Below are 274,186 nucleotides of genomic sequence, written 5' to 3' on the forward strand. Positions count from 1 at the left end.
GTTTGGGGTAAACAAGCTACCCCTACGCTTTTGTTTCTGCACAATGTCTCTCTCTGCTGTTGGACACTGATCAAATTAAGCAAAAAAAAAAAAAAAAAAAAATGTGCTCAGAAATGCTGATTAAAGCCTGTGTGGAGCCAGTGGTGGCTGGAGGCGTCACGTTTTTTGGGTCGTGCGTCTCATTCTCATGATATCTCCGGAAATCCTCAAGAGAATTTCAATTGGAATTTGGCACGAATATCCACTTGGACTCGAGGACCCTCCTCTTACTTCTCTGTTTGTGCGTCCTCTACATCCTTTCTTTACTTCTTAGTCCCTCCGACATGAGACGCGGGCATTGGAGGCAAAGAACAGAAACAAGGGGGGAAGATTGGAGGCTTTAAACAAGATGAGGCGTCGGTGCTTCGGAGCAGGAATTTAAAGCAGCCTTCAGTTAAATGTTTCTGTGTCACAGCTGCATCGTCTGTCCTTTGTTTAGTTAGCAGCCTACTGCTGCATTTTGTCATCTCTGTCAGATGAGCAAAACAACTTATGTATTTAGTTTTAATGCAGTTCATAACGTGTCATAAGGAAAAAAATGAATAATATGAAGGTGAAATGACATTTAGGAATGCAGGCGGTAGAGCACCTCACGAGTTCGACCACACCTCTTTCACGTCACAGTTGCTGAAAAAGACTTTGCTAACTGATCCCCGCTCGTAGCTCCTCCGACATGGACTGACTGAGCAGATTTTGGTGGTCAGACGTCAGAGTCACTGTGAACTCACACGCATGTTTTTTGGCCACTACTCAGGAATTCACTCTTTAGTTTTGACAAAATGTTTGGGCATTATTCAACAACTGTCACTGATCTTGGGAAACGATGCTGATTGTAGAGATCTTCTTCTAAAGATCTTTGAGTGCGAGGCATCCGATCTGATTCATTTTTCTGAATCTGTATTTTGTTGAAGCTTTGTATTTCCACCAGAGTCTCTTTGCTTTGCTGACATCGAGCTCAAGGTAATAGTCATTGCACCATCTGACAAGGCTCTTTATCAGTCCTCTTTACTCCCCTGTAAACGCTGTCGACAAATGATAGTATATAATATATAATATACGGGGGCGCCGTTTAGCTCAGTTGGTAGAGCGCGCGTCCCATGTGCCGAGGCTCTGCAGCGGACCCAGGTTCGACTCCCGGCCTGGGTTCCTTTGCTGTGTGTCACTCCCCCTCTCTCTATCTCTGTTTCCTGTCATATCTTCAGCTGTACTATCAATAAGGCCAAAAACAAAAAAATATATATATGATCATTACCTTTTATTTTTAACTCTTCATAGTCTCCGTTACGTATAATGATGACTGTAGACAGATATGGATGTAAACTTTACGAGGTTGTGACGTGGTAATTCTAGTTTTGTTTTCAGCAGGTTCAAGTTGGAGTCTTGGATAAATGTTTTCTCAGCTAACCGGGAAAAAAAAAAAAGTCTCTGCTGAGCCTTCGGTGCATCATCAACGCTCTTCTCCTCATTAACAGTCTGGCAGACACCAGTTTGATTCATCCTTTGACACCCCGGCTCCGTCTGTAAGACAGGAACCGCTCGCCTCCCTCGCTGCTCATTTGCTTCCACCTCACCAGGTATACTCCTCTGTGTCCGTCGTCCTGTCCTCGCTTGTTTTACTGTTACTTTTTCATTGACTTATTCATTAGGACGGGGCAGCAAGTTGCTTGAAATTTTAAACATCTTTTCAGAAAACGACAGGCTCGTCGTGGCGACCCGACAGTGCAAATCACAGCCTTGGATTACTAATCAGGGTTGGCTGGGATCCATCCATGCATTCACCAGTGCAAATTAAAACTGATTTTTTTTTTTAGCTTTGATTAAGCCATTAATCATTTATCAAGCATTCAGAATTATACGCGCCCTGGTGAAGTTCAGGCTGCTTCAATGGATGTTCACTGAGACCTAGAAGAGAAGGCTGTGGAGCGATGTTGGCATTTAATGTGGGACAATGATTAAATTCTGCATCAGCCCTGCAACTGAGAGACCACCATTGCTTAATTTTACATGAGAACACTGACAGACAATGAATATGTGATCAAATGCGAATAATAGGGAGTCATGAAAAGAAGCCGTCGTCCAACTTTTCAAGTGTGAAATGCTAATTTCCTCCACCTGCTTTGAAGAACTGCCAAAAGAACTCAAGTCGTGGAGATGTTTTCTGACGCGAAACATCTGCGAGGACAAGGTGGCTCTGCTCCGAACCAGACGATTTACATTTTTGTCTATTTGCAGATGTCAGAAAAGTGGTGCCTCGGGTGTATGAAATGAAAAGCTCCCATGAAAAGACGTAAAATGTATAAAATTATGCTGTCATTCCTTACAGCCTGTCACAGTGGCCCATTACCGAGAGCCCGGGCATGTGTGACTGAGAGCACTCTCCAGTCGTTTTTTCCCAGCAACGGCAATAAAATACAATGATAAAGGTTCCACCATCACAATTTTGCAGTTGCCATGGTAACAGTCGGCGGGTTTTTGAGCAAGCGCTTCTCGGGAACATAATATTAGGATGATATCTTTATTTCACGAGGGGTCAGCTAATCCTGTCTCGCTTCTCGTCGGCAGACTTCTGCGGGGAAGCGTATTACTTATTAAAACTGGGTTTTCATCCAAGCCGTCCTGAACAGCAAAACAAAAAGCAGCCCCCCACCCCCCCGTTCCTTTTTCATCCTTTTAAATCAATAATAAGAGGAGACGTCCTCTCCTCAGTCAGATCCGTGTAATGCAGATGGAGGATGTTGTTTGCGAGCGAGAAAGATCTATTGAGGATCTGGATATTGGATCACCTGGCGATTGAGCACCAGCTCTCACCTGCGCCGGACGAGAACAGATTTTTTTTTTTTAGTTTCCACAAGTGCCTTCAAGAAACACAATGTTGTAATTTGTATTTTGTGCGGTCTGGAGTCCCACACCCTTTCTGATTGCAACACAACTGTTAATATATTCATATCGCAAGTCATGTAACGTTACGTGCAGTCTACAAACAAAACTCTGCTTGTCTTGGAGGTAAAAATGCGTGCTCAGGCATTTTTAACCTGCAGCCTGTTTGGGCGAGCGTTGGACGAGACTATTTTTGCCCCGGCGCGGTCTTGTTGTTTGCTTGATGTGCGTTCCTGTTGGCTTACATCGGGTGTCTTGTTGCTTTTAACTTTAAACAGGGATGATATTTTGGTTTTTGTGATCATTGAATTATTTTAATCTAAACCATGATCTTTTCCTAAACCTAACCAAACCGCAAACTATTCACCACCTCAGCGTCTGTCTGCAGCCCTTTATTTAGCGGAGCTGTCTCCAACTACAAATAAAGCCAGTCTCAGATTTACTCTGTTCGTTGGCCTCTTGCTCGGTCAGTCTCTTTTTCTCTTCGCAGCTTCCTTCGTCTTCGGTTTCTGGCATTATATCCGTAGAGCTTGCTGAGCCTGGATCAGTTGCCCGCTTGCCCGGCTCCCATTCTGGCGACCCACATTCCCTTTCAGGAAACTCAGTAATTCAGGGGGAAAACCAGAAACATTTTCTCCATAAAATACAATCAGGCTTCGCCAAAATCGGTGGTTATTGGTGCTGTGCGTGATGTTCTGCCGTAAAGCGCGGCACCCTGTGATTCTACCTGCTGACAGAAGTTACATAGAGCAGAAACAAGTGATAGGAGGGCAGAGAGGCTGAGACAGAGACACCATTCATTCTTTTAAGAGACGCTGTACCAATAAAATGATTTTGAAGCTGATATTTTAAGCTCCTTATGATGCTTTAAAGGCCCCTAAAGATGTTTTTTTCCACAAAATACTTTTATTTCCATGCAGCGTGTTTCCTGTCGAGACGGGAACAGCTTTGGTTATCTTACATGAGGGACTTCTGTGTTAAAGTTCTCCTCCCGCTGGTTTGAAGCGGGGCGGGGATCAGTCGCATGTTTTTTTTCCCCGTGCTCCAATCAGGATTAAGCAACGCGCTGCTCAAGATGAGGAATCGTTTACTCGTTTTGCCAACACAGTGTCGGTGAAATGTGATCAAACTGTCACGTTTTTGGTGATTATTTCCAAACACTTAAACCGTTGCTCCATCAGTCCTTGATCGGTCCTGTGTTCAGTGACTTCAGGGAGCGTACGTGATTCATACAGTCACATTCAACCGTTTGCTGTAATATTTTTTTTTTTCCTTTTGGCATAAAGTCTTTTAATCTAGCTAAGTGTACGAGGCTGTAAAAGCAAGGCTATGAAAAATGGCCTTGGCCAGCTGCGAGAACATCAGCTCATTTGCGTGGCATGAAAACAATGCTGTGGATAGTCTTGTCAACTTGTGTGCATCATGATTTCCCTCTCTCTGCCACCATGGAATTACCAGACACAGCCACACAAGTCTGTACAAAAGGGGCAGTCATTATGAGTTTGACCTCATTTGAAGAAACACGCAGCTTTTTATTTCGATTCCTGTTTTCTTGTGTATCCTTCATTTCCTGCGTTTGTGAGTGCTGACATTGTGTGCTGTTTTTTTCCAGCAGCCCTTTTTTGCACATGGAAAAACCCCAAATTGATTCAGAGAAACCAGATGTGTTTGAATGTCGGCCAGAACTAGAAAAGAAAAAAACAAAACAAAAAAAAAACTGTTATTACAGCGATTGTTTCAGCTCTGCAGCTCCGAGTTATTTTTTTTTTTCTTTCCCTCGCTCTCCTGGCACAGAAATCAAGTGTAATATGATATTAATGCATTAATCACCCCGCTGGAATTCTCGGGGCTGCGCACAAAGACGAGGGCGAAGCCTTGATGGCGGTGGGGGAAGGGGGAAATATACAACCTGTGAAGATATAACGGGAATCATTCAAGTTTTGAGTAATATAAGAATATTAATCAACACATTAAAATGAGGCATTAATGGTCGATGTTGCTGATTTGGTAAATGAAGCTGCGCCTGAAGGGGAAGTAATGGATGGTTGTAACAGTTTTGTCCCTCGATTTTCTCATAATGTGTCCATATTTGTCAACTACAACTATATTACAGAATTCACTGATTGGTGTCAAATAGAAGGAGTTCCCGTCCCACTACCTTGATAAGTTGTAACAGCGAAGAGTAAAGAATTGAAAACTGATCAATCACCACCCATGGCGTCTGTCCACCATCCATCCATTCATTCCTGACTGTCCGGACCGCCTCGGGGAGAAGAGGGTGGTGATGGGAAGTGAAATGGGGACTGGAGTCAGAGATTGTGCTGCCGGCCTCTTTACGGCGACCCGTCTGCGCCGGAGCATCTCTGATCGAGCTGTTGCATTTGACAGATGGACCGAGCCGACAGCGCTGGAGAACAGCAGGGCGAGGAGAGGTGGACTCTCTCAGTCAAAGTGGATGTCGACCATGTTATTATCACGTCACTTGTCGCTGCCGTTGACACTCACCTGGACATCAAGTGTTCATACGCGAAATGGATCGCATGACTCTCATCCCTTCCTGGTGAAAGTGGTGCTGTTGCAACCATCAACTTTGTTAAAACCATTCCCCTGAGCTGGTGTTGATCTGGGCACAGGCTTTCTAGGCACATATCCAGAGCCCTCTTGCTACTAGGGGGCCCAGACAGAGGGGGGAAGATGTATATCGTCGAATAAAAAAAAATCTCCATTATTATCGCTGTCCGATACAAATTTCTAGCTCGAAAAATGACTATTGATCTGTAAGTACATTTAAAGGGGCGCTATGTAGTTTTGGAGAAGAAATTCAAACTCAGAATTTAAACATTTACAATATTAATGATGTAATAATACAAACTCAGAGATATTTATTTTTTTCCAGAAGCGAATAAACAAGCTGTTCTCAGAGGGAATGTAAGGTTGAAGCTAGAAAGGTGGCAGGGTCCGCCAAATATAAACAAAGTAAAGCAGTACGACATTGTGTTGTACTTTAATGTCAGTGTGATTATTTAGTTTGTTTAGGCATAAAAACAAAACAGTAAAACATTTGGATTACTTTCACTTTTACAGATGTAATATTTTAACATGAGCTGTTAAATATTTACACAAGAGCTGTAAATGTTGTTGTGTTGTGGTCCGATCACACAGAATCACTTATAAATACTTGACCTCATCTCAATCCATCCTGTGGTCTCTCTTGTCACTCGCTCCCGAAACAAGCAAAGATCTTTACAACAGAAGGCGTCAGTGTCGTACCACTTTTGACAAAAGGGGGCGCCCCAAACAACGAAAACTGAAACGTCGTCATGGCCGCAAAAGAAATTTTAACTTTTTTTATATTCACAGTACTCATGAGGTAATAATATAAACTCTGTTCTCTGAGGAAAAAAAGGGTGCCCACTATATTCTTTGAAGCGGAACAGGTGGCTGGGTCCGCCACATGAAGTAGAACAGTATAAAACGGTGTTGTCCTTTGAGGTCAGTTTGTTTATTCAGTTTATTCAAAACAAAGACAGCTGATTGAAATATCCGCCCCAAAATCTACATAGTGCTCCTTTAATATCAGACAATTTATGACTTTAGGTACCGTTCATGTGGGTGACTCTCACTTTTACAAAAGTAATATTTTGGAGCGAGAATGACTTCTGGGGTTCTTTAAACAACACTGACTCTCATTTCCTCCTGCTAGCCAACTGAAACTCCCAAGACCCAGTACCGGTCCCGGGTCCAGTGGTTGGGAACCCCAGCAGCAGGAGTCCAGTGAGCACCAGGAGCAACCTGTGTGTTTTTAGAGGTGGTTTAACAGTGAATCTGGTGATATCATTGAGGGGGGGTTGGGGATGGGGGGATGGGGGGCAGATAACTTTGTAAGTTTTTTATTGTATATATATTTCTATGTATTGTCGGGGACATGACCCCCCCGCCTCCCCCCTGTGGTGAGGCGCTGTCACTTGTGTTGCTCCCTCTGTATGAACCATGCATGTCCTGTCCGGCTGCAGCCCTGCTGGACTCATGTTGGATCACTGCGTTAGTTGATCCCATCACATCGTAAACGGAACATCCCCGTCTGACAACAACAACAACAACAACATTGTTTAAAAAAAAAAAAAAAAATGGACCCGATAACTTTAACAGCAGGGTAGGAAGAAGAAAAAAAAAAAAAAAAAAAAACACGTCTGGCAGCAGTCGATATTAAAAACATGCAGAGGGAGACAAGCTCGGGGCCTTCCAGAGTCAGGAAAAAGACTTCGGACAGCTGCAGACAGGAGATGGGTATGGCATTTCTATTTTCCCCCAGCCCAATGATTTGTATATGAAAACATAGCGCTTTTATTCTCCCCCCTTCTGGGCTCTGCTTCTGAGTGATCAGCTGATGAAGAGACTAGCAGCTCGCCGCTATGCTGGCTTGCTAATTCTCTCCCCCACAGCTGCAGCCGATCCTGATAGCCAGCCTGCAGATTGCACTCAGGTAAATATCCTCCTCCATGTCTTTTCTTCTCAGGCTCAGGATTCAGCCAGGCTACATCGCATGGGAAGAGAGGAAGAGATGGATAAAAAATGTGTGTGTGTATGTGTGTGCGTTTTGGATGTGTGTGTGTGTGTGTTTGTGTGCATGTGTGTGCGGGCGGGCGCGCGCCGAGGGGAAGGAGAGCGAGTGTCTGCTGTGAGTTTTGCGTGTGTCTGTGTGTGTGCGCGCGCGTGTGTGAGGTTGTGTGTGTGTGTGTGAGCGGATGGGATGGAGGGGGGGGTGGAGAGAGGAGAGGGTTTGTGTGTGTGTGTGTGTGTAGGTGTGTGTTGTAACAGATGAGAGGGGGAATCTTTGCCAGATTAGTCAGGGAAGAGGCAGGCTTGTTAGGAGATAGCACAGGCATGGAGCATCACATGCACACGCTGACAGCCCCTCCGCTCGGCACATGCACAGTCAATCAGGCGGCAGCTCTCCTCCTCGGCTGCGTTATACATCTTTGAGGATTACCCTCTCTATCCCCTCCAGTATTGCGCTGGAGCGATTTGCAGCCCCTCAGAGGGAGCAGCGGGGCTTTCAAAGCCCCACGTTTGAGCCGAGCCGATGATGAGCAGGATGTCTATTGTTACCTCTGTAGTGTTGTCGTCTGCTCCAGCTCAATTATCTGCCATGTCTTGTGTTTTATTTCCGAAAGTGCATGCCTTCTTTTTGCATTCCCCTCTCCCCTCTTTCATAATTCTTATTTTTGAGGGCTTGGATAGTTTTTTTTTTTTCTTCTTCCTGTGACTGTTGTGCAGGATATAACATTTCAGCCTGCTTTTCATCTCTGTCCTTGAGAAAATACATGTTCACAAGCCGCATGCTCTTCATTACATGGTGTGTGTGTATGTGTGTGTGTGTGTGTGTGTGTGCTGTATGAGCCTGTGTGATTGATGCATCAATATTCTGTTAGGATTGGACAGCATGCCTTCCCTATTTCCTCCCTGTTCTCTCCAGCTGGGCTGCTGCTGCTGCTGCTGCTGCTGTTGCTGTTGTTGCTGCTGTCGCTGGAGCTGCCCCTGTCTGCATGCATACTCATGTTTCTGGCCTCTAATTGCCTTTGTGGAAAATACAGTGGTTGCAGCAGATATTCGAGAAAAAAAAAAAAAAAAAAAAAGGGGGGAGCGAGGGGTTGAAAATAACTCGGGATGCAGCATGCATCATCGTCGAGAAACAACACAATCCTGGCTCAGTGTTGTGCACAAAACCCGGCAAATGTGGGTTAATATTCATTGCATGACAACATTTATTTTTTTTAAAAATGTTTAGACTCTGTGCTTTGGTGTAACGCCGCTTCTTTCCAAATGTATTCCCATTCTCTCTGCCTCCCCTCCATAATCATCTGACATCAAAGCCTCCAGATAAAATAATCTGCCCTAAATTTGCAGAGACAGCACAGCAGTTGGGGCGCTCCGGTCCATGCAAATTCGGATGCTATTGTAATAAATAAATAAACCCCTCTTTTCATTGGAATACAAAATTGCACCCTGTAATTCCGAACGCTTAAACTCCAGCCAGTATTGCTAATTAACTGGAGGCTGTGAGTGCCTTAATTTGAGGGTCTGAAGTGCTTCAGGTTTCTGTCTTTGTGGCAAATTGATGTCTGAAAGCATGTACTGTATCGCAGCATCCCAACTGTGAAGGGAAAGTCAGACGAAGAGGTTTTTAAATTGAAATGTTGTTGTGATTCTGAGGTATGAAAGACCAACAAAGAAGATCATAACAGTGTCTGTGTGAACGATTATATATACACGTTCCTCCTCTTCGTATGTTTTGTTTGAGTTGAGACATCCCGACTCATCGCTCCCTCTCCCTGCAGCCTGAGACCAGAGAGAACGGGTCCCTGGTGGAGATGGAAGAGGACATCAGTCTGAAGAAACGTAAAAGCGATAACCATGGCGAGAAGGAACTGCAGGCCGGGCAGGAGACTGGCGAGAAGGTCAAAAGGAAGCGAGGGCGCCCGCCGGCTGAGAAGCTGCCGCCAAATCCACCTGAACTCACCAGAACACTGAGCACGCTGGTAGATATGGTCATCAACTACAAGGACGGGTGAGCGCACTCAGTTATGTCACTGTGACGCTGCTGTTGTTGTCATGTCAAGGCAGAGTTCCATTGTTGTTGTTGAGCCCAGTTGTTATCACAAAATGACGACATAATGATCTCACTGTGTGACGGTATCTCAGTTCTCCTTTTGTATAGGGTACAAGGTATTTTTTAACAAGGCAAAAAAAGATGGAGTGTGGAGGATGAATTCAGAAGTCTCACAGCCCGAGGAATGAAGCTGCTCCCTAATTCATTATTCTGTTATCCCACCTTGTAAAACGGAGTAACAGCTAACCGCCTCTGACTGTTGCCGCCGTTAGCTCAGTTAGCCATCCAGCTAGCGGCCCAGACTTGGACCTCAGGGACCAGATGTGCGTTTGGTGTTTACACCACGAGAGCACAGGAGCGCTGGCTGGTTAGCATTCTAACGTCTTTGCAACACAATGAATAGACGTCATAACATCAAAACGTCAAAACATAATTTATTCACATTCTCTTGATAATTTTAGTAAATAAAAAAAAGTATTTAATTGAATTGCTCCATATTGCTTTGTGGTAGATGTTGTAATAAGACTGTACTGCCATGCTAGTAGTGGTTGTAGAGGTACAGCAGGGTTTTGAGATAAATGCTAACATTGTTGTACTAACGTGTGCACCAAACGTCCAACAAACGTTAGCTGTAAGCCATGTAGCGAGCAAGAGACACACCAACTGTGTGTGTTTGTGTTTAGTTCAGCCTCTGACCGAACTCAGAACTCACTAGAAACTCCAGTTCTCTCTTCTTTTTCCTCCTGTTTCTGTACATTCATTATAAAAGTGTATTGCTTAACAGCAGAAAAAAAGTGTCATGACCCCAAAAATTTCTGGTTGCAACAACTTGTTTCCACGTTATTACAAGGTATTTGCATGTTTTTTTTTTACAAAATACAAACATATTTATATTGTTGCAACATAAACGTTTCATATTATAAAATGAAAACATGTTGTTGGAACAGCAAAAAGTTTCATGTTATAACTAGAAAAGTTTCTTGTTATAATGTGATAAGTTTGTGTGATGTAATATTGTGAAAATATCTTGTTATAACAAAAAACTTGTCATATTATAACACACAACAATACATTATTGTCCATTCTGGGCTACCGTAAATGTCACGATCAAACCATTTCTCGATCGTGTGAGATCATGTGAACTATCACACTTTTCATGCAGGTTGGGTCGACAGATCAGTAAAGGCTTTGTGCAGCTTCCCTCCAAGAAAGAGGTACCTGAGTACTACGAGCTGATCCGAAAGCCAGTGGACTTCAGAAGGATCAGGGTAAGTGAAACACCCTCAGAACTCACATACAGATATCATTCTTATGATATCATAGTCATGTGTGGTGCCAAATAGATAACACACATCTGAAATGTCTATCAGTTTGAAAAATGAACTTCAGCCCAACTGTAGTTAGCATTGAGACTTTGATGTATTTTTCATTATATCACATATCGTTTCTTTGAATTACCCACTTTGATCCACAATCTGACTTGGTGAAAGGCATTAAAGACGTTATATTTACATACTTTTATTTGGGGGTCCTGGTAGAGTAGGTTTACATGCTTTAATTCTCAAAAAGCACATTATTTTTCTGTGCATTACTGCAGCATCCGTTTTCACACTGTGTCTTGAACGCTCCGTTTTAGCTACGGAGTGAGACATCTCGCCTCTGTTTAATCTTTGGTGAGAATTGCACATGCGCATTACTTAACGGGCAGCATGTAGCCAATAAGAGCAGAACAGGCCATGTGCCACGCAAGGTAGTGTGATCTAAAATAACACAACAACTTTGTATGACTTTGGGCTTTTTCACTTTGCAGACAATTCACATGCACAAAAATGATACGTAACACAACTAAAGAAAGGCAAAAAAAAAAACCCAAAAGCATGATATGACCTCTTCAAAAATAACTGGAATTATTACACAGGAATGGTTGTGATAGACCAAAAAGTCAAGGAAATTACAAAAATCGTTGCTCTGGGAACAACAAATGTTCGAACTAAATTTGATGGCTATCCATCAAAAAAGAAGACTGCATATTCAAGTCTTGACATAAAAATGTAAACTATGTTCTGCACACAACTATCAGCCATCAACACCAGCTTAAACATCCTAATTCACTAACAACAACAACAACAAGCTTATTCACTACAGAGTGAACGATCAAATCATCTACGTGTTACCTGAAAACAGGGAAATAGATAAGTTCACCCAAAGATGAAAAATCAGTCATTGTCTATTTACCTCAATGTCAGTGGAGGGTCAGGAGAAGTTTCATAGTCCACTAAATATTTCTGGAGATTCACAGCGAAACCGAATTGACTTGAATCGACTATACACACCCTCGACGTGAAGTCAAAGTTGTACTGACAATTCAGACGGGATGCATGCTAGCGCTTTTAGCTTAGCAGCCACAGTGAAGGTTTCAGTTCAAAGAAGAGCTCCCTCTCTTTAATGCTGTATTGATGGCTGATTACTTATTGCAGTGGCTGCACTGAGGGTTTTTTGATTCTGACCTTCTGCTTCACAGGAACGTGTGCGTAATCACAAGTACAGGAGTGTGGGGGATCTGGAAAAGGATATTTTCCTCCTGTGTCACAATGCTCAGACTTATAACCTGGAGGGATCTCAGGTGAACCCGAAGGACTTCTCTCATTTGAAAGCTACGAAATAGTTTTTTCACAGCTTCCATTCTATTATTGTAGTCGTAAATGGGCTTGGATGTCCATGTGGTGAATAACAACCCCATGCTCTGTTTATTTATCTGTATGTGTGTGTGTGTGTGTGTGTGTGTGTGTTTGTGTGTGTGTGTGTGTGTGCGCGCAGATCTATGAGGATTCAATTGTCATTAAATCTGTTTTCGAGAGCGCGAGACAGAGAATTGTCACAGACATGGAACAGAAAGAGACGGTTAGCGCCAGTCACGGCGATAATGGCGGCGGAGCTGAAGACCAATTTGTTCCAGCAGCAGGTGAAGGGAAAAAAAAAAAAAGTCATCTTTTTAAATTCTTGTTCGGTGGCTGTTCTCACTTTTCTGAACTTGTCTTTTGAATCGCTTGCGGAATTTGAAGCACAGTGTTGTTGCATCAGACTCATATTCCGTTCTCTCGCACTTTTGCTGTTACCAGTGAAACCGTTACCAGTCCAGCTCAAGAAAGGAAACCAGGAGGAGAGAAGCAGAAACACCATGGCCAAGAGGCTCCACAGTGATTTAGACAGCGATGAGGATCTAGAGGATAACACTACAAAAGATGAAGGTTGAACTGAAGGGCACTCAAGTTTGTTTTTTGTTTTTTTAAATTCTCATTCATGTGTAATCTCAGCCGCATCCCTTTTCATCGGTTTCGTCATTGTCCAAGAAAAATAAAAACGGGGAAAGATCGCTCAAAGAGAGGTCGCCTACTTATGGATCAGTGGCTTCTTTCTTTTTCTTTTTTAGGTGACTCATCCCAGTCAGACACGTCACGCTGCACATCGTGCTGCTCTTTTATTTCAGCTAGTCTTTTACAACAAAAAAAATGTTTTATCTCTGCCTTAGTCCCTGTGATTGCTTCTGCAAATATTCTGTTAAAAAAAAACACAAAAAAAAACAACAACAACAAAAAAAAAACACCAGTTTCGATGACTGTTTTTAATCCATATATTTGATTGTATGAAATGCCTTCGTATGTCTTGGAGCATGATATGTACAGTATATCTCTCCTGATGCCGGCTCCCCCTGAGCAGCACCACCCAGCTGGTGACGATGTTGATGAGGATGGAGGCACACGAGGGGGGCGCGGGGGAGGTATTTTTAAAGAGGAGCAAATGAACACTGTAAGTTTGTTTAAAATCTCCGAATGTGATTTTGGAGATTATAACATATTTGATAAAAAAGAAATTACAAAAAAAAAAAAAGCTCAGTGGAAGTATGAAGTTTAAAGAGACTACATTGTACTTGATGGAGCTAATTTTGGGTCTAATCAAGGGTACTCTAGTTGGACATTTGTATCCCTTGTGCTACAGTTTATTCACGTATTGTACAGTTTGTGTGAAAAGTAAGTAAAAAAAAAGTTAAAAAAATAAAGTTTCTTTTCATTTACTCTCCTGGCTGTTTGGGGGGGGTGGGTGAGGGCGGAAGATATCGTTGTTAAGACAATCCCTGGAAACATGTATCACTTCAACACTTGCGAAATAAATTTTACCAAAAAGTCCAAAAAGTGGTCGGTGATTATTATCATTTTTTTTTTTTAATAGAAGGAGAAGCCAAGTAGTCAAGTCACACACAATCAATCTTGAACAGGTAACCAGTCATCAGACGATACAAAAAGACCTGATTATGAAGGTTTACAGTAAATTACACCCATTATCGGGCCATTAAGGAGAGCAGATGTTCAGCATTACTGCATCCACGGTGGAAATGCTGCATGTGATGTGTATTTTTGACGCTGTGCCAATAGGTGGTGCAAGAGAACTATTTGAGTGTCTCATGATTCCTGCTTGCTGGTGTTTAAGCCCATGCTTGTGCAACACTGTCACCTTTCTGTAATGTCTCGGCCCAGTCGTTTGCAGTTTTACTTCATTCTCCCTCTTAGGCCGTTCAGACCTGCTATCAGCGTGCATCCTGAGCGATCTGATCACAGGTGGACGGCTCCGAGCGCAGGTGTGATCAAACCCCTGAGACACACTCAAGACTGGCGCTCTTTGATGCCCGTGGAGAGATTCCCCTAGATTCCCTTTAAAAATCACTCAATTTTCTAAGATGTTACGCACGGAGAAACTTTATAAACGTTGTGTGATGCTGCCTGCCTACAACAAACCATTAACCATTAAGGCCTTCCTGTTAATTCTGCAAGTGTTCAGCATGACTATTCATGCTTTATTTGCGCGCAAAACAACATCTTTATTCTTTATTTGCATATAGAGTGGGGAAGTGAGATACAATCACAAGTGGACAGCTGTAAGTGCTGGTGTGAACACCCCCAAGACGCTCTGAAGACCCGTTTTAGCATTCAGAGGTGGTCTGTGCCGCATGTGAACATACTGTGTGACACCCGTTGAGAAAGTCCCTCGACTCCCTTGAAACCTGAAACAACAGATCCAGAACAATTCAGCCTTCTTGTTGATTGGGCAAACGTTAAACATGAATAAACATTCTTTATTTGTATAAAAAAAAAACAAAGTCTTTATTTGCATATGGAGTGCGTAAGTGAGATCCAATCACGAGTAAACAGCTCTCGGTACAGGTGTGAACACCCTGAAGATGCTTTGAAGACACATTTGAGCACTCAGATCACATTCTGACGTGGTCTGTGTAGAAAGTCCCCAGACTCCTTTAAGAAATTGCTTGATTTTGTGAGTTGTGGAGTTTGGAGAAACGTTCTAAACTTTTCGAAACACTGTCTACAACAAATTCTCTACGAGTCGGATCTTCTCGTTAATTCGGCACAAGTTTTGCATGAAACATTTACATAGTTTGCGTGTAGAATATGGACAGAGGATCTGATCACACATTGATAAGAACATGACATGTTTTGACCAACAAGAGTAGAAAAAATTTCACACCAAAACATATATACAAAGATAAAGTGTATTGTAATTGTTATTATCTCTACTGTTTGACCGTAGTCTATATGTGTCCTCACACTGTCTTAAAAATCAGGGCGTTTCTTTTACAACAGATCCTTAGGCAGACATGCCGGTCCATTAAAGACGCAAGTTCAAGCATCCAGAAAGCTGCAAGAATCCTTGCCCTGCGTGCTCATGCTGTCTCTGCCATACACTTGAGTCACAGTCTCCATCCTAACAGTAACTGCTTTTTATGTCATGCATCACTGGGACCCATCTGTGGCATAGTCACAGCCGATCTGTGCCCAGCCAGCCCCAAAGCACTTCACTTTAAAGTATGTCAGCGGGTAACATGCCTGGTTCGATTCAGTTTCTGTGATGATCATTAACCGAGATCAATGGATCAACGCAATAACTAATGGTATCAGCTCAAAAATGATAAGGTTGATCTGATCCTCGCCTGGTCGGAACAGGTAGTGACTGCTGTTGTTGGTATAATTATATACAGTGAACATCATCAATTTAGTAAGCAACTGATGAATTTTGAGGTGAACTCGTCATTAAAGATCAATTTCAACATCTGTGAAGTGGCAGGCGTGGACCTCTCCAAAGTTTAAAACAACAATGTTCCTGCAAGCGCCTCCAAATCAGAGACATTTTGCATTTTGTTTGTTTAAATCTGCAAGTATATTTTAATGACAAAGCTTGCGATTTCTAGAGATGTTGCGAGCCAGAACTACTGTCCAAAGCAAAGAAGCTAAAGTAGGAATCCCAGTTTGACCTAGAATCCCTGATCTCAGAGAAGGCAGTGAAACGCCAGCCTGTATTAATAATCAGGCAGGTTTTGTTGCTTACTAATCTAGAGGAAATTATTCCCCCAATGAACGTGTCGTGTCCCAATGGTGAGGGGGAAAGCATATGAAGTCGGGAGCAGACTTCAACACAACACCATCGCTCTCCATTGAGTCAAAACCTCCGTTGCTATCGCTCTCGCTCTTCGCTTTTTCTTTTTTTTTTTGGCTCCTCTTTATACAATTACTCCAGCTGTTTCATCATTAACTGGGGGGGGGGGCGGCTGCCAGTTTAATGCAGCAACAATGCAATGTGGACCTTCATTCCAGGAGACATCCAGCGCGGTGGCAGACCAAAAAAGCACAGCGAAAGCAAGACTTTGTAGGGAACCAATCCATACAAAAGTGATGTCCGTCTTCTACAGCTTTTATACTGTACCGTCAGTGATTAATTCAGAGTAACTTCAAGCGCTCTCTCGTAAGGGCCCCCACCAAGAAAGCAAATGATAAGACGGTTGAATATCCCTTTAAAGTTGCATCCCATCATTGTATTCACCACTAGGGGGCGGAAAAGCTCAAAAGGTGTGCCATGGGAGCTCTCTGTCTGAGCACCTGTTGAATCCAACCTATGGAGGCCTGGTTTAATCAGAAAATAACCTCTCTGTAGTCCCCATGATGTTCAGCTCAACTGGCCTACCACCTGTTTGCAGCAAACTGTGGCCTTTTGCATATATGTGAGCAGCTTCCAACAGGTTTATATCTGAGAGAGAGGGAGAGAGAGAGAGCCGCCGCCGTCTGGATTTCACCATGTGGACGGGGAGCTGGCTGCAGCCTGAGCTGATTCTCTGCAGGACAAACCTTTCACATTTCAGTGAGCCGTTTGAGTCGGTGTTAATATCAAAAATACCACTCAGCGGAGCTCCAAACAGCTGTTGCCTTCGAAGTGAGTGGGTGTAGAAAAATAATATCCGTCTGAATATACAGTGCAGCGTCTAGAGAGAGCAGCGGCAGGTGGAAGAAGGTGTGCTCGCATTCAAATGTCTCATCTTTCATTCAGGAGCTCGTATCATCGCCGGGATCTGAGTGGAGGCGGTCAACTTGAGTTGGGTTTCTGTGGAGTCCAATTACATACAGTAGGCGTTGTGAAGGCTGTTTAGGTTAACCAGGTAGAAGCGCAAGTCAAGTGGAAATGAGCATTGGCGTCGGAGCACCTCACCAGGAGCACGACGTGTTTCACAGGGGAGAAAAAAGGCCTCACCTGACACATGATGAAAGGTGCAACTTCTCCTCCTCTCACACACACCCTCCTCTCTCTTCATACATCCAAGCTTTTCAAGTCCGGGGCTTCTGCGTGTGACAGGAAAAGACATGCATCTTTAATGCGCCCTCACGCTTTCCCGGCATTTTAAGTGCGACTGCTCAAGGCTCAAGCTATGGACACGCGTTTACCCGAACATCTCAGTAATAGATGATAGAGAAGAAAAATGACATCCTCAGAGTTTTGCTGTCAGATTTGGAGATTGAACACTTCGGTCGTGCGGATTCTGCCCGACCTCCGTCTCTCGATAGATGCAGGCAGTGTAACCTTACATTTACAGAAACACTCACAGCGGCGTCTTAGAGTTTCGTGTCACCAGTCTGAAGATTTGAGAGTTTCCAATGAAATTTTGATGACAAATAGCTCATTATGGCAGTGCTCTCTGACAGCTGACTCAGGAGCCTGGAGGTCAGAGCACCGTGAGGGATGTTAGGCTGAAAAAAACTGTCGTCGATGGCTGAAACACGTCTCGTTTCAATACCATTTTTACCCGAACAGAACCGAAAACAACCACGTTACCTGAATTCAATTCACAGGCCACAACAGACAAACGATTACCCGATTAAACAGTCTTCTTTATCTGCATCTATTTGTTAGGGGTGGTGAAAAAAATCGATAATCGATTAATCGCGATTATAATATTGACGATCATGAATCGATTATTAAATTTCCAAAGATCGATTTAAAAAAAAAAAAAAAAAAAAAAGTAAAGAAAAAATTATTATTATTTATTTTTTTTTTTTTTTGTAATAGAAACTGGAGTCCTCCTCTTACTGGCTTCCACTAGATGGTCCACAGTCTGGAGCCAAGATATGTTATTCCATCCCGGAGCTTTTTCACACTTAAATTGATTCCAAATCTTTACAAGGAGACAAAGCTTTCTGTGCAAGAGTCCCTCAACTCTGCTCACAGGGTAGCAATAACCTGCGATGCCTGGACATCCAGAGCTACAGTCTCATATGTGACCGGTACAGCTCATTATGTCAGCAGTTAATGGAAGCTAATGTCCTACGTACTTCAGACGAGAGCTATGGATGATAGCCACACAAGCACAAATATGTGTTAGTTTCTCAAAGCAATGGCAGACGAGTGGGGAATAGAGAAACACGACCTGGTTCTCGTCATGTACAATGCTTCTGACATGAGTCCGGCTGCTGAGCTTGGCAGTCGCCCCCCCTCATGGCCCAATTATTGAAAAACGTGCGCTAAAGTGCCCTCTTGGGAGCCAAAACACGCGCTAAAGTGCCCTCTTGGGAGCCAAAACGCGCGCTAAAGTGCCCTCCTGAGAGCCAAAACGCGCGCTAAAGTGCCCTCCTGAGAGCCAAAAAAGCGTGCCAAACTGCCCTCTTGGGAGCCAAAACGCGCGCTAAAGTGCCCTCTTGGGAGCCAATACGCCTGCTAAAGTGCCCTCTTGGGAGCCAAAACGCGCGCTAAAGTGCCCTTCATTTCGCCCCTGCCCTTCAAAAAGTCTGCGCGCGCCACTGGTTACACTATACAATATTGAAGGTGCTGTGAGGTGTTACTCAAAAGATAAGTAAAATAATTCAGCAGCTGGCTGATGTTAACTGGAAGATCAATAATCGTTAATAACTGAAAATCGAACCGATAATCGTTAATAATCGAAAATCGATTTGTAATCGAATCGAGACTTCAATAATCGGAATCGAATCGAATCGGGAAATTGGGCCGATTAACCACCCCTACTATTTGTACTCGCTCATAGATACCAGCCGCTTAAATACACCTTGACCTTTGTTATCGATATCCACGCATTAGTCCCTGAGAAAATAACAAAAATGTTGACTGGGATAAAAAAAATTGCTGGATCTGGGGAACAAACGGACACAGGTGTAAGAATAACTTCCTCAGCAGAGGCGCAGTAAAAAATAGTATTTGTTCTGCCTAATGATGATATTCTTATCTTTGAATGACTGCCATGTTCTTCTCCGTCTGTGTTCAAATCCCACCACCAATCACCAGAAAACTCGTGAGAATATCAATATAACCTGTCCATCATCTTGTTCAGTCAAAGAGCATCTTTGTGTGGTATGTCCCCCCCCCCCCCCCCCCCCCGTAGAGTGAGATAATGAAAACTAAATAAACCAATTTACAGTCTGGATATATGCTACTCCACATTTAATGAAGTGTCAGAAGTGAAAAGCTCCTGGCAGATGTTTAGAGATTAACAACATCCTTAGCGCGGGGGGGGGGGGGGAGCTAAAAGGCGTGGGCTCTTACAATAAACAGCTCTGGGAAACAAAGTGGCACGTATGTCTTCTTGACGAGAATCTCACATAAAATGACACATAAAGCTAATGGAAACGCGGGGACAAAGATACCGCTGACGGTAGATGCACTAATGGCTTTTTGGAGATTAGCAGACCCAGAAGGTGACTTTAATCTGCTGAGAAGACCAATCCATTTTCTTTTTACCCCACAGGACACAGTTTTAATAGATAGTTAGTTTGTGCCACATTTCACTAATCACCTGTAATATCAGCTGATCACATTTGGCCCCACTGCTTCTTTCCGCTGTCACTCCAGGTAGGAAAACGTCAACGCCGGCTTTATCTTTGATTTTATGCTTTCGGTTGAGTAAATTGAAATTTCTCTTCATTTCTACGACACTACACGTTCATTCAGTTTATTCAGCCAGTCCGTCCCTGTTGATGATTGGGAGCTACTTTTGAAAAACCTACGCAGACTTCATCAGACGGTTTTCCTCCGTTGCAGGAGCCCCAACTTTTGAACCACAAAGTTTCAAAATAAGACTTTCACTGTGCTGACAAGTTGGTTTACACAGAGCAGTAAAAAAGAGAAAACATCAGCTGTCTTCAGTCACAGAACACATAAAAGTTGGATGCTGTTATTGGACACAGCAGCTTGAGGAATAATGGATGTAAAAGTCAATATTTCGATTGGTTTGTTTCGTCTCCCAGTGTTGTTTTCTGCTTCAGTGAGTTTATACAGTGCACCCACAAATGTTATCACCTTGGCTTTATATCATGCAGATGGCAGTATACCGTACAGCTGAAGGTTTTCAGTGACGTTTGAGGCATTTTATGTGCGTCACAGTGGAGATGTTGTGAAGTCTGAGGTGCCAGCTTTCTGATTTAACACCGTCGGTGTAAATGTTCGGGGTGTGCTGCAGAAACTGCCTTCTCGGAGCTGTAAATAATTCCCAGCCAGTTTTGGTGTGTCTGAAAATGGGTTTTGTGCGACTGCGCTCTTCACTGCGCTGTGTCAAGTGAACCGATCATCTTCAAGTTCAAATGATTGTCTCGTTAAAACCCGAGGAGGTTTCGCCCGTGATTTATTCTGATCGTTCACATTCCTACAGTTCAGACAGGAGCGTGGTTTATGTGAGAATTATACAGTTTGACCCCGTCTCAAATGCTCATCCCTGATTTAAAAAAGAAAGGAAAAAAAAACTTAAGAGATGGTGTCGCTGTATAATCCAAATTTCCATATCTCCAGAGATTACATAATGATGTGAAAAATGCACCCACCACCCTGGTAGTTTAATTCCAAACACTTTATACAATACAATCCTTTTCTTGCTTTAAAAAAAAAAAAACCTTTTATTGCACAGGCAATCGAGGAATCTTTTTTTGTGCTCATCGTCTTCTCTTCTCAAGCTGCTCATGTCTTCCAGCATCAGAGAGCTGCAGGTGCAGGGGAGCACTGTTCCCCAGAGGAAACCCCGCACATTCCTGCTAGCTCTTCATAAGAAATGTCCCATAGATGAGCGCAGTGTGATCCCTTGTTATTCCCCTGTCTTTCAAGTCCAATCAGCATATCTCTGTACTTGTCAGTGTAAGCCGCCGCGGATGCAGAAATGTTGCAAAGGACGATGTTGCTTTGACCAAGAACTGGGGTCTTCTACATACCCCTCTATTGTCTTGTATCTACTTATCTATATATAGCAGGAACAAAAGAAACATTGAACCCCTCCCTCACACATTCATTTTCATTTCTAAACCAATAAAAGTTACACAAGGGACCATACGTCTTCATTTAACAATCCACATTCGTGGCATAAGTAAATGAAAGATTCCTGAGATGTTTCCCCCTTTTGAGATTTAATAAATGAGTATGGGTGCATATTAAAGTGTGAAGAAAAAAGAAAGGCAGCGAGCGATATATTACTTAGTCAGTCAGTAATATACCGGGGGGAGTCCTAGATGTGGTTTTTCAGGGCCTGTCGGGGGGGAAGGGTTCTCTGCAGCAGATATCCAGAAGCCTTAGAAATTTGCTCTGCCTCACCATGCTTCAATGAAAGTTTAAACATATTATAATACATTTTATTTATAAGGTTCAAGTCTGGGATAAGTAAACGAGTGGAAGAGAGAGTCTCAGTTAAACAGTCGAACTGGGTGTCACATGAAAGAAGTTTGATCTGTGGGTAAAGCTTGACGATCCCTCTTTCGTTTTAATCTGTACGTTTTTGTTCATTTGGCTCAATAATCCCAACTGTTTCTGCTATTCAAACCAATTATGAATTATCTGAATTTCGGTGCCAAAGTGCCACATTGGATGTCTTGTTTTCAGCACCTTTCAAACCTTATTGATATCCGACATTTTGCATCAACTCTAGTAGCTCTGAATACAAACCTTCTTCAGCAAAATCACTATTTGGTAAACCAACTTTAGCTGCAACTTCCTTTGAACAATAACATTAACTGTACCAGCACTGCTGGACTCGGGATTTTTGAGAGGCCTAGCCGAAATAAATATAATGAACGGGGTGGAACCAGCGCACAGAAAGTCGTGATATACACTATATTGCCAAAAGTATTCATTCACCTGCCTTGACTCGCATATGAATTTAAGTGACATCCCATTCTTAATCCAAAGGCTTTAATATGACATCGGTCCACCCTTTGCAGCTATAACAGCTTCAACTCTTCTAGGGAGGCTTTCCACACGTTGTAGGAGTGTGTTAATGGGAATTTTTGACCATTCTTCCAGTAGCGCATTTGTGAGGTTGGACGGGAAGGCCTGGCTCTCAGTCTCCGTTCTAATTCATCCCAAAGGTGTTTGATCGGGTTGAGGTCAGGACTCTGCGCAGGCCAATCAAGTTCATCCACACCAAACTCTCTCCTCCATGTCTTTATGGACCTTGCTTTGTGCGATGGTTCACAGTCATGTTGGAACAGGAAGGGGCCATCCCCAAACTGTTCCCACAAAGTTGGGAGCATGGAATTGTCCAACATCTCTTGATATGCGGAAGCATATCCCATGACTTTCACTGGAACTAAGGGGCCAACCCAGCTCCTGAAAAACAACCCCACACCATAATCCCCCCTCCTCCAAGCTTTACACTTGGCACAATGCAGTCAGACAAGTACTGTTCTCCTGGCAAGCGCCAAAACCATTCTTTCACAAATGTTTGTAGAAACAGTCTGCATGCCTAGGTGCTTGCTCTACACCTGTGGCCATGGAAGTGATTGGAACACCTGATTTCAATTATTTGGATGGGTGAGTGAATACTTTTGGCAATCTAGTGTATTTCTAGTGAAGACCTGACACTTTACCACATTTTGTCCACTGGAGGAGCACCCTCGAGGGCGATCCCTTGCAATGAACCCCCAACTCTCCTGTGTCGAATTCTACCCGTTCTTATCCGGTCCCCCTAACTAGGTGTACAGATGCAGCCGATGCGACTGACCCCTGCCACCAAAGGCCTTTCGGCTGCCAGCCGACTGCCAGCCACTGGGAGTCCCCCCCCCCCTTTGTGGACTTTTATTCCACAACATGTATTTTAAAGCAAGTTAGTTTAGCTACTTTCTTTAGTTTATTTATATCTTCTATCAGTCATCTAAAGTTGTAGCTATATGATGATTAAAACACCCAGCAGTATGTAAAGTTATTAAAATGAGTTCATCCTTTCCCTTCTGCAGCCCTAAACTTATGAACACATCCATGCATTAACAGTTATAATTCGTGAATATACTGGAATAAAAGGAGCTTAATTTACTGCATACATTTATGGTTGAATACAGCAGTAATTGATGGAATATTAAATCCAGTTCTAAGACTAAAAGTAGTCATTATTATGCATTAATTCAAACACACTCACGACTGCCTACTGTATGTGGTCTGAGAACTAATCATGGTCCGTATCAAGCTGTGGAGCTAATTATAACTGTATAACGTCTGTATATGTACCGGTCTCCAGACAGTGTCAGCTGGACATTATAAAAGTTTTCCTTTGAAAAATTGTTCTCATCGTCCACTTGACAGTGGAGGGTGAACAATGGTTATTCAACCTATGATGGTTGGCCAATTAAAGCTGTTATATAGGAAGGCTATTTCAGGGTTGTTTGGGGGTTATGTGATAGTTCTGTCAAGCTTATTCATCATAAAAAATGTCATAAGGCTGCAGAAGCAGCATTTGGCGAAAGATCGTACCTTGTTTCTGTGGTTCTTGTTCTTTTTGTTCTTCTTCTTCTTCCTCAAAACATTCATTCATAAGCAACAACATTGTTCCATGGTGGGGAACAATGCCCCTTAACTTCAGTCAAATCAAGGGGTAATCTGAGGGTTATTGCATTTGCAAGGTAACAAAAATCTCATTTCCTGATTGAAACTACAGTGAACAGTGATTACTTGGCAGTTCTATGTGGCCGTGCTTCCTGTATTTTTCTTATGTCAACAAATCCCATGAAAAGACCAAAAGCAACAGTGCACTGGTCCTTTTAATACATACTCTCTGAGCAGCCAACACCCTATTCTTCTGTGGCATCGATGTTCAAAAGTAATTCAAAACCCAGCAGTGCATCACATTGTACTCAAGGACATTTTCCTTCAGTTTGAGGAAAAAGTGCACTCTTCTTTATTTGGAGTAAATCCCAGAATACATCATTCTTCTGCCAGAAACAAACTAATGCACCAAATCCACTGATGAAAATAATTTTCTTCAGTTTGAAGAAAGCCAAGGAGATGAGTTTTTCACCTGTGTTTATTTATTTGTTTATTTATTGGTTGGTTTGTCAGCAGGATTACACAAAAAAATGAGCCCAGAACAGACTCCATTCACTTTAGGTGCAGATCAGGATCAAGGAAGAGATCCCAGAATGTCTTTCTCACTTTCTTTAACATCGCAAGATTCAGAGGGGCATTTCTTGACCTTTCACTTTTCATTTTCTTTCAACAAGAAGCTAGGAAACACACTACTGCTGTCAATAATATTACACAATTAGCTACCTTTATAAGCTTTCGCTAAATAACCAACATTAGCAGCTGTTTACTTACCGGTCTATGATAAAACACTCCGAGTTCGGCATCGAAATTCATCCCTTTGTTCGCCAAGAACTGTCTCCAGAAAGCAGCACCAGTGTTTCTACACCAGTTACCGCAGACAGGACAGGCCAGTGCTAGCTACTTAGCATGCTTACTTCATTAGACGCTGACATAACGTCAGAACTGCTATATCTTCACACGCTGTCGATGATTTTTCTGTTGATGTACCTTGTAAACTGTGAATTGTTGCTCTTTTCTGTACACGCAACATCTATTGCATGTCTGTCCGTCCTGGAAGAGGGATCCCTCCTCTGTGGCTCTTCCTGAGGTTTCTTCCATTGTTTTTTTTCCATCAACATGTGAAGTTTTTCCTCACTCAAATCGAGGGTCTAAGGACAGAGGATGTTGTTCACTGTACAGATTGTAAAGCCCACTGAGGCAATGTGATTGTGATTTTGGGCTATATAAATAAAATTGATTTGATTTGATTTGATTTGATTTGATTTTAGATAATCTCTGAATGTTTTAAGTCCGACATGCAGCCCCTTTAAAGTACTGTTCAGCAGGAACAGCTTTATATTGGTTGGTTTTAGTCACTGAATAGGATGTTATGACAAGAACAGTAATGTAAAATATCTCAAGCCTCATCCTTTATAACAGATAAGACTGTTTATGTTAACTTTACCCAAAGACAAATATATATATATATATATATATATATATATATATATATATATATATATATATATATATATATGTCCATATACATGTTCACACCATATACAAATTCATACTTTCCTCACAATAAAGTGGCCCAAATTATGGTTAAAGTCCTCTTATAGAGTAACTATCTTGTTACCTTAGATACTCCGCATATGTTTAGCATGCCTTTCACTGGCAAAGTTAAAAATACCCTTTAACGAGAACAATATGTTCATATTCTCTAATGCTTTTTCTCTCTCTTATCAGCCCTCTGTAGCCTTAAGACTGCAATGTACGAACAAGACAGACTGTCAAAACAATTTTTTAATAGCAAACCGCCTGAAAAATTGCTCTTCCTATTTTTGCAAACGAGCAGCAAAGAACAATGGCAGAGCCGTGCTTCTTTTTTTCCCACAAACATTAAGGTATGTAATAAAAACAAGAACAGGGGCAGAGATGTATATTAAAACATATATTTACTGTATGTGTAGACAGACAGGTTGGCACGATAAAGAGATACCATGAGATTACATTCATACACCTTCAGACTTTTTTCTCCTCACGTCCTTCCGGTGGCGATTGAAGAATAACAATCAGGAAAAATAAGATCAGGTATACGCTGCATACCCTTCACAGATCTGTCTGCTCTTTCATTTCAGTCCCTGAGGCTATTGACTCACTCTCTCTAATGTGACTGAGAGTGCTTCTATGACTGTCACACGCATAGAACATTACTATATGTGCTCGTTGTTAACACAGTTGGAAAAGCATGCGCAAGTACCACTGAAAAAGAGACTCACAGTACACACAACTTCATATAACTCTTGATAACATTAGCAGCAGGTCGTCAGAGGGAGCGAGGAGTGCATGTATCGTTATTAGTATGATTTACCAAAGCTGAATGAATGAGGTTCGTTCCTCATACAAAGGGCGCAAACACGATTTCTTACGTTTTGTTAACATCCATGTTTGCTAGCTTGCTTTGCTGTTGCGCGTAGCTTTGTTGGCACATTGCTCTGTTTACATGCATGTACACATACATGTGGGGTTTTTTTGCACTTACTCAGACGGAGACAATGTTCCTACCAAGTTCTTGACATGCATAATGAAAATAAATGTTCCATTAATATTTTTCCATCTCCATGCAGACACTAACACATCGTCCCTCATTCATTCGTACGACTACCTTTTTGAAAAGGTCGTCATTAAGATATTTGGGCATAACCCACAGTCGGTTGATATCCAAGGCTTTCATAATGTTTGTCCTCGTCCATAATGCTATCCGAAATAGCTTTTATTTTGGGAATGCATGGTAATGTAAAGAAGTGGTTTTCACAGGAAATCAGACCATCTCGTTTTTTAGGGCTGTGACAAAGATCGGGGTGTTTTTCTCAGGGAGATGGACGAAAACTGACTACTTTCCATTAGAAGTCTTTTTTTCGAGGGTTTTTTTGTTTGTTTGTTTGTGGCGACAAACACAGTTAGATAAAGAAAAAAAACGTTCTGGTTTGGTTTAAAATACCGAAGTGTTTTTTTTGTGCCACAACCTAACCACAGCCTGAGCACAGCCTTATGAAAAGAGACCTAAACAATAGGGGTGGTCAAATCGATTTTCAATTATTAACGATTATCGATTCGATTTTCATTTATTAACGATTATTGATCTTCCATTTAACACCAGTCAGCTGCTGAATTATTTTACTTATCTTTTGAGTAACACCTCACAGCACCTTTAATATTGTATAGTGTAACTGTAATATCAAAATGATTATTTTTTAATTTGTTTTAAATGTAGTATTTCACTGTTAAAAGAAAGCTGCCAAGCTCAGCAGCCGGACTCATGTTAGAAGCATTGTTGGTGACGAGAACCAGGGCGTGTTTCTCTATTCCACACTCGTCTGCCATTGCTCTGAGAAACTCACACATATTTGCGCTTGTGTGGCTATCATCCATAGCTCTCGTCTGAAGTACGTAGGACATTAGCTTCCATTAACTGCTGACATAATGAGCTGTACCGGTCACATATGAGACTGTAGCTCTGGATGTCCAGGCATCGCAGGTTACTGCTACCCTATGAGCAGAGTTGAGGGACTCTTGCACAGAAAGCTTTGTCTCCTTGTAAAGATTTGGAATCGATTTAAGTGTGAAAAAGCTCCGGGATGGAATAATATATCTTGACTCCAGACTGTGGACCATGTAGCGGAAGCCAGTAAGAGGAGGACTCCAGTTTGTATTACCATTTCAAAAAAAAAAAAAAGAAAATATTATTATTATTATTTATTTTTTTTTAAATCGATTTTTGGAAATTTAATAATTGTATCATAATCGTCAATATTATAATCGCGATTAGTCAGTAATCGATTTTTTTCACCACCCCTACTAAACAACCTGTTGCAACGTAAAGAAGCATTAATGAACTGTGGTTTTTCACAAATGACTTGGGTGTCATTTATTCTGCTGATTGAGTTGACTGTATGCATGTCCAAAGAATTTTCTTAGAAATCCAAATAATATCCCACATATCTTATTCGGAAAATGCTGCACTTGGAATACGATTTGGAACACGCCCGTATCATATTCAGAAAAATAGTGAAATATTAGTGTGCATGTAAACGTAGTCACGGCAGAGTGTCCTGGATTAGCACGACCACCAAAAGTTGAGCAGCAGGAAATTGTGTCCTTGTGCTCATTGCTCCATCGCACTGCTAGAGGTCAAAAACTCCACACGTTATCTTTAAGATTTTGGCACAAACACTTTTTGTACTAAGGCTTGCCAAATAATGACCACAAAAAAATTAAATGACACTTATTTTAGCACAAAACCGTAACAAATACACATTATATAACAAATCAGTACAAGAATTCCATCTTTTTTTTTTTTTTACAATGAATATCTATCAAATATATCTATATATATGCACTCTTAACTGTACAGTTTACGTCACTCTGTTCCAGTATCACCATCGGCACTGCTGATGAGGTAACAAGGAGGTTTCAAGTGTAACTGCTTCTGGAAAGTCTCCGGAAAATAACTTCCGTTCGACCACAATGTTCTACATTCTTCACACAGCTATTACCTTTGTGGTAAGAGCAACATAATACCATCATTATGTGTGAATGCATGTTCACAGCCGTGATAGCTACACCCAAGGACAGTTCTCCCACTGTAGAGCATACTTCATAGTCGACATGTACAGTGGATGTAGTGGAGGCTGAATGTAGCATAGCAGCGTGTGGGCTGATGAGCAGATGAGTCGAGGAGCCATGTTCGGAACATGTGCAGGGCAAAAAACGTATGTTGAGATGAATTAGCTCTGTGAATGTCTGACCCGGACCGTTTACCAGTCTACGACTACCTTTTTGAAAAGGTCGTCATTAAGATATTTGGGCATAACCCACAGTCGGTTGATATCCAAGGCTTTCATAATGTTTGTCCTCGTCCATAATGCTATCCGAAATAGCTTTTATTTTGGGAATGCATCTTGGCAATGTAAAGAAGTGGTTTTCACAGGAAATCAGACCATCTCGTCTTTTAGGGTTGTGACAAAGATCGGGGTGTTTTTCTCAGGGAGATGGACGAAAACTGACTACTTTCCATTAGAAGTCTTTTTTTCAAGGGTTTTTTTGTTTGTTTGTTTGTGGCGACAAACACAGTTAGATAAAGAAAAAAAACGTTCTGGTTTGGTTTAAAATACCGAAGTGTTTTTTTTGTGCCACAACCTAACCACAGCCTGAGCACAGCCTTATGAAAAGAGACCTAAACAATAGGGGTGGTCAAATCGATTTTCGATTATTAACGATTATCGATTCGATTGTCATTTATTAACGATTATTGATCTTCCATTTAACACCAGTCAGCTGCTGAATTATTTTACTTATCTTTTGAGTAACACCTCACAGCACCTTTAATATTGTATAGTGTAACTGTAATATCAAAATTATTATTTTTTAATTTGTTTTAAATGTAGTATTTCACTGTTAAAAGAAAGCTGCCAAGCTCAGCAGCCGGACTCATGTTAGAAGCATTGTTGGTGACGAGAACCAGGGCGTGTTTCTCTATTCCCCACTCGTCTGCCATTGCTCTGAGAAACTCACACATATTTGCGCTTGTGTGGCTATCATCCATAGCTCTCGTCTGAAGTACGTACGACATTAGCTTCCATTAACTGCTGACATAATGAGCTGTAACGGTCACATATGAGACTGTAGCTCTGGATGTCCAGGCATCGCAGGTTATTGCTACCCTGTGAGCAGAGTTGAGGGACTCTTGCACAGAAAGCTCTGTCTCCTTGTAAAGATTTGGAATCGATTTAAGTGTGAAAAAGCTCCGGGATGGAATAATATATCTTGACTCCAGACTGTGGACCATGTAGCGGAAGCCAGTAAGAGGAGGACTCCAGTTTGTATTACCATTTCAAAAAAAAAAAAAAGAAAATATTATTATTATTATTTATTTTTTTTTAAATCGATTTTTGGAAATTTAATAATTGTATCATAATCGTCAATATTATAATCGCGATTAGTCAGTAATCGATTTTTTTCACCACCCCTACTTAACAACCTGTTGCAACATAAAGAAGCATTAATGAACTGTGGTTTTTCACAAATGACTTGGGTGTCATTTATTCTGCTGATTGAGTTGACTGTATGCATGTCCAAAGAATTTTCTTAGAAATCCAAATAATATCCCACATATCTTATTCGGAAAATGCTGCACTTGGAATACGATTTGGAACACGCCCGTATCATATTCAGAAAAATAGTGAAATATTAGTGTGCATGTAAACGTAGTCACGGCAGAGTGTCCTGGATTAGCACGACCACCAAAAGTTGAGCAGCAGGAAATTGTGTCCTTGTGCTCATCGCTCCATCGCACTGCTAGAGGTCAAAAACTCCACACGTTATCTTTAAGATTTTGGCACAAACACTTTTTGTACTAAATTATGCCAAATAATGACCACAAAAAAAATAAATGACACTTATTTTAGCACAAAATCATAACAAATACACACTATATAACAAATCAGTACAAGATTTCCATCATGTTTTTTTTTTACAATGAATATCTATCAAATATATCTATATATATGCACTCTTAACTGTACAGTTTACGTCACTCTGTTCCAGTATCACCATCGGCACTGCTGATGAGGTAACAAGGAGGTTTCAAGTGTAACTGCTTCTGGAAAGTCTCCGGAAAATAACTTCCATTCGACCACAATGTTCTACATTCTTCACACAGCTATTACCTTTGTGGTAAGAGCAACATAATACCATCATTATGTGTGAATGCATCGCCTGTTCACAGCCGTGATAGCTACACCCAAGGACAGTTCTCCCACCGTAGAGCATACTTCATAGTCGACATGTACAGCGGATGTAGTGGAGGCTGAATGTAGCATAGCAGCGTGTGGACTGATGAGCAGATGAGTCACGGAGCCATGTTCGGAACATGTGCAGGGCAAAAAACGTATGTTGAGATGAATTAGCTCTGTGAATGTCTGACCCGGACCGTTTACCAATCTACGACTACCTTTTTGAAAAGGTCGTCATTAAGATATTTGGGCATAACCCACAGTCGGTTGATATCCAAGGCTTTCATAATGTTTGTCCTCGTCCATAATGCTATCCGAAATAGCTTTTATTTTGGGAATGCATCTTGGTAATGTAAAGAAGTGGTTTTCACAGGAAATCAGACCATCTCGTTTTTTAGGGCTGTGACAAAGATCGGGGTGTTTTTCTCAGGGAGATGGACGAAAACTGACTACTTTCCATTAGAAGTCTTTTTTTCGAGGGTTTTTTTGTTTGTTTGTTTGTGGCGACAAACACAGTTAGATAAAGAAAAAAAACGTTCTGGTTTGGTTTAAAATACCGAAGTGTTTTTTTTGTGCCACAACCTAACCACAGCCTGAGCACAGCCTTATGAAAAGAGACCTAAACAACCTGTTGCAACATAAAGAAGCATTAATGAACTGTGGTTTTTCACAAATGACTTGGGTGTCATTTATTCTGCTGATTGAGTTGACTGTATGCATGTCCAAAGAATTTTCTTAGAAATCCAAATAATATCCCACATATCTTATTCGGAAAATGCTGCACTTGGAATACGATTTGGAACACGCCCGTATCATATTCAGAAAAATAGTGAAATATTAGTGTGCATGTAAACGTAGTCACGGCAGAGTGTCCTGGATTAGCACGACCACCAAAAGTTGAGCAGCAGGAAATTGTGTCCTTGTGCTCATCGCTCCATCGCACTGCTAGAGGTCAAAAACTCCACACGTTATCTTTAAGATTTTGGCACAAACACTTTTTGTACTAAATTATGCCAAATAATGACCACAAAAAAAATAAATGACACTTATTTTAGCACAAAATCATAACAAATACACATTATATAACAAATCAGTACAAGATTTCCATCATATTTTTTTTTTACAATGAATATCTATCAAATATATCTATATATATGCACTCTTAACTGTACAGTTTACGTCACTCTGTTCCAGTATCACCATCGGCACTGCTGATGAGGTAACAATGAGGTTTCAAGTGTAACTGCTTCTGGAAAGTCTCCGGAAAATAACTTCTGTTCGACCACAATGTTCTACATTCTTCACACAGCTATTACCTTTGTGGTAAGAGCAACATAATACCATCATTATGTGTGAATGCATCGCCTGTTCACAGCCGTGATAGCTACACCCAAGGACAGTTCTCCCACCGTAGAGCATACTTCATAGTCGACATGTACAGCGGATGTAGTGGAGGCTGAATGTAGCATAGCAGCGTGTGGACTGATGAGCAGATGAGTCGAGGAGCCATGTTCGGAACATGTGCAGGGCAAAAAACGTATGTTGAGATGAATTAGCTCTGTGAATGTCTGACCCGGACCGTTTACCAGTCTTTATTCCTACCAGTCTTCAACATATTTGTAATTGTTTTGGTTTCCTTGTATGTGTATCAGAGCAATTTGAAACCAGAGTCAAATTCCTCGTATGTGAACACACGCTCGACCTAAAAAGGAGATTTGATTCTGGTTCACGTCTCATGTAATCGTGTTTGCTTCGCTTCCAGGCAGAGCTGCAACGATAAGTTGATCATGAACTGGTCAGTTGATCGTTTCTGTCATTTTTCAAACAACAATGTCAAAAATGTTGGGTTTTGGACATGATTTTGTAACACCAGGTGTGATGGGGTGTAAATGGTTAACCGATTACCCGTCAAAATGATTTATTGATAGCAAGAACAATCCTCAGTTGCAGCCCCACTTTAAGTTGTCGCCCTACTTTTCACCCGTCTGCTCCTTCGCCTGAGTCCTACCTCTGCTAATACCTTTCTTCTCTCTGACATGGCAGCGTTTTAATGTTCGAATTTTAACAGCGCCCCGCGAGAAAACAGAGAACAGAAGGCTTTCTAAATTAGCCTGCAGTCCTCCTCCCCTGCCACTGCATGTCACAGCTGTTGGCACGGTCCAATCCGCCTCGGGGCGCCGGAGCATTGCACTTTGACTGGAGGAGGCTGACACAGATCTCATCGCACCGCCGCGCACCTCGCCCTTCGAGAGTTGTGTGTTATTCTAATGTCGGCATCTTCGACTGCCAAAGATGCCCTGAAACATTAAAAATTTCCGGTAATGTTAACGGCACTTATCATAAAAGCCTCATCAACCTCACAGTCCCACAGGTGTTATATCACCTGCAAGGAGAACGTGTTGGATAGTCTGACAGCATGTAAACAACAGAAACACAAACAATTAACAGCAAAATCCCAGTTTATCTGACTAATATCTTTACATTGTTATAAATAATTGATATTCAGATTATCTTTCTCATCTTAAAGGCCCTTTTTCTCAAACCATTTCAACTGTTATTTTACGTATGTTTTCCGTAGGTTGTGCTTCGTCTGCGCTCTTATTTTGTCTCTGGTTCCAAGAGAAGCAAGGATCAGCTATAAAAAGGCGACATCGGAGCCGGATTTAGCAACATCGGGTGACAGTTGGTGGGTTGCTCATCTTTGGTGGCGGCAACTGTTAATCAATTCTGATCAAGCCACGCCCACCACAGTTTTGAACACGTTCCCACTCCCAATTCATCAAAAACGGCAGCTTGGTCCACAGTAAAGTGTCAAACTATGACACTCAACTTACCTCTCTAGGCTCTGCGGTCAGATTGGCAATAATACGTTTTGTGCTACGTCCAGTTGAACTTTCAAAACAAAGCTTGTTGACGGACAGCTCACATATTATGACATCTTACGACTTTTGGATTGTTATTAACATTGTCAAACGGTCACTGTTTGGTTAGGTATAGACACAAAAAATACTTAATAAACAACTATGTACAGTCTCGTTACATAGGCGACAAAATTCACGCAACGTACGTGACGCAAGTGGTTACTTATGAGACGTACAAAAAAACTAATCCCGCTCACCGGAGGGAAACACCTGCGTATACCCAGTAAATCCCCCCAAAACGACCCCCAAAACGACCCCCGAACTCAGACTTTTCTCGCTCTTTACTCGCTCTTTTCAGGCTGCGGTATTTGGCGTGTTATCACTAAGGCAGTCAGAACACGCTGTTTCTGATTGGCTAACTCTTAAAGCTGTAAATTTTAACAGCTGTACGATTTTAATCGTTACCCCTATAGCACACATACTTCCTGCGCGGGTTACATCGTAGCATGGGGAGCATTTGCTAACTAGAAAAGTCGTTAGAGGGACATAATCTTCTATTCATCAATCACCTTTGTAAGTCATCTAGGTAGCGGTGGATTCAAACTGACTTCACATCCAAGGCGTTATGACAATAACTCACAGTTTCTGTTCCTACCACCCACATTAGATATTCTTGACTCACAGCGGTGTCAGAGGGGAACATTTCCTGCCGCCGCTGCTGCTGCTGCTGGGCGAGAAAGGTCAGCACCTTTACCTTGCCCTGTTTTAGTCTTGAGAACTACTTTATCGACACAACATGTGCTGTTAGGCAGCTCCGTACAGACACCCGCTGATTCTCAGATTCACAGCAGGCAGACCACTACCACCTTTTGCCCAGTTTGCTGTTACGTTAGCAACTGGAAGTGTTTCAGTCCAGTTGCCTACCATACAGCACTTACAGTTACCGTGACCTGGATGACCAAGATCCTCCATCAACATCCTGTTTTCACGGTTTCCTTGGGTGCTGCAACGTTAATTATAATATCTCAGCATGTTATTTCCCAAACTTAAATTTTTGGGTTTTGCTTATTCAGTCATGAATATTTATTGTCTTAGAAAAAATACTAATTGCAATAGATTTTAAATAGGTGTCAGGGTCTTTGATCCCTCTTGTTATACTCGTCGTTGCTATTTACACCACAGTAAACATTCAAGAGGGACGGCACGTACATTCGCTTGAAACAAATAAATACAGAGTTCAATCTTGTATTTCAGAGGCTTGTTTTTCATTGTCCTTGAAATACAACACCAGAAGATCCTTGAAAAGTGTCTAGGCGCTGCACAGTCTCAGTCCGTCTAAATCTGGGACACCTTTTCCAGGTCCTCCATGATCAGGTCCTGTTCTTTGATATCACTTCTCCCAGACAAGCGACCTCCCTCCTGAGACGAGTACTTCCCATTCCCCACTAACCCCACTCTGACAACAGAGCCTGATCTAATGAGGGCCTCCGGCTGGACGGGGAGCACGGCGTGCCCTCTAATGCGATGCGAGTGAATCTTCTGGCGCTCGACCTCAGCAGAGCACAGCTGGAATTTGAAAGCAGCCTGAAAGCCCCTGCGAAAGTTCTCGTTGAAGAAGCCGTAGATGATCGGGTTGATGCTGCTGTTGAAGAAGGCCAGCCAGTGAGCGAAGGGAAACACGTAGATGTTGATGACGCGATGCTGGTGCTCCGTCAGGCTGGCGTAGTCGCTCAGCATCATCAGCGTCCACAGGGGAAGCCAGGATAAGATGAAGAGCAGAGCCACGACCAGCAGCATCATTATCACCCGAGTCCTCTTCTTTGAAATCGTGTGGCGACCCTCCATGCTCGATTTGTTGTTGCCAATGCCGTCTTCGGATCCGATTCCGCTGCCCCTCATCGGGGGAATGGTGGTCTTGGAGAGGGTGAAGCCGATGCGGGCGTACATGATGACGATGAGGCTGAGAGGAGCCAGGTAGATGTTAGCAAAAAGGACGGTGGTGTAGATTTTACGCATCTCCTGGTTGGGCCAGTTTTCCCGGCACCAGTAGAAGGGGCGGGTGTCGTCGTCGTGGCCGAGGACTATCCGCACCCTCTGCTCCTTCGTCACCTGGAGCATGACCCCAGAGGGACACATGATGGACACGGCTGAGACCCAGATGATTACGATAATTAGCTTCGAGGTGGCGATGGTCAGTTTCTGCTTGAAAGGGTAGACGATGCAGCGGAACCTGACACAAAGGGCGATCGGAGGAGATGCATTAAGGGAAAGAAGCGGAATGAAGCACACACCGACACAAGCGCATGATACCAGTGATAGTGACACGGCCCTCACCTGTCCACAGCTATCGCCACCAGAGTGAACACGGAGGCTGATACAGATATCCCTTGAACCATACCGCTTAGTTTGCACACCACGCTGCCAAACGGCCACCCTGCGGGAAACAAGAGAGAACAAGTCTTAAAATTGTGCGAAATAAATAATAGATTGCATCAATGATTTAAAGAGGTCTCCAGCGTTAGCTCGTCCTCCCTGGCTAGCTTCGTTACGTTTAGCTCAAAGTTGCTCTCCGCCCAAGGTGCTTTTCGTGTGTCACAGTAGCTCTCGCTGGCTTAATGTACTCGAGCTTTCGGTTAACCGAACTGGCAGCGTATCTCCTCCCACTCCGGCTAGCTGCAACGCGAGCTTTACCTGCAAGCCATCTTCAGATATGGCAGCAGGGCGTTTTTCCTTCTTGTGGTACAGCAAAGTAATAGTCGTGCTATCAAATAAAAGACTAGAATCACCCTTTCTAACTCAGATTTGTTGCTTGTCTGGAGAAAAATGTTCGCACAGTGAGCTTCCTTTGGTGGCTTTACATAAACTATAAACTATAAACCTATAAACTCTTTGTATAAAGATTTTCTGAAACATCAGTGTGGGTGAGTGAGTGAGTGAGAAACGATCCTGCAGAACGCGAGTCGCTCTCTGCTCATTCTGACCTGTTATGATGTTGTCCACCAGCGTCGTTGGCATGCAAAAGATGCCGACCAGCAGGTCACTGATGGCGAGGTTGAGAATGAACAGGTTGGTGACGGTGCGCATGTTCTTGCTGCGCAGCACGATAAAGCACACCACCCCGTTGCCGACCATGCACACCAGGAAGATGAGCAGGTAGGACGCGGTGAAGACCGCGGCCACGGAGGGCTTGTGGAGGTAGAAGTCGACATATGTGATGTTCTGGTGGGTCAAAGAGTTTTCCTGCAGTCTTGAGTAATTAGAGGAGGGCAAGTCCTCCCACGTAGTGTTGAGAATTGGATTGTGGGTCATGGTGCTACCTGGAAGACAGAGCAACGGAGAGATGGAGACGGGCGGACGTGTAATGGATAATTACGTTCTCGGCATGTTAGTGCACATGTTCCAGGTTAAAAATCCAATATCATCCGTTACACATAAAAAAAAATCATCCAATTATGAGGCAAAACATTACGCCACACATCCTCCCAGTGGGAGTGCAAACCAGATGAAGGAATCAATGGGTAATTACATAAAACAATAGAGCCCCTTTTCAAGAAATCAATAGCTCAGTTCTTGTGCCTTTGGATCATTGCGGGTGAGTTGATTCAGTCAAGTGTATGCTCCCTCACACACTCTCTACAAACAGCACGCTGACTGGAATGACCAATCTTGCTCCGACAGCAGCGGGGTTGATGGCTTTCCAATTTGTTTCTTCAATCATCTGAATCCGACACTGTGGGCGGCACATTTGATAACAACTGACTTCTGATTATTCTTTTGACACTTACAGTATGTGATTTGATTCATTTCTTTAAACGTGGCGGGATGGATTTCGGAAAATGCACTTCAAGGTAACGCTCGTGCAGGACAATTAATTTTAATCCAGCTCGTGCTTTTTAAAAATGTATTATTTTATTTGATGTTCTGCGGCTCTGTGCTGCTGAATGAAATCAAAGCGCAGCCTCTCTTCTACGAAAACCATTTTCTGGGGTATAAACAGAGAAAATTAGGCCATGTGATGAATCAATAATTAGTATTTGAATAAGCAACTGCATTTGAGACAATCATCTTCTACAAATGCAATTTTGACGCACAATTGCTTGTTGTCAGAATAAATGAATTTAGATTGAATATAATGTATGTAATGTTTTCTTTCTCCGTATGCCGTGTTTATTCTCTCTCTTATTATTATTCATCGCTGTTAGATATGGTTGATTGCTCTTACAATCAAAAGTCACCGTGCTGCTCGTTATACTTCAGCAAACGCTAAAAATAAGAACTGATTAATGTAGTTGATGGCAGGACTTCACACTCTCTGGCAATGAGAGGAGATCAGCTTGTGTTTGTCTTTTAATCGGCATATCTTTACAAGAAATTACTGGTTTTCTTGAAATGATAACACTCTGTTTTGTTCCTGTAACAATGACATGGATGACAGAAGAGCTCAATAACGTAAAAGTGTAACCAAAAATCAATTCCTGGAGATCCATACTTAAACAGAGCTTTATCTATTTTCTTGTGTGGAAACAAAAAAGAAATCACATTTTCTAAGTTATTTTATATACAGTGCTTTTAAAAAGTCGTGCCTGGTGGGTATTTTGTTCCTAAGTCGTTACAGACCAACAGTTCAATTTAACCAATAAAAAGTATTTCTTTTTAACCAGTGTGCAGTCAAACAGCCTTAATATCTCCACAGTTTTACCAACAAAAGCACAGCTGACACTCTCCGCATAATCAACCATCATTCTGACAGGATGGAACGTGACAATCAGATCATCTTGGCTGAAACACTCTCAGTAATTCTCCAGCTGACACTTTTTTCTTACCTTCCAGGAAACACAATCTGAGTTGTATCCTCTTTTTCTTTTTCTTCAGGCTTTTTTTTTTGTTTGTTTTTTTTGAGATTGTTAAATATCCGTTTGACACAAATCCCACGCTTTCAGAGGAAAAGGCAGCGCGCTCTCGTCCTTGCTTGCATGAGACCCTGTGCATCTGCTCCGTTCGCCTGCCAGGCTGAGAATGCCGTCGTGCTTATACATGACAGAGGAGGAGATGGGATTCACTTGGGAGAGATGTGCCGGGTGGTGCTGGGAGCAGTGCATGTCCGGAGGCGTTGTGTGAATTGAATGTGAAATGCACAGCACATTATATATATGTGGCCGTCACACTATATGATGACTCCTTGTCAGTGCGGGGCAGAGCTTTGTCATTTCAAGACCCTGAGAGCTGGTTTTCTTTGGCATCAATTAGTAAGTGTCGAGAACCCCCCTGCCACCAGATATCAAGAATCGGTCCTCCTCAGCCCTCTGATGAAGTGGAGACGATGTACGGAAAGTGAGTGAATGTTCAAAAAGTAAGATGAGAAAATACAATGTAAAGATCAGAGAATAGGAGTGTATACCTCCTTTAATTCTGCCAAGCTTCATCACCTTTGGTACCTTTTCCAAATCCTCCTCTGCTGCACGTCGGTGGTAGTGATGTTTCGGTCCTTACTCGTTACCATAATGATTGTGTTGATCTGTACGGTTTGACACGGTCACTCATTTAACTGACTTGGTTTGCCGATTTGTATATTCGTGTTTTGAACCGTAGCGTCGTTGCACAGTAAATGAGGGACGCCTTCATTGACCTCCGCCCAGTTGCCAAGGAGATTATGTCGGCAGTATAGGCTTATGCAAACCGCAGCGATGTCCAAGGCTGACATGTTTACCAAACATGTTATATATCATGTTTACATTATACGCATGTAAGCCATTGTTAACTTAAGGAGGTAGAGGGAAGGAACATGAGCAACATGGCGACCCTGAGTGTGAGTCACACCACCGGATGCTGGTAAAACACACGAGATATCTGTTGGTGACAAAAGTGGGTCTTTTTCAAGGCGAGCTGCTAGCACTCCTAACAGAGTGGGAAGTGGAAAATCCCACAAACTCAAAGATGCAGCATAAAGAAACGTCCAGATTTACTTTATCTGTCGTTTTGCAGAGACGTACTTGGCGGACAGTCATTCTGCCGACTGGGTTGAATCCAAGAAATACAATGAGATGAAATGGCAGCCTAAAAAAACTTTCTGAAAACATCTTTAAATCAGCTAGATCCAGATTTTTATCACAATCTGCATCAAATCCTACTCAGTCACGGATACCAGCCACCTAAATGCGGCTGATTCTTTTCGTAAGAGTCCGTGCAGAAAGTTAAAAAGGAATGACGGGGGGGGGGGGAAAAGGAGGATTATTCTGGTCCGAGAGCCATTTTCTATCCAAGTTTAATGGAAGTCTGCTCAGCAGTCTTTGTGTTTTCCTGCCGACAGACCAGCCAGCAAACAGAAGGACGCGGGAAAAAATATAACCTCCCTGGCAGAAGTAATAGAAATGAACAAAAATGTTCTAGAGCAACACTAAACAAAACAACATCAAATGAGATATTTTTGTATCGGTGAATTTAAATCTGTTTTTCCTCTGTCTGATGTCTGTGGTGAGCGTAATCCAGACAGACGGACCTCCTGTAAAGAACGGTCCTCATCATGCAATTAGCATTTTGGACGCAATACACACAATGCATTTCGCTTTGGCTGCGTCGAGCTGTAATCTGTTCGCTTTCACCCAATTAGTGATGGTATGCGACGGCGTTGTCACTAGCAGCGCGCCTCACAAATTACAGGCTGCACAGACACAGTAAATATGCACAACTTCCCGTTTGATGACGCGTGAGAGAGAAAACGGGCCGAGGTGATGGTTACAGGGGGGATGGCGGGCTGAGGGGGTCAGGAGCAGAAGTGAGCGTTAATGAAGGGTCAATGCGTAATCGATGCAGGAGCGGGAGATGAGAGGAAGGAGGTGAGCAGCGATTGAGCCGAGTGTTACCTGACCACCACAGAGCAGTGCGAGGAGGGCTGACGCTCGATTAGTGGTGGGCTGATACTTGACTTGAGGTGGAGCGAGGAGAGAGCGCGACGAGGCTAAACAAAATTAGCAATTACCGCCAAATCGGAGAAAAAAAAACCCTTGAGGTCACCGGAAGTGCAGTCGCTGCGGGATGATTAATTAAGACGTTATAACGCCTTGAGCGTGAATCCTGTCAAAACCGTTGGAGTTGTCACCTGGAGGAGAGGCGGAGAGGGAGGGAACACACTGTCAGCGGGAGTTTCTGTCAAGATTAAACGGGGATATGTAAAAATAGAGCCGAGCTCAGCAATGGCTGCCACATGAGGTTACGAGAGTTTTTGTTCAAAGTAATAAACAGAAAGTGAGTGGTTTTGTTTCAAGGACAAATATAGAGGTGGCAAAAGCAACAAGACGTTCTCTAAATATTCCCTCGGCGCGCTCGACTCTTCCCATCCCTACATTTCTCATACAAAGAGTGTGACGAAACAAAAAGCCTATTAAATTCAAACTGTTCCACTTATTTTCTGGTTATATTTTGTTTTCAGCTCAAAACAATCAAGTCGTTTTTGTTAAAAGACAGATTTCATTCTATGCTGATGAAAATGGGAAGGCAGGAAAGGGAGAGATAAAGATAGGTTAGGGGTTGTTTTCCTTTCTTTCTTTCTTTCTTTCTTTCTTTCTTTCTTCGAAGACTCAACAAAGATGGCATTATTAAACATTACACAAAACCAAGTAAAGGATACAACAACACTACAGCTACAGCCTTGAGCTCAATGCTAAGTATAATGTTTACCATGTTCATCCTCTTTTAGAGGGGGGCATCCCTATGTTCACACATTTCTAAGAATTGTTTTTTTCACTGAAAATGAGGCCCTATGTTCCCACATTTCTAGGACATAGGACAAAATGAGGTCTTGTGTTAGGGTCAGCAAGGGTTGGGAAGCTACATTCCATCTGTAGTCCATTGCTACTGGATAATAGGTTGGGTGTAATTGGCTACCAAATTGGGAGAAAGGGGGATAAATTCTGATTCAAATGTATGAAAAGGGAAATGTGGGAACACAGGCACGCTCCCAGCTTAGAGTATTAGAATGCTAACGATTGCTAATTAGCAAAACGCTCAGGGTGTCATTCATTTTTTCTGGTGGTTTGACGCAGGGATGACGTAGCCTAGCCTAGCACTGTAGGCTAACCTGGGAAGTTTGCATCACTCAGCAGAGAGGCAATAATATTTTTACCGTGGCATTTTGGATTATTGCAGAAAATGAATATCTGTGGCAAATACAAATGTATGATGCGTGCACATCTAATTGTCACCAATGAACACCAACTTTTATGAGTTTTGATGCATAAATGCAATAACAAGAAGTAAAAGGCAAATGTAAGCTAGAAACAAGCTGCATCCCAGTCACATGACTTCAACATCACCACCAATAGGTTCCCTACTTCACTTTACTATACTATACACACTTAAGTATATATTGTTCAGTCCACAATCTGGATAGTCGGAGTTACAATAGTTTAAGGGGCTGACTCTTTTGTGTTTGACGAATATGTCTCTGAAATCATCTGAAGTTTCATTCAGCCACTGTGAGGGCTTTGAAATTCACAAGTGGAGTATTTACTCAAGCACTTACAAAAAGTGAAACCTCCAAGGCTTGTGTCAACCACAGACTATATTTCAGGCTTCTAACCAAAAGCCCATTCAAAAAAAGTTTGAGACGAGGGCACCAGAAGTGCAAGGATACTAAATCATTCATCGATTTTGCTCTTAAACAAGTATTGGGAAGTTCAAAATGTTTTACCTGATGATGTTGAGGCATGACAAGTCATCATCAAAGTTATTGTAATTCCTCCTCTTCTTCTTCTTCTTCTTCTTCCTCCGAAGGCTGCGGGTCCATCACAACTTCTAACAGGGCCTCCTTTTGCTTTTCACAGCTGCGTGTCCTTCATCCCTCAAGGCTGCATTTCTGCTTCATTTCCATTCACACACAGTATGTCCCCTCGGATATAAGTCATTATATAATGTCATTTGCAGCTCATTATTTCATTTGACACGAGTGACCTCTGCAGGGGATTGATCAATGCTGAGGCCCTCTATTTAGCCAACAGCGACGTGCGGATAAACGTTCATGTGTCTTGTGTTTGGGGTTTTTTTTTTAACTCAATAATTTAAAATGTGCGATTTAATTATTTGATGCAGCATACCATGATCATTTATTCATTTGGTCTGCGCTCAGGTGTGAATCCATGAAACAGGGGGGAGAGCAGGGACAAAAAGAGACCGAATTAAAAAAAAATACAAAACTCACAGGAGGACATATTGGGATCTTATCTTCTTGTTTAAAAAAAAAACGTCTAGCGGAGCCAGTGTCACCCTGCTGCTAATGAAAAATATATATGTGTGTGTGCATTAGCCTTTCAGTGTCATCTGGAGAGAGAGGTGTAGGCTGCCACCCTTTTTTTTCCTGTGTCTCTGAGGGGAATGACAGCAGTTTTGTTGCGCTTTGTAATGGGCTTTTCAAAATTAATGCCAAGTCAAAGCCGTGCCGACAGTCATTTTCTGCCCATTCTCGCACCTTGCAGGGGAATAAAAAAAAAACCCCACCATAATGAGTTTTATTTGTGCTGTTAAATGCGGCGCCTTGCATCGCAGCGTTAACAAGCGGAAGCCGAGCACAAGTGCCAGCCAGAACGAGACGTGCTCGATACATACAATGCAGGCGGCATGTGTGGCAAAGTGTTTCGCAAATGGATGCAGTTTGTTAATTAACAACACTGACGATATCGTTTCCTCGCAGCAGGAAGGTCATTAGTTTGAATCAGACACCCAGCTGGAGTCTTTTTTTTCTGTCTGTTCCGTACCTGGGAGGATTTTTCTCCCACAGTCCACGGACGCAAACATCTGTTTGACTGGAAATCTGATTGTTTTTAAGGCCGCGCAGCTCTTTTCAGATGTTTCGAGACGTAACACGGCTGACTCCGTCAAGCTGAGAGAGGCACAGTTTGGTTCCTTTGTAAGGAAGTGTCCCTTACTGCTTCTGAATCCGATGTGACATTTACAGAGTGTTTTTCTTTTCTTTTCTTTTCTTTTTGTCTATTGCGGGCTGAATCAGTAATGAGTTTTGGAAACTTATTTTGCAGTCGTTAATGTTTTGTCAGTCAAACTCCTGAAGAAAAGAAATGGTGACCCTGTGGTTATGTATTCCTCTTCGGGGGTTGGGGGGGCGTTAAAGTAGATGTTATTTTCTGGAGCCTCGCAGCAAAACAGAGTTGCAGCATTCTCCTAAACAACTGAGGCAGATGGGGGACTTGTTTTAAATGTGCTGAAACAACCAGAAAACAAACATGACATGTCTCCATACAGCTTTTACAGTAGCCCAGCAGATAGAGTGACAATTTGGGCTTTACAAAGGTTGTAAAACATGTCTTTTCAACCTCAGGGCTTTGACACACATCGATTACTGCATGGAGTTTAGAAAAATGCTGCAAAGCTGTTCAGCTGTGAAGCTCCACAAATGTTTTGCGTACTACGAAAACGTCGCCGTACCTTCCATCTGTATGGCACTGAGCAGTTAATGACTGTTTCATTGTTGGGGCGACCAACACACCTCCCGCGTGATGCATGCTGGGAGAGGTTCCTGAGTGTAGAAACCATGTGGTCACTGTAGTCTGGCCAGATACGTGGAACCAGCTCACTTTGAAGGTAAATGTCAGTGCACAGGCTTTGACCTTATCAATGTTTTATTTGATTGCATAATAAATACATATGGCCATGACTTACAGTGATCCCCCCATAGCTATTGTCTCAAATCAGATCCTTCCTCGCATTTCCCGGTGGTGGGCTATTACTGTTGGCGCCACTGTCGCAAAGACGTCTTCGGCAACGTAGCTAACCGGCGCTCTCATTCCGGCTACCGTCCAAGGCAACAGACAACCGTAACAATCTTGATTAGACCTAGAAACTCCTGATCAAGTAGAAAGAATGCCCTGTTTTGAACCGTCTCGAGTCCCAGCTGTAAGGGGAGACACGTATCAGCAGGGAAACAGACTTTGACACAACACCAGAACGCTCTCCGTCGAAGTTAACGCCCGTCAATTTACTCTTACTTCACCTCGTTCTTCTATCACTCTCCCTCTTTGCCTTCTCTGCCTCGTCCATCAGTGGGCATGCTTTTTCATTTGCAGTGTAGAGCTTCTGCAGTTCTTCCAGTTCGTCCACCTCTTCCAGGGGACAGCGACCGGGAAAAACAATGCCTCTTCCTATATTGGCTTCTTTTGTGCTGTAAGTCATCCTTGATTTTTGCAGGAAAAATCCAGCCGGGCAGGCAGGCATAGCAAAATGAAAGCAAGACTTATAGGGAAGTGGCCATTACACTGGAATAAGTATTGTCTCTATTATTAGTATTACTATTTACTATTTAATTAGTATTTTATCCAGTTTTAACAGCGGTAAAGATTTGCATTAAACAAATCTTCTATTATTTGAGTCTGTTTTTAAAATGTTGCTAACTGTAAGTATCAATTAAACTATTATTACTACTGTTATTGTGACAGATTAACATTTAAGCTTCATTTGCTGCTAATGTGGACAGCTTTATTTACTGTTTAGTGGTGTAATCTATAAGAATGTGCCATAATCTATAGGATATATGAGAGATTACCTGTGATAGAAGGCGATTTGATTGAGGATGAAGGCGGTTGCCATGCCTGCCTGACTCATTGATCCATTTTCCGATCAGACTCTTTGGCCCCAACCAAAAAAAAGAAAAAGAAAGAAAAAAGAGTGAGTTCATTAGTTAGGGTGAACGACACAAACCAGGTCAACCCCCCCTTGTTAGAAATTGACAAATCACTGACTGAAAATGTCTGAACCTTCAAATGCAGTGAAAACTGTTTACAATAAGCAAAATAAACATTAATTTTCAGAGTTTGAATAGAGCAATAATTACAGGCCTCGGGAGTCAGAAAAGAAAATATGTTGCTGCGTGGTTTTCTGCTCCGCTTAGCTCATAATTAAATCGTCTCGCTCCTCATCTCATTACGCCCCCCCTGAGAAGCCTTTTCGTACCGCATCCTGTGCATCATTTGGACGACACATTTGGTAATGCTTTTGTATTTTCTCTTACGTTTAGCTGGTCAACCAAACCCGAGTCTCCAACTCTTAAAAAAAACATATTTTAGAACAATATAGATTCCCGGCATGAGAGATGAATGAACGGAGAATCATTAAAGGAGCATTGTGTGGTTTTGAGGAAGAAACTCAAAATCAAAACAAAATTTTAAAAAAAATGAATACTGACATTATTAAAGAGCTACAGGTACAAACTCAGAAATATATTTAATATTTTTTTTCCCATAACTGTTCTCGGAGGAAAACAAGGTCAACAGAACACTGTTTGAAGCTAGAAAGGTGGCAGGGTCCGCCACATGTAAACAAATTAAAGTTTAGTTTCAGTTTATTAAGTCGCGAAAAACCAAAAGAGTTTGTTTATTTCGTTTGTTTGGGCTCAAAAACAGTCATCGGTCATTCAAGATCTTTCTCTTCTGATCAAAACTTGTTGTGCGTGGTGCACCTTTGAATTTACAGACACACACCAACAGGTAGTGCACGGGTGCACCAAAAAAAAAAAAAATCATAAATATAAATTGTTTTTTAGTAACTGCGACACTGCGAAATAACAAATCCATTATTGCCTTGGCTGGCAAAGAGAAAAGACACTTTACTGATATAAAAACTGTCTGGACTTGTCAAACAGACCTGGAACACCCAGAGGGGGGAGAAAAACACACTAATGGCTCCCTTCGCCTGAGGGATGTCACGGGGACCAGAGTCTGGACAGACAGTGAACCCCGGAGACAATGTCATCGGGGATGTACAGTGTGTGTTGAGAGCCCAGCGTGGGCGCTGTCGCTTTATTAAGAGTGTCAGACCCACTGAGCAGCACATCTATTTCTACCCCTGACAAAAGATGATTGTTCTTCCAGACGTATAGTTTTGACAGATAAGTCACAGTCTCCTTCATTCAAATGTATTGGACTTTATGGGGGCAGGGATCACTAATTTGCCCCCAACTGTGCTCTAGTACTTTGGATAAAACCTTGAATGTAGAGTTATAAAAAGTCCACCCATTAGCTAACTCTGCTTAACATCTGCGGGGTCGCAGGGGGCTGGAGCTGATTGCAGCTGACCGGCACTGTGCTCTGTGAGTCATGTTGTGCATTTCTTCTTTTTGATATCAGAATCAGATCCAGCTCTGTCGGCCAAGGTACTCACTCATGAGCAATTTGATTAAAAACGAAAAACAATGTATAAAAAATTGTGTCGCTTTTGATGTTACAGACAGTTCCACTTGAAATAGATATTTTTTTTTCAGTATACGGCTAAAAAAAACAAGGAAAACACAGCTAAACAGGTGGATTCAGATAAGAAACATACGACAACATGCAATATCTATGCAAATAACAGATAGATAAATAGTTTGTATGGAAGATCTGCTAGTATTTTATTAACAATCTGACATGTTCCACTGTAATTGTGTTTTATGTGTTTATTACCATTTTACAAACTCATAACTGCATCTTTTGCACTGTGCCGTTTGAGGGAAAGTTATTCAATCAGAGGAGAAAGTTCTGACTGATTCATTCTTATCATGCCAAAATAAATCAAATAAACTCTTCGTTTTCATGACTGATTAAACAAACCGACCTCGAGATTCATTCTGTTTTACTTTGCTTATGTTTGGCAGAAATATTTAAAAAATGTGTTTTCAAATGGAGAAAAATGTATAACAAAAGTAAAGAGGAATAATCATGAAGGAGGTTAACATAACAGAACTAAAGTTAAGCTCTAACTAAAGAGAACTTAGCAACACAGACTGACCTTAACGAACTAAGGGGGAACATATATAGTGGCGGATCAGGCCATCTAGAGACAAGAGGGGGTGAACAAGGACATAAACATCTTATTACAAGCACTAACTTAAACACAGCGCATGTCAGCGGTGCTACCTAACATGAACTGAAGGAAAATAATGAAAGAACATTATAAAAAAATAATGGTGAGTAATGGCAGTAATGGTGAAAATGAAAAACAGAACACTGCATCCCCCCTCGAGTGATGTAGGAACATAGTGCAGTCCAAATGGGCACTCAGCCTCACTTAAACAGGTCGAACACAGCAGGAACTCGTTTTATCTGTCAGCCTGAAGCCTCAGAAAAAACAAAACAAGTGAAGTACAGCATGCAGGAATCCTGCTGACAGTAATGGATGATGTGTTAAAGGACCTGTTTTTGAGAAATGTATTTTTGAGTCTCACTCCAAACTCATCAGAAACTGACGCTTTTGGGATGGCGACTGACAGATCCTACAGTCCCAAAGCGTCAGTTTTTGACAAGGACTAGACTCAGAAATCCACTTTTCTCACTAATAGTCTAAGTATTTAAAAAAAGAGGGGGGTTCATCACACTGACGGTCTGTGGGAAGAGACTGTTCTTATGTCTGGTTGTGTTACTGTACAGTGCTCTTTAGCACCGACCGGAGGGGAGAAGTTGGAACAGGTTGTGAACAGGTGGGAAGAATCTGTACTGATGTTTGCTGCTCACTCTTGACTCTGTGTAAGTCCTAAATATGGATGACTGAAGGTTGGCGCCAGCGATTTCTCCTGCAGTTCTGGAGAAATCTGGTGGTTTGGAGGGTGATGGAGATGCAGAGTCCTGAGGCAGGTTGAACTTCCAGAGCTGGATGTTCCTCTGTTGGGCCTTTTTGATGATTGGGCTGGTGTTGGATGCCCGACACTCAAAGAAATGATTGGTATTGTAAAAACATCTGAAAGCTTTTTCAATCACGTTGGGTCAATATGTATGATAAACAACTAATGTTGGCTTTATTACAGAGGACAGAAATATGAAACGCATAACTTTTATTTTCCATACTTCAGCACTGTTTTCCCAAAAGTTCCCTTTAACTTAATAGATGAATAAAAACAATAGGTTTATGTCCGAGCCTGCATTTAATTATCATAATCACTTTATTTATTTAATTTATTCACATTCACTCAATTCAACGCGACACTTCACACTAGCGTGATACGAATTTGATAAAAAATGTGCATAATTTAATATTTAAAGTCACTGTTTTTGGCAATACATTTATTTTTAAGTGCACTTTCGTTCGGCAGATTTTGGATCCCAAATGGTTTCCACGGAAGACACAGTGCTCTTGAGTATGGTGATGGGGGTCAGTGTTAAGGGGGGGGGCTCCTCCTAAAGTCCTCATGGTAATGAGCATGGTACTTGATAAAAGTTGTTGTCGAACGTAATTTCTGCAGAGATTTTTTTTCCTTCATCAATGTTAATACATTTGTTCTCTTTGCAGAGCTTAAATTACTCTCATATCCAACATCCGACAAGAAATTTCACACAGCATTCCAATCGGAGAGTCCTGCCTCGTCTTGTCTCTAGGTCCGTAAATCACTTCGTCATATAACACGTCTCTTGCAATCATCTTTTTGCAAATAGAAGTGTTCAAGATGTTAATTCTCTCCATACAGATATATTAGAAACACAACTTTAGGGTTGCCAGGTTGTGAATAATGGCCTACCCCTAACCTGGACCAAGATCCTTTTTTAATAACGACTTCTGTAGTCTTGATTGATTTAAATTGTTCTGCTTTTTGTTGGCTTTAATTTGTATTCTTCCAGACTTAATGACTCATTGGAAAGTGAGAGTCAACATTTACTGTGTTTCGTCAAAGGGCAGAACTTTCTCTGCGACCTCCTCCACGGAAAATATCCACAAACCCTCATGGAAACCAGACGGCAACATTTCTGGTACCTGAGGTCATTCTTTTTGTCATAAGAATTGCGAAATATATATCTGAATCACAAATACAGAGCTCCGGTGTGGATTGCAATATATAATAAAGTGTTCAGGTGTCTTCTTCAAAAAGGTAGGAGCCATTGCAAGAATGTTACACCACAAAGAAATTGGTTTCTAATACTGCGGAACAGCGAAAGATATTAAAGCACTTTTCTCTATAACGCAGTTCAATACGCCATAACAACACCGCCTCGAGAAGCACTATTGCATGTACTGTACTTGCAGTACTGGCGTGTTGGATTGCATCACAGTGTGCAGGTGTTTCCATTATGTCTCTCAGAAATGAACATGATTTCATAACGACCCTTCAGAGCAGAAATGTTCCTTTTGTTAATGTGTTGTGTTTTTACCTCTGGAGCTCTATTGAATGTGCTGCATGCCTTCCTGAAGAGTCAATACTGCCCCCCTGAGCAGGAGCAGAATGCAGCATGGGAGGCATCCAAACGTATTTACATACCATATCTGCTGGGTATGTTTTTTTTTATATATACAATAGTTAGTTATTAAAGTGTGCATGTGACATTGGCAGTAATAAATAGAATGTGATGTTTGCAAAGTATTTTTAAGGATGAGTTCACGCGAAAAAAAAAGAAAAATGCTGATGGAAACTCGGGTAAAGCTTCGCAGTACAAATGAAGTAGAGGGGAAGTGGGTTAAAAACAGAAACAGCGACTGAAAAAAAAAAAAAACATGGCTCCAAACAGCTCGTCCAGTCTCCAGACGCGCTGAGATGCCAGAGTGATTTGAAAAGCTGTTTTTTTTTTCCCACTAACTTTTTAAGCTGAAATCTTCACTGTAGCTGAAAGTGTTCACACCCTGTCTGAAGTGGGTCCAAAAGCTCGACCAGCCACTGAGAGGTTTAAAGAACATTATTCATATTAATTTGGGCTCTTGGGGCTTCCAGACACTTGGATTACACTGAAGGAGCTGCATGGAGCCATTTTATGCTGGGTTCCTTTTTTCCTCTCCATCCACTTTAGCTGTTTAGAAGCACGGAGGCGAGCAAACACGATATCAGTTTCATTGTTGGGTGAATTTAGGGTTCTATAACTCCTTTAAAGGTCAACACCCAAAGTCCTTTGAGACATGCAGATGATACCTGATGGCTGTTTTACAAGTTGGTCTCACGTCAAATGTCAACCACAGTCGGCCTGTGAGGGATGACTGAACTTTCATTGGGTGAACTTTAAAAGACACTCCTGTAAGTAAGTCAGTCAGGTAATCCCGCTCTGGGCTTTGACACCATTTCTCATATTCACCGAGAGCACTGATGTTCCCTCCCGCAGGAAGAGTTAATTACACATTTTCTTTTTTACATCTTGGCAGTGACGAGAACACAGATACTCACAGTAATGAGCCAATTAGTTTCATTACAGCCGGCTCGAGTCCTGTGATCGCAGAAACTATGCAGCCTTTCCTGTCTTATCTGTGCCCCGAGACTCACGATGGTGCCGGTGGCTTGGCTCTCGACCCAAGTCATGCCCGTTAAAAGACACACGTGCACTTCACGTGTCTCTCAAACCAGACATTTGCTGCAGAAATCCTAATTGTTGTGACACCGGCAGAGGTCCAGAAACACTTTGTTTCGTCTTAACAGACATGAACGCTTGCGTGAAATGTATATTTCAGGGAGTAAGCTACTGATCATATCTATTGTACAGTCAGTCATCCTTGGGGAGCTGCCTGGTCCAAACTCTTATCCCTATGATAACAAAAACAAACACACACAGAGTTTTATTTTTAAGAATCATTTGGACTGGTTTATTGCTCTCCTTCAAAACACTGTTCCATAAAAAAATACAGAGACATCTGCTTCCTTCTGAGTAACCAATGGTTATTGATGCTTGTATAAAACTGGTTTCAGAGTTATAACGTGAAAAATATTACATTTATTGTGGAATCAGTACCACAGAGTCATAAAAGTCAAGATATACAGATCACAGAACAAAAAGTGGAAGACCATGTGGTTTTTTTGATTTTTGGTTCGAGAATAACTTCCACGACAGTCTTGACAGCACACTGATGCGATTGTGAAAGCATGAATTAAAAAGCCCCAATTAAGAAACAGCACTGATTGTGAATGTCCTTTGTTTTCTCTCCAAGGAATACATGTACACTTCAAAATGATTGAGATGTATCACACACACAGATATGAATTCATATCCTAAAATCAACTGGATCAGTTCAGATCATTTGAGCAATACAGAAAAAAAACACAAGACATTTCTCATCAAACTGTTAATTAACGGAATTTAGAGAATGATGCAATGACGATGGTGTCCAGCGATTAAAATGAAGCCGCGTTACCCTGTACACTACAAAGCAGCACTTCTGCCAAAGATGGAAGTCACAACATTGCATTGCCTCACAGTGATTGTTTGTTGATTAGCATAAAAAAAAAAATTAAAACACATCACAGAATTACAAAAAAAAATAATTACGCTAGATGCTGAAAATGTATCACATTAACAGCTTTTAAATATGATCACATTTTGAAAAAGGAACAATCAACTCAAATAGGCGTTTAGGGTTGCATTCACAGTCAAGTGTGTGAGGACATTAAACTGCATTCATTTAGATGGGTTATATCGCTTTTCCCTCCAACTTTAGTACACAAGACATAACAAAACAATGTCTTGTTATCTGAAAATGTGATTTTAGATGTTTTTTTTTTCCTCATCTGTAGAAAGAAAAAAAAATTGTTTTGCTTCTGGGACAAAAAAAAAAAAGGGTTTTGGTGGAATTACCCTTTAAAAACAACAGTATATACACGATGTTGTCTTGTCAGATGATGCAGTTTTAGATATTTTTGTAGAGATAGTTTGGAGTTTTTAAAAGATAAAAAATACAATATTTTGCTTGGTGGACCAAAAATACAAATACTTTTAGTGAAATTACCCTTTAAAAACACTGCAAAAAAAAAAAAAAAAAAAAATCATACATCAATATTCAATTCGACAAACAATAAAAACAAGAAAACACAACATATTAAGAGCAAAAAAGGAACTCGAAGTGAAGATTCAGAGGTCATATGCAGTGCCAGTTGAAAAAGATTAATCAGTGTTTGATCACAAGTAATTGCACAACAGATGATTTTAATATATAATGCCTGGCACCTACAGAAACATAAGAGGTAGAGCTACATACAGGTATAATACATCTATATCTCCCTGAAACGGGGAAAAAGACCACAGAAAGAATCTTCAAATTTGCGCGAATGGGGAAGTCAAATGGTGAAGCCATTCTTGGGATTCAAACAGTTTAACAATTTATTTTTGCCAAGAGTTTAAATATAATAAATATAGAAAACGGAATAAAAGGACGGATAAGAGACAAAACAAAACAAAAAGTTCCAGTCAGTGTGGTGCTGAGCCACACGGAGACAAACATTGTATTCTTTCATTACCTTCTGGATGTGTTTAATGAACATGCAGCCTTAGATGGGTGCTTGATAAATAATGAATATGCCCATAAATACAAAATTAAATCCGGCCGTGACTGCACAGATGACCTTCTGCAGCTCCTTTGTTCACTACAAGTAAAAAAGGAGGACTTCCTGTGCTCGCCTCCAAACGCAGTACCTCCCTCTGTGTTTCAATCTCAAGATTCCAGCAGTTATGCGTCAAATCTACAAGTTAAATTCAAAACTGACTTTATAAAAACAGGAAGAGAGGCTGGTTTTGTTTGGTGTCAGAGGAATAATCTCTAGAGACGGTGGAAAACGTATCCTGACATGTGGTCGACAAATCAACGGTTTCCTGGAAATCTTTTACAATGAAAACATCTTAAGCTCGACGCTCGTTATAAATTATTAGCTACGCGTTCATAAGATATTTAAGTTCCATAAAAAAACTGCATCCAGGTGACCTTGAGTAGCCCTTTTGTTTGCTGCAAGACCTCACGCAAACTTAAATATAGCCCTCATTAAAATTCTGTACCAGCAAAGTGTTTTAAATTTCTGACATTTACTTCCAGCCGTTCTGATTAAAATCCTCAATTGAGGAAGATTAAAAAACACCAGCAGGATGGGGTTCTAAATAAAAAAAAAAAAAGAGGACGTTTACTATGACGTGCTGGTTGTGCTGCATCTTTGGATAATTCATTCACAGATCCGTTTCAGAGCCCTTCCTCCAGGAGAAACCGTTGTCCTCGGGGTCCCGTTCTATTCGAATCTGAGGCGAACCTTTTGCATAGGAACTTCTGTCAAGACTGAAAGAAGAAGGGATACAGAATAAAAATAAATATGATGTTTTATGAGCTCAAAAGAAATCAGCCTGAATTACTGTGTGCGTGATGAAAATGGCAGCTGGTACTCACTTACTCGGCCACCGTGGAAGAGTCAAAGTAGCGCTCAGCACGGTGAATGCGTGTTAAGGAGAGTCTGGGATGGATCTCCTGGGGGGGAAAGAAAAGAAAAGAAATGCACTTTTTAAAAACATACTTTACAAAGCTCTTGTTGTATGGACCAGCAGAGAAAAGAGAGGAAAAAAGAAAAGCAGGCGAGAGCGCGAAGCTGCTTTTAGGTTCAAACTAGCAGGTTCGATCGCCGATGAAGAAGAGTACGAAAAAGCGCATTGATCTTAAATTTTCTAAGTGCGTGCAAGAAGGCCAGTGTGAAAGGAGAGAATGTGAGCATGAAGCCTTTTCAGAAGAGAAGTTGGAGCAGCCCCGAAAGCTTTGGCAAAGCAAAAACCCTGGCAAGTACAGTACTCACTATCCAAAGATTTGTCGCCCAACATGGGCTCCTGCTCCATCATATCCATGGAGATTTTTATAGTGGGGATATTGTCATTGTACGGGTAGTCAGACTGTGGGAGAAGGGATGGAGAACATTAACGCTTATGGACTTGAATGATCTACAGGAGGCTGTGGACAATCACAAGACAACACCGGATTTTAGTAAACTATTAACAAATACATTTTTAGGATGACAGAACTTACAAATTCGATTTCACTGTCGATGCTTCCCTTCTTCTTGTTTTTCTTTTTCTTCTCGTCCTCCTTCTTCTTCTTGTCTTTCTCCGGGATGACATCGTCCAGGTAGCTGAGGTCGTGCTGGGAGAACACGTAGTCCATCGCCTTACGAACGGCAACCAGTGCCAAGATCTGCAGACAGGGAGAGAGTTGGGTTAGCCTCGTGCCCAGGTACATTGGTGTTCAGCTGCATCAGAGATGGCAGCCATTTCTCACCATGACAGGGAAGATGATGGCGGCCACAGTAGACTTGAGGATCCAGAGGGCGGCCAAGCACAGGCCCTGGATGAAGGTGAAGAGGTGGATGCGCCTCTGGGGGACGTGCCGCAGGTAGATCAGGTCCGGCTGGTGCTTGGCTGGCATCAGCAGCAGCTGCAGGCGGTCCATGAACTGACACGAGCAAACAGACAGTTTTAAGGCTGTAGCTAAATTTGATTTGTTAGCAGCAGTAACAGGCAGTGACATGTCATTAGGCCAAACCATGAAAAAATAGGCCAATGTAGTTCAGTGCTCGGGGGAACTTGAAGTGTCGGGTAAGTTTTCTTATTTCAGCGTGCGTCTTAACTGCTAGCTGTCCACCAGTAGCTTGCATGTTGCGTCTTAGCTTCTACTTAGCCACCGGTAGCTTTGCTCATTTGCTAAACATGTTCTTAGCTTTAGCCATCAGTCACTGTTGATACACAACAACCCATCCACCAAACAGCTAATGAGGTGTGCAAAAAAAACATTGACACTGGAGCATCGCCATGTAAATGCTGGCGCCCCACAACCTCTCGGCGCCACCTTCAGGCCATAACAGATAATAAACACAGCTCCCCCAAAACAGCAGTATAACCACTGTCCAACAGTTAATTTACATTCTGAAGCATTTTTACCATTTCCTCCTCTTAGACACAACAAACTACTAGCTGAAGATCAGCTGCTTATTAAAGCATAATATCATATTTTAACATATAAATTAAGATTCTCAAGCTCAATACACTAATGAAACAAAAGTGAAATAACGAGTAGTGTAATTTTTTTTTTTTGCTGTGATATAGAATGGTAGCACTAGCAGGTACGGAACAGGTTTAACTCACCTGAACACCGTTGAGTGAAGCCACACCCATGTAGAGGAACACACCGTAGAGGACAGGCATGGGGATGAACTGAAGGACAAAGAACAATGAAAAGAGTCATTCGCCTGATGTGTGACCCGAGTTCATGTTGAGAACATGTGACATGTAAGTGATGCTCCAGAAAGCACAGCTCTCTTCATACAGGTAACGACAATGTCTATTTTGAGCAGCATTGCTTAGTTTAAAAATAGTCCACAAGCAGCTTTTCTAAGAAGGTTCTTGTAGTCTGCACACAGGTGTGATCAGTCGCTTGGCTGCCATCGGTGCACGTGCGACTAGCGACTAGTTACTTGGTGTTACGGAACTTTAAAAAGAGGGGAAGAAGGTCAACTACGATCTGGGAAGCAAGTGCAGAAACTTGTGGTCTAAAAACATGAAGATGACAGATGGAAAGACAATTGAAAGAGGAGCCATTCAGAAATTATACTAAACCTTTTGCATCTGTCCCAAAATGTAAACGCTGTATATTTACACTGTATAGCAATCCAGCCCAGAGAGAAAAAAAATGTATTCACTGGACCAGAAGGACATTATTCAAACTGTCCACAAGAGGGAGCAGCAGCTCCAACAACCACCGCTCAGTGACTTCACATTTTTGTTTTGGCAACTTAATGTGGGAATGGAAACTCGAGAAGTCACTCAGCTGCAATCCGAGCTTAAGCCCTGATGAACATGCTTATTTCACATCGCATTACTTCAACTATGGGAGTCCCTAATCGGATGAATCAAAGATTTTAAATTATTCGCAATCTTAACAGGGGTGACAGGAGTTTGTCCTAAAAGAGGCGGACAGTAATCCATGTTTCCACGGAAGAATTAAGAAGTCGGAGCGCTACCTTGAGGATCGGGGCCATGAAGACGGAGAGTCCCGTCAGCAGGAACACAAAGGTACCGGTGACTCTTTGTTCCCTGGATGGGTGGGAAAACACAAGGATGGTCAATAACTGTCATGAATGTGAAAGGAAGTAGATTTGGTTCACAGTCAGAGTGCTTAGGCTTTTTAAAGATTGCAGTGATTGTAACTAAATAACTTTTTTGTGATGTTTTCCAAAGAAGCTGCTCTCTCTAAAACACACCTGATGTGCAGCTATGTGTATAACTTTATATATGAAAAAAAAGGGCTCTGCAAATACTTTGTTTGTGTTCTGATTTTATCTTTCCTAATTGAATTCCAGAAAGATTATGAGTGATTGTTTATTTCTCGTATTGTTGGAAATAATTCTGTCTGCCTATTTGCCACCTATTTGTAATGAACTCCCCGGAACTCTCAAAAGCTTACTCTGGGAAAATAGAAAAAAACAAAACAGGGTAGTAACTCTTGCACCATCATGCTCACCTCACACCCAGAAATTTGGGCTGCTCCCCAGGGGCCGACGTCTGGGTCTCCATTTTCAGAGAGTCAATGTGGGCGATGGAGATGACGGTGGCAGCAACGTACCATGGCAGGCCCATGAACGAGCAGATGATCATCAGGACGGCCACCCAGAACAGGTCCAGGTGATAGCCTGCCCCTTTCTGAAAGGAGACGTGAGGAGAGAGTGCAGAATAATGAGGGAGGCACCAGGTATGAAGACAGGAGGTCACAGTTAACACAGATGAAGGAAGCATCGAGATGATTTCTCAAAATTATCTTATGATCTTGTAATCGCTCACACAGATGTAAAAGTTGCAGAAAATATATTTCAACAGTTGAATTCACATCTAAAATAGAGGAAGTGGATTTTTCTGTCTCTTTTTGGTTACAAGTATTGAATATACCCTTGAATATATTCATCCATTGTTACTAGAACTTTTTTAAAAAAGGTTACAACTCTGAGGCAGGTTACCAACCTTAAGTTTGTGCTCTTTCCGGTTGACAATCACAGCAGTGATCTGCTGGTCCATAAATATCAGAATGGTGACCAGCAGAGCGGGGAGTGAGGCTGCCAGGTACACCCACCAGGGGTTCCCTCCAAAAGGAGGAACAAACCAGCCCCTCAGTGGACTCGTGGGCTGGACAAAAAGAAGAAAAAGAGAGAATGAGACCGTTAAAGTGACCCGAAACCATCCAGTGTATCGTCCTCTTTCTGTGCGGACATGGATAACATCTCAGACAGAACAGAATATCAAAGTGGTTTCTCCACGCTTTCTGAGAGTCTTAACACCGAACGGCCTGAAATTACTCGAGTATCATTACCTGACAGAAATCTGTGATTTAAGACTCTGTGGTCAAACAAAGCTAGCTCTGTGCTCGCACCCATCAGATCCTCTGTGTTCTCACATCACCTATAATCAAGTTGTTATTCGATGCAGGTACCCGCTCCTCTACCCCGTCATTCCCTTCCCCCGTGTCAAGACGGGGGGGGGGGGGGGAGGCCTTAACGCCGGCGGAGGAACATTTGAGCTTCACAATCTCCAAGACTGACTAAGCCTTGGTTTCAGGTAATATATATGGCTTACTAGGCGAACTACAAAGAAAGCATTATTTTGGGATTTCAACTTTCAGCTTTCTGACAGAAACACGGGTCATTATCAGTGTAATCAGAGGAAGCTGCACCTGGCTGGTCATTATTATTCACCTGACAAAGTTGTCTGTAACAAGCGCTTCAGTGTGTCGCATGTACCTTGAATTCACTTGGCACTATGAGCTTTGGAGTGTTTACACCGACGAAGGCGTCCACGCCGCAGAAGAGAAGGATGGTCAAGATGATCGCAAAGTCACTGATGAGCTTCCTCACCTGGAGGGAGGAAAGATTACAGCAGGTTAGACAAAGGTTTTTTTGTTTGTTTTTTTCTCCACCCTGTGTTGATATGGAGGAACTTCACGTGCATTTCTCTACAATTGTTTGACAAAGAATTAAATCCTGTTAAACGACTTTTTGTAGATAAACACTGGCGGATATTACCTGGTTGAGTGTGTGTGCTTTCGCTTCTGCGAGTGCAATTATGAGTGTCGCTCATGGTAAGTAAACACGGTTGTTCAACAATAGGTGACTCATTCTCAATGGGTTTTAAACCAGCCCAAAAGCTGACAGAGAGGCACTCGAATTATTTGCGAGAGAACGAATGGAGACGGTTGTTATGCAAATGATACATTTGCATCCAGAAATGCTAAGGGTCGCCACGCTATCGGCAATATCAGCCAACTGCTTCTTAGACCGAAATATCTCTACTGGATGCATTGCCATTCCATTTTGTTATAGTCACTTTCAATCTAGTGGCATAATCAGATAATCAAAATATCCAATTGGTCAATACTTTTATTTAAGACCAAATATTTTGGGTTTTGTGATAATTAGCATGCTAAAAAAAACGAGATGATGAACATTATACTTGCTTGACGTCAACATGTTTAGGGATCATCATTGTGAGTATGTCAGCATGTTGACGTTAGCGTGTCAGAGCACAAAGAGCCTTCCCACATCCAAGTTCTCATGGAAATCTGTTGAGTCGTTTTTGTGTCGAGAAACCACTCCAGTTTTAGTTTTTAGTTGTTTTTTTTTTTACCTCAAGCACTGTTAAAAATGCACAGCATGTCATTTTCTTACACTAGAATCTGAGTCTCTCAAGCAAAGCGCTCATGGGCGTCATTCTCACTGTGAATCAACCACCATCGCTGATGAAAATCTACGTGACTCATGCTGATGAGGAAACGATCACAGACGAGGAAATGTTTTTGAGGTTCACTCACATTCGGCGACTTCCTGCATAACTCTACGTTTTGTTTTGGTTTTTAGAAACATTATAAATGCTGAAATGTCAATTCAGAATTGCTGCGCATTGATTGACGGGGTGCCGTCACTCACTGTGGTGGGGAAGAAGCGGCTTGTCTTGAACTGCTTCAGAGCCATGGAGCAGGCATAAGTCCCAAAGAACAAGATGAAGGACATCAGGGTGATGTCAGGCACGTAGCCGCAGGTCTCTCCGACCAGCTCCCCTCCGTACTTCAAGCACTGCTTCTTGGTCAGGGTTGCCCAGGTGGCATTCGCTGGCTGCAGAGACGAGGACAAAAAAAAAAAAAAGAAGGTCTCTCAAACCAACAATATGTGGAGAAAAACAGCTACATGAATTATCTGATCTACAGTTTTTAACTTCTAAAAAAAAAAAGGACACCACGTACCAAATCAGTACTGTTTGTCCAGGAGGAGAGATCAAGGAGTTCTGAAGAGTTCCCTGGTGAAGAGAAACAAAATGATATCTAATCACCGACATGTGAATTACTCGCAGTATCACATATTCCGCTTTGGATCTGTGTCGGCGGCGTCACTGTCCCCGACAATCCTGCCAAGTCACTCGCGACACAGAAAACTGATAGGGCTGTTGAGAAAGTAAACAGTGGTATCAAAGGGCCAACACATACTAGTATCATTTGTTATCTCCACTGTCAACACGGCAGGAGTAAGATGAAAGCTTTGTTCAACATACAATAGTGGAATCGCTGCCAAATGTGACTAAACCAAATACGGCCGTTCGGCTTTCACTGTCTGGTTTCTGATGGCACCCTGAAATAATCAACAAAGATGAGTTTTGAAGTAAAGGATGGTTTAAGATTACTGAGTGTTGGTATCAGACACTGTCTGTACTGGACACAGTGCAAATGGCTGAATTAACCATCTTTACGTGGCCAGTCCAGCCATGCGAAGACCACATACCAGGCATGCAGCGGCAGTCGTACTGAGTGACGAGGTTCGTATCGTAGTCGGCGTTGATCGGGTGGTAGTGTCCCAGCTTGATCATCTTTTTGAAAGCGTCGTAGATGAAGATGAAGCTGATGAGCGCCGAGAAGCCTTCCTCGGTGAAACGCGTGAAGTACTGCACCAGGAAGCTGGCGTCTGTGGCGACCAGCACCAGACAGAATATCGCCGACCACAGGCCGATCCAGAGCCGGAACTCGAGGTAGTCCAAGCTGTTGTCTCTGTGGGAAAGGGACAGGGTACTTGTGAGCTTTAGAATGAAAGTTTAAGTATTCGCTGCATTAGCTCAGCTAATAGTATTGGCATGCACCCCGTCTGAAATGGGTGCATAAATGATGTACATCAACGTTCCAGAGACTTATAGATTATGCAATTTTTATTTCGTTTACGTTTTAAAACAATTCTCAGTTATCGGTTTCATTAAAATTTTTGGCGATCTTATCCTTTAAAGTGTTTTTTAAAGAGCTAGTAATGCTCTTGAGCCCTTCAAAATAAAACTATTGATTTTGAAGCTGAGAAACGCTCAGAGGTGCCTGAAGGCTTTCCTCTCTACAGAAAATATGCGTGGTGTACGTATACAACAGCTGTAGACCGGCCTGCAGCTGCTGCCGACTCAGCAACCGTCGACATGGAAACATTTGGACGACACAGATGCCGCGACATTCTTCACTCGCAGTGTAAAATTAAAAGAGAGTGAATTATTAATAACGGAACTTCATCAGCACGGTGTTTGGTAATGCTAGAAGACTCCGGGAGAGGAAGAGAGTACAGTGGAAGGAGGAAGGAGAAGTCAGCATTTAACAAGCTCATTATTGCTTGCCTGAGGTGAACATATGTGTATTGAAATATAGACTTAACCTTTCGCTGAGCACACTTTATTACGCTACTGCATCTGGTTCTAGAAAAGGCTGCGAGTGGTGGTGCTCTTTAGGAACTTGCCATTCAGCTGGCATCTGTACCTGCCCTGAGATTTAGAGTAAGCTCCAGAGAGATCCTGCTAAATTAAACCTTAAAGCAAAAGCTGACAACCTACTGTAAATGTGAATTATCCATTTGTCTTTCTAATGCTTTTGTTTTGATTGCATTCATGCACAGAGCATCTCTGTTAACACACAAACAACTGTCCTCCAGGGATAGACAACTCTCTCTCTCTCTCTCTATAAAATACCTCCCAGGCTTCTTCTTACTGTTTGTGAACTCTCCTTCACCCCTCGCCAATACGACCGAGCGATTTCGAAACAGAAGCCAACTCACTTGCTGAAGTTGAAGAGGAGCCTTTCAAAGACGAGCACCGGGCCTGTGCTGCTGAGAATAGTCAGGGGCTGACCAGCCAGCATGCAGAACACTGCTCCCGTCAGTGCCGTGCCCACGAAACTCTCCAACACTCCCTGCAAGACGGAGAAAAAAAAAAAAAACACAAGCTGCTTTCACATGGGCCCTAATACTCCAATAATGATCAGAACAATAATCCCTAAAAACAGACCGGAAACAGATTGAGTAATAGGAAAATATTGCAAATGTATAACATAACACCACTGCAAGACCAAACACCTACATTTGGCCTAAATCACATTACAAGATCAAAAGAAAGTGTGTAGTGTAAATTATGTTTCATGTTTTTTTTAGAAAAAAAAGGAACCAGAATAGTGGGGTGGAACTATTCAAACACCTCACTGGATCGCTTTATTCAACATCCATGCAAACAGTTTCGTTGGAATCTCTAATCAGATCGAAGAAATGTCGTCCATGTAACCGCGGCTACACGCAGCTCATGGAGCATGTTAGGCTGCACATTCACACATCAGACACGACCCAATATTAAACTGTTTTGGAAAGAAATTGCTCAACAGACACTTTCATCATCATCATCATTGTTATGCATATTTCTTCCACGTTTCGCAACATGACTCCCGTAATTCTACTTACTCGGCTGGATGCTTTGTTTTCCCTTTACACACCACACAGCTGCGAGGCCGGCCCATCAGGACGGGCCTGTTTGATTTCTAGTCATCACATATCTCCACTTAAAGCAACTCAAGTTGTTACAAAACAATTTATATTAAGACTTACTTGCAAAAAATGTGAAGCTTGTATATAATTTGTCAAAAATAATTAAATGTGACACTGTGCATCCTGTTGGGTAGCTACAGCTTCAACAAGTACAACTAAAACATTTAGTTGAGTAATAAAGTAGTATAATAAACATTTTAAAAACTTCCTTCAACTATTTTAGTAATTCCTATTCATTGGCAATATATCTATGGGATTATGTGAAGGTGACATGTTGGGTTCTGGGTAATTGTGATGGTATTTCTCACCATTTTTTTTTTGATTTTCAGAAACCAATTTTTTTTTTTTTTTACCCCAAACCACGTCCTAAATCCTGCTTTTTTTAGCAGATAGAATAGCCTACTGTAGCTGCCAATCACCTGAGAGCTGCACTGAGAAGAGGGCAGATGAGGGCAGGGATTCCCTCTGCTGTGCTCCGAGTGGAAAAGCGTGGGGGGTTGACAGTGGTGGTGGTGGTGGTGGTGGAGGGAAGGGGAGGGACATTGGTAATGCAGCCATGACGAGGCTACAGTGACTGAGTAATCTGGATCTGTGGTTATTTACAGCCTGGGTAAATCCTCCAGGCTGGTGCTCTGCAGGTGTACAGGGATGCGGCCCTTTCCTAGGAGGGAGGCCAAGACACGGTACTGTAGTGACTGGACAACATTATGCACTCTGTCGTCAGGGGCAACCTCAGCGTTCGCCATTAAACCACAATGGCACCAACTCCTCCACATGTGGCCCCGTCAACAGCAGGTACAACAGATGGATGCAGTATGAGCCTTTGAGCTCCACATTAGCATGGCTTATCAGCTGAAGTGAACTCTTTTTGTTGCTCATTAGTTTGTGACTTAACACGGACAGCGAACATCTTAAAAACAGACTCGGTCTTACGCCATAACCCTCTGACATTAGAGCTTGGCATGGGCAAGTCCGTAACAGCCAATTTACCACTTATCAGCAATCAATTTAATCTGGAAACTTTCACACACATACAGCCAACAGACGTTTCATCTATTGGTAAAAAATGATGAAACGTCATGATTACAGACCGATTAATTTCTGAGGAAATGGACTTTGTTGTCTCGGAGGGGGAGTGCTTTTAACTTCTGCGTCTGCAGGTTGTGTAAGATCATTTAATCAGGCCATCTCCAAAATCCATCTTGCCAGATAAAAACACACAAGGGTTGAACCCGGCAGCCACGGGTGGGTATGGGTGTGACGACCAGCATGATGCCCGACTGTGCGCTTGAAAACAATGGCAGCTCCTGCACAGGTTAGCGTAGATGCTGATAGCATTATATTCCATTGAAAGAACGGCACTAAAAGTTTCCTCAATGAAGTGTTCTCACTCTTTTCTCAGCTGGCTTCAGCAGAAGTCTGATTTACCAATGGGCTCACTGGAAGCGCTGATCCGATTGATTAAAGTTGACTTAAGGCTCCATTCTAGATGGCTCTGGGTAACAAACCAGGTTAGATTACATCACATTAGATGTGATTCATCAACTCTGCGTGATCAGTTTACTGACCATTAAAAAAAACAGTAAAAACAGTTGTCTGTAACCTTTATCTTGGCTTGAGACTTTCCAACAGAGGGGTCGCTGTGTTGAAGCAGACAGACATTAGGAGACCGGGGGGGTTGGAGGTGTTACCTGCATGTTTTCTGTCGCGTCACCAAGTAAGCCTCCAAATGTGATCGCATTTGTGACCGTGCCCAGGTAGATGAACAAGATGGTGGACAGAGACTGGATGTGTAGCGCATCATAGAAGTCACTGGCGAAAAATGGCAGCTTCCTCTTGACGTCGAGGACGAGACCTCCACAAAACCTTAAAGACAGACAGACAGTCGAGTTAGTGGCTGAAACGCTGTTTGATGTCACAACTGTGGAAATAGAAATTGTACTTGATTTGCATAACGTGGACGAAACGGAAAGGAACCCGTGCGCTAAATGAAGCGAATACAAGCTAGCGAGTTGGGAAGTGCTTCATTGTTCTGCAGTCATGGAAGACTAACACTGAATGTTTTCCCCAAGTTGTGACTTTTCCTTTACGACAAATATCTTCACGTGCCATCAGGATCATAATCTGAACGATAACGCCCTCATGAGGGCCACAGTGTCCCCTAGTAGTATATCGGTCACGGCAACGTTACAGCTGTGCTTTAAAAATAAAAATAAGGAAGTCAAATTAGACCGAAACATTCACTGCATCGAAATCATTTCCTCCAACAAGGTGACATCCTAACTTACTTCCTGGTGCGCTGCAGCTCCTCTCCGACCTCGTGACCTCCTCCCCCTCCATGTCCCGCATCGTGGGGAGTGTCGCCGTTCATCTGAGGCGGCTCTAATCCGGCGTACATGTTCTTCCTTTAAAAAAAACAGCAGAGAAGCAGAACGGCACATTCCACAAGATGTCAATAAACTCGAGCGTTCTGGCGTTCAGTTCAGGTGCAGTTTGAGGTCAAATCAGTTTTGTTTTTGCAAATGTATAAAATGTCTTTTTTTTTAAACCATAACACTTAAATTTTATGAAAACAAGAAGAAACAAGAAACCATTTTCAGCTAAATATTCAAACAATAATGTTGCATTTAATATCCGATAACTAATTTGTAGCAGGTTACATGAGCGACGTTCCAAATCGCATACTTTTCTCTTTTACCTTCGGTACGTACTGCAGCTAGTCTCACAAAGTATGTTCTGTTCAGTGGCGCTTCTAGACCAGTTCTAATAGGGGGGCCAGGTTGGGGCCGGCTTTTTTGTTAGGGGGCACATACAACCCGGAAAAAAGGATAAATCCCTCATTGAGACAAAGCAGTGTTTACAATTCAGCAATTTTGATTGGGTAGTAAACTGCTGAGACACTTTATTTCTGCTTTTCCCTTCAGAAGAAAATAATTGCAAGAAATCTGTCATTGTATTATTAATTATTATTATTAAAAATTATTAGTTATGGGGGCACTGGCCCCTGTTGCCCCCCCCCCCCCCAGAACCGCCCCTGGTACTGTTGCATGTATTAAGTACACAACTGGGACGTACTACTTCATCATAAACATTGCATCTTGATCTTGCAAATTTGAAGTGAAAAGAAAAAGTATGCCATTTTTAGGGACTTAAACAGTGAGCTGGCATCTGTCCTGTTTTCTTGGCGGCTCAGTTGATGATGAATCTTACATCGTGCACAGAAGATTGCTCGGTAAACTGGATGCGGCAGGACATCTGGTATTTTTGGCGTACTACATTTGCACAATTTTTTCCTGGCATACTCAATAGTACAAATGATAGAACGGGTAAAGAGAACGAGGGGACGTGGGGAAGATTTTCTGGCTGTCAAATATGCGTTTATGTTACACACTGGATGGATTTGTAATAGATTTATGTGCAGTGGCTTCACTCGTTTGGATTAGGCGGTGCGGATTAGAGCGGACCTCTTATCTGAGGAGGGCAGAGACTTGGGCGGCTCTATCCTGATGTCAGGGTCCCACTCTCCGGGGGGCAGGACGATGACCTCATCCAGGAACTCCTCGATACCGGCCAGCAGGTCCTGCCTGTCCTTCGCTTTGTAGGCGATATCGTGGAACACCTGCACAGAAAACAGACATGATCAGAGAAACAAACATTAGTATTTTAAAAAGGGTGTTTTTAAAAGTTATTTATGATTTAATAATCATTCAAATGTATTCTATTTTGTTTCATCAGCATGTTAATGTCACATGTTAAGATCATTATTATCCATTTTATTAAAATGTCATTCTTTTTTTAAATATAAATCAAATTATGATTATACATTACTATACATTATTGTCAATATATGGTATGTATAGTATAGTATAGTATAGTAAGTGCAATATGGGTAGTGGTGCAATATATCTCATGTGTATTGGAATGTGCTCTTTTTATGGCTTAGTTTTTTGTTTTTTTATGAGTCAAAGACAAATTTCCCTACAGGGACAATAAAGTTTATCATATCATAAATAACACTGAGGGTTTTTTGTTGTTGTTGTTGTTGTTGTTATGTATTAGTCTCTAAATCCTTTTATTTTTCAACATCTTACATTTTGTCGATCACTTGTGACGGCCTCTGAGTTGCGTTTGATTTGTTGGAAAGATTCCACGTACATTATGTTTGATCAATTGATGCCAAACGTTTCAGTAATCGCTCTGACGTGTCTTTTGTGTGAACAGTTTGCAACTACAATGACTCAGTGAAGGACGCGTCGCACTCGCATCCGACGCTCGTCTTTGAAATGCAAATCATGGCAACAAACCTCCCCACCACAATATTGACAACTAACAAGGATGCTTAGTGAACTCTTTCGCAATGTACACAAATAGTGAGCCGTTATCTGTGTGCTCTCCAGGACTCCAGGGACAAGCCGGTAGAGAACTACCGAGCAGCGTGGACTCAAACACACAAACATCTGACAAACCTGCGACACAGCTGTCGCAGGAGGGCCGCGAGGTTAAAGTTTAACCTGAGGAAATCCTGGAAAAACACTTCCTATCCTGCCATGTTGACACACAAAACATGCTGGGAAGAGCTGAGGCCTGCGGGAATTTTCTCTCAGGGGGTTAGAAGGACTTTACGAGCTGTCCGTTAACATTCCTGACAACACGGAGACGTTGGAGCAGGAGAACGAAAGTGCACTCCAGAGACACTGAACACACAGAGAGCAGAGGGTATCGAAGGAGCTGAAAAGAAATGTTTAAAATGTTTTGCCTTATTGTATTGCATTTATTCAGTTCTGACCAAAACGACTTCAATACACAGCTTATGAAATTAAGCTACAAGTTGGCCGGTGCCAACAGGACTGGCCAGGCAAACCGCTGTGATCGTTAATACAGCAATATCCAGAGAGCTGAGAGATTTGGCAAGAGGACAAGTGCTGGAGGTGGACTGCCCTCAAACACTCACTGCAACTGGACCTTATGAATTAATGATGCAACTATCAGAATTGATTATCTCATTATCTTCAAGCTAGCTTTGATGATGGCTTAAGTCGAAGAAGTGTCACAATACTGGAGTTCCTATCCTGCATGAAATATGCCGACAAATATCAAATATTGTATAACATTTTCAATACCATGGGACAAATTGAAAAACACTGAGGGTATCAAATTTCAGATTTGCAGAAAGTCAAAGTCAATTTGTTTTTCTCATTGGATCAAGTCTTTAAAAATAGTCGGTGTCAAAACACTACCGGAGAGAACAGAGAGCGAGAAACTGAAGCTGGTTCTGGTTTATCCGTTAAAGCCATTTAAAAAATATTCAGAATCAATATGTTTGGAGAGAAAATTTTATATTTTGACTGAATTATTTCCACAACTTATGGATGGGTTCGTGTGAAATTTCGTTCAGACATTCAGGGTCCCCAGAGGATGAATTCTGGCGAATCTGGTGATCCCCTGAGGTTTACATTTTTTGGTTTCGAGAGAAAAACTATTACATGTATAGCCATGACATTTAGTACAGACGTTCATGCTCTCCAAGCATGTTCCTTTACGTTTGGAGAGTATGATTTTATAGGTCGGGGCATCTCTTTAGCACCTAAATGCTTCATTTTTACCGGTATGCGGTTGGGAACCATTTTACCTTTATCAAAAATAAATTAATTGTACAGTAAAAGCATTTAAAGTAAATGCAACCTGACAAATATCAGATTAGCACAGTAATAAAAGTACCTCATCTGACATCAGGGTGGCGATGGCTCTTCCAATTTCATGATAGGACTTTGCCTTCCCTTTGGGCCCCAGCAGGACAAAGAGAAACCTGAGTAACAACAAGAAGATGAAATGTTAGAGCACATTTTATTCAACTCATTTTTAAATTTCATGGAGATCAGGTTCTCTACCTTGTGGGCACTGGGACCTCGGTTAGAGCCCCGAGCATGACGGCCTGCTGCAGACGAACGAACGCCACGAAGGGAGTTTCCAGGAAGTCCACCTCGCCGACCAGCACGTTTGACGCCTCGGCATCGCGGGGCAACTTTTTCATGAACTTGTTCTTCAGCTGTTGGAGCAAGAGAAGGGGAAAGAAAAAAGACAAAAGTCAAACAATGAAAATGACACGAGAAGGGGATCACGCATTGAAAAACTCTCGCTCTGTTTTCCTGTCTCGTGCAGTGTGATCAATGATAGAAGTGACATTATAAATAATTGTGGTGATTAAGATAAGGCAAGCGGCGGCTCTATAAGCGCATAAGAACAGGCAGTAGCCGCCCTTTCCTAGAATTATGTGCTGGACAGCAGTTGTGGATGAAAATACAAACTCTTAGGGAGATGATTAACTCGGGCAGTGGTGTTATGCCAAAGGCCAGGACGCTTTCACAGGTCTACAGTTTCATTAACTGTCGCTGTAACACAATTCAAGTTGTTACAGTTTAACTGCCGCTGTGATCTTCCATCGACAACTCGCCGTGCCTGTACATCTACTACTTGCTACTCGATCATGAGTCCTGACAGTGAGAGAAACTGCGTGCATCGACGACAGAAACTCAAAGACAGAAAAACAATGAGCTTTTGTTGCAGTGAGCAGAGAGAGAGACAGCCAGGGGTCTTATCTATCAGTATGTGAGGCTCACACACAGCCCAACACATGACCCTGTATAGTGCCGCTTTGTGAACGGAGACCTCAAATATCCTCCATTTGGGTCAGGGGTGTAATTATTTTGCATGTTAGGGAGGATGCATGTTGACTGAGCTGTTTGAACGTGCGCTAGCTATGGGAGGTGTTTGTATGCAAGTTACCCAACTGAGCTGTTTGCACGTACGTTAGCCAACTGAGCTGTTTGCACGTACGTTAGCCAACTGAGCTGTTTGTACCCATGTTAGCCAACTGAGCTGTTTGCACGTACGTTAGCCAACTGAGCTGTTTGTACCCATGTTAGCCAACTGAGCTGTTTGCTCGTACATTAGCCAACTTAGCCGTTTGTACCTACATTAGCCAACTGAGCTGTTTGTTCCAATGTTAGCCAACTGAGCTGTTTGCACGTACGTTAGCCAACTGAGCTGTTTGTACCAATGTTAGCCAACTGAGCTGTTTGTACCCATGTTAGCCAACTGAGCTGTTTGCGCGTACGTTAGCTACTGAAGATGTCAGGTACGCAAGTTACCCAACAGAGCTGTTTGTACGTATATAAGCTGACAGAATGTACTTTAGCTAACTGAGCTGTTTTTAGCCTACATGTAAGCTACCTGAGCCTCCTGTCATGTGTTAATGATTTTTTATTGTTACAACACCAGGAAATGAGTGTTTCCCAAATCCCAAATTTTAGGATTAGGTCCTCAAAATGTTTACTCGATGGCTACAGCCGCGATTAGGTCACAGGATAGTTGCATATCTCAATGCACCAATACAGAGACACAAACACATTACCTGATCCTTCTCTGGTTTGTCAGAGAAGTCGCTCAGGCTGTTGGAGGTGAGGTTTCGATGGGCAGTAGTTGGGCTACCTGCAAAAAAAAATAAGGTAAAGACACGGTTAGGACCAGAGAGGCCGGCCGAGACCACAGAGCTTCAAATGAGACATTTATGGACCGAGGAGAAAGTTGAGTCCCAGAAAAGAAAAGGCACAAGGGAAAGTACAAGAAGAGAGCCAGAAAACTAAATGTAGCAAGGCTTAAGCTTTGGGTCCAATGCCAGATGGTCATTCATTCAGACGCTTCAGAGAGGAGAGAGCTGTGGCCCTTTCTTGGGACGGCTCGGCTGCTTATACGTGTCAGCAGAAGCTTGCTTAGGCAACTATTGGCAAATATGTGACAATGTAAACTTTGGAACTCAGCTTTATGCGGTCCATTTACTCATCAGCTGCTCCTGACGATGCCGGAGAACAGAGTCTACGACATTTTTAGCTTTCGGTTGCCACATAAATATTTAGTTGAGTGCATTTGGAGTTAATGAGTAAGGCTTTTGGACCGTTATCGTTTTAGTTTGCAGCATTGAATTAACACATGTCCAGCTTTTTTTAGTGTGATGGACTGAAGGCGACCTCAATTGCACTTCATATTTGCTGCTAGTTTTACATGGGGAGTAGCTTGTTGGGCAATAATGAAGCGTGCTTTTTAATATTTCCCTGCAATAAAAAGTCAGGAGACAAACTGCCTCAAGTGATAGCCCCAAAACTAAACTACAACTAGGCATTCAAAAACTACATCAACTCTGGTTCCAACTATGCTGCAACCTCACTTACAGAGGTATCCCATGCTGGAGCTCCTCATGACCTCACATGGTTCCTCTGGGTCGTGTGGGCTTAAACAAGGCACGGGGTGCTCAAGGGGGCTGCGTGCTATAAACGTCCCGGTGGCGGGAGATCAAAAGACAGTGCAGACCCAAAAGAGAGGGAAACAAGAAGACAAGGAAAAACAAGGGATAAGCAGAGAAGGAAAGGAAGTGAGAGGTCGGATTAGTAAAAAAAGGAAAATCTCCAACAGGTGTTAGTGTTTTAGGATTTGATATCAGAAATACGAAATCAGAAGACGAAGAGAATTTAAGAAAAAAGGGGAGGATTTGTTCAGGTTTCATTACCGTTCTCCTGGTTGGAAAACAGCCTACTTGCACTGGAAACACTCTTGCCGATGTCGGCCAGCGAGCGCAAGTTGGACTTCTTGGTCTGGTGGCGATGCCTCCGTAGCAGCGTGTACATGACCTTCTCCTTCAGATCCGCCTTCAGCTGACCGGCCTCGATCTGGCTGTCGGTGATCATCTCTGTCGGAGAGAGACATTGAGGATTTTACCCCCAGGGTCTTACAAAACCTCTAAAAACTGTCCCGGTATTCTGGTCTACTCACCGACGACCTGCGGCAGCGTGCCGGCCTCCAGGTCCAGCATGATGGTGCCCTTCTCGATGCACGTCTTCAGCTCCATCAAGCTGTGCAAGGACAGCGTGGCCACGTGAGGCTTGCTCCAGCGCTCGCCGCCCTTCTCCACCTTCTCCTCGAACTTGATCCATCTGGACAAAAAAAAACATTGTAAAAAAACGGGGGTAGAGCGTTGAGATGCACTTGCGTTCGTGTGTATTCAATTTATTTCTTCAGTCTCTTTCGAACAAGTTCGGTCAAGGTCGCTGCAAAAAATAAATAAAAAAAGTACGTAATAGTGGCTTTATAGGTTTATGAGCAAATAGAGGCTCCAAACAAAAAAGGAGACAAGATGGGTTCTCTTTTCTTTACACAACACCACCGCTGTGTTTTGAATTAGTCGCAGTTCACAAGGCAGGTAAAGGGGATGCAGAACAGCGTGGAAGTGCAAAAATAAAGCCGACGTGAGGAAATGCATGCCGTGCTGTGACTTTTAGGACCCGTATGGCTGAACACAAGAAAACGTGACCTGCTCTACCGCCATGGACGAGCTTAGCCTCGAAGGCAAGTCTCAGGACAAGGATTCTTTTTAATAATAATGCCCCACATGTCACCACTACAAAGAGCCATTCTCCCGAGGCCTGAGGATGGGGTTTCCTCAGGGGGATAGAGTGTCCCTCTGGCTGGGGTCCACACGCCTGTGACCAGCCGCCTTTACTGGGAGGCGACGGAGCCTCTGTCAACCTGAAGGAGTTCATTCATCTTCCCTTTCGTATAAACTTCCCCCATTTCCCCGTCTCAACACAGGACAAAGAGGAAATGCTTATCACGAGTGTGCAAAATTCATCACTACGGCTGTCGATGTTACTCCAAGAAAGGCAAAAAATAAAAAGAGCAAACTACACACAACTTCCCACAGCACTTAACTTCTGTGTTTGTGTGCTTTGCAAATATTCTTTGTTTAAAATAGCATGCATTGGACTTTGATTAGCACGTCGATCTTAAAAAATGCACTGTGCTGATTTAGCATTGCAGTCCTATAAATGTTCTCAGGCGCTTGCCGGACAGAAAGAAACACATTTCTTTCATATGCACCGGGCAGTTTTTGAGATTTCGTATAATCTGACAGAAAAGCCACTTAACGCCCATTAAACAATGATCTCCCCACTTCATGTGCTGCGGTTTACTGGAAGTCTCATTCTGAACATGTGGGAGTTTCGGCCCTTTCCTGGTCACACAGAGCAGGTACTACAGTCCTCGATCAGATAAGAGCAGACTGGGAGTTCACTGGAGTACGGCCTGTTTCCCCACACATTCAAAACGCTCTTATTCATAAGGGATTGTGTTCCGCTGACCGCACCGGGACTGTGCAACAGGAAGTTTTTGACTACACTGCCCATGGCTCTTAAATGTGAAAAAAAAAAAGAGTGTAGGACAGATTATAAGACATTCAGCTCAGGAGACTCACCTGGCCGTCTCCTTCCACTCCATCTCCTGCCCGTCCACGGCGAGGAGCTCGTCCAGCTCGGTGAAGAGCTGAGGCGGCGGGGGGCCATCGTCCTCCTCTCCCAGGATAAACCTGATCCTCTCAGCTGGAGAAACTGCAGGGAGAAAAAAAACAAGTACAGACTAATCAGCCATGATTTTATTTGACACAGGCAACAAAGATTACCGACCATCTAAACTCTATACTAAAGCTTAAGTGTAGTTTTGCGCTACACTTTGGACAGCGTTGTCTCTTGAGCAACTTCAACCCTTGAAAAACTTTTTTATTTTTTTTTATTTATTTTTTTTTCACTCTACAAGGAAAGACTTTGACAACACACCCTCATGAAGAGCACCATTTCCTTCCCATAAAAACATTTACTTCCTTCCTAGGAAGGTCAGCTTGGTGACAAGATCCGTCACCAAGCTGACCTGCGAAAATCGATTACTTGCACTAAAATGCATCTCCCTCTTTATACAGAGACACAGGGAGTAGCTACGACCTGCAGGATTCTGCGTGCTTGGCCAGAACCCTGATAAAAGTCCAAATTATGCAACGACAAGGAGAATGTTTTATACCAAGTACACTAAAACAGGTTGTGCATTAAAAGAACTATTTATTCTTGTTAACACTTCTAGGAAAAGTTGTGCAACCGTGACACAAAGTGAAGGTTAAATGCTTAGTCACTAGAGGCTATTTCCGAAGCCTTCTCTTGATATACTCGTCGGGATTGCGCAGGTCGATACCTCAACGTAACAGTGCCGGTAACCTTTTAATCCTCACTCAGCGCTGCCAAGCTTAATTTAGGATGCTTGTTTTTAAAAATAGTTCTCTTCTCTTGCGGAGGGAAAATCTAATGTTAAGCCACACAAAAGGACAAGATCGATTTCTTGGGAACACTAGAAAACCGCTCCGAGAATGCAGTACGGACCACTTGGCGTATCGTCATCTTGTATACCGATATTGTTTTGCATTATACGCACAAGCCGACTTGATCCGTGCACAGAAACACAGGGGATCTTTTCAGTGTTTTCTTCATGACCACAGGGCCTCTCTGTTGTCCTTTAGCTGGCCGGCTGACTAACAGAGGGCGACACTTCTTGACGCCACATGGTGTACACAACACCACTCACCTCTTAAGTCTCACAACTGGTGTTATCAATGAAAACCAGGCCTTTGTTGTGGTTACACACAACTTTTAAGTGGACGCCTCCACGGGGTTTGGCAGAATCAACAGGATTATGGGGATTTAGATGGAGGGCAAAACAGCGGAAAATTCAACAAGTGGAGGGCTCACCACGTACCGTCTCGTAGTGTGTGTTTTGAATCGGAGCTTTTGCCGTCTGGCACACGTCGGTCGGCCTGAACGCCACCCATAGTCTCCGAGTACCGTCACGTAAGTATGTTTACGTGTTGCTATAGCCCATCAACATTTTCACAGACGCTGCTCTCGGGGAACTTTGAACACACCCTGAGGAAGGCTGTTTGTGTCACCACGTCGGGACAAACTGGCACAATGTTTTCTATACAAGGAATAACTTGATGTATTACATATGCCGAATTTGAAAGAGGGGACAAACAATTAAAATCCATGTTAAAAGATAATGTTTCAACATTTAGAAAGTGTTCCCTGACTCAACAACTCACAAAATTTATACTTTTTCAAAGGGGGTCTGGGATTGATTACCTGCTACCCACATTAATCACATGCTGAAATCGGATTTCGATGAAGGTAATGAAATATTAATAGAAAGTGTAAATGAAAAGGCATGATCCAATCCTTTTTCATCAAGATAGCATGCCCCATTATAACACCAGGTGTAAATAGAGGGACTGTGAGCTGCAGGTGGATGCAGAACATGGACAGTGGAAAGCAACGAGCCCTTCTAGTAGATAAATGGAAAATATTTGATGTGCAAGTTTTTTTTTCCCAATGGCTCACTGAAGTGGTTTACTGCTCAACAGGACAACACTGTTTATCCCAACAGTGGCCGTATCCTCGTCGTACAGTTGGTTCTGCCCTCTCAGTCAACCGTGCAGGACCGTTTAAAGTTCAGATCTTCTACAGAGATACAGACGGATGAGACGGACGTCAGAGTCGTTGTCTGTTTGTGTGTGTTGGGAGGAAGCATTTAAAAGTGGACGACTGTACAGTTTAAAAAAAAAACAAAAACCTGCTTCTGTGTTTACTTTTGGTTCCACTTCTGCTCCACCACCGCCTGCTGATGTACAGTCCGTTTCTATGGATGAACAACCGGCGACACAGTTTGCATTTAAACGAATGTTGCCATGTTTGAATCGTACACACGTTAGAAATGCTACAGGGCAAATTAAGGCCATCTATCAAAAAAAGGTCAGAGAGATTTAGAAAAGGTCCTGAAGGAACAGGCTGACTGCTGCTGAGTTTTACGACGCTGATAACGCGAAGTGGAGAGTTGTAAAGCTGTCATCATATCAACAAAACACTTAATCTAATGGCCTTCTGTAGACTCAGTATATTGGGATATGTTGCTCCAGTGCCTTCTGCAAGACTGGGAACAAAGCTGCAGCTGGTGCCATTACAACGTAGCTTTCCCTTCAACCAAGCCTCGACTCAGACGTCTTGAGAGAGAGAGAGAGAGAGATTAAGAACTCATATCATGGCACCTTCAGATGACTAAGCACACAGACCGGGTCGCACCTGAGCACGAGGTGTAACAAAGGAGGATTACAGCGTGGGGGGAGTTAGAGGCGCGAGAGGATTAATCAAGCGCTCGTCTGCTGCGACTGCGAGGGGGTCCGATGTGAGGCCGGCATGGCCGAGAAAGGTGTGATCGCAGGCGGGATGAAAGCTGTAACATTTGAGTTTCGTTTGACCCGATTGTGCTTTACGTCTTCCATTATCGCCGCCTCTTATCTCAGTTTCTATCCAACCGTGATTCCGTATTTTTTTGTGCTAGACATCACACAGCTACTGAGCTGATCATGTCGAGGCACCGCCACCACACGGACCTTCTCGTCTCGACTGATATGATCCAACTTGCGAAAACAGAGGATCCTGAATTCACTCTGAATCATATGCCATGACCTTTAGCTGTAACAACAGATGCATGTGGGGAAAAAAAAAAAAAAAAAAAAAAAGAAGACTTTCAGTTGATGCAACAGAAGCCTGATCCGTACCACACAGCGTCACAGACCTCCCGGGTCCAATCGTTGATAGTAATATACCAGCATGTCCAATCCATTAAGAAGCACCCCCGTTCTCCCTGAGGTGTGATTTTTGCCAATTTTCTCCATCTATTCCTGCAGCCAAGCAATTACACATCGAGTTATGCAGCAATTTGCGTCTACCTGCTGTTCCGGCACAGGCTAATTTTGCATCCTGAAACACGATCCGAGCAAAAAAAGAGAGGGAACAGTCTCCACTTGGCCCCTCCGTTGTTGACGTAAACAAAACAAGAAAGCGCCGGCTGCTCTTTCCATTGATAAATTAATCTCTGTGTGAGGAGGAAACCACAACACCTTGGATTAACCCATGTAGCAGTCATTGTGCCTGTGCTCGGCGTGATAATATTGTGCCGCAATACAAGTTTACGTGCGACAAACCTACGTCATCCGGATCGGGCGCGTGTCCAAGTGGGGACTGCGAGGTTTGAGTTAGCCTTTCCGCTGATGCCGTCGAGTGATGAATCCAAGACGACTACTTTCACGGAGTGCTGAGCAGCAGGCATGAGGAAAACAGAGCTCCGTGGAAAAGAGACGGCAAACCGGTCCGTGATTAAGGATTTCAAATCAAATTGCTACTCGTGCAGATTAACGGGGCTCAGCGGGCGGATGCGGCGCTCCACCTTTGTCTAAAATGCACGGCGGGGTAAAGATCAGAGATTTTTTTTAAACACATCTTCAGTCAAACGGCTAAATATATATCAGGAAAAAACGTTCAGCGATAATCTTTTTAATCATCGTTAGAGGATCTGATGGACAATCAGCACAATAGGACAGTTTTCTAGTCTTTTTTATCCTCCGTGGCTACTTTGCCTTCAAAACTATCCTGGCATGCCTCACAGTCTCCTGATCTATCAGCTACTCGGGTGTTGCTTGAAACCGTCCTCCCACTGCAGCCGACTTAAGAGTTCCCTACGGGTTGTCCGCAGAAGTACAAACTGCTTCGTGCGCGCTCGTCTGCAGAAGCTGCCAGAAAAACCCAAATTCTCCTGAACGCATCTTTGATCTCTTACGGTTTACGCGCCGTTTTTCTGTTACCGTACCTCACTACATATCGCATTTAAGCTGTATTTGAACTCAAACTAATTACCGGTTTCTGCGACATCTTATAATTTCTGATTTGCAGTGCCTTATCGTCAGGTATGCGGCGCTTCCACCGTCGTTCCTCGCATGTGGGAGTCAAATCCCTGCCTTTTTCCCCCCCCACATCTCCATCCCATTTTGAGACCTTAATGGATACCTCCACCCAGCGCTAAAGCAGGGTGTAAATACTCTCCCATTATGCCATCCGAGGATCTGCCATTTTAAGGTGAACTCCGGCACTGTGGTAATTGTACGTCTTGCGAGTGGCTTTTAACCAGATTGTCATGTTTTGTGCCTTTAGAAAAAAAAGAAAAAGAAAAAACCACCCAGGAGGTTTGTGTGATGGTGCAGAGCCTTCACCGAGGCTTAGAGACGCAACATGGGAATCCCTGTACAATCACGTGGCTCATTTACTGTACACTGAGGCTAAATCTTTGTTTAATGCTTTCCCACTGTGTTTCCATCTCCATAAAAAAAAAAGAAAGAAAAAGAAAGAAAAGGAAAAAGTCCCTTCTTGTAGGAGGAGATGAGTTAAATCCGATTTATATCTTAAGACTGATATCATTACTCCTCCTGTTCTAGGAAACAACGTCGGGATTAATGCTGCTATAATGCCACTTTTCCTATAAGCTTCTATATAAGGAAAGACATCTGGTGCGCTCTCCGACAGCAGGAAGTAAACTCCCGAGAAGGACATAAATCTCAATGCGCATTTTGCATCTCTTCTAGCGTTCGATCCTGCGTCACCACTTCAGTTTGCCGACATTTGACGGGCCGTTCTGCACATTTGGCGCGTTCGTGTTCTTTCAAAAGCACCTTTCAGTACAAAGAGGCCAGATCTCTCCTCTTTCGGTGGGCCTCATGCGACCTTATGTCCGGAAAAATACTGACAATATTGGCAGCTGCAACTATGTGAAAGGAGACGCATTGCCAGAGATTTGCGCCGGCGTTATCCTACGGTACAGCGTGCACCATTCTCACGTTTTTCCTAGCGGTTTCTAGAAATTGAATTATTGTCAGCTTTTCACATGTGATGGCCAGTTGTGAAGAAACAATCTTCCACAATGGAACGCCACTCAAAATCCAGAGTCCTACATGTAAACTCACAACACATCCATCTACCCTGACTTCACAAAGGAGCAGTTGTATAGTAATGAATACAGTGTTGTGTCTGCAACCTAATGTGTTGTTTCTCCCCCTCCATTCATTCATTGGCTGCACTTTGGCCAACGAGGAGTCACTTTGCCACGATCTGTCAAGTTTTTTGCCAACTTTTGGCATCGTGCACCTTGAATGCTTCGTAGTTGGAAGTTTTTCGAATAAGAAAATTCCAACCTCCATCATCGTCTGGAACAAACCCACTAGAGGGGACGAGGCTGTGTCAGGCCCATCTGCTGCAGCAATATCCTCCCCCGGCTCGTGACACATCTTGAGATTTCAGCGGTTTGTGCTGCTTTGCTACTTTCTTTTCTTTCAATCTACTTGTTTTCTTTTTGTCTTCAGAGAACCCTTCCTCACAAATCCCACAAAGTCCGCTGTTAATCATCGAGGTGGCAGATAATATCCCCCTCTCCCCCCCGCCTTGTATTTACTTGACACACTTTAAGCCAATCCCGGTGTCATTTTCAGATTAGTATTCGACATTTTCCCATCCTCCTCGGTCTATTTATTCTGTTGAGTGTAGTTTTCTGGTGGTTTTGTTTTTGCTTTCTTAGCAGCCGACCCCACCCAGCCCTTCCCCGCTCCCACTGAATGACTACGTCCTTAACTGCAGGAGCGCTGACATCCCGTGAGCTGCGATGTACAGGCTGCTGCTGGACGTCACCCGGCTGATTTCAAAAATTACAAATGTGATGCTTTCCCTCATGCACTTCATCAGAACTCACTGAGTGGTTTGAGGACGTTCGTGACGGTTTCATCGGCGGTCTCCCCGTCCGACTTGTATCCCTCCGTGCCGTGCTCGGTTCGCTCCCGCTTGTCCTTGTGGCTGGACTTGCGTCTGTGGCGTCTCCTCCGGTGGTAGCTCTTGGGAACGTGCACGCCGATGTACACGGTGTGGTGACCTGCCCGCGACACAATGCAACAGAGAGGGAAGCAGATCAGATGACACTCAACAAAAAAACTGGAAAAATCACATTCTGGTTCTCCCGGTGTGATCTGATGGGAAACGTCTGCTGCTTTGACACAGTGGTTTTTGTTTTTTTTGGCTTGTGTTGATGTCAAACAACTCAATCTATTGATGGTTTGCTGCTCATTTCCCAATCAGGAAGAGATACACCCTGTCAAAACTGTCAAATTAAATAAATGCCAACTACCTCCTACGCAGCGGCTCATACAGGAAATGATGACTTTAACATGTCCAGGAAGTAATTAGAGATAGACAGATAGGTAGAGAGAGAAAACTACAAACACTAGACCCAACTTACCAAATCGAAGTAATTTTTTTTTCTTTATGTCTTGTGTCTTTTATTGATATATTTCACACTTCTTGGTTTTCCCACTTGCAACCAAAGAATACCCGAGGTGCACACTAAACACAGCATTTTAATCCCATTAAATGGAAAGCTAAGGTCTCGCAACTACACACAATCCCTCACGTGTTTTTTTTTTTGTTGTTGTTTTTTTGAAATATTGGTGGGCGTCTCCAGATAAATTATTTTCTTCTCAGCACTGGACAGGACAAGAACACTTGAAGTAACATCTTCCTGTGCAGACATGTCGAGCTGAAGTGGAAATAACTCATCCAATTCTGCGCCGATACCGGAGGGGACTAGCGTTTTCTACAGGGCAGATCATGAGATAATTTCGAGCTTATCTCGTGTTCATGAGCTAGATAATGTGCTGGTGGTTTTTTTTTCTCTCTCTCTCTCTCTCTCTCTCTCTCTCATCACTGAGCTTACCTTCCACTTCCTCTTCATCGCAGACATGCTTGACAAAGGCCGCTCCTCTGTCCAAGACTGCTTCGTCCTCCACTCTGCGGGGCAAAAGGAGAAAAAACATGGTTAAATGTGGATCACTGCACAGAGCAGCGTGGAGCCTAATTAACAAAGCGTTCATTTGAGTCATCAAGGTGCAAGATGTGCAAACATTTTTGTGGTTTGCCAGCAAATAAACTCTAATTTCATCGTGGTTTTGTTTGAAATAACCCATTTTGACCATTGCATGTCACTAGCAGTATTTCATTTAAAGCAACATTATGCAGAAATTGACATCTTGGGTGATTTGGTGCCCCCAACAGAGCAGAAACATGTGATATGGGACAGAGACGCCATTCACCCCATTACAAGACACCGTACCATCAACATGATTTTGAAGCTTTTATTTTAAACAAAAAAGGTAAAAGAAATACCTGCACCTCTGGTCAGAGTCAAAACAACCAATCAGGGTTAGGTAGCACATTAATTGCCAATCACAGCAACCCCAAAAAGACAGGGCTCATACAGGTTCTGTGTGTCCTACCTCTGAGTTGGACACAACTTGCTTTTAATAACAGCGGACAACCTTAGCGTACCGCTTTAAGCCGGCCTCGAACTGACAGAAAAACCCGTTAAAGACCACTTGTTACGACGAGAGCAACATCAACACAAGCGCGTTCTGATCTTCCATCATCGCTCTCACTCACCGTTGTGACGTGTTTCAAGATGAACCGTTCCAAAACACAATGAGTCACTGCGTGGCAATTAATCCAGCAAGCTTTAAAGTGCATCAGCATTTCTGATGTTCTGTCGATCACCCACACATGAGCAACATGTCCCTCTCCACCTACAACTCGGCACACAACATGACTAAGATTTGTAAAACAATAGCTCGGGAGCGGATGTATGAATGGCAAAGGACCTTTTTAAAAAAAAAAAATCACTGTAAGATGCATTCATCGGTTGTTTTTGAATGACAGACACACTGGACTTTCCACTGCACAAAGAGGGCTTTGTGTTTACTTCCTGGTCCCGTGGACGTCGGAGGCATCTTCCCGGGCAACGTGACCTGGAGTTTCCTTTGATCAACGAGCCTAAACCTTACCGGAAAGGTTGAAAAGAATGTGGCTCCTCCAGTGCAGCAAAGTGTGGCCTAATCCAGGCCACGAACGTTTGTTTAGGTCACAACATGCCCGAAACTATCTCAGAATTTAACTATTAATAGCAACCAAAGTAAGGGTGCAACTGGCCATTATATTCACAGCTGATTAATCAATTGGTTCTCAATCTGGGGATCACAAGTTGATTTCAGGCACTGCCAGACGGTTGTGGAGACAAAATAAGGCATATTTTAAACAGGGGAATTGTTTTTACATTAAAACTGCCAGTATCGGGAAGATAATTAGCCTTTTTTATCAAACATTTTTCTTAGTTTTGACACTTTTCCGCATCTTGAAGGTCCACGTGTGAAGGGGTCTTGTACACCAGTCTAACTTTAGTTTGGTCTTAATGTCAGAAAATGTTGATTAGTGTTTCTCAAAGCTCAAGATGACGTCCTCAAAACACAAAAACATTCAGTCTACGGTCACAGAGGAGTTAGGAAACTAGAAAATATTCACATTAAACGTGTTTACTTAGAGGAGTGCGGCTGCATGCGTGAAACAAAGTTATACAAAGGCTTTTGTATGGGAAGCTATTGAAGAGGAAGCTGCATGTAATCTTTAATAAATTGCCTCCAGTGATGTCACTCAGTGAGCCAAGTTGCATTGTGGGTAATGTAGACATCATGTTTTGCAAAGCAGTCCACTGATCTAGCATTTCAGTCATGGAACACTGTTGAACTCTTTGTGGAAAGTTTAAAAACAAAATGATCAAAATAATTTAACAGAGCCAGAAATATTACATTCACTATTTGATGTGTTCTTCCTCCTTTTCAAAAACACAATGCCTACATTACCCACAATGCAACTAATCAACTGAGTGACATCACTGGAGGCCCATTGATCAGATTTTCATGCAGTTTCTTTTGGGGCCACAAAAGTCTTCACATTACTTTTCCACGTGTGCCGTAGTACTCCCCAAATCCTGTGGACGCGCGTTAATGTGTGAAATTGGTGGAGTTACCCTTTAAGAGTTCTGACTTCTGAGGTTAATATTGCATCATAACGGGAGCAAAGCTTAAGTTTGTATCACTTCTACTGAGGCCTGTGTTTTCCAAGTGAGTGTTCTGGGATTACATAACCGTGTGAGTATCAAATTAGGAAATCATCTGGCAAATCTGACCAACCGTCTTATGAGAATCGTTTTGTTAAACAACTAAAAGTAAATATTTGATTTTCAGATGCGTATCAAGAATGTCAATAAACACATCGACAGTTTGCGTTTGCCACCGAACAATCCCCAGCTGAGGACGACACAGTTCGAAAAAAAAAAAAAAAAAAAAAAAACACGAGGGGATGGGAGCTGTGTACATAAACTGCTGAATAAACAAAGTCAGGAAGGACACAACTTGTTCCTCCGATTGCATTTGCGAGCTCATCTGAATTTCCCCAGTGGATATGGTATCAGGCCCTCGAGGGAGATGGAGGTATAACGCTGATAAGCAGACGTAATGCTGAGCTCCGAGATCAGACGGGTGATGGAGGAGTGGCCGGGCTCGGGGCCAAGTTTACAGGCAATACCAATACAGTGATTAGCCTCTGTACCCTCCTTTTGTTGCCCATTGTTGCTTCCAAAAAAAAGGGAGGTCAAGTTCCCACACGGCAGTGTGTGGAGAGCGCTATCGTCTAGCTCCAGATTTCTTTGTGTTCTGCTTAGCTTGTACTCCTCCAGGACCGAACGTGCAGGAAACGGCCACAGCTTTGGGGAATTACTTGTGTGAAGAGCTTGTGCTCAACACGGCCTGTAGTGTCTCTGAGAACACATATTCAAGATGTATAAGAACAAACAGGTGGTGCCACTTCAACGCAAACATTGCACGCATGGGGAAATGCACTTGAGGAGCTCTTCAGGAACTCCAGCTCAGTCGTGTAGCGTTCAATTCTGCGACAGTGTTGCGGATGGTTTGAGTGGGCACACGCATGAGGCCGGTCATGTAACACAGCGAGAAGGCCTTCAGAAAACCGTCGGCCACACAGGAGAGCAGAGGAAGCTCATGTTGCAGGTTTACTGCAGCCTAAAGCCAGTCTATGGAGCCATGTTAATCACTCCACGCTGAGGCCTCAGACGGGGGGGGGGACCCTCATGATGAGAAACATACCACAGGTGGTGCAGTGACGCAGGATGCAGGAGAGGAGATCGGCATTCCTGTTTTGAATTGAGTGGCAATCAGGAGGTAGAATAAGGCGATGTGAAGAGGATAAGAAACTTAAAAAAGGAGACAAGTTTTTACCTCCTTCCTTCAGTATTCTATACAAGTTCTGGTGCATTTAAAAAGTTATGAAGCTCGACTCTCCCACAGAAACTACTGCTCCCGAACGCCTCTTCAGTAGCCCTGCCTTTAATTTCATCACACATTTGCATAATTTCTGCCTATACTGGCAGAAGAAATTAAGTTAACGGGAAGCTGGAAAAACGACAGAGTCAAGTGGAGACACAGAGAACGATGCTGGCTCAGGCATGTGTGAGCTGACCAATCAGAGGAGACTAGGTTTTCCGGAGGGGGGCTTTGAGGGGACAGGAGCAAAAACTGAGCATTTCAGAGGGGACGGAATGAGAAAACTGATGGGCTTTTTGAGCACTAAAGCATGTAAACGTATTCTTGTAGTGACCATATATAAAATGATGAACCTGAAAATGACCATAATAAGTCTCTTTTCAGTCTACAAGACTATATAAAAAAGGCAAAAACCAGGTGGAAGTAAGCAAAACAGAGGCCAAATATATATCTTCTGTATGAATACAAGGTAGACAAGACCCAACGTCTTCTCATTAAAGTCATTGTCTATGCAGGAAATCTCCTTGATCTCCTTTTTCATTTCCTGCCTCGACTCCCTCTGCCTGATTAATATGAAAAAAAAGAAGCCCAGTGAGGGTCAGAGCGATCAGCTGCATCCATCTATCCATCTAGCGTCTGCATTGTGAACTTCTCACTTTGCTTCTGTTCCTCGCTGACCTCATGAGGCTGGATAAACCTGTTGGTGCGTGAGGAGCCGGGATCAGCTGCTCGGGATCAGGGATCATCCCCATCTCTTTACAGAGTGACGCACCCAATCCCACCGGCCAGGTTCACCACGGTGCTGGGTGCCCCCCCTGCACTGCGCCGTCAGTGCAGGGATGATTCTCCAGATGACGACTCAAAGTGATTCTCTGGGCAAAAGTGATCTTTTGAATGCCAGATGCTCAAAACACGAGGGCCTGTAGTAAAACTTTTAGCGGCAGTCTGCAGGGGGTTCGGCCAGTTAACGCGACTTCTGACGATGAAAAGCTGAAGGTTTAAAATGCTGATAGAAACTGCTCAAATCACTCTTATTGTGGAAAGTTCTCTTAAAAAAGGAGCGGAAACTTTGTTTTATAGCCAATTTTACAGTGAGTTACATCTGCCAAATGGGTTATGCTTGCACCAGTGTTCAGTCTGGGTCTTGGTGGAGGTATGCGCTCTACGGTTTGTAAGAAAGTCGAAAGTGTCTATATTTAAGAAGTTGGGAATCAGCTTTCCCTACAAATTGGACTTTTAAAGGTTGTTTTTAAAGTTTTTTCCGAAGGCCATGGGCCCTGGTGTTTTCTGTTTATGGCTTATCGATCACAAAGCAAAGTCTAACCTCTGTCTTTTTTGGGGGGGTTTCTTGATGTTTACTTGTGTCCACAGAGCACCTGTTTAGTGTCACCTGCGCTTGTGAAGCAGCACACCTGAACCGAACTACTGGCATTTGATCTTTTTATGGATATGAAGCATGTCTGAAGTATTTTCGCTTGAAGAATGACTTTGTACTACAGAAGGCCGTGGCAGCAGTTTATCGGTTCAGTTCATCAAAGTGTCTCTGCTCTATAAAACTGTCCCTGTCTCTTATGTAATCACTGAATTATGCCCTCTGCTCCTCAGGTGAGCCTGGACGTTTGGAAATTCCTCAGGCAGCACTTGAACAGACAAGGAAACACATTGGTTTTTCTCTGTGCAGAGACCATCACTCAGCAGAGCAGCGAAAGAGCTCACAAGATTCCAGTCAGAGTGGAACATTTCCCTGTTGCACCCAGTTTTCACAATCAGTACAAAAGAATGAGGAATCGGCTCAGGGTTTTATAGTATCCGCTGCCATTGTAAAAGAAGGGTAGGGCTGACAGTCGTGAAAAGTAACTCTAGGTTTCAGTGACACTTTCAGGGTAAACATCAGGCTGATACTGTAAATCCTAACACTGCAGGAGGAGCTCACACCAGCTGCAGATGAGAATCAAACAGCTGATGAGTTCCAGGTGCATGTCAGGAAACTGCACACAGACTCCTGAGCGCGTTTCCGTGTCTGATAGCGACCATTCAGCCTGATTCGCTGCGGCTCTGGCGGCGCGTCATGCGTAACGTGGACGCACACGGTCGCCGAAGCCGAGTGTTGATTTTCTCGGGGGTGTCAGCTCGTGGACCACATGGCCTGTGAGTGCGCGAGCACACGGCTTTATTCACTAAAGTTGCACCGGAGACACCTCTCCACCACTTGGCCTGCGCGCCCTGCGCCTCTCTCTAATTGAGAGTGACAGCTTCATGGAAAATAGATTACCGGCCGCTCATAGCCACAGCGGTGAGGCAACAGTGTCTTAGTTAGCCTGCCAAGGGTGCAACTCCAATGAATGGAAACGTTTATTGGCTTGATAGGAAGCCTGGTCGACAGTGCGCTGGAGTTTTACCAGAGGCACCGTGTGGCGAGATTTACGCACAGAAAGTCATCTAATAAAACCCGACAATACACATTCTATGTGACTGATATACACCTGGTCCAACCACCTGAGGAGTAATTCACACCTTTTCCACCTGGGCAGGATGCAGGAAATGCTCTTTACGCACGGACCGCACGCTGACACTTTAACACGTTTAACAAGGAAAGAGGAGAGATCATAAACTTACTTCTTGTCGGAACTCATGATGATAAACCTCACAGATGATCAGCAGTCCTTCTGCTCGGTTCAAGTCCCTCCTGTAGTCTGCGTTTGGAAGTCTTCACCCACTCTGCTCGTCGAGCTTTGTCAACTGGATAAACAAAAAAAAAGAAGTACAAGTAGTCGAGGAGCGAGCTGCGGCTATCTGGCTGGAAGCGACTTCTCCGACTCTACAAATCGAATTGAACTCGTCACACGATATCCTCACATCGTGCTGGACTCTTCCAGATCGCTCCTCGGTGACATGGTGAGGGAAAAGTCTCGTTGGCAGCGTGTGGAGAGCCTCTGTGAGCGCAGCGTGTCTTTTTCCATATTTAAAGTGCCATCCCTCCTCCTGCGTGACGCCACAGGAGGGGGTGGAGGTCAGAAAGTTTGTCTTGGGTGGCGCAGCAAGTCCTTCAACTTGACAAGTGTGTATCTGTTGTTCACTTTGCATCTCAACGAGGGGAGTGATAGTTTCACTGCATCTTTTAAATATGAGGAAAAATAAATAAAAATCTAAATATCAAAACATTTTCTGAGTTTGGGTGTCAATCAAAACAGCTTTTCCCTTTTATCACTTTTTTTTTTTTTTTATAAACATCACACTTTAAAACCCCTGCAGAAAATGTGCTTTTATTTTAGACTTTTCTTTCACAGACACATTTTAAATATCTGCAATATAACTACAGTGAGTACTGATTTTAAACACCTTTTTGCTTGGGGCAAATTAGCGCTAGCATCAAAATCTCTATTTTTAAAACACTAAGAAGGCTCGACACAACATGAAACTTTGCTCGTAGTATCACCAGGGTCTCTACACATGAACACGAGCATTGAGAACATTGTTTGTGTACACAGAGTTTACTAAAAAGAAGGTTTTTGGACAACTCACGTTAGGAGTAGCTTGTTCCGCTACCTTTTTCAACTTCAAGGTCAATATTGTTTTTCACTAATGACAAAACAATGAATGATCCGTGCATTTATATGGAACAAAGCTTTGGGGGCGTTCCACCTTAACTCTCCTCCATGTTACATTGCATTCTGAGATAAACACTTCTCACTGGCAGGACAGCGTAGAGCGGGGGAAACATCTGCTAACGCGAGTTGTCCAAAAACTCTCTTTTTAGTAAACTGTATGTACACAAACAATGTTCTCAATGCTCATGTTCTTGTGTAGAGACCCTGGTGATGCTACGAGCAAAGTTTCATGTTGTGTCGAGCCTTCTTAGTGTTTTAAAAATAGACATTTTGATGCTATGGCTAATTTGCCCCAAGCACTGCCATTGAAAATGAAAATACGGTGAATGTTAAAAGTGTCTCTTTTGTCGTAATTATGCCTTTACACAAAGTTTTGACTCGGGTACATTCACAAAAAAAGCCTAGGTTGCATTTTGGCGAGAGTTTCACTTTAAAGGACAACGCAATTTCATACTGTTTCACTTTGTTTATATGTGGCGGACCCTGCCACCTTTCTAGCTCGAAACAGTGTTCTGGGGACCTTATTTTCCGAAGAGAACAGCTGGTTCGTTCAGTTATGGAAAAAAATAACTTTACAAAAAATATCATTACCTCATTTATACTTTAAATATTAAAACCATGATTTTGAATATCTCTCCAAAACTATATAGCACCTCTTTAAAGCACCTATTCCTATTTCAGGTGGCTTTAAGCAGATCCTATTGGCGCTACCAGGTAAAGGCAAGCTCAGCAGTCAAAAATAGCTGAGTGGACTGCTGTGATGGAGAATAGTGACACCTGCTGGAAGAGCGGAGACATAAACACCTGTTGTGATCCCATTATTTCATGTGGGGAAACAGTAATCACAGGATCTCTGAACTAAAAGCTAAAAACATTTTCATGTTGGGATGTACGACACAAAGTACTAGTTTATTGTCATTGGAGAATGGACACATTCTCATTTACACACAAAATATTCATAAATACACAGCAAATATAAGAAAGCAACAAGCTAGATCATTTATAATGATTGTATAAAAACAAGAGTCATCATTGTTGAGGCATTTCATTGTTTACAAAGTAAAATGCATTATCTTCTTCCTCCTGTGGGCACAGATTCCATTTTCCATCACCAGGCGACCTTCACAACGTGCTCAAGAACTCCTTCACCTGAAAACAGAACCACGACAGTCAGGATGTTAGAATCAGCAAATACCAACATCACCACAAGTCACCCGTTGCTTCCGTCCTGGCGACACCAACTGGAAAAAAACCATGCTGGTGTCTCACCATCTGTGTAAAGTGTGCAGAGCGGAGTCCATTTATTATTAAAGACCTTTGAATGCACCCGTGTTTACCATCAACACGAAACCGCTACATAAGCAGCTCTTCAAGACTCATTTCCATCTTTCCATCGGGTGTGTAGATGTGTGTGTCTCAGTATCAGAGAGATCACACTCAGCACAGTGTGTACAAACTCCCCAAATACACTCAAAATTATTTATTTCAGCCCATTTTTTCCCTTTAACAAAGTTTAAACATGTTTTAGGGTTTTAACAGTGAGTTTATGTAGACTTCTTTATAAGTACCATGAGTAAGTTCACATTTACAGACCACAGTAAGTGCAACACGCCTATCAAATACTGTAAAGGTTTGTCAGGTGTAATGTAGGTGCCAACCACAAACAAAACTCATTGCCTCATAACAATATTGTGTGGTGACAACTTGTATCTTGTCATAAACATGTATGGAACAACGTGATCCTGCCGTCTCACTGTAGTTTCATAGTGCTGAAACGTCTGTTGGACTGGCTCTACTCGTTTTGACACGGCATGGCAGGGATTTGCATTTTCACCACAACTGAGCTAAGGTGTTTTAAATGCATGACTCCCTTGTCCCGATCCCTGCAGTATAATGGAAGAATCCCTGAGAACAAAGCTCCACTAATTCACCAGTTTTTAGCTGTGACTTCTTCAGTTACCAGCAGCAACTACACATGAAAGCAAACAGGATGACACAGTAAAACACAGCAGATGTTTGAAAGTACAAACAGGATGAGAGGGACTAAAAAGAGATTCAGTTAGAAGCCTTGGAAGAAAAAGCTGCATGTTGCTTTAAGTGCCGACAGGGTGACCGACACCCCAAACGACTCACGAGTGGCCCCAACGACTCTGAAACTTGGAGTTCACACGTGACCTTAACGCCCTAAAGCCGGCAACACCCCACCAGTTGCTGCGATATAGCACTCAGAATCATCCTGACCTGGATGACTGAGAACCTTCATCAACTAGTTTCAATAAAAGAAAATTCTGACACTTTCTGTATAAACGGGGCTGCACACTCTTTGTGCAAAACTAGAATTCCAAGACTGGCCTATTTTTACACTTCTAATGCAGATTTCTGTGACATACACACCACATGCACGTACATGCTGCTCTCACGCCTGGTACAGCCAGTTTGATTTATTATGGAGGAAGCATAGTGTTGCAGCAGCCTCTCCGGTTTCTATTTGTATTACTTTTCTCCCCCACTTATTTTAAGAAAACAGGACTTTTAGGACTCAGTAGTCGACAGTTTCACATATTTCTTCATGCTGACATTGCATTATTATAATGTTGAAGCTATGCAGCAAAACATCACATTACTACAGCTGTGACAAGAACAAGTGAAAGGTTCGATCTTTCCCTCGGAAATCTAGTATTATGGAGGTATTATTGGAGGGTTTTTGTACACTACTACAAACATCTGTGGGTAAAAAAGGCTGACAGGATGTTTGACTCATACATTTCTCTTCCATGTCCTGTGGGAGTATTTGGATGGAGACCAATCAGTAAACATTATTTGACCATTTCGAATCTTTAACGGTCACTCACCTTCTCAATCATGTCGGCACTCTTGGTTTTACTCCCCTTAAAATCTTCATTCACATCCATGGTTAAGACCGGCACGTCACTGAGATAGTCAAACTCCATTCTGTGGGCCGCAGGGGGACACATGGTTAGTGACGCTGAACAATTCACATCCAGGAAACGACAATCCCGTTTCATGCTGCTGGACTTATTCTCTCAAAAGTGATGATGCTCTGTTACTTTATGGGAAACCACCTCATCCATTTCTTAAAAACACATTACTGTGGCAGATGCGGATCACATGCATCCAAACCGGTTTCAGCCTCAGGTTATTTAATTAATGGAATCTTTTTCTTGTGGCTAATATCAGATATAAAATCTTTTTATGTCAAGATACAAATAGATCTGTTGTCTGTGTCTACATGTGCTCACTTCATGGTCTTGTGCTGCAGCCAGCTCTCGTGCTTGAAGTGAAGCTTCTCCAGATACTCCAGAGGGATGTCTTGCTCTTCTTCTCTGCCTCTCAGGCGCAACCGCTCTAAACATTTCTGCACAGAAGCACACACAGGGAAATTACTGGCATTTGTGTTGGGACATTTCATTTTCTGACAATATCTTTCCATTAATAAAGTAGTAGTAGAGGTTTAGGAGGTCAGGATGAATACCTCTGGTGATGCTCTGAGGTAAATGATGCCGTCCAGCTCGATGTTTTTGCCAAACTGGCTGTGCAGCCAGCCGTGCCAGTCCTGGTAGACTGACCATTCCGTGTCATTCAGACACTCGCTCTCGTAGAGGTTGGCTGCAAAGATGTACCTGGGACACAAGACGAGGTGGTAAGACAAGAATTTTGGACCATATCAGTAATTCCTTACTTTCAGTACAAGCTGCATATCTGCATCACCGCTGTCATATGTCAAAACTTTAAAATTTCCAGTTCATGAATGGATCAACAGCTGGGCTGCAACCACTGACAATTAAACTGCTGCTTGTTTTTCTAATAACTGACAATTTGGGGTATAAAATATCAGATTTTGTGAAATATGCCTTTACACAATCTCATCAGTTTTGTCAAACAGTCTTAAGTACCAAAATATTCAGTTTAATAGGGCTAGATTCATTTTTATTTTTGATGATTTTCTCAATTAATTGATCAGTTGTTTGGTCTGTAAATGTCAGAAAATTGGGGAAAATGTGTGTAAAAGTGTTTCTGAAGCATAAGACGATGTTCCTAAATGTCACGTTTTGTTCACAACATAAAGATCTTCAGTTCACAGTCATAGAGGAGTAAAGAAACCAGAAAATATTTAGCATTGGAAATATATTTTATTTGTAAATATTTTGATATTGGTCGATACCTGTCACTGTAGATGGACCGCTCGAAGAACTGCACGGGATTCTCAGCCTCTCGGAGCTTCCCATTGGCCGATCTGATCTGGGCACGCACCCGGCTGATACAGGCGTAGCTCTGGAAGGTGTAGGCCCACCTCTCCGGCTTCTCATACATCATCTGAAGCACGTTCCCCCCACTCCTCTGAGACGTGGTCAGCTCCTAAAACAGAAGGGATGTCAGTGAATCTAAAACAGTGTCTTCGCCTGATACTTTCCCATTGGGATGAATAAATCTTTTACAATTAAATATTAGTTCTGTGCAGAAATCCAACACCAAAAATTAAGACAGGCTTACATGACATAACTCAGTCCCACGATCAGCAGAGGGCGCATGATCAAACTACAGCAGTTGCACAGAATATGCAACGGCATTGTTAGAGGACTCAGCAGTCGCACATACTGATAATACCCCTCTACTATCATTTTACACTGTTCTGAGTACAGTGTACGATGCAGTGTACAGTATCATTCTGCACAGTCAAAAACTGTACTGACAAAAAAAAGGATTTTGACTATAACATTACATTATTTTTAATTTTTTTACTAGCTAACATGTAAAAAAAGATAACACATGCATCTTCTATAAAACTAGTTGACTGACCATCACAGAAATAATCAGAAAGATTTAGAAATGGGTGAATACTTTGATTTACCAAGCAAAAGATGCCAAAAATTCTGTTTGGATGTTAATCTCTGCTGCTTTTATTTTTGTTTTTTCCCCATCACAATGAATTAGACTTCTTTCCAGACAAACTAAACATGTTTACTTTTAATTGTGATGGGCATTATTCTCCATTTTCTAATGTTTTAGACACTAAACTATGATAATGAAGGAAATAACTGACTCTGTAAAATGACTGATCCCTAATGTCGAGTATGCTTGTGCAACATAATGCAGGGTTCGTACACATTTTTCAAGGTCAAATTCAAGCACTTTTCAAGCACTTTTAAGGGTCATTTTAAAGATTTTCCAGCACCTTATTGCTTGGGTAAAACACTTTTCTACAGGAATATATAAACTCATTATTTTTTCTTCACTTTTTATCACAATAAAGTACATTGTATTATGCTGTAAACATCTAAAATTATGTTTCATAATAGCAAAAACTTCAGAAATTAATTATCCAGTCTGATCCCAATTTTGTGAAAGACACAGAGTTATAATGTCAAGCACTTTCAAGCACTTAAACTAAAATCCAAGCACTTTTCAGACCTTGAAAACATAACATTGAAATTCAAGTACTTTCAAGGATTTCAAGCACCCGTACGAACCCTGATAATGAAATCTGCTTTCACTATATAACCTATACATACATCTAAATGACTTTTATTCAGTTGTTTAAGCATTTTATCATCATGAGAGAGACCAAACCATCACGACACAGTATTATACTGTATGATAAGCTTAGAAAAGCTTATACATGGGTGTGTTGAGCCCATGAAACTGAGCCCAAGCGTGGGGCTGGGCCTGCAGTTGTGTGGGAGGTTAGAGATGTCTGCCCCCGATGATGACATGTTCATCTGTCCAGTGTGGGACCATCTGTTGCTCTGGATGTGAGCTGGTGACCAGTGACCAGTGCAGATATATGGACAGATGGCAGCTGCGCTCTAAATACAGCCGAAGACTCTCCCAGCCATCTTAACGTGTGCTGTGCACTCTGAGCCACAGCAGAGAGGATTGGAGGATCTTATTCCTCTGACGCGCCAAACTCCATAAGGAAATTCGTGATTTATAGAGTTCGCTCAGATGCGTGAGCTGAAGTCATTCAGGTCGTTTTTTCTAAAATAAATAGCCGTTTATGGGTGTCAGCTGACAGGCCGAATTAAGCACAGTATTTAAAAATGCAGGAGTGTGAGTGTACTTTATGTAAAATACCTCGAAGTCACTGCCTTTCGTTTGGACATTGCACCATCTGGCGATGGGCTCTGGTACCACCTCCCAGTCCCCGCTCTCCTGCTCCAAAAAGCGCACAAAGGTAGATTTGCCCGCCGCTGAACACAAAGGATTCAGACATTTAGGTTACATTACATCTTATAAGTCACCTAGTTACATATATGAATGTTATATTACGTACAGAGTGTGCAAGCTAATTAATTAGTGGAGGAAGTGACAGCAGTCTGGCATTTGGCGGCAAAATTTTAATAGTAACACATTTCGGCTAATAAAAGAGTAATACATATGAAATCATGGTCTGAAGATTGTTAAATCCGTGTAAGGTACCACCTGGTTGTGGTTGAGGTTTTAAGGTAGCTAGCTTAATCTGCAAAAATGTCGCTTTTCCGTCCAAAACAAATGCAGCTGCACTCACCGATATTTCCCTCGATTGATATCCGTTTTATTCTCCTCTCCATCGAGTCGTTCATGGAGTCGTTCAGCGGCTCCGGACAGGGCCTCTTCGGAGTAAAAGACATTTTCCAGCTGGCAAATAGGTGTTCTGTTGTTGATTAAAGCGGCTGCTGCAGCTGCTGGACGTCTCCCGGCAGTTCGAAGTTTGGCGGTAACAGATGTCAGGAAGTGGCGGTTCAGCACAGATGTGACTCCGCCCCCCCGGAAGTAGCAGCTGACGGAGGAAGTTTTTAAAGGAGCACACTGTAAAAGTACTCCATTACAAGTGCAAGACCTGCATTAAAAATTGTATTAATGTAGAAGCATATTAATATTACCGGCAAAACGTAGCCTAGTTAAAGTACAAATACGTATTATGTATGTTTTAATATGTAAAAAGTACTTAAAGGATAGCTCCACCAATTTTACATAAAAAATGTGTTTACAGCTTTTAGCGGAGCGTAGAAAAACAAAAATATATGTTTTTTGTGGCAAATGTTGCATTGTGGATAATGTAGGCAGCAGGTTTTATAAATGTGGAATAATATTTTAAAAAGGTGATATCTCCAGTTTAGCTGAATCGATTTCGATCATTTCTCCATAATATGTCAAACGGTATTATAGAGTGCTGAAGTCACGCTCTGCCCGGTTTCCCCCCATGGGACCTTATTTCTGATAAACAGTAAAGGCCAAAACAACAGCAGCAAAAACAATACAGAGCATAAGTCATTGCCCTTCAGGGGGACTACCACTTAGGTTCAATAACAACATGTGACATATTTTGGAATGATTTCTCATTACTCATAATAAGTGTCTTAACTAACATGATACAGAGTTAAAACATCAGATAAAGTAAAAAGCTAGTTACTTGAATGATAAACAGATATAATAAAAACAATGATTGAATTTGTCTGCACTGAGCTCACACAACACAATAAACAATACAATGGATTTAAAGAGTCAAGACCACCTTTATTTGCCTTGTAAACAGCATAAATCAATTCAGTAGCATTGAAAACCCCCTACCAAGCCATTATTTACAAACATTTCATCAATTATTACAGTCGAGGAGGAAAAAAACTGTAGGCAATAGGCTATGTTACGGGCATTTCATAAGGATGAGATGCTTTCAGGATGACTGGTTTTTCTATTACATTTTCAGATATCTGGTGAGCAGTAACATTCATAATAGCTAGCTAAAGAAGTGGGGGGTGGGGGGGGGGGGGGGAAGATACTCAACGATTAAAAACAAACAAAATTTTAATATCCAAATAAGGGAAGGAGGGGAAGCAGCCTCTAAAAAGACTCGATGCATACTTTAAACCAAAAAACGCTACCACTCCATGCTCGCAGAAAATCTTTAAGACAGGTCTAACCCTCAGTATTTACATGTGTGCATTGAAGTATTACACCTCTCTGACAAGTTCCAGATAAGAAGATATATATAAAATGTTTTTCGAAACCAAACCTGAAGGAGAAGCAACTCTATTGTCTATCAAACACCAGAATTTAAGCACTATAGAGGAAAATCAACATTGGATAAAAGAACGAATGAGCCGACTGGTAACCCTTTTTAGTGTTTCGTGTCAATTATTGCATAGTAAACTACACTTTGAGATTGGGGAGGGGTACATGCATCTGCTGTTTGGAGCACAGCAACAAACAACCGTACAAAAGCATAAGAAAACTCACTTGTGCCTTATCGTAGCCAATTTCCAGCGGAGGTTAAGCGATTCGACATTCATTTGGGGAAATATACGGAGGGAGGAAAAAACTATATGATCAGTCACATGACGCAGCTTCTCACAAAGCACAGTCTATGCAGTATAAACATTCAGGCGAGAGAGGTCAGGAAAATTGTTCAAAGTGCTTTATGGCTCGTGAGACAACAAGGGACGCAGCAGAACCCGATTCAAAATGCTCGTATTTTTGGGAGGTTGTGACTTTAAACACAGGTCTCTACTTCTATTTGCAAACATTTATATACAATTTAAAGGGGCAGTTCACCCCCAAATCAAAAATACATGTTTTTTTTGTCTCTTACTCGTAGTGTTATTTATCCATCTAGATTGTTTTGGTGTGAGTAGCAGCGTAGCGGTAGAAATGTCTCCCTTCTCTTGAATATGATAGAAACAGATGGCTGCTCATTTGCATTTTATGGCTCAGTGCAAGATATTGACAGCTGTCTGCAGAATTTGAGTGACAAGGAAGAATATAGGACATTATACAGTTTCCTCATAATACATGACTTTGGTAAAAGTTTCATAGCATCAGCCCAGTGTTTACTTTTTCAGCAATGTTTCAGCCTCGTATGACGTCAACTCGTGTACCGAAATTTTCTCCAACATTCCAAGTTTTTGTTCCGAAGGCGTCCTCCTGACCATGACTAGATGCAAGCTGTGATATGTTAGGTGGGTGTAGTTTAGCAGAAGGAAAACTAGTTCTCACACTGAAGTGCTCACCACAAGATCTTTGGATTACTTAAATGACTGGGTCAGGATTTGTGGCGCTTTGAGCGCCACAAATAGAGCGCCACATAGTTCCATAATATTCAAGAGAAGGCAGATACCTTTATGGTCAGTATCTCCAAAACTCAGCAACTCAAACTAAAACAATCCAGATGGATAATTAGCATCAAAGTATAGAGGAAAAATATGTATTTTTGATTTGGGGGTGAACTGTCCCTTCAAGGTTTTAGATCCCTTGAAGACTTTTCCCTAAACTTATGTTTCTACTTCAAGTTTTTAGGGGGAAAATAACTAGTACTCAGAAACATGTCACTAGGAAAAGCTAAAAGGTTTAGTTAATTTGAGTCCCTGCTACAACATGACAATATTCTAGCCTCACTTCTATATCCTTCAACACATTCATTTTATCATAACCTGCACAGAACACTTGGTAAAGAGACTTTATAACTAAATAAGGAGAAAGTTGGTGAGTAGTATGGTTTTATACAGAAAATACCGTCTAAACCAAGTTACAGTAAGAAATTTCAAAGTGGTGTAAGAGAGAATTAAGAAGCGTGGAAACTTAAAGCGAGGTGAGGTGGAAAATTTTATGTTTGGTCAATCGAGTTAGTGGTATATGGCCTTTATCGTCTTACAGTTGTCACTGTTGATATAGGGCAACTATGAGCCATGCTAGGCACTTAGGGTTCTTTTGTATTGACAGATGTGGGCTGTTACAGATGTAGACAGTAGTAGTCTGCAACCCAGATCCCTCTATGTAGCGTAGTGACTTAAATAATGAGCTTCTGTCGTTAAACAGACTTAAAAGGCTGGCTTAAATTCTCGCACCGGCACCAACAACGCCCTCCTATAATGATACAGCAACTCCGCTCACACGCTTTTTTCTTCCCTGCGCGTCCTAGAGCATGTAAATGCCCCTCCTGTAGCCATAAATCCAAGTGAAACAAAGAAATCTGTGTAGCGTAATAGAAAACTAATGAACATATTTCTATAATATCCTAAATGTCAGCCCTGACTGAATACTGGGGATCTTTACATACAGCCGAGTGCATCTTCTCCAATATGTTAATCTGTGGTTTGTTCAATTAAGTGTGTAATCCCTGATTGCATTAGTCCTGGTGCCATAAACCTATCAAGACCCTTCCTTTCTTCCTGGCCTTATATTAAAAACATTTCCCCAAATGGAAATATAGTATATATACTGCATACATACAGCCAGGGTGGGGGGTGGGTATCTGTGCAAAAACTAGAAGACCAATAAAATAAAGGATTACAATGCTGTTTATCTATCCTTGGTTGTCAGTTTTTCAATCAGCTCCTGTAGCGGGACCAGCTCTTTCCTGTCAATGAGGTTGAACTCCTGAAAAAGACGAAAAAGGGGAGAGATTTCTCACTTTGTGCTTTACATTACATTATTGCCAACGTGCAGTACAACTCGAGTGAGAAGCACTGAAAAGTCGGTGCCGAGATGTCAGAGGTTCCATACCTGAACAAAGAAGATGAAGTGTTTGAACGACGTGTTGAGGTGGGCCTCCTCCTGCAGCTGCATGACAGAGTCAAAGTGCTGGTGGTAGATGTGAGCGTAGACTCTGAACAGCCGCTTCAGGATGGTCTTCGCCACCGACATAAAGTTCCGCTTGAAGGGGACGCCTTGGGAGCGAGAAGGAGAACGCTGTTATTCAAACATACAGCCAAAGATAAACCGTAGCCAGGAAGGTCAGTGAGTTAATGGCTTTGTGGAAACACTTTCAGATAAACGATTTTTAGAGCTTTAGAATACCAAAATATTATCGATATTTCACAAACTAGTGTGGTCATGAAAAAAAAACACGTGAATTTATGGATACATAATGGGTCTGAATGTCAAACTGTTTCAACGCTAATTTTCTTCAGTATACACACAATTTTTGTGTGTGTGTGTAAAGAAAAAAGGGTGATATTTAATGGCCGCTACAGTTATTCTGCTGCGAGCCGAGGAGACACATGTTTAAAGTTCACTCAATCCATCTTCGTCTCGCTGTTAATCTCGGTAAGCCCCACACGCTCAGAGCAATGAGGAAAGATGCAAGTACAGCATGTTCTCTGGCTTGCCGATGCCTCCGCAGGCAGGCCACGGCACGATTTAAGGGGAGTGCAAACAATCATGACTGCGGCACGGAACCGCATCGCCGTAGCTACGTGGTTCATCTGTAGGTGGGGGGGCGCTGATGGAGTTAAAACAGCACTGTTCCCTACACCTCAGACTGTGCGGTTCTCTACGATTCGGTGAACGTTAAGGGAGTGCAGACGCCTGGAAGAGAGCTTCTTCCTGCGGGTTACACAGCAGAGCTACAGTAACCTACAGTGCAACTCAATTATTCAAAGGGAGCAGGTGACAGACAGGACAAGGAGCTCTTTAATAAAGCTACAACACAGGGCTGCACATGCACAGTGTCCAGTCTTCTACATGTCTTGTTCATTCAGAAATAAACATGACCATCCCCGGAGTCTTGTATTCACATGTATTAACGATTTACAGTGAAGATCATTTGAGGTCTTTCTGGTACAAAATGATAGCCATCGTAAGATCTATTCATTGTGGTACTGAAGCAACCTCCAGGTGAGCACCTTTAGTCATTGCTCCTACCACTGAGATGTACTTCAGGATGGATGAGGTAATTATTTGTGCTGGCTGCCATCCACCCCTATTAAAGCTCCACCTCAGATGGCACAAGCCTCTGCTAGTTGGGACGCCGAGACCGGAGTTGGTATTTATGTAAATTGCAGCTGTTACCCAGTTATTTCTGACAACTTCATCCGGATGTGTTTGTGAACTATTCCGTGGATTCATAAATAAGCAATAAGCATGTGCTTTCCTGCTGACGACCTAGAAAATGTCCCCTGTGGAATAATAATAATAATAATAATACATCCACTATGTAATATTTCTTCCCTTCTTCCACATCAAACGGCTCGAACTTTATTACATCTACAATTTAATTAGCATTTCAAGCTATATAACTGTACATTCCATCCAAGTTTCAACAGTTTATCTACGAGTATAATTTACATTTTATTAGTTCTGACATCCATTCACTTTGCATGGCAGTTTAAATTCGACAGACTACAGCTGTTGGGTAAAGAAACTTTCTGTAGACATCTGATCGTTAGTCATTCAGCAGGTGTAGGAAAGTTGCTTTTCTTTATAGCTGATTACTAATAGAAACCACACAAACACATAAAACCCCCACACACGACAGACGGCTTTGACAGGAGATGAGAGAAACCGGAGGTGAGGCATACCGATCTTTGACGGGAAAAGTGTCTCATCGTCCAGCTGGTCTTGCACCCAGGTCATGAGGTAATCGATATACTTGGGAGCGGAGCATTTGATGGGCTTCTTGATGTTGGTTCCATCGGCCCAATGGTACTCGTACCTACAGGAAACACAGGTAGAAGATATCTTGTATTGAAAATAGTTTTCTAGTCTCGTTTTCAGGAGGCCGAAGCGACTCGCCAATCACATCTTTCTCATATAGATCGTTTCAAACTTTGCAGGAGCCAATCTTAATCTTGTGAGCTCAGTTTTTTCCCGGAGCGATACTAACATATAAAACATCCACTGAGAATGAAATGAGCCTGGCAGCAGGAGGCCAGACTACTGATTAAGGCAGGTAGGTGTTCTACATTATCACGACAACAACGCGTGCAGCTTTATGAATTCAATTAGATTTTAATCACCCCCGCCCCCTCCTCTCCTCCATGCCCCTGCTGAGCCTTGAGAGACAAAGATGAGCAGGTTATATTAGACGATAACCTCACTGATCTACAATGATGAGCTTACTTAGGACCAGCAGACATGACCGGACAGCTTTCCTCTGTGCAAAAATCTGTGATGGTGCCGTACAGCATGTTGATCTGGTTGAAGAAATCCACAGCTGAGAAGAGAGAAAAAAGAAAACATATTCAAATCGAGAATAGATGAGACCAAACACCATGTGTGTCAGCACAAATAGCTGGCGTCATGTTTCCCCACAGCCCTCCACCCCTGCTACACTGCCCAGTTCAAACTGCAGACCAGGGCGCACTTCAGTTATCTGCAACGAAGTGCGTTATCGCTCGTTCCCAGCGGCACACGGCCAACTCCGGCTTTCCTTCAGTTGGAGATATCTATTTAAAGTGTTGGCAGAGTTGGTGTTCTTTCTGCTAAACTTACGGAAAAAAATCTCACATGAAAAAAAAGACACACTGAGCAGCTGATGTCTGGTGGAAAGGGGCCGTTTAAAAGGTGATCAACGAAGATGTCTTTGTCCAAAACGTTTGTATTCACGACAAGGTCAAGGCTTTACAATAACTTCAGAAATGTCATCGTATATATATCAAATATTGGACACTGTCAAATTAAGTGCCTTCCATATGGTTGTAGCTGAGTTTTTAACGTTAATGTGAAGCTTGATCACGACCAGTGTTGGAAAGCAGTTTTTGAGAATCATTTAAATACAGGAAAGTGCATTTTTAAGGCAAGGCCCTGCTTAATCATCTTATCTAACTTCGTACTGTCTTTTGATGTCAGTAAGCACAATTCAGATGCTTCATAAAATGGCACACAACCACTTATTGGGAGATGGAAAGCATGATATGTATAGATATATCAGGCGAATAAATCAAAAGGGAAACTTTTAATATCGGCTATCAGCCATAATACAGACAAATGAAACTGGTATGAAAGGGTCAGTGAAGGCCAACTGTTACTTTACCTCACATCGCCTGCATCTCGGCCAAAAAGACTACGGCTGACGGCCAACTAGCTTGTACGTTCTGCACTTGTGTGGGAGGAAATCTCTCTCTATACCACGAGGTAGCAGTGGTCTGTATTCATCAGGAAGACTCGAAACTGCGAGAATAAATCTTATCGAGAATATGTCTGGTAAAAAGGTGCAAAAAGCACTGGTGAAGAGGTGGAGGTGGAAAAAGACAGAAATGACTGCAGCCTCTGCCGTGCTCTCAGCTGATCAACGCGTTGCCATGACAGGCGCCAAAGTCGTCACCATGGCAGATTTTTCCTGGAGCTCAGACGGAGCTAGATGTGTATGCAAAGAGACAGCCGAGCCACAGAACATCACAGACGCTCAGGCTATAAAGACGGTATTGCAAGAATTGTTGAGTCACTATAAAGCACAAACCACTGGTGGCTTATTGCTTCAAATGCTACCGCATGATTATTGGGCCGGGTAATGAATCAAGCGTTACTTTCAATTATCATTTTGGCTTCAAACAGTTATGAAAACAATATAAAAATGAGTTCTGTTTCACAATCAAGCTCTTGTTTCGTCTTGTGTTATAAATCTAGCATACCCCTCTCCCTAACAGCGTTCACCCCTCCCTAAAAGCCTAAACCAACTCTCAGCCAGGCTGTGGCATGTTCAGTTCAGCTCAAGACGAGATGAGAAGCCTTTGGTCAACAAGAAAGATTAGAAACCCTTTCAGCTGTAACGCGTTTCTCAAGCAAAGATGACAAACATCTGCTGGTTGCAGCTTCTTAATACACAGTGAACTCACAGTGGGAGAGCAGTATCAAATACATCTTTTGAATAAATTCATGATGTTTCCAAAGTCGATGAGTAATCGTGTTAAAAAATCGTGACTTCAGTACTGAACAAAATCTTCATCAGTATGATTTACGTCGTCCTCGAGCAGATTCATCTGTCACAACGCTTCTTAAAAAAAACTCAAGCGAACTGCGCCTCGTGAACAGACATCATGAGGAGAGTCATAAAGACTTGGTGTTGGGAGAAGTTATTCTAACTTCCCTTTATTGTGCAAGTTAGAACAGCTCATGCGGCGGTGACTAACATCCATCCATCCATTTCCACCAACCTTTTATGAAACCGGAGAGTACAGGGATTGCAACGATGACTGACATAGCCGAGACATCTCTCGGGCAAAAACTCAAAGCCAAGAGGATGCCTGAACTTGTCAAGTAAACCTGAGTAGATAATAGTGGATACACGCAGTCACAGTCTGCTTCATTTTTTATGCTCTTGCTCGTGCAATACAGTCCACCCACGTCAACTGCAATTAACTTCAAGAGCATCAAATGACAGGACACAAGCAAAATCAAGAGGACGTAACGACGCCTTTGGTGCGTTTCTAAGTGTCCTGCTTCAGCTTGGTTCAGATCAGAATCCAAAACCTCCCCACTAAACAGTAAAAAGACTTAAAATACAAACTTAATTAAATTCCTAACACGCAAAGACACTGGACATCTCAAAACCCCGGAGGGCACTCTGACGCAAGAGGATATTAATCTTCTGCTGACCGACCACTTGTCTCAATTTAGACCTACGTAAACAAGGCTCTCGGGGCACAGACAATAAAGTCTATTTAACATTCACAGTGGCTTTTCCAGCATGAATGCACGCGGTCTTTAGAGGGAATGCCAAGATCTTACAGCCTGATAGTTCACCCTCAACTGATTCTTGATGTGGACTAATTGAGATTTCAGGAACAGCGGTGCCGAGAAGCACGCAAATACAGAGGCCGAGAAGAGAGTGACAGTTAAAATGAAAGGAATACAAGGAACCTGAACTTAAAAAGGTGCCTCGACAAAGGGGTGGGGAAAAAGGTAAAACTGGTGCTTACTGTTGACTGCGACCCACTCATTTAGGTCTTCACCCTCGGGCAACATGACAGCCATACGCAGGTTTCCACTTCCCAGCGTAGCCTCTGCATGTTTCAACAGCTCGTACTGGTGAGAACCCTCCGGGATATTCTTCTTGGGCTTGAACGTCTTGGATGAGCGGTTTCCACTGTGAGTCACATTTCAAAGAGGGGGAGACAAACAGTGTGATAAATAAGGAGGCAGATAAGATGATGACAAACCGTGAGCTCACGCAGTAAGCCCCTAGGCGAGGGACTTTTACAGACAGAAAAGTCAGACTCTTGATTGTAAAGGAGGGAGTCGAGCTCCCGTTGACTTGATGGGATTGGCAGATTGGGGGTGGAGGAGCCAGAACAGTATGTCTCTCTGTGTGTTTAATGAGGTCATTTGGAGAGGTGCAGCGTTCAATCCCTCTCACTGCCCAATTAAACAAGAATTTATGAGAGTCACATCATGGTGGGTCGCACACTTATACAGTTATTCATTCAATCAGAGCATCAGCATCATCTACTAAAGAACATTCGGTATCATTTTATATTTTATTTTACCAGCAAGATAGACTCTTCTGTCACTTTATCCTTTTGTGACAGAAGGATGGTTGAACTAACTACCTAAACATTGCAATAAAATGCTGTCCGTGGCCTCAAATGTGCTTTTGGTTCGCACAATTAGGAATCAACCATAGCTGATTTAAAAAAAAAAAAAAGGCTGAATATACACATTAGAATGAGGGTTTTCTGATGATATATACGCTGTGTAGCTTATAGGAAATGTCAGACGAGTCTTTCAGTAATGTAGTCAAACTTAAAGTAAAAAGATGTCACCTATCAAACTCAGTGTTTTCCTGGGGTCGAGTGTTAGTTTTCTAGCTCATCTCTTCTTCCATTTACCTAAAAAGACGCGTATCTGAGTTGATGTCCAGCCTTATCATTTCGTCCACAAACAGATATGTTGTGTAGCCAACAAAAGAAATCATCGACAGGTCGTGTTTCTTTGATAAAACCTTGGGTGAAAGGATGGATTGGTGGTGCGTACTGTCACATCGAGGCTGGATTAGCCCGTAGCAACAAAGTGTTCGGGCCAGCACATATCCAGGCCCCACTGGGAGCCACTCACAGTTAAAACACTTGCTCTAGGATGATTGCTGAGTGGATTCAAGCTCTGAGATAGAACATACTAAAAGCTATTCATAGATTACAGATAGTCTACCATCGATGCTGATGTTAATCTTCACAGAAATGCACAGAAAGCAAAACGAAACACATTAGACATTCGGAGCTGAATCCAGGAAGTAGCCCTATCCCGTATTATGCTATGGCTAGCCAGCTAGCTGTGTTACGCAGAAACCGCTGAGGTTTTCCGAACACAAATCTAAATGACAAGGTAAAACAAGCATTTAAGATTCAAACACAACTCACAATAGAAAGCTCATGTTTCCTCGGGTGGCAGAAAATAACTCTCCTGGCAAAAAGCTGGCAAGCAGAGTGGAGGCAGACCGAAAGGGATTGTTTGTTCAAACTCCCCCTCACACGTCCGCGGGTTCCTCTCGGGCTTCCTCAAACGGTCCTCGTGTAAAATACAAATTAAATATGACTCCACTAGAAAAACATATACGCCTTTTAGTGTTAATGGAAATAAGTGAATTGTACAGGCAGACTGGTCCACTGGATGCTGCTCTGTACGCTGTGAGGCAGCAGCGCACTGAATGTAGTGCTCACTTCTTCACCTGACGCCCGCGGCGGATCACACGCACCTCTGCCGCGTGCTGCCACCCAGTGGACAGAAATGGTCAATACAGCAGTTTGACTTTAAAACTATTCTGTACAGAAGAAACTCACTTCTCTGTAGCTATGAAGCTGATAATGTGCTGAATTTGCTGTCATCTGTGAGCCAAATATTGTCAGTTCTTATTATGTCTGATAATAAGCGTGAAAAAACAGTCCATTCATACCCGGTGGTTAGGATTTTCCTTTTATTTTGCGCATGGGCATCATTTTTGCAACCACAAATTAGGTATACAAGCAGGGATCCTAAATATAAAAAAAAATATTTGTCATAGCAATTATTGCTTAAAATATTATTTTCATCCTTGTCAAGATTTTAATGAATTTGTGTCGGAAATTAAAAGTTGTGAAAAACGATCGGTAATAGTGTTGTCAGAATGTAATATAAAATGTTGTTGGTATGTTTTCTATATATTCTATTCATTGTTATTTTTGACATTTTTTTCTAGTTTACTTTCATTTTCACTGCTTCAAATAATGAGCTAATACCCCACTGTTAGTTTGGGAAAACTGAAAGTAATGAAAGTATTTTGTCTTTCAGCTTTGTTGTCCTCATTTATTTAGCTTTATGTGTATTATGTATTCCTGTAAACTGTTATGGAATCTGTGTGTAAAACATTCTCTCTTGTTCCTTGTGTTAGTCGGATCTTTTCTACACACTTTTAGATTAGATTAGTTATATTTTGTAGCCCTTTACTTCATAATTTCCTGCAAAACAAAGTATATGTTTAATGAATATTTTTCTCTTTTTTGTTAATCCTGTAAAGTTGTGTTTGTGGAGTCAAAACTTCCGCTAGATGTCACAGTTTTACGTTTACTCTCATTATGAAAGGGGTTCTGAACACAACAGTGACGTCACAAGGCTTACAGTTCAAGCAAGTCGTGCTGCCTTTACGTGCTGTCGGACATACGCGTTCCAAACCTTTCTCCTGTCTTTCACAACCACTGTCTGATTGTTTGAACGTATATCCTTTTCCCTTTTCCTTGGGGTGCATGGGAGGCGGGTTATTATCACTTATTTATTTATCTATTTATTATTTATCTTTACCATAGTTCTTTATATACTCTGTTTGTTCAATTAATATGTTTCTTGTATCGTGTATAACTGTAATAAACAGTGTATATGTATATAGCATATGTAAATGTGTGTTGAAAACCTCCAATAAATAGAAGTAAAGACAAAATAGATAAATAAATAAAAATTGAGCACGATATGGCAGCCTTTGTTAGAGTATTTCAATAAGTTGAACCCATGACCTGTAAAAGATAATATGGATAATAATGAATTAAAACAGTGTACTGATCCCTGAACACGTCTGGCTAATACTTGTCTCGCACTAGGACCGCTCAACCGTATGTCAGCTGACGAGGCAGCCACATATATGCGTCGCGAGCCTGTATGGCCCGCAGCTTTTTCAGCTTGTTGCGAAAACGGATGTCCCTGCCGTGACAGGCCCATGTCTGAAAACCCAGACAGACGGTCACATTTCACCAGAAAGTCAGCTTCACTCGAGTACGTCGGCGCAGAGAAAACAGGTAAAACGCCTCTTTGTATCTGGAACTAGCTTACGAGCCCAGCTAATGTCACTTTAACGTCTCCTTGTCCCTCGGGGTTACGCGTTAGCGAGCCGTTTGATGTGTTAGCCAGTGTTATTTCTTTATCCGCAACAGCAGCAGAGCAAGATGGAGTGTGAGTGGAAGCCAGACGAGCAAGGACTCCAACAAATTTTACAGCTGCTGAAAGAGTCTCAGTCGCCAGACACGTCCACGCAGAGATCCGTCCAGCAAGTATCCTTTTTTGCTAAGGCAGACATGGATGTTGGTAGTTATAATAATGTGAGGGAGACTCAACAGGCTAGCTAGCTAACACTAGCCGTGGTGGGTACCGTTATAAGCAGGTACGCAGGTGCTGCTGACCGCTTGGTGCTTATTGTCTTTAACAAGCTCAACGTGCTGCTAGCTAAGCAGGCCGTGCCGTGCTGGATAACTCATGTCTAACCCACTTATAACGCTAGAAATTGGTCTATTAAGGCGAGGGTAATATCACAGTTAATACCAAACGTCGCATGTACCGGTAAGCTTGATCCTGCAGTTAATCGCCTCCATACACACCCTCACTTTGCATTATTATGCTCCATCAAACTTAATTAAGTTAACGGCCAATTCATGCAGCACTCATGTGTATCATCCTCAAGCTAATCCTCTGACAACACCGGACAGAGTGCTGTTCGGTTTACCTTGAAATGAGGTTATAGCCAAATATTATATTAATGTTACACTTCAGTAGTGCACGTTTTTTACGCGTGAATTGTCAAAGCAAGCAGTGGATTGTTTTTCTAAAAAAACATTTGTTTATTGATGATGCAATGAAAATTGGGCTAATGATGGAAGCGAAATGATAACATATTGTCTTTAATCATCTTTTTCTATTAACACAACATTAGTCTCCCCAAAATAAACTAAAGCTGTGTGGGGGTTTAGTTCAGTCTGCGTGAGCGTATAGCTGAACATTATGTTCAATATGTATTGTCTGATTTCAATGCAAACAAGACAATTGCTTATACAATCATATGTATTGTAATAATTATGTAACAAATAATCCAGTAATGATGTTAGAAAACTGCTATCAAATTGACATTAGAGTCAGTCTCTAAATGAAATGTTAGGGAATTGAAATGCAATTTATACACTTGGCTTTTGTGTAAAGACCAAGATATAAAAGCATAAAATGACTGCTTTTAGTTGATAAATGCCTGACTGATATACATATGACAATATATCGGCCATTATACATAGATTTTTTGCAGTGAATCCTCAATGCACTAGTGACAAAGATATGTAACAGAGGCAGTATATAGTAAAGAGATAACTTCAGGCATCTTTGTCTGAGTTATAATCTCCAAAAATAAAATTATACCATTGATAGGCCAGTATAGGCCAACAATGTCAGGTTGTGCTCTAAAAACCTTTAAACCTCTACTGTAACATGTCTTGTACTTATTGAATATCTTTGTCAACCGTGTTTGATAATCACATTTGAGGGATCGTTGCAAAAAATGTGTGTACAGAAAAATATTGACTGATGTATCACTTTTGGATTCTTTTTACTCCCGAATGACGGTGTCAGCTTCGATCCCAAAAATCCATCATTGATCAAGCTTTAATTTAAGTGCATTATAAATCTGATCTATAGCTTCTGTGCAACAGTATTTTGTACAAGTCACCACATACGTTTATACAAGAGAACAATTGTTGCAAACTGCTGCTCCATGCTGTCTGCTTTCATGCTGAACCTAAATGATGTACTTATGTAATGTTTCATATGCACTGCATCATTGACTCACAGACGAGCTGCTTTTATATCCCTAAATACGTCATCTGGCTGGGACATACAGTATATAGTCACGTCATATGATATATTTACGAACCCCTACAAATGTACACATACACACAGCTATACTGTTACATTACACCAACGCTTGGGCACACGAGCTTCTGCTCTTTCTCTGCAAAACACTCTTTCTGCATCTCTTCAGACGAAAGAAATGTAATGATACCATGGAACAGATTTTGGTGCTAATAAGCTCACACCCTTTAAACACGCTCTACATTCAGTTAGCACCATGTCTTCCTCAACCACCTTTCCCAGAGACTCGAGCAGCTCAACCAGTACCCAGACTTCAACAACTATTTGATATTTGTTCTGACAAAGTTAAAATCAGAAGGTAAGCTCCCATTCTGTCTGTTTCTGTCTGTCGTTTTGTCGCATGTGTACCGTGTTCCTCGATCATCCAATGGTAATGGACGGAGTGAACATGTTATATTTATGTAACTGCTCACTGACAGGTCTGTTTGGCCATGACTCGGCTGACCCGATGGCATCTTTGCCGCAGATGATGTGGCACTCAGAATATGGGTCACTCTAATTTTAAACCTAATTCCTGGCACTGCTCTTCTCTTGGCTTGACTGTCTGACCGAAATGTTAAGTGGTGTTAAGATATTGCTCTTAGCTGAGATGCAACAAGCCACAATTATTTAGAAATGATAATGATGAGTGTTTTATTTAGTCTATTAGTTACCTATTTTTAAGTAATATATGTTGTTTAGATCGTTAAGATATATATATATGTATATTTATATATAAATTGTATGAATGAACGCAATGTGAGTAGTTAAGGAAGAAGTTACCAGCCATCACAACACATTAACCTTTGTCCTGACTCCACCAGTGTATTTGTGCTCAGATAGAATTAATTCATCTGTCTTTTCTCCACCCACCAAGATGAACCCACACGCTCCCTGAGTGGGCTGATACTGAAGAACAATGTAAAAGCCCACTATCAGAACTTCCCTAATGGCGTGTCAGATTTCATCAAGAGCGAGTGCCTCCAAAACATCGGCGACTCGTCTCCCCTCATCCGGGCCACTGTGGGTAAGTTGCCTCCTCTGGGTCCACTGAATGTGATGGTTTGCTTTTCAGCTGCCACATGATGAGTTCACCCACCATGACTCGCCTGTTCTTGTCCCTAGTGCTGTACTGTAGGACCGTTGGAAGCAGTGTTTTGTGATGTACTTTGCATTATTTGTCCTCTGTTGTACTCTGGTGGTGGAGATTTGCTTATTTGAATATATCAGATTTTATTAGTAGTTGAAGTAGATACAGACAAACCAGGTTAAAGGCTCTACGATTCTTTGTCAAATACTATCCCTTCATTCTGCCCCCAGTTACTCACTGTTTCTATTGCTGTATTCAGTTTTACATGTGATAAACAGAACAGAAACATGCTGCATAACTAGACCATGGACCCATTCTACCTTTCTTAAAGTTATTTGTTCTCTATATTAGATTAGTTAAATTTAGTTTTTTGAGACAGTGCTAACTGAATACACATTTGTACAAAGCAAACCCGTTCATATTGATTATTAATAAGTAAATCAAGATGTTGACCGTCTGCATTTGATTGCATTTTGCTTCTGTTCTTAGACTTGTTTTAATCACTGTGAAAGCTGTGTGTGTGCATTCTTGATAGTCTTTCCACGCCAGTGTAGCTTATAGTAAATCTTCTCCATGACAGGGATCCTCATCACCACCATCGCCTCCAAGGGAGAGCTACAAAACTGGCCGGAGCTTCTGCCTAAACTCTGCCAGCTGTTAGATTCTGAGGACTACAACACATGTGAGGTGAGGACGAACACTGGAGATGTTGCTGGGATCTTTGCAATGATTGTGGGACTTGATTTCCTGCTAATTATTCAGCAGCTACTGTATGGAGGGGTATCTTTTAGTATCCATTAAACAAATGGAGGTAATAAAACAAATGATTTCACCTCCTTAAGCAGGGAAGCACCCAGTTGAGTACGAGGGGAGCCAAAAATCCTGCAAGGAGTGTATAAATCCAATATACCCTTGATAGAATTCTCTGTTTGGCACCAGTTTGTTGATAAAGAACAACAGATATTGTGACTTCTAACCCAAAGAGATTTCCCAGTATTTTGTCATACAGTCAAGAATATTATCGCAAATATACCCTGAAATGTTATGATATTATTTTTCTGCCATATCGCCCTAACCTAATCCAGACATGAATGCTTGTCTGTGGCATAGAAGATCTTATAAAATTGGATTAGAGAAATGCCATAGCATCAACAAAAATCTGCACTTCTGTCATAACAAGAGAGATGACATTTGCATGCATCCAACATTTTCTGCATCAGATATATTAGATGACATTTGAAATCTGAAATAAATAAAGTAACTCATAAAGATGTTAACTAACATGGATTTAGAATTGACCTGAATGCTGCTAGATGTATTCATGTTTTTCTCACCCTAAAGGGAACTGTCAGGATTTGTGCATAAGTTTGACTGCGATGGTTCTCCAACCCAGAAAAGCTTAATCGGCAAGCTTTAAACCCAAAAAATGAACTGGGGATGGCAAAACCAGTATCTGTATGGCAGTAAATTTTAAGGATTACACTTGGCTTTATTTGGATATGTCGATAAATAAATGTCGGTATAATTTGTTTAGCAGTAGCTTTTTTGTCATAGCTGTCTGCGAGTGTGTGTGTGTCTGTGAGGGAGGGATTAAGCGCACACATATTTGTGATCATATGTCAGAACACACTTGAGCTTTAAGTAAGCATGTCTGGGCACACGGCGCTGGCTGCACGTCTGTGTTTTTGTTTATTTATTTATGGGGGAGAGGAAGGGGAGCTGGGTCAGCCATAAGCAGCATCTGGATAGCATCCTGCTGGCCAGATGAGCTAAAGGCCGTCTCACAGCTGGAGCAGCAGCCACAACTACAGATTATTCAACGTGGAATCATTTATTCTCTTTCTATCCTTTTTATCAGTAAACCATTATGACCTCATTTTCTGACTCGACGCACAACATCTCCTGGAAAAGCTTAAACAATGTGCATATGAGTAAAAAACAGCACAGTATTGTTCTGTTTTATACTGCAAGTATTTATTTTTCTCTATAGTCCGTTATTATATATGTTAACCCTTAACCCCTAACCCTTAACATTTCTCTCTGCTCTACAGCATAATATTTATAATGAGCTCTTTAGAACTGCCACAATTAATGGATTAGTTTTCAAATATTAAATTAATCACCATTTTTATTTTAATGATATATCAACACAGGAAAAAAGTCAACATTTTCTCATTGAAACTTATTAAATTAGACTATTTACTCCTCTATGACAGTAAACTGAATATCTCCATTTATACAGTACATGTTAAGTGTTTTTTTTCCCCCTATTTATTCGGACTCTGTACATAACTGTACTGCTTGCACTCTATTATCACCTCATCCTTAATTTTTGTATACACATAGCTTGTGTGATTGTTTAAAAATTTCACAAGATGGTCTCTTATGTAATATCTGCATTGTATTTTTATGTCCGGGAAAAGAAAATACTCTTTAGTTGCAGCTCTAGAACTCTTGATTACATTATGTTGAAGTGCTTGATGTCATCCGTTTTTGATGATATCAGCACTTATGCAGACAAATCTTCCTGTGCAGCAACCACTAGAATTACAACACAGTAGCTTATAGTGGATGTTGAAGCATCTGATCTGTGTGATGGTGCCGCACCCATACTTAGACTGACATACACTTCCTTCTCGTTAAAATGTGCTGTCTGCTGCATGTGCCTGTGACATCAGCTGCTATAGGGAAGGTGGATACATTACATTAGAGAGCATGCGCAGATTAAGTAGCATGTTAAACTGTCATGCTAAATTCCGCTGCGTTGAAGGGCATTTCAAATGTATCCTGGCAGGATTACTCACCACCCCTTGCAGCAAGAATGTTCACATGATTTTCACTGAGCTGCATTATCTTAAATTTAAGGAAGAGGTGTGACAGAAAAAAATGGCTCCCCCAGTAACGCCACAGCCCGTCCCGCTTATAAAGCTCATTTTGATGCTGTGATTTAGGTCAGCTATTTACTGCGGAGGATCTTGAAGTGTATGTGTGTACGAGGCTTACAGCGACCGAAAGTAGCAACTCCTCATAAGACTCACTATGATTTTGAAAAGCTGCTTGGAGGCTGGAAAGCTTCTTAGTGTCTGATGTTGAAGATGGTTAAGTTAGTGCTGGATCACAAAAATGTCTTCTAATCTCACGGTAAAGGTTGCAAAATATTTATTTAAAAGCTTTAGGTATTTTTGGCTATTGATTGCAATGTTTTTGTTTAGTGTTGTCAGCTAGGGAAAAAAAGGTATTTTGCCCTGCCATAGTTCTTTTCAGGCTTTTTCCATTAAGTGCTTTTGATACTATTAAAGTCTGAGCCAGCATTCTTTTCAGTATTGTTTGAATGAATGTGATGAATTTTCCCGCTAATGTTGATGGTAGAAATGGCGTTTAATTAAAACTGTTAAAAGAGGTCACCATGTTGTTTTAAAGGGGGCAATAGATACAAGTTATGTTGTTCTTTAGCACAATACAACTGCAGTTTATGTGCGGGTAATCAGAGGGTTGTCAGTGCTGAGATCTCTTGAAGATAAAAGATGAATGGTGGTTATTTTCCATAATCATCTCTGTTATGCTAAGCCATACTTTGTCAAACCCAATACAAAGTAATTCCTCATTAAATCATATTAGTATTTTTGACAGATTTGGGATTGTGATATGAGTCACGATTTCTGTGGGAATGGTAAATTTTGCATTCTATTTGCACTGAAGAATATTTCCATTATGGAAGGAGAATATGAAATGTTGGCTGAGTCATCTCTGTATCAACACAGTGCTTTTTAATGGTATGTTGTGAGACATTTTAATCAAAAAGAGTTACTGCTCCTGTGATTTTGATATTGCACTTGGCCTTTTCGCAGTTTTTGTAATATTTAGTGCCATGTACCACCTAGAACTGAACATTTAATCTGAGTACTGCAGCACTTATTCTCAAAGGCTTCTTGATCTATTGTGGCTTGTATTATACCTCATTTGTCCAATGCCTTGCACCAGAACTTAAATAATTAATATAATGTGAGGAGATTTTACAAATGCACTGAGATTTTAGCAGACTTAATGTCATTTGATGTGGACAACTGGTTTTCATTTAGAATTTTTTTTCTTATATTAATGTTGGTGTCTGCAGATGTGCACCAACTAGGATGAATACTGTCCCCTCTACAGCAAACCTTGTAAATCTACTAGAGAAAGCAAATGAAAATGTCGTGCGAAACTCATTTTTGAAGGTGTTGACTGTTGCCATAGAGACATCTAATTCGCCCACACATTACTGCCACCTGCACTTTGATATCTATTTTTGGGATATATTTGGTGGCTGCCAGTATACAGTTTCTGAGCTGTATGCACTTTGTAATCCAAGCAATGAAGACTATGTTTGATTACATGTTGGCCTTGGGCCATTTGATCAGGCTACATCAGTAAATCTTTGCAAGGTGATCCTCGTCACTCTGTTACTGAATTCTCTCTCACCCACACTAAGCTGATGTTTGGCAGAAAATGAGGCTTGCATATTAGCTGTAAGCTTTCAGTAATGTGTTGGGTTATTTCATTGTCTTATTTATATAACCTTTTTTCATAGTTAGGTGCTTAATATATACAGCACTAGAACATGCAGTTCTATAATATAGAAATGACATAAACTAGGGATGCAACTGACAATTGTTTTCATTCACATTATCTGGTCTATTGTTAAGCTGAAGAACTAAAACTGGCAAAATTGCTCAGTACAATTTCCCAGAACCCTCTGACAAAGAAAGACGGCAAATCCTCACAATTTAGAATTTGGACCAGTGATTGTTTGACATGTTTGCTTGAAAAATGACTGAAATGATTACTCGATTGTCAAAATAGTTGGCAATTAATTAACCATCAGTCTATAGCCATGCTAACATGCGGACAAGCAGCTGTACCATGGGTTCTCTCCTGTGGTTTAAGAGCAGCAGTTGTGGGAAGAGCCCCCTATGCAGCCACACTGTACCCTTCTCTGCATGCTCTATTAAAAGACACTAGCAGGTGTATTGGATGCCAAGTGTGATGATGGTGGATGGCTTTTTATAGATTTCGCCTGCAAGCAGTTCTACTGTTTTGATATATGACAGTTAGAGAGTTGTTGCGATGGCATTGTGAGGGTCAAGTTGAGGGCCGACGACCATGTATGAAAATGTTTTGTCACCTAAGCGCTTATTTGTAACCGCCAGAGTCTAAAAGAGCTGTTCAGTTGACTAAATGCATACCTCTCTCTGCCCTGGCTTGCTGTAATCTGTCATGACATACATTCTCGCATCTGATGACCTTCCATAGCAGAACTCGAAGGGAGGATTACACTTTAGGAATCACTGGAATGTTTGAAGGCCACTCCCATTTCTTTGCCCTTTTCTGTTGACACACCACAGTGGTAGCAGTCTCAAGTTGTGCTCCGTACATTATCACATGTTCATCATAAGTAAAGATCGGGCTAGATTTCAGCATCTGATGCCGCATGATTTTTTCATTAATCTGACAAATAGCATAAATATTATAGCATTCTGCTTGTAGTTTGTATTGACTGGAAAATTTAAAGCTGCTACGTTTTTTTAACTTACACGTGGGACAGCATTCATCCCATTAATAACTAGTAACTATATTTAATATGCTTGGGATTGTTTGTTCAAGGTGGAAAACAAAATGTGCTGTGGAAACTCTCAAAATATCTGCCTACACATGACACACATATTTATTATATTTTAATTTGTAAACAGTTTCTTTTCACAAAGGTGGTTGAAAATCCATTTGAATGTCCATTTGGATGACTTAAACACTGCTGCTGTAACAGTGCTGTGACCTCATACTTCAACTAAAACATTTCAGTGGAATTTTCCGTAGCTCAGCTTAGCTCAGTGCTGTAAAGAAAAAGGATAAAATTCCATTGTGGACATTAATGTGCTAATATTGCTGATTTATCTGATGACTCAGTTTTAAACTGTGTCTATAAAATGTTGGAAAATCTTTCATAATTTCCAAGAATCCAGGATTAATGGTTGAACAGTGATATTAAATGCAGAAAAGCAGCAACCTTTTTACAATTTAGAAGCTGGAACAAGCAGCTTTTTAGCATTTTTGCTTGAGTACTGACCGCTTAATCAGTGATCAAAGGAATTGCCAATTAATTTAGCTATCAATCGGCTTTGGAGTTAATTGTTTCAACTCAATTTCCACAGTTATCTGACAGAAGTCTGTAGACCAGTACAAGCATGTGCTATTCAGTTACATCATGTCTGAATCTCATATTTTAATTTAAACCTCAACAGCAGTAAGTCTGCGGTTTAAATCCCCAGAGTGTCATGTATATTGTTTGTTTCACCCAAAAACTCTATAAGGAAATCTCCTGCTCAGGCTCTGAAACAGTGATGTTATTGTCTTGTTCATGTCACACTCCCCTGCAAGGTGAAAGTGACTCATCTGTATTCTAATGAGTTGCACTTGGTCTCCTCCTGTTTTTGACCTTGACACAGTCGCAGCCTCGCCCTCCTCGTCTCATTGCATCCCTTTTGGCTCCTTCGTGGGGTTTTTTTTGTGGGTTTTTTTGGGGGGGGGGACTGTTCTGTATCTGTCATCTCAAAGGAATGCCGGCATGGGAGCGGTTTCCATGGCAACACATTTCAGACAGCGTCAGTATCCATGCTGCGCTTTTCTGTATCTGCTCCTGAGACTGCCTTTCTGCGAGAGATGCTGAAGTCTGCAGCATACTGTGAACATGCATACTAACCATCAGTCGAGCAGCTCGTACGAAGAGAGAGGGGCGGGTGTTCATGTGTGTGTGCATTTGTTTGTGTGTGTGTGTGTGTGTGTGTGTGTGTGAGTGACTGCTTGCCAACCGTTTGAAGGTTATTAGAGCAGAAGTGGATGAATCCTATTGAAGATCATGGATGAGCACATTTTTGAGTCGCAATCTGCAAAAACTGGAACGAGATCATCTATACGACCTCTCCTTATGTAAACACATACTGTACTGTGTGATGTTACGCTTGGACGAAAAGATATTAATATATATTAACAATATGTTGAGATTGTTCTGCAAAAATGTGATGACAGAGAACAAAAGAAGCTAAACAGAAACGTAAAGGCATTCCTCGTCCACATTCCCCGTCTGTAGCTGCAGTATAACCTGCTCTGAGGTTGGGTGGGGGTTGTGCAAAAGACAGAAGTTCCTTTTTAGAGATCTTTGAAATGGGGATGCTTAATACTGGATTTTTACCAATATATGCACATATCTGTTTCCCCCACTTATTAACAGAGAATATCAAGTCTTTCCTGGAAGGGAATAAACGTATCACCATGCCCGCTTTTGTTGTAATGGCCTACTGGTAGATGTAGACTAGAGTGCGGCACGGGACGCATTTTTCTGTCTGAACCCGGTCAAGTCAGAGAGAGTAGTAACCTAGCCCGACCCCAACTCGACAGGCGTTCTCTTCCTGCCAGTTTACATTAATGCGACGAGACAAGACTGTGTATCATCTCAATTGCAAGGACTCTCAGTACTTCCATGCCGATTTGTCAGGCTTTTTTTTTTATAGCTGTATCTAATTTGTAGCATCTTAAAATATGAATGAGCACAGTGATACTGATTTTCCTTAATAGTTGCATTTGTAGCATGGATGAAATGGCAAAGAAAAAATAGGGGAGTTGTTAGTTAAGCAGCGTGTTTAATTTTAAGGTCATGCAGTTGTTACCATGGCTACAGTTTGCCTGTTTACCCTGATTACAGAAATGTACAGATTGCCATAAAAAGTAATTGTTCCAATTAGATATACAATTTTGAAAACATACAGTTATTTTATGTCTATGAAGAGACTGAACCCAACAGCCTATTCCGTGTGATTCAGACCGTAACCTGCCAAACTGCCTGGTAGAAATACTGAATTAAAAAAATCTGAGAATGTGATATGTCATCATGTTCATCTGTTGTTTTTTTCCATTTTTTTTGTCCCTCAGGGAGCGTTTGGGGCCCTGCAGAAGATCTGTGAGGACTCTGCTGAGATCCTGGACAGTGACATGCTGGACCGTCCTCTGAACATCATGATCCCCAAATTCTTGCAATTTTTCAAGCACAACAGCCCAAAGATTAGGTACAAAGTTCTCTTACTATACTTTTTGAAGTAAATCAAACTTGTGTGTTTGTTTGAGTCTTTCCGGTACTGCTTCCTTGGTTTAGAAGATTAATGTCATTTCAATTAAAGTGTTCACTATACTTACTTATTGATGATACCTGGTCATTGGTTTACAGTTTTTGTGTCTGCTGCTTTCTAATGATATGAATTACAGCTTTAACATTTATTGAATTTTCTGCATAAAGTATGACCTATTTACATCTTTGAATTTTAGCCCCGCCTTCCCCTTTTACTATGATTTTTCTGCATTAATTGTACAGTTGAAATATCAGCCTGTCATAAAGCAACAGGCCCGTTGACAGAAGACAAGAGTTCCCTGAATTGTAGGTCAACTCAATGGCAACACAGCTAAGAAAAAAACAGGGGCTGCATTCATAGCGTGCAACATGTGAGGATAGAATGCCTGTGTTGCTCCTAACTGGTGGTTATTGTGTTGCAGGTCTCATGCCATCGCATGTGTTAATCAGTTCATCATCAGCAGGACTCAGGCTCTTATGCTGCACATCGACCCTTTCATTGAGGCAAGTCTGACTGCTCTTTGTTGTCTTGTCGTGTCACATAAATATGTACTATCCGAGAGACAGATGGTCAGTCTCCAGTGAAGATGACCTCCTTCCCTCAGGTCAATATCTCTCTCAAAGTAATTACTGCACTGACAGTTTGTCTGTGGTTTACCGCTCAACTTGTTGCTTTAAATTCCCTTTGAAAATCATTAAAAGTGCTTTAGAAGGTTCAAGTCATGATTGTTTTTTTTTTATTTTATTTGGTTATTTTTTCTGAGCTTTGGAATTAGTTTTAAGAATCGAGTATTGATTTAATCTCCTATTTATGCTCTCTCTATATTTAAGGCTTGTAAATATAGATACAGAACAGTAACTTAAAATAAAATGCTAGTTTGATATTTTACACAGGCTAACGTTTGTATACAACATTGTAACAAAATACCAAGAGGTTTTATGCTTTTAATAGTAACATGTACCATCCCTTAAATGTCAAGCAGGTAATAAAGTGGCAAGAGGGTAAAATACACAGTAGCAGAACAGCTACAGAGATAAGATTTCAGTATCGCACAGTAATTCCACATGGACACTTAGTCTAGACAGAACATTTAATAAAATGCTGGCGCAAGATTGAAACTGGTCTTTGTACGTCTATCACAAGAAAATATACTGTGATATATTATTGCATTGGCTTTGTCCCCTGCATTCTTTTTTTCTTCTGGTACCTACTCTGTATTTTACACGCCATGTAATTACTATTATTATTACTGTTTGTGGTTGTTGTTTCACAATGTGCTAAGAAGACATTTGACCTTGGTCTTTTCATCCTCTGTAGAACCTGTTTGCGCTGGCGACAGATGAGGAACCCGAAGTGAGGAAGAATGTGTGCAGAGCTCTCGTCATGCTGCTGGAAGTTCGCCTGGACCGTCTCCTGCCACACATGCATAACATCATAGAGGTGAGTAAGTGTAAAGGGTTACATGGTGTAGTGTTGTCAACATACTGGAATTTTTAACTTTGATACAATACATTGAAAAATATTGTGATGATCATAGACCCATCACACACTGATGACCCCCTGTGGAAGGATGTTGTTATTGAGTGTCATATATTTATAATTATTAAGAGCATAAGATTAAATTTCTCTTTTTAAATTTGTCTCAGTACATGCTGCAGAGGACTCAGGACCAAGATGAAAATGTTGCCTTGGAGGCCTGTGAGTTCTGGCTTACTCTGGCTGAGCAGCCGGTGTGTAAGGAGGTGCTGTGTGGACATCTCTCCCAGTAAGAACACACACACAGACACACACACACATATACACAAATGTGCATACAGTACAGGCTGACACCCCAGTGCCAATATTGAAAGCTGTAGATTCATAGCAACCTTGGGAGTAAGTTACTGCAGACCTTGTACCAGAATGATATTCTTCTTCTACACCTCAGGACGGCTGATTAAGATCCCTGGATGTTGACCTCAGCTGTAACATCTGTCACCACACTGTCACATTAAACTGAGACCACAGCAGGGATCAGATGTGAGCGATTGCCTGCTGGCTGCGACCCGTCCTTGCCCTTTGTTCTCATCATTTTTCCTCTTGCTTCCTCTCCAGGCTCACTCCGGTGCTTGTCAATGGGATGAAGTACTCTGAGATTGACATTATTCTGCTCAAGGTCAGTTTATATAGCCTAATATTTGTACTTCCCAGTAAGACCATAAATTGCCCTCTGACCCAGGGTGTCTTTTTGATAACCCATTTGTGCCAAAGACTGTTTAGTTTGAAAAAACGACGAAACGAAAGATCACATGAAAAATCACACTTTTGTCGCTGGTCAGAGTCAAGAATTTTGAATTCAGTTTGTCTTATTCAGAGAATATTTCTGGAAATATGTTCCTGTCTTTCATATTCAGTAATTATTAACAAAGATATAAAGTATTTTATTTTGCCCCTTGTATTTATTTGATTTACATCCATTTATTTTCTTATCACAGAATATTTAGTACTGGGATCATGGAAGTACTGTGTTTCTTTTTTATTTTTTTCAATAAATGGTAGAAATGCCCTAGAATAATTGATTAAGAATTCCAGTCGCAGACACAAATGAGTTAAGTTGCTTGTGTAACTATGTGGTGTTTGAACATGTGTGAGTTTTATTCACTTTACTGCAAGATTTTCCTTTTACTCGCTTTTACCGCCGATTTGTGTTTGTTAACTATAATGTGGTTGCAAAATACGTACAATAAATTTTTTTTTATCACCCACATTCATCATCAGGGAGACATCGAGGAAGACGAAGCCATTCCAGACAACGAACAGGACATCAGGCCGCGTTTCCATCGCTCCCGCACAGTCGCCCAGCAGCATGAGGGCGACGGGATCGAGGATGACGAAGACGATGATGATGAACTGGATGATGATGATGATACTATCTCAGATTGGAACCTGCGTGAGTTCAGTGCCTGTGTAGATGGAGCTCTCTCGCTCTCCCGCTGTCGCCTCTATATCATTATTAATGTCCCTTTTCTTCATCTCCTGCTGTCTTTAAAAAGAGCTAGGAACCATGCAGTGTATTGATCACTTGTCTTCTGTGTGTATGTGTGTACTGTACCTGTAATGTCTGTATGTTTGTCCGCACACTTCTATGTTTGTATGTATGTCTCTTTGCGTTTCACCAAACATTAGGCAAGTGTTCAGCTGCAGCGTTGGACGTGTTGGCTAACGTTTTCAGGGATGACCTGCTGCTGCACATTCTGCCTCTCCTCAAAGAGCTGCTCTTCCATCCAGAGTGGGTAGTCAAAGAGTCCGGCATCCTTGTGCTGGGGGCTATAGCTGAAGGTAAGAAGGGAAAGAAAAAGAAGAAGTGTGTACAAAACGTAGGGGAGTTCAGGGGATATACAATCACTGTTTTTATCCGTATCTCCAGGCTGCATGCAGGGTATGATCCCATACCTGCCTGAGCTCATTCCCCATCTCGTCCAGTGTTTGTCTGATAAGAAAGCCCTGGTGCGTTCTATCACCTGCTGGACTCTGAGCCGCTATGCCCACTGGGTTGTCAGCCAGCCGCCAGATACGTACCTGAAGCCTCTAATGACGGAGCTGCTCAAAAGAATTCTGGATAGCAACAAGCGTGTGCAGGAGGCCGCTTGCAGGTGAGTAAAAAGTAATTTAACGGCACATTAGGAATCCTGTTGTGCAGTTGGATTGTTGCTATCCACACCACTCTTCCTTTGGGTGTTCAGGTACATCCAGATGTCTTTATGCTGTGCATAGCCACACGTTGCCTACTGTATCATGTTTTCTTCCCTCTCCTCCTTTTGATCCCTCATGACCAGTGCCTTTGCCACTTTGGAGGAAGAGGCATGCACAGAGCTGGTGCCCTACCTGGCATTCATCCTGGACACACTGGTGTTTGCTTTCAGCAAGTACCAGCACAAGAATCTGCTCATTCTATACGATGCCATAGGAACACTTGCAGACTCAGTTGGGCACCATCTCAATAAACCAGTAAGTAGAACAGAAACATGGACTCAGTTTCACTTTACATTTTAGATTTACGCTTTCCTTCTCATTTTCAGTTTTGTAGTGCTAGTTGGGGTGATGTTATAGTTATAAGCCCATCGCCAGAAGGTAAACAAGCATCAGCAAATCCACAATGCTTCCTTGGGTTGTTTGAATGTATTGATGAGTGGATTAACCCTCTGAAACCCAAGCAGTTTCCTGCCATTTTTCCTCCTGTCACAAGTCCTGCATCTCTATCGAAACGGTAAAATAATGGCTAGAAGTAGAGAACTCAATACGGTAATTTCTGAACAGAGCAGACCGTTTTCAGTATGTGGGTGGTTCAAGGACCGTCAGAAAATTGAAGATGAGACAAGATAAGAAAATTTCTATCTTTACAGCTTCTGGCTACAAATGGTGTAGTTTTGAATAAAGTAGAATAGAAACGTTGTTGTCATTGCACATAAAGTATACAATGAAATTGCAGTGCTTCTCTGGTCAGTGCAGTATAAATATCAAAACAGAAATAGATAAAAATAGCATAAAAGAAATAAAAGGATTAAAAGGGGATAAACAATATATACATCATTTACACTCAGGCATAGTCTTTATGAGTTCAGGGTCCTGATGGCCGAGGAAAAGAAACTGTTTTTGAGTCTGTTAGTCCTGCTCTTGAGGCACCTGTACCTCCTTCCAGAGGGCATGAGGTCGAACAGGTGCTGTCCTGGGTGTGAGGGGTCAGCAGTGATTGCCCTCGCTCTCCTAAGACACCGCTTGCCGGCGATGTCTTCTAGCGAATTAATGAAAAGGTGTAGTTTTGGCTTTTCTTCTTTTTAAAAAATAAACATGCCTTTTAAAGTTTTCTGCAGGTTTTGGGAACTTTTGGTGTTCTGGGGTTTGAATGCAGTTATCATACTACTTGTTGGATACAGTGCAAAGACTTATTACAGATACATTTGATCTGTGTTATTTGTTAGGAGTACATCCAGATGTTGATGCCTCCACTGATCCAGAAGTGGAACCAGCTGAAAGATGAAGACAAAGATCTCTTCCCTTTATTAGAAGTGAGTCTCTAATGTGCAGTCACTGCCTACGCAAATTGTTAGGTCAACAGTGAGTCAGTTCGAGCTCTATGATAAGAACATTGTACAGACAGAGCGCTGACTGTATCCACCCACTGCCTGCCTTCCTTAGTGTCTGTCGTCAGTAGCCACTGCCCTGCAGAGTGGATTCCTGCCCTACTGCGAGCCTGTGTACCAACGTTGTGTCAACCTGGTCCAGAAGACCCTGGCTCAGGCCATGGTGAGTGTGTGGGACCCTTAAATATGTACACAAACATTCACACACCAAAGGAGAAAATCTGAGCTGCTGAACCTCTGCATCTTTGACACTATCTCCTGTACAGCTGATTTAATTAATATGTTTCTATTAACAGTGGATCAAATGAATGTATTTTTTGAAAGGATTTGCTCGTGGTCACAAAACCACAGAGAATTATCACCCGACTCTTAGCTCTATGGAGCTTTTAAGCCTCTTTCAGCTCGTTGTTTTGCTTTCACGACTCACAATTGAACTGTTTTGTTCAGTCTTGCATTCTTATCAACCTCCTTTCTAGATGAACCTGCTGTACATTACCTGATAGCAACAAACGGATAACAGAGACAGAGTTAGCAACTAGCTGGGGAACATTGTGGCACGTTTAGCAACTCAAGAGCCAAATATTCCCTCAGAAATGTGTGGAGACATGTCCAAACTAAAAGGAGATCAGATATTAGACAAAAATGACAAAAAATGACAAAATGCGAATGTTGCTTCTTGTCTATTGTATGCTAAGACCTTTGCCATATCATCTTGGTGAATATACTGTATGTCATGGTTGTGTTTAAAGCTGCTGCACTGCCCTCAAGTGGCCAAACAAAATAATTGCAGGCTTAATGAACAGGTGTTCAAACAAACCTTTAGTCACAAGCACAGTGGATGGAAAATGTAGTTTCAGGATAAAGGGCTGACTTTTTACTATATAGCTCAATGTTTATAATTTGATTATTTAGTAGTTATTCGTGTTGATTTAATTCAACTCTCATCCTCTTTTCTTTTTCCAGCTTCATCAGTCACAGCCAGACCAGTACGAAGCCCCTGACAAGGACTTTATGATCGTGGCTTTGGATCTTCTCAGCGGACTTGCTGAGGGTTTGGGAAACACCATTGAGCAGCTGGTTGCTCGAAGCAACATCCTCACGCTCATGTACCAGTGCATGCAGGTGAAGAGCTGTCAAACATGCCACTTATCTGATAAACTGATAATGTTTGCTTGCATTGTTCACCTTTTGTTGTTCTCTCGGTCTGTTCAGGACAAAATGCCAGAAGTGCGTCAGAGTTCTTTTGCTCTGCTGGGGGATCTGACAAAGGCGTGTTTCCAACACGTCAAACCCTGCATTGGTATGTACTGTGGAATTAACTGTGAAACATTTAATAATATGTTGATAATATGTTGTTAGTCAGTTGCTAAGTTGACTTGCTTTCCTCCTTCCAGCTGATTTTATGCCCATACTGGGCACAAATTTAAACCCAGAATTAATATCAGTGTGCAACAATGCAACATGGGCAATTGGAGAGATTTCTATACAAATGGGTGAGTGCTTCACAAATATTCCCAGTGTATGTTTTATTACCGCATCACAGAGTAAACAGTCAACAGATTTCTTTCCATGATTTCTTCTTGTTTCTACACCCTCAGGGCCTGAAATGCAGCCGTACATTGCCATGGTGCTGCACCAGCTGGTGGAGATCATTAACAGACCCAATACCCCAAAGACTCTACTGGAGAACACAGGTACCACTCGGTGGCAGTGCTGAGCCAGCCAGCCAGCTTGCCACACACAGGGAGGTGCTCACACACTCAGGTCCATTCAGTCAGGATTCACCACACTCATTAGGGTGCCTGTCCTGCCCTCTATCCAAAAACCCTTCCCAAGCCATGAGCCTTACAGGTTTCGCTGGTTTCACCAAAGCATTCAAAATATTTCAGCTGTTGATTTGCAATCTGGCAGCCTGGCCTGTAATAAGACATAAAAGAAAACGAAACCCTGGCGGGAAATTCTTGACACTCTTGAATCGAGCGAGCCGTGTAAGTGCCCAGTCTTGGTATTAACTCATGTGGACTGACTGTGCACCATCAGGTGAGGTAGAATACTGAAAATGCAAAGACGAGGCAGTGTGTGAGATTGGTTATTTCACAGCCTCACATAGTTAGCTGTCAGACATTTTCTCAACACTTAAACAATAACTGCTCATAAATGATTGAGAGAACACCTAAACTGACTAGAAGCAGGGCACCTTAGCCTAGAACATTAAAAAGAGAAGGTTACACTGTGCTCTTGTTTTTATCTAATCTAATTGGAAACATCAAACAGAGCATCTCATCAAAAACGTGCACGCAAGGGTGAAGTGTAACCTGCCTAAATGAAAGAGCATCTAGGGACTCTGTAGATGTGTTCCTGTTTGTTTGCTGTCAGTTTATTTGTTGCTTTTATTTACTGTTCTTTAAATGTGGATGCATATCTGCCAATAGATGTTAAATGTTGTTAAGAATGGCCAACGTTTGATGCAGGATACATGATAATCTTAATAGTGTCATGCCAAGTTTTCATTAGGATTTATTGATGTTTGCATTTGTTGCATGTTTGAAGTTTATTAATTGAAAACACAAAAGCGAACCAATGGATACGAAATTAATTGACACAATCAGATGTTTTGGTCCTGTGTACCTCTTATGTTTGTGATAAGAGAGCCAGTTTACCACTGGGACTAAATTTAAACGGGCAGCCATGTAACACCACCGTCAGTTAAAAGGTGGCTGTGGCAGTGAATTGTCGGAGAGTGCATGGCAACACTTTGCAGTTTGTCTTGGATCAGCTTATCCTGCACTGAACTTTATTCTAATGAGCATACCATCTGCTTTCTGCATGTGTCATTGGACTGTTCATAAATGCCTGTTTGTTAATGAGAATGTTGCATAGTTTTGTGTCTTTTAAACTTAGGTCCTCCCTCCTCTCTGCCTCATAAGAACCTGCTGTGCTGGATTCTAGTCTCCCTCCATGTAGTTGGCTTGGAGTAATCTGTCATTTCCTTTCAAAAGAACAACCAAAAAAAAAGACAACATTTCTGTTTCTTATGTAAAAATTAACATTTGTGAGTTTAAGGGAGAAATCTCTGTAAGCCCAAGTGAACTGCATACACATGATGCACCCTTATTAAGCCTGTGTCTTTCCATTGAGACCTGCATTTTTTAAAATCAAGCTAATGATTTTCTAATCATAGATCTGGATGTTCGATCCATATGATTTCTGAAAGCAGATGCCATTGTTTGCCTTTTTCTATGAATGTCCTGTCAAAGTTGTCAATGTGTTCTCCCTTAAACGTGTTGTATGTTTTTTATTTTGTTTAGAGTGTCACATTTTACATTCCTCCCCCATGACTGAGGGGGCAGTGATAATCAACGCTAGTGAACTCTTCTATTTATTATCATACACAGATTCTGTTGATTTATGTCTCTGAGTTGTTTGTTTTTTCTTTATTTTTCTCCTCCCCTCCTCATTGCTCATGTCTTGGTTGGCGTTTGGTGGTGTGTAACCGTGATTGCGTTACCTTAGCAATAACAATTGGTCGTCTTGGTTACGTTTGTCCTCAAGAGGTGGCACCCATGCTACAGCAGTTTATAAGACCCTGGTGTGTATTATTCAATCTTTTATTTAATTCATCTTCTCTCTGCTTTTCCTCCTATCTTTCTCGTCTGTCTTCCTGTCGCTCCCTTTCTCTCCCCTGTTGCTCTCCTCTCCTCACTTTTCCTTCTCAAAAGAAGTCTTTTCAGTTGGTTTTGTTTTTTCTTATCAGTTTGTAATCATTGCCAACCATGTGACTAACCCTGTCCTCTTTTAGGTCCTACTTGTGATTTTTGTTTTTTGCCTCAGTAGCACCTTCATGTATTATACATTAATTTGTTTAATTTCTAGTCTTTTGTCATTGTTAATTGTCGCTAACCTAAAAGATGCATGGGATCAGATTTGTCACATGCCTGCTGGTTCAACGACAGAGAAAGGATGCTGCAAAAGAGCATTCCTAAATCCCTTTCTCATTGAGTAGTCACCCCAGCTGCATGTGCCTGTCCCAAAAAAAAAACGACTCCAAACCTTCTCTAGTCGATCCTTCCAAAACAGTAATGTTATTTTCAAGGTGCTATAGATGAGGTGTTGCTCAACACACTGCTCATAGACAAAACAAGTGAAGTTGTAAGAGCTCGGAGAAGTTTTGTTAAAAGTAAAAATGTTTTGTTTTTATTTGAATCTGTTTTGTGTGCATGCTTGACTTGTTGTGGTTATCTCTCAGCTCATGATAGACACAATTTTCTCCACACATAGATGTATACATAGAGTTTAATGCATTTTCTGATAAGGAATACAAGTATTGATTATGATAAGAAAAACACCTAACACTACATTTGTATTAAAGATGGAAATAGGTTATAATATTAGGTATTTCCAGTAATCATTCGTATAATAGTGCCAGTTTGTAGATTTAGTTTCTAAGCGTGTAACTTGATATGTCTGATGTTAAATCTGGTCGTCCCTGTTGTCAGGTGCACCTCTCTACGAAATATAAGAGACAATGAGGAGAAAGACTCTGCATTCAGAGGAATTTGCACTATGATCAGTGTAAATCCAGGTGGTGTAGTGCAGGTGAGGCCCAGCAATACGATTGGTAGCGTGGTCATCATGTTTTCAGTTGCTCCCGACTTGAATCGTTGCCTCACCTCTCTTCTCTGGAACAGGATTTTATATTCTTCTGTGACGCAGTGGCCTCCTGGGTAAATCCAAAGGATGATCTCAGAGACATGTTCTGCAAGGTAAACGCTGACCGTTGCTGTTTTTAAAACATAACCTGCTAAATTGCACTGGATTTAATCACAATTAGATTGAGTACAATTTCAGCAAAATGAACTGACGGTTAAAACGTATCTAACTTTAACCTCATGATTGTAGACGATTTGCTCGCCCTCATCTGTTCTGTCCCCTTGTGGCCAAACAAAAGGATGGCAGTGTCTGATTAAAAACCTTGTCATGCCCAAGATCTATTTTGAAAGGCAGCATCTTGTTATAACTTGGTATGAACTTGTCCGGGTGTTCAATTTCAGATCCTTCACGGGTTTAAGAACCAGGTGGGCGAGGAAAACTGGAGGCGCTTCTCAGATCAGTTCCCCATGCCGCTAAAGGAGCGGCTGGCAACCTTCTACGGGGTGTAACTGTTCCCACAGCAGTGTACCTCATCACTGGGGTAAGTTTCCTCTCCGATATCATTTACTATTGTAGAACATACATAGAGACACCTGTTAATTCCAGTTTTTGTTTATGTAATCCAGGCAAAAACATGAACTCATGACTATATTATGATAAAACAATAAATCCTCGCAAAAAGACAGTTGGACATGAAAACAAAATATATTCACATATATTTTTTGTCAGATCCCTTCAGTAATTTATAACAATTTAATGACTAGTTCTAGAGTCTGACAAATTTGGGCCAATATTCCTACAAACACACATTTTACAACGGTTTAAATTTAAAATGAATATTGAGTGTCCTGGTCCACTTTTGGATGTTGGCCTATATGGACTTGGAATATATAGACAATAGAAAAAAAGATGTGATTGATCTTCCTCTTCCTCATTAAAACAAAATCTACATAATGGTGAAGTTGTTTTTAGTAGCTGTGATTTTTGTTGTTCCAGTCGTTGATATAAAGGAACTGTCGCTGTATGGTTGTGTCACATTCTAATGAGGCCTCTCTTCCCTCTCTGTGCAGGTCATTCACTACGGGAGACAACATAGGGAACCTCTTTTACCCAGGGAACATGTTACCCTTTACTAGGGGGGTAGGGTCTGCCTGCTGAGGGGAGGGAAGGGGTGAGGTCCCCTCCCCGACCTGACGGACGGGGTGGGAGGGAGGTGGTAGCTGCGGCGCTCACTGCCCCCATGCACAGGCAACGGGGGGCAAAGGGGCTGGCAGAACAACCTTATCATGGGAGGAAAATTCATCCAATCACATCTCAATCAGAAAATGAAAACCGATCACCCTTTTCTCTCCATTTTTGTCCCCAAACATGTTGTTTTTATTTACCTGAACTACTGAAAAGAAATGTACGCAAATATGGAGAAAAACTTTGCGAGCACTGACAGGAAATGGTCTTCAGAGCTGATCTGCATTTATAATCATGTCAGTGAAGTAAATGGCATGTGTTCGCTCTCATCACAACTGAATTCCACCAGTAGAAGATGAAGTTAATGGTTTTGTCAAGAGAACTATTCTCTTAATACAAAGATAGGTTCAAACTAAAGGATAGCAGCTGATGCTAAGACTGCATCTTATTGGATTTAATTTTATGCTGCTGCATATCACCAAGAATAAGTTTTCACCTTTAGAGTCATCAGATTATTTCCTATTTTTTAGCAGGGCAAAGGCTGTTAACTATGTCACTGGAGAGCACAAGATTTACGTTTAAAGAGCAGCTTTTCTGGGAATAGGTAGCATGCTTGTATCGTTGTGAAAAGCTGTGGAACATTAGTGATGTGTGTTGCATTTGACAGCTGTCATTGCCCTGTGATAAGGTTCTTCTTTGACCTTGTAATTTATCTATTTACAGTACTTTTGTTTCCTCTACCAGAGAATTACTACAGCAATCAGCTGTAACGTAGCATGACTGGGTTAACACGCCGAAACTTAGGAAGTGTGTAAAAATCTTGGCTGTGATGTACCGTCGGAGTGAATCTCCCAGTTTGGTCTTGTGGGTGTGAATGTTGACGTGGACATTCATCAACAAGCATAGCGAAGCTTTAGATGCTTACACTCCTTTATACTGTCTGAGCCTCATGAAGGAGAGATGAAGGAGAGACACCACGACACGAATCCCGTCTTAGTGATTTTCTGTGACTTTGGCTGTCAGAACCACGCAGTCCATCGGATGAATGTTGAATATGTTTATTTCTTAATGTACTGAAGTTTTTTTTGTTTTTCCTTGGGTGTTTGGCTTCTTGTGCTAAAAGCATGATCTTGAGGATGACTGTATAATGTTTTGGGTGGTTGTGTATTGTGGGGTACTTGGATGCTTTCATCTCTTGCATGTTGGTGGCCCCTCACACCCCAACATATAGTGGGAAGAGGATTATGGGAGGGAGGGGAGCTTCAATTAAACTAAAGGTTTAACGAGTACATAGTAAACATTTATGTATCGCAACACTGAGACTTTTATAATTTCACATTTTCTTGCTGGAGTGTTAACCCCTAAACTTCCCCCCCCATAGCTGGATGTATAGTTTTTAAATGCTGTGAAACTACAACAATGTTATTGTCTCTGGTTGTTTTGCGCTGTTATATTTTATAAAGTGTGTAAGTGTTTAAGTTACAGAAAGCCTGAATGTATTCCATGATGGGTCCGAGAGATGGGATGATTTTTTTCTTTTTCTTTTATTGTTTTATTATTTTAATGCCCAGCCAGTCATTTTCCTCTGCTGGCCAGAGTAATAACTGCAGTATTTTAATGACATGCACTCAAAATTTAAATCGCAAGTGCTTAAAATTAACGATGTAGCCAAACCCCTTAAGAATATGACCTTAGTGTTAATTGCTGCTAAAATGTATTCACCTAATGCAATAAGTCTCTTGATGCAACGGGGTGATTCTTAGATTGTGAAAGTAGTTTAATGTGTTAGATAAACTTTCACAATATCAAACGTGCAACGGCACTCTTAGATTTAACATTAATAAGGTAAACAGTGGTAAATTTAAGGCATCATGGAATACAGAGGCGAAGACTTGTATGTGCCACATCATTTTGTGTTTTGGAGTGATTTTGTCTGTCACATTCCAGCTGTTTTGGCATGCAAAAAAACTGAGTAATCACGGCTTGATGGGGTGTGTGTGCACACAGTCCTGTTATTCTTTCGCTGAAAGAGTTTAGGTCTATAAAACACACACACGTTAGAACACAGTCCCACCATCACTGTGCTGTATTTCTGACTCGACTGCTGCTATACATCGTAGTTGTGTTTCACTACTTGAATATGTGTTTTCTATGTGTTAACCTCAGGTCGTCTGTGTTCAGTGTTATTTGTTACCATTTCCCTAATGTGTATGCCTTTATGCATCTCCTCTCAACAACTAAAGATTTGTAAAACTATCGCCCTGCATATTAGAAACGGATTACCGTGGGTGTTAATTGACATTAATGTTATTTGTGAAACACTGCTAGCTGTCAAATGTGATTGCAATTGCAAGACGGGGGGGGGGGGGGGGGGGGGAGAATAAAATGGTAACTTGCACATACGTAATGTGCTTTTTGTCAAAAGTGATTGTTAACAGACTACAGTAAATACTTAGTGTAATGTGTACACATTGCCTTGAGAGTAAATACTTTGAGGTTTTGTTGGTAGTTTGCAATAGATATACAGTATACTGTATCTGGAGAAACAGGTAACGCCTAATTTAAAAGCAAAGAAATAGGTTGACAATTTATAAACATATTGTTACAAACATAATGTTTGACTTTCTATGAAGCTTTATCGAAAATTTGTATTTTATAAAGCACCCACCAATATTAAGGAATGTCTAGTCAAAGAACTCCTGTATTCTCATTTAGCCTTCGATCTTGATTAGACTATCTGCCTTCATCTTTTTTGCTAGTAAAAGCAAAAACATCATTTTGATAGACATGGTTTGATTTTTTTTCTTCTTTTTTTTAATGAGCTGCTGAATTTAAAAAAAAAAAAAAGTAATACTTTTGGGGCCACCAAATATTTTGGATCATGCAAAGAATCTATATTGTACTGTAGTAATTTTGTAATATTTGTAAGATGATATAGTGGATGTGACTGGTTACCATTGCTTGAATCTGTACATTGTTCCAATAAATTGTTTACATTATTACGGCCCTTTGTCTTGTGTTTTTTTCAAGCTTTGCAGAGCATTTTTTTTCCCCTGCTGCAGCTGCACAATATCAACATGCAAGGAAACAGGAAGGTAGAAATTCAGATGTTAAGTACCATATCTGTCAGGTCTTCCTGGTCACTGTGGTCGCCTACGTCCATTATCAGTCAGTATCTTCGCTCAGGTAACCTAAGCAGCTTCAGATTCCAGTTTTAGATTTTTATGTTGCATTTGACTTTGCGTACTCATTGCGATGTGGATCTGCTCTTCGTTTAAATCAAATGTTGCGTGTAGGTCTAAGAGCCTAAAGCAAGATTTTGCATTACCTAACTTAAAAAATGATAGAGATAAAGGGCAGTTATCAGGTAGGCAAATGACACTATAACATAGGTGTTTGCCTAGATTATGGGTCCCAAAACTGAAAGTTAACGGTGAGCCAGGGGCCAAAAGCAAACACCTATTGTATTGTCCCTAGTTGCTTTATTGCCTAACTTCCTGTACAAAGTGACTCTGCTCAGTTATGTAAATTAATAATTACCCTACTTATTTTAAGATAATTTCTACTCAACATAAATAAAATAGCACACACTTTTAGCCGCCCTGGCTTAAATCTACATAATTTCCCATACATAAAAGCTACCATAAAGCTAAAAAGCCATCATTCTGCACAGGTCTCTAGGAATTCATTCAAGTTCAACTTCTTTGGAGCAATATTTGTAGAATCTGTGCTGCCTTCAAGTTCCAGACTTCTGTGGGTAAAAACATTTTAATGGGCAACTAAAGCCATCAACAGACAAATTAATACACAAGAGTAACCTGATTTTAATTATTAGATGAATTTTCCCAAGTTGTGTTCACAGCCGGGTTGAAAAATTATATGACATGGCATCATTATGAGGATTAGGGGTACTGTTCAGGGTTTAAAGTTGTTTATTTGTCACATACACAGTACATAAGACACAATGTGTAGTGAATGCACCTTAGGCCCTCCAAAGATAAGCTTCAGAGAGAGATAAATAAATAGTAATATGATGAATAGATTAAATATGAAGATAAACTAGTATGAAATAAACACAATATGATATTATGTATACGTGTACACTTATTATACTACATTCATAACATACACACTACAAATATGTACAAACTATAAACAAATATGAATACAAAGGTGGCTGAAATGTAAAAGAAAAAATGTAAACAAAACACCCCTTGCGAGAATGTATTCAATATACAGTACTTGATCCAAAAAGTTAAAAATAAATCACATAATTTATAGTTTATACTCCTGTTAATGTGTCTCTGTGACATTTCAGTCTGTAAGAGTCCGGGTTTTTTTTTTACGTGAAGCACCTGAAGGCAGCATTTTACCCAGCGACGGCTGGCGCTCCTCGTCGTCGTCGTCGCTGCTGCTGCTACCAACCGCCACCGGCAGCGCTGTTTCGTCCAACCGAACTGTGAGTTTATAGGGGAAGAAACCGTCGGGGAGAGACTCGACAGAGAGCCGACTGGACTGGAGGTGGAGTCAGAAGGTGGGGAGGGAGAAGAAAGGGGAGAGGAGGAAAACGGGGAAAGGCAGATACAACAGAAACGGGGGGAGGACGGCGGGTGATTTACGCTTTAAAAGTTGCTGTACAACAAACCGAAGAGTTGCGGCGAAGAGGATTAAGACAAGATGATAACGCCGTACTTCCTAGAGAATTTCTGGGTAGGTGCTGCTTTTCACTCGCGGTGTTTACACCGGTGCTATTCCTTATTATTCTCTTGCTCTGTTCCCTCCCTATCATGTTCATGTCAGCCAGTAAGTCAGCTATAAATCACGTTGCAGAGGTAGCCGTCTGGTTCGTAGGTGAACTGTCGCTTGTCGGCGGTGTCCGGTAGCCGCCACACTTACTGGTCAGCAGCCCGCCGGCCATCGTTAATTTTCCTCGGCGATTATTATTTTGCCACCCCGGGGTTTTGGGCCTCTGTGAAGCTAACTAACTTGAAAGCTCGACGAATCCTCCCCTGCTCCGGCTAATTGGCCCACTCAGGCTTGCTTGGAATGTTTATGGTCAGTTCCTGGAATGCGATTGGACGCTGCGGCTGTCAGTCACAGCGCTTGGCCGTACGCGTCATTTTCTTCCGTCACGAAGTTTCGGTGAGAGGCCAGATGTTTAGTAAGTTAGACAACAGCTTTAAAAAAAAACCACCACCAAACTAGCCCTCAGTGTTCTGGACATTTAGCTCATATTTTTGAACAGCCAGTGCTGTATTACGTACATTACTATTAGTACTGTGTACACTGTTGTCCATTTAGTGCCGAAAGGTCATTTCTCTTCCGTTTTGACGTGGCTGTGTTATAGCAGGTTGAACGTAAACGTATCCATTACTGACATTATTGTCATCCTCAGTTCTTCCTTCACCGACCCTCCTCGTCTTCAGTTGCTTTTTCCATAGCACTAAATCCATAGAGGAAGTGTTATTAGAGCTCGAAAAAATAACTTTATTCGGGCTAATGCTCTAAGCTAAGTCTATGCAGCAAATATGGGTCATGTTTTGGATGTTATGTCTTATATTGACTCATCTGGACTGTTATAAATGCTCTGGTATCTTTGGTTTGTTTTGGATTGTAGCCCTAAGCAAATGAGATGAGTCGATATAGGAGATGGTATGCGTTAATAAATGTGTTATGGCTTTGCTCTGTCGTTTTTCAAAGATCAGGTGTTGAAATGTATGGCTGGAGGGCTTTTATGTTTTCATACATACATGTCTGGTTTGTAGGCAGTTGCCGTATTGTCATGCAGTTGTAAACCTGTTCCTCGGCTCGGAGTGACCTCCATTCATATTCCTGTTTTCCCAAAGGCCGGAAATACAGCTTTAGTCTCTAGCCTCAGTTGATCTCAGCCAACCCAGTCGCCAGAATAAATGTTTGTATTGTACGTATCTTCAAACCAAAAGTGTGCAAGAATATTTTGGACGGTTTTCAGGATAATATTGTGCCACAGTTTTTATTGTGCAACTTGTGCAACATTTCTTTGGGTCCAAGTTTTTTAATTTTATCTTGTGACAATACTGTGCTCATGCTCGGCAAGGGTTAGGCCCGAACACAACCTGTGTAGGTTTAGGAAGGGGTCATGTTTTGTCTTAAAATAGTGCTTTGGTCGCCACAAACACAGCGTCATTCTTTGTAGCGCCGCCACTATTTCCTCCACCTCCAGACATGAATGTCAGAACATGAACATGTGTGATGAAAGTGATATAGCAAGTTTTGTTGAAGGCAAGATGCCACGTAGCCTGTGACATGTGCAAATGTTGCTCCAGGTGGTGAAGCCTAATGTGGGAATCTTCTCAGGCTGGTACTATGAACCTGGCAACTGAAAAGCATATGAAGAATAAACCTTGATCAAGTAACGAAGAAAGTACAATACTCTCAACCTCCAAAGTCTTTTTCTGAAGGAGTCTTCTTCATCATTAACTAAATGGTGAAGAGGAGAGTCGAGTCACTCCTGATTCTTCAATCTGCCCTTTGTGCCCTGCAGTGGAGCCACAAGAGAATCCAGTGATGGCAAAGATCAGCTGTGTGTTTAACATGCAGGACACACACACACACACACTTGGCTTTAGGAGATGCATCCATTTCTCTTTGACTTGACTACAAATCATCACCACAAGCAGACACACGCACACACACACAAACACACACACATAATAGGCTGTCAGATTTGAAACTTTAGCACACATGTCTCCATCCTGGGCTCTTTGGCTCCGTCGTCTTTGTAGAGACATTTTTACTCGTTCTTTTCCTTGAATGTAATCTTGGCTTGAATCTCTGATGCGGACAAAAACCTCCCCTCAGCTGAATAAACAAGTTCTTAAGGACTTAAGAGCCAGACATGTTGCTGCCATGTCAAAGCTGCAGCACGAGATTGGTCACTGCAACGTTTCCTCTCTTGCACATCTCAAATGACTATTTCCTTTTTCAACTGCATGTGTTACATGTGTGAGTGAGCTAGTAGTTCACTGTGGCCTGTTGATGAAAATTTGAATGTGTTGCGGTCCCCAAATCTGCTAAAAAAAGAAAAAACCTCCCAGGAGGTGGATTAGTATGTCCGGTTAGTAAAGGCAACAGTAGTTGGCCTAATTCTCGAGTTTTAGCTCTATATCTGTGATGAGCTTGTGTGTATTGTGGAGTCTGCTGGCCTCCAGCATGTCATGGGAAAATAAGATGGCAGTGTGATAAGCAAACAGTGCTGATACAGCCAACAGCCCCGGGGATGGCCCTGTTCTCCCTGCTGTCTGTATTGTGATAGTGTGTGTGGTCTAAATGGTTCACACACAACTCACTCAGACTGTGAGGAAGTTTCACAGTCAGTTACACTGCCACAAGTTACTGTCAGACATGTAAAGTGTTGCAAAAATGCATAATAATGCAGCAAAGAACGAAGTAAGAAGAAGAGACGGGACAATGGTGACGTATTTCCTTCCAGCCGGCACTTTTCTCCGACTGAGCCTCAAATCCACAATCCCAGGCCACCATGTTGCCTTCCTTCGTTTGTTTTTAGAAGAATTTGTTGTTGAGATTGCTTTCAATGTCAGTGTCATGTGGGTCTGTTGTGATAGTTATGGAATTATCGGACATGTCTTATCAGCTTACATGACCTCGATGCTGTTGTGTTTGCGTCCTTGTTTACATAAAAATGTCACTGACATTTAAGCCAATATAATGTCAGGCTGACAGGCAGGGTTTTCCCCAACGTTATAAAACCTGTGTGCAGCGCTTAAGCAATTATTTGTATTGTACTGATTGTTTTGGTCGTGTGGTTTTATTCTATTTATGTTTGATTTATTTAGGATATTTTGTAGGACTGAAACTAACAACTGTTTTCATGGATGAATAATTTGGAGATTATTTTGTCTATCAATTGATTACTTGTTTGGTCTATAGTGTCACAATACAGGGATTTCTGACTTTCATACACTAGCTTAAAATATATAGTTAACATGGGGGGAAAAGTGAGACGACATCAAGGGCACTGAGCCAAAAGAAATTTCTCCAGAAGCCCAAGCTTACATCCTCAAGTCAAATGTCTTGTCCTCAGCCCAAATAAATTAAATTTACTTTCATCAAAACAATCACCAGAATAACCAAGTTGAAAGTTTCTTTATGTTTCAACTTTTCGTCCGTTTAGGTTGAATTTTCTATTTCTGTCTTGTCACATCATTGCGCCTATGTTCTTCTTGGGTTTAGGCACAAAAACCAATTGGTTAGGGTTAGACAAAGATCATTGTTTGGCTTAAAATATCTGTTTTGGTCGCCACAGTCAGGGATGGAGATGGTTCGGCTTCCTGTGAAAAATAGTTGTTTTTTGTTGCCTCAGAAACGGCTGGAAATGTCCCCAGATATCCTTTGAAATACCCAGTGGTGTGACTCCAACTGTGGTCGGCTGTTGGCTCATAAGCATATAATGCTATCATTATGTCCTGTTTGCTACAAATGTCAATGTTGTACTCGTGTAGCCCATGACTACCAGCTATTTTGTATTAAAGCAGTGACAGTGAGGTGAGCAAAGAGCCATGAGAATCAGTGCAGGCCTGGAACATTGATTTTTGGGTTTGTTCCTGCCTTAAGCTGCTTGTTGTTCTTTTCCTTAACGCATGGTCTCAAACTCCTACATGAAAATGAGTTAAGAGGCGTCCTAATTTGTGACAAACTAACCTGCTCTTGGCCTTTAACCAGTAGCCATGCACATGATGTCATATCCTTGAGATTAAAGTAGTTGTGAAGCTCTCATATTAATGTTTGCACCACAAACAAAGCCCGACCCACCTCATACTACATACACTGCATGTGTTGCTGTTGATCTGACAGCTCCCTGCACCACTCCCAGGCCTGTCTGGTCACATGACCCGGGCCAGACACTCTGATGTCATCCTGCCGTCTACCCGCTCTGTGCTGGAGGCCCTGGGGTCTACAGGGCCATGGTTTACAGTCTGTGTGGAGGGAGTCAGTCTTGTTTAACTAATCCTAAATTCCTAAGTGAAAGTGTGCAGCCTCACTTCTTTCCACTGCTTCGACCTGAACATACATTTACAACCTGAAAAGGAGTTGTGTCAGCTCAGACCGATGTTCTTTACGATACCTGTTTACGCAGACTAAGACCTCATAAAGCACATTTACTTTATGATATATTGTTCACCGTTATGCAATGAATGCACATACCACACACACTACAGCAGTGACTTTAAACAGCAATGTTAACGTTGTTTTTGTTTCCTCTTACAAATTGTTTGAAAAGCATTTCCTCTTCACAGCCTGCATACCAACGTGCTCTAGTAAACAATGGTTGTTCCAAAGAAGTGTGTGTAATATTTTATTTTCTAAGGAAACAAATCAGACTTATTTCCCTATTCCTGTAAGCACAATTTCTCACGGTAGCGGATAGAGCTAAAACAACATTTCTCTTTTGATAATCAATTCAGGCATTTCTCTAGCAAAATTCTCAAAAATATGCTCAGCCCAGCATCTCAAATGTAAAGATCTGCTGCTTGGGCTTCACCTTGGCTCATCATATTTCACATATATCGTACAGCTGTTATGGCATCTTCGGGCTTTTATTTTGGAGAATACAAAAAAACACGCTGGGCTGTCGTGGTACCGGAGACGACATGTGTCAATATTTGACAAGGTGGGAACAAGACTGGGCTGGCGGATGGTTAGTGCAGGTTAATTGGCCTGACGTAGCAGAATGCACACAGCGCTTTAACAAACACACATGGAGGACTTATTCCCCAAGAATGGCAGCCTGCCAGTTTGGCAGTATTTTGGGTGTAAAGCAGAAGGGGTATGAATGAGACTACATGTTGTCTTTGCCATAAGACAAATGGCAAATGGCATATGTCTTAATTGACTAATGGGCAGCTTATCTCTGACGAGAACTTGTCAGTTGCAGCCCTACGTCCACACTTCCTTCAACATACTGAGGTTAGCTTAGTTCATCTCAGTTCCCCTGTTGTAAGAAGAAGGCAGTATGCTATTAAGAGACAACCTTTCTGTGTCTTGGGTTTCATTAGTGCCTGTCAGGCAGTAAACACTTGATTCCCCTACACACAGGATATTGAAACTGTCTGCTGCTGCAGTTGAACAGAACGAGTGTGGATTCCTTTTCTCTTCTGCCCGGCAGATGTTACATGATAAACTGCTGCACTGTGGTTGTGCTTATCTTTAGGGTGGTATCTAAGATTAAGGGTGGCAGCAAAGCAACAGTTTCTTTTCGTGTTGATTTGACTCTGTAATTACATCCATGTTATTGTCGTGTGTTAAAACACAATACAGTTTATATTTAAAAAGCAGTGGCATGGCTTCACTGTGCACAGACTGAGCAGAGTCATTTCATTATAACACTGCCTGTATCTCACACTTTGTTTAGTTGAAGTGAGTTACTAATATTACTGATTACCACCGATTAGTAGTCTACAACTCAAATATATTCGGGTTTACCGTAACTTAAGACTAGAGCCAAGATAAAATGGTGGCAATCGGGTTTCTGTAACTCGCTGATACATTCACATTTGTACATGTCAGAGGCACGCACTATGTTGACATATCTACAAAATGTCTCGTATCACATTCACATTACATGGTTACGACCTGATTGTCATATCAGAGGAGGTGGTGGTGGTGGTGGTGGTGGCCGCCAAGACAGTGGCCACTGTTCAGCATTTATAAGAGGGAAACCACTGGATATTTTTGATAAGGGACCACAGCGTTTCAACAGAAGTGTGATATTTTGAAGAAGTCCTCAGGATGATTCTTTGTGGCGACCAAACAGGTATTTTAACGTGAAACGTGCACTTTTCCTAACCGTAACCAAGTGGTTTTTGTGCTTGGACCTAACCAGAGAGTAAGCACAGCATTGTCACAACATGAATTAATGCAACACTTTTATTTTCATGTAGCCCACTCCAAAGAAACTAGATAACATTTCCTATAAACCGTCCTGTAGTCACACTAAAATAACTAACTTGACATGTTAGCGTTGCGGTGACGATAATTATTCGAAATTAAATGGTTAAATTGTCTTCAGGAGACAGGTGGCAGAATAAAGAGCCAAAGCTATTTCACTCATGTTAAGCTTTTGTTATAATAATAACACAATAATTATAACTTTAGTTCAGAGTTCAGTGAACCTGATTGGTGATGGAGGGTTATTTTCTGGGAGCAGAACAGACCGCTTTCAGTCTTAATGCCTCTTTATACTTTATAGCTTCATATTAAACTGTGCATTTAACAGTATAGCGAGGCTGCTGCTTTTTCCGTCGAAGCTCGCCTTCCCATTCATGCATGTGAGTGAAAGTACCCTTCCCAGCAAAAGCATTAGTGCACATTCAGCCATGACGTAAGCTGTCTAGTTGCCGGACTATTACCTACATTTGAGTTTGGTCTGCCTAAAGCACACAGAGACACTGGGTTCAGTTGTAGTCTGTGCAGTTCAGACGCAGCGCAGTGTGCCGCCGCCGCCGCCGGGATCCGTTTCTGTCGGCGATACTACTGGCACGCACTAAATCTCTCCCTTCCTTTTTTTTTTTTTCGTCGGCTGTCTCAGCTGCAAAACTGTTGTTCAAACAAACTGTGATTGACATGTGTGCTAACCTCTCAGCACGCCGCCCTCCCTCCGGGGCGGGGCAGGGAGTTTAAAAAACCTCTCCATCTAAATCCGAGCACAATGAGCACTTCTGAATTTGACAACGTGTGGTCGGAATATTAAACACCCAGCAGCACGAGGGCTTTCATCAATGAGTGTCCAGACGAGGACACTGAGAAACTGTGCAGCACTTCTAGTATCACTTCCTGCTGCTGCTGCTGCTCGTGTAGAAATCAGTCGTACAGAGATTAGAAGTTAACTTGTAAACCTCCGAGGCCACGTCTTTCTGTTCTGTTTTACTGCTTTGTTTAGGGTTATTTTTCGTAACCTGCAGAGAAGTCAAAAACGCCCTGAGCCGTTTCCCGGGTTTGTTTTTATTTTTTCTTTGTATTCATTGATATCACATTCCACATGAGCACAGTTGTTGCACAGAATGGACTCTCTTCCTGTCGCTTTTCTGCTCTCTGTGTTTTCACTCACTTTGCACTTCCCTGTTTTGTCGACTGATTGGCCAATAGTCAATGTGTCTCCCATGTGTTGTTCCTTATATTCGCTGCTGTATAATGTGAGTGTTACATACACTGTTAAGAAAATAAAATAGGGTTATTGTTATGTTCTGTGTCTCGCCCTCCAATCTTGACATCTACTTGCGCGCACTACTGTACATGTCGTGCTGCTGTGTGCCGTAAACATGTATGTTTTTTAATAGTTCTCACAGGAACAGGAAGCACGTCTCAGTGGTCTCATCGCTGGGGTAAAATGTAGGCCAGTGAGCCGTAGCCTACGAGACCGGTCTTTGCTCTGTAAATACAACCCGACTGGAGCTAGTCCGATCTTCATTTTTGACACAAACTCGCTGACCTTTAATCTTTGCCAGTGTGGAATAACAGGGCCAGAAATCCATGTGTTAAAGCTGCACCGACAGATTGTGTAGCCCCCTGCGCCAAACTGCTGACAGTGGATGGCCTCAGGAACCAGGAAATATCTGTGACAGTCTCGGGGTTGAGGTGAAACAAAGTTGGCCTCTGATTTAGACAAGAATGAGGATGAACTGCAGCTGACTTCAGCTAATGGTGTCGTGACAGTTTCGTTATTTCTTTCCTCTTGAGAAGATGCTGATGAGCAGAATTTGCGGTGATTTACCATCATCCTAACAGAAGCTGTCACAATCAAAACCGTTAATTCAGCGACTGTTATTGTCATCCGTTGGACACTAGTTTTAATCTGTGTCTTAAAAAAAAAAAGGCCACTCCCTGAGCTTTGAGCCATGATTTGTATGTTTCCTCACTCGGTGAAGAAACAGCCTCAGAGAGAGTGATGAGGAAGTTAAGTGATTCTTCTTCTCTTCTCATAAGTGACAAGAAAGCTTTGAATTGAAAGTCTGCCAAGAATGTTATTGTTATGAAAAGTCTAGTGTGTAGAGTACGACATGGTGTGATGACCAATAAACCTGACCTGTCAACTGTACTATCGTAGACGGCGACCTGTTGAGGTTAATCCAAACTATTATTGCTCTTATCTTGAGCACAAACCATCACCATCACCCCATCATGCCAACAAAGGTAACCTGAGGCCGTTCTTATAGTGAAGTTAATAATGAATATTCTTATCTGATTCTGCAGGTGTCAGATTGATTTATGGATTACAGTCTTCTTTACATGTGCCGCCTTTCTCATCACACCCAGCATTTGATATCAGAGGCTGTTATTAAACGGGATAGCCGGACAGATGCTGGATATTTGAGGCCAATCCTTACTATAATATGAAGAAATATATAAAGGAAACATTGTAAACATGCTATCTTTATATGGATCACTTGATTTGTTTGCTTGTTATCTCTGTGCACGAGAGCACTGGGGTCTTGACAGGCTGGGCTTGGGTTGGACAAAGATTAAGAAATGATGTCCAGGTTTGGGTCGGGTTCGGCCTCGTCAGTGGACATGGTGCTTTCAAGTTCTTTTAGCGGAAGATATAAAGTAAAAATAGATAAATGGAGTGTGAAAAATAAGGAATGATGATGGACCTACCAGGGTTTTCTATTTATGTGACAACGCTTTGAATGCAAAATAACATTTGTTACTGTGCGGCTAGCAAACATTCATTCAGTTTACATTAACATTGTCGGGTTCTAGTCCTAGTCTGGCTTAAAAACAACACCTGTCGAGTTTGGGTTGGGTTGATTACCCTCTCGCAGACAGAAAAATGCAGCCAGAGCAGCACTATACGATGATTGATCAGATGATTAGATTCAGGTTTGGTTTATGGATGCATCGTGATGTAGACTGGCTTGGCATGAACAACAACAACCTTGTATGCTCTTTTCTGTTACGTTTCACCATCCGGTCGGTTCAGCTGTGAAGTGCACACAGTCCAGTCCATGTAATCGTTACAGGCAGTCATCATTTCCAGAAATAGGTTACAGTTTTAGACTTTTCTGCATCAAGACATAAGCTTTAAAGACAGAATCGTGATGCATTTAGGAAATGGATTTTTTTTATTTCCCCACCACAGAGAGCAAACCATTTCACAGCTAAAGATATCCACCTTTCAGAGCTTTCTGTTGGACGAACTATATAAAGGTGACACTGTAAGACACGTCTGTTCTGCAGACTATTCTCTTACTTATTGGCCGTCAGACACACAGACACTCTTTGTTCATGTGCAATAAGCTAATATGGACACGTCAGCCCGGCTGTATTCATCAGTCTAGCTCAAATACAGCAGGTAGCTCTGTGATAGAGAAAACCTATTTTTATTGTTCCTTGAAGTCACTGCGATTGTTTTGCTTGCTGTAACTAGAATTCTAATTATTATTTCAATTTTTTTCAATTGTTTTATTTATTCTGCATGTAAACCATTATTGAGTATTGAAACAAGCAGAACACAAGTCTAGATTTGTATTTATAGTGTTAGCAGGATGTGACTATATCTGTACTATAAGCTAAACCCGACATGTTTCAGTCTATTAATTATTCAGATCAACATTTGCATCTTTAAAGCTTCAGTGTAACTGAACACCATCACCCAGTCGCATGGTTACGGCAACACAGACACACAGTTGTCTGCCTATCTCGTCTACCGTACGCTCGTCTTAGACCACAGGTTTACATTTTTAACATTAGTTTGTCTCAGACATGGCAAAGATGAGTATGGTTGACCAGAGGCTGCTGCAGATGCACCTGGAAGCTGCTCAGACAGTGAGAACGCTGCTGGTAGAGAAAGCCTTCACGGTAACGCATCCGATCAATAACCGAGGCACTGCTGTTGTTTGTGCGTTCGACCTGTTCCGCTGACTGATCTATCTGCCTCTGGATTGCAGGGGGAAAAAAATAATGGCTTTGATGTGCTCTACCACAACATGAAGCATGGCCAGATCTCCTCCAAGGAGCTGACAGACTTCATCAGAGAAAGGTAAGATGTCAGACACACATCAGCTGCTGTTGTTGATGAAGTACACACAAGACAGTAGTTCATTAACCTGTTGTAATGTGTCTGGCTCGTCAATACATGTCCCACCTGTCTTGTGGTTTTTCTTGGAATGAAAAACAAAATCTTTCTTTTTCCAAGTTGGCTCATGCAGTTGTTATGTGCTTGACAACACCCAGAAGCTTCACAGAGACCAACACTAAAATCCACTCTTATTGCCACACATTTAGCAAACTAGGGCGGCAACTGATTTTTTTCAGATTATTGATTAATTTCCTATTTTTTAGTTCCTAAAAAAATGTCAGCTGCAACATGGTGACGTCTCGAAATGTTGTCAGGTCGACTGCAAGTCCTTTTAGAAGTCTTAAAATGTCTTAAATTCAAAAGGTCTTAATTGATACAAAGATTTTATCTAATTTCTTTCCATCTTTTAATTCCTTTTTTGTCAAAATGATCTCTTGTGCGCAAAAGTTCACATTTCTGATGTTCCAAATCTTCCAACCTACCACTGAACCCAAAACTGTATTTTTACTTGTTATGTTGGCAACATCTTGATTAACCTCACCCACTTTAATGACCATATTCCCACTTAAATTCTACCTTGGCACCAGACAACTTGTATAACACTTAACTTTATTATATTTTGCTGTAATGCTTGAATAAAAAAAGGTGACCCAGCTTTAAACAGGCCTTTAAAAGCATTACATTTAAGTGTCTAATACCTTAAGACACCCGGTTTTTGTCTTACGTAATCACAGAAACCCAACATACTCAGTTCGCTAAGAAATATGACACTAAAAAAACTGCAAGTCATCGCATTCAGTAAGCTGACACTATGGAATGTTAATCGCCCATCAGTTTATTGACTAATTGTTGTGTGTTCTCATGCTAACATGAAGATGAATCTCCACTTCATTTTAGGAAAATTAGGCAGTGAATTTGGTTGGTGAGTGTGACACTGTGGCCGGAGGTAGATGTAGATGAGTTTGAATGTTATGCAAACGCGATCCCTTTGTGCAAGAAGCTTAAATCTAAGCCCACCTGTAACCTGGCATTATGTTCCACACCTTCAGTGCCTGATAATACCATAATAACAGCGTCTTTTCAGAATCTTCCCACCGCCACAGAGATTAGCTTCACCCTGTCAGAGGTGTGTGTTTATAAGCTGCCACATGATAGATGGTCTACCGCTGGAATTCAGCTGTGGATTCCTCAGTCTACCCGCCTCAGATACTTTAAAACAGCCCTCGGTGCAGGTTCTGATGGGCTCGTTCAGCTCTGGTTATTGGAAGAATTTTTGGAAAGTCTTATTAATGATGAATGATGACAAATCAAAGGTTATTTTACATATTTTACATTAGAATTATCGCTCAGTCCCAGAAGAAAACAGCAGTAATTTCACATCAGACTTCAGCACATCTGCAGTTATTCCTGAACACTTGGCTCAAATTTGTCAGCGCCCCATTTGTTAAGTTTACCGTCACCGTTTGAACTGTTCCGTCTCATTTTGTTGTAATAAATCAGCTTTTAGCTTCTCACTTTGCTTAAATATTAACACTCTTGCAGTCTGGAGGAATGTGGTTGTTTATGCAACACAAATGAATTAATACATCACTCGTGAAGGAGGCTGACGTTCGGGTAGAGATTGATTTATTGCATTGTTAAACATTTGCTCACGTTGCTCAAGCGTATCGTATCCCTGATCACACTGTGCCAGTTTCCAGTCTGGGCTTCTCTGTTCACAGACTCGTGAGTGATGTTCACGCTTCTGAAAAACTGCACTGTGGCTCCCTCTGGTGGAGGAAGGAGCTCTGTGCACTGTCTTGATATATCCACAGAGTCTTTGCTTCTGTATTCAGAAACTGATTCTCTAAAGAGCATTTGCGCGAAGCTCCTTCATTTCTTTTGTTCATTGCATTATGGGAGAACGTCGGTCAACAGCCCACAAGACAACCAGCTGATTTATTTTATTATTTATTTACTGTATTAGTTACTCTTCTGTTTTGAGGATTCTTTATTAGCAGTATGGTTGAATATGTGCTCCAGGTCCCTTAAGATGTATTTGTAGAAGGATATTTTCGTCAAACTAATTGTTTTCAAGCTCAAGTCGAAGCGTCACGCTCCAGATCATCTGCAGTTAAACGTTGTCGACTTGTTTCATCTAGAGAAGACCATCTGTGGTCAAAGTATTGTTAGTCCTGACCACATAGAATGAAAGAGATAGCTAAAAATATCTTAGACTAGGGTAAAAATCAAGGCAGGGTCATCTCTACCTTAGTAAGGGAAACTTAATAAATGAAATAGTGGAGTGGAGCAGAAGTATAAAGTGGAATGAAAAGTGAAGTCTCAAGTTAAGTGAAAGAACTTCGAATTTGTTCTTGATTATATTCCACTGCTGAAACACACCCTCCAGCTACAAGCGTGAAACAGGAGCAAAATATTTGGAAACAGGTCTGTCAGGTTCACTTTGAGCAGCGGTGTGGCCCGTCTGCATCTGCCTTCTGTACACGAGGTCAAAGGGGACGCGTGAGACTAATACAACAGTGGACTTGCGAAGAAGAATAATTTCCTGCAGTGCCCCAACACACAGTTTAAACTTCTACTTTTGTGAGCTCTGGTTTGGAAGTTGGCAGACGTTACTCCTGGCAGTATTTACAACCTGATAAAGTATAAAAATAACCTGCCATTCTGGGCTCACACGCACATGGGGAAAGGCTAAAATGCATTTTCTAGCTTCTCCCATCCATCCTCTGTGTTGGTGCTTGTTGCTTGGTAGTGTGTACCTGTATGTTTGTGATGGATTTGTGTGTGTGTGTGTGTGTGTGTGTGCACGTTTGTCCTGTTTCCCCCCTGGCTGACCTCATTCCTGTAAAGTAACTGTACAGAGGAGGGAGAGAGAGAGAGAGAGAGAAGCTGGCTAAATGAGACATGCATAATTCAGGCTTTCACTATGCCACATGTTTTTTTTGTTTTTTTTTGTTCGGTTTTGTTTTTATTTCTAACTCCTGTCACTCCGCTGCGGAATGAGGGAATAAAAAGGGAAATTGAGAGAAGCAGGGAATCCAAACACTAGCTTTCATACTCTGTCAGCTTCAACATGAGGTTTATGAACAAATCACATGCCAAGCCACACTTATTTGCCCACACACGGTGCGTGTGGTCAAACATTTATGTTGTGGGGGGGGGGGGGTTCTAAGTGGGTGTTTTCTGGCTGAGATCACCAGTTTGTGCAGTGGCGTGCCCCGTTTGAGCCTCAACCCAGTTGCGAAAACTCTGGAAAAGTTTGTAATGCTACACTTAAAAAGGGTTTTTTTTAAAGGAGGAATTGTTATCTTGACCTCGCTGACTTATGAAACTGTTAACTGTGGGTTAATTAAGCTGTTTGTCATGATTAATTAGGATTTATGAATATGTGTGTTGTATTTTTGCTCTGCCCCAGGAGTACCATTGAAGAGGCCTATGCCAGGTCCATGACCAAACTTGCCAAGTCAGCTGGCAACTTTTCTCAGCTCGGGTGAGTTTAAACAGTACGACTGCAACTAAGGACAGTTTTCATTGTCTAATAATGTCTTTTTTTTCCTCCAATAATTGATTAATTGTTTGGTTTATGAAATATCAGAAAATGGTGAAAAATGACGTCCTCGAGTGTCTAATTTTGTCCACAATCCAAAGATATTCAGTTTATTGTCATAGAGGAGTAAAGAATCGTGATGTGTTTGTATCGTATCGCCTCGTTATAGTTGACAATGAATCAATGAATGGTTCCATCTTTAGTAATCCGTGTTCTAGTTTTCACGAGAACAGACCAGAATGAATTCATGTCGGACGGTCTCGCCGTGTTCCAGCCTCTGAAGTGTCATCCTTTTATCCCAGGACGTTCGCTCCAGTCTGGGACGTGTTCAAGAGCTCAACAGAGAAGCTGGCCAGCTGTCACATGGAGCTAGTGAGGAAACTACAGGAGCTTATAAAAGAGGTTCAGAAGTACGTGGAAGAGCAGGCCAAAGCACACAAAAAGGTAAGGCGATGAAGAACTGGGGAAAACTGTGGGTTGTTTTTTATTTAACTGAGTATTGGTATCGATACAACCCTGATTATTTTATGATTTGCTCAAGATCCTAAATGTTAAATGTTGGACGAAAACATTGCCAAAATAAAATACATTATTACAGCATTTATTGGATATCCAGTATGTAGGATTTAGTATCTATTGGGAGAAATGTAAAATGTTGTATAGAATTATCTTTTCGTCGGTGTATGTTCACCTTAAACTAAGAATTGTTGCGTACAGTAGCCCAGCATGGACAAACCAAACACTGACTCTAGAGAGGGCCTTTACTGTCTGAGGTGGCCAATGTTAAGGTGTTTGTGATGAAGGGTGTTTCATTCATTCTTGCCTGCTTTTGGTATTTGGCACGTATATTAAATCAAACACATATTCTAAGTAGAGTCGGGCGATACAAAACGTCTTTAATTTGATGTGATGCTGATTTTTTTTTTTAGGACAAAAATAATAATTTCTTAATCATCACACTTAAGGGCGTATCACATGACACATACAGCATAAGTGCAATTGAATAAAGGTTCACTAACTGTAATAACTTGTAGCAGTACTTCCTGTACTTGGATATCCTTTTGCGCCCTCAAAAAACACTTTCAAAAAGTGTGTTATTGTTGTATGTGTTGTTATTAAATGTTTTAAGCCGTCACTCATGTTGCTGCTCTGTCGCACTTTCTTTTCGCCACAAAAGGTGCATCTTGCTGTATTTTTATCCACAGGTGAAAAGTAGCTACACACCACGCTCTGTCTCCTCTCTGCCGTTCGTTTTCTCACAAGGTTGAAGCGGAGTTCTCACGTCACGCTTTTCTCGGTCAAGAAACACAGGCGAGCTAAATCTGTCAGGGCCGGTTTACCAAAAAAACGTTACACAAAAGCACTGAAAATATTTGGAAGTGATGCAGCCACTCACATTTTCGAGAACTATCATTTTACTTTTTGAAAAGGGATCAACAGCAGAAAAGAAGCTTAATAATAATATTGACTCATCGGCTGCCCATCCCTAACATCTGATACCCAGCTCTCATAAAAGTTGCACACATGTGTTTGTCAGTCTTTCCCTCGAAAATGTGTTTCTCCCAATTATCACACGTGGTTTAATGCTCTAGTGTTGCCACATGATTGTCTTCTTTAGGAAAACAAACTGTTTAAACGTAGACGTATTCTAAACTCCCTGTTTTTACGTCAAAGAGCTGTTTTGCGGAAGTTGACAGACATCCACAAAAAAAGGGGAAATCGTTCGATAGCGGATTCCATGCTAGGAAATCGTAGCGTGCAGTGTTCTTGTATAACATTTCTTTTTTTTTTTTTTTTACACCTCACTCCTCATCCTCTCATCCCTGCCGCTGAAACACACCATCAGCTCGTATCTCATGCGTGAAGCCGCAGAACGCCGAGTAAAAAATGGGAGCTCGGGGTTGGTGGGGCTGTGTTTGTGCTTTCAGCATGACAAAAAGGCTGTCACACTTTCTCTCTGTCACTTCCCCACACTCCCCGCTTCCTACCAGCACTGTTTGTCTTGGCTTGGCTCGCAGACGCGGCGCATACTGTAGTTAAGCGGTGTGAATAATGAAAAATAAACACCCGTCATGGAGGAGGGCCTCGAAAAATTTGTACATAATTTAGGATTTCGGGTTCTGCTCTCTGTGGTGGTGTTTACATTATACAGTAACTGTGTCAGAATGAGCAGCAAAGAGGGTTCAGCGATGATGATGATGATGATGATGATGAGTTAAACGAACGGCCAGACTTACTGTGTGGCCGCTGAGATCTGAAGTTGTTATTCCTTGATTATAATTCTCTTTTTATGTCCTTCCAGTAAGTGGATGTAAAGAGCCGTACAGATGGAACAAATGCAGAGTCATATCCATTTTTTTAATAGCCTCTATATCATTTTAACTGCGTCCGCTGTACTGCGCACAGATGAACTGCAGTAGTGTTTTTATCAGAGTAATAATGGACCGCTGTCTTCACTCACGTTGTGTCTGTCTTGTCATAACAAACAAGGGGGATTCCAGGACAAGTGTTGTATTATGTGAACGTCAAACTATGCGAGATGCAACTCCGTAGTCAGCAGAGCAATGGGTGACACTGCCACTCATTATTCAGCCCGTCGTTAGCTGAGTTACTATGCAAAACATTTGTGTGTTGCTAGACGAAAGAGGAGGTGGCGTCCACCCTGGAGGCCGTTCAGAACATCCAGACCACCTCTCAGGCTCTGCAGAAGTCCAAGGAGATCTACAATGCCAAAACCGTGGAGCAGGAGCGCCTCCGCAAAGAGGGGGCCACCCAGAGAGATGTGGACAAGGTGGGAGGTCACATTCGCACATACACGCACCCACATAATCATGGTATGGTAATAAGGCTTGATGAAGTGCCGTAACGCTCCGCTCCATACAGAAACTCTTAACCCCCGAAAGCTTCTCGCCTTCAGATGAACAGCGGAGTTTCGCTTTTTCCTTTGCTGATTCTCTGGTTGATCTTGGAAAACAGAGGCCCATTGTGTGAAGCGTATAACCTAATGATAGCCATTTATCTGTCTTGTTTATATTTTGCAGGCTGGAGTGAAAGCCAAAAAAGCCACAGAGACCTACAAGTCGTTTGTGGAGAAGTACGCCACAGCAAAGTCAGAGTTTGAACAGAAGATGGCAGAAACTGCACAGGTATTCGGATAGAACCTCTCCTCTGATTGTGCGCGCCTCAATGAAAGATGTGCTCCATAAACTTTGTCGCCGTGGTATGCAACACTTTTCATTGTGTAATCTTCCTGTCGAGTGTGTGTTCCACGTTTTGTGCCCTGTATCATCTCCAGATTGTGTTTTTTCCTCCGCAACGGAATCGAGGTGGAGAGCCCTGATTGGATCCATCTGAACGGCTGATTAGATAAACTCCAAATTAAAATCAGATCAACAGAATTTGGCCTCCATATCCTCCCGCACCGCAGCAGCTCCGCCACCAGAAATGGTTCCAGTTAGCCGAGCCTTTTCTTTTTTGTTGTTTTCCCCCCGGAGAAAGCGGCGTTGCAGGCTTGCTTCCCCCCGGGGATCACAGTCTACGGCTCATCTCAAAAACGCCGCACATGTGGAGTTATAAACACTGAACACATGTGCTCTCTGACATCACTCCCGCATGTGTGTTCTCTTTGTCTGAGTGTGTCTGTGGGTGGGTGGGTGTGTCTGCATGTGAACGTATGCTAGCTGTTATCGCGGCGAAATGACAAAAGCGTACTCTTTGTTCGTGTCTCTGTAGTGTAGATGCAGGAGAGAGTGGCCCTTCATCTGTGTGTTTTTGCGGTCGGAGGGGCTCATCTTCCTCTCCAGCCGCACTGTGATTTTCCAGTTTATGATTATTTATACTCATTCTCTTCGGTCAACCCCAGAAGCCCAGAGTCAGACTTAAATGGAAGTAAATACCAGCATTCAAGGTTGTGATGTGCACCAGACTGCTGCTCAAAGCCATTTGCATCTTACGGGAAGAGGTGTGTGTGTATGTCTGTGTGTGTGTGTGTGTGTCTTTGTGTGTGACTGTGAGAAACATAGACCACCCAGACAGACAAAGAGGAAGTAGCGGAGACAGAATAAGGAAGCGGATTTTTCAGCTGCATTTTGTCCTTTTATGCCTATTTTTGTTTTCATGCCTGTTAAAAACGATCCGACACCGTGATTAAGAACTGTTCGCTTTCAGTTAAAGGAACAGTTTACCTCACAATCAAAAAGTTTCCTCTTAACTGTCGCTATTTGTGCTGTTTATCCATCTGTGAGTTTCCGATTTATCTGCTGTAGACCATCTAGTTCCATTTTATTCTCTTGAATAAAATGGAACTAGATGGTGCTGGCGTTGAGTTGCTCAAAGCGCCAAAAAAGTACTCACAATTATATTTGTATAGCCAAAAATCATAAATCACATTGCCTCGGTGGACTTCACAATGTGTACCTGTGACACCTGCTTTCCTTAAACCATCGATTCGAGTGAGGAAAGCTCCTCCAAAAAAAACCCTCGTAGCAGAGGGGGGAGTTGAAGAAACCTCAGGAAGAGCCACTGAGGAGAAGATTTTTTAAACTATATGTGAAAAGTGAGCATCCATGAGGGCGACTGAGCAGTCCGAGGCGTCGCCAAGTGCTGCCCGAGCCACATAACTTCCTCTCCACCGTGGTGACCTGAAAGAGGACAGGCCACACGAGATAAATCGCAAAAAAAATATCGAAATGTATACAAATTTAAAGGTCTGTGGAGAATCTTGGGTAACCACAGTGTAAGACGCTAGTTTTACAATGTTTTTTTGGTGTTGTTGTTTTGCGCACCACAAGCTGAGTGCCATCTAGTTTCATTATCTTCAAGAGAGACTAGACAACTCTACAGCAAATATCTTTAAAACTAAACAACTCCACTAAATCAATCTAGACCGATACATATCTCTACAGGTACGAGGTAAAATATGTGTTTGATTTTAGGGTGAACTGTCCCTTTCCTGGTCTTTGATTTGTTGCACCACCGTGCCGTAAACCTTCCTCTCCATGTGTTGCAGAGATTCCAAGACATTGAAGAAAACCACATCCTCCACATGAAGACGATCATCCAGTCGTACTCGCAGTCCGTCGACGAAACGCACGTTCAAATAGGAGAGGTGAGTGTGTGTGTACACACAAACACACACATGCGCACATACGTACTCCCAGGCATTCCTGTGGGTGGAGTAGGTGTCTTGTTGACCTGAGGCTGTGCTCATTGGGTTCACTGTGTGTCATATCAATTAGTGTCGTCTTTGATCTCGCTAATCGTTTAACTGAGAACCAGGAAATGGTCCATTCAGCCATTTATGCCAAGCAATTAAAAACTGATCAAAACTCCCTCTCAGCCTATCTAAAACACCTCCAGAAGTCCAAACACTTGCCAAATACTGTGTGTGATAGTTAAAAGTGCGGCACAGGCTTGTTTGTGTCTGTAAGAGAGTGTTTTGGTTTGAGAAAATGGGGGTTCGATCGGGTCCACTTGTGAGGGATTTCAAACATCATTCACAGCTACATTAATCAGCATTTAATGTTAACCAGAGTTTTATTTATCCAGCAATCATACTTACCAGTGCCACATAGAATAACTGAAGACTAACTACCCTCTGCCGCCCTGCTCATTAATCTGAAGCTGCTCAGTGCTGCTGTAGTTCTCTTATTGTCCATAGGGGGCGACGCCGCTCCACCATCAGCCCCTCAGTCCAGCCTGCAGCTCGTGCGGCAAGTTGGAAAGAATGCGGAGCGACAGGCTACCGCAGGTTATTCAGCCTCACAGTTCCTGCTTCTGAGCAGGAGATGGCCGGTGCTGCTGCCTGTTGCTGAGCCAAATTAAGACCCAACCGGTCAGCCTTCCAAACACAGAAAAAAAAGCAGGAGCAGTCAAAGAAACTATTATTTGGTAATTTAAGAAAAATCTGAGGTACGTTGGGAATATTTTTTATGACAAGGGTGAAGCAGAAGGGAGGGAGAGAGGAGGGCGAAGGAGGCTGGCACCAGTTTCAACTGTGCAACGTTTTTGCTTCGTCACTAAGCCCACAGTCATCTCATACTGATAAACACACACAGCGTCTGACTAAATCTTACATATGCATTCAAAATGTAATAAAAAGTGGGGGGGCTGTACACACTGAGGATGTACAGCCCTTGTGCTGTGCTGTCAGGAGTCATTTAATTGACGTTTGCACCACTTTCCATTTCAGCCTTTATTTCTTTAGGCAACAACATAAACCTCTGAAACCCAGTTACTATTCTTGCATTTTGCCCAACTGAATTTTTCATACGGTATTAGATTGTTCATTAAAACCACTCCAGCAGCTTAAAGAGCAGAGCAATGAGATGAAAACCCACACACACGCCCTGTACTGGTATTTAGAAAAAGCACAGTTACGAATGCATAAACTGTACTCAGCGTACAAGTGACGAATTACAGCGCAAGCTTTGTCTCTCTGAAGGAAAAGGAAAGTAAACAGAACGCTCCTTTCGGTATATGTGCTAAGGGAGTGCAGATATGCTGAAGGTAAACAAGAACATTCATTAATCAAAGGAGATCATTGAACTATCATCTCATTAAATCCACGCTAACATTAAAATATGAGGATCACAAAACTCTGCCTCCCTTAAAGTGCTTGAATTCCTTTGTGTGATGATTTATTTAAACAATTTTAGAAGAATCCCATAATATTTGATTGATTCTTGCAAGTAATGACTTACGGAAACATCTTAGAGAAAAACAAACAAGTTGCCTTGATGGTGTTCAAAGGGAAACCTTTTTTTGCACATGTTTAATGACCTTTTGGAGGACTGCTGCGTACGTGAAAATGTAATGTCGTCAGAGGGAGATGCACAAAGTCTGATCAAGCGATATCACCTGAGGTAACATCAGCTGGGGTCTAAAGACAGCGAGTCTGACAGTGAAAACAATCTGCGGGTGAGGAGTTCGATAGAAGTGAGATCACCCGACCTCTGCAGCCCGCTCCTCCTCTCTGCTTCAGGCTACATTAGCCGCTGCTGCCATGACACACCTGAATCTCCCATCAAACTGTCAGAGGTTGAGCGGATTTGAGTGTAATGTGAGGAAGACTGTGAGGAAGAAAAGATATGTGAACTCTGCTGGTAACATCAGCAATTTCTTAGCAGCTTTTTTAAGGTAAGAAGTAAGGATATTAATCACATTACGTGCTAAGAAATCAACATTTTTCTGGATGTACCACCGAAGTAAAACATTTTTAGAAACGTTTACCATTATAATAGCGATTAAAATGTATTTTATTGCCCCTACTATGGCATAGAGGGGAAAAACTGTTATCATCAAACAAAATTGATGGCCTTCATTATTAGGAGATGGTGAGGGGCGATATCCTTGTTGCTGCACTTGTTTGTGTGTGTTCCTCCTCACTGGCAGGTGAATATGAATGGCTTGGGACTCCATGTGTAAAGGTTCATCAGAGGAGACATGGCCATCTAAACTCCCACCAGCTCAGCAGAAGAGTTAGGATGTTGACTAGTGCACGAGGGGATTTTAGGAATTGAAATACAGCAGCAATGATTATACTTCTCTTAAATGAGTCCAGTGTTGGAGCTGCCGTTAATCAGGGGTCGATGTCTGTCTAAACTACTCAAGACGAGCGATCCCAGGGAAGTGCAGTGAATGAAACCAACGTGAACCCATAACTGAAGGCATCACTGAAATAAAAAGGAAACCATGTCAAGTGTCGGCCAGTAACAGATCAGTGGGCTTGAAGGTAAAGAGGGCTGGATTAAAAGCATGGGAGGGGAAAAGCGAGCAGTGTGAAGAAAAGGAAAATGTACCGTATATCGGTATATTTAGTTCAAACATGAGTCGAAAGAAGTGCAGAGAGCTTTTAACTCATGGAGGTGCACGTGTGTCTGTTACTTTGCGTGCTGTGTTTGTTTTTGTAAGTGAGCATTTGTGTGTGTGGGAAGGGGTGTGTGTGTGTGTGTGTGTGTGTGTGTGAGGATCCCTTGAAGGCAGATACATGTTTTGAGCATGTGGTCGAAAGCCTCCGCAGGGCCCAGGTTCGTGTGAGTGTGTGTATGTTGAGAGGCGAGCGGGCCACGCAGGTTGATGACCTCCGTCGTGGCAGCAGCACCTGACAGGATCGCGTGTGCTGCACTGAGCATACTTCCTCACCACCCACCCCCACCTTCACCCACATCAACCCCCCCCCCAACATCCTCTCCTGCCAGGGCACAGAAGGCTAATGCACTCCACCTCGCCACAGGGGCACGGGGGGCAGACACATATGTGTGTGTATGCGTGTGTGTTTGTTTGATGGTGGAGCCACTCCGAGCTTACAGTATCACGCACCTCTAAATGGTTTGGTGAGATGGCAGTGAGCCGCTGCTCTTCATCCCCATGCCTATACATTGCTTTCACTTCCCCCTCAGTAGACACACATACACATCCAAAACAAACAAGCAAACAAACACTGTCTCTCCCCTGATACTGCCCAAAGGGTAACAGCAGGCCTCTGTGCCAACAATAATGATTCAACCTGACACAAGAGAATGACAGTAAAGTACAGTGTGTTCCCACAGGCCAATTACAAAAAGAAATGTTGTAAATACCAACTAAAGGCGAATCAGTGGGAGTTAGCGGGGAACAAGCTGCATTTGTCGCATGTGCTGTTTATCAAAAAACGAATCGCACCGAGCACTTGACACGTAACCTTCATGTCCGTCACCCAGCCAAAAGTCTGATGCATTTAATCATTCTGCCCATTGTGAAAACTCTCAACATGAGACAGACTGTTTAAAGCAGTGAGGGTTATTTTGTTGTCCTTATTTCTTGAACAAACAAAAGAAAAGAAAATATCAAAAAGACATAATTTCAACTTTGATGTTCCACTGGAGAGCCAGAATGAAAGTTTTTGTCAGTGTTCACTATTACGGTGTTTAAAATGAAAGTTTTTGACAATTTCATTTTAGACATCGCTTCAACTTCAGTTACAGACATTTAAGGGACTTCTTGTGGTTCAAAATGTACGTTTTTGTGACAGCCATATTTTTGCCACATGGTGAATTCGAACCCTGAGCCTAAACAGCTCACCTGATGATAATAATAATAATAATAATAATAATAATAATAATAATAATAATAATAATACATTTTATTTATAAGTGCCTTTCAGGTCACTCAAGGATACTTTACAAAAACAAACAGCAGTCAAGCAGCAAAGTGAAGTATACAAATGAAGTATACATAAAACAAATAAAAAAAAACATCACAAATCATCAGGGAAAGCAATTTTAAAAAGGTGAGTCTTCAGTTGTGATTTAAAAGTAGTAATAGATGGGCACTGGCGCAAAAAAATAAAGCACATGCCTCATGCAGGCTGCACTTACGATGTGCCATTCTATCGTTACTGGTGAGTTTGAATGTAGCTCTGCTGCCAGTACCAAGATATGTACTTAGTCTCACTCAGTTAAACACCTCTGTCCAGTCAGTGCGCATGCAATCATTAAATTACCTGTAAGAGAATTGGAGCCCAGTAAATGGCCCATAATAAACCTTTTCATTAGTTGATTACAGCGAATATAAATGATGAACAAACTGATCAACAATTAAATGTGTGAATTATTCATCTCAACACTAAACGGATGTGGATTTTAGATTAGTTGAAGAGCAGACGAGCAGGACTTCTCAGTTTGTTTGACAAGCTTGAAATACAGAAGTACAAAAATAAAAATGTAAAAGACATCGCTAAGGACTTATTTCCATTGCGGACGATGGTGCTCCATTATGATGACGTTTTCCCTCCACCCCTAAAAAGTAAATATGCCATTAGCACTTTAATGGCAATTCCCATTATGTGTTAGCATCGAGCTAACGGACTAAACGCTAGTTATATAAAATCCATTCAGAGATCATAAAAAATAAAGTTACTTGAGAGAATCAAGCTTGTTTCCTATCCCTTAAATTAAAATTGCATTTCTTGTTGTGTATTTCGTAGGTCCACAACGAATTTGTGAGGAACATCGAGAACACCTCAGTGGAGAGCCTAATACAGAAACTGGCAGAGAGCAAAGGAACGGGCAAGGAGAGACCAGGTAAGCCACCGGAGCCTTATGTGTTTTATCCCAATGATAAATGTTAGTGTCTGTGTCGTGTTTAAATAAATTAGCAGGCCCCCTCTGCCTGTTCTTGCCTCATGGGGAGGGTAGGCGTGTATAGAGAGGGGCAATTAGAAGTAGGAGAGGGCCATCAGAGTCAATCATAGTAATCTGCTGTAAAGGTAGGCAGGCTCGGCATTCCAGTAAGCATGTGACACACGGGGGGCTTTGCTGTGCTCGCAGACTAAGCAGGCAGAACCAACCTTTTCAGGAGGTCAGAGCTCAACAATGACTCTTGTGTAAACTTTGCCATGCCACAATAATCAAGGGAATACTCCTCAGACTCCTTCGGCTCTGCCCCCCCCTCGCCTCCCTCTTTTTCACACACACGCACACACAGCTCATTCATTGATAGTTAGTCACTTACCCCGGCAGTTCTGAGGCCTGATTTTTTACACCGTCACCGCTATTTATTGATGGTAAACAGTCTATGAAACCTGATGCACGCGAGCAAATTTAAAGCCCCGCTTGTAAATACTCAGTTACTCCACTCGTCCCTGTACTTGTACTATATTACGTCAGGTCACGGGCACAAAGGGTTCACCTCTGCTGTGTTTGTGTGTACACAAACGGTGACCCCTGTGTCCAGACGCTGCGTCCGAGGAGTGGTGGCCTTCATTTGTTTGGACAGCAGAATTAATTGAGGCTAAAAAAACGGTCAGAAAATTCCTCTTGTATCAAGCTGTTCATTAGGGATTGCGCAGCAGCCCCGGCCCTGTCAGAAAAATAACCTGTCTGTCCCCTGATTAAATAGCTGAACGGATGGCCGGTCCAGTGCCTTTAGAGAGAGAGAGGTTGAATAAACTTTCTATTGCGGAAACAATCCCAAAGTGACACGCTGCGAGGCAGGGGGGTTCGGAGTGTTCAACGATATCCAGCTGAGCTGTCAACTGGCGGTGGGCCAGACACGCAAACCCCCCCCCCCCCCCACTCCCACTCCCAGTGCCATGTGAAGCATATGCAATTTAAAAAACCATCCTCTGCTCATGCGTGACTGCATGCTTCCCTCACAGAGAGTAGAAAGAAAAGAAACATCTTCCCCTGTATAAACAAAGTCGTCTGTCTGTTTAGGAGATGTTTAAACAGTTCCTAATGTCTGCCCAGATTTAGGTAATATTCTCATGTCTGGTGTTTGGACTTTTTTTGCAGTCGGGGTGCATAAATATTGTCAGATGCAATCGCTGGATGCTTGCGGCAAAGAGGTCCTGCTCTGCTTGGGCCCTGACTCAGATCGACAGCATTTGTCAAACATCCCAGAGCTCGAATAAAGAATGCAGTTCGTAATTTTCCAGTAATTTCCCCGCTTTCGGGTCCCTTTTTTTTTTCTCTCCTTCTTTAGTTTGACAACTGATGCATTTAATGAATGATGATGTCAAATTGGATAAAGATTATGAGCCTCCTCTGCAGGAAAAAGACAAACCTCAAGAGTTCAGACATTCTCACCTGTTTCATGTCAGCACAGTGATGGAGCTGAGCGGCGATGAAATTACCGTCTCTCCCGCTTCCTCCCATGAGAGAAAAGTTCCTGAATGAGCATGCCAATTTTGTTTTGATTGGCATGAAAACCGCACACACACACACAAGCAGTCGTTCGTGCTGTCTTTGTGCGTTCGCCGGCGGTGAAGAGGCCCGATATTGCACAGTAGAGTAGATCGGTCATTGGTGTACTTTATCCACTTCACTTGGCGTGATGCATGCCTCTCGTGACTCGCCGCTTCCCTGCGCTTCACTCGGCATTGCACACGCCAAACAATGCGTCAATTCTGCTCGCGACCGGCCTCCTCTGGGGAGAGCGCATTGGACCGCTGCTACTGTATACGTTTTCAGTTAAAATATCATTAGCTTTGTTGTTTTCAGGTCATGGCATGTTAGTGTATCGGAAATCTTGCCAGAGGGTCCAGCCCCGTCTCGCTCCCCTCCTGCTCATCTCGCGAGCTATTAAGCTTTCTAGTTATAGTATCTGTCTAGCTAATAACAGACGCTGACTGCGTGTCTTCTAGGTTAATGGATTTTTAAGAAAATATTCTTTTGATCTTTGAGGTGCCGTTTCTTTGTCGAGAAGCCAGTTCTGGTCACACAACTGCTGTTTCACTTTTGCGGTAAAACATATGGATTAATGGACTAAAAGATTATAAGATCACACGAACACAAACGGCCCAACCTCCGGGATGTGTCTGATTGACATGTGCACACATTGCATGTCTTGCCTCTGGTTTTCCTGCAGCTTTTAGTCTCTGTGTGTGTGTGAGAGCATGTGTATGTTAAGGCACAGTTCCCTTTTGAAAGGCCTCCATAATGGTTTCTGGAGGCACACTTGAACGCGTGACAATCCAAGTGTGGGGCCTCGGAGGTAAATGTGTATAATTGATGAGCATTAAATTAAGTGTAAACTTTGTTGTTTTTCACCGCTGCCTCGTCATTTGAATGACACATCCGAATAACCAAAAGCAATGTTATTTTTACGTTCAAACAAATCCCCGGCTGGTTCTGCTCCAAGTCATATTACGGTCGTGGGCGTGCACAGATATGACAGTTTGTTAATGTGATCTCATAATCGAGGTCACAGTGGTATTTTTTTGTTTGTTTGTGTTTTTTCTTTCTTTTGGGTCATTTTTTGCATGCCAGAGAGGAGGAAGGGGAGAAGGGCATCTCTTAAGCCTCAGAGCAGATTTGTCCATGTGGCTTTAAACACTTCACTGCATGTAATCTTGGACTTGTTTGTCTTATTGTAATAGGGTTAGCGAGTGGTTGCGTGTCCCATGTGGGGAGGTTTAGTTTCAGCTGAGTTTAGTCTTAATACCTGCTGTTTTCCGTGAATACCAGAGCTCCTGCATTGATGTAGAATTGTTTGATGATCGTGGTGTCTCAGGTGGGTTTTCTATACGTGAGGAAGACTCTTCGCTGTAGAGTAGCGCTCTGTGTTCCCAGGAGGGAGTGTCAGTTCTCTGCGAGGGCCACCAGACACACAGTTGACTCCGCTATTGACCCTGTCTGCCCTCTGGGACCAGCCCAGTCCTGTTTGTACACACACACACACTCTCTGTATGGCACGCCAGACTGCATGTTGTGTATTTGCCATAGTGTGTTTGTGGTGTGTGTGTATGTGTGTGTGTGATTATTGCGTGATGTACATTCACAGCATTCACAGCAGTGGGTCATTGACCCTTTCTGTGCCAAATGAACCTAAATGAATTTTGCTTTGTCTCATTAGGACCCATTGAGTTTGAGGAGTGCAATGCAGCAATCGCTACTGAAGGTAATTCTTATCTTTTACTTAAAGATTTACTAAAAGAAAAAAGAAAACAAATACACAACAATGGGAATTTGAATTAAGTCAGTTAAAGTATATAAAAATAATAAAAGACATAAAGCAATTATATATTTGACTGCTTTTACACCTCTGAGCCAAAGATTTGGCTAACTTTTAACACTGTTTGCACTGGTGGGTCAAACTCTTTCATTTAGGTGCACAAGCATATAACTTGGGTGCACCCATTAATGCATTTTAATTTAATTTCTTAACTTAATAAAAATATTGCAACTAGGAATGCAGCTTTTGAAATATGTTTTTCTTCACTGAAATGACTTTACACAGGCAACTTCAGACTTTATTTGGGAATTCTAAAAACCATCAATTTATATTAAAGTTACCAATCTTATCTAAGAAAACATGTTTATATGCTAATATTTGTTCAGAGGCGGCTATCTTAACATTCAGTTGGTGCTTTTTTAATACTGTCATGCATTTTTAATTAGTAAAATAATATTTTTGGAACTTCACAGATGTGTTTGGCCCATGTGCAATCTTGAATCTTGAATTTTTAAAGTGATTTTAAATCTCATATTTTAGAAACCAGGAGCAAGAACAGATTTAATGTTATTTTGTTGGTTTGTTTTTCATGTTCAGGTGCCAAACCCAGAAAGAGAAAACCATTTGGCATCCCTGGTCGTAGGAAAGACAAGGACACAGACTCCACGTGAGTGAAGATTTCTACTGACACAATCAGTGCAACATATTTCTATTTTCCGTCCAGTAAAAATAAATTAATCTCTAATCACGATGTGATGCTTTTGTATGCCAGGGAGTCTACAGAAGTCGAAGCTGCTGTGAGTATAATTTTCATCAAAACAACCAGTTTCTCATCATCTCCCAGTTTATATTTCAGCTTTTTATGTTCAAACAGAAGGAGGCGGTGGAAAAAGTGCCCAGTTCATGTTATTCTGCTTTGTATTCTGCAGCTTGAACATGTGACTCGCTTCACTTTCTCTCCGTGTGTTCCTCCCTGTTTGTTTTGTAGATTTGCTCGTTCATTCATTCACTCATTTCTCTCTGTTCGCGCTTGTAGAACACTGCCAATGGCGCACCCCCTGGATACTACGGGGCCATAGACATCCAGAATGCTGTAAGCAAGCTAATACACTCAGACACACAAAGTAATCATATCATATCCAGACTTTTTACATAAAAAAAAACAACACAGCATTTAATAAACATACAGAAATAAAAAATGTCTCCTCTAAAGTATCATGTATAAATGTTTAATGTATGATGAAGTTGTAAAAATGTTGTGTGAAAAGTTTATCTGGACATTTTCCAGTGCTTTCTCTTTGTGGCTGTATATAGATAGATGCATTATTGATCCTAAAGCAAATTTGGGCGTTCAGAAGTTTTCTAGAAAATGCCAGGAAACAAAATAATGAAATAATATGTGCATATGGAAGTGCAGTTGAACCTCTTCCATGAGCACATTAACAGTACAGGTATTGCAAAAGTGAGCTGATTTAAAAAGTAAAAGAAAAAAAACAGTGCAGGAAAAATTATTACTCTAGATTATATAAATTAAATGCAAGTTGAAGATACAAGATACAAAAGTCGATTGTGCAGTAGGCCAGCATAGACTGTAAGTAATTAAAGTAAGGGAAAGACAGTGCAAGTACAATGAGCATGAACAAATTAATGAAAAACACAAGTTTTGACTTCGGTAAAATTGTTTGTAAAGGGGAAGATTAAAATGCAAAAAGAACAAACTGGTTAAAATCATTAAAACACGTAAACAACACATGTAGAATTATTGCAATGTTATATAAATACTGTATTTATATGATCAAGTCACATCCATGAGACTGTCATTATTTATTAGGTGCTTCATTTAATCAACCTCGATTTAATGTACTCTTGGTGATAATGATGTGTTGTGACCCGGTTTAAGTAGAAAGGCACAATCAGGGACAGAGGTCGCAAATTAACCTCGGCTGTAAATCCAATGTGCAGCACATCTGTGTCACGTTACTGTCTCTACCCTGACAAATAGACTAATAAATACATTAAATGTGCCTGCAAGTTATTTGATTAAGCGGTTATGAATTTAATCATATTTTGAATGAAATTATATTATTTATTTTACTGGACTAATTTAAATCCGTTTGAAATAAAATTCTTGCCTAAAATCTGATGACAGTATGACTGTAAATGTAATTTTACAATAGATAAAAATCCCTTTTTAAGACGGTTAGAATGAGAAATAAAATTTGGGAACATTTAGTAACTTTAAAATGTATTTTTAAGGTTTTACTTTGTGTTGATTGAACAAAGTGTCATTCTAAACTTTTTTTCTGTTTGTGTTTTGCAGAATGTTCCCCAAGTTGATGCAGAGGGCTTCTGTATCAGACCAGAAGCCAATGAAAACGATATCCTTTACATTAATCTTGACGCCGTTTCACTCTCTTTACAAGACACTAAGGAATTGTTACTATTTGTTTTTCTGCTCACGACCATCTGCAGTCTGAGTGCTAAATAAAAATGGACTGTAGACGACCTCTCTCTTCTAGTTTTTCTGTTCTGTCCCTGTTGTCTCCTTAACTGTTTTTGTTCCGCTCACATGCCAAAGAAAATTCCTTCTATTCGTCCAGCGACTCAGAGGATGAAGACGAACCCAGGAAGTTCCACGTAGAAATCAAGCCCGTTCAGCCAAACAACGGCACGCATCAGAACCGAGCCACCATCGACGAGCTCAAAGCCTCCATTGGAAACATCATCTTATCGCCTTCGACCTCGGTACGGCTTAAACCCACCAAAAACTTCAAAAATCACAAACCTGTTGCATGTCTTGTGCTGCTCTGCTGCAGGCGAAGTCTGCTCTGCCTCTGCAACACTAGAGGGCAACAGGAGAGTGTCTAACCTTTGTCGGGGCGGATGGGAAACGCCGTTTAACCGTACGATCCCTCCATTAGTCACTCTTTCTTCAAGCTTATTTTATTTACATTGGAACGGCGTATGTGTTATGTCCAATTTATTTCAAACGGCAGATTGGCTCCTGATTCAGCGAGATGCCTGTTTGCTCACACTTCACGTTTTGTTTTTCCTCCAAATTCAATTTCATGTCAAACAACATTTCTGCTCGGAGAGAAAATATTGAGAACTCAGAAACAATCACTTCTGAGTTCAGTTTCTGATGTTGTTGGCCTTTACTGCAGACTCGCACACACTGCCCTCCTTGTAGGCACTTAAAGGGAAGACACACACACACACACACACACACACACACACCGAGAACCCAGTCTGATCCGTGACCTAAGTCATGGAGCCCTTCATTCAGCTCCTCGTCCCGCACCATCACTCAATCTCTGAATCACTCTCCGCCCGCCCGCTCTATGAAAATAGCCGCCGCCATTAAAATTTCAAACCACTACTGCTTGTGTGCAAACATGCACACTGAGCCGCTGTTGTTGTCAGTGTTGTTGTGGAGCGGCTGAGAGGGCACGCTCGGTGTCGCGGAGGGGGTCTAGTGGGTTTCACCGGCTGCAACATTAAACGAGAGTCACGGCATCTTCTCAGCTCAGCCTCTCCCTTCCTCTGCTCTCACCACTGTTTGTGTTGTACCTCACTCCTTTTTTTTTTTTTCCTCCTCGTTTCTTTGTTTGCTTTCGCTCTTTGTGTTTTATAGGAGCCCACTCGTTCTAGACAGGACTCAGTTGTGGTTATTTATGAATACTTTATGGGCTCAGTTGCCTAGTTTTTACAAATGTTTTCCTTTTTTTTCCGCCCGTGGAATTAATGACAAAAGATAAGTTACAAGTTTATAGAGGATGTTTTTTTCTCTCTTTAATGTAACAAGACTCAGGAGGAAAAGATGTTCTCTTTTGAACCTTTGACTTTGTTCATTGCTGTTTGGTTTTTTTGGTTTGTTGTCGAGACTCAAACCCACAATTACTTTCTCATCCTTAAAAGTACAAAAAAAAAAAAAAAAAAGGCACAGACCGCTGTTTGTGACTCTGATTTGCATTTAAATACCAGAATAGTCATTACATCAAATTTGCCTTCTTCTTGTGTGTCTTCACATTTCTGCCTTGCACCCTTTTTTTCCTATTTCATATTTACCGAAGAAACTTCTGGAAGTTAAAACATACATCCAAGGTGATGACGAACGTTGCATCATCTGGTGTGAATTATTGGGAGATTTTCTTTTTCTCTTTTTTTTTCCCCCTCCTCCGTGCTCATTTTTCTGTCTTTTTCATTTCTCCTCCTGTTCGGTTCCCCCTCTGCGGTGTTCCCTTTATTGAAATAGCAATGGAAGTCGTGTGTGTGTGGCCAGCAAGAGCCGTAATTGAACCCATTTGCCGCTTAGCGCCTGTGGGACTAAACCCTGGCCTCACAGCTCTTCGGTGGTTAAACGCTTTTGCTGTGTTCCTTAAACCCATTTTGTTTCTTTTTCTCCCCCCCCTCCCTTCGCTTTGACAACCTCCCCCAACGTTTCTCCTTGTGCGGATGAATTCTTTATTGAAATTGATGCTCTAAGTTTCCATCGGGTTGGTGACCCTCAGGAGTGTATCTTGCATATCTTGTGTTACGCAGCATGACACGGCAGATTTATGTCGCTGAAAGAGAAAAAAAAAAGGCGGCTCTGTAAAGGAAGTTGGTGAAGTGTCGGGGGCACGCTCTGTGTTGTCCCTCACTGATCGGTGTATGGGCTTCCATGCACGGTTTTGCGCCGCTGAATCTTTCACCCTAGGTTTAACGTCTGGTATGTGCGAGTCCAGAGTAGTCCTGTGATTTACTGTCTTCAACTCTGAAGTGGAAAATTCCCTCGGCCACTGGGAATAATTAATAATACAGTTCAACCGTCCTGTTTTCATTGTGGTTGAAATCTTATATATTGTTATATTAACACAATCAAAGGCTTAAGGTCTCAAGGCTCAAAATACTTTGCTTCACTTTGTAAAAAATCACGTCAATCCAGGAAAACCTCTGGCAAGTAAAGGTTGAAAATTCTTGGTGGGCCGCCTGCGTCTCTGATTAATTAACTAATGTCTGTTTTTGTTTTCAGGGACAGATGCGGAGGAACCAATCCAGTGAGTATTTTCTCTGTCTGACCTCTCTGTATCCGCGTGTTGCTGGATGACTGTGAAAAAAGAAGCGGGGGGGGGGGGGGGGGGGGTCGACTGTTGCGACTTCTCAACTCCATTTTTCTTGGCACGGCTTGTTTTTAAAGAGGTTGTCTTTCTGAAAAAGGGAAAATCCAGAAACCGAAGCCAAAACCAACACATCCCGAGAAAAAAGCAAATAAGTGTTCGTTTCTGTAAAATGTGAGCTTGAGGGATATTTCCCCTCCCAACGGTACAAACAAGATTAACCGCTTAATTAGCTGTTGATGTTTAGACATGTCAGAAATTATCTTTTCCATTCTGCAAACTGGCACAGTTTTGCTGAAGGGAAGTTTTGTTTTTACGAGAGTTTGATTTCTTGCCCGAGTGCTCGAGAAAATGCTTTTAAAGAAGTCCTTCTACGTACAGGTCATGCATCATGCTCCACGAGGTCTCGGTGCAGGTTTGGAAAAAAGTGCATTTAAAAAAGTGAATGTTTTTCTTCTCTTCAAAAGCTGCTCTCACATACCATGTTCGTATGTAAACAGATGGTGATAATACGCACATTCTGCACATGAAACACTGGTACAGTTGAGATCAATTTACACAAGGTATTGCATTGATAGATGTATACTCTACATACGCTTAGGGATCACAGGAGTATCTACATTAAGCTCTAAGGCTCAGAGGCCTGGTGAGTATGTTTTCACTACAGTAGTTGGCCTATAACCCTGCCTTCCCCTCCCCTCATAATATCTGCCACAGCCCTCATTTGTGTCCCCTCATTGGAGCCTTTCGCACAGCCGGCTGACACAAGCTAACACCGCTGACACTGTGTCCTCTCACTGCAAACTTTCAGTTCATTTTGAGACATTTATGTTTATTGTGTTTTTTTTCATGTGCGGGTCCTGTTATCTCTGGTGCTGCTTCAGGATGCTTGTTCCGGATCTTTGCAATGTTTTGTAACACTTTTTAAAAAAGGGGGCGCAAAATAACTAAACAATGACGGATTTTTATTGTTGGATGCAAAATGAGTCCATCCCCTGTTGTAAAGTGTTACCATCACATTAAAAAAACACTTTTAAGTTAATCCTTTGCAGTATTTGGGTTAGATATTAAAGGGACAGTTCACCCCAAAAGCAAAAATACATATTTTTCATCTTACATGTACTGCTGTTTGTCCATTTAGACTATTGACACAACACCGCCACTTATATCACTGTCCAGAAGGAAGGGAGTAACTACTCATTGATTTAAGGCTAGCTAACTATGCGAACAAAACTAGCTAACGTTAAAGCTCAGCCAATTGGTGTTTACATCGTGCGCTGTGACGAGTTCAAGCCTCTTTTCATGCACGCCACCTTCTGCGGTGCACCACATTTGGCAGATTGACCTGTGGTGCCATCGATCCAACTAGATTGTTTTAGTGTGAGTGTTCGAGATTTGGCGATATCGGCCGTAAGATTTCTACCTTTTCTCAAATAATGGAACTAGGCGGCACTCGTCTTGTAGTTCTCAAAGCGCCAAAAATTACATTTGAAAAACTCAACAGCAGTTGTGGTTACTTAAGATAATCCGCAGTCCTTTTTGTGAGCAGTTTCAGGTAAGAATTACTTTCTTTCTTACGGACCACACCCGCCAAACATATCAATGTGCAGAAGGAAGCGTGCATGTACTCATGGACAAGAAGGTAGTTTTCTAAGCTATGGTAGCTTGACACCATGGGCAGGAACGACCCTCTTGTCTATGAGTAAATGCACGGTTCCTTCTGAAAGGCCATACAGTTAGTGGGTGTAGTTCGGTGGAAAAAAGGCAGACATCTCTACAGCAAATGTTTTCAGAACTCAGAAACTCACACCAAAAACAATCAAGATGGATAAATAGAACCAAAGGTAGGAGATGAAATATGATTTTGAGGTGGACTGTCCCTTTAAGGATCTACTGCTTGAGGCTAAAATAAGAAAAATATTGTATCTAACCCGAATCTTACTGCAAATATGTCTCTATGACTTTTCATGGCAGATGCTGGTTCTCACTTGCTGAGTCAAAACCTCAGTTTATGTTTCTGGTTTAAGGTGTGATGTAGTTTAAACATGACTTTTGGCAAATGTCACTGAACACTAGCCGTCTTCTGTTGGCTTTTATTTTATTCTTTAGTTGCTCTGAAAGTGTATGTGCTGTCATCGCTCTGTGCCGGTCTGTGAGTCTCTAACTCTCTGTTTGTTTTTCTCTCTCTGCAGGTGATGAGCTGGCAAAAAGCAGAGTGCCAACATCATACGAGTACGTATGAAAGTGACTCACGACTGCTGCTTCTTTCTGTTTTATATACGTTTTTTGCGTATTTTGACTCTGAAAGTAATTGTGCCGCTTTTAGCTTGAGATGTAATAAAGTTTGACTCGACTCTTTCACTCTGTCCTGCGTCAGACTGGCCAACAACGACCTTTTGTCTCTGGACCCGTTCAGCCCGACTCTGGCAGCAGGCTCTTCTCACTCGGTGTCGTCATCGACAGGTAATACCTCATTTCATCTTGATTCCTGTGGACGTGTGTTTCTCCATGACGCAAGGTTTTACATCTCTACAGTATCCCTCAACAAAATGTGTACCACCAATAAGGGATCGCTGTGATTCCTTTTTAAACTTGTACTTCTTCGATTTCAGTCCTCGGTTGGTTTGGCGACACTTGTGTTTGCTGGTGGCAACAGCAAATTTAAAGCTGCAGCAAACATGTGCCGAGCAGCTACTTTGTCGGGAATACAACAGACGAACAAGTGGTTTATCTGTTTAGAGTGCAGCCAAACAAACTCACATTGTTTTAATGAGGAAGTCAGTCAGTAATAAATCCAACAGCAATGTACACCCATGCTGCTGATTGAAGGTTCAAAATGATCCACTGATGAAAGAATGCCAAAAATGTCTTGTTTTGTGGATACACACTTGACGACTGGTCATCACTCATCGTCTTTGACTGCTTCACTGTTTAGCCATTTGTAGATTTTAATGTGAAGCAGCAAGAAAATGTTGGGTTTGTATTAGAATCAGATATACAACTCTGACATGGTGTACAGAGGGTGAACAATAAGCAGTGAGGCTGATATCAATTAAATCAAATGTGCTGGATTACATGCATTCAGCGTTTCCCTCTGTAAGACTTGTTAGAGTGACAATTGACAGTAAAGCTAAAAAAAAGGTCTGATTGGCTCACGAGAGGCGGTGCAGATTTAAAAGTGGGAACCAGCCAAACATAACGCTCAGAGTTTGAGCAAGTGCTGCCCAGTTTAGACGTTTAGGCTGCTCCTTGTAAGCCATCCTACCATTGATGGTGCTGCTCTAAAATGTGTCCCGATGGCTTTGCTGACCCACGCTCCTGGCAACAAGATGCATAGCAACAGGCTGAATGTTTCAGCTTTTTGCATAACAAGATATTCAGATGTAAAGCCAACATTATGATTTTTGAACTGCAATTTAACAACATATTTTTCCTCTGTAACAGATTACATTTACATTTATTTTGTGATTGAATGACAACATCACAGCTCCTCCCCAACACCGGGAATTACAGAATATAAATACATTGAATGGCAATGCAATGCAGTTAATACAGATAACAGATAATGCTCCACAAACAGTCTGGTTTTACTCACTCTGTTGAGCCTGTGGTCCTGTCCTCTTTGCTCTCTCTGTTCCTTGATCTCACCATCTCTCTATGACTGTGCTGTCTCTCCCCTTCCCTCTCTTTCTTTTTTCTGAGTCGCTCAGTTGGAAGTCGTTCCTCTCAGGGCCGTCCCAGAGAAACTGACCCCCGAGGGGTCAACAGAACATTTGACCTGAGGGAATTAAAATGTCAGACTTTTTCTATCTTAGTTTGCTTTTGAAATCATTTTCCTATTATGTACAGCTCTCCAGTATCTCACTTTTTGTCTAAGCTTAAATGGTTCTCCCTTATTTTAAAGTATTTCCAGTTCTGTATTATATAAGTGAGCCCCCCTTTTGTTCTCTATAAATCCTCTAGAAGTCTTTCCAGTCATGTTCCTTGAGCGTTTGTTTTACTTTCCATGTTTCTGAAACACACACAGTGTTGATAGTGTGATTCTCATGGCTTTACATGCTTGACACCAGTGTTTAAACAGAGTGACATTAGCGCTGACCCATTGCCTAGGTTAAGCGTAATCCACAGTTAATTGGCACCTAGTGGAGGTCAGAGGGGTCGGCTATAAAGCCCACTGGCACGTATGTTGTCAAACAGTGTCTCGTTACTGTCAAAGGTCTCGGCTTAAAAGTCAAAAGAGCAGCGTGGAGTGTCCTGATTAAGATACGGTGATTGGAATTAAGTGCCCGCTTACCGCCTGTGAAATCCCTCTGTGTACCGTGCAGCAGAATCAGCAGCTCCCAATGCACACATGACATATTAAACAAGTCTAGTCTGAGAGGAATTAAAGAGATTAAACTCTCACTGAACAGGGAACAGATTGCGAAAATGTCTGGACTCTTTTATTTAATGTAAGTCATAAATTGTATTTATTTATTGTATGTTCCTTTTCTATTTTTTTTTCTGTGTTTTACATGTTGTTTTTGTTTACTTTTCTTTTCATTTCTGTGCCATTGTCCGAGTTTGAATCACCTGCTGGATGCTCTGTTGGTTTGATTCATTATTTCATTTGAACTTCTCTCGTTAGACCTTGCTTCTATCTTCCTTTCAATCCCTCCATCTCCATCTTTTCTGACGAATGACTCAGACGTCTTTCTGCCAGAGGCATCAGGTAAAAATGTGTGTGACGGTGCTTTCAAGGAAAAAAAAGGGCGAAGCATTCATCAACCCCTGTTTTTGCATGGGACTAATGTTTGATTTTCTGTTTTAGTTCATGTAAACCATGGAATTTTCCCTGTATGTATGAAAATCAGACTGACTTATAATTAACAGGATGTGCATCCTTTTCCAGTTTCAAATAGGCATCGTAATTCTGTAAGGATATATCATGACCTACCATTGATTTGCATACTTTGTGAGTCCATTACTTACAAGTAGAAAAGTGTAGATTAGAAACTTTAATAACCTGTATATTAAGTTTTTAACTCAGCCAAACTTCCACTTATGGTAATATTATAAAGCTTAGATAAAATGTAACTGCTGCTGCTTTGTCATTTATGTCATTTTGGAAGCAACACGAGGTAATTATAAGAAATCCAAACCGGCTGAATCCTCCAAGTCCACACTGATGCTTGATATGAAAAAGAAAAACTGCAGAATTATTTGATTTGTCGACTGTGTTTGGTGTGTATCCCCATGAACCTAGAAAAAAAGAGGAACAACACACACAAGACATTGCAGTATATACATAGAGTCAACGTATCGGCGTGAAACCTTATATGACCCGGGCCTGTGCCAATTCGTGCTCCGGTGGATTAGTTACTTAAAAGCTCACATTCTTTTTTTTTTTCCTGAACCGTTTGATATTTTGCCTCCATGTACCAACCCAGAAATTCAGTCTTGAACGTTGAAATGAAATCCACTTTATATGACGGCTAATTTTCATTGCATGCAGTAAAAGCTACGGGGAGGATTTGAACCCTGGTAACCCTCAGCCTACTTAATCTGAATGAGGCATGCGCTTTACCAAGTGAGCTATTCATCCGCTTCATTATATACCTTGTTTTGGTCATCCACCGTTGGAATATTAGCCTACTTGCTGAAGGTTGGATGACCAAAAGCTGACGATTAGCTCACCTGGTAGAGGCCATGCCTCATTCAGACATCTGAGATTTACACCCTGTAGCTTTTGCTGCATTGAGGTAAATCTGAGCTTTTATAAAAATTGTGGCTGAAGTTGAAAAGATGTCTAAAATTACCTTGAACCCTGCAGGGATGTCACTTGGACGTCATCAGCGAGCGTTAAAAAGACGTCTTCAAAGGATGACAAAAATACTTCAGTCTTGCTCTCCACTGGACGTCTTTCCAGCATCGACAAAGACGTTTAATTTTATCGCTTTTGGATTCTCTCTTATGCTTGAGGGACACTTTTATACTTTGAATGATGGCTTTACTTTACTGCAGCCACAACAAAACAGAGAGGCAAGTTCTAATCCAAAAAAATGTGGATGTGAATTCTGAATTTGGCTTTTCTTCCCAATACAGCCTTATTTTCGATATAGTGATAGCAATAGGGCGCCAGTAACTGTTTGAGTGGTCGCTTTTGCAATCTTCGTGTGGTGTGAGATGAGTTTACCTTTCTGTGCTTTTTGTAATGTTTATCGCCTCTGTCAAACACATCGCCCCCCCCCCCTCAGCTGAGACGGCACCGCGACCGGAGTGCTCTCCTCCCCTGGTGGAGAGCCAACAATCCAAAGAAGTCTCCTCTTTCTCCTCCACCACATCCTCCCCTTGGGACTCACCAGAAAACCCTTTCCAAGCACTCAAGCCTATGCCAGCGAGGGCCCAGAGCGCCCCCATCACCCTGCCAACTGAGCCGGTCGACCCAATCAGAAGCTCACCTGCCGCCAGCCCCCCAAAGAGCGTCGATGCCTTCTCCTCCGTGTCCTGGTCCCAGAGCCAGTGGATCGCCTTCAGTGATAACTTTGCACCACCTCGCCGGCAGGGCTCAGGGACGTCCGTGAGGGAGCTCCAGAGGCCTCCGTCCGGCTCCGGCAGGTCGAGTCGCTTCCTCTCTGACGACTCCGCCGACGCCTACTGCAAAGCGTCGGGCAGCAGAGAGGACGGCGGTTTCTCTGATGTCTTCTCCGGGATTACAGATTGGAGCGCTGCTCCATCAAGCAAAATATTCACTGGTAACATAATTAGTGACGCTGGAGCCTTTTGTTGCGCGTGCGGTTTGGTTTGAGGTTTAGCTTTATATTTTGTTTTATTTGAACTTGTTTCATATTGTGCATTTGTTTTCGATTTGAAGTTGATTTGCATTTGTTTTGTGGTTCTTTCATGATTTTATTTCACAGATGCTTATCTAACTCTGCCTGGTTTGCAACACGTCTGTCTTTGAGTTGTGTGAATTTTATGTTTGGAATGCGTTTTTTTATGATTTTCACGTTTGTAAAAAAAAAAAATGTTTTGCCGATATTGTTTTTCTATCAGTGCATGTTTGTTCTGCATCTACTTGAACGTAGCACAGTTGCAACACGTGCATACACGTTTATTTGTTCCAGATTCCCACGGTGTTTTACTGCCACTAACCAGTAAAACTTTCATGTGATTCTCCGTTTAGTGCCAGTACCAAACCGACCCACAACCCCGCTGACAGCTGGAGCCCTGGTGCCGCCGCCACGACCCTCATCCAGACCCAAACTCCCCACTGGAAAACTCACAGGAATCAATGAGATTGTGAGTTGTTATCCTTGCAGGTGAAGCACAGCGTTGATCACCGTTCTGATATTCGATAACATCATCCTTTCTGATCGACTTCGCTCAGGTACGGCCGTTCAGCCCACCCAAGACATCCAACGCCAGCCCTCCTCCTACTGCACCACTCGCCCGGGCGGAGAGTTCCTCCTCCTTGTCCTCGAATGCCTCGCTCAGCGCCGGTAACACGCCCACTGTTGGTAAGCTTCCTCCGCCTCCTGCGTGTAATCAGAATCTCCCTTTCCTTTGACTATTTCTTCTCCTTTTCTTCAGCTCCTCACCAACCTGCCACATACCTTTTCCCTCTCTTCTCACTCCTCTGTCCTTCCTTCCTTGACTCCTCTCCTCACAGGAGCCGAGCACACCTTTGCCCCCTCCCTCTCCTCCCTAGAGCCAGAGCTGCTCTCCCTCTCTCCTTTCTTTCTACTAAGCCAAAGTGAGTCTGCCTTTTTCCAAACTCTTGTTTCCGTAAAAGAGACTCCTCCTTTCTGTGGTGTTTCACTGTGCTGTCAGTCATCTCTCCTCTGCATACATTTCACTGATGCTAAGAATGTCATCATTAGGGAGTGTCAGCTCTTCGTTCATCTCTGTGTGCAATCATATCAGTGTTGTCAGCTTCAGGGCTCAACTTCTGCCATCACACATTTCGGAAGCTGGCTTCATCTCCCCTCTCACATTTGTGCTCTCTGGGTTTGTTTGTCTCCTCTTTCTCTTCTTTGTGCCTTTTTGATTTGGCATAAAGAGGATGATGTGTTCATAGCGAAGCTGCCTACCTTTGAGAAGCGGTGTGAAACGCCAGCAGGTACAGTTGAAGTTCATACAAGAGGACTCTCCTCTGTGTTTAACTCAAACTAACACCAGTCTGCCGGATGGGATGGATTGGACAACTGGATCTCTTGCTTTGCAGTGATTTCATTTCTCTGTCTTGTTTCCTCTCCGTGTTCGCCTTCTTTCACGTCTGTCTTACTGTCAGCAGCATCGACTCCTAACATTGTAAAGATTTAATTGTTTTTAATTGTTTTTTTGATTATTTGAAGAAACAGTTCACCCTGTTCCTTTACTATGCTGTCTTTTAAACTAAAACAGTGTAAACTAAAAGCAGCAGTAGCACGATCTACTCTTACAACTTGATTTCTGTTTGAAAAGTAACAGAATGTACTGATTTGCAACGAATGAATGACTGACTACATGAAATGCAATAATACAGATACTGTATATTATGTAATGCATCTTTGCACGATGAAACCTTCCTGATTCTGACGTGAGCTCCGGACCCCGCTGTTTTAAATCTGCAGCTGCATCAACAGACCTCAAACTCTGTGCCTTTCTCGTTCTCAGGGACGTCTCGCGGTCCCAGCCCTGTGACCCTGGCATCCCAAGATGCTTTGCCCATTGCCGTGGCCTTCACAGAGTCGGTTAATGCTTACTTCAAAGGAGCTGATCCCACTAAGTGAGTCTCACATGACCTTACCGCTCAAAGGCCCCGACATGGACCTGCACGCATACACATTTTTGTCCACATTTGAACCTCGGCCACAACACGTATGACATTATGAGCTGTCACACAACGCGCTGCTGTGCTCGTCTCAAGCCCGATGTGCGTTACGCTCGGTAGACCTTTTTTTTTTTTTTGCAGAGTGGATCTCCGTCTCGCTCCGCATGTGTGGAATGTTTTGCGTTAGTCTGACACCATTCTTTCATAGTGGATAACCTACATGGGGCAGATTATAGTCCGGGGCAGAGAAAACATACAGCCTTTTATTGGTTAACTGCTGCTAAATTGCTGCTGTGCAAAAGGCTTATTTTTGCAGGGATTAGCAAATGGAACATTTCATAAGCAATGCAGGTTGAGACCCGCTGTGGGCCGTGACCACCGCCGCGCAGGCAGACCGCAACTGGAGGAAGACTCATCTCGCCCCAGAGTTTGTCAGAAATGTATATGAGACTATGGAAGCACACAGACGTGTACATATAGTAGGGCTGCGACTAATGATTATTTTCACAATTAACTGTTTAATCTATAGAATGTGAAAAAGTGATGTATTCAATTTCTGCTTTTGTCCAAACAATGTAGCGAAACCCAAAGACTCTTCATTTACTGATATAAATGGCAAAGAAAAGCCGCAAATCCGTATATTTATCCTTATTTTTTCTTGAACAACGACTGAAGGGAGAAATTGATTGGCAAAATAGACATTCATTATATTTTTCTATCAATCAATCGGTGCAGCTGTAATGTTAAGAAAAGCGCAAATGGAGATGTCTTACACCTGCGACTTAAAGCCATGTGTCTACTCTACTCGCTTCGAATTTAAAAGTGTTTTACCCTTTAATATTTATAAAAGATATTCTATAAGACACAAAAAAACACATTTTGACACTATCAGCTTTTACCAGTAACACATACACACTCCAGCGCGAGGTTAAACACTTCTTCTTCGAAACTGTCCAACAGTGATCTTGATATTTCACAAAAGAGATGTTACGAGTGCAGGAATGATCTTATTCTATCTCCCTTTACCAGACATGTCAGAGGTAAGAAGCTGAAGTCATATCTTTAAGAAAACTGTCAAAATTCTCTGGTTCCAGCTTCTGAAATGTGAATATTTTCAGTTTTCTTTGCTCTTCTATGACAGTAAATGGAACACATTTGAGTTTAGGACAGAACAAAGACATTTGAGGGCGTCATCTTTGGCTTTGGGAAACACTGATCGACGTTTTTCATAACAAATAAAAGGAAAAAATAATCAGCAAATGCTACCTATGACGTCACTCATTCGTCTGGCTGCCTTCCCCAGGTGCATTGTGAAGATCACGGGAGACATGACCTTGTCGTTCCCCACGGGCATCATCAAGGTGTTCACCAACAACCCCTCCCCGGCCGTGCTCACCTTCAAACTGAAGAACACCAGCAGGTTGGAGCAGATCCTGCCCAACCAACAGCTACTATACAGGTGAGACGTCGCCCCGTAAACAGCTTGAACACTTCGCATCGCAAGTGGAGTTGAGATTTGCAGAGCTGACGAGTCGATAACCTGTCGCGGTCGCGGTTAAGTGGGATTCGGACCCGATGATGCGAGCGAGGACCGAGGAAATGTAGTCTGCGTCAGTGAGAGGAAATTCAATTAGTAATCTGACATAAACCTATCATTAGGCTGTCGGGGAAGTATTTTCCACCAGACTTTAACAGCCAGCTTTTCTCAACAGCCCGTGTCTCTTCTGAAACACTTTACGCCCCTAAAATAGCAAAGAACAGCAAACTCCGTATAACAGCTGCCTCGTTTAACGGCCCTGTCACCTCTTTAGTCAGATGTGCTGAATGCATATTTAGATGTGTTGGTTCTATTTTAAAATCTCGATGAGGCCCGTTTGTATCCCGTCCCAAAAAGTCAAGATAAAAATAACATCTCTGCCTGTTTTTAACGCGTCTTTTATGCTCTGTTTTGTCTCATATCCATGAAGACCACTTGGCTGTACTAATTGAATCAAATGGAATTCATGATTTAGTAGCTGGTTGGCTATAACAGGGTCATTCTTTCCAAGCTATTGGAGCTTCACACACAAAGCCAAGAAGAGCAATGAATAATTGAGCCTCTGATTATTCCTTGTGTGTGAATGTGTGTGTGTGTGGGTGTGTGTGTCTTTCCTGACTGTTTTGTCTTTTATCCAGTGATCCTTCCCAAAGTGACTCTAATACCAAGGACTTCTGGTTCAACATGCAAGCACTGACGTCCTACCTCAGAAAAGCCTCAGATCAGAATCCATCAGCTTCCTACTATAACGTGGACATCCTAAAATACCAGGTCAGTCAGCCAAAGTCGAGCCGCGAACCTTATCCAGATAAAATAACTGTAGTTGGAAGAATGCATTTCCCAAAGTGCTTCACCCGCCAGACGAGTCTGAGAATGAAGCAAAAACTGTACATGAGTGTCGGTGAGTGAGCGGTGTGGAAATACAAGCAGAATGGGTTTTTTTTTAACTTTTTATAGCCATGTTCCGAAGATAAAGAGAAATGATCTCGCAGCCTAAACAATCTCAGTGATGATAAAAAAAAAAGAAATGCAATTCTGAAAATATTCCGAAAGTTTTCACACAGCCTCCACGATCTTTCTGCACCAGTCAACTTTGCACCCATCTGGTTTGAACCCTTCACAGCGACATATTGTAGGCTTAGTCCTCATGTCACACAAACACACAGGTGAAATGAAACACATCTCGAGATAACATCGTCTTTAAAACAAACCCTAATAAAGCTTGTTTTATAGCTTCGAACTGGTTTATTGACACGATGAAATGAGTTTATATTGTGTGTCCTCCTGCATAAAGACTGTCTTGTGAAGGCTTTAAACAGAAAATCCAACTTGTCAGCACCATACGTGTACAGGTTAAAAGCGCTAACCCAGTAAAACCTGCCAGTCAGAGGACACCATTTTGAAGAATTGTTACTATAAAACCTCTTCCCCATCTTTAATGTTTATCTCTACTGAGCTGTAATGTGTAAGGGACTGATTTGTTATTTGTTTTGTGTGGTTTTTTTTTTTTTTTTAAATATCGTCTCATCACGTTTCCCTAGAGGGTCTTATTGTAAACATGTTTTCTGTAATACTGGTGAAATTAGGATTCATGTTTACTCAACTCAACTTTATTTATTTAGCACTTTACACAGAACGCAGTTGAACCCAAGAACTTCTCCAGCAGCAGAGGGAAATTAGAATAAAAGAAGGAAACAAACACAACGGAGGAAAAATAAATCAGGGTGATGATTTCGACTCCGAAGGCTCAGTGCCGTGTTTGTTTTTATAATTAATTTTATTTGCATTGTTGTCCTTTTAAAACATGGAACTGGCTTCTAGTGTTGAAATGTGGAAGGCCTTAAATCTTCCAGGGGCTCCAGTGGTTTCAAAAAGAAGTCAGATTGCATTTAAGCTTATGAGAAAACAGCTCTACTTCTCGCTTGATTTAGTACCTCAGTGAACAGTTTCCTAATGAGTTTACAGTCTTGATCTCTAGTTTCTAGTCTTCTTCAACACAGCATGATGTTCATTTTGTAAATTAGGTTCCCATTTAAAGTAAAAGACACGATAAAGCAGGGTAGGCTTAAGGGCGTGGCTACCTTGTGGTTGACAGATTGCTACCATGCCAATCAGATTATCCTCTCCAGCTCCACCCTCTCATCCAAATATGGTCACTTCTTTCTCCAGAAAATCAAGATGGCCAAGGTCTTAATTGCAAACTCAAGATCTGGGATATAAAAAAGGAGTCACTGATTTATTTATGTATATATTGATCCATAATTTCTCATTTTATTTATGAGACATATGGCTGTCGTGCTGGAGGAGTTTAGGGTTAAATATTTTGTTAAAGATTTCTTCAGCTGGTTTGGCCACACTGTCATCAAGCATCAAGCTTTGGCCCTCCAGTCTGCACACAACCTCACAAACCACTAAAGGCTGTCCTGCCACCCCATAATCAGAATTTTTTTTTTGGGAGTTCTCCTGACAAATAAAGTTTTAGTTTACATGTGGCGGATCGGGACATGTAGGTATTTATTGAAATATAAGCTCACCGAGGGGTAAAACAAACAGTCCGTGAATTCAGATCAACAAACAAGAGTTTTGTTGATGGAAGAAAAGTCAGTTTTTGTTTTGGCTTCTGTCTTTAAACTTTCCAGGAAGCTCTGGAGGAACTTGAGTGTTTTGTTTTTAAGTTGCTTTTTGCACTTTCAGCAAACCAACTAAACATGTTTGTGGCAAAACTATGTTGAAAATTGAGAGTCAGACTGTCTTTTACTTCTAACGTGGTCTCATAGGGACACTGGGAACATCACTCTGATAGCTCCAACTCAAAGCAGCTTTATTTATATTTAAAGTCTGACTTCAAACTCTGTGCACTGCGTTCAGGTGCTGTCTGATGGGATCCATTCCACTCCTCTCAACCTGACCGTTTACTGGAAGTGCACACCGAGCACATCAGACCTGCGGGTAGACTACCGATACAACCCGGAGTCCATGGCCGCCCCTGGTCTGCTCACCAATGTGCAGATCTTAGTGCCTGTTGATGGAGGAGTCACCGGCATGCAGTCTATTCCCAACTCCATCTGGTAAGATGTGGCGCTTCTTACATCAGCAGGAGGATAAAAAGAAGTGTGACATGCTCGAAATATTCTCTCTAATCTCAGTTGAACTAACATTATCAACAGAGCGTAAATAAATAACCCTAACCCTGGAGTCAGAGTCCTGTTCAGGCGCTGGTAAATCACCTCTGTGCTTTATCACTTGTCGTCAAACTTGTGCTCCCGTCCTGCAGCGGGAGGTTCCTGAGCCCGGTTCTGTTACCTGTGGTGCCAACACAAACACTCTCAATGCATCTAACTATTAGCCCAGGCGGACTCAGTCAGCTGATAGGGCCACTACCTGTACGGCTAAGTGAGTTAATTAGCTAACAGCAGTAGCTGCAGCAAGAAGTATAGCGAGCAGCGGTTAGCCACTACTCCGGTGATATGCTATATGCTTTGTTCCGAGCGACCTTCAACAGGTGGCTAACTCTTACATATTGCATCTTTTTATACAAAAACAGCTTAAGATGTTATTTCTTTCTCTCATTTTAGGAATTCAGAGCAAAGTAAATGTCTGTGGAAGCTGAGCGACATCTCAGAAAAGTCTGAAAATGAAGGTAAATCATCTTTTTTCTTCTTTTGAGACAGCTTGTTGGAAATCTTACTCATAAAGAATGAAGATTTGGATCAATTGCTGGCAGCAAGTGAAGGCCTTTGTTTGTGTTTTACTCAAGGCGCCGGGTCCCTGAGGGCCAAGTTTGAGCTATCGAACGGACCCTCGAACCCCTCCACCCTGGCCGTGCAGTTTATGAGCGACGGGAGCACCCTGTCAGGAGTGGACATGGAGCTGCTGGGGAGTGGGTACAGACTTTCTCTCAACAAGAAGAGATTTGCCACAGGTAGGCAGGTACATCCAAACGTAACTGATACTGGTATAATAAATGCATCAGCAACTCAAACTGCACTTCTTTTTCCTTTAGGACGTTACATGGCAGACTGCTGAGGTGAGCCACCACTCTGGTTCTGAAAAAAAAACACAAAACAAAAACACAAAGGTTGGCAACTTTGCGAGGCGTCCTGGACCTCTGGATCCATCTGAGCACAGTCAGGCTTCTGCCCAGGAGGCGAGAATCTCACTACAATAAAACAGCACTGAGTATTGAACACTGTTGAAAGAAAAGAAAAAAATAAATAAATAAAAAGAAAAAGAAGATGAGCTTTCAGGAAATGTGTAGATATGAAGTTTAATAATGCTTTCTGATCAATTCACTTTTGTATAGTCAGAAACAATTTATGGATTTTATATAAATCTATATTGTATTTGAAAAATCATGAGAAAAAAAAATGAAAAAAAAAAGTGCACTAACAATCTTTCAGATGCTCTTTCTCCTCTTATATTCATTTTCTCAAGAGCCGAACGAGGAATATAAAAGAAAAAATCAAAAGGTTTCTCCCTCTGAACTGTAAATATTAACACTGAATATTCTGCTCTGACTCAACTCTCGAATCAGTTTCGTTTGCTGATTTCTTTTTTTTTTTCCTTTCTTCCTCCTCTTCACCATTTGTCTTTTTTGATCATGTGCAATGAAGCAATGAAGGTAGAATCTGTCTCGGACAGTACTCACGAACCTGTGGCACAAGCTTGACCTTTAAAATAACATTAAACAACAAGTGCTTTCAAACAAATGCAAAAAAAAAACAAAAAAACAGATACTGACCTCAGTGCCTCTTATTCTGTGGGTTTAAGGTGTAATAGGCAACACACGTGCATCAACGTTTTTAACCTGAATTTGGTTCTCCTGATTTAAGCTACGTTTTTTTTTAACAATCAATTTTTTAGAATTGAACTTGTAAATTTTCCCCTTTTCAGTCACGGCTCGTCTTTTTTACACTTTTAAAGCTTTGATTTTTAGTCTTCATTAAAAAAAAAAAAAAAAAAAGAAAATTCAACACTCTTGACTGTAAAACATTGTGTCAAATGTTTAGATGCTTTCAGAAAAAATCAAGGGATGTGAACCCAAATTTAAGAAGCCTTTTTAAAAAAAAACAGTGTTTTTTTTAATCAAGCTTTTGTGCTCGCTCTATTAATGGAGAAATGTGCCTGATTGTTAACTTTTCTCTAATCTTTTTTTTTATATCTACTACAGCACAGTTAACGAGAATAGCACCAACAATGTGCCAGTTGTTTTTTTTTTTTTTTTACACCTTTATTTGGATGTCGAAGGGAAACTGTTTATACGACCCAACTGTCTTCCAGCAATGAATGAGTCATGTTTTGCCTTCGCTGATTGAGTTTGATCATCGAACTCTGTTATATCGCGCCTTTTCTTCTCTTCAGCGCTCGTCAGGTGACCTCCACCTCCCGCCGGCTCGCCTGTGTGAGTGAGCAGTAGCACAATGAGGCCAAATTAATGACGGACGTGCCTTATCACAACTACTCGACGCTGAGTAATCCAGTGTTGTAGACTGTGGTTTGATATTGTGACACAGTTCTGCCATTGCCCTGTGATAGCTTAGTGACCTGCCATGCCTCTTTCTCGCCCTTTGCATGCTGGGATACAGCCTCTTGGAACTATAAACAGCACAAGCTGGTTCAGAAAATGCATGTATGGATGAGAAAAAGCCCAAAATGCTCGTCCGAATTAATGTTGATAATGAATGTTTTTGCAAACCACAGATGTGCTGAAACTTTGTGTCGTTACGTCGCAACTTTACATTGATTCACAATGCTGTGCGCATCCTGTAGGCACGATAAAACCAGGTTGGGGTTTAAAATATCTGGTTTTGTTTCCACAAACACGACTGTAGATGTCGCAAAAACACCCATTTTTTCCCCCCACAAACTCAGCTGAAGATGACCCAACTTTGAGTCTAAAATATCCAGTTTTGTCGTCACAAAATCAGCAGAGGTGTCCCGAGATCTTGGTAAATCACCTGGTTTTGTTGCCACAAGCGCAGCTGCATATGACCTGACACCTTGTTGTAAATATCAGGTTTTTGTCGCGATAAACGGCTGGAAATTGTCCATCCCCTCCACCCCTCGATATATAAGCCGTGACATGCACAAACGTGAACGTATGGTTTGCAGAAACGTTAACCGCCAACATTTCATCATGGCGACTGGGGCGAAAAATGCCACGTTTGACTCTTGGTGCTTCATTCTCGTCTGATACTAATGAAGGCTGCTGCTGTAGAGGCTGTTGGATTTCCTTGACGGAGTATTTTTATGTTGTGTAGGACATTTTCCATCGACCTCAACCATGTTAATGGTCCTTAAGTTGTGTTGGTTTGTGACATGTCTGGGAGATGCGATTAGTCGCCTGGAAGCTGTGATTGAAAGTTGATGAAACCTTTCCGGGCAGGAGTTTTTCGTACACTGTGCATCACACGGCCAAATGACCTCTCAGATAAGATTTTTAGGAAATAACTTCTACTTCTACAAATTTTTTACAGTCCGCTGTGCTGTGAAACAGGGCTCATTGTAGTTTGTCATTTAAACTCATATCCATAGTTGATCTCTTGGGAACTAATCATTTATTTTGATTTTTATTCATCATATCTGACCAGGGTGATTACACGTGATAACCATGTTTTGTATGATTTTGTACAACACCTGGTTTAACTCAAGCCTTTTTAATGATCACTTAGAAGCAGACACCTTAAATAGATGATGGAAGTGTCCATTCGAATCTTTGTCTGTTTTTAAATTTTGTATCGCACTCTGAACTTGAATCAGCCAAATGTTTGGAGGTAGTTTAAATGAACATGTTTACACGAAATCCTAAAAAAAATTGTAGCAACAGACTTTTTTTTTTTTTACAGTGTTTAATTACATCAGTGGTTTTGATCAGATGAGTGGAAAGCAGTAAAAAAAAAAAACGAGTACACAGATTCTGTAATTGTATTCTGTATTAGCAAGCTGGTTCTTGCTGTCCCTTTAAAATCGTTCAAAAATAAACTCACAAGGCTTCTTTTTCAGTCACTTTCACATTCTGTCTTTCTGTCTTTATATGTTGTATTAAACAGAGTTTAAAGAGAGCAAAAAATTGTGTAAATGATTCTCATAAATTGTACATTTTTACCAATATCAGCCACTTTTTGTCTCTACTTTATGATTTCTCATTGTGCCTGTATTAAATGTGTAATATATGAATATATACAAATATATTAAAATGACTAAATGTGTTCTGTGTGATTCATTTACACCTTGTCATGACAGAAAAGTAAGAATGTCAATAATGATAGGGTTTGCTGTCGGGTTGGCAGTGTGATTTGGTCGGTCCAGACTGAAATGTCTCAATAACTGTTTGGTGGGTTGCTGTGACATTTTGTACAGACATTCATTGACGGGTCCCCAGAAATGGAGCCTGGTGATTGACTGACTTTTTCAGTTCTAGTATCTCTTAATTTATACAGTTAAATGTAGATGTATACAGTTATTTAGAGGCAGTTGTGTTGCTTTCACTGCAGTACAGTGTATCAGAAAGCAACAAAAATCATATTTGAATGACTCAACAGCAATATCCCTCTCAGATAAAAAAAAAATATGACCCCACACTCTAATCAACAAAGGTTATGTGAACACTTTCCAATCGCTTTTGCGTGCAGACACACGGGGGGATGTGCTTTCACAGAAAACTGTTTTTCAGTGGGAAGGTTGGACAATTGGAAGTCGCACTGAAATGACCTAAATTGTCTGGAAGCTGTGATTGAAAGTTGATGAAACCTTTCCGGGCAGGAGTTTTTCGTACGCTGTGCATCACGCGGCCAAATGACCTCTCAGATAAGATTTTTAGGAAATAACTTCTCAAGCGAGGCTTATATCTTACAGTCCGCTGTGCTGTGACACAGGGCTCATTGTAGTTTGTCATTTAAACTCATATCCATAGTTGATCTCTTGGGAACTAATCATTTATTTTGATTTTTATTCATCATATCTGACCAGGGTGATTACACGTGATTGTATGATTTTCTACAACACCTGGTTTAACTCAAGCCTTTTTAATGATCACTTAGAAGCAGACACCTTAAATAGATGATGGAAGTGTCCATTCGAATCTTTGTCTGTTTTAAAATTTTGTATCTCACTCTGAACTTGAATCAGCCAAATGTTTGGAGGTAGTTTAAATGAACATGTTTACTAAAAAAAAAATTGTAGCAACAAATAATGAAAGGGTTTGCTGTCGGGTTGGCAGTGTGATTTGGTTGGTCCAGACTGAAATGTCTCAATAACTGTTTGGCGGATTGCTGTGACATTTTGTACAGACATTCATTGACGGGTCCCCAGAAATGGAGCCTGGTGATTGACTGACTTTATATCTAGTGCATTTATTTTAATATCCAGCTTGATTAACATACAGTTCTTACTAACATTAACGTGTACCAGCCTTGTGGTGACCTTGCTTTTCATTTCACGCCACCATCAGATGAAAATTTCAATGTGGAATACTTTGATTTATAACTCAATACTCGCAAAAAACGTCAAAAGTCGATTGTCTTGTATTTAGTGCCACATGAGAAACAAAGACGGTGAATGTGGTAGACATACCTGCTACTAAACATCCTGCTAGCATTTTCGCTGTGTTGAAAATGTTAGCAGTGATGTCTGCAGTGAGGTCACTCAGTGGCTAAGTTGCATCGTGGGTAATGTAGGCACCAGGTTTTGAAATCAGTCCACTGGTCTAGCTTTGCACTCTTATAACACTGTTGGACTTTTTCAGGACAGTTTAGAAATTAATTATCAACATAGAGACATTTTTGTATTCTGCACCTGGTGCCTACATTACCCATAGTGCAGCGTTGTCACTGAATGACAGAGCAGTAGAGGCATTTTATCGGATTTCATGCAGCTCCTTCTGGAGCCACAAAAGGCTTTATACGACTTTTTTTTCATGTATGCAGTAGCACTCCCCAAGACATGTAGGCACACTTAAATGTGTGAAATTGGGGCAGTTACCCTTTAAGTCTAAGTCTTTAAATAAACACCAGAATAGATCAATAGATCAGTAGAGCAGTTTTGGAGACTGCTGGGGCATGTTTGAAGGTACTGGAGTTAAAGGTTTTTGATCATGGCCAGGCTGTTTATGCCATCTTTATTTTAAAAGTCTAAAAAAATGTCTGGAAAATAAGCAAATGTACTGATGCTTGAGCTTGAAAGATCAATCTGGAAACAGGAAAGCAGTTTTCCTGAAACATTAAGCAGCTGAACAGCTCTTACAGAGACCATAATGCCTTCTGAGTTGCTCCCCTGCACTGTCAGGTCATCATGGGACGCACCATACGTCTCTCAAAAGGGAAATACAACTTATTCTTTTGTTCTTTAACCCAGAAAGTTCCAGTATTTCTTAATTCAGACAGTTAAATGTAGGCCACTGTATGAGTTACAGATGAAATTGTGTTGCTTTCACTGCGGTACAGTGTATCAGAGAGCAGCAAAATGTTTGAATGACTTATGACTCAACGGCAATATCCGTCTCAGATAAAAAATTGTGACCTCACACTCTAATCATCAAAGGTTGCGTGAACACTTTCCAATCGCTTTTGTTGTGCAGACACATGGCATGTGCTTTCCTAGAAAACTGCTCAGTGAGAAGGTTGGACATTGAAAATCACACTGAAATGACCTAAATTGACATATACAGCAGTCGGGGACAGAGTTAAAAAAAAAACAAAAAAAAAGGGCGTCTCAAGCTGCACTGGCCTTTAAAGCCCCCTAAATCCCCTTAAAAAAATACAGATTTTACTGATGAAATGATGTAAACTGAAAAGTCAAAAGTTAAGCAGCCACAAGACAAAAAACAGGAAATCTATTGTCAGTTTTTTTTTTATTATTCCTATAATCCAAAAGCTTTGTATTAAACCCTCTAAGGACATCCAGGATGATACAGCATGAAAACAAAGCTCGGAGACACCACCATACATGTGTTACTAATGTAATGTTTGCACTGCGAGAGCCTCATGCAGTGCCTCGCTGAGGAGGATGTATGCATGACGGTGCGTGTACGCTCAGCACTACATCAACACCTTGTGCATATTTACACACTCAGTCATGCCTTGTGTCCCCTCCGCCCGAAGACCTCCTCCTCGCTGTTTGAATTACAAAGTCTGAGCTTCCTTTTTCGCGGCCACATGTGTGAGCCATCAGTGTTGACTCTACTTCCCCCCCGTCCGCCTCACTCAGACGGAGAGGAAGAGATCTTAGGGTCTCTGGTGTATGATGTTATTCTCTGAAAGGCCAAAGTGAGATATGTGAGCTGAAGTCACATCCAAAAAACTGCGTGGGTCCATATGTAGACCCGAGTGTGTGTGTGTGTGTGTGTGTGTGTGTGTGTGTGGCCAGGCATTTTATACATCTTGAGAGGATCAGGGAGTTTTGAGTGTGTGGTCCGTGCAGGTAGCAGACTAACAAAGAGGAACGTTATTGAGAGAGTGTAAAGGAATACTTATATATACATATTTACTTTCTTTCCAAGAGTTAGACAACAAGTTTAATACCATTCTCATATGTGTAGCATATGCTAAATAGGAAGCCAAATATAGAAAACCTAAAGTAGAAAAAATCCTTTTGAGCCGTTTTACAGGACTAAGTGTAGAAAAAAACACTTATACGCTTATTCACTTAGTGGCTAAAGATTAGATTGGTATCACTGTCAGCAGCTGGTTAGCTTAGCTAAGCATGAGACACAAAAGCCTAGCCTAGCTTTTTTTCCAAAGGCGCCAAAATCCGCCTATCAGCACGACTAAAGCTCACTAATTTACATGTTTTATCCCGTCTGTACATAAGCAGGAGTGTTAAAATGACAAGAACGAAATAGCTCCACATGTGGAACTAGTTCTTGGCTGGGTGCAGCGATGAAATAACTCCAGGAGGTAAATGCTGCCAAGAAATAGACCTGCACAAAACCCCCTTTAAAAGTCAACCGTTCGTGAACCCATTGATACCACTGTCATGTGTGCATGCTAAATATGAATCGAGCAGCTGGTTAGCTTTGCTTAGCTTAGCAAGGAGTAAAAAGGGGGAAACAGCTAGCCTCTGTTCAGCACGACTAAAGCTTACTAATGTACACATTTTATCCCATTTGTACAACAACTGAAGCTTAAAAATGACATTTTATTAATTAGGACTATTTCCTGGTTGGGCATAGTGATGACAAGAGTCCAGAAAGTCAGTGCTGCCAAGGAGGAGTCCTGCACATGACCCCTGTGTGTTTTCTTTTGAGAATAACCTGTATGCTAAGCTAAGCTAAGCAGCGTCTACAGCCACATACTTCACATTGGCTACAGACTGGCATCGATGATCTCATCTAAGTCTTGACAAGAAAGAGAACAAACGAGAATGACAAACTAGTCCTAGAAACAGAAGGAATTTTTGTGTTGCCGAGCCTGTGTCTGGTGTCGATTGAGTTAGTCTGAACATCAGACTCGCGTCCGTGAAGCGGTCGGAGCAGAGGGAGCAGTTACTCTTTGTTGTCCGCCATCACAGTTGTGTTTGTCCAAAGGCCCGGTGGAGCCATAGCGTTGAGTTATTCTACAATCCGGAGAAGCGAGCCCCACATCAGTAACATTTATGGACAATTTATAATTGATGTGCCCATTTGATCTCTCTCTCCACCACGAGAAAAACCATCTGGACAAACAAGGACGGTGTAAGTTTATTGCATTAATATGGATTCCTCTCCTCCGCTCCTCTCGCTCGGCCCAAAACCCAGAAGACCTCTTTAGAATAACTCAGAACCCCCAAACACGTCAAGCTCACATCCAAAGGCATCTGTCACATTTTCCACTCGGCAAGCAGAACTCTGCCGACCGTTTTCCCCCACGGCAATACAAATATGAACACAATTCACTGTTAACAAAACTGACAGGGAATTTATCGCGTCTATAGGCTGCTGTTATCCGGCAAATCACACCAGCTAATCGATCGATTTATGCATTTTTAATGAAGTTGTTGCCTTTATTTGATGATGGCAGCAAACAGATAAATCATGTTATGCATCCTAACCAGTGTGCCACCACGCCATGTTTTTAACAGTCTCACATTGCCATGAAATTCTTTAAAAACAACTGATTTCTTTAAGTTGTAGCTGGAAGTTGACTGATATCACAGTGACCAGTTGTGCCGTATATCCCTTCACCCATTTTTTTTTTTAATTATTCTGCACATTCAAGCCGCTGAGTCAGGTGCTTGGTAAACATGATGCACTGCAGTGGGTGTAATTGCTCTTCCCCGGCAACCGACGCAAACAGAAATGCTACCGTTGTGATTTCCTCACAGATTTTTTTTTATCCTGAGTGCTGCCAGAAAAGAAGAAATGATTCACTAGAGGTAAAATTGAGATGCTGCGAGGAGACACTGAGAGTCCCGTCCACTGATAGACTCCACAGCCCTGGGGAGAGGGAGTGGACCCTTCCGTGCCATGTTCACAGAGGCACGTCACAGGCTATTTGTCATGGTAAGCATGTGTGTGTGTGTGTGTGTGTGTGTGTGTGTGAGTGAGTGAGTGTGTGTTTGGGGGAGGGGGGATGACTGAGAAATGGTCGCATCTTAATTCCTGCGGTGATCCCTTCGCCCTTTCTTTATTGGCCCGGCAGAATATACCACTGCAACTGTCTCGCTCCCTCTGTGAATATGATAAACACTCGAGATCCTTATGATTTCAGGCGAACATGCTATAAACAGTGTATGTGGGGAAAATCATCATCTTGGCTGTTTTCTGGTCAGGTCATATCAATTCTATTTATAAAGTTCCAATATCTCAAAGAACACGTTTGACTGCAAGGAGCATAACAATCTGCATATCATATGACATCCTTTACCCTTAGACCCTTGATACAGATGGGAAAGGGAAACCTTGTATGGGAAAGGACAGACAGGAAGGAAACGAAGGATGAGCAACACAGATGGACACTATTCACACAGAAGAAGAAGATGTAAGGACACTATTCACGCTGAGGAGAAGAGACAAGGACACAATTCACACAGAAGAAGAAGAGTCATGGACACAATTCACGCTGAGGAGAAGAGAAAAGGACACAATTCACGCTGAAGAGAAGAGACAAGGACACAATTCACACAGAGGAAGAAGATGTAAGGACACAATTCACGCTGAAGAGAAGAGACAAGGACACAATTCACACTGAAGAGAAGATACAAGGACACAATTCACACTGAAGAGAAGAGACATGGACACCATTCACACAGAGGAAGAAGATACAAGGACACAATTCACACCAAAGATAAGAAACAAGGACACAATTTACACTGAAGAGAAGAGACAAGGACACAATTTACACTGAAGAGAAGAGACAAGGACACAATTCACACTGAAGAAAAGAGACATGGACACCATTCACACAGAGGAAGAAGATACAAGGACATAATTCACACCAAAGATAAGAAACAAGGACACAATTCACACTGAAGAGAAGAGACAAGGACACAATTCACACTAAAGAGGAGAGACAAGGACACCATTTAACATGGAGGGAGAAGAGACAAGGACAATTTTCACACAAAAGGAGAGGACACAAGGATATCATCCACGCAGAAGGAGAAAGACATGGGCACCATTCACACAGAGGTAAAAGAGATGACGGCAATGTTCACACAGAAGATGAGATAAAGGGATACCATTCAGAGAGAGAGAGAGAGAGAGAGAGAGAAGAGACATAGACAACCAATCGCAGAGAGGAGAAGACGCATGGACGCTTCACACCGATGGAGAAGAGATGAGTTCACCATTCACACAGATGAAGAAGAGATGAGTTCACCATTCACACCGATGGAGAAGAGATGAGTTCACCATTCACACAGAAGGACGGCGACAGGAAAACCATCACACAGAGGGATAAGATATGTGGACACCATTCACACAGAACGAGAAAGACTAGGACACTATTCACACAGAGGAAGATAGACAAGGATTTTATGTATCCCTTTTTTTTTCTTTACACAGCCTAAAAGCTCCAGAGTCAACCAGGTGGAATTTGAGGTGAATCCGGGGCCACGGTGTGCAGATTTGATGCTTTGGTGCATGAAAGAAATGGAGGTATGTGGGCGGAGTTTGGTTCCTCCATATCTGTTAGCATCTTATCCTTTAAAGGACATCATCTGTGAACCGGCGTCATCATTTAACGCTGATTAGTGGTCCTCGTTTGACGTGGAGCTACTTTGTGACCATTTATAATAAAAGGAAAATTCAAAAAAGACGCTGAAGCGCTGTAGAGATGTTGGACATGTGTGGTTGAAAGGATAGTGGCAGAGCTCAAGTGAAATGAAGCATAAGCCCAGGGGATCAATACACCCCGGTGTGAGTCAACAGGGGAAACACACAGAACTCTGCTTTTCCTTCCAGAGAGGAAATGTTCAGTCCATAAATATTTGGAGTCTGCTAATTGAAAGAATCTGTGCAGCTTCGATTCTGGGGGGTTCTTTTAAACACTGCACTCATATGGATTCTTTGTATAGTTATCTGTCCCTTTGTTCATTAGTGCCAAGTGAAATGAGCTGTGGCCATGGTAAACAAAGACAGACACAAACACGCATTCAAGGACACAGACACACACACACACACACACACACACACACACACAGGTTAGGTTTTGATCAGCCACTGGCATTTTGTGTTTGATAGTCGGTTGTTTCCCCTCTGAAGAACTTTTGTTTTGCTTTGCCATAAGCGGCGCATGATCCTGCTTTCCTGAGCAGCAGGCTTGAGACACGCAATGCGAGCGCGGATGTGCTTTTACGCAGGCGAACGCAAGCTGTCCGCCGGGAGAAGAGGAGCAGACTGCTCTGAAATGCAACTGAAAAAACGTGTTTGCATGTCACCGTGTTTGCATTCAGAATTAAAGATTCATGAACATACGTGTCTTTTTTGTTTTTTTTTCCACTGTGGCGCGCAGACACACTTCTCGCTGTGTTGCAGACGAGCTCCGCTGCAGCCTATGGAGGAGACACACTGACTAAATGAGACCATAGCGAAGGAATAGATTGGCACACTTTCAATAAAAATTGAATCCATCTCTGCCCTAACTGACACACAACCACGAAACTAACAGAGAGAACAAGGCGTGCCAGCTTCAGCAGCCTTCTCTCTGACACCCTCAGCGAAGTGTTGAGTGGGATGTCTGCGTGCTACGTGTGGTTTTCACTTCTGTGTGCAGCTCATTTACCCCTCTGAACTGTAACACGTATAGCGTGATGTGTTTTTAAGCCTTTCCACTTAACATGCTGGACCGATTGTTCAGCTATTGCAGCACGAGCCGTTGCTAATAAGTTATGCATAACGGGGGGCAGACGGGAAACGCGTCCGCGTGAGATGACATGTGACGAGTTGGATTTTGGATCATGTTCTATGCGTGCCGGGAATCTTCTTGTCTTCTTGTTTTTCTACCCCATCAGACCTTAAACAACAAAGCACACAGGTTTCCCTTTAATATAGTCCCGTCATTTGACTGCATGTAAGTGGTATGTACATTAAAATTCTTCCGTCGTTTGTAATTCTGACACGTTCTGCCCCAAATCGTCCAGATCAGTTCGTTCATGCGTGCTGAAGACAAGTTGCTGTTTGCATATTCGTATGGCCAACGGAATTCAAGTGCAGGTTAACCTTTAACTCCTCTTAACTCAGTGTTTGTTCAGATTCACTTGGCGTTCGCCGTTGCTCAGTGTGAGTGTCTTCACACACACAAACGACAACCAGGGGACTCACGGACCAGCTTGCATCAGCGCCCCAAACCTTCTTGACGAACATGGTGGTTCCAAGTCCTGACACTTTGCTGGACAGGATGAAGTTCGGAGCTACCCTGTTCTTCACTGGAATCTTCATAGACCTCGTGGGTGTTGTTTTCACCGTCACGGGCTGGGAACACTACCGAGCCAGCAGCACCTTTGAGTGGACCCAAATCCTGGGCCCCGTCATTATCATCATCGGAGGCACTTTCATTGTCATCAGTGTCTGGAGGTTCAGGATCCTCTCCTGCTGGTCCTGCAAACAGTGGGATGAGGAAGTGGCCGAGATGGAGGACACCTCAACGGGACACACTTTTACGTTAAGTTGCATAAATCAGCAAGTCGTGTTCAGTGGTGCCACAACCATGCTGTGTGTTCCACCTGTGTATGACTTTAGAAACCAGGAAGTACGCCAGACCATTGACTTCCAGCCGGGCAGGTCTGTGAGCCTGGCATCCATTCCTTCTTATGAATCTGTGTGCTGTGTGGATAACACAGCTTTTACTGCAGAAGAAGAAAGCTCAGCTGGCAACACAGGAACAGACCACAGAACGAGCAGGTGAGAAAAACAACATTTCTCTGTGGAAATTATATCTTAATTGGTGGGTTGAATTTCTTTTTTGAAAATTGATTTTTTTTTTTAAATCACCAAAATAAGTATTTCTACAGTTACTTTTGCTTAAAAATGGTTTTGGTACACTTTTAATAGTCACATGAACGTGAGCCACCTGACTACACTGACACCAGCTGCCATGTAGCTCCCATTGGCCAGCTGTAGAGATGTGTTAGCGGTTAGCTCCCTACGTATAACAAGCTCTGTTAGCCTTTTTTTTAGCGTAATACATCATAAAATATCAAATCATATAAACACACGAAAAATAGCTGTCATGAAGGTATCTCAGTCCGAAGAGGCTACCAAGCACGGCAGCTACTCCTCACAGCTGTGGTTGTGTGCTTCGTGCTAACGTTAGCTTCTGAAGAAGGCTGTTGTTGCTGCAGCGGCTCTGTTCTTTGGCTCTGAGGCTGTGCGCTTCTTGCTAACGTTAGCCGCATAAGTGGTGCTTCAGCCGCTTAAGGTGCACGCCGAAGAAGTCAGTCGCTGCCGCCGTGGTTCTGTTCTGCTCAGGGGCTGTGTGCTTTGTGCTAATAGGTTAGCTAACCGGTTAGCAGCTGCTGCTCTGTTCAAGAAAATGATCTTATTATTTAACAGAAAAGGCCCGTGTCTGTAAGAAACAGTTCCGTAATGTTGCCAGTCGTAGTATAACAACCTCAGGATGCCAGTAGCATAAACAAACACTTTTAGCTGCCGTTACTTTGAGTGCCATTTTGGGGCTGCCAGCTGAGGCAATCAATCAGACTAATTCCAAAACCTCCACTGAGAATGAATCATTTACACAAGACTTCCCCTTCAAGTAAAAGATCTGAGTGCCTCTTCCACCACCGGGGAGCAGCTCTTACATGACGGACATTTGTCAAACTTTTAAGGAACCTTTCAGAAACACTTTTTTTGTAATTCCTGCTGGGCTCCTCCATTACTCAGACATGCTGTTACCACAGGTTATCCACACGCACTGGATCCCAGAGAGGCCGAGTCTTGCATTTTACCCAGCATGCCATTTGTTGACCCTGCCGTCTGTAAGGCCAGCCAGAGGTAGATGGTTAATCTTCAATCCGATTTGAGGGTTAAAGCGTCACAGGTCCTCGCAGTGCACATTAAAACAGACACAGCGTGCCAAAGTTAATTTCTTATTAACCACAAGATCCCTCTTTCCACTTGGCTGTTGATTCACATAGATTACTGTACTTTGCTTATTATATACTGATTATTGTCGCACTGGAAAAGTACCAAATTAAACCCCTTTTTCATATGATAAAATAAGCCTGTGTCATTGGAATGAGCGCAATTAAGACCGTGATAGCTGCCCGTCTTCTCATTTAATCACCCCGTGCTGTGCCGTATCATGGAAATGTGGGATTAGCAGTCTAGCGTCATATCAAACACATTTAACGGTGTATATGTGCTTTGTAAAGGAAAAGCAACTTGTGGCGGGAGTTTTTCATATTTTCCCACCTGTTCCCTGAACCGAACAATGCAGAGGGGAAACATGACGCCGTGTAGCGTCACGCACAAAAAAAGTTTCTTTCCAATAATTGCAGGATTTATTTGAAATCCAATCAAATATCCCTGGACCGGCGTCCTGCCCGAACACAAAGCTGCACTCCATTAGTGGAAAGTTACAAGTTTTCACTTTCTTTTATTGTTTTTAGGCGATTACTCCCAGCAGGTTTCCAGGAAAAGTCATTCGCGTTAATAAAAGCAGACAGCAGGAATAATACAGTTAACCTAGGATAACTATAAACTGCTGCCCCGATCGTATGAACACATGCTCCGCTCACCAGCTCTCACTTATGTTGTCACAACTTCTGACCTGTTTCCGTGTGTTTCCAGTGGTTAACGCCAGAGCGAGGAACGATCAAGGCGGAGATCGCTCCACCTCGGTTGGTTTTTTTCCCTTTAAAGGGCAATCGGCTTCCTTGGCGTTCGCTTTAAGCATGACCAATTGGGGCCTGTAAACATTCGGATATTAGCCAGCTGTTCAGTTAAAGGATGAGTTCGCTCAAAAATGAAATATTCAGCCGTCATCGACTCGGGCAGAAGGAAAGTCAGGTGAGGTTTGGTGGTCGGTGAAACATTTCTGGGGCTTCGTGGCAAAACAGCATTATGGCAACTTTCTAAAGAACCGAAGTAGATGGGGACTGGTTTTAAAACGTGAGGTAAAATGGCTCCAAACAGCTCATCCGGTGTAATCTGAGTCTTCGGTAGCCATGAGATGCTAAGCTTAAAGCATTAGCGGTCTGTCTCGACTGCACGTAGGGGTGTAAATAATCTTTTCAAGCCAATTTGGGTCTTTTACCACGGACATTTTCTGTCCTGTACTTCAGTTGTTTAAGACAACGCTGCAACGCTGCTTTGCTTTCCACTGTCATGCTGATGTGCAGATAAAGGCTGAATTGTGATCTTTAGGCAGACTTGTCCTTTAAAACCATCCCGCCTGAGACACCTGGTTTGATTCCTTGTAGGTCGGAAGAGGAAAGACAACGCGACGGCGGCGACAGCGGCTCTACCCGCTCACGTCCACCTGCGTACGAGGACATCTACCCTTCCATCCACAAACACAATCGGACCTAAACGCCTCCTGAAATCCCGGCATTTCCCGTCCTTCTCTTCCTCTTTGCGTGTCAATAGGTTCACAGATGATTCATCAAAGTGATTTGATGAGGTTTTCACTTTCCTCTCACAGCTGTTATCATGTAGTTACCACAATAATTATGTATGAAGTCACACAATCCACCAAGATGAGGCTCCCTGGAAGAAGAAAACCTCATTAAAATGGAGATTTATGGACAGACTCAGCTCTATCTGAGGGCTCTGAAGGTTTTTTGGAAAAACCTAAAGATACTAAATTTATATTCAGCATAAAAACACACACATTTTATCCGGCGCTCGCTGTCTCCCGATAGCTGCACAAACCACTGTACATGGCCATTAAATGTTGGCAGGGGAAATGTTGACATGTAAGACAGCCACCATGGCCCGAAACAAACATGGGGACAATTTAGCAGAGGTCCTTTGAAAAAAACAAGGAACTGTTTTCTCCTGCTGCGAGAAAATGAACATCAAAAGAGGAAAAAAGTCATAACGGCCATTTAATTTAGTTTGGAGTTGTAATTGTTCACATATTGGCAGCATTTTATCATGTTTGTGTGCAGCGTTTGAAGGCGGCGTGGAGGTCACAGGACGATCACCTCGACGCGAGGAGACATCTGCTAAAATGTGTTTAGAGCGCCGACGATGGGAAGTAACTAAGTACTCGTTACTTAAGTACAATCATGAGGCGCATGTACTTTGAGTATTTCCATTTTCTGCAACTTCCTGCTTCTTCATCAATCCAGATGCAAATGTTTCTACTTTTTACTCAATTACAAACTTTGACTTTTTCAGATTTTTGTAAAATGAAATGTGATCAACAAATAAAACATGACATATTGTTGTCAGAAAACACTTGATTGATCCTCAGTTCTGCAGCTTTAAGGTATTTTTACATGTTGATGCATCAATAATTATAATCCAAGATAATGTATACAATAAAAGCTTTATATGCTTATTAATTTTTAAAAACCTTCACAATTACTTAATTCATGGTTTAAAGAGCATTTCATCCCTTGTTAACACTAAAATAACTATTAAATAAAGTTTAATGAACAATACAATTCACCCTTTATTCATGATGTTATTATAAAATGTGACCTAATACAATAATACATGTATGTTTTCTGCATAATGAGTAGTTGTACTTTTAGAGTAAATTCCAATGCAGCTTTCTTTTACCGCACATTGCACATGCAGTACTTGTAATCGAGTATTTGTACTCTGGTCCTCCTGCAGGCTCGTGCAGCTGAGTGTAGTTTACTGTTTGCAGGATCAACACACATGTCGCTGCACCACACGGGGGCAGAAACACTGAGGAAATCAATACACCTCCAGTCACAGGGTCAGGTCAGGTGGCTGCAGCGGGACTGTGGAGGAACACACAGTCAAGTCATAATAATAATAATAATAGCCTAATAATAATAATAATAATGATAATAATAATATTAATGATAATTATAATTATAATAATAATAATGATAGTTAAAGTAAGTATAGTAAATGTTTATTCAGGTTTTGCAACTTCCCGTGACTTTTATCCTTCTGTTAAATTCATCATTTTCTTATTTAGCCTATTATCTTTTATTTTTGGTTATTAATCAATTAAATACTATTTTAAGTATATTTTCCTTTTATATGTCTCTTAGTTGGAACCGCCTGCTGTTTAAAGGTGATTCAAAAATAAACTCACCTGAAACAATCGTTGTTATTCGTGAATTAATTCCCTCCTTCGTTATATTTTCGGCCAGTAACTGCCTGGTGATCCTACTTAGACAAGTGAATTAAATTAAATCGATTATGAATTTGGATAAACAGATGATTTGTGTGACGGTGGCGCGCAGAAACAGCCGCGTGTTTAAAACCGTGATCACAAAAACAAGAATCGGTTTCTTTCGTCGCATGTTTATCGACAGATTCATTCATTGGATCGTGATTTATCAATTTAGCCTGATTGTGATTGGATAAGGAAGAAAAACTTTATTTAAACTTTATTTAACTGGTTCAAACTTTTTATTATAGTGACACCAGCTCCTCTTAAAACCTCCAAAATGACAAAAAATATAGAATATTTACAATAAAGGCGAATAAATCTGAAACACATGGGAGTTAATTCTGCACACTGAGCGTTTTGTTACTGATTATTCACAAACTGACTGTCGAAACTGAAGTTAAAGTGCTTTTTTCTTTAAATCTTGAGCTATTTAAATTAGAAATGACATGTTGCTGCACTCGGATCTGTAAATATTATCTCGATGACTAAATTTAAAAAAAAAAAAAAAAAAAAAAAAATCTCTCTCAGTCTCTAACACTTTCTCAAATCCTCCTAAATTAACCGACGGCTGTTCTCCAAGAAAACACACGCACAAGTTGGGAGGAGAAAAAAAAAATAAAGTGGAAAAATGAAAATTCACAGCAGTTTAGAAAACATCTCAGGACCTCCTTCGAACTTGCGCCGCTCGCCTGAGCAGATCTGAAAACCGCAGCGCAATATGACTTTCATTATTTTTACAGCACAGTAAAAAAAAAAAAACGCGGGTGGCCGACAAGCCTCCCCCCTCCTCCTCCTCCTCCATTATATCACCATCCATGGAGCATTGGAGACGATTTATGAAAGTATTGCGGAACATGCTTGAACGATAACAACTCCGAAATAAAACGAGAAAAGGGAGAAAAAAAGAAAAAGAAAAGTGGAAATAGTCGCTCACAGAATCCCCCTCGAGAGGAGCGCGTGAGGCCTGATATGAGTTTCTTTAAGGTTATGAATAGATTACTATCAGTAATCGTGTGGTTAATAATAAAAGGAAACCATTTTTATTATTTCCAGCTGGAGGTGCTTTAAAAGATTAAAAATATGAAGAAATAAAAAAAACGCTCTCGTTGAAAATTATTTGGCTGCTTTTAAAATAAAAACACGTCCGATGTGTTTTTCTTCCAACGAGGTGGATTCAAAACGAGTTTATTCTGAAGGCAACAGGTGTTTTTTCTTTCCTTTTTTTCCTATTTATTTATTTACTTGTGAGTATTCATCCACCCCTGCTGGACTCGCACCAGCTTCTTCTTCTTCTTCTTCTCCTGTAGTTTTTTGTCACGTGTTTTCCAGGACGCGCTTGTTGTATTGTGGGGCCACTACAGTGAAGTGGGTTTGATTGGAGCAGGAGGAAGGGCCCCCTTTTCTCAGCTAAACCACATGTGCTCCCAGCTAAACATTTGTGGACGGATTTGGAAACTAACATCAGGGATGACATTTTTTCTTTTTTACCCCCTTTTGAAATAATAAAAAAGAAGAAGAAATACCAAAGGGGTCAGATAATCCCTGGAAATCACCATCAGACTGCAGAGTAATTAGCAGTGACCTCGCTCTGCGGCGCTTTGTGTTCGGCATTGTTGCACCGCCGTACTCCCCATATGGTGCATTGCTAATAAGACTTGAGAGACTCACAAACAGCTGAGGCCGGCGTGTGTTTGGACTGTAACTTGAGCTGGTTGTGTTGTTGGTTGGGGATAGCTGGTTGTAATGCAGCGTTGGAGGAGCTTTGTCTTTGTTTTGACTGACAAAAAGCTGCAACTCTGACGGTGTGGAAGGAAAAAAAGCTTCAGAGGGGAGTTTTGTTCCCAGGTTTCAATGAACGTACACAGAGGAACTGGTTTAACCTCTTAACGTGACATTTACCACTTCTCTTCCTCCTTACGTGCATCTTATTCCAAACTGTCTACTTGTATATTCTGTATGAAGGTTGTCAGAAGTAAAAGCTACTGTGTTTCACCTGATTGTGGACATACCTGAATTTGTGTGTTGTGCTTTACGGATACTTTTGATCCCCCCAAAAATACTGCACGACCAACATCCCAAAGTGCAGAAGCTACGACAAAAACAGATCTGAGATCAGAAGTCTGTCACTATCAGTATGAATAAAAACACACACACGTATACAAGCTCACGGTCAGGCTTGCGGAGTGACTGAATATATGTAACAATCCAATAAAAGGTAACTGTATCCCTGTGAAAGTGACAGAAAAAGAGATGTAATCAGATTACAGATACATACAGTAAAACTGTGATTACTTACAGGATTACAACGTTAGAATAAAGCGATATTAGTTCACACATGACACCAAATAATCGGAAAGTAATCAAGTTACATTACTTTGATATTGTGATATTGGGTTACATTACTGATTACATATTTTAAGAGGTAATAAGTAACTCCCAGCTGGTTTTAATGTGCATAAATCCGTACGCCTCTTGTATTTATCTTCGTTTAGTATCATTTTATCCAACGTTTAATTGTCTGTTTTACTCCTGATGTTCTCCACAGCTGACTTGACTTTTTATATTCTGTATACACACTCACATTCCCTGCACACACGCTGCTGCAGCACCAGTTTTTACTTTTCTACCTTTAACTTATTTGTTCAGTTCTTGTCCTTGTTTCTAGCCGGAGTCAGATTCCTGATATGTGTACACGTACTTGGCCAATAAAAAAAAAAAAAGGGATTCTGGTTCTGATTATTGCACGTGCTGGTATGTGTTTAGTGACTGTGAAAATACGTCCTGTTTTGTTGTGCCTCGGGCTTCTTTTCCTTTTTGCCTCGTTTTAGAAAGAGCCATCACGTGTCATCTCTTTCTCCTTTTTTTTTTTTACAAGTGCTGTAGAGAAGTTTGAAATTCTGTATCATCTTATATATCATACGTCTGATATTTGCACTGACTGGACTCCCTAAGCGTCCTTAAAACAGACATTTTCAATTCAGAGTTCCTCAAAATGAATGACACGCCGTATTTACTGTCTTTAGGAAGTTTTAAGGTTTTAAAGTAGTTTAAAGTAAAGATTGACTGCACAGTATTCATGCATTTACACTGGGGACTTCTTAAAAAGTGTCCCCAACACTTTTTAAAAGCATCATTTTCTTTCTTTACTTGAAATAAAAAAATGTTAACAAACCAATCTGATAGAATGAAATTTAATGCGTCATTAAATTTTGCATTATGCATTTGTTATCTTCTCTGACCTCATACGAACGCCTCATTACATCATCTTAAAATCATATATCCTGAAGGCTGTTTAAAAATACAGTTTTTCTCCTCTGAGCACAAGTCGACACCCTTGAGTTCTGTGCTGGGTTACAATGGTGTGTATGAACGTGTATTTGAATTACTGACCCTTCATTTTGAAACAATTTGCCTGTTAAACGTGCTTTAAAGTTCTTTGAATTGTACCACTCAGAAGTGTTTATATTGAAACGTAACTTGTGACATGTTTTCTGTGTCTCCACCACTTTTCATCACAAAGCGACGCCCTTGCTTATTTCTTTAAAGCTAACGAACCTACTGAATCATCAGCAGTGAGCAGTGACATCAAGAAAATGTACTTTATTAAAGTTTTTATGTGTGCAGACATTTCATTTTTTTTTTTTTTTTTTAATGTAACCAAGCTTTCATTAAAGGGGGTCTATCCAAATTGCAAAATGTTCCGACCATGTTCCTACTAACCTCCAGGCTCACAGGCAGTGGTTCCCAACATTTTTTAGTTTCTTGACCCTTTAATACAAAAGCAATCGTGAGCAGATCCTGACCGATGTGTCACCGGGCAGATATTATGATCCGATACTGGCCTATCACAGATAAATAATCTGCATTTGGAGGGTCAATCCTCTTTTTTTCATATGATGTGAGCAGTTCTGTCAAAGAGTGATTATCTCATTTCAGATCTTTTATTTTAAAGGATTTTAAAGGCTTTTAGAGGTAAAACTACAGTTTTTTGTTTTTACAATGATCAGAGAAAAGTCTGAGAAATCTAACTTATTATTAATTGTTTTTGAAAGAATTGTGTGTCAGGGTGAACATCTCGTGGTGCTATGTGGATTATTTTAGAGTCATAGAGACACTTTCTAGACAGATATGTTGCTCTTCAATGTCTTTGAATATACATTGTTTTAATTAATATATGTGAGTACCCAGAACAAAACTAAGCTTCTATTGAAACGTCAGACAGATATTTCCAAACTTGGACATATAGAACCCAAACTCTTATTTCCTCCAAGCACGTTAATTCAACATGTACCGCGCCAGATTGTAGCAGCAACCCTAAACAGGTAACAAAAACAGTAATATTAGAGGTAATAATACAGATACGAATATAAAAGACCAAAGACTTTGTGCAACATGTCCTGTTCAAAGTAATCACAGCTCTTCACTTTCCTCTATTTGAGCGGACTAGACCTTTAAATGCCCTCTTTACGTACATGCATGTGTGGAGCTGGCTCTGTTGGAGGAAAAACTTTTTTCACTACAATGACATTAAAGCACTCTCAGGGCTTCTGTCAGGACATTTATTTTGACGGGGTGAGGCCGATCTGGCGAGCCTCATTCACATTTCTCGTCTCAGAGTCCCCTCGAGATTATATTTAGCGTCTGAAAGTGGCTGTTTTCAAAATAAGTTCCTGAGCGTATATCAAAAGATTCCCAGTGCCGCAGTGGTGGGCTCGCTCTGCTTTCATTTCACTCTCTCTCTCTCTCCCTGTGTGTGTGTGTGTGTGTGTGTGTGCGTGCGCTGCTACGTAAGAGCCCTGTTGCAACTGCAGGGCATGAAGACAGGGGGGACAAATGGATTCCATGTTTGCAGGAAAACACGCTGGAGGCACAGGAAAACTTTGTTGTTTATGAAGAACACGTGAAACCAATCAAATCTGAATTATCTTCCTGTTGTTGCAGCTTTTGTCGTTTGCAGTTTTTCAGTTCGCTCGCCAGCAGTGTCACCACCCAGCGAGCAGGTCTGGTGTCTGAAGGTGGAGGGACACACACTACACTACACACTACACACACACACAGACACACACTACACACACACGCACTTAGTGTTTTTTTTTCACTGTTTTGTTTGCTGTCAGTCTCAAACTGATTCGACTGGTTTGTCACTTTCAGATGAAAAGTCCTCGCACTTTTTATTGCGTTTCCTCTGGTGAAGGTGGTGAAAAATGCAAATTATCAGCTCTTTTTATACTTAAGATGCAGGGTAAACAAACTCGTTTAATTTTGGGGTTTCTCTTCTTCTTTCTCCCTCAAACACACACAAATAAACACAAGCAAACACACACACACACACAAGCAGACAAGTTTGCGAGAGGAGCGTCTAAACCTCAAGGGGATCTGATAAATAGTCAGCCCACAGGAAATGATTTGCAGACCTCCTCGGCATAATAACCCATTTACATACTCATCCTCTTCTCGGAGCTGGGCTACAGACACACACACACACACACACACGCACACACAGGAAAAACACAATTCCACCACTATCTAACACACACCATATGCACAGACAGGCTTACAGGTTCTGCGTACAGCTACTTGGAGACATGCTAACACACTGTGTATGCAAACAGCTGCTGAGTTGCGTGCAAAACACACACACACACACACACACACACATACACACACACACACACACACAGCTGTGGTATGTAACTTAGTACATTTACTCAAGGAGTGATGATGATTATTTTCATTTCCTGTTACTTTATGCTTTGACTCCATTTGGAGGCAAATATTGTATCGTGTACTGTACTTTTACTCCACTACATGTATTTAATATGAAGTTTACTGTGGCACATAGTTACTTTTCATACTCATTTATTTAATCTGCAATCAGATAATAAAAACAAACAAAAAAACACTGATTCCAGTAATTAGAATAAAAAACATGCTGAGACATGCTGAAAAAAATAAGAATAATTACTTTTGACAATTACGTTTAATATCAGATCAGATTTCTACTCAAGTACTATTCATACTGGTGACACACACACACACACACACACACACACACTCCTCGAGACGGACGCTGATACAACTTCCTCGTTTTCCAGAGCTAATGTGGCAAAACTATCAGCTACAATCAACTCTCTTTTATTGACCGTAATCCAGCGACTGTGCGCGGCCATGATAAAGTCATCTCCCCCCTCCGTCCGTCCCCTCCCTCTCTAATAACTTTCCCCTCACAGTGTTTTACAGCCGGGCTTCCTCCCCGGCTCACCTCAGAGAGCAGGTGTTGAGCTCATTCCGCGGGGTCAGCTTCATCTGCCGCCTTATTGGAAATAACCATATATGTGCTCTGAGGGCAACCGCGGCGGATTTAAGTGTGTTCTGAGTGTTATTACATGTGTCTCTTGTAAGGGTCAGCGCTTTGTCACGCCGCAGGAGGACATGTCATGTGGAAAAAGAGTTGCGAGACGATTGGATTCGCTGTAAGAGCAGTATTTCATTTTGTGTATGATAAGTGGCCTCGGCTCTTATGGGAGTTTTATATGACTTTAACAAGTACGAGTCTTTAAATGTGGGACGTTATAAAGTGGATTTCATTGAAAAATGGAGGCGAGGTTCCCTTGTGTCAGAAATATGTCCGTATCACAGGATGAACTTTCAAGGGTTGTGTAACCCAACACCAATATTAATAACTGAAGCGCCGCAGAGGAGCTTTTTGGACGCAGTTTATGGTCAGTTCTTCCTTTTTCGAAGACTTTCTGAACCATTAGAATGATATAATAACAACACAAGTCCTTATTCTTGACCCCGGAATGAGTAGCAGTGGTGTTCTGAGGCATTATTATTCACTCAAGGTCCATTTATCAGCTTCATCTGAAGCTTTTCACCTGCATCACATGGTCTTTATCCGTGGATTGATCTTTGTTGTGGAGTGAGGCTCCAAACTAAGCGTAAAAGGACCTGGAGTTAAGATTACTGCATAAAGAAAATCCTTACAGTCGATTGGTGCAGTCCGAGCCATAAAAACAACGATTACAAAACAAAAAGGAAGATTGACAAGCTCCATTTCTTGAGAACTCTCTCCCTTAGGACTTAAAACCTTGACCCACCTGTTCAGTTGCCTTCCTGTAGTTTTTATTTCTCTCCCTGTTTATGTCGTCTTGAAGCGAAACTCTCGCCAAAAAGCAACCAAGGCTTTATTTGGGATTGAATATGAGTCAAACCTTCGTGTGAAAGCATAATTACGACGAAAGAGGCACTTTTAAGATTTACCGTAGTTTCGGTTTTGGGCACGTTCATTTTGAACGGGAGTGCATGGGGCAGGACATGCTAGCATCAAAATCGCTATTTTTAGAACACTAAGAAGGCTCGACACAACATGAAACTTTGCTCGTAGCATCACCAGGGTCTCTACTCATGAACAAGAGCATTGAGAACATTGTTTGTGTACACAGAGTTTATGAAAAAGAAGGTTTTTGAACTACTCACGTTAGCTGCTGCACCTCCTGTGCGTCGCCGTCATGCCAGACAAAAAGTGTCGATCCCCGAGTGTGACCTGAATTAGCTTTATGTAGTTTATAGGCAGAAATTTAGACATGATGTATTAAAGCGAAACTCTCGCCAAAAAGCAACCGAGGCTTTATTTGGGATTGAATATGAGTCAAACCTTCGACGAAAGGCCAAAACAAGGACCAAAGAGGCAAGGACGAAAGAGGCACTTTTAAGATTTACCGTAGTTTCGGTTTTGGGCACGTTCATTTTGAACGGGAGTGCATGGGGCAAGACATGCTAGCATCAAAATCGCTATTTTTAGAACACTAAGAAGGCTCGACACAACATGAAACTTTGCTCGTAGCATCACTAGGGTCTCTACTCATGAACACGAGCATTGAGAACATTGTTTGTGTACACACCTGTCAGGTCGCACTCAGGGATCGACACTTTTTGTCTGCCATGACGGCACACAGGAGATGCAGCAGCAAACGTGAGTAGTTCAAAAACCTTCTTTTTCATAAACTCTGTGTACACAAACAATGTTCTCAATGCTCTTGTTCATGAGTAGAGACCTTAGTGATGCTACGAGCAAAGTTTCATGTTGTGTCGCGCCTTCTTAGTGTTCTGAAAATAGCGATTTTGATGCTAGCATGTCTTGCCCCATGCACTCCCATTCAAAATGAACGTGCCCAAAACCGAAACTACGGTAAATCTTAAAAGTGCCTCTTTCGTCGTAATTATGCTTTCACACGAAGGTTTGACTCATATTCAATCCCAAATAAAGCCTCAGTTGCTTTTTGGCGAGAGTTTCGCTTTAAGATCGCTAAAACGTCTGTCGTCTTATTTGTTTCCAATCCCGAAGCACACTGCAAGATTCTGCTCTTAAAGGCGGAATAAAAATAGACGTACTAACCAGTGTGATGACACCAAGTCACTAAAAACGAGTAGAAAGCAGTGTAGTAATGATATTGAATATATTTGGGGGGGAATCACGACTCATTACGTTTTGAAGCACGAGTGAAAGAACCTGCAACACAAAACAAATCGCAAGAAATAATTAATGGTCAGTGTATTAACCGTTTGAAGGTGATTAATCGGCAATTTGCTCAAACTCTCCAGACACTGAAAAGCAGCCTTCCCGGCCAGCTTTGAAAGGACAGAGACTCACTTATCTGGCCTGAGCGATGCCCCCCATAAGGATTACTCTCCCGTCTCCCAGGTTTCCATTCCTCCCTCCTCCTCCTCCTCCTCCTCCTCCTCCTCCCCCCCCCCGTCAGCGAACACAACAGTTAAGTATAACATTTCACACTAACAGAAATTAGGAGAGCGGAGAAAAGTAAACACGGGAGGACTTTGGGAAGCCGGCTATTTTGGAAAAGAAATCCTGTGTTTGTATTAATATTCCACCTCTGGGAAAACTTCTGTCACTGACAATTTAAAGGGCGCGCAGCCAACATCATGTCAATTTGCCGTTACGGCGGTATTTATGACTTTATTGAATTAGGGGGCAGAGAGTCTGCGGTGGGTCGAGAGGAGAGGGGAAGAAAAAAAAAAAAGCGGAGTGTGGACGGAAAAAAAAAATCGGGAACTTATTTTTGTTTCAAATGTGTTTCCGTCCACATATGGTCCTTGTTTTGGCCTATATACCGAGGATCTCAGAGGTGACCCGTGACCCGGCTCCTCAGACTAACATGATTTTGGCTGTCTCACTTTGAGCTCGATTCGACCCCCGAAGTCCCCCGAAGTTCAAGGGTCACCTCCAGGGAGCAGCAAATTAACCCAATGTGTCAAACCCGGCATGACACCATGTTCAGCCGAGCTCTGTTGTTTAAATATTCCCTCTCGTTTCCACTCGCATGCATTTGATGTTAAGCCGCCTCTTGTCCGGTTTCTAGTTTTTCTTTTTTGTGGGTTATTTTAAATTCTACCTCTCTTCAAAGTTTATGGTGTGTGACTAATTCCCCCCACCCCCCCACCCCCCCTTTTAACCTCCCTCATCCCTTTTTCTGCTGTAATCCCACCCTCTACATGGCAATCACTTCTCCCCCTATTCTCTCTCTCTGTCTCTTTTTTTTTCCTTTCGTTGACATCTTCTTCCTTCTGATCTTCCTTCTGTTGCTCTCTCTCTCTCTCTCCCCCCATTTTTCTCCCTTGGCCCAAATCCTTCTCCTCTCCCTGTGTCTGTCCCTGCGGTTAAAGACGTTTCAGTTCAGCTGTCACAAATTATGTTCGCCTGCCCAGCTGTCAAAACAGGGGGGTGTCCCTTTCATTCCACCTCACATACTACGAAAGGAGATGGGAGGGAGGAGGGCTTTAACGCTCGTGTTTGGACACAAGCAATTATCTCTAATTATTGTTTTTCTTTTCAGTTTTCCTGTCCCGATGGAGGTCTGACGAGACGAACATGCAATAATCTGCTCCAGTCGTCCAGAATCAGCGGGCCTTCGGAGTCCGGGCTCAGTCCTGGGACTCCGTGGCTTTCATCTCAATGTGAGTCAGGAGTTGATTCAAACATGGAGTGATGGGAGAATTAACCCCTGGGACCCAGCTTTCAATGGGCTCAGCTAAGAGATTATATGTGTTGATGGCAGGCTTTTATATGCAGTGGGCTTTCAAAACTTCAGCTGTTAAATCAAGGCACAGGATCTTCACCTTTGGGTCTCCAGCATGTTACCCCCGAGTCTCCCTCCTGGCACCTCGGGTTTCATCTTTGTGCCCCCGAAACTGTGCGTGAGACGGAGTAACATTTCCCCCCGAAGTGCCAGCGACACGGCCCGCGGCTTCACAGATTATTCCGTGCATGTTCAGAGCGGACGGACTCGCATCAGGACTGCCACTGGGAGTTTACGTTCAATGTGCAGCCGCAGATTCCCATGACCGTCGCCGAGCCTTTTGGGACTGGAGCTCCTTTTAGTGCATGAGAAGATATGTGAAATAGCGCTTGAAGAGTGAATGCACACAAACACAAGCGCCTGGGGACGGGACGGGACAGAAACACGCAGTTAAAGTCAGACGATGTTGGATCATCCTCGAGATCGTAATTAATTTGAGTTCGACGCTGACGTCTTTGGTGGTCCCCACTAAGGCGAAGGGAGGGAATGAAAAAAAAAAAAAGCTGTCTGGCTGTCTTCGCCGAGTCGTACAACATGTTGCATGCATCCTTTGGTTTCCCCGCTCATGCCAAACCCAAAGGATGTTTTGGCAAAACAAAAAGCCGCACGTCTCAGCTATGACTGACACGGAGGATGTCAAAGGGAGATGGAAAACAAAAAGAGGAGACAACAAGTGGGCTAAAGTAAGTGTAGATAACGCAGAACAGGAGACAAATAAAAACAGGAACGGCAGCTGTAGTTTTAGATTTCGCTTTCCTCTGATTCACAACAATATGGCGCCCGGCTGAGCCTCCGTTAGCCTGACCTCTGTCACATGTTGCCCCCTCGCTATCCTGGAAACGCTCCCTGCTGTGACTGTTTATAGTTTATAAAAGGCCCGATCACGCCAGCGTTTATAACAACGCAATCTCACGCAAAATTATGTAGGGATGAACTTTGCATCGTATCTAGCAGGCCGTCTTAAGTGTATCGCTGTGGAAGCGCATTGGAACGCCACTCCGCCGCCATATTTCCATGAGGAGGTGAGGGAATAAAATGTCCAGAGTTGGAGAAATCAAAAGACAAAAAAACACGGTCAAACAGATTTAAGGTCTGCTGATTTATTTCATGACGCCAACTCACGTTTGGGTAACATGCAAGAAAATGTTCCACCTTAAAAGATGCTGGTAGACTTTGTGAAACTCGCAGTTAGCCAGCGCTAAAAAAGTAGCAATTAAAAGGCAGCAAGGCATCTTTTCATTTTTTTGGAACGGCTATCCCTGCTAAAAGTTATTACTTAACAAGTATGAATGCAGTCATGGGTGACAGTAAAATGGTGGACACATTTATTTTTAAAGTTACAACCCCCCTGAAACGGTTCATTGTTGGTCTGAAAACATTTGTAAAGGCTAGAAAAGCCTCTCGATTAAATTATTTTATCCCCTTTCAAGATAGCGGAAGGCTAAATTAGAAGTAAGTGGAAGTCTCTGGTGCTCTCGCGTTATGGCCCCCTGATGAAGAAACTTTGAGGAGGATCTGTGTAGTTATAAACCCTTACCCTTCCTAATACATCCGTTGAAGCTTCTGTAGCCCCTCAGCTGTGCACTTTTAAGGTGCGATGGCGACGACGAGTGCGGCATTTCGTTTCTAAACCGTTGATGGTGTTTTGTTTACGGCTTCTTTTGCTGTCCCCGAGCGATTAAACAATCACTTAAAGCACATTTGGAGGATTCTCGGGACTCAAATTTGGATTCTTGTGTCACATTTTCACTAAATGTTATGCTGCTTGCTAAGTGTTTATCAACCACTTGCCTCATGAATGTCATTTTGGCTCTGGGAGGACGACCCGAGGGGAGGACTGAGGTCTCAATCCATCAAGCACATGGAAAGCTCATAACTCAATGAGGCAGAGCTCGCCTTAGTGGTTTTCAGTGACTGAGATGAGTTTTACAGAGGCGAAATTATTCCACACGAAAAGGAGCATGGGACTCTTACATGTGTGAATGCACTATAAATACTTACCTCGGTGGTCCGTGTAATGCACATTACATTGAGAGACTTATATTATAGGTTAATATGACCGAATACAGCATGAGGTTTCGGGTTTATCACGAGGATCAGCTTTGGATTTCGCCGTTGGATCACAAATGAGCTAACTTCGGCGCTGTCTTTCTTGTTTTTCCGACATTGAAAAGTGCAGTGCATCGTGGGTGATGATAAGTTATAACAACAAATTTCAGTGGTCCAAATGTGTAATGCCTCACAGATATGATATGTTATATTTGCATGCACAATGACATACACACGCCTACAGATCTGATCAGAAAATGTCTTTATTAGCATCAAGATGATTTCTACCATATCACAGCCGTATTGTTGACAGAAGCTGGACACTAGAAACTGGATTGCCTTCACTAAAGGGACAGGCGTGATGATGTAGCGACTACTTGCAGGCATAGCGACTTAGCTGCAGAGCTAGCGGCTAAGTCGCTAGCAAGCCAGCAACATGCAAACGCTAGCCTAGCCCGTCATGCTAGCTTCTTAAATGCCTTGTAAGACTTATTTGAGCTTTTTTTGCTGAAATCACAATAATGAGAGATTGAGAGATGAGAGAATGAGAGATTTTCTGTGGGGTTTTGCCGCCCATTAGTCATGTGATCCATTAGTAATAAAAATTTGGATTGTAGCGGCTTTAAAGCTCGAAACAAAAGTAAATAGAGCATTCTAATCTCATCATTACACCCCGCACACACGGTCATTCTCTTAGGTCATAGCTGACCCATGTGATGCCAGGCTTTGTGCTGCCCCTGTCTCCCTCCCTGCCCCGCCACCCCTCCCCCTCCTCGCCCCGCTACCACCCCCCTCCCCATCTTCACATTGTCCCAAAGGTGGTACCTCTTGGCCGATGTCACATCGACCCCCCCCTCCCCTGCCTCGTCCTCCTCTAATTCCTCGCTCCTACGGTCTGATCCACCCTCTTTTTTTGTGTCCCGAGTCTATAGTGGAGACATTACATGGCAAATCTCTATTGTCCGGCCCTGGGCTCCGCTTGTAATCTCTCTTGTCAAAGGGGAATATTCAGCGATTAGCCCCCCGCAAATTACAAGGGGTGATCGGTGTGTCTGTTCAGCCCTCATTAACTGCTCACAGGGCTTCATCAGAACCACCCACACTACCGGGACCTTCAACCTCTCACCCCTGACACCTGAAAACTTTCTCACGTCGGCTCCCCGAGCGCAGACTTCTCTCTGAATCAGACTTACTCTTCTTTTTGTGTCTTCCTCAGGCATCTGGGAGGGACGGGGTGATTAAAGAGCTGCAGTGGTGGTTTGAAAGAAGATAAAAACAGATTCCCTCCAGCGACGGGCATCAAAGTGGCATCACGAAGTAATGAGTGGGGTTGTCATCAGCCTGCCACAGTGGTGGCCTCGCGAGGGGGAAAGGTGTCATTCAGCGACACGACACGCTGCGGTATTGCAAGACCACCCATCTGTTGCATACGCTGGACAAACAGAAGAGTTGTTCTAGGTGTAATATCTATCAGATGGGGGGTCAGCTGGCGGAGAGGGCACATCGGAACGGGGTCGCCTATGACGCTGGTCAACTGGTCATTTCTCCCGGGCCCATTAACCACCTGGGAGCGGTATGTTTTGTCAGCTTTTCCCCAGTTTTAGGTTTCGTTTGCTGTGCTTTGAAATCAAACACGCCCGCCACCACCGCCGCCGCAGCCCCCCCAACACACACACACACACACACACACACCCAGAAACAAAGCTTTCTCTGACAAATTCCTATAAATACATATGTGTGTGAGTGGACACTGACATCTGCACACATACACACACATGAACACAACAGATATTGGAGACCATATTTAGGTTTTTGTCGCTTTTTTGGTCAACAAACTCGCAGACGGATTGTGACGATCCCCAGCAAATGAATCGTTACGACTTTTTTTTTTCAAATATTTTCTTATCAAGTACCTCAACATCTGCAGGGCGAAATTGGCACAAAATGTTGCAAAGACAGAAAATGATTCTCCGACTTCTATTGCGTTCGTGGTTCGTGGTTTTAAATGACAGTGTTTTTTCAAATGGTGGCGTGCGGTGGCACTTCTGGGTTTTTGCGTGAGAGAATGCAGAAAAGTGCGTGAGACCAACTTTGAACAATAACTCAACTAGTATAAGTGTTATGGAACAGAAGAGTTATTTGCTGTTGCGCTGTTTTGTCTGTAACGCGATGACACTGAAACCAAAATGTTACATCCACAGCGTTGCAGTGAATCTGCTGTAGATGCACTGATTGCAACTCTGTCACTTCAAAAGGTGGGTTTTTATTCAGTTTTTGCATCTTATTCAGTCATAAATATCAAGTACTTGGAGCTCTTTTTAATGTAGCTCCTATGTATTTCTCTGTTAATGTATATCTGGATATGTGATATCTTGTGTTTTTGATTTTGCACATGTAATCAAAAGGTAGGCAAGTATTTCCTATGCTAGCCACATCTTATATGATAATCTCCTGCAGTTCTCTAAAAAGAAAAACCAAAAACAAAGCAAAACTTTGCAGTCAGGTAAAGAAATGTCTGCGAACCACTGAGCTGCTGGTTGGATTGCCACGACATTTTGTACAGAAATGTACACTCTGCTCGGGGTATTTCATAAAAACACAAGTAAAAGCCTTGCTGAGTCTGATTACAGCGTCAAGGAGCTGCGAGAATAGCCGTAGACTCTTGGCTTATCAAACGTGCACTGTGTAATTTCTTTATCAAAACAAAAGATTTAAATAACGCGAGATCATGGGAGTTGTTGTCAACCACCATTACTTGTGAAAATCTGTCTGACGTGACAGAGACAGAAATGTTCGCGGATGAGGTAATGTTATAAATCTGATTCATGTTGTGTTCGCCAACTTCCTCGCCCATCGTCAGACTCTTTCCCCGGACGTTATAGAGACGGGCGACCAGATGAAACGCACCATTACCTTGAACAACATCACAGAGACGATTGTTGGAAACATTTTGGATGATCTAAGTACACGACTCAACAAAAATATATGAAAAATGTCCAACTGTTTTTAAAAATGTTCATGCAGAAATGTGTAACGACAACCTTCGCATCGCCCGAATCTAACTTTTCACCTCTCTAAACAAGCAGCCGTCGATGTAACCTGCAAGTTTCCCCGGTGGAAGAAACTCTGTTTAACGACACATTAAACGAAATGTAGTTCGGAAAAAAACGGGCGCGGAATATGCAGCACACGAGATATTGTTCCACACCGTGAACTTTCCCTTTCCAAATAAAAAGAAACACACGAGGACAAATGTGGAAAAATCAAGAGTTCACGAGGTTAACTTGCTCTGTGATAGACTCTGATCGCGTTATGAGCCCACATCCTCTGAACCCACATGTGAAAAGACCTTTTTTGTGCTTCTGCCAGCTGAGTTGAAGACTGTGGACAGATTTAAGTGATAAGTGCCGAAATCCTCCAGGATGAAAGAGGAGCCAGTTGCCACTTTCCCTTCCAAGAAGCTGCATCAGCTGCAACATCTTAGGATTCACCTTTCAGCCTGTCGCAGGAATCACTGCTCAGAGCTCCAGTGTGATAAGACGTGAAAAACACAAAGGAAACCGATACTCTTCAGAGTTCTCATGGTGTCCAGACTTGCATGAGGAGACGAAGAGTTATATTCCCAAATGCTGAATACCCATTTTTTTGGGAAAAAAAAAAAAAAAAAAACGTTGATCATTATCAGATGTAGAGGAGACAGTCTGTTAAGTTTGAACACATTTTTCTCACGGCCTTTTTAAAAACACCCTGTTCAGCTTTGAGTCACTTGGGTTATTTTTGCAAGAAAAGTGTCGCGTCGGAACCAAAATGCGACTTTAACGCACAAACGTTACGATGATGAAAACGAGTCCAGCAGTTCAACCGAGGTGTCGGCAGCGTTGTTTGCATGTAAATCTGCCATTAACAACTGTAACATTTCATCATACGTGCTGAAGATATTCATTAGGCTGTCAGCACGTGTGAGGCCTTTAATCCCCGCTGCTTTATTATTTAATTGTCTAAGAAGGCCTCTCAGCATGTCCCTTTAATTATGGCTTTCTTTGTAGTGATGTGTTCAAAGTTGCAGTGCAGATTAAGCTGTAGGGGGAAGAGGAAATGACTGTTTACCAGCATGATGAGCATTAATAAAATCCCTTGATTTATTTCAGACTGTGCGGGATTTAGAGCTATTGTAATGACATCTGATTTTGTGGGAGGTTTTAAAGATTAATTTTACGATATGAAACACGAATAATATCCTTGTTGATGCAAGCCTTGTTGAACAACAAGGTATTCTGTTTAAAGGACCCATATTATGTTCATTTTTAGGATCATACCTTTATTTCAGGTGTCTACTACAAAGTGTTTACATGCTTTAATGTCCAGAAACCACGTTGTCTTCCTCACACTGTCCATTTCACAGTCACGTTACATGTTGACGACACGACTGTCATATCAGGAAGGTGGAGGCGATGGTCGGTGGAGTTTCAGGGGAGGAGGCTGCCAAGCCGGCGACCACAGTTAAGGTCTGCGTTTCAACATCTGCGAGAGCTTCACCGGATATTTCTGACAAGGGATGTTGGCATTTCAACATTTTGTAAACGTGACACCACCGGATTTTGTTTAAAGGAGACCTCGGGCCAATTTCCAGATGTTTTTCTTGCGACAAAACAGTCAGCACATCTCTGGTCATGTTTGTGGCAACCAAAACAGGTATTTTAAGCCAAAATGTGATCTTTTTTATTCTCATTTTTTTAAAGTGAGCCCAAAGAAACATAAAGAAATGGAAAGTTTTACCATATATGTGGTTTTGTCATTGTCCTGTCAGTTTAGTTTCACTGTATTTTCCGTTTATTGTTGTGTCTTTTGCCGTTTTTCCAGTTTCCTGTTTTCCCTCCTGTTGTCTTGTGCTCCTCACCTGCCTGATTTGCCCTCCACACCTGTCCTGAATCTGCACCTCCCTCATTAACCTTTCCCTCCTTCCAGTGTTTCTTTTCCCTCACCTGTGTTTTCTCCGCCTCACTCCACCTGCACCTCATCCCCTCGTTAGTTCAGTTTGTATTTTAGTCTAGTCTCTTGCTTGGTCATTGTCGACTCATGTTCACGTTTCTTAACCTCTGTTATCCTGATGTGCCTCTGCGTTTGCCTGCTCCTGGAGTGTTTTGCCGTGGTCTGATTAAACCACACCCTCAGCAGCCCGCCTCATGCGTTTGCGTCCGCCTACCCCGCTCCTGCACGACAGGTTTGAAAAGCTCACATCAGCAACATTTATTGCTGCAGTACCTGTATTCATCCTCTGTCGGAATGCTCCCTTTCTTGGGGCCTGTCTCTTTAAGGAAAAAAGTCTGCTCTGATTGGTCAGCTCCTACAGGCCTGAGCAGACACATCATCACCTGCTTTTATACAAAGCTCCTTAGTACCAGACTCAAGTCTGACATTCATCCGATGACATTTGTTGTATGTTGTATTTCACACTGTATCATATGACTGTCACTGTTGCTGCTTTTCACAATTAGCCGTCTCTCCACATGGCGAGCAGAAATTAATGTGTTGTGATTTAACACGCTTTCACCGTCCTCATGGGGAGACATGCGGCCCCGTTCTGTTGCTCGACAACACGTGCCGCTTGTTTCCGCTGTTCGACTGGTTTCTGGATGGTCTGGCTTGGATTTCTGGCACGATGGCAGCGGATGCTTCTGTCGGAAAGATGTTTTCATTGATGATGAAGAGATGCTGATTTAATGTTCAGCCGGGGCTTCACTGTTGTTAGCACTGTAGGCCCACTGCTGAGTATCACATTCTATAAAATCATCATTTGTAACATGGCTGTCCTGTGGGAACCAAGGTCCACTTTTAACTCGCTCCAGTGACTGGTTGGTTCTCTCGTCATGCCAGGACTGATCTCGGAAAGAATGCTTTTAATATTAGTGCCACAGTCTCTTGGAATCTCTCTTAATGTGACCAGCAACAGATATTCTCTCGCGTCACTTTAGGTTTTTTACTTAATAAGCCATAAAAAATGGAGTTTCTTCATGCTTTATTCTATTTCAATATTAGGGGTTTAAAAACATGTAATTCCAAAGAATCTAGTAACCCAAGCTGTCAGATAAATGTTGTAGAGTAGTCGTGAGATGCCCAACAGCTCCTTTTCATACGCCAACCACCTAAATAAGCCTGACTTTTCCATTTCCATGCTTTATTCCTTGAGAAAGTGACAAAAATGAAGAAAAAACAGCCTATTTCTCAATGTTAAAGAAAGTGAAAATAAAATTCCTGGATCTGCACCAAAAGTTAATGGGCTCTATTCTGGACCAGGACCCATCGTCCATCCAAGTTTCGTGGAAGTCTGATCAGTAGTTTTTCTGTAATGCAGCAGACAAACCAACCAATAAAAGGGACGCAGGTGTAAACACAACCGCCTCGAGTACCACAAATTTCTACTTAAGGAAATGTGCTTGGTTACATTCCACCAGTGTGGAAACCGATGCTCAGTGTCCTGACGATACACGATTGCGTTCACCGACAAAAACTAGACGAGCTAATCCCGCTAAATTACCCTCTGAAACACATCAGATGCCCTGAAAAACTTCACAGTTGATCATCAACAGGCGCGGAAACATCTTCCTCCTACATTATTTGTCGCGCTGCAGAGTGAATGACATCACATTTCGCCCGACACAAAACAACAGCTTCTGAAGTGGAAGAATTTACAACCAGCCGTCTGATTTACGCAGAGAAACACTTGGCCATAATCGAGTTGCGTCTGGAGTTTCTCAAAAATGGTTTGCACTCACCGAGCATCGCTCTCTGCGCCACGGCTATAGATCATTTTCAGTCCCACGAGAGAAAGTCTGTCTGGGTGTTTAGGCACCTTCTTTGATGGTGAATTTGACCTGTATTTAACCCGCAACGCGACAGATTCATCAGCAAGGCTTTTATACCTGGCGATGACTTGACTTTAGGAGCGACAGAAGCAGCACAAATAGTCAAACTGACCTTTATAAAATCAGCACCAACACTGCACGACAAACGACCGCAGCAGAACTGTATGTTCAAGTTCATAAAAACGTTATGAAGACCTGCAACAACAGAGCAGAGTGCTGAAACGAGAACGTCACCTTTGCACCGACTTACCACCCTCATAAGTCCCATTTCCTATAATGGAAACGGGGGCGGGGGAAAAAAATTAGCAATATCCATCTTCACATGTGTGCGGTCGGGTTAAAAGATGATTGCAACATGTTGGCTCTCCCTGCTCATGAGAACTGTAGTGTGCAGAAGACCACACTTGAAGCCCCCCGACCGAAAAATCTCCGCTCGGCTCCATATCGATTATTTCCATAAAATGTTACCATGAAGCTAATTGTGCTCCTGTACTTCAGATCAGATTGGCGAGCGCATGAAAGTCAATAAAATGTGGTATTTGTGGGCTTGAGGATAAATCCACTTCAACCTAAATGATCTAACAGCCCCCCTCACTTATTAACTCGACTGCGTGTGCGGCGTTTTGGTTTTTTTTTGTTCTTTTTCCGGGGACCCGAAAATCTTTCAGCGCGATTCGCGTGAACATTGCAAAACCTTCTGGCTGAGAAATGATCGATATTACCCCCATAGCAAGGGCGCGTGAGAGTCTCTTTAAGCCAAAATGCGCGCAGAGTAATGGTTACGGCGCGGCACAAGTAGTTAATGCTCACTCCACTGAGCGCTGACAAAAGTAGATAAAAGTGTCGATTACTAGAAGTATTATTGGGAAAGGCAGCATGCAGGCGTGAGTGGGCAAAAAAAGATAAAAGTTCTAATCGCGAAGAACCATTATCCGTTTGATTAATGGTCCTTCACGAACTCGTAGAAGACTTTTATAACATCCTTTCGGTGGAGTGAAGTCAGTGTCGGTGTGCAGCGAGAGCCAGCTGTGCAGCGTGTCGCTCTGATGAAGATATTGCTCGGTAAACAGTTCCAGCCTCCTCCTTGGAGCCCGAGATTGTTGCAGTTAAAATGGCACAGAGAATGCGAGCGCCCCAGCTGAGAGCCACTGCTATCAGATGTAGGGCGCAAACCGCAAGAGTGTGGGACCATGTGGGGCGGACCACCCATGAGTGCGCCTTCCCCCCCCCCCATTTTCCCCCGGCTGCAGCTGGAAGAGACACAATGCTGGAGCATGGGAACCGAGCGCCAGGCATCAGCCGAGGAGCCGGTCCCTTAAACCGGGGATATTTTTGGGTTTAGCAAATGAGGACGGTCTCACTCGACCTTCAGTGCACGCACAGGTTTTTCAGGGGCTGCATTGCGTCTCGCTAATGCAGCTCTGAGCCTTTATTTGTTTAAGAAACGTCCTCCGAGAGCCTCAGACATGTGCGGTTGAAAGTGATGCAGCCTGGGAGCCCCGATGGGAGATGTATTTTTAGAGTTTTGTCGGTGTTGACACAAGGATCAATGTCCGAGTTAAAGGAGAGAATTGGGCCTTAATTCTTTAATTTAAGCAGAGTTTAATCAGAAGACATTTAAGGGTCCAAATTGTAAGAAAGTTGTTTTTTGGAGTCTCATTCCCGACTCGTCAAATACTTACAGGATTGTGGGTCGGGTCAACCTCCATCCCAAAAAAGACGCCGATCTTACAAATTGGGCCCTTTTTTTAAATTGTCAAATCAAATGGGTTGTAAAAATAAAATATGTTTTCCAGATCTGGAAATAAAAGGAGCATTTTTAAGCTTTCATTATTTCATCGACCAATCACATTCCCACTTGACAACCTTCGCCATTCATCGGGTTTGGATCATCAAGTCCGTCATCCTTCACCCCTCTGTCACTTTCAACACTGCTAAAAAATGAAAAAGACTTCTGTTAAAAACGTTGAAACCCAAAGCCGGAGCGTTGGGCTGTGATGTTTAGGTTAAGTAACCCCCTGGGTTAATAAACTAAACAAAGGTAAACCGTGCAGAATGGCCGCAATGAAAGCCAGGCTAAGTAAACGAAGCAGAGTTTACAAGATACAAGGGGCTGGGGCTGCATGCGTGAAACTTTAATGTGAAACAGGTGATGAATGTGTTTTAACTCTAATAAAGAGGCTCCGAGGGAGAATCCTGGTGAGGAGAAGATTATTGGAACAAACCCCGCGTGTATGGATGTTTAAACTTTAATGCACTTGCAGCCTATCTGCATGAACTGTTGTGACTGATGTTAATAGCGCTAGCCTGTAGATGCTATCAGCACCGTATCATTCGATCAAACATCACGGCTTTTGGCATAAGTCCGGGCGGATTACATTATGATAGGTCGCCCAAATTGTTCGCCAAGTCCTCGCCAGGTACTTAAAGCGTGAAGTCTGAACCGACTAAACACGAATTCTGGCAGCCACCCTCCAATAAAAAAGCCTGCAGCTCACTGTTTTCACCCCCGCTTGATTTATATCTTATCTGAGAGATTATCCGTGGAGTCTTCTGAGAGTTTGTCTTCACTTTTAGGTGAGTTATTGCGTTCAGGTTTTTTTTTTTACCCTTTTCTTTTCTTTTTTTTTCGTTTCGAGCCGGGGGAACAAACACCGCGCATGGAGCAACTCCAGAGAAAATATGAACCCCAAGAACAACAAAAGGGTTCTTTTTAACTTCTTCAAACCACATCTCCCTATAAAAGCTGAACAAACATACCCTGCCACTTGCGAGCGGCTGCTGTCCAGCGTGTTTCACAGAAAAACGGGCTCGCTTTCAAAAGGGGCGGGGGGGCTTATGGGACTAATGAAAACTTCACCTTTACTGAAATAATAAAAAGCACACCACCCAAACACTGGCGATTTGTTCCTCTCTGCAGTGCTTTTTTCTCGCGGCCTCGGCTCGTCGTTCTAGCGGCTATGAGCACATTAAAAGCTCCTTATTTTTTGCTTACGCTTCGTGGCCAGGTGGTTCTTTTGAGGGAATAATGTTATGCAGATTTAAAAAGATGTCGAATTCGCTATGAGCTCCAATAAACCGCATTGTTATGGGATGTCCATGACAAGACCCGATGGGATGCATTGGGGAACGGACCGAAGACCCGTGACAAAAGCGGGGACACGCATTCCCCCCCCCCCCAAGCTCCTCCTGGGGGAAGACAAAGCGGGTTTAGCGGCGGTATGAAAAAGAGCGGCCTGTGAATGGTTACTGTTCAATTTGTATTTGGTTCCCTGCTGGTCGCAGAGCTGAGATCAGAGCCGAAAGTGAAAACACATGGCGAGGGTCAGCAGGATCAGAGGACCACCACACACACGGCAGAGAGAGGGAAAAAGGCAATGGGAACTTGTGTGAAGAAATGGATTGAATAAACAGAGTCTGCGATCGCCTGCACCCTATTATCCTATAATTTACACTGCATGGGAGCTTGGAAACGCAGGCTGTTAAAGGCGGCCATTGGGTTTTCCACCGAAAAGTGGCATTCCACGCCTCACGCCAATCAAAAAGCCCGGCATTATCGTCGGAGACAAGTTTTGAATTCTTTCAGACCTAATGTGTTTGTTTTAAATATCCAAGGGAAATGATTACATCAGGGGCAAGCAATGTCTTCAGACACAGCAGGCCCTTTCAAGCTTCCAGCAGCAAAACATACATTTAATTACATAATAACTTTGAAAATTGTATTTGTACAATCAATAGTGAGGATTAAATGTGGAAGTATGAGATTGGGCTAAAAAAAAAAACCCATGACAAAACAAACTTCAGAGGGAGGAAAGGCCAAGAAAACAACTGGAGATGAAGAATTAGGCCTCCAGTTTGGCGCGGAGAGCTCAGCATCAGCTTTCCCCCCTCGGTCCTGATGAATGTCAGCTCACTTCTTCCACCTCGCTTTAATTACCGCTCCATGCACTCCATCCCCTCCGATCCAGCAGCGGAGCGAGCGCCAGTGAGCTCAACGGTAGTGAAAACATTTCTCGAAGCTCTTGAAAGATGTCCCGTATACTTCCAGAGGGATCCTGCTGCCAATTATTTCTGCACATCAAAGACTTGTTTTTTTTTGGTTTCGCTCCGAATGTGAGTGAGGGAGCAGTCGCTCATCTGCTAACCAACAGCCGGCCGAGATGAGTGGATGTGTTATCATGGGGCAGAATGCTCCATAGAGCCACAAGTAGAATAGCAGGGCTGGAGACTAACAGAGTACCGTCTGCCCAGGGATGATAGAATATTTTATTGGGATGAACAGAGATTTTCCTTGGTGCAGAAGAGACATTCACATGGGGTGTATGATTATGTGTAACTATCGTTGAGCATCATAAACTGAACCAAGGCCTGACTACTATGAATTTGAAGGGATGTAGTAAAATCAGGAGGGACACTAGACGACTGTTTCCAGAGAGATTCCTGCCGTGTGTTTGGCTAACGGAGCTAACAGAGCTAATACTTTGCAGCTAATAGATCTAATAGACCTAAAAGAGCAAATAGTCTAAAGCTAACAGAACCAACAGAGCTAATGGAGCAAATAGTTTAAAGCTAATAGAACTAATGGAGAAATAATTTACAGCTAACTGAACTAACAGAGCTAATGGAGTAACTAGCATACAGCAAATGGAACTAATAGAGCTAAGGGAGTAACTAGCATACAGCTAATGGAACTAATAGAGCTAATGAAGCAAATAGTTTACAGCTAACGGAACTAACAGAGCTAATGGAGGAACTAGCTTACAGCTAATGGCACTAATAGAGCTAATGGAGTAACTAGCATACAGCTAATGGAACAAATAGAGCTAATGAAGCAAGTAGTTTACAGCTAACGGAACTAACAGAGCTAATGGAGGAACTAGCATACAGCTAATGGCACTAATAGAGCTAATGGAGGAACTAGCATACAGCTAACGGAACTAACGCAGCCAATGGAGCAAATAGTTTACAGCTAACAGAACTAACAGAGCTAATGGAGCAAATAGTTTACAGCTAACAGAACTAACAGAGCTAATGGAGTAATTAGCATACAGCTAACAGAACTTATAGAGCTAATGGAGCAAGTAGTTTACAGCTAATGTGAAAACAGTTTACAGTTTTAGCTGAGTAAAGTTTGATGGTAAAAGTACTTCAAATACTTTTAACTAACAACTATAGATGATAATAATTGTAAACACACGCACGCTTCAGGGTGGTTAAAATAGCTTTTTGGGAAAGTTCCAGGACAGCACTGAAAAGAACATTTCGAAGGCCTGGACATCAGTGTTTGTAAAAAGAAAACAGCTGATTCTATTTGATTGACTGCTGCGGTTTAGCCTTGAAAGACGGGGCAAGAAAACGTTGAAAAGGGAATTAATGTTAGCACTTCTAAAGGAAATAAAAACTTTATTCTGTCATTTATCTTTTGAATGCATTCAATAAAATGTCAGGAAGCTCGAGGCATTTCTTCTTCTTCTTCACATCTCCACCCTCTTCCCACTGTGGATCTGGGACTGGAGGCTAATTGGAGTCAGTGTTGTCCCATTTGAGAATGGAGCCGATTACTTTAGCCTCTCATCTGTTTGGTTTGATGGGCACTGGCGGAGGTTATCCGGCCTTTGAATCTCTCTGCTTATTTATCCAACAGCTGGGCAAATACCCGCAGCCCTTCTGCATTAGGGCTCATTTTTAAACATTTAGAAAAGACAGGGCCTAGTGTTTATTCCTCCATCTTCCTTCACATCTGCACTTAATATCATTTTGCAGACTTTGTGCAGAACAAGGGCTCGATCCTTTGTTATGACAGGAAGATATTTTGAACTTTTTGAGGATTAATACTGTTTGCTTTCCTGCTCACTCCCTTCAAAACAGCTCCAGGGATCCAATAGGTTAAAGCTGAAATCCGTAACTGAATTTGGTGAGCCCAGTGGACGGGATATTGTTTTCAATTCATCTGCCACTTACATTATTCAGTCCTCTCTCTTTTATCAATAGCCTCTCTTCCACATTTTCCCTTCGTCACTGTTTTATTTTCCAGTTCACGTTCAGTGGAAGAATGCATTGTTCCCCAGTATGACCACATTTAGCCTCCATCCATAACTTTAATGAAATCTGCTTAGTTTTTCTTTCATAATCGGATCAATTTGCTATCATAGTTTTAAATATGTCATAATAAGCGTCTCAGATGTTTATCATTTGTTAGACGTGACTCCAGTTTCTGGGCTCAATAAAACTGTAATTACAGAGATTTTAAACTCCTTATTTGAATTATTTGCTGGAGTCTCCCGGAAAATACCTCCTAGACATGTCGTTAAATTGTAAATGAATGTAATCAGTGGTGGAAGATAACCAGTAAACAAAAGGACTGCCTGTGCGATCCCTAAAAACCTTGAGGCTGGTGCACTTCATCTGCGAGTTATTGTAGTAACTGCACGTTTGCAACTTGGCAGTGTGCCTGTCTGCAAACAAGTGATATGCTGAACCTGTATGTTTCTTCACATTTAAACTTTACATTTCTTTAGATTAAGTTGCAAACACGTAAAAACTACTCAAGGTTTTAGTAAAGATTAGTTTATGTTAGCGGAATCCATTTTTGAAATTAACGTTAGCTACTGTTGCTCTCTGTTAGCGGAGTGGAGAGTCACCGAGATACACAAGATTATGCATAATGTCACTTCCATTGGACTGTTGCAGACATTCTTACCAGGGTCCTTTAAAATCCACAGTCCAGCAGCATTTAACAATTTTAATTGCTTAAACTAATTGTCCAACTAATTGCTTGTATAGGCAATTAAGATGTGGAAGGTCTAATTTTTCACGTCAGTTTCCAATCCTCTAACACAGCCATTTAAATAAAATAAAATATATATATATATATATATGTTAATATATGTACTGCTACAAATAATTGTGACATAAAACCCCTTTAAAATAACTAGTTTTGTCATAATCAAAGCATCTATCAAATGTCTAGATGGCCGGTAAAATTGACGGTAAATTGAAAGAGAACGATGGTCCACAATCTCCTCCACCTCATAATAAGATGGTAAGATCACATAAATGTTATCCAAACAGAAATGGTATTATGATTTGTGGGAAACATGCCTGTGGTTTGATTAATAGACATCAAATGAAATGCTGTTGAAGAAATCATCTGTTTGATTTGACTTTCTTGGCCACGTTACACCTTAAATATTAGTGTTATTACATTTATGCACATAACGCTCCATCTTAACCACTTAAAGCCACATCAAAAAGCCAAATTACCAAAGTGAAAGTAGAGTCTTTATCAACTTAACCCTCCATTTCATTGCATGATCACTGCAGCAGGAGGTTTGGGGCTAGATTCCCCATCTCAACTGCATTACATATACTATATTTTGTGGGTTCCATTGCTTTTTTAGTTTGTTGCTGTAACCTCATGGCACTGAGGTTGTTTTTCCCTTGCAGTATGAATGAATGGTTTACACTCAGTGGGCATGTTGGTGTTTCTGCCCGCCTGTAAGACAATGGGCAGGAAACCATCAGAAACAGACAGAATCGCCTATGGTGGGAGCGCAAGTTTTGATGTAACCCAGTGTTGTTCCAGATCCAAAGATGCTTGGCTTTTTGGGGGTCACTTCTCCCGATGGGATGTTTCAACACATGGCGACGCAGATTTACGTCTCATATTGGTCTGTGGCAGCGGTGGACTTTGCCTCTCTCAACAGGAACCAATCAAACGGATTCTTGAGGACGTTTTCTGCTCGATATGACTGATTCAAAACATTATTTAGCAGGAAAACTGAACCAAACAATTATCAGGTTTTACTGAACTTTTATTCTTTGCTTTAATGAGCAGGGCTGGCTCCCATTTTGAGGTTAGACACGCTTAACACAAAACTTTTGAATTATTCTGCGGGGAGGAGAGAGTCTTTTTTTTTCTGGGAAGAACAGTGAAACCAGCTTGAGTTCTTGGCTGGAGGAAGCTATACTATAACTCTGCTCAATATAGGTCTTTATCATCATTAAAAGGCTGATTTAAGTGAAGGGACTAGAACAATGCAATACACAAAAGTGTGTACACCTACTTTGTTTAAACAGAAAGCAACACAAATGGAACAAGCACAGAAAAAACAAGATATCACTTAATCTAATGACATTTCCTTCAGGAGTTGATGGAGAACAAACAGAGCTAAAAAGGACCTGTATTCGCCAGGTGGCCAGAAACTCAACTCCATATAAAGGCTGATGTGGGCGTGGTATGTGGGTATTTAAAGGGACAGTTCATCCCAAAATAGATAACACATATTATTCCTCTTACCTGTAGTCCTATTTATGCATCTAGCTTGTTTTAGAGTTGAAGAGTTTGGGAGATATCGGCTTTAGAAGTCTGTCTTCTCTTGAATATGACGGAACTAGATGGCACTTGGCTTGTGTCACTTGACTTAAGACTATCCACAGACCTTTTTTTGAGCAGTTTCACGAAGGAACTCTTTTCTTTCTACCAAACTACACCGTAACACTGGGCAGAAGGATGTGCGACTACTCACGGATGAGATGCTGATGCTCTTTAACGTTTACTGACCTAATTAGCTTCTGTTTTAGTGCATCTCACCCATGACTAAATACTGGCTTCCTGCACTGATATGGAAGTAAAATTGGTTTGGGATGGGGATATTTTTCTTATTGTCAATGAAGAATACGAGGAGACCAAAACCGACAATGCATTAGTGCAACTTTCAGTGCTTTTTGACTTGTAAAAGCCTGAGTGATTCCCTAAAACTGTGCGGTACTGTAGTTTGAGTAAAGGCCTTTGCAGACCAAGTTTTTTGTCGTCTGAAATTGCAGCACATTTAAAAATAAATATGATTTCATATTGTTTAAGTCTTGTTCACATACTGACTCCAAAACTTTTGTCCATCTTTTTGGAACGGGTTTGAATTTCTGCATTTTTTCCGTATCCGTCGTGTTGGGTTGTTTGACTGTTGCCTCGTCATTCCTAACTCTGCGCCCAGATAATCCAATATTTCACTAGTAAAAGGGAGTTGGACACACCCTAAATGCACTTGTGCCATGGAATTCAGACCGTTTAAAGATGCTAAGTATTTAATACGTTTGGGAATGAGACCTTGCAATCAACAGTCTCACTAATTGGACCTTTTTAAGCAGTCAACTTGTTGGGGACTAATTTCCAGTTGCAGATTCGGTACACAACACGTCAGTGACTCCAGACAAACTACAGAGCCCGTGTTCACCATCATAAAGGGAACATGTCACTTAGCGCTACATGTGGCTCATTCATGTGTTTGTAATAATTTCTGGACAACAATGGAGCTCTGTGGCACAAAGACACAAGAAAAATTAGGCTTTGGCTACATAGAAGATGCTTGTTTTTTGAATTTTTTTATTGGTTTGAACGGTATTTGCTGACTAGACAGAGAGATTATCACCAAATCCATCCTGTAAGATATTTCAGTCTTGGTTTACAATGTATTCGAATGCCATGTAAAAAAAGATTTATAGGGCGTGTGTTTTAAATTCATGTTGATAGAAACGTGCCGGTGACTCACAGCTGTCGGCTGCATATATGATGTCAATCGTACAGAAATAAAGATGTCGCCCCCCCCCCGCCTTCTACATTCAGTTTATCTACTTGAATACTTGAACGATGGTGTCTCTCGCCGGCCACTGCGTACGTGTGTGTGTGTTTATGTGCGTGTTTGTGCAAGAGCAGACACAGGGAGAGCAGGACAGACACGCAGCGAGGGAAGTGTACTGTAAACTTGCCACAAGTGATTTAGAAAGTCGTATTTTCCCTTCGCCGTTGACCAGCAACATGTGGTGTTCATAGACAGCACATGAGGCAGGACATAATGGATGCTTTTAGAATAGCTTTGTCGAGAGTGGTTCTTTCTGTCCTTTTAAAACTTAAAAACACACACATGCACAAAACATTTCCCTAACCATAATTCAGACGGACCACCAGCTAAGCCGAAAGGGGGGGGGGGAAGAGCGCACGCAGGCTACGCTCGGTATTTAACGCGCACCAATCTTCCACTTGCATTATGAATTATGGCATCTGTCGAAAAAAGTGAAGGAGGGGAATAGAGAAAGCTTCTCCACCCATCGTAAAGCGCATCACCCCCCCCCCTCCGCTTCTTCTAACCATAATTGGATGGGACTGTCAGATGAGCATGTGCAGAAAAACAGAGATTGATCACATTTAACATTTTGCTGGTAGGCTACGTGCGAAGAAAAAAAGAGTGGGGGAAAAAAAAGATAAATTTCCTTTTCTAACAGCAAAATATTGTTAACATTTGATGTCGATCTGTTGACATGTGGCAGGGCCGACTATCCCCTCTGTGAAGTTTTGATTCATTGGCTGTTTGTTCCCACTGATCCGACTGACAGCGTCCTTTTTCCCCCCCGATTGTGGCCCGCTGCGCCTCCATACGCAGCTGCGAAAAAGCTGCAATCGATTTACTTTTGATCGCTTTTATACCATCTACTTGTTGCACTTGATTACCTTTTGATGAATTTTGTATTTGTACCAACTTGTGAGGCAAAAACACCAGGCAGCTGACAAACATTACTGCTGGTTAGCGTTTGCGCTCCACAACATTCATTTCCTATTTTGTTTTTCATATTTCCAGTCATGACTTCGAACCATTAAGCATCATAAAATATAGATCCAAAAGCCAATTCCAACTCAGCGCGGCGCAATTTAGTCATTTTGTGTGTAAGACGTGCGTTCTAGCCAATGTGTGTGTATGTTATGCTTCATACTTTTATAGTGGTGTGCGCCTGTGTTTGTTGACGAGTGCATTCACGAGCAGACAGTCCCAGGTGGTCTAAATCTCTGGTAGATGTGGTTGCTTAGGCACAAAGCAGGTATATTGTTTACCTTGTTAACCATCTTAGCTTGTCATGTTAGCAAGCACAGGCTGATGAGGATGTCAGGATGAAAAGTCAGAGGATCACCAAAATTACAGTCTTGCATAGTCCAGGTCTCCAGAGTGCCGTGCCAGTGCTGGAGAAAGGTCTGGTGCATCAAGGTGATGTATTTTTTGTTGGCTAACAAAAAGTTAGCATCGGCCTGTTTCCCTCGACAAAAAGCCTGTTGGGATTTTGGATCACGGCAGGAAAAAAAGCTCTGTGGCAAACACAGGTTTAAGATATTTACACTCCATATTCAGAGGAAAAAAGTCGGCTGGTGGCAGGCTAACAACAGCAGTCCTCATCCGGTGAGTCAGACTGCTTAAGTTGCGACAGATCATCCTGCGGGGGGAATGTGAACATTCGATATTTGTTGACATGTTTCACTCAAAACCACAAATGTCAACTTCGCGGTGGCACGGCAGGAAAAGTTAGAGGATCACCAAAGTCATCAGGTTTTGCCCGTGAATGTCTGGACAAGATTTCACGGCAATCCAACAAATGGTCGCTGAGAAATTTCAGTCAGGACTGACGTGATGGATCGACTGACGCAATCATCTCAGGCTGTGCCACTAAAATGGTTTAAAAACCTGAATAACTGAGAGTGGAGACATGACGCAGATGCAGATTCGTCTACTTACTGTAAGGCCCCGAGGAGCCGCTGACTGATCTGATGAGTATGAAAACGATGTGAATCATCTGCTGCGGCCTTTTCAGTCACCAGATATCATCAGTTGAACCCCTGTGGGAGACGTTGGAGCAACATATTATCTCCACCACCATCATCAAAACACCAAATGAGAGAATATCTTTTGGCAGAATGGTGTTTATCGCTGCAGACGGGCTCATGAAATGTGTAAAATATAGACCAAGGAGCAATTAAGCCGGGTTTGTGGTGCCTCGACACTTTAACTGAGACACTTCATGGGTGTTTTGACACCTTCTCCGTCTATCACAAAGTGGCAAAGTCGCATTTATAATAATGTAAGAAATGTTCAGTAAAATTATCTGTGATCCAAAGGCCCGGAGTGACACACACGACTAAACGAGTAGTTTATTTTAATGCAAGAGTATTTTTCATTTTCCTTTTACAACTGCACTATTCACTCAAGACAGTATTCTACTTCGACTTCTCTGTTGCAACTAGTTTTCTCTAAATGCAGGGTCGAGTTGGGTGTTCGATGGACGAGTGTGCAAAAAAGAGGCACCAACTGTCCTCTGACCACGATGCGTCGGACTGAAAACCAGAACAAGATGCAGCTCAGCACATCTGGCCACGCTTTCTTTGACCAAAATCTAAAAAAAGACAACAGTGAAGTATGTTAGCTGCACATACATAGATCAAAATGTATCAAAATGATCATAGTGTGTAAGATAGTCCAAAGATCACAATATCAGATTAAAATGTTCATAAAATTAACAAACATTTAAAGCAGAACGTGAGGGAACAGTGGTGACTTTAACTCGAAGACATCCACGTTGTTATCTACTGAAGTTAATATTCCAACCACCGAGCCTCGTCTCTTTCTATCGTTACCTCGCCAACTCATTGTAAAACACACTGATCCAGATTTGACATAAACAAGATAAAACTCACCAAAATAGCCTTAGTTTTTCTTTCAACAATGACCAAAAAATGAATCCTCAGCGTACAAAGTAAGATGTGAAATTGCCCCGTTGATCCAGGCAAACTCTAGTGCGACTGGTTCCACGGCTAACTTAGCCACGAGCTAACTAAGTAACCGTAGCTACTAGCTACAGTCAAGAATAGGTAGCAGAGAGCTGTTCTTACTCTGGTGATATGCGGTCTTGGAGCTACCTTTGAATTCTGGCCATATTTGACAAATTACACCTTTAATCTTTGAAGATAATGACATTAACTTATCTTGTTAACTTGTACTTTGAGTAACCAGGTACACTGTACTTTTACTGAGGGTTTTCTAAAGATAGATTTAATTTTTTTATGAGTAAAGTACTTTTACTTTAGTCCAGATTTTTAGTAACCTGCAAGAAGCTTCTCATATTTGTAAAACAATCAACTTTTTGACTTTTCCTCACTATTCAGTTCAGATTTTCTGAGGTTTAACTATTTATACGACAAGTTTTCTTTGGATGTTTTCACTGAAAGATGATTTATGAACCGTTTCCCCACCACCGCATGAATGAAACGTGTTCAATCATTCTCGTACAGCTCTTCTCTTTCCAGTCAACTAATGGAGCCTGAGTTGTTCAATTTACTCAAATAAAATACCATCCCTTCCACTTGAGCCTCCAAAAAAAAAAAAAAAAGGCACGAGAACAATTAAATCATTTCATACCTTCAAGCTAACCCACTCCGAAAAACCTGTTAGCGATAAATCAGTCAGGCTGTAGGCTGTGTGTTGTATAAAGCCTGGGAAAAGTGCACAGCGCTGTTGGTGGGGTCTCTCGGCCGCCTCCCTGCCAAATTTGCTGCCGTGCATACTATTAATATCATGCAGGTTTCGTGCTGCTACGCGCTCTCGCTGTGCACATGCTCTACGTAATGGGGAAAACCACAACTTAAGACCACTAACAGTGGGGTATAATTTTTCTAAATTGTTCTAAAAGCCACATAATGTTAAATGCTTGTATAAATCCAACCCCGAACCAGACTCTGGGGGTATTGCAGCGCAGCCCGGGGCCTAATTATTATCTATCATCCAGTGAGTGGGAAACCCCTGTGCCACCACCCGCATTGAATACAGCAAGAGTCATTTGCGCAGAAACAGGTTGTCTCGTCCCTAATGAGAGGTGGGTGGATGGAGGGTGACAGACTTGCTTGGCCTATGTGTACGCGGCCCACTGCACCCAAACTAAAGAGGGGATGGTGGTCTCCGCCATCAGCAGACATTAGGCTCCAGCGGGGAGAGTAAGCCGGCCGTGTCAGGTGTCAGCGGACACTCAGCGACTGTGGAGGTCAGTACACAGACAACCAGCGCTGGTTAGATCCCTACTTATCAGAGGACGAGGCCTCCGTGGTCAGTGAATCAGCCCAAAGAGCCGCTCTAATCCAATTAGAGATGATTTTTTGTTTGCGTTGGCGTGTGTATGTGTGCATCTGTCTCTTTTATTTTTGTAAGCCGTGATTCCCGTGTCGTCCGAGAGGCCGTTCTTTTGACTTTTAAAATAATCAAACGGTGGTATAAACGCCTCCTTTTGTTACAGTTCGTGCTACAGGATGCAACAAAGGCCTTTCACGCTGGAAAATAACACAAAAATACTTGTGTGTGCGTGTGTGTATACTGACTCGATTTGAGCTCTGTGGGGTCCGACACAGATTTGGTTCTCAAACCACCTCTCTGTCAACATCGACTCGGTCACACGGTAAAGGAAAAAGGCCTGCCAGATTTCCTTCTCATCAGATAACCACCTCAGTACCATGAATGTTCCTGAATGAAGGCCCAGATGTGCGCCATATGCAGATTTGTAGCCGCGGAGAGAGGGGTGGGAAACTCTGTCGAGGCGAATGACTGCCGAGGAATTCACATACAGGGGGGAAACACATCTTTTCTGGCGTGGTGATTCTTGAAATGGCTAATTAGGCTACAGCAGCTGGCAAAGGAGCGACCTGGCAGCAGGGGTGGCCGTACATACTCCGAGCGGTTCAGTCAGTTTTTTAGGGATCGCCTCGGTCTCGGTTTCTGTGGGTTCCGCGAGCCAAAGCCGGAGAGAAATCACTTGTTCGTGTTTGAGGTGCGAGAGATCGACATGTGAGGGATCTTTTAAGAGAAGGTTTTTTTCCCCATGTTTTCTCGGAAATAAAGACTCATATATCAATTCAGATGCTAATTTCGGTTCATTTTTGGTTTTCATTTTTGCTAATGTTGACCAATCGAACATATTTCACACACCAAAACAGCATTATAGTTAACTGCATTTCTACGACACAGCCCTGCTACCGGATTTAGAAGACTTCAGATGTTGAAAGAATCCATTTTTTCAGACAATTGCTTCTTTAATCACAGTCTCGTTTTTTATTTTTCCCTTCAAACCTTTATCCCTGGGTGGGTTTATCTCTTCACAACTCTACTCTTACGGACACGTAAACCAAATGGACGTAGGGTTCCTTTAAAGGGATATTCCGGTGTAAGTTTAATCCATGGTCTAACACACCGTGAAACTGTGTTAGACTCCCTCTCGAGAGATCACGTTAGCAGACCGCTAATTTACGGAGTTTTATCAACCTCAGAAACGACCGCACGACAACAATACACTGCAGTAAATGGATCCAAATATAAACCGCCACCAAAAAGCCACAAATAATGCTCAGAACAGCACCAAACTTCAGCAACAGTACAAATAGGGTCTCAGCACATAGTCCAGGGGCATCTAAACTCCGCTAGCTTAGCTGGATTTCTACTGAAAAGCTGACTAAATTTACCACTCTTCTGCAGCAGCTTCCTGTTGACGGGAAGTCCCGACGAGTCGATTACCGAGTGCAGTAGAGTTCCGCGGCTCATGGATGAAAATGTATGATTATGACTCCATGGAAAAGCAATCAAAGTTCATATGTGTCTTACCTGCCAGTTTATAACAGTTATTATCGAGAGCGGACAGGAGAAAAGAACGGAATTGAGCATTTCTAATCGCACTCGGTAATCAGTCGCGTCGGGACTTCCCCGACCCGAAGCTGATGGAGGAGAGTTGAAGTCTGTTTTTAGCTTCACAATAGAAATCCAGCTAAGCTAGCGGAGGTTAGATGCCCCAGGACTATGTGCTGAGACCCTATTTGTACTGTTGCTGAAGTTTGGTGCTGTTCTGAGCATTATTTGTGGCTTTTTGGTGGCGGTTTATATTTGGATCCATTTACTGCAGTGTATTGTTGTCGTGCGGTCGTTTCTGAGGATGATAAAACTCAGTAAATTAGCGGTCTGCTAACTTGATCTCTCGAAAGGGAGTCTAACACAGTTTCATGGTGTGTTAGACCATGGATTAAACTTACACCGGAATATCCCTTTAAGGCGACACCGGTCAGCATCACTGGACACCAGTAGACTGCAGGATTGTCTGTCTTTTAAAAGCTAAATCACAAACCCATCAGATCTCTCACACGGGCTCATGTGGATTTGTTTTATTCCGATTTAGCGACAGCTTAAGCTAATAACTCCATATTGCATCAAATCCTCCAAACTGTCCTTCCCCGTCGACACCACACATCACGGTAACGTCCGCATCGTGACTCAGTGCATCAGCGTTACACACATTTTTGTTATTTTCATCGCACATGTTCTTGATACTTGATTCTATAAACATTAGCACAGTCCTCAGTCAGTATTTTGTGCATTCCAGCCTCTTTGTTTCAAACACTCAGCAGCTCTTTTGTATTTAAAAACATACTTTTGGTACATGTTTTATATCCTTTTTATCAAATTTCTCTGATTGTTGACTTTACACCCGATCTGGATGTTATTACTCAATCCAATGGCCATCTTGCTGAAGATACAGAGGTTTTCTTCACCTTACCACCCGACTACAGAGCAGTTTTCCCTTCAGCCTGTGAGACTCTCCAGAGATTCTCTCATGTAGCATTAAGGGACTTAAACTCAGTTTTGTTTTCCAGCCCTGATGTTGACTCGAGGTCCTCGCGAGGTGTCATTCCACAGGTCATTTTGGGCCTTTTTAAAAAAACTACAAATACTCAGTTTTCATGTGTGTACAACCTCAGATGTTTCCAAGCTGGCCCTGCGAGAAAATACGCATTAATCCTTCACACTTTGGCAGAGTATTTTGCCGCAGAGTGACACATTCAAGGCTTTTTCCTTTTTTGCCTCGTCTTGCACCTCCTCATCCTGTTCAAGACAACAAAGCCACACAACACAGCCGAGCCCGTTTTTCTGTAGAACCCCCCCCCCATTGTAATTTGAAACATACTTGAGAAAACCCTCTACAACCCCAATGGCTTCCCTCCGCACCCATTGTCAAAAGCAGCGAGACAATTAAGACCACATTAGATCTTTTCAAATACTCGTAATTTCATAAGAGAGGGCTTTTTTTTTTTCTTCCTCTTTTCGCCCTTTTTTTTGAAAATGAAATGGGGGGCGGGGGAGAACCCACAGTTCCTCAAGAGCCACTTGGAAAAGATGGGAAACAGATATTAACCCTGCGAGTGACGGTTCTCCGAGAGGGCCTCCGCACTCAAAGCCCCCTCATACCGCCTGCACCTCCGCTGTGGGGACCACACACACACAGACACCTGCAGCCTCTGAAATGAACACACACACACACACACACACCCACACTCAGATCTAGACCCTATATTCAAACAGAACGACACACACACTCCTCATTCAGTTGTCTATTTAAAGAAGAAACCGCGATGGATCTCGACTGATTTCCCGTCTTATATTACCCAAGATGGGAACTACAAGTACAATTACATCCATTAAGGATAAAATGCTCATGTTTTAGTTGAAATAATTGAGCGCACTCTGTATATATTTTATGTATTGGATTCATTTTCCTTGGCTCCGCTGAGCTTTAACTTGCCGCATGTTGAGCAACCCGGGCCTCTCCGTTTGGCCCCGGTCCACCATGTGAAATGTAAATGATGTATTGTCCCAATTAGATGAGAAAATATGAGTAATCCTCCCAGCATGCACCACTTCTGAGGGAGTTTATTATTCCAGCCAAAGGTGCTACTCTGTTTTATTTACTTTGATCCTGCATATTTGGGACTCTTTGGTAATCAGAGGTAGAAAGTCATTACGTTGTTATCACAACTGCAGCCGCGCCGGCCGAAAGCTTGACACAAGACGTTAACCCGCCTGTAATGGAGAGGCCTTCGCTGGCTCAGCGGCTCGGCCCACACGGCCCGCCACCTCGGAGGAACATACATCAGAGGGCGAGGACTCCATCGTGACCCGCCCCTGACATGAGACCAGCAAACGGCAGAGGTGTGGAGAGCGCGGCCGCGGGGGGACCCAAGGGAGGGAAAGGGGGGAGCGAGGCTGGATGGCCTTTGAGGACCGGGCCCTGAAAATCAAAAGGAGAATGAGCGATGGGTTCGATTTGAGACCCGCTCCTCCTCCTCCTCCTCTTCCTCTTCGCTCTAATCACCTCTTTAAAACAACGTGTGTAAATGAAATATGCTCGGGGATTTTCTGAGCGGCGGATTTCAATCCCAAATGAAAGGAAGGTCGCTCAGCTTTGTTTGTTTTTCCTCGCTGCATTCTGTCACTGCTCCTCCCCCCCCCCCTTCCCTTCCCCCCCCTTTTAAGAGTGGCATTGCGTGAGTGGCAGCCATTTCACCTTGACCCGCCTGATTGACCGCGGCGGTGGCGGTGAAAAAAACCCCTCATCAGTGTGAAACGTTGCCATGGTTTCAGCTGAGCCGAGACCCCTGGTCGCAGCTAACAGGGACTGTGGGGATGTTTTTTTTTTTTCCACGCCGTTCCTCTCTTCCGTGGCTCCATGCCACAGCCATGCGGGGCTGCATCATGTCTGCCGGCCTTCTCACACGATCCCAGCACTATTGCGTGCAGAGGCTGCACTGAGAGCATAGCATTTTCACCCCACTACCTTACGCATGAGTAGGCTTGGGAGGGGCTGAGTGATGGAGGGAGGGGAGGGGAGCATAGTGGAGGGGGAGGAGGAGGAGGAGGTGGTGGTGGTGGTGGTTGAGGGACGGTGATGTAGATTGATGGCGGAGGATGAGACGCAGAACAAAGGTCGTGCAACTAAGGTGAATATAAGAAAAACAAGCCAGTGATCGAGAGATTGGAGGTTAAGATGAGCGAAGGGGACGGGGACGGGGGGGGGGGAAGAAATGAGATAAGAGGCAGAGAGGAAGGGAATCTCCTGATGCATTATTCAGCTCGTACACAGACAGCCGGTCGAGCGCTCTCTGAGGTATTACGATCACACACGCACAGACACACACTCGCACACACGAGCGTCCACGCAGACAGAATGAGGGAACAGTCTGGGCACTTAAACCACAGACAAAACACTGAGAGCGTACACACATGCTTCCTCTCACACAAAGGTACACACACGCCCGCCCACACAAACACAAAGCGAAACACGCTTATTTACTCATTCGATTCCACGGGAAGCATGAACTCACAGCAGATGTGCTCGCTTATCACGATTTCCTGATTTTTAGTGGTTTCAATTTTGCATTCTCCTCCCGACCAGATTCCACTCGCGTACCGTAAAGGCAACAACTCGTGATGCTGATGTATTATTAGAGCATGTTACGTTTATGTCTACAGAGGCCGCCATTGAGATCTTTGCTTTCAGGAGGAATCAAACAGTCGGTGATGTCATAGCATAGCTGGAATGATGACACCAGAGTCTTGGCGAGGAGACCCGAGAGTGGGATAAGAAAATGGAGTTGCAGGAAATACATCGATCTTATAAAATATGTGCCGTCCATCTCGTACGTCTTCAATCCTGCAGTTTCTTTATCTTCTTTTGTCTGTTATATTGCATCACCTGACTGTATCTTTCAGGTGTTACAGCTGTTGCAGAGCTAACTGTTCTCTGTGCTGTGAGAGCAGCAGCGGATTTATACTACGACTTGAAATATTTGGTCATTGTTTTAAATGCTGAGTATCTGATTTTTCACAAAGGCACACAAAAGCAGGCTCTCATTCTGAAGCTAACATATTTCATCGTAGGCAGTGAAATATATAATATTTATAGGTAATGAGTGCAAACTCTGTAAGATGGTTGAATATGGCGTCTCCGTATCTCAAACCAATTTAACCGGCAGAATGAATATTAACCCGGTACATTATTGAGAAATCACAGATAAGTTAAAACTTTACTTTATGTTACAACTTTCCATTTGTCACAGCGCTGTGCGTACGCTCCGGTTAGGTTTAGGGACAAAAACCATTTGGTTAAGGTTTGGAAAGCTTCATGAATTGGTTTAAAATACCTGTTTTTTGTCTTCAAGCTCACGGATGGAAATGGTCCGACTTCCTGGAAAAAAAAATGTCAGTTTTCGGTCGCCCAGAAGCAACTGGAAACCTCCGCAGCTCACCTTAAAAAACACCTGGTGACGCCAATGAAACGGCTGGAAATCTCCTGAGGTGACTCGAACTCCGGTCGTCTGTTTGGCAGCCTTGTTGGATTTAATAAGGTGTGACCAAATGAAACGACACCTTAAATAAAATTGCACATTTACACATTTGAACATTGTTAAGTACACGGCACAACAAAATCCAGATTTTACAGAAGATCTAGTTGTTTATTTAAGTTTATTTGCAGAAATGTTACATATTATAACTATAAGTAGGCAATGATTACATAATGCTAACAGACTGAGGCTAAATGTACCAGATGAAAAGTCAGCGTCCTCAACAGCTGGTGATCCAGAGAAGACATCAGGACTATTCACATATTGTAGAGTAGAACTAGCTTTCCCTAAAGTAGCACCTTAAAGTAAGCGCTCCTAGGTTTTGCAGATTACACAACGCTGGCGTTTAAACTGCAGGTAGCGAGCTAGTTAGCCAGACATGCTAACACTGACGCGTACGTTAGCGGAACACACCGTTTCGTCCGTTCCTCACAAGTTCGCTGTCGTGTTTTTGGCTCTTTTAAAAAGCAGCAGAGAAACAATATCACATCAGATTTAAGTGAGTGACGTCTGACTGTGAACTCTTCACATCATTTCACCGTCCGGGTGAGAAAACGACTTGTAACAGTAATCCAAAAAAACGAGCATTCATGTGTAACGTGGGGACTTTTTTAGCGGTTTACCTCTCAAAACATTAAATTAAAGTCTAAAAAGTCTTTTTTTTACCTCTGGAGCTCAACGGTGTTCAGCTCCACATGGTGTCCCTGTGTGTTTTAAAGAGAACTGAAAACCTGGCGCTGCTTTAATTGTCAGATCAAATAAAACCCCGTGATAGATGAGTGATTTGGCAGGAAATAAGAGTGCGTGGTTCTCTCACATCTCCTACCTTCCCTCTCTCTCTCTCTCTCTCTCTTTTTCTCTTAAGTGTTTTTTTCCACCATTTGTACCACTTTCACCCCTTTTAGAATAACAGTATTATCACAGGCATGAAGAGCGCCACAATTATTCACAGCCCGCTTCTTTCTCAAGTTAGGAAATCGCCTTGAAAATTGGGCAGGCCTGCAGAGTGTTTGCCACTTAAGTCCTGCGCTTTTGAGATGTGTGTGTATGTGTGTGTGTGTGTGTGTGTGTGTAAACTCACACACCGTGCACGCTGTCAGATCTAAGACCGTAACATAAACCAATTTTCAACAGTGTTTTTCTCCTTCAGTCGTGTTAAGTAATAAAAACAAAAATACATAAAAACTCTTTATGATTTCAGGTCCAGATGAGGTAGAAGTCCAGCTGGCATACATTTTTTTTTGGAAATGGAGTTAAGAAAATGACTATATTCCAGCACTTTGCAATAGATTTAAGGGTGAATTGCTAAAATCCTGTTTACTTTTACTTCGCTGGCCAATACTCAGATACAGTTATAACTTTATGATTGATTTTGAGATGATGGATCTTAATGTTTTATTGATTTTGTGGCACTTCACTTTATGAAACCCTCATCCTACTTCACTCTGATCCGTATTCACTTCTAACTACTATTTCTACTCCACTCAAGTCTACGCTTTAAATATCATTATGATCACACTTTCAGACCTTTCCTTCACCACCGTACGGGACTTCCGGTACGCACCAATGTCTCAACTCCAGGGGATTCCTGTCCTACCTCTTGTCATCAATCATAAAATCAATCATTCCCACTGCTATGTGGACGACACTCAGCTTTGTAGGTGAATTCGGATATAACTGAGATGCCGGTCAGTGCCCACGCTTGACAGAGACGCCGCTTCCATCAGGTTTTTGCATCAACATGGCAAGTTTTCCTCACTTGAATCGAGGGTGCTCAGAGGATGCTCACTGTATCTGGATCGTAAAGCCCATCGAGGCAATGTGATTGTGAATTCAGGCTACATAAATGAAATCGATTGGATGGCTGGATGCGGTTTGGTCGAATCACCAACTTAGTTTTCTGCCACTTTTCCCCGTTAACGTCGTTATTAAGATGGACAACCTGTTGCACTCTGAGCTCCTGAAATCCAGCTCTTATAATGTCAGTAAAAGTTGACTCAGTGTTGATCTACTTTCTGATCAACTCTAATATTCCCTGTTCTGCCCCGTCGCACTCTCTCTCGCCACTGCTAAATCAAGCCGCACTGTGATGAGTTCAAGCTGGAATTTCTTCGAAAAACAGATCAGTGTAATCCCCGTCACACTTAGAAATCAAATATTTCTGCACTGACTTCACTCGACATATGCTGTGAAATTACAGAAAAGGGCCGTAAAACAACTTCACAGAAAAACTCAACACGTGACACTGGAAAAAAAAAAAAAAAACTGCAGCTATGACAAACTGGAATGTGGCAACCACCTAGACAGTTATGATATATTTTGTAGAAATACTGACAATACACATGTAGGACGGGAGAAACTGATGACGCTTTAAGTGTTTCCGTCTAAAAACAATCAATCATAACCGATAACTCTCTCTGTCTCTGCCTATATTTCATAAGCGAATGCATTTCCGCGAAACCACATCACTCACACGTGCAATAAACACGTTCAAGATTTTGTCTTTTTTTTCCGGTTTGGACTTTTCTATACACACGACGCAGAAAAAACAAAAAAAAAAAAAGCTTTTTTTTCCCCCCAACCTAACATGTCTATCGTTTGCTGGTAATAGCAGGTCGGCCTCTCGCTGTTTACAAGAGGGAGTGAAGTTGTATCCCTTAACTTCTGGCACCGTCTCGTTTTGGAACTTTTGGATTCAAAGCAGTAATTGCCTTTCACGACAGGGAAATGATGTCATGCCTGCATGAGGAGAAGGAGGTCAAACTCCCAAAAAAAAAAAAAAAAAAAGCAGAGGCCACTCCGAACAACTTATTTGTTGACAAACCATAAAACAGGAGAAAAAAAAAATGAAATTGTGTTACCCCCCCTCCAAAAAAAAAAAAAAGCAATGAAGCACACAGTTTAATGAGTCGCAGCGCTGTGTGCGAGCATACACAACCCAGATGACTCTGTTTCTCTTCCATGTTTGAGCTCCCCGGCGCTGCGTTTGCTTCTCGAAAGGCATCTGGAGAACCGAAGTTTTAATCAGAAGTGTGTACTCGTTAGAACAAAACATCCTCCTGTGGAAATACAGAAATACAGTGAGATATACAGCGGTGTCAGTCAGTTGCCCGCTCACAAAAGGACCAAAAAACAAACCAAAACAAAGGATGTTGTGCATCATCCAAACATATATTCAATATATTCTGTGTCACGCTGCTCTAGAAAAACATTTATCCTTTCACAACAAGATTAACGGCTCCAGATTTATGGAGCTTACGCGAGAGGGTCGACCAAGAGTGTTCAGACACGCTAGCAGTTCTGTGAGTTTGCATCCCACCAAGGAGGAGCGGCGCTTTGAGCTAAATGCTATAATTAGATGGTAATACCGTGTGCTCGCCATCGCATTGGAAACGTTATCAGGTTTTTGAAGTCATTGTGCCAAACAGACATGTTCCTCAGAGGATAAACAAAGCTAACCGCTCCGTTCTCTCCGGTGGCACCACGAGCGGTTTCTGTTTAGACGTTCATCTTCTCCTCGGGATGAATCACGAGCTGCAGTGATCCTCTGATTTTCTTTTACTTTTTTTTTTTTTTTTATCTCACCCATCAACTCATCAGAATTTAAACCTCCTTGTGTCATCTGAGAAAAATGTGGCAAAATGTGCACTCGTGATAGAAGATAATCCTCGGTGGGTAGCTGTTTATGTAAAGGCCGGCTCTGTAAATAGTTCTTTCTCTTGTTAACAAAAAAGTTGATCCGAGGCGGTTCTGTCAAGAGCGTTCAAGTAAATAATAATAAATACAGCAACTTCTGAACAAACCCAGATCACCTTCAGCCTTGGATTGACAAGTTTTAGCGCCACCCGGCTCAAGAACAGATACAGACACAGATCATTAAGCTGGTTTAGGATTCATGAATATCCCCAGAAAATCTCATGGCGATCATCCGGCTGTTGTTTGAGATATTTCAGTGTGGACCAACATGGTGAACCAGCAGCTTATAACTGATATTTGCACAAAAAAAAACCCCAAAAAGTCTGAACATTGCTTACAGCTTCAGGTTTACGGAGTGAGAACTTCTTCTAAACAGCAAGATGTTATAGTATGAAGACTGTAAAATGTCTCACTAACATGTCACAGCATGTATATTTGAGTAAAAGTGAGTATTTTCCGTGTTTTGAAATGCGTTTCTGTTGCTGCCGGCCTGACGCTCCTTCAGACACCGACCACCTGAATGAGCAGCTAATGCTTTAAATTCGTCAGCACTTTTTTTTTTTTTTTTTTTTTTCAGCGCCCTGCAAACATTTAGCCTCCTTCTTAAAAAAAAAAAAAGAAAAAAAGAGGAAAGAAAAGAAAAAGCAAAGCACTTTTTTCCCCCTCCCCCTTTTTGTTAATCGCAGTTTAAGTTTTTTTCTTTCTTGTGAATCAAAGACATGAAACGTTTCTCATCTTTGAACTGCGACCAGAGACAAGAGCCGAGACGACCGTGTGGAATCATTAATGTGGCGAATGGACGTTCTCCCGCTGTGTCGATGATTGTAGACACACACACACACACACACACACACACACACACACACACACACTTAAACACACACACACAATTTGATTTTGTAAAGGCAATTGAGGCGTTTTATAAAAAAAAAGAGACAGATGAACAGCTTCAGACACACACACAGATGTTTCTACACACACACACCTCTCTCTCTCTCTCTCTCTCTCTCCCACACACACACACACACACACACACACACACACTCAAACACACATTGTTCCTCTGGGATCTGAGCAGCTTATTCATGAGTCTTATTATGCGCCATGGGTTTTCAGGTTTTTCCTTTTGATGTGTCATTGTGTTTCTCGAGCCTTTTAGGTGGTTTTCTTCTTTTCTGAGTAACGTTTCATGAACACCACCCCTCCACACCACCACACCACCACCACCTCCAACACACACACACACACACACACACACACACCACTTTCCCACCTCCCCACCTCCAAACACCCACTTCACCTCCAGGATCCCTTTTGGCACTAATGATGCCATGTTGTGCATTTGTCTGATTCTTGTCTGAAGCATTCCTCTGGACGTGGAGGAGCGGCTCCAGCAGCAGGTTCTGCAGGTTTTTTACCTCGGAGCTTGACTGGTTCCAGATTTCCGCGGAAGGAATCACGATGGGTTGTGCGTGAGAAGAGCCAGCCGTTTGTTAATTCGTGTCGAGGTTTGTTTGTCTTACTCATCCATGTGCGCTTGTGTGTGTGAGGCGGCAGCAGAATCTGAACAGTATGTGTATATTGTAGAGATGCCCTTGTTAATATTATAGGATAAACACATTTCTTTGATTTCTCTATTGTATTATACATCAAGTCGGACCTAGACGGTTATTTTACATCCACTTACCCCCTTGTGTGGGTCCTGTAATAAAGTTATTAAAGGATGAGTTCACCCGAAATTGAAAATTCACTCGTCATCTACTCTCCCCGCAGGCGAATCAAGGGTCGGAGGAAGTTGCGTAGTCCTCAAAACATTTCTGGAGCTTCACAGTTTTTTTTTTCTGCAACTGAAGAAGACGGGGACTTGTTTTGAAGTGAGAAAAAAACCTGAGTAAAAAACATAAAATGGCTCCGCGCAGCGCAATCCAAGTCTCTGGGAGGCCTGAAATCCCAAGTTGATTCGAAAACAAAATATTTACACCCTCCACATGCAGGTCGAGCACGTGCATCCACGTCAGACACTTTTTAGCTTTTAGCTTAGCAGCCACAGCGACTCTTACACGGGTGTAAATAACATCTTTGCAAAATCAATCTGGGATTTCGGGGCTTTTGGAGACTTACAAGACAAGAGACAAAAGACATGCGGGCTGTCTGACGTCGGTGCACAAGCTGAACCACATGACGAGGGTGTAAATAACATCTTTGCTAATTAATCTGGGATGTCTGTGTTTCAGTAGACTCAGCTCGCACCAGATGAGCTGTATGGAGCCATTTTTATGTTTTGTTTTTTTTCATTTGTTTTTCTAGGTTTGAAACAAGCACCAGCTTCAGATGACGTGCGTGCTAATGCTTTTAGCTTAGCAGTTACAGTGCAAAGGGAGTAAGTAGTTTTTTCAAATGGAGCTGAGATTCTCCGGACCTTCGGAGACTCGGTTTACGACGTACAAGATGCAGGGAGAAAATTAAAGGTTTTACAACTGAAAACAAGTCCCCATCTACTTCACTTGTTTAAGAGGATGCTGCAGCTTTTTGCCGTGAAGCTCCAGAAACATAAAACTTAATCTGACTTCATATCAGCCTGATGTGTAGAGAAGGAGTTAGTCTGGGTTTAATTTGCTACTGACGCCCTTTTTTTTAGAACTTTTTGAAAACAAGTCCCCATCTTCATCAGTTGTTTCAGTGCATGCTGCAACACTGTTTTGCTGTCACGCTCCAGAAATGTTTCGTGGACTTCAAATCTTCACCTGTTTCCTGTCAGCGAGCGAAAGTGCAGATAAACGACTGAAGTTTTCATTTTTGGGGTGGACTTCTCCTTTAACTTGAAGCTGCACTTTGATCTGTCAGTCAAATATTTCTTTGCTTCACAACGTGACTCATGCGATGATTTGCACACATCATAGTCGGGGGGTTTAATTTGGATTTAGATCTCTTTTCAGACTTACTTAACTCAATTACCCTCGTCCCACCGCTGCTACTATAATAAATCTATAACCCACAATAGTCTAATTGGGCTAAATCATTTGAACTGCACATGATCTCCAAATACTTCTCAGTCCATTGATTCACATGTTGCAGCCACAAGACTCGACCCGAGCTTTAAATCCCACTCTGGCTTCCTCCTGATTCCTCCCCCCCACCACCTCCCACCCCTGCCTCACCTCCCAATGCAAGATGCATATGCAGATTTGCACATGAGCTCTTGTGAAAATAAAAGGCCCTTGTGGTGAAGGGGTCTGAAAAGTCTCCTGAAGTGGTAGACTCTGCGGCCTAATTAACATGCCATAGGTGTTAATTGGCAGCTGGCAGCAGCAGTCAAAGCAGTAGCAGGTGAGCACCAGCGCTCGTTGAACTTAGATGCACTGAATAGCACGGGGAGTCACTGGAGGTTTATACGGCGGCGATTTGCAAATCAATGCCCACGGCTGGAGGTTAATTTGGATGTGGAGAAGTCTGACATCATGTTTCCAACCTCTTTCAGGAGGTTAAAGCACCATGTTCCCCCTTTCTTTTCTCTTTTTTTGTTTTGTGCCCAGAGAATTTTCATCACAACACATTCAATCACATTTGACTGTTTGATTTGGGAAAAAAAATCATTGTGTTGTTTACCTTTTTTTTTGTGGGTGTAGAAGAGCTGATTTTCTTGAATTACACAGTTATTGTGAAGAGAATCACTCATATAAACTTTATTTTACAACAACAACCAGGAAAAAAAGTCTTTATCTTCATAACATGATGCACTGACAGTGCAGTGAAGGGAATACAGAGGATTAGCAGGCTTCCATTAATAATGATAGGCCATAAGAAATGCATGTGGATTAATGTAAATGTGATTTTACTTAAGCACACGTCCATCTGTTATTAAATCCATTAAACACACATTGCATTAATGATTCAAGAGGAAACTGCAGCTTTCATCTTTAAAAAGAATGTGATTCATTTGGCATCAGGTGAATATTAATCGCCTAAATCACGACTTTAATTCGCTGTCTTATCGCGAGATGTAACGGAATTCAAGCGTGCGCTCCCAAAACTTCAAAATAAAATCTAAATTAATCAAAATTACGTCACTTGTGCTTTGAATATGCATCGAAACTCGACATTCAAATGTTGATTTGAGAGGAAAGTGAAGTTTGAGTGATGATTTTAAGGATTAAACACTCGGTCCTGTCTTGTTTGCAGCAGTACAAGGCGCTCTGGAGTCTCGGCTCCTCTCGGCGGGGACCGAGCCGCTCCTCGGGCCGGCCTCTCGGCCTCCTCCCTCCGCCTCCTCTCCGGGGACTTGTGGCCCACGTCCACAGCCTCCGTCTCCCCCGCGGACACGGAGCGAAATGAAGCTGACGGTCAATCAGGAGGAGAGAAAACAAAAACACGAGCATCGCGTGCAGCCTCAGCCCTGAGCCAATAAACACGTCCGAGCGCGCGTGACACACACACACACACACACACACGGTATTCCCTTTATTACTCGTTACTTTACATTTAAACACTTTTATTGCAGTTTTTTTATTTGATTCTATTTTTTTCACACAATTAAACTACAATCACACTTTATATTCCTGCGCGAGCGTCACTTTAAGAACAATTAAAAACGACTTAATTAATATAAACTGACAACTTCGATTATAATAGTTCACATATTCACACCTGACTAAGTTACTCTGGTTTAACTTTCGACCTTAAACGCATCACGCAGCTCAAAGATCTCCTCCAGACATGCGCTGTTTTAAATAATAATGTATGTCAGTGGTGAAAGAAGTACTCAGATTACTTCGTCTGAATAAAAGTAGCCAAACAACAGCGTAAAAAAAACAACCTTTATTTAAAATTTTAAGTAAAAGAAGCAAAGCATGAGCATCAAAATGTACTTTTAAAGTACCAAAAGTAAAAATACTCATCATGCACGTTTATCATGAGATGTATTATATTATTGGATTGTAATTATTGACGCATGAATGTGTTTATAACTTGAGAGGAGATAGAGAACATTTAACTTTAAAATCTACTATAAAGTACTTTTAATAAACTCATAAAAGTATTATTAATGAGAAGTAACTAAAGTTAGTGGAGGAAAACTTCAAGACTTAACACTTGTACATTTGAAAAAAAAGTAGGACTCAGGTGCAGTACTTGAGTAGTACTTAGTTACCTTCTATGCTGGTGTGTGTGTGTGTGTGTGTGTGTGTGTGTGTTTTTCTGCAAAAATACGAATCAGTAAAAATGTTTGTGAATTTTTCTTCACCTTTTGAACAGACCAGAATCTGGTTTTCATGTCAGAAGTTGAATGATTGGACACAAGATGTCTCCTGTTCCACTGAAAGCTCAACTCTCAGCGTTTGTGCAACTCGAGGTTTCAAAGTTTCCACATCAAATATGTGGAAGCGGCACACTGCGGATCCAGGACTGACGGGCTTCCAGACTAGTTATGATGTCACAAAACCATCTCATGTGGACTCAGAAAACTTTCCTCCTTTAGCAGATTAACGTGGAAAAAAAAACAAAAACAAAGTCTTCATTCTTTTGGTGAATTAACTAAAAGCAAAACACATTTTTAAGAGTAAAGGAAAAAAATGTCTTAATTAAAACAAAATGAATTCTTCTTCCAATGATTTCCTAAACTCTTTTGGTGGTTGTGGTTTCCCCTTACAGAAAATTATTCATTTAGTTGATTCTTCCTTTCTTGTAATTTCTAATAATTAAATATATAAACTAACAATACGTTTTAAAACTTACGATCGGGGCCCTTGAGCAGTGAGAGCTCTGTGTTGCAGCACACGAAGCTTCAGCCAGCCTCTTATTGCATTCATTATAGTGCAGCTTCATCAGAAACAGGTTGTAAACCGCTCATTTTTAATTAATTATAATTTCAACCATATATGAAGGCAGCAGCTGTGCAGGTCTCCTTGAAGCTGATTATGAATTTCCGGCCTGCAGGTTTTTTTTTTTAAAGGTGCAGTACGTAGCTTTGGGGAAGGATTTTTTTTAATTTTTAATGTCTAAACAAACTTTGACCTTAAAGGACAACACGGTTTCACACTGTTTTTGCTTTTGTTTACGTGTGGCGGACCCTGCCACCCTTCTAGCTCCAGCCTTATTTTCCTCTCAGAGCAGCTTGTTAATACTGTAAATATTAAAATCCTTACTTTTCCCAAAACTTACACAGCGCCCCTTTAACGTTTGCAATGCTCTGCAGCGAGGTAGCACCTGATGCATGAATAACACATGGTAAATGTTTGGTTAATTGAACTTTTAGTGCACATTATTTCACCTGATATTGTTTATTATAATGTTTAATCCTTAATAACTATGAGCTAAAGTTTAATGAACTATAAATGCGCAGTTTATTAGTGATGGTTTGGATTTGTAAAAGACTTTCCCATAACTTTAATGATGTGAAACTGTCCCTGGTGATGATATTATATCCTCCTCGCACTTGTACACTCTGCGCTCCTGGAGCTCGCAGACCTTCACTGAGACTTTGATGTGCAAACTGTGCAAACGCATCGAGAGAAAAGGGAGAACAGCTTCCTTTTTAGCTTCGGGGGCTGAAACACACTCGTCTCTTTCATCAATTAGCCCCTAAAAACCTCCCACCACGACTCAGCCTCACATGGAGTTTCCCCCCCTCACACACACACACACACACACTCACACGTAGAAACATATTTAGTTGAGTTCATGGGAAAACAAAACATCCATTTTTAAACACATTTTTCCATCAACGTGACTGTTCGGCATTAATATTTAACCTGTGATGGTCCAAAGCCAAAGCAGCGCAGTTTAGTCCAGTGACTCGGATGTGTTGCGGATAAATCTGTCCAGTCACTCTAGGTGGCGAGTTTCGTCAATTTATTAAATTGCCACATTTCTTTCATTATTGCCAATCCTCTCTTGCACGGAAAGCATTGTTTCTTTCTCTCACTCTCCCTTTTTTCTCTCCCTCTCTCTCTCTCTCTCTCCACAGAGGGCATTATGAATAATTAGAGGCCAAACGCACAATCCTGCTTAAGAGGACACCAGGAAAGAGCCGCTCCGCTCTGCGCTCAGGGCGCGTTGAGCTCTAATGCCAAACTGTAAAACCATAAGCAGCTGCGAGCGATCAATAATTCATACACAGCGATCGACTTATTCTGACTGTGTGAGAAAATTATAAGAAGGAGAGAAGAAGAAGGAGGAGGAGGAGGAACTACTCAGACTTAACCCCAGAGTGAGAAAATACTCGATTACAAGCACATGACATAAAAGTATCGTCAGCAAAAAGTACTTTGAGTTGTTAAAAGTGCTCCATGGTGACGCACCCTGCAGCATTTTACTGTTGCAAAGTTTATTTACTGTTGGTTAATCTATAATCGATACATCGTACTCTCATCATGGATGCATGTAATGGATTACAGTGTGTAACTACAGCTGAACCTAATGGAGTAAAAATAGCAACATTTCCCCCTGAATGAAGTGAAAAAAGTAGAAGGTGGGCTAAAATAGAAATACCTGAGTAAATGTACGCAGTTACACATTAAAGGATATTAGATTATTCAGTGATGGAATGTAATTGAGTACATTTACTCAAGTACTATATCTAAATAGCTGCAATTCTAAGGTATTTGTACTCTACTTGAGTATTTTTTCCAGTTTCTGCCGCTTTACTCTTCCACTCAGCAACAGTTTGGAGGTAAATGTTGTACTTTTTCCCCCCATTACTAATTTAGTTACTAATTACTCTGCAGATTACATGCTGCATCCGAGCCAATGAAGATAAATCGAATTAAAAAATTAAAATTAGATTTGATTGCATAATTGGAAACATTCTGAATAAAGAGCTGATAAAAAAAATAGCATTAATAATAACAACAAATATTGTACTTTACATTTATTTGATAACTTTAGTTACAAGTTACTTTGCACTGATTCTTAATGATCGGAGGAATCCTGAGTATGGATTCAATCAATTTTATCAATTATTAGCATATATATATTTATATATTTTTTATCTGATTGCTAATAAAAAGTTTTAATCTGAAAATGCATCACTTTGACTCTGATGCAGCACGTAATCTGCAAAGTAACTAGTAACTAAAGCAATCAAGTAAACGTATGGAGTACGAGTTCAACAGTTGCCTCCTAAATGTAGTGGAAGTATAAAGAAGTAGAAAAAAATGTGAAATACTCAAGTAAAAGTTCGTCGAAACTCTACTAAATTACAGTACTTGAGTAAATTTACTTAGTTACATTTCATTTTTGACATTATACACATACGTGTTAATATAGTAGATCATTAAGGCAACTTTTGCATGCACTTTTGAAAGTTCTGCACATTTAATATCAGGTATTTTAAGACTTTTTACTCAAGTGTTATCCACGTGGTTGGCTTTCACGTTGCTTTTATCGATTATGTGCCGTACGTGTCCGCGTTCTGATGACGTCACGCTGCTGCCATGAATGAAACCTGCTCTTTTTTAATGTCTGCTCTGATTTTTTTTTTTAATTCAATATAGCTGAAAAACGAGCTGACGAGTTCTTTCTGACCTTTTTTATATTTTAATGTGAAGAGATCAAGTCAGACTCATTCAAGAAGCCTCGACGGAGGCCTGCGAGGGAAGAAACCGGGTCCTTATCCCCCCCACCCACCAGCCCCCCGGTTCGGGACCGGGTCCAGGAATAGGCATCACAACTTCGCTTTGGCTCCGCTCACTTAAGACCCGCTAAACTCCTGCTAATCAGGCCAGTTTGCAGAGTTTGAACTGGAAATCCTCCAGTCAGCAGGTTTACCTCAGCTGAACTAAAAAAGGGGGCTTTGCTGGGTCCGGTACAGTTCAGCTCCGCCTTCATCTGGACCCTGTTCAAACACACGAACCGAACACTGGACCGTGTGGGGATCATGAGAAATAACAGAAATACAGAAATGTTGTAAAAATAAAATAAAATAATATATGAACACTTGAGAAATTTTTTTTAAAAAGCCTCATATTCAATTTACAACATCACATTTATTTAATTTAAATCTACGTTTAAGTCGCTTAATTGAATAAACACTCGACTTTAAAAAGTCGGTTTCATGTAGAATAAAGTTTAAGTATATTTCTTTAATTGCATGCTGGGTAATTGGGTCCTTTTAAGAGTTTTTTTTTTCTTCTTCTTCCCATCAAGTGTCACCAGGTGTTTGTTGACAGAAGCCAGCCGATCTTTTTCTGCGTTTCTACCCCTCATTTGTCTCACACTTGTTTCTAATTTCTCCCAACACATAAAATGACATCAGCGACGATCAGCTCCTTTTCTTTTTCCTGTTTCAAATAGTTTGGTAAGAGGTTAAAATAACTTGTAAAGTGAGCGTTTTTTTTGTCTTTTTTTTTTTGCTGCAGGAGTTTCAACGTGGAGGCTTTTCTTTCTTTTCTTCTTCTTCTTCTTCTTCTTCTTCCTCTTCTTCTTGTCCTTCATGCATGCTGATGTTCAGGCTGTGATAAAGCATCGAGGAAATTCCACTTTCCCCTGTGGGAGCCTCACAGAAGCGATGTGCTGTTAAAAGTTTGCAAAGAAAGAAAACTGTTCCCAAGATTGTTATCGGCCAAATGATGGAGCTCGACGCAGCCCTGGTGATGCCTTCAGGCACCGCTTGCCGTCCTGCTCTCCCTCCCTTCCTCCCTCCCTCCACTGCAAAGATAAGGTGCGTTTGGGAAATGTTTGTTTCTGTGTTTAGTCACATTTAATGACAACATAAACTTATCTTGAAAAGCCATAATGAATGGCCATTAGGACTACAAAGGCTTCCAAATGGTGCGCGTTCAAGGGAATATTTCAGTGTCATATCAAAATTACAACTCGAGTAAACCAATTTTCCTCCGCACAGGAATAAACACAGACTCGAGTGAACCGCAGAGATCAAGCTGAAGGAATATCACAAAGTGTTTCCCAAACGGCTGCAGACTTCTCGTGCAATTAAGAGCGTTTGGCTTTGAATGGTAAAGGAAATAGCTTTCCTTGCTGTTAAATGTCACCAGAAAACGCGCCTGGGGCATAAAGTGACCACTTTGTTTTTGTTTTGTGTGCTCGAATCCCTTCTCAGTTACAGCGACTGGCTGAGGAGAGCAGAGACGGTTCATGTCAAACCAAACTCCATTAAGAAATTTACGATTTTTATTTCTAATGAGCCGTATTGACTTAATCAGTGCTGGTTTACTGTGGATGTAAACTGCAATTAAAATCTTTGCAAACAAATGTTTATTAATCTATCTATCTATCTAGCTATCTATTGAATTTTGACCCAAAAGTTATCAAGTATTCAATTAATTTTTTCCCAAATGTATGAAAGTAATTTAAGAACTATAAAACTTAAAGGAGCTTTATGTAGTTTTGAAAAAGAATATATACAATATTTGCAATATCAATTAGGTAATTATACAATAGATGATGATGATAATAATAGACCACTTTGTTTTTGTTTTGTGTGTTTGAATCCCTTCTCAGTTACAGCGACTGGCTGAGGGGAGCAGAGAGGGTTCAGGTCAAACCAAACTCCATTAAGAAATGTACGATTTTTACTTTTAATGAGCCGTATTGACTTAATCAGTGCTGGTTTACTTTCGATGTAAACTGCAATTAAAATCTTTGCAACCAAATATTAATTCATCTATCTATCTATCTATCTATCTATCTATGTGTCGAACTTTGACCCAAAAGAATCAAATATTCTATTATTTTTTCTTTTAGGCCCAAATGTAAGAAATTATCACAAGAACCATAACACTTAAAGGAGCTATATGTAGTTTTAGAGAAACTAATTACCTAATTAATATTTTAAATATTAATTAGATACTTATACAATAGATAGATAGAAAGTAGTAATAGACCACTTTGTTTTTATTTTGCGTGCTTGAATCCTTCTCAGTTACAGCGACTGGCTGAGGAGAGCAGAGAGGGTTCAGGTCAAACCAAACTCCATTAAGAAATTTACGATTTTTACATTTAATGAGCCGTATTGACTTAATACATGCTGGTTTACTTTGGATGCAAACTGCAATTCAACTCTTTGCCCAAAATTATTCATTCGTCTTAATATCAATGACAATCTTTCTCTTCTGATTACAGTTTTGTCCCCAAAAAACTACGGAGTGCAACTTTAAGACATTGTGCAACAAGCGGAGGAGCTTAATGAGGAAGACTTGATTGGATTGCGAAAGAAAACAGTTAAAAAACAAAACAAAACAAAACAAAAAAAGAGTTAATCTGGTGGATAAAACCGCATGCACGTTTAGATTTTAATAGATTTTCCTGAAAGATAATCTTCTTATTTTTTTGGCACCCTCAGGTTTTAAATGTGTTGTTTTACCAACATGCAGGAGCCTCAGAGCAAACAAACACTTCTCCTGAGATTTCTCTTACATTTTGTTTCTTGGTCTGAATCACACGCCTCGGTCTTTTTTACAGCAGTTTGTAAGTCGCAGCAAATACGAAAATAATAAGAAATGAGTAAACCCAGATGCAAATGCATGAATATTAACTTCATATTTAGATTTGAGTGGATGTTCCTGAACAGTAATCTTATTTTGTTGCCGCCTCCAGGTTTTAATAAAGTTGTCTTCACCAACTTACAGCAGCCTCAGAGAAAAACAACCTCTTCCTCTTCGGATTTCATTCAACTCCTAACTTGTTCCTCGGTCTGAATCGCACACCTCCACAGGTTTTTTTTTTTTTTTAAGTCGTAGCAAAACTTGGGTCACGAGTACAAAGGCTGGTGTCTTGCAGGAATTCCCTCAGGTCAGAGAGAAAGCTGTGTTTGGAGGACCTTCTTAGCAGCCTTTGCCTCACTGGCCTTTGACCCCAGCCAGCCCTCTTTAGTGAAGGAGCATAATCCACCTAACATGGATTTAAACAAACAGTGTAATCCATAACACTCAGCCGTTGCACACCATCTCGCTCGGATTATGATCCCTGCTTGCTCTGCTGCTACTTGCTTGCTGTTATGACTGCGTCGTCGCTCTGAGTGGCTCGCGGGGGCTTTGTCGTCCTGGAGCGGGTTCACGCTGCAATTTCACGCCGTAAAAAAAAAAAAGTTTGAATCTAAAAAACCGGAGTTAAGTCGCCTGTGAAACCATATTCCCCCCCACTGCCCACCCGCCACTCGCACACCTATATTGTAGCTATGAATGTGAAAATGTGTAGCTGTGTGTGTTTTATTTTTTTCCCCAGTTCCCCCCACCCCGGATCTGTGTGTGCCGCGGTACAGCTGTGTTTGTGGCCCTTGCACCTCTGCCCCTCAGCTGCCTCCCCGCCGCTTCAAGCCTCGCTGCTCCCTCCCCCTCCTCCTCCTCCTTCCTTAAAAAAGTTCATCAATATTTTGGTTGACCTTTGACTTGACCCCGCACAATTAAACAATGGGATTCTGGGTACACTAAATGGCCTGGCTTTGCTACAGAGGGCAGACTAATGAGAGGATGTCGTCTTTAGTTTATAGTTCAGTCCAGAGAGCAGTGGAGCGGAAAAACAACCCGACGTTCCGTTAAGCTGCCTCACGCAAACTTTCAAAGCAAAGGGTGCACTCGGGAATCAGACCGGGCTTTTCCAATGTCATTTACCTTCACTCATGCTGCATGAAAGCCCCGCCCATCCACCTCCATCCCCTCCTCCGGAGTTTATCTAGCTCTGCTCTCTGGAGCTCCTTTCTCTCTCTCTTCCCCCCCTTTTTTTTTTTTTTGTTTTCAGACTTTAGGTGTCTCATGGTTGCATTTCCTCTTCTGTAACCCCACCACCACCACCACCACTTGTTCTGTGCGTAACAAGAGAAACAAACATTTTGCAGGTTTACACGAACAGATGGAGAACAGTGCTGACAGAGTGTGTGTGTGTGTGTGTGTGTGTGTGTGTGTGTGTGTGTGTGTGTGTGTGTGAGACAAAGGCTGTTTTTGTATGTTTAGCTGTGTTGTTCATGTACTTTTCCCTCGGTTTCCGCAGTGTTGCTTTTTCAGTCTCCCAGCTGGAGTAACAACTGACTGCTGAGACACTTCTTTATTAAAAAGTCTGACAGTGGCTCACACACAGGTACTACAAACACTTTGTAACTAAGTACATTTACTTTAAGTACATTTGAGGGTACTTTTTTAAATAAAATATAGCATGAAAATATGATACTCTTTACTTTGCTGCATTTATTTTTACTGTGCTTCAGTAAAAATGTAAGTACTTTTATATTTCCATTTTCCGCTACTTTCTGCCGCTCTCATTCTATAAGCAAATATTGTACTTTTTACCACACTACAGTTACTTAATCTTTTTAGTTACTAGTTACAATGCAGATTACATGCTCTGAGCCAAAGTAGAGGTTTTTAAATTAGAAACACTGATTAGTCCAAGTAATATCAGATACTTTAAGACTTTAACTCAAGTACTATTCATGTGGTTGACTTCCACGTTCACCAAAGTAATATTCATTTTCTGCTCAAGGCAAATATTGTACTTTTTTACCCCACTACAGTTATTAGATCATTTTAGTTACTTGTTACTTTGCAGATGTTGTGTTAGAGTCAAAGTAGAAGTTTTTAAAGATGAAAAAACACACTGATTATAAAAATTAAAAAAGTGCTGTATCAGTTCAGATAATTGATACATGTTAATTTATGTAGAATTTACTTTTACTTGTCCATTAATTACCAGAAAATTGATTCTGATATTCAAGAACATTTGAATTCAGACACTTTAAAACTTTTACTCCGGTACTATTTTACCAAAGTAATATTTTGACATGATATTTTTACTTTATACTCAAGTATGACTTTTGGGTACTTTATACAACACTTGTTTTAATCAAAGGGTTCCACCAACATCAATTTTAAAAAGTGTTATTATAATTAGTAACTTAACACGAAGGAAAATGTTAACCAACGAATGGAATTAACTTAATTCTTATTTTCAGTATGCAATCTATTTTTCCCCATCATTATCTACTCATATGTATGTTGAAGATTCCAAAAATTAATATATATATATAAATAAAGTTTATTCTAATCAGAGTTTAGTAAAACTGGATTTAAATGACTCAATTTAGATTTTACCTCATTTTAAGTAAGTTTCAAAGTTTGGTGCAACACAATTAAAAGGCTAAACCATCATTTTAAATATTTCTCTCCAAAAAATTAATATTCATGTTAAAATAACTTTTACAAAACGTGTCCTTGAACAGTTACGTGATAAATAACTTTTATATTTTGGGGGCTGGATCAGGAGGATTGGCAGAAATGACCTCAATATATGAAAAAACTATCTGCACTTGAGGAGAAATCATTCTTAAATATAAACTTCATAACAAACATTGTGAAAACATTTATTAATCAGCTGTTTTAGGTGATGTGCACAGGCCTGCAATCGCTCATTTAATACTTAACATATGATTTATGATTATTTTTTAAATAAACTTTAATCTCAAATGTTAGAAACAAAGTGATGAAGCTGCAGTTCTGCTCTCCGACGGCTCTCCAGACTGAAGCTGAGCAGGCGCTGCTCTGCACGCCGGTGATTTATTGGAGCATCAGCTGTGTGTTTACGTAGTATAATGGCACTGAATCTATCACTGCCATAATATTGTCACAATGGAAACATATGTTGTTACTGTGATATATCTGAATGCCAAGTAATACTATTACTTGAGCCCCTCCCCCTTCACTATGCAAACACACACACACACACACTTCCACCCTATGGTGCACATACACATGCTGGCTCCGTCTCCATTCATTGGCTCTGTCTTTCGAGGAACCTCCTCCCAGAGCGGCAGACTCGATATCTTTCGCTCTAATAATCTCTCACAAACGCTGCGTGTGGCTTTAGTGTCCCCGAGTGCTCTCCGCACGAGATGGCTCGTACAGGGAGGGCTTCCTGTTTGACCACGCAGACAAACTCTGTACACAAATACACAACTCAGATTAGAAGAATTCCTCCTCAGATACATTTTTGTGCATCACCGCCCTGACTGCTTCTTCTTCCACATCCTGTAAAAAAAAACCAAATAGATACGTTTGATCATCCTGCGAATGAGCTTCAAGGGACTTTCCTTTATTTACATCCTGATTTTTTTTTTTTTTTTAAAAAGCCCTGAAATATCACCTGACGCGTTGGATGATGGTTGGGGGGGGGGGGGAAGCATGAGAAATGGCAGCGACAAAGGATTGAGATGAATGGACGTGGGAGAGGAGGAGCCCGCTGTCTCGAAAAAGCAGAGGGGAGGAGGAGGGCTGTGTCATGAAGGGGCTGTGTGTGTGTGTGTGTGTGATGGAAATAGACATGCAGACACATTGTGGGATTACAGATGTGATTTTGGGGGGCTAAAGGGAGGTTAGAAGACCTGGAGTAAAAAAAAAGGAGAGTGGGGTGGGTTTGGGGGGGCGGCGAGCGATGAGTCATGAGCCCTCAGTCCAACCCTGGAGGAGTTTCACACCAGGGAAACAACAACGCTCAGAGGGGAGCGGAGGACGTCTCCCGCAGACGTGGACAACAGGAGGATGAAATATTTGATGGAGAGTGTTTTGAAAGGGGAGAGAAATGTGTCTCTTTTGGCTCGTTCTGGTGACAGTTTTTGGGGTCCGGAGTGGATGATTTGCTGCCTGGTGGCTCAACTGGCACTCGGCCCAAGCCGGCGGGTTCATTACCACTGAGCCAGTTACAGCAGACTGACACCCAGACTTCAACCCTGTACACCTCACAGCTCCGACCAGACCGCCCTCCTCCTCCTCCTCTTCTGTGCCAAGATGGCTCGAGACCTCCTCTCTGTGATGCACTTTTCATGTTTCAACAAGGTTGCATTACCTTTGTGCTGCTCATTGTTGAAGGAAAAAACTCCTTTTCTTTCCTCCCCATACTTACTTACCATCCTCCTGTTATTGCAGCAGTTCAGGCTAGGCCGATTTCTTTATTTTCCTCAATTTATCAATGCTACTTTCATGTCTCTACATGGTGGTTTAGTGGAAACGTAAGGAGTACGAAAAGCTGAGATTAGTTTTAAAGTTCTCATTAATAAACCTCTCAAAAAGTAGAATAGCTCGTTCATAAACTTCACGCACAGAGGAAGTAAAGTAGGTCCACTTAGCACCCAAAGTCATGCTGAACAGCCAGTGAATAAATGTGCATATTTCAGGGACAAAATAGTTGGAACTGAACCCTGAAAAACTCAGATCAGTCTGGAACCGGAGGTCCCTCTGAAACAGATTATGAATCAATTTGTTGCACATTACAGTAAACTGACTTTTTCCAAATGGAGTCACTGTTTTATCGGTAGACGTCATGTTTTTAAAGTAACAGTGTGAACTCATACTTGACAGATATCAGGAGAAATACGGTCTTTTTGCTTTCTTTCCAGATGAGAGAAGTTGTTGTTGCATGTTGCAGAGTAATTCCTGCTTAAAATGTGTGTGTAGGAAAACAAGTTGTTGACTGTTTCTTGGCTTGGACCGGATACTTCCTGGAGTCTCCACTGGTTGGCTGTCATCTACGTAAAGCCAAGACACAGTCTGGCTCGTTACACCTTTTTTATGTATAAAGTCGACAAAGGTATCGAGGTGGTAGTTTGCGGGTTTAAGCGATGTTGGGAGGCAGATTTTGTTCTTTTTGGACAGAGCAATGCCACCATTTTTACCCCCTGTTTCCAGACGTTATGCAAAGCTAACTTAGGGGGAAGCGTGGTATTTATAATGTAGACATGAATGCGAAATATCTTCTCCTTTACTTCCCGGACAGATTTCCTGAAATGTTGAACTATTTTTTTAGCAATCGTGTTCATGCAAACCAGATATGTGGAAACTTTATGTCAGAATTCTACGATTATTTAGGCTCAGTTATAAAACTTAATAGATCTGTAGGTTGGCGAGTTGGGAATGAGACTCGTGATCAACTATCTTACAGACTGGCCCTTTAACTGTGTTAATTTGTGAGCTTTAGATGCTACCAGTTGGATTTTTATCTTTACCAGGCGAGCTGTTACCTCCTGTTTTCCACTCTTGTGCTGAGCAGTGTTAGCCGGCAGCTGTAGCTTCATATCAACTGTACAGACGTGCAGACAGACTTGTTTCAGTCTTCTCCCTCTCTCTCTATCTTTTTACAGCTAGAAAAGCAAAGGAGCCAATTTCCCGAACTGTTCTTCGAAGGTGTATATTGTGTGGATGCAGCGAAAATGAGTAAAGTGCACTTCACAGCGGCGGAACAGCAGCCGAGTCGTCCTCCGAATAATCTCTCATAAATGAAAACACGTGCAGCCGAGCGTTTAGAGGGAAAAATGATTGAGCGCCGCAATTGAAAGAGGAAGTAAAGAAGGTCAAAAAGTGATCTTTATTTTCTTAAGCATCCCTACCTCTGCTATTAGCCAGTGGTCGTTTCTTAACCTTTCTGGTCTCGAATCAAGGGGCCCGCTCCGTCGAGTTCCCCCCCCCCCTCCTCCCAGACCGAATGGAGTTAGACTGAAATTACAGCATGACGTCATGGCTCCCTGGCAACACACTCAACAACTGAGAGAAAAGGGGGGGGTTGGCAAAAAAGACTTGCAGCCTTTGAAGAACATGGCTTTGGTATAGAAATAATCATAAAAAAATAAAGTAAATTATATTCACTGAAGTATGTCAGAGCACGTTAAAGCCAGAAACCTCAGAGTGGGAGGACGACAGCAGGAGTTTTTATGGAAGTGGCCGGTTTTTTCGGCATTCTTGCGATATTCCCAAGGAGCTAAAGATAGCAGCGCCGTAAAAGCGCATGTGTGCGACAAAAGACACGCGTATAACTTAAAGCTCGCCTCGGATAGATACCGAAAAAAAACACAAGATCTGCCTGCATTGTTTTTACAATCACGGACGCTCGGCCTTCTAATTATGTGATTTGCGGTTCCGCATGAAAGTTTTGCATTGTGATGGAAGGAACGCCGGCGGGGGAGGAAAACTACAGCGAGGAGGGGGAAAAAAAAACCCCAAAATCATCACGTTCTGAGAAGCCGAAACAGAAAATTCCAAACTTTACGCCGGGCTCGTTATGATAGCTGCCGCGTGATGTTTTTTCTCATCTGGTTGTTTTAACGTCCTCAAAGTGCAGGTTCCTCCGCGTTGCTTGTGGTTCGCCGTTTGTCCGACGGCTTCACTTATGGGGCTTTCTAAAACAAACGTCCTCAAGGAACCGCAGTACCTTCATACGGAGCGCTCTCTCTCTCTCTCTCTGGCTTTTAAGAGCATCTGTTGGATTTTACTGTAGGAAACGACTATATGTTTACTGAAGTTGTAAGTGCCGTCAGTTTCACCTCATGCTGTCCCTTCTCAGTCGTAGAAATACGCGTGTTTTGTTTTGTTGTTTTTTTTCCCCTCGGGCTGTGAGGACGATTGTGACTCATCCGTTTGTGTGACATGATGACTCCCGCAGAGCTGACCTACTGCCGGGTGGTAATTTGGACGGTTTTTATTATGTGGCAGAAACAACATGGCAACACGCCTGCAACAACAAGCACAGCAAACACTAACTGCCGCTACTTCTAGATACTAAAAGAAACGACTTCATTTTCTTTAAAAGATAATAATAACCTAGAAGAGCCGGTTATGAAACAATGTCCACATACGCTATCTACGCAGAGGCTGTCGTGCTCGTGCAGATTTTCTGCACGTCGGCCGACAGAATCAACAAAGAAATGAAACTCCCTTGTTGAAATGTGAGTATAATCAGCAAAATGTACTCATGTGGTTAAGAAAAGGAGTAAAACTGAGATGATATAGATTGAAAAACCGAAAGAGCAAATGAAAAGGGACAATCAAAGACACAATACAGAAGGATCAACAGCAAAAACAGTTTAAAGTCTCCTTTTTTAAATGTTCTCGGTGAGACGACGAGGAGACCTGAGTCAGGTGACCACAGACATAAATGCGCTGTGTGGCCTTGCTGAGTAATGGTAATTAAAATAATTAAACAAATTGATTTTAATGCAGCGTGGGAGCCAGTGGAACGGGACTAATGCGAGCAGGCTGTTTGTTATGTCTTCTGTTGATTAGGAACAGCGATCTCCAGGACACACACTCGGTACAAACGCGGCTGAAAAAAAAAACGACAAAACAGCAACTTCAGCTCAACTCCTGCTATGTAGAGTTTGACAGATATTACATCTGGAGGAGACGTGATTCGATCGGTTGGTTGTTGCTGAACTTACCCGAGAGCGTCTTCATTCATCAGATGGAATCTGAGATGAAAAAACTGATGAATTTGCGCAATATTTTCACGTTTTGACCAACATCTGGACCGATGTTGAGGCTATAAAAGGCATTTTTTCTTAAAACACTGGAAGAGCAGCAGACACAAACTAAATTTACGGTTAGTAACGTAGCCTTCGAGCGGAGCATTATCGAAGCTGCGCCACATGAGAGCCGACCGCAGATATTTCGAAATAGCGACAGTCATTGTGAGAATGCTGTGCACTCTGCTGTGAATGTGATAATATGTGGAGTGTGTCAGGAAATCCTAAATCTCTCTGTGTTTGTTTCAGCACTTACACACCCTTCTGCCTGTGATGCATCCCGCCTGTTGATGCTCCAACTGTCATATGTCAAAACCATATTTCATTATTGGTATCCAGTTAGTGCAAGACAGTTTGTTTTTAGCACTGAAAACAAATTGTGTAACGATGGCTCACGGGGAAGGATATCGTGCAAGAACTGAGCATCGTGTGTGTGATTTTTAATGTTTAATTTTGTGATTAGTATCAATAAAGGCTGTCGAGTGAATGCAACCTCAGGTGTTGCACGGCGCCACGTGACCTTTGACACCTTGCGGCCGAGTTCAGCAAGAGAACGTGTGGAGTGTAAATCCCGCTGAAATGCAATAGAGAGAATAAAAAGAGCGCTCGACCATTTAAACATCGTCGGACTCACGATGGAAAGCTACAAATCTGATGCAGCGAACACATCTTCTACTTTAATCTCCCGCATTTTAAGGTGTCTTGGGAAGCTCACAGCAGCAGTTTTGAGTCTTTCGGCAGGTAATGGCATCGTGCATTTTCTTCCACTAGGGGTCTCTTTATCGAAACAATAAAAGTAGTCTGATGATGTGGCGAGGTAGTGTGGGATCATGGGAGTTTTGGTGGGAGAAGTAAGGTTCACAGACACACGTCATGTTTTATGTAATGTTGAGTCACGTTTGCTGACTTCCTTCCTCACCCTCTGATGAATCACCCGGCGGTCACCTCAGAAGTTACAGTGACCGGCGACCGCCATAACACAAACAACATAAAACACATTTCCCTGCATTTGAGGATTGATGGAACACGTTTTTGATAATGTAAGTACACAACTTAAATGTTACATGATGTATCTTTAGTTGAAATACTGTGTGTAAACACACTTTGACGTCTAGAATCCCCAAACTTCCTCTTTGATGTGACACAGATCTCTCCTCAGTTAATACATTCGGAAACATCGCTCCTGTCCATTACAGGAATATCTGTAAAAAGGTGGATGGATCAAGCTCAAATCGTCAACACACATTTAATTAAGGGAGGGTCAGAGAGATTATGTGAAACATGATGAGCTGCAGACGTGTGAGGTGACGTTACCGGCGGAGCTCCGGGACTATCCAAACATTAAATCACCTGCGCTGTATCTTACAGCTGATGTGGGGGAGACGTTCATCCTGATGAGAGTGCTGGAGGGAGCGTGGGTGGCCGGTGTGAACGCCACACCTCAGTCGGACGCGCGCCTCCCTCTGAGCAGAGATGTGACAGAGCGTTGCTGCATTGCATGCAAGAAGTCTCACGCACGTGCTGCAGATTACCCACAACGCACTGCTTGTTCCGCATGTCATGAGTCTGCGAAAAAATTCCTTCCTATGGATGCGAATCCGTCTCGGGAACATCGGGGAGCACGTTCTGCTCTTTGTCTAATCCTGCACGTACAACTTTAATGACCTCAGCTGTGAAAACAAAGCGTGTACGCATCTCCTCCTCCTCCTCCTCCTCCTCCGCTGCGCCCTGTCCTGCGGCACGTCCCTGGAGGCCGGCGTTGGTGAGGCGAAGGGGGGTTGCAGGAGTCGAGTTTGGGGGTTGAGGGGTGTGTGGGGAGGGGGAATCCAGATGCTTGGTTTTGAAGGAAGCTAAATAACTTCAAGGTTCACTTGGTTAAGCGCCGTAAGACATATTTCAACACTTCCTCCGCTCTCTCTCTCGCTCTCACCCTCGGTGGGTGCGCCTCCACTGTATGTTTGTCCAAGGCAGTGTGAGAGAGTGAAAGTTTGTGTTATTCTTCAGTGCATATCAATCCCTCTACTTTCGCGCGGCCAAAAAGGAAAGGAAAGAATATCTGGCATCGAGTGCGTTACAGCGCCATTTTGGAGGCAAGGAGCAGAAAAACAAACAAAAGGGGTGAATAGAAATGTTATTGTGAGTAAGTGCGAGCTAAGTAGTTAAACGCTTCCATTGCTCTCTCGTTCTCGCTCCTCCTGCCCCTCAGGCTCCATAAAATGGCAGTGGATAGCAGCGCCGTCCCTGCGGAGCATCACTAGGATAAACACGCGCTCATGAATGGCCCGCATTGAGCCGGGGCTGGAAAGGAGGATGCAGGGGAATACAGGGGTCACCGGCGGACCCCTCCTACCGGGGGGAGAGGTCACCACACTGACCGCCCTCGTGGCAGCCAAAGACAAGGAGGATAAATTCTTCGTTAAACCCCGTCTCCACTCTTCCACCGCCGTTAGCCCCTTGTGTTCCCTTCATCCCTCCCTTCTTACACCCCTGAAGAGTGAATTGATAGCCCCCATGTATCCCCCCGCTCCGCTACCAAGAGAGTGATTATTTGTTTGGACTGGGAAAGTCATTAAGTATTAACGAGAGAGCGTGAATCTGTCGGGCTGTCTAACTGTCAGCTCGAGCGACTCTGAGCCCGGAAATCAGGTGGCAACAGTGGAAAGTGCCTTTATCCTGAAGGAAAACGCTCAATAACAAACGCATAAACCTCTAAACAACAAGAAATCAATACGTTCTTGATCATCTTTAGGAAAGTCAAAATGTAAAAGGACACTTGATTCTTCATCAGCTGCCAACATGGACAGAATGTGGTGAAAAATTGACATATTTGGACATTTGTCTTATTACATCAGAGTGGACGATGCTTTCTCACTTCCTGGTTTAGCTCAGATGGAGAGTTTGATGCTCGTTTGCGTTCTTGAAGAGAAGTTAGATGACAGGATGTATTTCAAAAGACTGAGGGAGGGTTCATACGTGAGCTTTAGAGGTGTTGGCAGCAGGATTCAAGGAGTCAAGCTAGCTAGCCAGATTACAGCAACAGCGGCTCGTGCCTATGCAGCAGCTGTTAACTCAGTCATTTTTCATATTTCTTTTTTTTTCAGCTTTGTTGGTAACATATTTTGCTTTATGGCAGAAATAAATTCATCAGCATCAGCTCAGAAGAAAGCCCAGGTTTTGGCGGACAGTGTTTCCCTGATGTCGAACCACAACGTGATCCATCCTGTTGCCACTGTTAACATTCACCTAAGCAAAAATGTATCATTTAAAAAAAATATTTTTTCATGTAACAGTTTCAATAACTGTACATGCATTGTATGCTCTATGTTTGTGTAGCATGAAGGTGTGACAAACTTTCATTTCCCTTATGCAACCCCTACTGAGATATTGTGTAACCTTGACGCCAAGCTAGATGTTTCCCCCTCGTAAAATGTGTTATCAGTTATGTCTAAGTCATAAAACTAAGCATTCAATAACCCCCAAAAATCAACTAGCAAACAGAGTGGGTCATTTAAAGCTGCTACAAGGAGCCTTAAATTGTTGTTGATTCTGGCGGCCCCTGTGGACAGAAATGGTATAAACGCCACCACTAGTGGTAAAGGTCTTTTTTTTGCCTTCATGCACCCAGGTGACATGTAAACCTACATCATGTCGGTTGCTCTACAAGTTAGAAACATTCCCTAGTAAATTTATGTCTTTGTCATATTTAGTAAGTATACATAGACATAGAAAAGGAATCAAAGAATGTGTTTTATTATTAGTAAGAAGAAAAAAAGTAAAATTCCCCCTGAAACTAGCTATAACTACTCAACTGTTGCATATGCAGGAGGAGCGTTGGATAAATACGAGGTTCATGTGGGAGGAAAAGTCCCTCAGCTAACAAACGACCAGCGTTCAGACGCGCAGATTTATGCGTTCGCTCTGTGACATCCCGGCACCATCCGACCGGCCCTGCAGCTCGCCACCTCTTCCCTCATCGGCACACGGTAACCCAATCCCCCTCTGGTGACTGGCAGACAAATGGAAAACACACACTGATCTGTGCAGCACATGTGCAGATGCCGGACCGAGACCCCGCGTCCTCCCCTGGACCCCCTGCCGCCTCGTTCCACCTGAGTGCAGAGTGACGGGAGAGGATGGAGAGATCAAGAAGAGGAGACCAGTGAATCAATTAAGCTACTGTAAAAACAACGAGGCAGTCAGGCGGGCGGGCGGGCGGGCAGAGGAGCCCCAGCTGTCAGAGCTGTCGCTACCGTCTGCATCCTGTCTGCACGCCGTTCAGTTGGGATTGTGGGTTTGTTGTTTCTTTTGTGATTTAACGTACTTTTAAGTGTCTCATTCCCTTTTAACTCCCAGCAGGGCAGCGTCTCTCATTAATGAACACATGGCGGCGGCGTTCGCTTCTGGTGACTTGCAGGAAACAGACCAGGCTCGTTTTTTTTTTAAAAAAGCAAATTTCCCTTTAAGCCGTCTCGCTTATTATCAAATTTCTCAATATAAGTTTATCCGGCACCTAATATCTTTGCTTTAAAAACAAGAACCCGCTCTGTAATCCCGGGTCTGTTGAAACTTTCCAAATGTATTATTCCACCGTGTTTGAGTTGGCGGCGACGGGGCAGCTGCGCCGTACATGAGTCACTGCAGAAAAAACAGCCACTGAAGGACCGTCCAGGGCATCGTTTGAGAAACTTCCTCGGCTAAAGCAACAAATACAGACATTTAAAGCAAATTTAGATGTTGTTATCTTAGGCTGCAAGGACAGCGGAGCACAATTAGCAAAGCACCGCATAAGGTTCGGACTGAAAATATTGTTCGAGGAAGACGAGAGGGACGTCAAAATGTTTTAGATACCATATATAGTTGGGGCTCGAAGTTGTTGTCATTCATTTGGCGTTTCCTTCGTGTTTGCTCTCTTAATTGAAAGGAAACAAGGAGAATACGGCGGAGAGCTCGGGGGGGGAACACCTGACCAAACACGGCACATGAAAGGAGAGCTGACCTATCGACTTTTTTATCTTCATGTTTCATTTCACCGCTGACTCTGATTATGAGAAGATACCAGAACGCACTACGAGACTGCATGTCGACTGTTTCCATGTCGCTTTTAGACGCGCCGAAGTCACAAATCCACATTTCCCCCACCGGCGCCAAACCACCCACATATACATTACAGCCACGCTTTGTATTAGGTCACACATATTCACCACTAACTAGCTGCTTTGTATTCATATTAGTTGCATATTGGCTCTTTACGAGTCACTAATAGACGCCTCGTTCCGCATGACCGGATTCTCCAGCCGCAGGGACGTTAATGAAGTGTTTTCCTTCAGCAGCCTCCTCACTGGTCCGTATTGATAGTAAGCAAAGAAGTTGTTGTACATGAATCACCATGAGGTCCGGCTCATCACTAATTCACGAGCAGTTTGACATTTATTAACCCACACAGGTGCTGCCAGTGAATTAATAATGAGCGAGACCCCGACGAGGAACATGTTCTGAGAGAGACGTGGGTATTTTAGAGGGATTTTACGATATTAACACATGTAGTTTTGCGATTTATTGAGGAAACACTGTACATAGTGTTATTGAGGGAGACATGGGAAATGTCCTGACTCATTAACAATTAGGAGATTATTGTGGGTAAACTCTTTAGTTAAGATTTACATGCAGAGTAAGGTATTGATAAATGACTTTTAAATGACTTTAAAATGTGTCAATATGATACTCATACAAGCAACAAGTTAATGGTCAGTATGTGCTGCCGAATATAACGTATTATTGTTTCTTGTATTATAAAGTTGCCATTCAGATCAGATCTCAGATGTCTGAGTCACCTTGGAAAGAAAAGTTTCTGATAAATTGTAAGTCCACTTTGTGAGAAACTGGAAACAATGGCTGCCTTTTCAGTTAGAAAATGAATTGCAGCATTCTTTGGAAATTTCTGACCGGCTATCGGAAGATTTTCTGATCACGTCAAATTTTCATTTTAACTATCCCAGTTTATTTGATCTAAACTCTGTAATTGTGTTTTTTTTTTTTTAAACTCCCTCTGCACTGCCAGGACTGTGACTCTACGAGAGGAAAAACATGGGACAGAAAATTCAAACATGAACATGAAGCCGTGTGATTCTTAAATATTCCACAAACATGTTAAAAATCGCAAAAACTTGACAAAGAATATTCCACGTGTTAATACAAGATTCAGACACAAATAAATAACTAAAAACATGTAATAAGATGTAATGTACAGTATATATTACATACAAAACAATGAAATGTAAAGATATTTTATTTAAAAACAACTGAATCATCCTTCGAAACTCCTCCTCAGGTTGATTAAACTCATAAACCGGGGTCGTAATCGTCCCAAATCCCAAATACATTGAAATAAAAGAACAATCATTTGCAAATTTCATCCTAATCATAACTAAACTCAAGAAATGTATATAATTAATAGTCATACCACTTCTACTATCATGTACTGCCTCTGCGATTCTGGGTGTGGTTTGTCCAAATGGTGTAGCCGTAGCCCAGCAGAACCCGTTCACCGCACAATCACATCTCACTCTGTTTCATTTCTGTCAAACGTATAAAAAAGGTAAAAACCAGGATGATGCGTTTGTGTCACGCAGGTCACGTCGCTGTCAGTTGACCCCGGGCAGGTTTCGTCCCCCTCTAACGTCGACTCCACGGCTGCACCCTTGTCCTCCATCGATCACAGAATTGATTACAACCCATTAATATCAACACCGTGCATATGAAAATGAAACAACACAGTTTGAAACAGTCAACTGCCGCTTTAACCGGCGGCCACGTCGCCCTCATCAGTATCATCGAGTCAGAGTAGCAGCGCTGAAATCGTGGATAAAACAGATATTTTGCTGTTTTGGAGAACTCCGCTTGCATAATGATCTCGCTGAATTACCACTATTGGATGGAAGGTAATTAGTCTTTGCGTGTTCACATTTAAGAGTGTGTGTGCACCGAGGGTATGTGGGTGTGTAAAAGCCACTTTTCCAGCGTTGCCGTGTACGAGAGGGCAAAAATGGAAGCATAAGTGAGCCACTCTGAGCATCGGAGATAAAACATGTGAACACCCCCCCCCCCCCTTCCTGTAACCAGAGTGATTGTTAGCTTCCAACGTGAAGCGAGATCGGATTATGGAACTTCAGTAAACACACAAGATGGACCTCTTTACCACTCTGTGAACTGCTGCAATCCGTGTGAGCGGAGCAGGAGTGCAGCTTTTTGGGTTCTTGATCGCGGGGGTTATATTTAGCTTGTGTTTGAAAGCAGAATTGTGTTTAAAATTCAGCTGGTGGATGTAGCCCGTGCTAAACACTGGAGTTAGGCTACGTTTCGGCACCCTGCTGCGCCCTGAATATGTATCCAGTTACCTGCCAGTGGAGCCGCTTCACACGTCCGACGGAGATCCGCTCAGAAATTGGCGGGCTTGACCACCCTGAAGCGCAGCAGGGGGGCGGGCTGGACACCTCTTCTGAGCCGAAGCTATACTTTGATAGAGGCCCCCTGAAAATGTTGTGACGGGGAACAGGAAGTGCCTTCTGCCCTGGGAGGAAGTATCAAATAGAACAGAATCTCTTCTTCCACTTTTGGTGAGATCTCGCCAGTCAGATGTCTTTCTGTCAGACAGAAAAAAAAGGGGGCCTTCAGCGGGACCTCGCGAGGATATATAGTGTTTCTACGGTTTCTTTCCTCCCTCTGAGAGAGTCAACATTGTTGTTGCACACTAGGTGTATGTTTTCTTTTGGTATTTTGTCAAACCTGTGGGGGGAAGAAAAAGAGAGGATGGAGAAGGGGTTTGGGGGGGAAAAAAAAACAAAAACGTCCATCAATCTCCAGAAAAATTCCTCTAAAGTGAGAGTGACTGCCGGCAGGGCCGGAATCAGGATGTTTGAGGGGCAGGGGCAAAAAAAAAACAAAGGGCACCATTTGTACTTTTTGTTTTTTGATATATCTATGGTGAAGAGAGGGCACTTCACCTTGTTTTATTCTCTGGAAGGGCACCTAAAAAGGCACGTTATCATGTTTTATCAACCATAATGGCATCCAAGATGGTGTTTTTCCAATATGGCCCCCCCGGGGTGGGCGATCGCCCCTGTAGGCCGCAGCGAGCTACATGCACACATACAGTAGATGTGAGGAAATTGACACTCAGATACTCACTTCACTTCCCGTCACTCTCTTCCTCTGTTCCTCTTCCAGGCACAATGACTCACAAGGGAAGACAATTTAAGAGCGTGTCCTTTCCGAGGGATTTTCCTCACCTCGACAATGTCATACATAACCATGCAGCCGTGTGATCGTGGGGGGAAATCAAAGCTCGGATCCTTAATGTGTTGCAGAGGGTCATGGTTTCTGTCTTTCATGTGGCTCACATGTTGGCAGCAATCTGAGAGTTGCATCCTAAAAAAAAAAAAAAAGAAAAGAAAAAATCTCTGGATCTAATTGTGGGTCGTTTTCTGTTGCTGCGTAAGAAGAGGCACGTATGTCAAAAAATCGAGACGGAGTCGGGCCAACTTCCAAAACGCTCCGAGAAGACACAGAGACGCGAGGGGAAGCAGGCGGGGCGGCTCGATCCGACCACTTAAATTGCTCAGCCGTCTCCTTTCAGAGATCATCTGCCGTAGACACTTTGTGGTCGAGTCAATGAGGCGGAGAGCTGGAGAAAGAGGAGGATGGAGGGAGAGAAATATACAAACAGAGGGGAATGTTTCAGGAGGAGGAGGAGGAGAGGGGAAGGATATTTAGGGAAGGAAAAGTGAGGAGTGAATGGGCCTACATGGGTGGCTTCCACTGTTGACGTTCTCTCTTTTTTTTCCTCCGTTTGAGCGACAGCGCCGTCGTCATTGAGAAATCGATGACATAACGCAGAGGAGGCAGACTGAAGTTTCAAACTCGGAGGCTCCCAGAGGAAGAGAGAGTTTGAACTTACCCTCCATCCATCTAGACACCAAAAACTGTACTTTTTACTCCACTGATAACTTTACTTTACTTTTTACTCCACTGATAAAGTGCCACATGTAAATATATGCAGAATTTACTTCTACGTGCACATTTATTGCCAATAAACAAGTTTTGATATATTGAATATCTCATACTTGAAGATTTTTTTCTCAACTATTCTGGAACGTCCATACAGACATGTAAAAGTATATAGAATTTACTTTATTTGTACTTTTATTGCCACAAATGTACTTTTGATATTTAAGCACATTGATTATCAGACACTTCTACTCATTAACCATCTTATGAGCGACTTTCATTCGTACCAAAGTGATATTTTAACACAGTATCTTTACTTTTACTCAGATGTGACTTTCTTTGTACTTTACTTGAGTGTTTCAGTTTGATGCTACTTTCTATTTCTACACCTGCAGAAGGTTTTACATTTGACTTCACTTCATTTATTTGTTAACTTTAGTTACTATGATGTAGGTAAAGATTTTAACATATGTTGCTTTGGTGTGCGCTCAACAGCCTGCGTTGGTGTGGACGGGAATTTATTTTGAAACCAGAGGAGGAATAAAATGCTTTTTTTTTTTTTTTATACCTGCATATGTGATGACTAGGTTTTGTTTTACTACGTAGAAAAAAACTTCCAGCCTAGTGAATCCAAGTCTCTGGAAGTCTAGAGTTCCCAAATTGATTTGAGAAGAAGTTATTTACGCCCTTTTAAAACTTCACATTAGCTGATAAGATAAAAACATTACACCCTGTTTTAAAGCCGGTGCACGAGGTCGACCCTGAATCGAGGGTGTCTTTTCAAATAAAAATGGCATCTCGGGGCTTCTGGAGAGTTGGATTCTACCCGACGACCCTTATGGAGCCTTTTGTTTTTCCCAGTTTATCTACTTTTTAAAACAAGTCCCCATCTCTTTCTGTTGTTCAGGAGAAATGCTGTTACGCTGTGGACTACAAAACTCTACCCGACTTTCCAACAGCATGAGGGTGGATAAGTAATGACTGAATTTTCATTTTTGGGTGAACTTTTCCTTTAATATCCCTCTCTCCACACACACACCCACCCACGCAGCGAGCTTCTGCATCTCTGGTTTTCCCTGGTTTTGCCACATAGGTGGCTGGCAGTCTGTGTTTAGAAGCCGGTCCCGCTCGGAGGAAATGTTTGGGCTCTGCCTTGTGTCAGCGGCAGCCGCTGGTGTGCATTACCTGCGGGTGCCACGATGATGAACGGGCTGCTGGGCCTCGATGAAGTGTTTATGACCGAAAGGCGTTGTTGCATGTAACTAATCAAGCCTGAAGCTGGTAGTCGCGAGCGGGGGGCTTCTTCCGAACGGTAACGCGATGATGCTTAATGATGCGGAGGATGCAAACGGTCAGCGGATGCTGCGGTGACATCACGCAGCTGCTGCCGGAGTCAGGAGCCTTTGGAGTCACCAGGATGTTGGACTTTCTTTTTTGGCTCTATTTATTGTTGTAACCTAAGTAGGAGATGTCTAGGTAACCTCTGCACTTTGTTTCAAGTGGACAGAAAAATAAATCCTGCTGTAACAAATGGTTTGTTTCAGGCCGGCCTGTTATTGTATCATCGCGTTCTGCACAAGCGTGATGGATAAGCTACGGGCCCCCGAGTTGTTTGCATGAGCGGATAGCATGCCAAAGCAAACACGCGCGGGGCTAAAAAAGTGAAGAACGCAGCAACATAACTCTGCGGCAGATCCCGGATCTGCGAGTTCACACCGAGGTGAGACAGGCAAAAGATGTAGAACAAATAAAAACACCCCCGAAAAGTCTTCGGCTAAATAAATTATGTGCAACGAGCTCGCACTTCACGGAGTGGTGAAGAGAGCTCGGCGTTTCTCCCCCGGCCTGTCTGACTCCGGAGCGAGGTGGCCCCGAGCCAGAGGCTTTAATTCCACTGTCAAACGGCACATCTGTACAGCTGTTACTGTAGATGTGCGCGTGCTCATCGCTGCTTTATCTGAGGGAACCATCAGTCTGTCTCTGAAGGGTGGATCAGAAAGGGCTGAAAAGAGAAAGACAGAATGAAAGAGAGAAAGAAAGGAAGGAAGGAAGAAAGGAAGGAAGGACACCTAAGGGACACTTTTACTCAAGTACTATTGGTGTAGGTGACTTTTTTAAAGTGAAAATCAAACACAATAACTTTACTTTCACTCAAGTATGACTTTTAGTTACATTAAGCAACAGTGGATTCATTCAAGAGTTTGGGATTTTGAGGTGATCACTTTTATACTTCCTACTTCTACTTCTCCCTATTATGTTTCACAAGAAGTTAAACCACCTTATAGTATAAAAATGACTACACCTCGCTTAATTACAGCCAGCTTTAACATTAAAACTCATTGTATGTGTCATTGCATTGATAGATTTGCTCTAAAAATATAATATTTAGTCATGTGAAAACTAAAGAGCCCATGCATCAGAGTATAAACCTTTACTGAAGTAAGATTTTTAAAAAAACAGGACTTTTACTTGTAACAAAGTGTTTTTGAAAAGCTGAGATTCATAATTTCCCTCAAGGAAAAGATCTTAAAGAATAAGTTCACCCATAAATGATAATTCAGCCACTATCTACTCGGGTTGGACGGAGTTTTGTAGCTCACAAAACATTTCTGAAGCTTCACAAAGAAACGCTGTTGCAGCATTCTCCTAAACAACTGAGGTAGAAGGAGACTAAACCGGAAAAAAAAAAAACCCCAAACTTAAAATATCTTTCGTCTTAAGAAATCAAGTTTCTGGAAGTTACGAGATCCCAAATCGATTTGAGCAGACGTTATTTACCCCCTAAACTTCTCTGTAGCTGCTAAGCTAAAAACATTAGCGTGCACTAATGTCTAAGGACGGTGCATGAGCTCAACCACGAATAAGAAAGAAAGAAAGAAAGAAAGAAAGAAAGAAAGAAAGAAAGAAAGAAAGAAAGAAAGAAGTAATGGGTCAGAACAAAACAGAAAAAAGAGAGAGCAGAAACGATGGCGTTACAAAAGGGGAAAAGCAGAATCCATCCCAAAGCCACTCTTGTGTAGCAGGTCCTTGCAGTTGTGAGCAGCCTCTAATTAGGCCAGTATTCAGGGGTGGCATTAGTTCCCAAACTTTTTAATGGGGTGGAAAGCGGAGCTCCTTTTAGAGAGAGGGGATAAGTGTAGCGCTCGTTCCATACGCTGAATAGCAGATGGAGAGATTCTGCACCTCCCTGGGAGGTATTCACTCTTTTTACTCCTTTTTTTTTTATTTCATTCCTTCTACTCACCCTTTTTCTTTCTTTCATTCTTTCTTTCTTTTTTTCTTTTTTTTTTTTACAATTGCTCTCTTTTTTCTTATATGTCTCCTCTTTTGTTCTACACACTTCACATCAACACATGTTGGAAGGTTTTAGACACATTGTTGTCGGTTATAAGCTGATCTGAGGGTTGTAATTCAGTCTGAGGGCCTACGCTGGACTGTTTACATGGTTTCTGTAAATCAGTTATTCACAAAACACGAGACTGACTTAAAGTTGGATTGTAATTTTATTATTTAACTGTTTTTCTGGTCTTTAACTTGGATCAAATATGAACAAAACTCCATAAAAAGACATTCCTGACCATACAGGCTTATTGTAATGAATATGTAGCATAAAAATACAAATTATGAGCATATTTAAAACTTAAAATACTTATATTTATAACATTTTAATGTAACATTCTTATAAGTTACCGTTCCTTAATTTTTTGTCCCTTTGTGTTGTTTTAGTTGCACTTTTAAAAGTTTCACACTCTTTTAAAAACTGTAAATATTCACTTTTTTATTGTTAATAAGGTGAAAACACATTGAATTAGTTCGTATTTGTGCTGTAAATGATGATTATTGTGACGGTAATGTTGAGTTTTATTATTAGAGAGAGAACAACAATAATTATAAACAGCTTTCAGCTACATTTCATGCACCTGCGCGGTATTATGAATAAGTGAAACGTTTTATGGAGGCTTTATAAGGCCGGAAACATAACATTTTTATTGCTATCACACTGTTCGGTAAACGGTCTCAGCTTCGGTGATCGTTCGGGTCAACTTGCATTTATTATTTACAAGTGAAGGGTTAAAAAAAAAAAAGTGTAGCTGTCGAAGTTTTTAGCAGTTTTATGAACCCAGAAATATTTCTCGACGCAGGAAAAAACAATTTTTTTTCAAACAAGATATTAAACTTTGCCGCATGAGGTCACAAATAAGTTGAAGCACTGTTGTGTTCATGCTATTTATTCAGGAATAAAAGCTCATCAAAGAAACAGATGGACGTTAATATAACTTGTATAATACAGCCACAAATATATACAGCCTTTTTATTTTATTTAAAAACAATTGTGCATTTTTTTTTTTCTTCATCGGTTTGATTTTAAGCCTGGAAACTTCTTTGTCCCCATTTATCCAAATCCAGCTGGTAGAACTATCAGATGTATTCCCAGTAGCTGGTGCCAGTTTTAGTTTCGTCCTCACAGAAACACTTCTGCAGCTTCGTCAAGTGAAGCCGAAGGAGTCATAAGAGACTTATTCAGGTGTCCGAACGTGGCCTGAATGAACTGTTTACCGGCCCTGCGTTTAAAAAGTGAAGTAGCCACAAGGCTTTTTACGACTTCCTTTGAAATATAGATTATTCTCACAGCCCTGAACGCCCCGACACATTTACCCAAAGCCCGGTGTCTTTTATGGGCTGAGTGTTGTGCTTTATCCCCTCTCCTCATGACCTGTGACCCAGCAGGATAAACTGCTAACTGAGCTTCAGTCATGCTCAAGAAGGCTGATGTCCACATGATCCATGACATTTCCATGAAAAGAACCCTTTTCTTGTCCAAAACTGCAGGACTGCCTGATATACTGCAGCCCACGACAAAACAGCTAATGAAGCGAGTTATGAGTTAGTTGATCAGGACGCGTCAGTATGAGGTTCACAGAGTCGTCTGGTTTCTTCTGGCTGGATTCAACGACGTGGACGTCTTCAAACGCTCCTGATCACTCTCTCAACTCTTTATTTTAAATATGAGGCACCACTATTTAATCATCTGCGAATTCTATTTCAGAGCGCTTTGCAGATGTGGATGATATGTAATAGTACTACTAGTTATAGTAATAATAATGAAATGAATAATGTTATTTAAGTGATAAATAATTGAGTATAGGGAGACTTTTTCTCTGAGTGAAAATCAGAAAAAGATGCTGTTAAAGGTGCAGTATGTGGTTTTGAAACTCTGGAAATATTTATTTGATGGATAGTATTTCCACAACTGAAAAAGGGGGAGGGTGACGTCCCCACAGATGTGTCCTGCAAATAAAAACAGCCACACAGCTAATCGTGTTTCTTCAGATAAAAACGTCTCTACCAAAACTGCATACTGCACCTTTAAGTTCAAAGATTTGTACGTTTGTTATTCAGGTTATGAGACGGGTCAGCTGCTGGAAGCACCCCGGAAATGTGTTTTTACTCCTTTAACTGTGTAGATTTGTCACTACATAATTGATAATTAACTAAACTAGCGTTTAAACATTTCAGCCTACAGATAGATAGATAGATAGATAGATAGATAGATAGATAGATAGATAGATAGATTCGCACCGATCTCAATTGCGCATGCGTTTATTTTATTTATTTTTATATTTCTGTATTGCGTCTTTTTTAAACCGGAATTAAACCAGGAAGTCCCTTGAGCTGTATTTTCCTTTTTTTTAAAGAGCGCTTGGTTAAAATGGCAGATTACCACGTCCACATAATAAAACACATTGTCACACGGACGGAGGCCTGAGAGCCATCAAGAGGCGAGTTTGGCTATTTCCAAACACCTCCATTCTTCTCCCATCGTGGTGTTGTCGGGACGCTTGTTATGAATGAGAAACGCCGTCTTGCAAATGAGGCTTTGTGAATTATTCAGAGCCCGGGATAGTCTGGCCTATAGGTTTTGGACGCGTGCGTACAGTAGCCGACGTGTCACGTCTTCATCGACCCCCAACGAATATTTGACCAAATCAGCAGTCACGCACGGCTAATATAGGTTACAGAGACAACTGGGTTATCTCTCATAGGTTGAGTTTTTCCTCCATAGAGGAGCTCCTACAGAATATCACAGGGCCGTAAATGCACCACATGGACAGATGTTGGAGATAAAAACCAGCGCGTTCTCAAGAAACACTGACGCTAATGAGAAAGTCGTCAATATTAGTTAGAATAAGAGGCGTAATAACCAATATTTACAGTGTTTAGCCAGACTGGTGAGTAAAAATACAAATCATTACGCACGGTGTAAAAAAAAAAACCTGCAGGACTTTTATTTTGACAGTCCAGCCTTTATTATAACGCGTCTCATTGGATGAATTCTTCTCGCCTTTCCCCTGTTTAACCTTCTCTATTTGTAAACAAGCCCATACAGTACAACTGACCTCCTTCCCTCCTGCTACTCTCCCTCTCTCTCTCTCTCTCTCTCTCTCTTCAGTGTGTGTGTGTGTGTTTGTGTGTGTGCGTGCGTGCGCCTGTCTGTCTCTCATTGCGTGTTACATCATCACGCAATAGCTGTCCTCCCGTGGCCTAGTGAACTGGCTCTAAGCGCTGCACCAATTTAGCCATCTACTACACACACACACACGCACGCACGTTGCGTTGAATCAGGGGAGGCAGACACACATCCAGTCACGGAAGCAGCGCGGCTGTACAGTATGGAGGCTCGCCTCCGTACATTACATGCATGCAGAGCTCATGAAGAATTAAAGGGGAAGAAGAAGGGGAGGTCTGGCACACGCACACACGGGTGCTGAGAGGAAGAAGTTGGACAAATACTAAGCAGAGGTCTTACTTTAGCTCCTCAGAGAGTCTAATTATCTGTTCATTTATCTGCGTTTGTGCGTAAAAAGCCGCTCTCCACTCGGCTGCTTCTGTGCCACCGGCTGCACGCATATCACAAATGTCACGCTGCATCCAATGTGGGGCAACAAAAGGCCAGAATTAAAGGTGAGTAAACACGAGGGGGGGGAAACGCTGAGTGGATGAAGGTGATTTTAACCTCCTCTACATCTCTGTCCCACCCTGTAAGGGCCACGCACCACAACATCTCATTTTCCGTGCGTAATGATAATAATAATACAAAAAAAGACCCCGTCACATAAGAGCACATAATGAAATATCGGACGAGGAGTGTTCGGGCCAGCAGCACCGGTGTAATCAGCGACCTGGAGCAGTGCAGGATATACCCACCGGTGTCATCCCGGCTGACACCCTCCTGTCCGCTCACCGTAATTACGAGGATGAGTGTGAGAGAGGTCAGGTGGACACGCAGGACGCATGTGCGCATGTTCCAACACTGACAACAAGAGAGTGGGCAGCATCTCAGCACCGTCTGATCACAGGATGCGTAAAAGTTGCTCCCTTTTTTTGGTCACCTCTAACCCAAAACCACACACCCTTCAACCTGCAGCCCGTCTGAGGTGGATGTTTTGCTAAATACCCATGAAAGTTCAAAACACTTTGAATTTTTTAAAGTTTTAGGGCGACATTATTCAGCATGTTCACCTCCTCAGCGTGAACCCCGAGGTGGCAGTAAAGGCCCAGGAGGCTCCT

At 42.1% G+C, this 274,186-nt stretch overlaps 8 protein-coding genes across 27 annotated transcripts; 4 read left to right on the top strand and 4 right to left on the bottom strand.

The window, feature by feature from the left end:
- Positions 1 to 6,913: 6,913 nt before the first annotated feature.
- Positions 6,914 to 13,598, top strand: LOC115592133 (probable global transcription activator SNF2L2). 4 transcript variants are annotated; one of them, XM_030434659.1, is made up of 6 exons: positions 6,914 to 7,399; positions 9,255 to 9,484; positions 10,689 to 10,794; positions 12,048 to 12,149; positions 12,344 to 12,488; positions 12,646 to 13,598. In XM_030434659.1, the coding sequence occupies exons 1-6, from the start codon at positions 7,304 to 7,306 to the stop codon at positions 12,777 to 12,779; spliced, it is 813 nt and encodes a 270-aa protein (XP_030290519.1). In that variant the 5' UTR covers positions 6,914 to 7,303; the 3' UTR covers positions 12,780 to 13,598. The 4 variants fall into 4 exon arrangements, with proteins under 4 accessions (XP_030290519.1, XP_030290521.1, XP_030290518.1 ...); XM_030434661.1 differs by having other exon boundaries at positions 6,915 to 7,203; XM_030434658.1 differs by lacking the exon at positions 6,914 to 7,399 and adding an exon at positions 7,426 to 7,594.
- Positions 13,599 to 25,579: 11,981 nt separating this feature from the next.
- Positions 25,580 to 38,382, bottom strand: LOC115592311 (neuropeptide FF receptor 2-like). Of its 2 annotated transcripts, XM_030434918.1 has the most exons (6): positions 38,120 to 38,382; positions 36,278 to 36,613; positions 35,631 to 35,730; positions 31,055 to 35,526; positions 28,477 to 28,877; positions 25,580 to 26,306 (listed from the first exon to the last, which is right to left on the bottom strand). In XM_030434918.1, the coding sequence occupies exons 1-4, from the start codon at positions 38,283 to 38,285 to the stop codon at positions 34,632 to 34,634; spliced, it is 1,497 nt and encodes a 498-aa protein (XP_030290778.1). In that variant the 5' UTR covers positions 38,286 to 38,382; the 3' UTR covers positions 25,580 to 26,306; positions 28,477 to 28,877; positions 31,055 to 34,631. The 2 variants fall into 2 exon arrangements, with proteins under 2 accessions (XP_030290778.1, XP_030290777.1); XM_030434917.1 differs by lacking the exon at positions 25,580 to 26,306 and having other exon boundaries at positions 27,541 to 28,877.
- A 12,408-nt stretch (positions 38,383 to 50,790) lies between these two features.
- On the bottom strand, positions 50,791 to 85,732 carry LOC115593141 (electrogenic sodium bicarbonate cotransporter 1-like). 7 transcript variants are annotated; one of them, XM_030436533.1, is made up of 27 exons: positions 85,406 to 85,731; positions 79,339 to 79,412; positions 78,325 to 78,501; positions 72,134 to 72,266; positions 70,657 to 70,817; positions 70,394 to 70,573; positions 70,059 to 70,154; positions 69,245 to 69,321; positions 67,722 to 67,879; positions 67,552 to 67,639; positions 65,298 to 65,452; positions 64,122 to 64,238; positions 63,525 to 63,699; positions 61,078 to 61,211; positions 59,782 to 60,044; positions 59,250 to 59,302; positions 58,936 to 59,121; positions 57,754 to 57,867; positions 56,981 to 57,142; positions 56,487 to 56,665; positions 55,987 to 56,059; positions 55,112 to 55,180; positions 54,249 to 54,422; positions 54,000 to 54,164; positions 53,773 to 53,866; positions 53,380 to 53,453; positions 50,791 to 53,267 (listed from the first exon to the last, which is right to left on the bottom strand). In XM_030436533.1, exons 1-26 carry the CDS (start codon positions 85,420 to 85,422, stop codon positions 53,410 to 53,412), a joined length of 3,318 nt encoding a protein of 1,105 aa, XP_030292393.1. In that variant the 5' UTR covers positions 85,423 to 85,731; the 3' UTR covers positions 50,791 to 53,267; positions 53,380 to 53,409. The 7 variants fall into 7 exon arrangements, with proteins under 7 accessions (XP_030292393.1, XP_030292392.1, XP_030292391.1 ...); XM_030436532.1 differs by having other exon boundaries at positions 53,376 to 53,453; XM_030436531.1 differs by lacking the exon at positions 53,773 to 53,866 and having other exon boundaries at positions 85,406 to 85,528; positions 85,646 to 85,710.
- A 1,547-nt stretch (positions 85,733 to 87,279) lies between these two features.
- dck (deoxycytidine kinase) lies at positions 87,280 to 93,137 on the bottom strand. The gene is made up of 7 exons (XM_030435629.1): positions 92,924 to 93,137; positions 92,491 to 92,606; positions 90,581 to 90,774; positions 89,891 to 90,038; positions 89,658 to 89,773; positions 89,250 to 89,349; positions 87,280 to 87,546 (listed from the first exon to the last, which is right to left on the bottom strand). Exons 1-7 carry the CDS (start codon positions 93,024 to 93,026, stop codon positions 87,520 to 87,522), a joined length of 804 nt encoding a protein of 267 aa, XP_030291489.1. The 5' UTR covers positions 93,027 to 93,137; the 3' UTR covers positions 87,280 to 87,519.
- Positions 93,138 to 93,891: 754 nt separating this feature from the next.
- On the bottom strand, positions 93,892 to 103,787 carry LOC115592627 (MOB kinase activator 1B). Its single transcript, XM_030435630.1, has 6 exons — positions 103,467 to 103,787; positions 102,030 to 102,196; positions 99,232 to 99,325; positions 98,691 to 98,824; positions 96,895 to 97,058; positions 93,892 to 96,768 (listed from the first exon to the last, which is right to left on the bottom strand). Exons 1-6 carry the CDS (start codon positions 103,478 to 103,480, stop codon positions 96,691 to 96,693), a joined length of 651 nt encoding a protein of 216 aa, XP_030291490.1. The 5' UTR covers positions 103,481 to 103,787; the 3' UTR covers positions 93,892 to 96,690.
- A 1,411-nt stretch (positions 103,788 to 105,198) lies between these two features.
- Positions 105,199 to 130,438, top strand: tnpo1 (transportin 1). 3 transcript variants are annotated; one of them, XM_030435440.1, is made up of 25 exons: positions 105,199 to 105,368; positions 105,504 to 105,620; positions 107,482 to 107,557; positions 108,116 to 108,265; positions 108,909 to 109,015; positions 116,288 to 116,421; positions 116,903 to 116,984; positions 117,799 to 117,921; positions 118,128 to 118,246; positions 118,576 to 118,636; positions 119,239 to 119,410; positions 119,647 to 119,799; positions 119,888 to 120,113; positions 120,297 to 120,468; positions 121,440 to 121,526; positions 121,657 to 121,764; positions 122,565 to 122,723; positions 122,814 to 122,901; positions 122,996 to 123,094; positions 123,200 to 123,295; positions 125,115 to 125,190; positions 126,098 to 126,197; positions 126,290 to 126,364; positions 126,653 to 126,792; positions 127,322 to 130,438. In XM_030435440.1, the coding sequence occupies exons 2-24, from the start codon at positions 105,516 to 105,518 to the stop codon at positions 126,758 to 126,760; spliced, it is 2,676 nt and encodes an 891-aa protein (XP_030291300.1). In that variant the 5' UTR covers positions 105,199 to 105,368; positions 105,504 to 105,515; the 3' UTR covers positions 126,761 to 126,792; positions 127,322 to 130,438. The 3 variants fall into 3 exon arrangements, 2 of the variants coding, with proteins under 2 accessions (XP_030291300.1, XP_030291299.1); XM_030435439.1 differs by having other exon boundaries at positions 105,234 to 105,368; positions 120,282 to 120,468; XR_003986184.1 differs by lacking the exons at positions 125,115 to 125,190; positions 126,653 to 126,792; positions 127,322 to 130,438 and having other exon boundaries at positions 105,234 to 105,368; positions 120,282 to 120,468.
- A 1,382-nt stretch (positions 130,439 to 131,820) lies between these two features.
- Positions 131,821 to 182,127, top strand: fcho2 (FCH and mu domain containing endocytic adaptor 2). 8 transcript variants are annotated; one of them, XM_030435546.1, is made up of 30 exons: positions 131,821 to 132,146; positions 142,382 to 142,473; positions 145,928 to 146,002; positions 146,362 to 146,503; positions 148,698 to 148,850; positions 149,101 to 149,205; positions 151,068 to 151,166; positions 156,024 to 156,120; positions 159,395 to 159,439; positions 160,091 to 160,160; positions 160,266 to 160,290; positions 160,530 to 160,586; positions 161,814 to 161,871; positions 162,063 to 162,238; positions 164,508 to 164,532; positions 165,194 to 165,238; positions 166,785 to 166,824; positions 166,970 to 167,055; positions 170,829 to 171,326; positions 171,758 to 171,873; positions 171,962 to 172,091; positions 172,244 to 172,327; positions 172,634 to 172,693; positions 173,230 to 173,341; positions 174,690 to 174,845; positions 175,562 to 175,694; positions 177,792 to 177,991; positions 178,499 to 178,563; positions 178,681 to 178,845; positions 178,927 to 182,127. In XM_030435546.1, exons 1-30 carry the CDS (start codon positions 132,114 to 132,116, stop codon positions 178,947 to 178,949), a joined length of 3,165 nt encoding a protein of 1,054 aa, XP_030291406.1. In that variant the 5' UTR covers positions 131,821 to 132,113; the 3' UTR covers positions 178,950 to 182,127. The 8 variants fall into 8 exon arrangements, with proteins under 8 accessions (XP_030291406.1, XP_030291408.1, XP_030291407.1 ...); XM_030435548.1 differs by lacking the exon at positions 172,244 to 172,327; XM_030435547.1 differs by lacking the exon at positions 165,194 to 165,238 and having other exon boundaries at positions 131,822 to 132,146.
- Positions 182,128 to 190,637: 8,510 nt separating this feature from the next.
- Positions 190,638 to 194,740, top strand: tmem174 (transmembrane protein 174). Its single transcript, XM_030436419.1, has 2 exons — positions 190,638 to 191,238; positions 193,761 to 194,740. Exons 1-2 carry the CDS (start codon positions 190,700 to 190,702, stop codon positions 193,867 to 193,869), a joined length of 648 nt encoding a protein of 215 aa, XP_030292279.1. The 5' UTR covers positions 190,638 to 190,699; the 3' UTR covers positions 193,870 to 194,740.
- Positions 194,741 to 274,186: the final 79,446 nt, after the last annotated feature.

This window comes from Sparus aurata, chromosome 12, assembly GCF_900880675.1.
Source record: "Sparus aurata chromosome 12, fSpaAur1.1, whole genome shotgun sequence".
Lineage (NCBI taxonomy): Eukaryota > Metazoa > Chordata > Actinopteri > Spariformes > Sparidae > Sparus > Sparus aurata.

What these genes read in the sequence shown, in the direction of transcription:
- dck (XM_030435629.1), bottom strand. Translation starts at nt 93,026, where the DNA reads ATGTCTTTTACTCCGAAGAGGCCCTGTCCGGAGCCGCTGAACGACTCC. An exon ending in CGAAAGGCAGTGACTTCGAG is followed by an intron (nt 90,775 to 92,490) that starts GTATTTTACATA and finishes CTTCTGTTTTAG; the next exon opens with GAGCTGACCACGTCTCAGAG. An exon ending in ACCTCAGAGCATCACCAGAG is followed by an intron (nt 89,774 to 89,890) that starts GTATTCATCCTG and finishes GCTTCTGTGCAG; the next exon opens with AAATGTTTAGAGCGGTTGCG.
- LOC115593141 (XM_030436530.1), bottom strand. An exon ending in ACAAACCAGAGAAGGATCAG is followed by an intron (nt 67,880 to 69,244) that starts GTAATGTGTTTG and finishes TTGCTCCAACAG; the next exon opens with CTGAAGAACAAGTTCATGAA. An exon ending in GACTCTTCCACGGTGGCCGA is followed by an intron (nt 53,268 to 53,379) that starts GTAAGTGAGTAC and finishes TTCTTCTTTCAG; the next exon opens with TCTTGACAGAAGTTCCTATG.
- tnpo1 (XM_030435439.1), top strand. Translation starts at nt 105,516, where the DNA reads ATGGAGTGTGAGTGGAAGCCAGACGAGCAAGGACTCCAACAAATTTTA. An exon ending in GCTGGGGGCTATAGCTGAAG is followed by an intron (nt 119,800 to 119,887) that starts GTAAGAAGGGAA and finishes CCGTATCTCCAG; the next exon opens with GCTGCATGCAGGGTATGATC. An exon ending in AGACCCTGGCTCAGGCCATG is followed by an intron (nt 121,765 to 122,564) that starts GTGAGTGTGTGG and finishes TTCTTTTTCCAG; the next exon opens with CTTCATCAGTCACAGCCAGA.
- LOC115592311 (XM_030434918.1), bottom strand. Translation starts at nt 38,285, where the DNA reads ATGCACAGGGTCTCATGCAAGCAAGGACGAGAGCGCGCTGCCTTTTCC. An exon ending in GGTGGACAACATCATAACAG is followed by an intron (nt 35,731 to 36,277) that starts GTCAGAATGAGC and finishes TGTTTCCCGCAG; the next exon opens with GGTGGCCGTTTGGCAGCGTG. An exon ending in GTGGCGATAGCTGTGGACAG is followed by an intron (nt 35,527 to 35,630) that starts GTGAGGGCCGTG and finishes CCTTTGTGTCAG; the next exon opens with GTTCCGCTGCATCGTCTACC.
- tmem174 (XM_030436419.1), top strand. Translation starts at nt 190,700, where the DNA reads ATGGTGGTTCCAAGTCCTGACACTTTGCTGGACAGGATGAAGTTCGGA. An exon ending in ACAGACCACAGAACGAGCAG is followed by an intron (nt 191,239 to 193,760) that starts GTGAGAAAAACA and finishes GATTCCTTGTAG; the next exon opens with GTCGGAAGAGGAAAGACAAC.
- LOC115592627 (XM_030435630.1), bottom strand. An exon ending in GTCATGTCTGCTGGTCCTAA is followed by an intron (nt 98,825 to 99,231) that starts GTAAGCTCATCA and finishes TGTTTCCTGTAG; the next exon opens with GTACGAGTACCATTGGGCCG. An exon ending in ACTTCATCTTCTTTGTTCAG is followed by an intron (nt 96,769 to 96,894) that starts GTATGGAACCTC and finishes CGTCTTTTTCAG; the next exon opens with GAGTTCAACCTCATTGACAG.
- LOC115592133 (XM_030434658.1), top strand. Translation starts at nt 7,460, where the DNA reads ATGGGAAGAGAGGAAGAGATGGATAAAAAATGTGTGTGTGTATGTGTG. An exon ending in AAGGAGAGCGAGTGTCTGCT is followed by an intron (nt 7,595 to 9,254) that starts GTGAGTTTTGCG and finishes CTCTCCCTGCAG; the next exon opens with CCTGAGACCAGAGAGAACGG. An exon ending in CCAATTTGTTCCAGCAGCAG is followed by an intron (nt 12,489 to 12,645) that starts GTGAAGGGAAAA and finishes TGCTGTTACCAG; the next exon opens with TGAAACCGTTACCAGTCCAG.
- fcho2 (XM_030435546.1), top strand. Translation starts at nt 132,114, where the DNA reads ATGATAACGCCGTACTTCCTAGAGAATTTCTGG. An exon ending in GGCAACTTTTCTCAGCTCGG is followed by an intron (nt 146,003 to 146,361) that starts GTGAGTTTAAAC and finishes CTTTTATCCCAG; the next exon opens with GACGTTCGCTCCAGTCTGGG. An exon ending in AGATGGCAGAAACTGCACAG is followed by an intron (nt 149,206 to 151,067) that starts GTATTCGGATAG and finishes CATGTGTTGCAG; the next exon opens with AGATTCCAAGACATTGAAGA.